Here is a 240,596-nt window from a genome sequence, read left to right on the forward strand (position 1 = left end):
AGTGTGGAGTCACACTGGATTTCCAGCTTCATACATTGTGGCCTCAAATATTTAACATGAAATGAGTGGGGAGGAGAGCCAGAGAAAATTTAGACAAGAGTAACATTACAAAGCTGCAAAAGAAATTCACATTTTTGAGTCAGACTTCAAACATTTGGGGTTTAGAGTTACCGAGTGCTTCTTTAAAGGAAATTATTTGTTTTCACTTGTTTTCTACGTAAGTGAGCAGTAACCCTTCTTGAAAGTCATTTTTAAAAATTGCCATGTTATTTGCACTAGCGGTTTATACAATTGATTGTTTGGGGGAAACTGTATAAATTCTTGAAGGATATTTACATGTGTGCTTATGTTGTTCTGACCTGTGGAATTGTTTTTAATTTTCATTTTTTTTACAGGAGTAAAAAGGTAGATGTGATGTCTGATTAATGGCATATACACATGCAAGATGCTAATCGGCCATTAAGATTTCTTATTGTATAATTGATATCTGACAGCACGTGTATCTGTATAATCTTTTGGAAGTTTAGCTAGCTATGTTCTATTGTTGTGATATCAACTTTTTCCCCCTCAATTTGCCTGTGAGGAAGCATTTGCTCAAAATTATTATCTGAATGCACTGTTATACCAAACATATTTGCTTTTCAAAGATGAGCTCTATAGATTCTCTATAGACAATGTCAAAGCTGCCAAAGGGGGGAGTTGTCACGGACGAGAATGCGGTGGACTCAAGAGCAGACTCAATTTGCTTAGAACTGTGTATAATTTATTGAAAAGAACAAAACGTGAACGGAACTGGGTTTAACAAAAACCATACGCAGAAAACTAAAGGAAATCCGTGGGCGGAGAAACCGGCGTAGAGCACGGGGAGACTTCTAACGGGAACTTCTGTAAACACAGGGGAGAAATGTTACTGAATGGGAAACAAACGAGTAAGGGACAAAGGTACGGAGTGCCAGTGAATAGTCTTGGGCTTACTTGGCGACCCTAGTCATTTAACGGGGAAAAGGCTGCCAGGGGTGTATTCCAAAGAGGGTCAAGAGTGGAGAGTCCGGTCCAGATTTCGAAGAGATGGAGAATACAGACTGAAGGGCAGGCTGAGGAGAAGTGGAGTATATAATCCTCGGGTTCCGAGCAGATGGGAGGACAGGATGGAGACCAAAAACAGCACTACTGGTGAGTGCGATGGGTGGAGAATCTGAAGAATACAGGAAACAAAAACATATTAACCCAAGGTCCAGATATACAGAGTCAGAGCTCAGAGGAGGCCGAGTTTACCACAGATGGTAGCAGGACGAACTGGCGAGGAGTGGCAGGCCGTGCTGGCTTAAAAACCCTCTAGGTGGAGCCCCAGAGATTGACAACAGGTGATGAGCTGGCCAACTCCACTCCCAGGGACAAATGACAGGAACCTGGACCACGCCCAACCAGACACTCCCACAGCATATGACAGGAGTAGGAGAAAGGATATAACAAAAGGTTACAGCACAATGGGTCGCAACTGCTTCACCTTTAAGAAAAAAAAAACCAACATACAAAAACAAAAAACTTACACCTGGGACATAAGCATATGACAAAAAATAAAAGATGTTTTATTCAACATGTGTCTGTCCAACAATATTAAAGTCTGCCTGCCAGTGCCTCTTAGCCTTATTAACTATAATTGAATTATTGTTTAATCCAGTGATGTCAAACATGTACTACACCAAAGGTCCCACTGGGTGACTTTGCAAAGTGTAAAAATTGCAGAGTGGCAAAAATTTGTTATTTTGTTAAAAATGGATTGTCATGAGTGATTGCGCAAAGTGCTGTAGTCTGATCTAGACATCTCATGATTATAGCCTTTCAAATTAACAATACATAGCCAATACATAACCTAATGAAAGTAGTTTGATCAAGCAGAAGCAAAACAAAATAAGTATCATGCTATACTGCTAGAATGGGTCTACATTGCTGAGCTTTTTCTGAAACCAGATAACCTGGGAGTGACATCACTTATGAGTTCCGACACAACTACACATCAGGTTGATGCATGCCATAACAACATGAATGGTGTGAGAGGGATGTAGGGATAAAAAGAATTTCCGGTTACTACGTAAGTTGGGACGTAGATCTCCTGCAGAAGTCTAAATCAAGCTTAACTTGGGATGCTGTGACGCTTAAACCGGAAGTAGCCTACTCAGGCACACATTTCCATCCCAGAGACTGACAGACACCACGAAACTGCACTTTCGAGGACATGGTTCACGTCATGGTTATATATAAATAGCAATTTCCCTCTCTCTCTCTCACACACACACATCCATACAGTATGTATCGAGACAGAATAAAAATGTTTCCTCTTTAAAACATTATCTTTCCGTCTTTGGATTCCACCCACCACATAGGAATTAATATTGTCATGTTTGAGCTATTTCTCTACAGCAGCTTCATCCTGGCAGCGTGCTCACACAGGGCAGTGTCTCAACAGGCCACATTCAGCCGGTGCTTTCCATTTATTGATCCTTATCTGGTTACAAGGGTACACATTCACACACGGGGGGCAGGAAACTTATCTGAGAGAAACATGTGAACTGGCCTTCGCTTTAATTTTCTTATGATCCCGTCACGGTCTTTCTGTCTCTGAAAGTGGAGTTCAATTTTGTGGTCAGCTAAGGGGGCTAACAAAAAAAAGACAAATAAACTGTAGATCACATCATCCAGCGTTTGTTAATTTGCAGAGAAAACAGGTGAGCGCATTTTCTTGCAACCAGCGCGGACACAAGAAAATGCTTATGATTAGCATTTCAGGACATGGCTGCTGACCTTTGGACCTGGTTATGAAAGCTATAAAAGACCAAAGTCCAGAAAAAAAAACCTAAGGCTTAATTTCACTGCTCTGCAGCTGGTGGAAGAATAGTCTAAAGTAAGCTTTTCTCTGCTAAGGAGATACGATGTCCGACACCTTGTCCTGAGACAGGAGTGCGCATGACGCAGGTGATCGCTGAAGCTTTCAGCCGTGAGAGCTGCCCACACCTCCGCAGACCGAAGGAGCACGGAAGGCGCTGTAACCAGATCCCGAGTCTGTTATTTCACCTGCCCGTGCTGTTTCTAAACACATTCATGTATTTTGAGGTCGATCGGGAAGGATGAAGAGCGTTTTTCTTCACTACGTTTTTTTCTGGGTGACGTTACAACTGATTGCTGTACCTGCCACAGGTGAGTCGCTGACTTCGGGATACCACACCGATACGATAGAGACGATGGGAAGGTATGACGCCGAGTGAAAGATAAACAGCAGCACGCAGGTATAATCCACAAGCTGAAAGCTGGCAGTGGCATTTTAGATCCAGAATAGGAAAACATAACTTTTTAAAAAATCGAATTGTGGGCGGAAAGCGCGTTTTAAAAAAAAATTCTTACAATGAGTTCAATGTTTTGTTTTAATGTGTGTTGAGTTGTTTCGCAGGCATTTCATGAGTAGCAGACCAGGAATCATTTCCACATGCAGTCTGGTTTGAACAAGCTGTCACACGGATGGCGTGTCCCAGGGAATTTAGTGGTTTATTGCATAACAATGTTTTATTACTTTTTAATTTAGGAGCCCGTAAAGAAAAACGATATAATCAGTATAATTATCTATAATAATCATAACGGTTTCTAAAGGCTGTCTGCAATGTCACTATAAAGAACAGAGTTTTATTTTTTTTTTAGGAAACCTTTAATCAACTAAAAAACTTTTAGTACTCAAAACATTCAGTGTAATAATACTAAGTGCTTGCTCTCCATCATAGTTGAGACATACATATTGTATTTGTACACCTATAGATAAGTTAAAGGCTTTCAAATGAAATAAGATGCACTGATGTAACCAATAATGTGATTCTAATAAGGGGCTTTTCCCCTTGATGAAGTCCAGGTGGCTTTAACTGGACTAAAGTTGTTTTTGAGCCTTGCTGTGGAACAAATTATTATTTTTAGTGATATTTAAATTCACCAAGCAATGGAAATGTATGACACCAGCCAACGTGGATGTCAGCCATGTTGAAGAAACTAATGCAAGCTTTAAGTGTCTTGACTGGCCGCTCTATAGAGCCAGGAGAAGTGTGGGCGTTTTTAAAAATTGATGGGTTTTGGAGCTTTTCCTTTCTGCTGCACTTCTGATGCTGCTGGAAAGAGTCTGTCTGACTCCTGAGCTGCAGCCAATAAATCCAAACTTTAGACAAAGTTAAAGAAAAATAACAGTTGGAAAAATGGTAAATCAAACAAACACATTCATAAAACTGTAAAGAAAAAAACAAAGTCAAACAAACGGGTAAACTCCATGTTCTTATAGTTCAACATAATCAGTATAATTGTAAAGTGTAGAAGTAAATTTAAATCTACTTTGATATACAAAGAGGTGTTTACAAAGGTTATAAAGCTAGTTATGTAGCTATTTGGTGGTTACGTGTTTTGATATTTACATGTTTACATGTTTGAATGTTTAGACATGCATGTTCAAACCAGTAATAAGTATGTGTTATATCTACCTGGTTGTTTTCCCTGTTTTGATCTGAGTATAAGATTTCCTGGCTTCTGAGAGGCCAGTGAAGTATTCATGAGGGCGGCACACAGGAAGTGTGGGTTGTTGTTGCAGGGTGCTAAAAGTAAAGAGGCTGCTAAAAAGTTATCAGTCTCCGTCTTGCTGTTCCTAATTATTCAGAGAGATTCCCAACCATCTAGTGAACCCTCACGTTACATCTGGTGGCAGCGGTGGGATTTATTTTCTTGATGGATCTGTGTATTTGGTGAGTTTTACTCCCAAGCTGCGGATAAGATCGTTTTTTTTCCCCCGCTGGGATTTATCCCTCTCTGTGAACAGCTGATGAACTGAAAATAATAATAGTAATAATTTTTGGAGATAGGAAGGATTGTTGCAGCTTTTCTCTCTGTTTTTGTGATTTTTTTTTTTTTTTTTTTTTTTTTTTTTTGAGCTGGATATTTGTTGGGAACATGTCGGCTGACGAGAGTGAATCTGTGCATGAGCTGCGCTCTTCTCCTGTGCCACATTCGAGGTCAGTGGATGCAATGCGGACTGTTGCTGCTCCCGCCCACCATACCGTTTCCAGTGCCCTGACAATAGATCTTCCACCTGTTTTTAAAGGAGATGGGACTGAATCTTTTACTAGTTGGTCTCGTCGCTTTGAAGTGGCAGTGCAAGCTATGACTCCACCTGAGGTAGATTTGCCAACTGTGATGTCCTCTGTTCTGCCTACTCGTCTAGCAGATGCTGCATTTTTGTACTGGGACAGTTTGCCTTCATCAGCCCAGAAAGACTATGATCTAGTGAAGGATAAGCTGAAAGAGGTTTTTGGTCCAAAATATTCTCTGCCATTCTTCCAGACACATGTGAATGCTCGCCCCCGGAAACCAGGTGAAAGTTTAGATGTGTACAGCGCGGATATTACCCGTCTTGTGCTTGAAGCTTTCCCTAACTATGACTACAATGCCTTGGAAGGTGAAAAATTTCGCCGTTTTGTTGCTGGGTTGGACCCCACCTTGCAATCTAAGATTCATGAGATGGGTGCAGAGGATCTCGACGGAGCCCTGCGCATTGCCAGCCGTTGTGAGAGAGCACGGGCAGCATTGCAACTTACAGCTGCAGGATCCTCTCATATTCCGTCTTCAGAACAGGTTGCTATGATACGTCCTCAGCCTACTGATGCTAAACTTCTTCAAGCGGTTGAGGAGCTCACGCTTACTGTAACCAGCCTGAAACATGAAGTACAGCAGTTACGGGAGAAACAGAGTTACCTTGCCCAACGTTTGGACTCCAGTCGTGATAGATCCTCCTCTTCCAATGTTCAGTACAGCACCCGCAGTGCGTCCCCGTCGCCTTATCATGCCAGACAACATTCCAGAGACTATTGCTCGCCTGAGAGGCGTTATCATCGTGATCCAGAGTCTCACCGTGAACGTCCTTCTTCCCCTGTTCCCCAGAGGTTCAATGAGTGGGACAAATGTGAGAAACACGATCAACGCACATACCCTTCCCAACAGCCCCCCCCAGTATTCCAGGTACAATTACCCTGACAATAACAGATACCGACGCAGTCCCAGTCCTGCTCCACGTAGAGTTAGAGATGCTGCGTCCTACAGTAGGACCGGTGTTCGTTTCCAGTCCCCGGAAAGGCCTGCACATTTCACCTCCGGCCCACAGGGAAACTTTCATTAGCTGCTGTTGAGGGGCAAACATCAGCTACAGTATCAGGGCCCCAAAACCACATCCCCCAGTTCCCCTCAGAATCTGATGGATCAGTCTCCTCTAACGTCTTGGCTATTGTCGAGGGCATTGAAGTGTGTGCTCTAATTGACTCTGGTTCCTTTGTCTCCCTTGTGAGTGAAGATTTTCGAAACGCTCATCCAGCTTTGAAAAAACGGCCTATGGTAGCATCCTCTGTGCCAGCTCGTTCGGTCAATGGAGAACGTCTGGAAATCTTAGGCAAGTTAACCGTTGGTATTAGGCTTGGGACTCAGGTATGGCAGCAGGACTTTGAAGTCCTCAGAGGTGCTTACCAGCCAGTCATTCTAGGTTGGGATTTTCTGCAGAGGCACCATGCTCTTCTCGACCTCAAAAACAAAGTGCTGCAACTGTGGGACATGAAAATTCCCCTGTTGCCCAAAGGACATGAGGTGGCTGCCTGCTGTAATGTTTCCGTGTTAGCGCCAACCAAAATTCCAGCTATGAGCGAAACTCTGATCACAGCCTGTGTGTCAGCAGCCACACCGGCTTCTCCTGTTCCAACAGACTACTATGGTGTCTTGATCCCTAATCCAACATGTGACATTGTTGTGGCTCACACTCTCAGTGAAGTTCAGAATGGTACTACAGTGGTTCGAATGCTTAATCCCTCCAGTGATGAAATCGAACTGTACCCTGGACAGCATCTTGGTGAGTTTCATTCAGGCTCATCTGTTGATATCATTCCACTGGAGCAGACATGTTGTGCTACTTCACCTGTGTATGATTCGACTCTGCCGGTAGAAATAGATGAAACAAACTTGTCACACTCCCAGGTTCAGTCCCTGAAATCACTTCTCCAGAAGTATTCAGGAATCTTCAGTAAGCACTCAGAGGACAGAGGTCACACAGGCATAATTAAGCATCATATTCACACAGGTGATGCTACACCGATTAAACAAAGAGCCTATAGAGTGACACCTGAACAGAGAGCTGAAATACAGACTCAAGTTGACAACCTTTTAAAGGCAGGTGTCATCGAAGAAAGCTACAGCCCATGGGCCGCCCCAGTTGTTCTGGTGCGAAAGAAAAATGGTACGTGGCGTTTCTGTCTCGACTATAGGAAACTCAATGCAGTGACAATCAAAGACTCTCATCCTCTTCCAAGGGTTGATGATGCACTGGATGCGCTGTCAGGTTCTGCCTGGTTCTCCACAATGGACCTTCAACATGGCTATTGGCAGGTTGAACTGGAAGAGAAGGATCGTGAGAAAACTGCTTTCACAACCGGCAGTGGACTTTACCACTTCACTGTTATGCCCATGGGACTCACAAACGCTCCAGCCACATGTCAGCGGTTAATGGAGATGGTACTTCGTGGCCTTCCCTGGAAAACCTGCTTAGTGTATTTGGATGATGTCCTCATTTACAGCCGCTCTTTCGCAGAACATCTCCAGCATCTGGAAGAAATTTTCGGCAGATTCCAGGCAAGTGGCTTGAAGCTAAACCCCTCAAAATGCTGTTTTGCCAAAGATCAGGTACAATTTCTTGGCCACATTGTATCAAAACATGGCATCCAACCTGACCCCAGAAATGTGAACAGTGTGCAAGCCTGGCCTATTCCACAAACAGCGACAGAAGTAAGGTCATTCCTTGGACTTTGTTCATATTATCGCAAGTTTATTCAAAACTTTGCGCACCACAGTGTCCCCCTACATGCTCTCACTGAGAAGCATGCAACTTTTCAATGGACTTCTCAGTGCCAGGATGCATTCATGTATCTGAAACATGCCCTCTCAAACCCTCCAGTGGTTTCATTCCCTGACTTCACATTGCCATTTTCTCTGTATACTGATGCTTCTAGCACAGCTATTGGCAGTGTACTAGCTCAAAAACAGGGACAGCAAGAGAAAGTCATTGCCTATGCTAGCCATGCGCTTACAAAGGCAGAAAGAAAGTGGTCGACTTATGATCGAGAACTCTGGGCCATTGTTTGGGCAGTTAGACATTTTCGGCACTACCTCTACAAGCAGCCATTTGTTATTGTCACGGATCACAAGCCCCTCCTGGGTCTTCGGAAAATACCCATTGACAGTGATAGAACTGGTCGCCGTGCTCGCTGGGCTCTTGAACTTGATCCTTTTGAGTGGACTGTGATTCATAAAGATGGCCACCGCCACCTCAATGCGGACGCACTGTCACGTCGCCCTGTCACTGGTGAAACCGTAGAGCAGGACACAGTCTGCACTGCTTCTGCTACCTTGAAACCTGAAGAGAGGTGCGTGGGTCCTGCAGGCCCGCCCAACCATAGTCCCTGCAGTACTGACCAAAAACACATTCCATGCAATGACCTTCCTGATCCACGACTGCAGTGTGCAGCGCTATCTGTTTCATCCACATTTGTGCTTGAGCTGCCTGAAGATGATCTCAAAAGTGAACAACAAAAAGATCCTGTACTGTCAGAAGTCATTGGCTGGAAAGCTAAGGGTCAGAAACCACCCTACTGGCGTATGAAAAAATGCCCACCTCAGGAAAAAGTGCTATGGCATGAGTACTCTAGACTTACCTTTCACAATGGCTTACTCTGTCGTAAAGCTTTCAACCCGTCCCAAAAGTCAGTGTTGCATCAGTTGGTTGTTCCTGAATCTTTAAAAGACACTGTCCTACAGCTGCTGCATGGCAACCCAGTGTCCGGTCACCTATCAGCAGATAAGGTCCTGAAACGTGCTCAGCAGCTATATTACTGGCCATTCATGTCACGTGACATCAGAATATGGTGCACACAATGCACTCCATGTGATGCCAGACGGAATCCCACACCTCATCACAGAGCTCCAATGAAAACAATTGTTGCTGCGGAGCCATTTCAAAAGGTGGCAGCTGACATACTTGAACTCCCCATTACGAGTCGTGGCAACAGGTACGTGCTCGTTGTTCAAGACTATTTCTCGAAATATGTCAATCTCTATGCTATCGCAGACCAACGTGCCACAACAGTTGCAAAATGCCTGTTTGACAACTTCATCTGTCAGCACGGCGTCCCTGAAATGCTACACACGGACCAAGGACGTCAGTTTGAATCTGACCTGGTGAAACATCTGTGTCAGCTGCTAGGCATCCAGAAGACACGGACCAGCCCATATCACCCTCAATGCGACGGGATGGTCGAGAGGTTCAATCGAACACTTATTGACCAGTTAGCTAAGTTACTCCTTCAGCAGCCTGGCGAATGGGATGACTGCCTCAATCAAGTTGCTTTGGCTTACAACACCAGTCCTCACTCTACCACGGGGTTTACGCCATTTTTTCTCACACATGGACATGAGGCACGGATGCCTGCTAATATGCTGTTGCCTACCAACATGTCAGCATCATCTACTTCTGTTTCTCCTGCTGACTACGTCACCCAGTTGACTCAGAGACTTCAGTCTGCCTTCAGCACTGCTGCATGGAACAGAGATTGTGCCCACAACCAGCAGAAACAATTGTACGATAGGGGCATCAAACACACTCCTTATGTTCCGGGTGACTTGGTGTGGTTAAATGACCCCACTACAGCAAAGCAGAAACTTGCTCCACATTGGAAGGGCCCCTTTGAGATATTGGAGTGCCTTGGAACAGATGGAGAAAACCCTGGTGTCACGTACAGGATTCGCTACCTCCTGGACCAATCAGACAAGACTCAAATTGTTCACTACAATCGTCTCAGGCCGTACAAAGCACCTGTTCCTAAAGGTGGAACCAACTCACCTGCTGGTGACATACCTGTACAGCCCCAGATTCCACAGTTGACTGCATTATCAGGTGCGTTGCCCTTCACAGCTTCAAAATCTGCAGCTGAAGGGAGCTGGAATGTTCAGGGCCGCAGCCCTGCAACCTCATCAGACCCTCAGGTTTGTCAGCCACCACCTCTAAACCAGTCACGACCCCATTCCCACTCTCCTTTGTCCCCTTCTCCTCGGTCTGAGACTGTAACGACTTCTCCCTCTGGCCATGTGGTGATACACCAATCAGACATTGTCCCTTCAACTCCTCATCGAGTATCTGGTGTTTCACGGCGATGTGGGAGACGTCAAGTTGTGCCTCCCAGATACCTCAAGGACTATGTTTTGAACTGAACTTGTTTTTGGTTTTGCTGTTGTGTTATTGTTGTCCCCTTTGCTTGCAGCATGTTGGGGGGTTTTTTTTCTCTTCCTTTTCTGTAGGGAAACGGGGACGTTTCTTATGTGAGGGGGGGAGGAAAATGTAAAGTGTAGAAGTAAATTTAAATCTACTTTGATATACAAAGAGGTGTTTACAAAGGTTATAAAGCTAGTTATGTAGCTATTTGGTGGTTACGTGTTTTGATATTTACATGTTTACATGTTTGAATGTTTAGACATGCATGTTCAAACCAGTAATAAGTATGTGTTATATCTACCTGGTTGTTTTCCCTGTTTTGATCTGAGTATAAGATTTCCTGGCTTCTGAGAGGCCAGTGAAGTATTCATGAGGGCGGCACACAGGAAGTGTGGGTTGTTGTTGCAGGGTGCTAAAAGTAAAGAGGCTGCTAAAAAGTTATCAGTCTCCGTCTTGCTGTTCCTAATTATTCAGAGAGATTCCCAACCATCTAGTGAACCCTCACGTTACATAGTATTAGTACATGTCTGTGCTTTAGGAATATTTAGCCTGATTGTGCTGTTGGCCATCACACTGAGAAAAGTAGATGTATAGGTTGTTGAGGTACTAAAATGGGCCATTTTAACCCGTTGCTAGGTGGTTGCTAGGCATTTATAATTAAACTTTTGTGGATAAAAAAGATTTTTTTTTTAATAGCTGTGAAATTAAGATGAGGCTTTCTTAAGGCATTGTAGGTGCATGGAGGCTAAAAACAGATCATTTTAGCCTGTTATTAAATGGTTGCCAGGCAACATATTAGTATCATAATATATTGTGCATAACTCTGCTTTATGTTATTGTTGGGAAATAAAAGCGATACAATGCTTTAGTGAGACGTTATAGGTTCGTAAATGCTAAGAATGCGTCATTGTTGCATGTTGCTAAGTGGTTGCTAAGCAGTGTGAGGACATCACAACATCTGATATTCACAAAAACCTTCCTAAATATACCTTTCTGCCAAATTTGGCTGCTCCAATCACTGTTGAAGATAAAGTTGCTGACAAACACACCACTGAAACAAGCCCCTCCCCTCAAGGCAGCTTTCTTCTGATTGTCTGCCTATTGCAAACAGTTGGGCAGGGCTTCTGTGCTCAAGGTGGTGAGCTTCTTAATTCATTCAGTAAAAGGACTAGATGCTACAATCCCTGATACGGCATTGCTTTGAATCGAGAAAGTCTTGAGGGATGGCTGTTATGAGGAAAGGCAGCCCAGAAACTTTACCAGGGGGACGCATTGTTGTGTGCCTCAGCTTCACAGGGTGTTTTGTTTTTTACCCAAGCTAATCTGCCATTTTTACCGTTTACCTTCCTTGGTTAGTTTTAGGGATTAGAGATCTGATCTAGATTATCATATTACAATTTAGGAGACATCATCAGTAGTGGACCTTGGATTCATCGGGTGTTTCGGCCATTATGACTAGACACCCTCATCCAAGGAGGCCGTGCCAGGGTTGATCAGGCCCCAGAGTATGTCAATGGTTTATGTTAATTTTTTATTTCTTTACTACTTTCTTCTGTTTAGTTTTCTACAATTTATTTTCTTCTATCAATTCACTACAACTGAGAAGTAATACTTACCTCTTTAATATTTATGGAACCTCACTTATTCAAAGGTATAGAAAAGATGATAGAGAGAGGACAAAAGAGACAAGATAGGAGAGAGCAGAGCAGAGAGGAGAGCCGGAAGGGGGGGGGGGGCACCTGATCTGGCGTCCCACACCTCCCCGCCGGATCGGGCTGTACGCTCGACCTCCCCACCTCCTCCCAGAAAAGGGAAGAAGCAGAAGGGAGAAGAGCGGAACATTTTTCCATTTCTTTTTTCTCTTTCATTCCTCCTTTAGGTTTCACTACCATGAGGTTAACTGCACGGCTCCCAAGAGGACCTGGGGTCAACCAGCAAAATTTTTAGTGTTAGGTTTTCTACCCTTTTGTCACCCTCTACTGAGGCAGGCCCACCACAGGTTGATCAATCCTGGGCGTGTGTCTCACGGTTAGCTGGCTGCCTTAGCTGCCCAAGTGATGTCAGCCCTCTTTAGCCATAGCCGGTGACTGGTCCTCTCAGCAGTGTTAGCTAGTTCTCTTATAGCCTGCTGTTGCGCCTGTCCTCTGATTCCAATCTCTCTAAGCAGTTTTGCTGTTGCATTGTTAACAAAGCCCCTGCACCCCACTTCCAATGGGCGCTCCTTGATCTTGCAGCCTCTGTCCTCTGCCTGTCCTTTCCAAAAAAAAAGTCTATTAGACTCCATTCCCCAGATTTCACTCCATGTGAGTTTCCTCTTTTCCACACACTCCCAATCCATCCAGCGACTCTGCTCGGCCAGCGCTACAGCTCTGGCATGTCTTACTGTTTCCTCCTGTCGACGCACCTCCTCCACCACCATTTTTTTGACGTTCCATTACAGATGTCTGTTGCCACAGAACCAAACTTGTCAGTGTTTTCTCTCCATTTCAAGTCATTACAGCAGGCCAGTCAAACAAACTGGAGGCTCTTACTGCATTTGAACCACAAATATGGGAGTGGTAAGAATCATCGTGTGTGTGCGTGCGTGCGTGCGTGCGTGATGTCATGTCCACGTTGCTCACAAGCTGTTCGCCATATTACAGTGTTTTCCCCAACTACAGGGAAAGTGGTTCCTGGAGGTTCTCATTGAAATTGATTGTAAAAAAAAAAAAAAAGAGAAGAAAAAAGTGCTACACCAAAAACCCACCAAGATATTGCTTTGGTTGCCAGCAGATTACCATGTTGCCAGTAGTTTTTCCATGTTTTCCTGCAATTATTTGCTAACTACTACCCCAGAGGTAATACATCATGGTAAAGGAAAATGGAGACACTTCACCTTCAAAGCAAAAGCTGTGCTTCAGTGCTACACCCAGCATTTTTCAAAATGTGGAACTTTTATTTTGAAGGCAAAGCGCCTCCAGTCTCCCTTCAGCTCAGAGCTGTCAACGGTTTCCATTCAGACTGTGACCGCAGCACTATGCTAGCAATCAAAGCAATTACAAGCAAGCGTTTTTCCAACTGGTTAGAGAATACATATTGTTCCCTAGCAACAGGCGGTTGCCAGGGGGTCACTGACTGGTTAACAGGTCTGTGCGATTGGGACTTCAGCAATCACTTTTCTGTTGAACACCATCAACTTGAAGCAATCACTCAAGTGTTACAATTTTTTCCCTCCTGACCAGTGGTTGCCAGATGGTTGCGTAGGCATGTAGGCTGGAGCCTTAAGAAACTCCTGTGGGGAGCTTTATTTCCGGTGTCCTATTCGCGCCTTGTTTACGGTCCAAAACAAGTTTAGCAAATGAATGAATCAAGTGGCGATTTACATTTCTATATATGTCTTGGGCATTTACCCAATATATCTGTAAATGATGTTCATCGACTTGTCGATATTTTTTCCCCCGCGCCTCAGAGCAAAAGAGAAAAGGTATTCAAATTTTATATTTCTCAGTATCTATAAACAGCTGTCCCTCGTTTATCGCGGGTGTTATGTTCTAAAAATAACCAGCGATAGGTGAAATCAAGTAGCCAATTTTATTTTTTGACGGTGCAAAACGTTTCGCGGACATACAGTACTGCACTTCAGAGTCACACTGCTAGCGATCGATGCAGCGATTCTGTACTGTACAGGAGAGACGTCACGGAGGAGATCGTCTGCAGCGATCAGGAAGCAGGACACAATGTGATGTAAAAAAAATAAGCATGCAAACGTGCACTAAAAAATCTGCGAAACAGCAGGTGAAAGGTGAACCACGTTATTAGCGAGGGACCGCTGTAATTTTGAAGGTAAGTCACAACATACCCTTCGTAAATACTAATGCATAGAAACCCTTACCAGCAATCATTCATTTTTTGTGTGGCTTTTTTTCACGGTTTGTTAACATGCTGTGTAGGTGTGTACTTGACTAGCTGATATCGACATAACGGGGGAAACATCTGGTTTGACTATTGTTCACCTGTAGTTTGAATGCTGAACATTTGCCTATTTAAATCATAAGACCAGTCACTATACAGAGATGTGCTTCTGAATGTGGACGATGTGTCTTCTGATTCTGTAATGCAGTTCTGCTTGTGTTGAGCGATGTAAACAACTGATCGATCTAAACTCCTTAAACGTCAAAATTGATCATTAGATTTTTTTTTTATGACACAACAGTGGTGAGTGTTCCCACCTTCTGCTCTTTGTAACTTAACGCGATCTTTCCGTTTTCGAGTTTTGGACATGATTTTGGAGTATATCTTCGCAGTAGCGATTGACCGCAAAGTAAAGCTACCGGAAATGTACAACCCTACATCCGGTCTCAAACCAGGAAGCTAGCATTTTCTCGTGCACAGGGTCTACTGGCATGCGTTGTGCGACACTATCTGTTTTGTTTTGTTTTGTTTTTGTTTGTTTGTTTGTTTTGGGGGGGTTTTCTTGCTTGGGCCATGCAACAAAAGTTTCCCACTGTATCAAGCGACTCACACGGTGTGACGTACCTTCGCATGACCGTGTGGAATGACAGGAAGCGGACGCTCATGGTACACATGAAGACCGTGAGGGCTGCAAAAAGTCATGGCATACAGGCAGATTGCAAGTGTGCTCAATGTTGACAAGGACATAGTCAAAGCTGTGGTCCTTACAGATGGCTACATCTAATTAAAAGTAAATATTTGACCTGATTAGCTGTGTTTGAGATCTGGAAAGCAAACATGGAATGAGAGCAAGTTTTAATCAAAATGAGGTTTTTCGTTTACTGCCTGAAAAGCTGAAGAGCATTGCACGAATAGTGTGTAAAATATTTTAGATCATGATGAGTTTAGAAAGTAGCCTTTGTTGATTCTTCTCTGACATGAACCGGGTACTGTGCCATCTGTCTGTTGGACTCACAGGGAGCATATCTGTCACTGATCCGTGCAGCACCGCGTCATGGCATATGGCACCGGCACAGCTCGAAGCCAATTATATGACAGATGATTCGCTCAAATCTCTCACACACATTTGCATGCATTTCTCCTCTGAGGAATGCACCGAGATGTACAACTTCTGTACATCTCAACAAGCAAGTCCAATCTCCCCTCATCTTTCTGTCTCACTTTTGGTCTTTTTTTCCATCCTTATGACTTCTCCCTTCTGACACAGTGTACATTTGTCACAGTGCTTTCACTTTATCAAAGTTTCTGCCCTTCCCTCTAAAAGTTATTACTGTTTCATTAACAAAACTCAGATATATGAGGGATAAATAGACTTAACTCTATTTGGGTAGAATCACCTTCTGTCCAAACTGTGCTAAGAACCAATGTCAGTCTATTTGCAACAGATGTGATATATTACAAATATAGAGCATTTTGTGAACCACAGGCATGAATTTAGGAGAAATCACATGCAGAGAGAGCACAATAGTTTGTCAGAGCAGATAAGTGGCTCAATCATTAACTGGATGCAGGCAGGATGGTGCTTGTAGTTAGGATTGATTTTTTTTCTTGTTTAAAATTATCCCAGTAAGACACCTGTTTGATGACAAAATTCGCCACAATTGCTTCTCAGAAGCAAAGCAACCAATATGTGTTTGTCCAAGTCGAGAGATCCTATAGAAACTGGATGTATATTCCCTTTTTCTCACCGCATTGGTTCTTCTTCTTCTCCTCTTTTTTCCCCTGATTTATCTGCAGTGTAAACCCATCTCCACTTTCATATAATAAATCTCCTTCTGTGACCAATCCTGTTGGTTCCTTGCTATTATAAATCCTCTGCGATCGCTGCACCTGAAGTGTTCTAGGTGAAATGTTTTTTCTGACGTGTGTTGGAAGCAGCAGAGAGGATTGTTCTCAGTTATGCATGAAATAAGACACCTCATATACGCCAACTCCATGTCATACTTTATATCAATGCCTCCCCGCGGACAGTAACTGCACCTGTGACAATGATACGATCTGCTTTGTATGGGTTACATGAAAGCAGTGTCGCTTTTTTATTTGACACTAATAGAGTCATGATGGCGTCATTTGTCACTGCCAAGATTTTAAACTTTCTCTCAGGAGGAAGAGCCAACCTTTTAAGACACAATTTTTTTTTGGAACATTTTATATTAAAACTAAAAAATTATCTGCCTGAGCTGTCATTCAACCTGCACAAATTATGCTAATATTGCTTTTATTGCTAATATTTTTTTTAAATATAGTGTCATTTCATGTCATTTCATCAAATGCTTCCCATTTGACCATCTCAGATTTGTCTGAAAAGATTCCAGGAGAAGCAGAGAAACGGTTTTACGTCCCTTCTGTCACTGTTTTCTGAATAAATATTTCAAGGAATGAAGGTTCATTTTCTTCCTTTTGTGATTCTGACTATTTTCAGAGGAATGTTTTTGTTTGCATGTTAACCTAATAAACAGTGTGACCTATGAATCATTAAAGCATTAAAAATACTCCTAACTTGAGGTCAACCAGTGTTGTCTACACATAACAGACAACTTAGTAAAGAACCCATTTTAAACAATATCTTTAGGCTCTTTGATACTAGCAGCCTGTCACGTAAACAGAATTTATTTGTGTTACTTTAGATGCATTTATGAAAAATTTAAAAAATGACCCAGTTTCACAGGTATAAAATTGTATTTTCAATTAGATGATCCCCAAAGAAAGCTGAAAAGTAGATGTACTTTAAAAAAAAAATTAAAACTGGCAGTTCCTAAGAAAAACTAGATCACTTCGATTTAAAGTAGCTTAACAACTACTGGAATCATTGGCATAAAATTTGTCAAATTGTTTGAAACCCTGAGGTAATGCTTTCTTCTTCTTGCCTCAGACTCAAAGCTGAGTCTGTGCCATCAGCCTCAGCTGTGTTTAATATTTTGAGCTGACAGTCAATTGATTCCTTGATATCTCGATGAGTTGAAGTCGGCATGTTGCGTTTAATGAAATGTGAGGTGTTAGATGTAATAAAGAACCCGCACACATTTATCATCCGTGACGCTTTGATTATGTTGTCTTTAACTTTAGAAATTTGTTGTTTACAGGCCTTAACTAATTAGATTCCCCATCACTGCTCTCTGTGGCATTCATCGATGCAGCAGAGACACACAAAAACAACCAGCTAATGAACATATTGGAGCTAAAAACCGAAACACTTGATTAGTAAAGATGAAAACTAGAGCTATAAATATTTCTATAAAATATGGGAAGGATTTTGATTCAGTTTTGATTCAGGTAACACAAACATAGTGTTATGCACTTCTGTGCGATGTTTAATTAAACAGTCTTATTGATAATATAATGCCTATAATATATTTTCCTTAACAAGCTTGCTCTCATGGCTCTGTTGAGTGCATTCACAAGAAGATCCAAATGTACACATGGGAAATGTAGTCCAAAACTTAAAAAACACTTCAGTTAACTGTGATGATTCTACAAGCAAAAGTAAAAATCAACAAAAGACACAAAGCAGGGAAGCAGAGGATGACTCGAGGGATAAAGGCACTGATTATCTAAGAAAGGAGTAGAGCACACAAAATGAATACCCAGGAAAGCAGCATAACAAATTTAAACAGGTAAGAACATAAATAAATGGTGAAGGAAGTGCATCAGGTTTAGTTAATGAACCAAATAACTAAATATGATACAGCTACTACTTGTTTGAATTCTCTATGATGGAGGATCATTGCCACATGTTGAAAATAACCTTCCAGTTTTCCTCCTCTTCTGTGTAGTGCTGAACTGCTGTGAGGGGGACATTCTCCTTTTGCTGGACTCCTCGGGAAGTATAGCAAACTATGAATTCTCTCGTCTGTCGTTCTTCGCCGCCGACTTGCTGCGTCCATTTTCACTGGGCCGTGGGCACGTGAGAGTGGGGTTGCTGCAGGTGGGCACCGACCCTCACCTGGAGTTCGGCCTCGACGTCCACAGCAATCAGGAGAGTCTGCAGTCGGCCATGCAGGGCATCAGGCAGCTGAAAGGAGACACCAACACTGAGGCGGCGCTCGGCGTTGCCCGCGAGCTGCTGACTGAGACGGATGTGAAAGTGCCAAAGATTCTCCTGTGGCTGACTGACGGAGTGCAGCCTGGTGACGTGGACAGACCAATGTCAGAGCTGAAGATGCGGGGAGTCTCCGTGTTAATAGTGTCAACTGTACATGGGAACTACCAGGTGCTAAAACGTGTGGTGACACCTCCGCTGGACTCTCACTTATACTCTGTGGACATAGACAACATTGACATCATCACAGAGGACCTGAGGAAGGCCATGATAGGTGTGTATTTGTGTGTTTGAAATGCAGTATGCGGTCTATTGTAGACTCAGCAGATGGTTAATGACGTTCAATTCCAGAATTATTTTCTCCAGTTTTGTGTTTAATGCCTGCCTCCCCTCTCTTATCTCATCTGTAGAAATCATTCGTGCTGAACGGCTGCGTGTGGTTGATTTGACCTCCCACAGCGCTGTGTTGCAGTGGCGCCCTGTTCTGAGTGAAAACAGTAGTTATTATGAACTCTGGTATAAGTCTGTGAGCAAACCAGGTCGTGAGATTAGACGTACTTTAACGGGAGACTCCAGCAGGGCAGAGCTGAAAAATCTGCAGCCTGACACGACCTACACAGCGTCCCTCCGCCCAGAGTCCAACCAGGCAGTGTTTAATACACTCACCGTAACCTTCACTACTTTTCCTGGTAAAAAACATTTAATGGGAAAATTCTCTTTTAATGCATGTGATTCCCTAAAATGAAAAATAATTGAAGAGCTTGGTAGAAATCACTGGCATATCTTTCACCAAAGGCACCAGTTAAGGAGCTTTGGCTCTTTTCTCATAATCTTACTTAGACAATGTTCACAGAGTAATTGTTAAATGGTTTTTATTCAGATTTCAGATGTTATTATGTTGCTTTTATTTAGGTTTCCATGCAAGTCTGAAGCTATTTACTGCTGTATTTTTGAAGTTTGCAGCTCTGAAGATGAATTTTTATAATAATAAATAATAAATAAGATTTATATAGTGCCTTACAAGAAACCCATCGTCAAAAGCCAAAGGACTTGGTCAATATGTGGCATTTGAACTCTCCAAAAGTTGATTCTGTTCATCTGGACGTAGTGTTTTCAGTTGGAGAAATGTTTCGTCACTCATCCAAGTGACTTCTTCAGTCTCAGCAGACTGCAGGTTTCCCCAACCTTATAAACAGCGTTTAAGCCCAGTATATTACAATACCCCATTTTACTCATTCAGTTGCAGTTTGAAGCATGCTAGGGTTTCTACAGGAAGTTAAAACTGATACTACCAGTGTTTTAGCACCAAAAGTTAAAATTGAATCCTGAAAGCCATCTTCTCACCTGCTGCTGTGTGTGTCCCTTCTTCTTGTGCACTCCTCAGATGTTTTAAGCCCAGCAGTGGTCCACCTGTCAGATCATGGTCCTCATCAGATCCGTGTAAGCTGGGGTCCTCTGCAGCTGGCTCGGGTACAGCAATACACAGTGGAGTACGGAGCTATTCCCAGTTCACATGTCCGCACTGTGACCTTACCCAGGCATAAAAATTCAACCTTACTGACCGGCCTGGAGCCGGGCACTCAGTACCTGGTTACAGTCACTGCTCTGCAGGTGGATGGAAAAGAAAGAGCTATGTCTGTGAGAGCCTGCACACTGGCAGGTACTGATATTCCTTCTTCTTCCAGTTCAGTCCCATGTCTGCACTGGAAGCTGACATTTAGAAGTTGATACTTAAAGGCTCTTTTGTTGTTTTTAAATAATTGCTATTTGTAGATTCTGTATCAGCCTTACTTATTACCAGGCTGCTTAAATCTTTGCCTCTGTTCCCTCTTGCAGAAGCTCTGCCTGCTCTGATTGACCTTCAGCTGGAACCAGTAAAACGACGGGACTTGGGGGTGGAGGAGATGCAAGTAAAGTGGCAAGCCAGTCAGGGAGGATTAAGAGGCTACTGGATCAAATGGGAGACAGAAAACCCCCACAGCACCACCTCTTCAATGTACCTACCTCCTAGCTCCCGTTCAACGCAGCTCACCCATCTTGCACCAAACAGTCGAGTGTGTGTGTCCCCCATCTACAGCTCGGGCCGAGGAGACGGGCTGTGCTGCACTGCCACGACTCACAGAGGTTAGCTGGGCTAATTATCACCACTTGCATGTTTCCCTCTGCAATTGTGGTCATGCAGAAGGTTAAAGGAAGTGCAAATTTATGTTTTTCTGTCTCTTTTCTCTGATAGATTCCAGACAGTGGGGTTAACAACCAGTCTAAACCAATCAGGCAGCCAAAGCAAACCACTCAAGCACTAAATAAGTTGAATGCAAATATTTCATCTTGAAATTAATTCTAGTGTGAGGAAAAGGCTTTTTCAACAACTCCACCACCAACAAAGATGAACAAATACACATGCCACGTACTTAAATCTTTTTTCCAGGCAATGCGGGAAGACAATATGCCACATCAGCAGTGTTGGGCAAGTTACTATGAAAAAGTAATTAATTATAGTTACTAGTTACTACTTCAAAAAAAGTAACGGAGTTCGTAACTGAGTTACAATATTCTAAAAGTAATTCATTACTTGAAAAGTAACTATTGCGTTACTTTAAAAAAATGTTTAACCCTCTGGGGTCCAAGGTATAATTGGCCATTTTTAACTACTTTTGATTTTCCCTCCACATTTTACCTTTAAAAACGATTTACTTTGCCTTGTTTGGTCTCATTCTTTTCAGCACAACCTCACGTGTCTAAATTTGCAGTCCTGTTTTCATTTTGACATACTGTATTAACACAATTGATCTAAAATCAGACAAAAAACATAAAATCAGAGTAGAAAAAGTTATATTTGTACTGTAACAACCACAAACATGTTTAATGAATCATATTTCAGAACTTTAAATGCAAATATAAATTGTCAATTTTAAAATCCTATGCACAAGTTTTGCAAACAACAAAGTTATTTGCATCCATTTACTTTTTACCTTGATTTTTTTAAAAATAACCATTTCAAACTATTTACAGAACAATCAGCTGTTCTGCATTCAATAAGATGCCACACAAATTATTTGTGCCACTCCAAAACAATAATTTCTGTCCACTATAAAGGAGAACATCACAGCCTGATACCTGCAGGCCTGACAGCAGCAGGTGTATCACTCCTTTTTTTTACCTGGGGACAGCAGTCGCCTCATTGTTCTGACACACAACACAAAACTATCCACAACACTACACACTACAGTAACTACACAAAACAACACATTAACTACACACTCCAAACACGCTAAACGTCACAAATCTCTCACATCTCAAAACTCTCTCTCTCCCCCTCTCTCTCTCTCTCGCCGTCACTCCTGAAACTTCCCGGTTTTGTTTTGTTTTTTTGTTACTCTCTGCTTATGTCTGCATAAGCAGAGAGCGCTTGCTAGCGCTGTCCTTAGACAGTAAACGTGATGAAACTATTGAGGAAAAAACGCCGCGTATATATTGTTTATCGTGACTCTGGTTTTGCGTGGCCTATCAACACAATTTACAAACTGGTATATATCACCTTGTTGCTTTGTCTTTAAGTGGTCATGTGATTGGCTTACCACGACTACTTTATTCTTCCTCAGTCAAACAGCAGCACTCTTGCAGGTGTTGTAGACAGTGATCGTGATTATCGTCCGCGGGAGCGCGCGCAGCTGCTTAAAGCTGTAGCGTCCAGATTACTTACAGCTACTTTCGGCAACTGATATAAAATGCGGTAAGCTGAACACAGCTTCAACTGCCTGTTTGTTGAAAAATAGTAACGGACCGCATTTTCTTGTTAGTAACTGTAACGGCGTTGTAACGATAGGAATAGTAATTAGATTACTCGTTACTGAAAAAAGTAACGCCGTTACTTGTAACGCCGTTATTCCCATCACTGCACATGAGTAATCCAAGGAGCTTGAAAAGAAAGCAAATGGACTCCTTTAAGTTGTAGTTGCTTTCCTTTCCAAGCTCCTCAGATTACTATGACCATGCTGACTGAGAACCTACACAGACATGCCACATGAGTTTATCCATATCAGTCAGAGGTATCAGTCACAGATACATTCACGTACACACACTCGCATACAGTTGTGCTCAGATGTTTACATACATGTCATGTTCATTTAGGACTTTTAATCATTTCTATGAACTGTTCTTTTTCCAGGGTGGAATGATTAAACACAATACACCTTTTAATGGCTTTAAAAAGTCAAGAACTGAGTGCACAAGCTTGAAATTATTTTGGATTTTCTTTAATCCACACAGGGTCAAAAGTATACATACACCCTCACTCATATTCTGTTGTTTTTCTACCCAAGTTGAAACTTGAAAATAAACAACGACAACCACTTTCAATGTGTGTTTGGGATCATTGTTCTCTTGAAACAGCAAGTTTCATCTCTCCAACTACTGATTGGAGGTGAATTTAGGGTAGTTGTCTTTCTTGATTATTCCATCCACATTGTGTAATGTTGCAGTACCACTGCTATCAAAACATCCCAGAGCATGATGTTACCACCACCATACTTGAAAGCTTCACCTTTACTTCTTCAAACTTACCTCTTGTCATTGTGGCCAAATAGCTCAAACTTTGTCTCGTTTAACCATCAGAAGCTACAAATTTTCCATTTTTTTCCTTTGTTGGCACTGCTCAGTCCATGGTGATGTAAAACGAGTTTCCCTGTGGACAGTGATGCTGATGTTTCAGCAGATTCAGTGTCATTACATGTTTACTCTCTTCTGAGAGTGACAGGTTGCCAACGTCTGAAAGATGACCCAAAGTGGAGACACATCTGAATAACTTGTACTTATGCACAACTTTTTGAGCTTGTGATCTTGGAATCTGCATTTGTTTGGAAATGGCTCCAAGAGGCCCTCCTAACTTCTGTAAATCTACAGTTCTCCTTAGAGTTCCTTGGTCTTTGCCATTGTTCTGAGTATTGGTCAATCCAATGACTGCTGTCAAACAATCCTTTTTATACTGATGAAGAGAAACTCATCTGTATGTATATTTCTGACCCTGTGCAGATTAGAGAAAAACCTAAATAAATTCAAACTTGAGCATCCAGTTCTTGTTCTGTCAAGTCATTAAAGATGAATGCTGTACAATCACTCCACCCTGGAGAAAGAGCAGTTAAAAGAAATCGTTCAAAGCTCAAAACTACCACGGCATTCATGCCCACAGTGAGTGAATGTAAACTTCTGACCACAACTGTCGACAGCATTGAGAGCTAGTATGATAGTTAGTGAAGTGAGTGCACTTTTGTTCATTTGAAATAAGCTCTTGTTTTTCTTAAAAGTATATTCAACAATTTTAGTCTTCTGTTTGTAAATTAGTTACTTTTTGGGTTATTTTTAAGTAGAATCTGAATGGGGATTTGGTTACAGTGCCTGGAGCAAGATCTGTTTTTATGATCAGCTGGAGAAGTCGCCAGTGAAAGCATGCTTGCAGTGAAATGAAGAACTTAAGTGCCCCATTCATCTGTGACCTGAGCAGCTGAACTACAGTACCCTGATAATCAGGCTGAGATGCATTTTGTTTTCTCTTCCTTACTCAAGATGCAGGCATCAATTCAGGTCGGTAACAAGACTGGAGCTTCTGTGAAAGTCTTTACACAGCTCAGCTAAAACTTGAAACCACTTTACTGCGTTATTTTACCATTTAATTATGGCTACATTTACAAATGCACTTGGATTTTTTTTTTTTTAAACCAATATTAAATCATTCTAATAAAGTTTGAGAAATTTTGAATAAAAGGTAGAGGATTGTGATCTCAGCTGAAATTTTGTAATCCGTGAAAACTTTCTCTGGCAGATGATCAGAAACTGTTTAGTTTTGTTTAGAGATGGACCGATCCGATATTACGTATCGGTATCGGTCCGATACTGACCTAAATTACTGGATCGGATATCGGAGAAAAATAAAAAATGTAATCCGATCCATTAAATATCACGAAAGCACCTCACAAAACTTGCAACACGCCGTAACTCACCTCAGAACGTTAGCAGTCGGAGCAGTATGCATCACGTGATAGAGCGGCTGTGGCATGCGGGACCTGTCAGTGGTCTGGATAGCATGTGGAGCTTCGCTAGCAACCCGGCATTTCATCTCCGACAAAGTTATCCCCGAGAGAAGTAAAGCAAGTGTGTAAGTCCATCTCTGAATGTTTGTAAAGCATTCCTGCGTTAAGCTTAACAAGCGATATATGGAGCGACTGCCTCTTCTGGCTGCTACTTCAATCATGAAACTGCTTAACGATCAGCTGATCGGCTTTTCTGTCGCGAGTCCGTCTCTCTTGTTTGCTTTTGGCCCACTTTGCACCAGAAAGAGGAAACCAGCGGCTGAACAACAGCAGCACGTTTAAGCTTGATAAGCTGTTGTTAGAATTTATTTAATATTACTTTCTACTCAAGGATCTTTTTCTAGTAGCTGACGGCTGTAACTGTGCAGGGGCGGATCTAGCAAAGTTTAGCCAGGGGGGCCGATAGGGCATTAACAGGGAAAAGGGGCACAAAGACACACTTTTCTTTATTCTCATTTAAAATGTCTAGCTTTTAATAAATAATTATCTGAATCTTACACCCAAAGTTTTAATTTGATGTAAAAGGAATAGAAGTCCATTACTGTATATAGTAACTATTAAGTCTACGGTAATATATATACCCTAGTAAGCTATAGTACTTTTTCCTTTGGGAAGGTACCATCTGTGCAGTCTGCAATTTTGCTGAAGAAAGATGTTGAATCTATTTAATATTTCTTGAAAAATAATTGATTTCTGTGCATTTTTTTTCACACTGCATCAAATTAAGGTGGATTACGTCGATTAAGCATCATGAGGTGGAGCGTGGAAAAAAAAAAAAAAAAAAATGACAAAGGATGAACTGAAGCTCTGCCATCACGTAATGTCGCATACTGCTGTTTCTGATGTCATTTAAGAAGAAAAAAAAAAAAAAAAAAAAAAAAAGGTGGAGCGTGAGGGGTGGTTCCCTATTTTTTATTTATTTATTTTTGTTGTTGCTGGGAGTTGGAACCCTATTAGTTAGGTTGCTTAATATTTACGCTAAGTACTCTTTAAAATACCAGAATAGGGAGGATGGTGTAGGTTTAAGTTTATTAGATTGATCAGTATTGCTGAACTATGAAATTTTTTTTTTTTTTTGCATACAGGTATAACAGAATAGCTTTAGTGTAGTTGTTGTTTTAAACTTGAGTATGAACTTATACAAAATTCAGCAAGATATTTAAAAAAAAAAGTTTTGTTGATTAAAAAACACTATATCGGATTCATATCGGTATCGGCAGATATCCAAATTTATGATATCGGTATCGGACATAAAAAAGTGGTATCGTGCCATCTCTAGTTTCGTTACTTTAACAGGGCTGTAGCTTTGTTTGGCAAAATCACCCGTTCATTTTAGGATTTCATTTAAAAAAAACAAAAAAAAAACACACACACACACATTAGATGTGTCAGAGCATTTTTCATCATCTTTCTTTAGTTACATGGTTTATTATATCAAACCAGTTCAACATGTTCTGATCATGAATGAGTCAGAAAGTGTTACCGAACAGACGATATACAGTCAATATTTTATATTTTCCTTTCTCTGATGGACACACTCATCTCACAGTTGAATGTGTCTCCACGTTATCATAAGTGATGTGTATATAAAAATGTTTTTAAAGCTGATGGGATTAAATTTGATACTTGTAAATTATGAAGATGATAGTTGTATTTTTAGCCTCCAAAGGTGCTGATCAGACATATATAGGCTACTGTGAATTTTTTTTTTTTTTTTGAATGTGCTGACATTGTATGTAACGCTACTAAATTTACTTACAGTTTTGTCTACTAACTAATGCTGTACAGAGTAAATAAACATTTGTTTAAAAAATGAATTAAATAAATAGAAACTATGCTGTTTTGTCCTGTGTGTTGTATTTGGTTTGTTTAAGGCGCCATCTAGTGGTCATTAGCTGTAATCAAGAGGCTACTTTCACCCGCTCAGTCTTTATGCCAGATGACCTTCCTGACGCAGCCCTACAGATACTGAGATACTGAAAACTAAGTAAATGGGGAAACTTCCTGTTCTCTTGTCATAATGCACTCATTTAGGATGAGTAGAAGTGATGTTCTGCTTCATAAATAAGTAACTCATGCGTTCACAAAGGGGATAAAGATGTTAACTGGAGCACTGATTTGATCCCTCAATGCAATGCAGAATGCATTTTGTCGTTGCACATCTCACATTTCAGAAACTTTTTCTTTTTTCTTGTCTTACAGTTACGCTAACTCTGTCATCTAATTTAAAAAGATGAGTATACCCCCTGCCGGGTGCTGCTAGCATTAATGACACAAATAAGAAGGAAGCCTCGCTCAGTTGGTGATAAAAATACTCCATCTATCTTTCCTTAATTGCTAATCCAATTCAGTGATATGGGGCTGGAGTCTATCTCAGCTGTCACAGGGTGAGAGGCGGGGTACATCCTTGACAGGTCGCCAATTCATTACATGATTAACACAGAGGCCGACTCATATTCACAAGTAGGCCCAATTTAGAACCACCAATTAACCTAATATGTCTGCCTTGTCTTGGACCTTAATAGAAAGCTGGTGCACGCGGAGAGAGACCATGCAGAAAGTCTTTGGCCTGGATTTGAATCAAATACATTATAACGTAACCTTATAACATAAATGGAGAAACCCTCTGTGCATTTTTGCCTAGAGTGCCAAGAAACTGTAAAATTTCTACTGGTGAACACTGCAACGTGTCCTGAATAAGGAGAGAGGAATTCCCACTAAGTTACTTATTCTAACAAAGGTGCAAAGTATTGATTTTCTTTAGGAATATCTGTTAGTAGGTTTCATGACCACACGCTAAACAGCCTTCACTTCCCTTAGGATGATGGTAGCAAACTTGCAATGGAAGCATGTTTATGCAAGGAAGTAGATTAATCTCCTGTGTTTCATTAATATACACCTCATGCTCTCCGAGGACTCGAGTATCGTGGATGCTTTGTAATGTTCTGTGGCCTGAACAGTGGTTGTGTTACAAGAGCACAGCTCCAATGATACAGGCAAGATCATTTTATTCCAGTAAGTCCATGGAGGAGTAACGCAGGTGATTCCATCTTCAAACTGAAAAAATCAACCAAAAGGCCAGTTAACTACAGTCCAGCGTCTTACTAGCTTGTTCGAGGATAATAACTAATATATCTTCACTTGATATTCATTCAAATCAACGATGAAAATTTCTTCAGAACTTTTCGTGAGCTGTTAAAACTCCTTTACAGCTTGGTCTATTTATTTGTGGAACAATGAGCAGCCTCTCGGACCAAAGAAAAGATCTTGCAGGGATGAGAATGCATATCTTTGTTTCCCCTGCACAAACTGCCTTTTACATTATCCTGGTGATAATGGGAATTCTGGGCAATACCACTGTGATTCTGGTCATTGGTAAGAGCATAATCTTGGAGCATAACTGGGGACGTAACTCTGACATCATCATCGTTAACATGGCAATGTCTAACTTGCTGGTATCACTACTGAGGAACACACTCCTTATCATCTCAGAGTTTGGACTGCAGGTATTGTCATTGTCCATAATTCACTCTTCACTCATTTCATAGTCTTTCTTTTTTTTTTTCAATACTCTATGTTGGTTGTGTTTCACCGAATGAAGTGTTTTACACAGAAAACATGCATGAAAGATCAAATTAACCAAATTAAATCTAGATTTAACTTGTGAGCCCCTTGCGCTTACACCTTTAAGCCCCTCTTATGTTGTTACAGATATATACAGCCAAAGGGTTTTGTCAGTTGCTAATGGGAATGTCGGTGTGGCTGCGGTCAGTCAATGCGTGGTCAACACTTTTCCTCAGTGCGTTCCACCTCCAGACGTTGAAGCGTGTGGCTCCTGGTGCTACAAATGGGCCCCGGGGTGCTCCTAAGACCCTCCTGATGTGCCTGGGCCTCATCTGGATTGGTAACCTTATTTACTCGATTCCAGCTCATATATTTTCCTCTAATGGGAACAAGAACACTACAGAGGTGAGAGGGGCACTGCCAAGGACCTTCCAAGTAGTCTATTTCTTTTTATTTGTCATCATGAATAGTAATTTTTCAAATTATTTTATCAATCAATGTTTTCCCTGTCGTTATTCTATCACATAAAGTGACACGTATAACAATGACTGTCTGAAACATTACATTACACAATTAGTAAAAAATACTTAGCTTGTATTCAAAACTAATGCAATAGTTTTGTATGTACTGATGATACTCATATGGTTATCAAATCTTTGACACTGTATTTATCATTTAATTACAAAAAAAAGAATGAATAAATGCATTTCACATTTTAACAGTCATATAGATCTTTACATAGACACAGATCTGCCATTTTAGTAGGTACATCTGTTTAACTTGTCATTAACAAATATCTAATAGGCAACTTCAATCATTTTGGCATTGACATGAGGTCCAGATGACCTCTGAAGTTTAAACTAAGCATCAGCATGGGGATGATTGTTGTGTGGGCTCCTCTGAGTATTTCAGAAACTGCTTATCTGCTGGGCCTTTCCTTCAAAACCAAGTCTAGAATTAACAGAGGAAAATACCGAGTGAGCGGCAGTTCTCTCTGTAAAAAGGACTTTTTTTGATAACCACTTGTTAAACCTGAGATATGCAGAAGAGAATTTTGGGCAACACGTCAAACCTTGAAGCCAATGAGCTACAGCAGCAGAACACTGACAACACTGTCAGCAGCAACTGGAAACTGAGGGTACAGTTAACGCTGGCTCATCAAAATTGGACAATACGTGATTGGAAAAATGTTGACTGATCTGATGAATTTTGACTTCTGCTGCAGAATTCAGATGACAGGGTCAGAAGTTAGTTTAAATAACATGTAAAAATGGATCCACCCTGTTTTGTATCCATGGGTCAGGCTGATGGTGGTGTAACTGAGTGAGGGATAATTTCTTGGCACATCCTTGGCATTGTAGTATCAGCTGAGCATCTTTAAATGCCACATGTGCAGCTGACAAATCTGCATCAACTGTGTGATGTTACCATCTCAATGTGGACCACAGTCTCTGAGTGACTTCTAATAAGGTGTACCTAGTATAGTGTATGTGTTGTTCTTCCAACCCCTCTGATTTCATCAGGGCCATAATAATAATTACATATTTTAAAAGAGACAAGAACCAAAATGAGGTCATCTAAAACATTATCAGCAACCATAATCATCATTAAACTCAGACTAGACCATTTGGTATTATTTTAACTACTACAGTAATTCTAGTATTACTGTGTATTGCAGTACTGCATATGTTTTGTCCCATTGGTTTTGCCATAAGCATTTGCTTGATTTACTTTTTCTCTATTTTGTTTCTCTCAACTCTATTTTAAAAAATTAAGAATGTATTACGAGTTCACAGATTCTTGGCTTATCGGCTTTGAGTGCCAAAATCTATCAATGATCTAGAAAAATAATAATCTCTCTGACTTGCTGGCTGAGCACATGACCCACCCTCTGCTCTCCCTGCTCTTTCCTCAGACATTGATGCTGGTGAGCAGCACAACACGCCCTCTGCTGGGCTGTGTGTGGAACTTTCCCTCCACCATTGGCCTGGCCTACGCCACCACATCTTTGGTGATACATGAAATGATTCCTTTAATCTTGATGGCCATTACAAACCTAACCTCGCTTTACACCCTCTACACCCATGGTCGGAATCCACAGAAAGACGCACCGGTATTAAAGCGGGTGCCAGCCGAGAAACGAGCAGCCAAGGTGAGGAAGAAGGGGGCACTGGAGGTAGATGAAGGAGTCAGCGAGCTGTGTAAATTAATTTTTAAATGTAATAAGTTGCTTTTAAAAAATGTAAATGCATTGCCTCAAAGAAAAGGACATCAGCTCAAGAAGGGACAGCTGCACATTCACACTGTCATCAAACGCATCCTCCCAATGTGCTGGTTTGTTTCAGGTGCAAATTCTCTCATATCTCCCTGTGACATATGAGTGCCACTGCAGCCCTGCCTCCTGTTTCAATCGCTCCAGCAACCACTTGCAGTCTCTTCTGAGTCATCACTCTTTGTTTCAGTTTGCTGTATTTGCATAGAGTGATGAGCTCAGCTGTAAATCAGTCTTTTTAGATATGAGCTATGTGACTGGATGTGTTTAAGAGTAAATCACTACAGCAAATTCAGCAAAGTCTTGAACTCTGAAAGGGCTTTCTTTTTAATTGTGTGCTTTTTTTTCCCAGGTGATTCTCACCCTCATACTACTCTTCATCCTCTCATGGGGGACCAGTGTTATCTCTGTCAACTACTTCAACTACAACCGTGGCTCCTCAGCCAATTATCTGATGGTCATTGCTCGTTTTGCCAACATCATCTTCATTGCCTTGTCACCTGTCATTCTGGCGGTCGGCCACCGGCAGCTTCGTTCTTGTATCAAGTCCACACTCGTGCACTGATGGTACTCTGCAAAAGCTCTGGAGATGCACCTAATATGCCATCACTAATCATGATCTATTGTTTTTTTATTTTTTTTATTTTTTTGTATTCATTATAGACAAAAGGGTCCAAAGGAAAGAAAAAAAGTACCACGGCAGTGGCTGAAGCATTTTGTTTTTGGTTCAGTATAACATCATTAATTACCATTATGGCTTCTGGTGATGTTTTTTGTCTCACTAATTTTAAATGAGTGGGAAAACACAAGGCTAACCTTCAGAAACGTATGTTTGTAGCCAAGAAGAGGTTTCCAAAGAACAGTTTTGGTGTATTTTTGATTGAGGATGTTTCTATGTTGTAATATGTTGCGCTTCAGTTCATGAAAATTTGGTCAATGTCAAGGTGACACCAAATGTGAAATTGAAAATTAATATTGCCCCAAAACAACATCCTAGACCTTGAGGGACATGAGTATCTAGGTTGGCAGTCGACCTCAACCTTCATTGTTAGCACCTGAGATAAAAGATGACCTTAAAAAATGATTAAAAAACCATATTGAGTAATAGTTTAAATAGAAAGGTCTTGAAGAGAGCTGTACAACATTCTTTTTATTTATTTAATGTCACAAAGACGCTAGAAAGTTTTGCAAAATCCCACACCGCATGAATATATGTGAAAATCCCAAATTTAACCGTTTATAGGAGCCAAAGATTTCATTCGACTCTGCTCCAAACATATGAGTAAAGACAATAAAATAAAGACACCATTTTAGTATGTAATGCTTTAAGGTCATGAGTCAAAGGTCACACCTCAATGTGTTGTAATAAAAACATAATAAAACATGAGAGTTTTAGTATAGTCCTTGCTCTTCTCTGAGTGCTCTTGTTCAGAATTTATTTTTATTTAATCTTCTCTTGCACTTTTATGACCTTCATCTCTCTTTGAACAACAAAAACTGTTTTTTTCTTTCCTGTAGCCGTTGGGGATTTAGTCTGCTTTTCGGCACCCTTACTGTGACATTTAAGAATTGTAGCTCACCCTAGCATCATACTCAGGATTTTTCTCCTCAGTTTTCCATGTCCCAGGGCCACCACCAAGGGGCTGAATCCCACAAACAGTGAAGAAGAAAAATGGGAAACAGTCAGCAGCCCTTCAGCATGGTGCCCCCTGTTGTGGTTGTAGTACGTTACTGCAGCAACCTGTAGCACCCAGCAGACAACAAACAGCAACACCAGAGACATGATTACTTGAGCTGCCTTACGTTCGCTAGACAGATGTTTGTCGAGTTCGGTGTGGGTCCCTCCTGAGGCAACAGCTCGGATGTGCTTGGCCAAAGCGTGCAGTGTGGCAACATTGGTGCAAACCATCAGCACCAGCGGCAACACCTCGTTCACTGCCAGCGAAGTAGAGGCGAAGACCGTGCCTTGTTCTTCTGATGGAAACTCCCAGACGCAGCCTAGCAGAGGCCTGGTGGTGGAACTGATCACCATCAGCTCCACTGTGGCATTGCCTTTAACATGAGTGCTGTATACCAGTGCAGGGACAGAGAAAGCCAGGTTCGCCCCCCACACCACCCCCAGGACAACCCAGAGCCGCCGCCTCTCCCTCTGGACAGTAAGAGGTCCAAAGGCCACATTTTGGCGTCTCAGTGTGGTGCACTGAAAAGCACTCAGCGTCAGGGTCACCCAACATCCCACGGCTCGCCACCACACCCACAGCAGCATGAAGACTCTGCACCATCCGGAGGACAAATACAGATCCAAGCCCAGGTCTGACACAAAAATAGGCACTGTGCGGAAAAGTGAGCTCAGCAGGTTTGCTAGGGACAGGTGCACCAGAATAAGGTCCGAAGGAGGGAGTCTCCGAGGTGGAGTCTTAGTGACTGACTGAAACACCTGATAGCAAAACGAGACAGACTGAGAACAACTCAAACCAAAACATTCAGCCCACTTCACACTCCAAATACTGTGTGCTTTCTCACCACATAGATGACCAGGATGTTTCCCAAAATACCAGAAAACACCAAGACCCCAAACAAAATCGCTTCTACAGTGAGGACCTTTGACATGGTATCATCCTCTGCATGGCGACGTACTTCTCCTTCTCTTTATAACAAAAGGCTGGTATGTGAGCTTGAAGAGCTCTACTCCTCACAGTTCTCATTGTGTTTTATACATGCGCACACTGATAAACAAACACATTCATCACACATAAACAAATGTTGCTGATCAGTCTCAAGGTCAATTTAATCTGACCATTAGAAGCTGCGAGAGCACGAAGGTACGCATTTTCCAGCTATCCATGCGTCACAGAGCAGTTCAACATGCTGCCCATCAACACACGAACACCTGCAAGTCACTACTCATACTAACCACAGCACATAACTCTGCAATGGATTAGCAATCTGACCTGGGTATTATTTGTTTGTTTTTATTGTCTCATGATAAGCTTAGCTAAAGGGCAATAAAGTAACAGGTGACCAAATGCACCAGAAAGAAAACGTTCAAGTGATTCAGCACTTAAAATCTTTTAGTCAGCCATTCACACTCACTCCCTTGGTGTTAATTATTTACCGGTTAATCTCTTGAGAAAACTCAATTACTCTTAGCTAAGCACATCTTAGTTAAATGTACACTGAGAACCGAACATCATCATTATGAATCAGCAGTGGAATTTTTTTCCGCTTTGTTTTCTGTTTTTTATCATCAGGAGAGTTTCCATAAGAGAACCCATGAATCTCCAAAATACTAATGTATTTGTTTTGTTTTGTATTTACACTGCATATTGCTGTAGACTGCACAAAGTTCTTTTTGGGGCGGGGGGGGGGGCTTGTATTATGTGGAGGTCAGATGTTCGTAACCAAAAGGTTGTTCATCAAACTCCCAGAACCAGTCTCAACAACAGCAAACATTACGACTCTCACAGAAGAAGGACTGCATCAGAGTATAGCCGTGCATCAACAGAGTCCAAACTCACAAGCGGATATAACAACATGTTATGAGCACATGCAAAGTGCATTAATGTGATTTTGAACCACATTTAATCAGCAGCAGTGACTTTGCTTTGAAGAACCTGTTAATACTCATGTTTCGAACATCAATACAAGATGTGTCATGAGTGTCATGTCATCAGTCTCGGTGTAAACTCGTCAGTTTACAGACATGCAAAGTGCTTAAATATTAAATATCCCAGCTTTATGTCATCTAATGCTGAGCAAAGTGTATGCCTTCCTGCTCTTTCATATGACAAAAACTGCGACCAGCAACAGTAAATTATATACTACAAAGTATATAATTACAGTACAAATACTGAATGATAAGATTGCTGGACTGTGGCTTTATAACCCGAGTACACCGCGGACCAAACAAATTTTAGCTGTAGGCTATTTAATACAAACGTGGATGCAATCAAAAGCACTCTTATGTTAGCTTAAGTTGGCACGCTGTGTAAAACGTAAATAGAAACAGAATGTAATGATTTGCACATCTCATTAACCTACACTTTATCTATAATAGAACACAGAAAACATATAAATATGTAAACTTTGACATTTTACTAGTGTGTGACAATTTTCAGCTTACTTGAATTTGATGCCCTAATTGGGATGGGGGGGAAAATGCGTTACTAAAAAGAAACAGCTGGAGGATCAGTCTGCATCTAACTACTCTTGAGCCGCTCCCTTATCACAAAGTGTTTTACACTGGATGTCCTTCCTGACTCAAGCCAAAAGGGAATTATATCTCTGACTGGAACCAGGTCAGCAACCTTTTGCTTGCCTAACAACTACGTAAAGGACTATGGAGCCACACTGCAACTAATTAGGTTACTTAGCAACAGGTCATTAATGTCATTCGGCATAAAAAGAGTCTTTGAGAGGCAGATTTTGTAGTAAAGATGGGCAGAGGTTTAAGCCAAATGTTTGTGGAAGAATTTAGAAATAATGTTCCTTAATGTGAGGAACATTATTTCCTCACATTAAGGAGGAAATAATGTGAAGACTTTGAATATCTCGTCATGTGCAGAGCGTAATATCATCGACGGAGTCAGAAAATTGGGAGAAATCTCTGTGTGCAAGGAACAAGGCTGAAAATCAATATTGGATGCCCGTGATTTTCAGGCCCTCAGGCAGCACTGCATTACAAACTGTGATGATTCTGTCATGAATCACTGCATGGGCTCAGGAGCATGTTGAGAAATCCACAAATCTGGGTTAAAACTCTATCATTGTATCATCTGGCCTAAAAAACAAAAGGAGTGAGAGCTTTGGGTTTGTTATCAAGAGTCAGTTCAAAATCCTGCAGTGATAGTCTGGATGTGGATTAGTGCCAGAGGAAATGGCATTAATGCACATCAGGAAAAGCACCATCAGTGCTGAAAGGTACATACAGGTTTGGAGCAACATATGCATCCAGACAGCATCTTCTGTCTGGATGGGAGACAGCATGGCTTCATAGTAAAAGTGTCAGAGTGCTGATGGGCCTGCCTGCAGTCCAGACCTTTCACCAGCTGAAAACATCTGGCTCATTTTGAACCAAATATATGCAATTATGCACCCCTAATATATATTAGAGGTGCACATATCCATATTGAACCGTTCGATACAGTGCTTTCGGTTCGGTGTGCATATGTATCGAACAATACAAAATGTTTTATTTATTTTATCAACTTTTCTTCTGACGATGCTGTCTGTGTTGAGCGCTCAGTGGATCTGCGTTCGACTACTCCGCCTAGGCTGCACTGTCGAGTGCAGATCGACTGAGCATAGCGCAAGCTAGCAAGACAGAAGCTAAGCTCGTTGCAACATGGCAACTTCCTCAACGCTACCCGAAATTGAACCTCCCCCACCCTCATTCAGATCTGGCGTTTGGAACTATCTTGGTTTTCATGTGAAGCATGACCCTGATGGTAAACACATCATGGACAAAAGTAAAACAGTATGTCAGATGTGCCAGGCAATGCTCAACTGGTGGGAACCAGAGGCGGAGGCAGGCATTTGATACACCTGGGGCTTAGCCCTAAAGGGTAGTACGCATGTGGGGGGGCTTTAGAAATGACTCAAAGATTAATAGCCTCTGTTTTGAGTTTTGTTCAAAAAAGAATGACTTCATATAACGTTAACGGTGATTTGCGGCGTTATGGCGTTAAAGTCATTTTAACAACAGTAACGCTGACAGCACTAGTGGGAACACAACGAATATGACTGCACATTTACGCCGACATCATCCTAGTTCAAAGACAAGTGGAAGCAGACAAAAACAACAAGCACACATGCTACAAACTTTACCCGAGTCATTTAGACAGCCGTTAGCACATGATTCTCCTTATGGGCACCTGATATGTTTAATATGCTGCTGAGAATATATAGTATATAGTATAGTATAGCTTTTATTTTGGAAAGAGCCATTTCGCTGTAATAAACTCTCTTTTCCAAAGATGAGTGATTTCTCGATCAGATAGATTTATTTATTTTTTAATAATTTTGTTGTTTTAGCAACATTACATTTAAAAATGTTGCACCCCTAATATATATATATATATATATATATATATATATATATATATATATATATATATATATATATATATATATATATATATGAGAAAGAAGAGCCAGGACTGCTGAGCAGCTTGACTTCTGCATCAGACAAGAATGGGACAACGTTCCTCTCCCAAAACTCGAACAGCTGGTCCCCTCAGTTCCCAGATGTTCCCAGGCTGTTGTTAACAGAGGCAGAGGAGCGGATGTAAACAGTGATAAACGTGGCTTTGTTCTGCTTTTTTGATATGTGTTACTACCATCAAATAAAAAGATGAGCTGATATTTTTTTCTTAAAGGTGTACATACTTTCATTTCAAATATATGCTTTCTTTATTCTGTTGTGGAAAAAATATGGGTTTGTGAGGTTTGCAAATCTTTCCGTTTTTATTTAATTTTACACAGGGTCACAACACTCTGGCTTTGAACTCAGTTTGACTTCATCTCAGACAATCTGACCATTTTCCAGGCTGAAGCCATGAAAAGAGCATCGATGCTGTAACGTTGTAACTGGGCACATTTTCTTCCAGCGACCCGACCATAAGTCATAAAGGATACACTCAGCGCAGGTGGGCAGACTTCAATCCCTCCATCAGTGCTGTTTTCGGGAGTCCGCACAGGTGACTTGACAGCTACCTGAAGCGCTGTGTGGGCTGATGACTCACAAACCGAGCACTGATGACAAGAAATATTTTGTGCACGCACCCACGCTGCCCAGCACTCCGCGGGGCGCGCTCCTGCACGTGCACTCTAACACAGCAGGCATCAAAGCCATTTACGTCAAGCCAGACGGGAAGAAGAAATCCAATCTGATGGCACGAGCCTGCTCCTCCGGTCCACTCCAACTGTCCGGGAGCAGCGAGCTGCACTGAGGCCACTTTTATCGCCGTTTCTGGTGCATTAACTTCATCCTGCAAGGTCACCCTCGGATCTCTCACCAACTGCACGGGGCGCATGACTCAATGTTATTTCTGTCGCCCATGGATCCCGTTTCACGCGGATTTTCTTCGCGTGCACTGAATTGGATCGCATCTTATGGCAGACATTTCAGCCATCGCCCATCTGATCCACTGTGAGAGGAAATAACTCGACGAGAGCTCGGTGAGATGACAAACCCACAGCGACCATCCCTGCTCGCCTTATCGGCACTGCTGCTCTGCACGCTACCCCAGACAGCTGGCTCTCATCAGCTCAATAGCTCATCATTATCATCATCATCATTATCGACGCCCTCATCAGAGGTGAGAGACAGAAATAATGTGACCCAAAATTGGCTGAAACAGACTAACGTGACTCCCAGCGATCAGAGCAGGCCACCATCAAAGCATGAAGAGGTAACAGGCCACGTGAAGAGCTCCTTGTTCAACACAAGTCGAGGCAATAGTAATAATAATAATAATAATAATACTGTGATATCTGACAGCCCTGGCAGGGCACCGAGATGGAGCCCAGAGGACGTGCCATCGCCGGTGTGCGCCTACAGAGTGATCGAGGGAGGCATTGGGGGGCAGCTGTGCTTTCGGCAAACTCTGTTTGGGTACAAGTGCTCTAAGGGAGAATGCAGGAGTGCGGTGTCTTTCGGGAGGCTGGTGGCAAATATTCTCAACAACGGCAGCGTACTGTTACAGTGGACCCACGAGTCCGAATCCACAAAGACTAAAGAGGCCAGCAGTCCTGGGACGAATGCGACAGAGGAGGAAACTCCGCGATCAGACTCTGTTTTCAGGGGTCGACGCCACAGACGCGGGGGCTACGAGGTAAGCTGCTGGTGGAATGGCAGCTACACTCAGTTTGAGTGCGCCGGTGTCCATCTTGGGTCGGGCTGCAGGGACTTTCTGCTCACCGAGCTGCACGAGAACATCCCGTACCGCATCTGTCTGCGCAACCTGGGCCGCTCCGAGCCAGCCGAGAGGCCGGAGCAGCGGGACTGCGTGGAGTTCACGCTGCCGCCGTCCGGGATGCAAGACATTGTGATCGCCATGACAACGGTGGGCGGGGCTATCTGCGTGATGTTGGTCATCATCTGCCTGCTGGTGGCGTACATCACGGAAAACATCATGAGCCCCGCGGCACAGCATACGTACTCCTACCGCGCTCACTCACATCACTGATGCACTAAAATGACCCACATGAACGCGCTCCGCGGTCATGTGTTATCTCTGTGGAGACTTGTTTCTGCCCCTGGGGGGAAAATGAACAGAGGGTTTTTTTGTAATCCATGTATCAATATTTCAAGTTATTTTCTCAATTTTGAGTCAGTTTTTGCGATAATAACCCAAAATTTTGTTTTTTCAGTGGCAAAAAGAGTTTTCTCAGCTGCTGAAACAAGTTTCCATAAATCTCGCAGTCATAGTTAATATCTATAGTAGTCCTGTTTTCCGTTTTTCCAGTATGACACACTCATCCTGTTATGACCTAACTGAAGCACAATCTACTGTGGCTCTGCTAATAACATGCCTTCTGAACCTCGCGAGGATGCACTGAACCAAAATTAGCCTACTGGTTATCTGCAGTTTGTAAATACAGCAGTTTACTGTGTCACGTTTGGTCAAGGCTGTCTGGGGATTGAATCGGGCAGCATGTCTACAGCAATACCAATAATGAAATGGCTCTGAGTACATGAGAAACAAGAGTTTTGCTAAATGGACAGTCGGTAAAAGTGTCCTTAATGGGACACCGAAAAATGAAACTTTACCAGTTAACACATTTCTCCACTCGAGTCAGTCACAACAGCACTGTTTTTGCTTTGTTTGTCATTTTCTGAAGGGCAATACAATCTGGTGTACATCTTCAGTTAAACCACCTTTCTGTCCTGCTGTCAGAGAATAAAGTACTATGAGGTCATTTTTAATATTGAGAAGCTGTCCTTTTTCTTTTTCTTCTTTTTCTGTGTGTGTGTGTGTGTGTGTGTGTGTGTGTGTGTGTGTGTGTGTGTGTGTGCACATACAAAATAAGAACCAAAAAAAGTAAAAATAAAATTAACCCACAAAACATTACAATGCATGAAAACTACAGAAAAAGACAAGATGGTGACTTAAATATTACAAAAAGATTAGCTATTAAGTTTCATTCTTTCATGTGTAGACAGGCAGACAGATTTCTTTTTCAGCTATTCTATTTTAGATTTGCTGCTATGTTTGGGATTATTGTGGCTTGTTCAGATACAATTTTACAAACCTAAGTCATGACCATTTTTTCCCGGCTCCCAAGCAGCCCATACTTGTTCAGTCTTTTTCTAACTGGACATATCTGAGTTTGAAATGTAGGACTTTGATTTTGCTGGGAAGTCCACCCTGAACACTTGCGGCATTCTCCAATGTTTTCCACTTGTGAATGATTTATCCTGCTGTAGAGTGATGGCCTTAAAACAGTTTGGAAATAGCCTTTCAATGTCGTAGACAGCAGCCAAAACACAGCACTGTACGAACATATTAAATACAAAGTAAACGTTGTAAGACATGAAATGTGGAATTAATGGTCCCTGTGTTTGTATGCCCTGCTGCTAAAAGCCCGTTGACTGTGTCTGCTTACTGAAGATTTTAATGGTACGAGAGATTTTAGCCACTTCTACTGTGGCGAAAAGAGAAGGCCGAGCTCTTCCGGCATGTTTTCCTTACTGACGTTACGTGGCCTCACTGCGCTGAGAGCTGCGAAGCTCCGCCCTCAACATGACATCACTTAAAGCCGTATCCAGGGCAAGGTGCCGCTCCGCCATTTTAACTTCCTGCTTCTATAGAAGACGAGCTTGTCGCGCTGTATCTACACTCGAAAAGCGTTTTCGTTGATCCAAACAACTGGTTTTTTATTCTTTATTTCTCTCATAGAGATAAAAGTAACAGCCTCAGTTAGGTTTTGAGTTCATATCGGTTAGTTTCAGCCGGAGAGTCGCGATGCCGAGCCACCCGCTGCGTGTAGCGGTTGTGTGCTCGAGCAACCAGAACCGCAGTATGGAAGCGCACAATATCCTCAGGTAAAGATGAGACGGCTGGAAGAAGAGAGAAGGAAGGCGGCCAAAAAGTGATCGAAATCTGTGCGGCTTTCTGAGCCGTGTCGATGCGGTGACAGCCCGTCAGGCCTCGACGCTTTTTAACAATGGACTTCGAGCTCAGAGCGCCACACCGAGGCTGCAGCTCGACTAAAACTAGCTTTCTGACCGTGTTTCACAGGTTTAGGGTCGCCTAGAATGGTCTTAACTAAGATTCTGCTGTCAAACTGATTTTTAGAGAAGTCACACCAAGGCCCAAGTTGTTGGGTTGTATTCTCCCCCCACATTTTAACAAGAGCGCCCCCTGTAGGGAATCCTCCGAGAGGGAGCGTCTGCAGGTTTCACAGCGACGGCAGGCTCCGTCAGCTGCCTCATCCACCACATTTTATGGAGTTTTGTGTTGTGTCGATCAGATGTCACTACCAAAAAGAGCCTTTCAGCCCTCTTTAGATATATTCTTACTAACTGCACTGGATTAGAAAAACAGGCTGGGTTAAAAAGATCTGCAGACCAGGGTGACAAACTGTCACCTATTTTATTTTTTTTATATTTAATTTCCTTTTTTAAAATTAAAATGGTCAGCTGAGGTGTGAAATTGGTATTTTGAGGTGTCTTGGGTTTCATAAAGTCTTATTCTAAATATGTGAGGAGGCAGTTTACAGGGCTGGGTTTACAGGTTACGTGACTGCTGTGGAAAGACTTATTTCCTTGTGCTTTCGTAATGTTTTCTCAAAGTTGTTTCATAATTCACTCTCTTGTCCTTTCCTCTCTGCAGCAAACGTGGATTTGATGTGCGTTCATTTGGGACAGGGTCTCATGTGAAGCTACCCGGTCCTGCTCCGGATAAGCCAAATGTGTATGACTTCAAAACGACATATGAACAGATGTACAACGACTTGGTCCGCAAGGACAAGGAACTGTATCCCCTTCCCACACACAACATCACACACATCCTTACACTCACATATACTAGGAGCCAGATAAGTAAACGTGGGCCGTGTATCTGTCTTGATTAGATAGTTGTTTTGGACACTGGGCAGTGAAAGGAGATGAAACCACGTGCAGGGATTTAAAAAGAAAAAAAACCATGATGGTAAAAAGGTTTGTTTTTAAATCTTTAACATGTAGGGTGTGGAGAAACGCCTTGCAATACAGCAGCGGTGCAGCAGTAAGTTTGCTTTGGTAAGAGCTAGGATTTTATTTGTTTTTATTTGAAATTGGTGTAATTTGGCTCACTGAAGTTTCCTGTTTTTGCTTGTTTCTGTTTATTTTTTAACATGTTTAGTTCAAGTAGTTTCAGTCTTTTAGTTATTGTAATATTTGTTTTAGGCAACATTTAAATAAGTTCAGAGTTGGTGTGAAAATGCAAACCCAACACTTTGAGGAGGGTTAACTCACATCCAGAGTCTCAATAAATGTGCAGCGAAGCCTCGTCAGGCAGGTTTTTACCAAACTGACAAAGACAAAACTCAGTCTGCCTGTGTATACGTTTTTTGTTTTGTTTTTTTTCTTTTTTAAGTTTACTTTAGCTTTTAAGTTAATAAAACTGGTTCAGTTTTATTTTAAATTCTGTTAACTAAAAGGTTTGAGGGTGTTTTGTTTTTTGGGGGGGGGTTTACCCCACAAACACCAGTTTTTTGTGAATTTGATGAGGCTGCTTAGCGTTACTGTGTAATGATTAATGCAATTATTGCATTTTAACAATACTTTAGAGTATTTGTACTGTTGAAGTAACACAAACTCGCCTTTTGTAGTTAGTCGTAGAGAATAAGTATTGTCTCAGTTATCAAAATTGTAAAACTTGATAAGGACAGAATATGAACTATTAGCAAAGAGGCTGAGTTTGCCCAAGTGGATGACACCCACTAACCCCAGAGGGGGGGAGGGGGGTGCATAAGGGCCATGAATCTAAGAGGTTGTTTTAAGCTGTAGGCTTGAGTGCCCCAAGGTAAGTTAAAGATTATCAGTTTCTCCTCATTAGCATGTGGGATGTTTATGCTAATGCAAGGCACTCAGACACATTAGATAATTAGTGGTGTTCAACAAAGAGTACAAGTGTGTTAGTCTTCAGTGGCTGCACTTTAACTGTGCATGCATAGGACTTTTATTTATTTATTTTTACTTTAATGATAAAGTTCACATATTTTCTATCAGTAACCAGTAATCATGGTCCTTCTATTTAAACCTTCCTTTGTTTTAGTTCAACTTTTTTATTTTCTGTCTTTCTTTTTGTTTTTTTTAAATGTGCTAAAAACAGAAATCTGCCTTTAATTCATCTGGTTGTAGAGGCCTGCATGTTCAAAGGTCAGGCAAGTTTTCTCTGAGGTGTCATTTACTGTTGTGCTGCTGCTGGTCCTGTATTGTAGGTGTTTTTTCCCAGCCTGCATTAAGGTAAAGTAACAAATCTGTTCTCCTAAATAAGAAAATTACCCTGTGACACATGATTAACTTAAGTCACTGTGCTTGTATTTTTTTTCTGTATTTTCTGCTGTTTTGCATGGATATCTCACTGATGTAGTGCACAACAACTACTTTTATTTATTTATTTAGACAATCTCTTCCCATTTGTAGTGAGTGGGTTGTATAGTTTATAATCAAATTTTTTGAAAGAATAAAAAACAAACAATGGTGACATTGTCTGCATCAGCCTGGCAGTACCAGTGTGGCTTGTTAATATTAAAACTCTGGATTTAATGCTGTTTAAAAAAAAAAAAAAAGTAAACAATGTTCCTGAAAATCCATCCTTTCAGCTTGTTTTCTGACCCCTCATTGGTGAATAGTCTGCACCACTAGAGGGCGATGTAGTTCATGTAACTAGACGTCACTGAAAAGTGCATCGTGCCCCCTTGTGTAGTTTGATCGAGATGCACTTTATATAGATGCTGCTTGGACCAGTGAGTTCAGTCTAATTGGGTGCACACTGAAATCCTCTCTCTGTTGCTCTGATCAGTTTTATTTTGTTTTGAGTGTTTTGTTTTGGGGGGTTTCCCCTTCTTGCCTCGTGCTGTGTATTCCTTGACCCTCCTCGCTCTTCAGATACACACAAAACGGCATCCTGCACATGCTGGACCGCAACAAGCGGATCAAATCAAAGCCAGAGCGCTTCCAGAACTGCAAGGACAAGTTTGACCTGGTCATCACCTGTGAAGAGAGAGTCTATGACCAAGTGGTGGAGGGTGAGGTTTTGTAACATTACTCGGAGTCATTCACAAACCCACCGCTTTGCTGCTTCTCCAACTGCTACCTGCCTTTACCTGGTCTTTAATGTGTTTCCTAGATTTGAATTCCAGAGAGCAGGAGACGCTGCAGCCCGTGCATGTAATCAATGTAGACATTCAGGATAACCACGAGGAAGCCACACTGGGCGCCTTCCTCATCTGTGAGCTGTGCCAATGTGTGAGTGACAGCATCTGAGAACTTCTTGATGAGGCGTTTTCTTACAATTTTATTTTATTTTTTTTAAACAAATTACTAATAAATATACACGTAAATAATGTGCAACACTGTTTCAGTTGGCACCTAAAGAAAGGTTAAACGATCTTTGTGAGTGGTGGAAATGAGGCGTGTGCGTGCACAGGTGGTGTTTTGATAGCTTTCCCTTGTGCACCCCTGCAGATCCAGCACACCGACGACATGGAGAATGAAATCGACGAGCTCCTACAAGAGTTTGAGGACAAAAGCAACAGGCCTTTCCTTCACACTGTCTGCTTCTACTAAGACTCTGCAACAATTTGCAATAAACACAGACCGAGATCAGAAGCAATCACACAGAAGTATATGGACACACATGCATCATACTCCTCAGTCATCCATGACTCAGTGCATACAGGTTGTGTGCCTACACAACCACAGACACACATAAATAGCTTTGGGTCAGGACCTAACAAATGGCTGCTGTTGGACATATTGTTGATAATGGGTTTTTCCTCTAAGCAGAGGATGGACTCGCTGCTCTTGCTCTGCCTTTCATTCCTCCAGATCAAGGTCAGGCCAAGGTTAATCCCTCCAAATATCACAGGTCCAGTCAAATCACTCAACTATGTCTCCTCAGGGAGAGCCACAACACCCACAGGCCAGATTCAACAGCTCCTCCAGTTACTTTCATTTTTGTTTGGCACAGAATGTTTTTGTTTTTTTTCTTAGATCTATGATTAATTCAAGCATATATGCCAGATTTATTTAATATTTGGGAGGGTGTACATGTGTTTACATGCTGGAGGAGAATTATTTGAAGTGTATGCTTGTTTCTGTGCGACCATGTGTTTGTAGATTTAGTTAGGATTAAGTTTTAAGTGGGTGGGCTAATTAATAATGAATAACCAAACCTAGACCTCTGAGGCTTTCATCGGGTGTGTTTCAGATATGTGTTGATATTTAAACTCGATGCTGTATTTCTGGCCACAGTATTTTGTTTTGAGTTTTTTTTTCTTGAACTGAAGCATTGTACTTATTTTCAAACTGCGAGCTCGGCTCAGAGTGCCTGATATTTCTTTTTTCCTGTATGTACATATGAATCTACTAAAGAACGAAGCCTCTCTAAGAAATCGTTCATGACCCTTTTTTTGACTTTATCAGTATTTAGTTCCTGCTGAATTATTTAATTACAAAATGGGTATTAGAAGACTAACAGCGCTGTTAGGACTGTTTTATGAGTGATGAGGACAAATTACCAGAATTGGATATAAAATATGGGCTGATCTTTATTTAGATTTGAATTATTGATTCAGTTTGACTAAAGCAAATATATTAAAATATCAGAACAGAACATGGAGAGGCTCGGGTGGTAGAGTGGGTTGTATACTATTTGCAAGGGTGGGCATGTCTTCACCACATGCTGAAGGTGTATGTCCTTCTCCAGTGGTGGATCTGTAGAAATACTGGTATATTTATAATTAGAAATCTGCAAAAGCTAATAAAGTTCAAACATGAATGGTATGGAGTACAAACATTGCATCCAAAATATAGTGAAGTAGAGAGCAGCATAACATATAAAGTACAATGAAGGTGTACCTGAGTAAAGTACTGAAGTTAACATACTTGGGTACATCCAACTACTATTCTTTAATCCAGTGGTAATATGAGATAATACAGAAGTTGGGATATTTGGGGAAATTCATGTTAAAGAAGCCAAAACTCCACCTTTAAAAAAGTAGGTAAATAAAATAAAATAATACACACATTCCCAAAATTAAGAGTACTGCAACCCACTGAAACCAGAAAATCTCACAGGGCCCACCTAATCTTAAATTTTCGCTCTAGTCAAACAGAGAGCCTCATAAATTTACTTGAAAATTGCATTTAAAAAATCACTCAATGTAATGATTAATCACCTGTTTTAATTCACTTTTCATATAAATAAATACATATATATAAATGTGACTGTACATGTGAGTAATTTCAAACTGGATTTCTGTTATTAATGCGACCCACCTGCAGTACCTTTGCGGCCCTCCAGGGGGCCCCGGCCCACACTGGAGGCCTAACCCTAATCCCTCGCCCTAAGGGTAGGGTTACGAGTCCACTGAAATGCACTATCACAGAATTAAATGGCTCAGGTGGCTAAGAGCTCAGTTAGGAAAAAAGGAGGATAAAGGATTTCAGTAGATATAAAAAATAACGACATGGATACATGGATGAATAAATCGTGGATGAAGATTTTAAAAAAATAATTAAACTGTGAGAATAACAGTTAGATTGGGGGCCAAACACATTTTAGACACGCCCCTGCTCATCAGTGAAAATATAAAAGAGGGAAGGTGTAGGTCTGTTAGGTTACGTTGTGATGTGATCCTCGAGTTGGGGGACTTATGTTCATACTGGAGTGCAAAATTAAAACCAATGGAAGATGGACAAGAAAAGTTCAAAGTCATCAGGTGCTCAGTTTAGAAAAAAGAGAAAGGAAGAGGAGGAGAAACGAGCAAAAGATACAGGTAAGCAGATGTGTCATTGGATAATGGCAGGTCAGAATACTTTATTAATCCCTTTATTACAGTGGGGCAAAAAAGTATTTAGTCAGCCACCGATTGTGCAAGTTCCCCGCCTAAAATGATGACAGAGGTCAGTAATTTGCACCAGAGGTACACTTCAACTGTGAGAGACAGAATGTGAAAAAAAAATGCATGAATCCACATGGTAGGATTTGTAAAGAATTTATTCGTAAATCAGGGTGGAAAATAAGTATTTGGTCAATAACAAAAATACAACTCAATACTTTGTAACATAACCTTTGTTGGCAATAACAGAGGTCAAACGTTTACTATAGGTCTTTACCAGGTTTGCACACACAGTAGCTGGTATTTTGGCCCATTCCTCCATGCAGATCTTCTCGAGAGCAGTGATGTTTTGGGGCTGTCGCCGAGCAACACGGACTTTCAACTCCCGCCACAGATTTTCTATGGGGTTGAGGTCTGGAGACTGGCTAGGCCACTCCAGGACTTTCAAATGCTTCTTACGGAGCCACTCCTTTGTTGCCCGGGCGGTGTGTTTTGGATCATTGTCATGTTGGAAGACCCAGCCTCGTTTCATCTTCAAAGTTCTCACTGATGGAAGGAGGTTTTGGCTCAAAATCTCACGATACATGGCCCCATTCATTCTGTCCTTAACACGGATCAGTCGTCCTGTCCCCTTGGCAGAAAAACAGCCCCATAGCATGATGTTTCCACCCCCATGCTTCACAGTAGGTATGGTGTTCTTGGGATGCAACTCAGTATTCTTCTTCCTCCAAACACGACGAGTTGAGTTTATACCAAAAAGTTCTACTTTGGTTTCATCTGACCACATGACATTCTCCCAATCCTCTGCTGTATCATCCATGTGCTCTCTGGCAAACTTCAGACGGGCCTGGACATGCACTGGCTTCAGCAGCGGAACACGTCTGGCACTGCGGGATTTGATTCCCTGCCGTTGTAGTGTGTTACTGATGGTGACCTTTGTTACTTTGGTCCCAGCTCTCTGCAGGTCATTCACCAGGTCCCCCCGTGTGGTTCTGGGATCTTTGCTCACCGTTCTCATGATCATTTTGACCCCACGGGATGAGATCTTGCGTGGAGCCCCAGATCGAGGGAGATTATCAGTGGTCTTGTATGTCTTCCATTTTCTGATGATTGCTCCCACAGTTGATTTTTTCACACCAAGCTGCTTGCCTATTGTAGATTCACTCTTCCCAGTCTGGTGCAGGTCTACAATACTTTTCCTGGTGTCCTTCGAAAGCTCTTTGGTCTTGGCCATGGCGGAGTTTGGAGTCTGACTGTTTGAGGCTGTGGACAGGTGTCTTTTATACAGATGATGAGTTCAAACAGGTGCCATTCATACAGGTAACGAGTGGGGGACAGAAAAGCTTCTTACAGAAGACGTTACAGGTCTGTGAGAGCCAGAGATTTTCCTTGTTTGAGGTGACCAAATACTTATTTTCCACCCTGATTTACGAATAAATTCTTTACAAATCCTACCATGTGGATTCATGGATTTTTTTTTCACATTCTGTCTCTCACAGTTGAAGTGTACCTCTGGTGCAAATTACTGACCTCTGTCATCATTTTAAGTGGGGGAACTTGCACAATCGGTGGCTGACTAAATACTTTTTTGCCCCACTGTATGTGGGTTACAGTTGCTCCAAGAAGAAATGGTAAAAATAGTAACAGTAACAGACTAAACTCCAAACAATATGTTGCAGATTTTAATATTAATTAGTCATTGCCAATTGTTGATTTGTCCTGTTTTCATTGTATGACGAATTATGATGGCTGTTTGGTAGCCGTTTGCATACTATGCATACTCTCTCTCTTCATATATGTGTGTGTGTTTCTCTGGTGAAATTCAGTATGGTTCCGACAACAGTTTTATGTTAATGTACAATCCTTAATATGTTTTACGTGTGTTGGGGGGGGGGGGGGGGGGGGGGGGCAGAGAGAGTGTTCGCCCAGGGCGCCAAACAGGCTAGGACCGCCACTGCGGATAGTGATAGTCGTATTTCAACTATTCTGTGAGTTTTGGAAGAAAATATAAATATTACAAAAATGTTAGGACTGCCCACAGTCCACAGAGTTGAAAGAAAATAAGGTCCAGCTGATATTCAGCTGCATGCTGACCGTAACCATGATGACTGGTTACTGCCCGTGCTTCTGCGGGAGGTAACATCCACGCAGCCCACTGAACCTCAGCTCTTCTTCTATTACTGTTGGCTCTCTGTGGCTGTAATCCTGCTGCCACGGCGAACTCGTTTTTACCCCTCTGTAATTTTCTCCCTGTCGGGTAATGCGAGCTTCAAAAGCAGTGAGGGCGCCAATTTCTATTTGCGTCTATGTGCAAAACCGTGTAAGAATGTAGTTAATGTATTTTATAAACAGGCTTCTTATTTTAAGTTATCAGTTTGAAAAAATTTTACTGTGTGTGTGTTAACTCCTAACTCCTAATGTGTTAACTCCTAATTATTATTTTATTTATTTTTTTATCTCCAGGTGATCGTTTCCATCCATGGATGCCAAAATTCAGAAATATAAGGAACATGTTCAGGCGTCCACATCCTGAACCCTCGAAGGAATCCAGCGGGAGCATGGTGCAGATAGAGCCACAAGTTAATGGAAGCACTTGACATAAAACTGTAGTTCTGACTGAAATATAACAGAATGTAATAACAGTTGTAATAATGATATTTTAGCAGCCAGTAGAACCACCAGCATGTAAAAAAAAAAAAAAAAAACAACACACACACACACACTTCCTCAGGGAAATCTTGTAGAAGCAGATCTGCCATTTCTCAGCCTGTTTTCTCTGTTTCTGTGATATGGAAACATTTAAGGGGTTAAGAAGCCTTACTTATACACACATGTACTGTACACTGGTTGCCATACACTGCCTCTGCAACTGTCAGTGTTTTTCTGTGCTTGCTACTTACTAATAAAAATATAAATACATATATATAAAGCAGAGGTAAGGAGTCAGCTTGTGTGAGCTAAGCCCATTCTTAGGAGCTCAGGGCCACTTTTCTGGTCAACCAGGTCTTATGCAAGTAGCTCAAACAGCTCTCCCAGCATGATACTACAAAAGATTTAACCAGATGTTTGTTTGTTTTTTAAATCAGTCAAACATATCCCCATCTGTCTAAAACAACCTTCACTTTCCCTGTCAGGAATGCCAGATTGATTTCTTACTCATGCAAACCTGCACATCACGCTACATAAGAGGGTCCCATAAAATGTGACAGGGCATTTAATCATGCAGCCTTTTCCAAACCATGGACAGCTTCATGCCCTCGACTTTCCTTTGAATATGAAGCTTCAACGGGAACTCTGTTATTATAGTGAAATACTGAAATCCCAGATGGATTCCTATCTAACACAACTACCCACTCGTCTTATCATTGCCCTTCTATTCGTTATGCATTGTGTGGTTCTAAAGTCTCTGCCTTAAAGGTTGGAGGTGTCACAGTACGACTCTTTCTTAGCCTTTCAGACTTCTGGCTTCTGAGAGAAACACCACAAATCATCAATTGTAGTAACAATCTTTACTTTTTATGAAAACATGGATCAGTTTCATTGTTTCAACAGAGACACTTTAATTAGTACATTTATATAGTGTAATTACAGACACAGCGACTGGTTTCCATGTAAAGTAAATGTTTACATTGTGTACATGATGCATAAGACCGAAAGAGTCTCAGCCATCATTTGTATTTTGTAGTTAATTGGTTAACGCTAGAAACTCATCTTCTGTCGTAAAGACAATCCCAACAGGCCTTTAGATTGAAACTTTCTAGTCAAAGAGGCAGAAAGCTAAAATTTTCCTATCCAGGTAGCACCACTGGGAAAAATGAACTCAAACTGGAGTTCCATCTTTAGGAGGAGAGTCTTCTCTCATCTTGCCGTCAGTGGAGGCAGGAGGTTGACCTGAACTCTCTGCTGTGCTGTTGTGTCCAGCTCGGTCGGCACTTTGGCCCTCTGCCGAGAGGTTCATAGGTGCTTGCTTTTCATTAATCTCAAGGACAGGAGCGATCACCTCCTGGGCCTGAGGCGTCTCGCTGAGGGGCAGATTAAAACCCATTTTTCCTCCGCTGCTCGTCACCCCAGCTGGTGGGGGTGTAAGGCTCTTCGCCGCCTCCTCTCCTCGCAGCCAGTCCATCTTCTGAAGGTGCTGCTTGACGGCATCGTCGACCCGAGCGTCGATCATGGCCTCTGTCAGGACGCCGTCTTCAGAGGAATATGCTGCCGCCTGAAGGAAAACAACATTTTCATTTTGAAATTAAGATACACTCTCCAGTGGTATGACAAGGTTTCAGCTATGGAGGCAAAGATAATATGATGATTCGTACCTGCCAGGCCACACCCAGCTTGGAGATCTCTCGTCCAGACATGCCCTCTGTCCGCTTCGCTATCTCAGAGCACTTTTTCCCGTAGTCAAACTGCGCCAGCTTCAGCCTCCTGTAAACACAAAGCAGAATAAGACCATGAAAAGGCCATGAAGGAAATTTCCACTGTTACACAGTATAGTGTTCCTACACTGGTGGACATGCTAGAAACACCTCCAGTATAAGGCATCTTACTCTGAATCAGATGGCTCAACTGGCTCTTTTTAATGTGGAGGAGTAGCCGCTCTACTCGGATCCTCTCCGGAATGATCAAGCTCCTAACCCCAACTATAAGACAGCCACGCCACCCTTTGGAGGAAGATAATTTCTGCTGTTTGTAATAGGTGAGGTAACCTGACAGCTTCGTTTTCACGCTCTGTTCTCTCTCATCACCGACATGCTACTAGGAGACTTGTCTATTGCCACTTTAACAGCTCTATTCTTGTGTACTCACTGTCTCCCTCCAGTGGCCGGCTCCAGCACATATTTGTCAAAGTATAACCGCACCAGCCTCTCCCGCTCCTCAAGACCCGGCAGCGCAAAATTCACTATTTCATCTATACGGTCATTTATGGCCCAGTCAAACTGCTCCGGCTGGTTACTGGCCAGCACCAACATAAACCTGCATAAAAACACACACACAAAAACACAAGAGTCAAGCAGCTTAATAAAAGGTAGGAAGTAAATCACAGTGGTTAAGAAAGTTCAGTTGTAAACATGTGAAATAGATTCTTACTTGTTGCTCTGTTCTCCAGTGCGATATAAAAAGGCATTGAGAGTGGCTCTGAGGTCTTCACTGATTTTCTCCTATTGTAAAAACAAAATAAGGCAATGAACAGTTGCTTCTTTCTTATGTAACCGGCAGGTTTTTTGAGTGATGAAATAAACGCAGACTTACGGTGGCCCTCTTGCGGAGGAATGCGTCGGCTTCATCAACAAACAGCAGCAGCCTGTGATTGGAAACATGGCAGAAAGGACATGTTTTGCTACATCTGGTGCACTTCGTGATATTGGTGCAAATATAATAACAAATATGTTAGGTGACATATTTTGAGCATCATACCCGCGTCGACTCGTGTTGGCCCAATCAAACACTTTGTGCATGGCGGTGACACCATCGCGGCCCATTGGTGCTACATCACCACCGGTCATAATGGCGTAATCCATCCCAGAATGCACTGCCAGCTTCTACTCCACATACACAGAAATCCTCCAGTCAGACAAAGCACTGGTTTATATTTTTGGACACCTGAGCATGCTTTAGCTCTCTGGCGTACCTTAGCGAACAGCGTTTTGCCCGTCCCCGGAGGACCGTACATGAGGATGTTCCTGTACAGGCCGTTGTTCTGCCTTGTGTTTCTTGTTGCTATGGCAATGTCACGCACACGCTCCTCCAGGGAAGGCTAAGAGATGGGAAAGTGCTGTTATTTCAAGTTGAGACAAAACGGCAATGATTTGCACTTTTATACCACATGTCCACTTACACTGAGCACAACTCCCTCCAGGGCATCCTGAGGTTTACTCTTCAGCCGCTTGGTCGTCTAAATAATTTCAAAGCAGTTATAAGTACAACAAACTCTGCAGCTTAAAAATAGCAAAATTATGAATTCATCATTAGCTACCTTGACTGGATGCTTGACTGCCTCTGCGACAGTGAATCGGGAAGTTTCCCGGACTAGTGACGGCTTTCCGAGCCTGGCCTCGATGTAACGTCCGGCCACTGCTGTTGCATTTCGAGCTGAATACACTCCCACAGCCAAGAGGGTCAACCCTGCCACCTGGGGAAGAGAGGAAACCATTATAGATCAGGAGACTAAATTCACACTCCATTATGAGCAATGATAAGCAGAGCATTTTTTTTTTCCCAGAAGATAATATTTATAGTTGAGGTAACATCTGGGATATAAGATCTTCATAGTTATAGCCAAAAACAATTTGAAAAAATACCTTTAAGATAGAGTTTCTGAGAATGGAAGTGTTTGAAAACCCACAGGTGTCATAAAAGCAGTATTTGCTTTGATGTATATACAACGGAGTAAAAGGACACAGTCAATTGAAATGTTTAGCACATCTGTGAATGCATACATGTTGGGCCTTTTAATGCTGCGTTCCAGATTAAATTAGAAATCTGTATTTACGAGTTTCCAGTCAAAATCTTCATCTGGAATAACCCCTAAACTTGGATTTCCAACTCAGAAAGTTGGAGCAGCCCCATGAATGAGTTTACCACCAGAGATGTTGGCAGTGAACATAAACGGTAGTAAAACTGTAAAAGGTGTAACGTGTACTGCCACTGTTATGTATTCGGGGCATGGCATATAATTCACAGACCAGGCTCTATCCATGCACGTGCTGCAGCAGCATTTCAAAGCACACACACACAAAAAGGTATTGCTCTGTTTTGCCATCTTGCTAAGAAGCAAAACAAATCCTGTTTGTCTGACTTCGACAGAAACATTAATGTTTGATTTATGTTACTTGAACACAGCATAACTAACTGTGCTTTAGTGTACTCCTTAGGCATATTCATGTTTGTTTTCATTGGAATTTCAGTGACAAATTCTCCCTTGAATGGGAGCAGAGTGTCTCACCGTGGCAGTCACTTTGTCCCAGTCTGACACAAAGGCCCTGAATCCTTCTCCAAACACAGCACCTGCAGTCCTGAAAGCAAACACGTGTTAACTGTGAGCACGCCTTTAAGAGTCTGTCACAGTGCCCATGTTGACACTGTTAAACATTTACTGAACTTAAGCTGTTTTCATGCATGAACTCCAGAAAATGGAGGAAAATTTGCTTCTCTCACAATCAGCACACAGCAGGACAAAGTCAGCATCAGTGAAATTTGCGCTACTGTAAATACTCTGTTTGGTTTGGATGAGGGTGCTACTCGAGTAGAGCGTGCAGGAAGCAGGAACGTTGACTGTATAAAAGACAGACGCAGCTTCTAACTTTGAAAAAGACATTAAATCTGCATTCTTTTAACAGCCAGCAGGTTGCAAAGGGATTTCCAGCTGTACTGAAGTTTTGCGATCGATCGATAGATAGATATAAAAAATAAATAAATACATTTACTCAGGTTATCAAGGTTACGCACAATGTCCTTGTTTTAAAAACAAAAAACAAAGATGGCGACCGGGTCTTCTGAGTCAAACAGATAAGTCGATCTTTTATACAGTCTGCAGATGTGATACAGGCGGCCGCACGCTAGCAGTGAATTCATTTAAACTCCTTTCACATAAGTACAATTGGACTTTACACACACAAGCTGACATATTAAAGACAATTTAATGCCCAATCCAGCCGTGTCAGACATTTGTGTGCTCGCGTACAGCTCAGTCGAGTAAATTCTATAAAAGCTCAGGGCTGCAGCTCAGGTGCGAAAATGCATTTACAAGAAACTGCATTAAAAAACAATTATTATCATTCATGACCTTAAAAACCAGCGATACACCATTATAAACAGCTCAGAGCAAAACAATTTACTTTATGGACTCCAGAACGGTCTGTCGGTGTTCTGCAGCCTTCAGGCGGATCTGCTCTCGGATTATATCGGCGTTTTCCCTCTCAACTTTGGCTCGAGCTTTGGACTCTGCCTCAATACGAAGCAGCTCATTCTTGTGTCTCAGCTCCATCTCGTGCTCTATGGTCGCTAAACAACAAAGAGGAAAAAACAAAAACATAAACCTCAGCTCATCGTGTCAAACATTTAAAAGCATCCCATCAATAACCGCGCTCGTTTCTTTACCTTTCCTCATGGCCTCCTGCTTCTGTACAGACTCCTCCTGTTTGCGAAGGCTCTCTTCATTCATGGCTTGCTGTTAATTAAACAAGCACAAGACATTTAGTACTGTATCCCACTTCACAGCACGTTACAGCTGGAGTTGGAGGTTAACAACTCACCTGTTGCCTCAGTTGGTCCTCATATCGCTGCCTGGCCAGCTTGTCTTGGTATTGAGCTCGCTGATGGGACACAACCACAAAAACACAATTTGGTACAATTCACTGCTGTAATACTCACAGTGCTCTTCCCTCTAAAGAAAAAGAAAAGAAGCTCATGTTTTCCCCTCTTACAGCTTGATGCTGCTTGCTCTCCTCATTGAGAGTTTTCCTCCTCTCTTCAGCTTGGATGCGTATCTGGTCGCCTTTGAGCTGTTCGACTGCTGCTTCATATTCCTAAAGCGTGAGGTGAGAGCACAACTGGGTCATTGGAGAACAGCGACAATTCATCGCAGCACAGAACACAGATGCCATCAAAGTCCTCGAGTATCAAAGGAGCAAGAATACCTACTTAAATAGAGCACGGCTGTTATAACGCCCAATCAGATGACTTCAGATCCAGTTCGAGACTACTCTTCTAGTCATCACATTGAAACATCTCATCTTTATGGTCTCACCTGCTATCTCTGATGCCTGCTCTGTGCTGGTCTCCCTGCCTTATTCCACCTATACATACTCAGGAAGGTCATTACAGTGGTGCTTACTCATCTTTGTAAATATCTGAGTCAAGTTCTTATACAGTACTGTGTAAAAGTCTTAAGCCAACATCACACAGTTCTTTGTATTTTGCTAGGAAAAGTGCAGTACGGTAATTCACTGTAACATGCAAACATACAGAGTGTGTGCATGCTATGGCACAGCCTCCATCATGTTATATATTCACTGTTGTTAATCTCTCCTGACCTTCTCCATACCCATTGACTCATGCTGTAATATGCCAAGCTTTCAGCTAATAGCTCTTTAGGAATCACCTCAACGATGCAAACAATAAATACCATTTAATGCATGTAAGCTGTGAGTAACTTCAAATTAGTTATTTGGCAAGTTGTACAAGGACTGATTTTAAAATGAGTGAAAAAGCAGCCTCTGACAGAGCTTTGGAAAGCCCGGAGAACTTTTGATAAAGACCACTTCTGAAAAATACGGCTACTGCGGCTTCATCTAATGCAGGTCTATAATACCTAGGAATTATCAAGCTGATAGAAACGGACTGATGTACCCGGTGTCCTGCTGCAGATGCAGAGTGATCCACTGCTCTGCTTTTATTTTTATTAACAGATTTTCTTTTTCATTTTTTTACTTGTGTGACTTATCTTCTGGTTGTGTTGCTTCTTGGTTTAACATTTGTGTGATGAACACATTTTTTTGAAGTACATAGTGAGTAAAGGTATTCACTGTACCTTCATCTTACTCTGGTGTTCCAGCTGAGTGGTATTCTCCTGCATTCGAGCAAGCTCCAGAGCTTCTTTGGCATGTCCTACACACACGCACACACACACACACAGATGAAGATGCATGTAGTTGCTTCAAAGCGTTATGTTTGTGAGGCCTGCTGTCTTTGCTGATCCCTGTGACTGACTGTATCCACCTTTGAGTCTTAACTACCAAACAACAGCCCTGAATGAATGAATGAATGAAATCATTATCAATAATCAAATAATAGTATGTGTTGCATCGTTGCACACGTGTGTGTGTGTTAGAGGGTGAGGTCTGGATGTTCTGAGCCGGACTGCAACGTCCGTGACCTTTGAACTCTGTTCTCTCTCTGGATGAAGGTAGATGCAGCTCAGTTCCGTAAGCCTAACTTCACGTGAGTTAAACCTTTAGTATTTATACCGGTGCTGGATGTCGGTGAGGGCCTCTTCAGCTACACTGAGGCGACCACCACCATCACCGTGAGCCAGAGAGCAGCAGATGCTGGTGCAGCTCTGCTCTCCAACAGCAGCCGTGTTTGTATAATCTGTACACACCTCCTCTAAGGAGACCCACCCGAAGCCCTTGAATACTTACGGGACATGTCGAGCTCCTTAGCCGCCTGAGCAGCCCGCTCCAGCCCGGTGGGATCGAAGTTGCTCCATTTGTCCTTGGGTTTATCTCCACCGCCGCTGGAGCCCCCGGCCGGCGGAGGTGGCGGCGGTGGAGGCTGTGCCGGTAAACCGGGAGGCACCTCCGGCTGTCCCTTGTTCAGGCCGAACAGCCACGACATTTCGCCGAGAACAAATAAAGCACCGTTAAACCGGTTCTGTTGGACAGAGGATAGCAGCCGCAGGTCTGTCACTACGCTTCCTCCACACGCGTGTCACGCCGAAAGCTTCTGCGCATGCGCACCAAACAGCTCAAGGTTTAGCTGAATAATCGCAGCCAGGATTGGCTCAGAACAAGTACTTCTCCTTCTGATTGGCGCTCAACGTAGTAGTCCTCAGCAGAGGTCATTGACGTAGCCCCGCCCACACTTGATACGGTAGCCCCGAAGGATCATAAAGCATACAATTCACTCGAAAGGACGTTTACCCCGGTTTCATCAGGCTGTTTCTGTTTTTGAAAGTCATTGAAGTGTCAGAGGATTGTTTCCAGGTTTTCTATATCAAATCTATTTTTGATTTACTTAAACTTCAAATCTAAAAATTTAAAGCAAACACTCTGCACTGAAAACAATCTCCTCACTTCAGTTTTAACCTTCTGTTTTCCAACAACTTCATGCTCCAGAGCAAGAGTGGGCAATTTATGTTCCCAAGGGGCTACATGAGAAGCTGCTGTGCAGGCCCACACCAATAAGTTGTAAGAAGATAAAATAAATATTGAGCAGAACCGAGTTCAGCTTATTGTTGATCAGGACAAAAGTAAATAAAATCCTTAAAATAAAAAAATCTGACGAAAGACAGCAAACCAGAATATATATCAAAAATGTTTAATGAGCTAAACATTTAGAGGACAACCGACCCACAAAAGGTGGTAAAACACATATTTACACAGAAACAAAAAAAGGCCAACCTTAAAAAACAAACAAAAAGAAAAACTTTCAGTCATAACTCAAGGTTGCATATGATAAACAGGTTTATGGAAATGATAACAAGACCATGTGTGAAGACACTGGAGGTAATCAGGAGGTGACACCACATGTTGGCAACACATTCCTGTTTTAGGAAGTTTAAGTTTACCTCCTGCCAGGGATTCTGTGCAGCCATTGATAAATACCAGTGAAAGTTGGATTTACGGGTTTTATACATGAAGTTCGTATGAAGAACACAATCAGAGATACTGATCTCGAAGTTCAGGAGTCAAAATACTGCACACATAATGATCTGTGCTGCTGTAGGCAAGTTTACTTCAGGAATGATACACTGTTGGTACTATTTTAAAAATCTCTCCAAAAATCATTTCTACGAGAGACCAGTGGAAAGCTCGTTAACATGAGACTCCTTATTGACTTGTTCAAATATAAAGCCAACAAGAAGCACAGGACCAGCAGAAGTGTCACAAAACCGATTACTTTTTGATCGGCCTGTAAAATTCCTGTTTTTCCCCAAACAGACAACCTGTGTTACAGCTCGAATTCAAGCCGGATCTCTGATCGAGCGATCATGAATCACCACACACAAATGCAATTCTTTAAACGAATCATACAAGAAACACATTTTGATGAAATCCTAAAATGAGGTGTCTGTGTCAGTTCAATTTTTTTTTTTTTTTTTTTTTTAAATAAACGCTGTTCTTTAACCCCCCCCCCGCCCCCCCAAAAAAACAATCATTTATCCATAACTGTGGCAAGTCCTTTACTGCAGCATAACTACACGGGAGAGCACACCAGAAGGCTCTTTGCCATCACCCAGTGCTGCCCTGAAGCCTTCTTGTTGCCGAGCCCTTGCCAGTTTTGCAAGTGAGAGGAACGACCGAGGCTCTGTAACGGCCAGATCACTGATGACGCGACGGTTGAGCTGGACGCTGCTCTATATGGTGAGAAAAAGGAAGAGTGAGCCAACAGAATTTTTAAAAATACATGAGCTGCAAAACTATCTAGTAAAGCCAACCTTAGTCAGATTGTGCATGAGGGCGGGATATTTCATGCCGTGCTCTCGTGTTGCTGCAGCAATCCGTGAGATCCAGAGCTGATGAATCAAGGGGACAACACACAGGATCAATTATACTGAAGCAAACTGATTTCTAATCTTACACACACACACACCAATCAGCTGCAATATTAAATCCAAAGAGAGGAAGTGAACAACATCCTGTTATACTGCAAAGTTCTGCTGGGAAGTGCACAGCAGTGGCCTCACCCAGCCAGAGAACACCCCCCAACACACTACAAAAATTGCTCAGGAACAGCTCGATGATCAGGACAAAGAGCCCAAAGTGCTGACCTGACTTCAAATTCTCCCAATTTAATCAAAATAAGTCAGCAGCATGGAGCAGAACTGAGGTTTTAGAATAGAATAGAATAGAATGACTTTATTGTCATTATACAGATGTACAATGAGATACATGGGGGGGGGGGGGGGGGGTGCACGGTTTCTGCAGCACTATATGCATATGAGCAGTATTTACAGGAAAAAATATAAAGTGTACAAAAATACAATCTGGTAAAAAAAATAAATAGTGTTATGTATATACAGTTTGGGTTATTGCACAGTGGTGGTTTATCCTTGAAATGGGGGGTGGAACTGTGTTTATCAGTGTATGTGTGGACATGGAAGGAGTGCTTCCAAGTTGTTCACACCAAATTCTGACCCTACCATCCAAATGTCATGGCAGAATTCAAGATGCATCAGACCAGGTGTTTTTGATCTTCTGCAGTGAAATTTTGCTGAACCTGTGCAAATTATAGTCTCAGTTTCTTGCTCTTAGTGGACAGGACCCCCTGTGGTCGTCTTCATTTAGATATCCTCTAACCCTTAATTGTAATGCGAGGTGATTTTAGTTAATCTCGCCTTCCTATCACCTCAGGCGAAGGACTTTCACACAGAGAACTGCCGCTCACTGCATTGTTTCCTCTTGGGTTTTTTTGGACCCTTTTCTGTAAACCCTAGAGATGGTTGTGTTGGAAAATCCCAGCAGCTCAACTGAAATATTCAGACCAGCCTGTCTGGCACAAAACGCCACAACATGTTTAAAGTCACTGAAATCACCCTCCTTCATCCATTCTGATGTTCAGTGTGAACCTGAGCTGGTCATCTTCACCATGTCAAGACACCTGAATGTACTGGTTTGCTGTCAAGTGATCGGCTTACTAATATTTTGCGTTAACAAGCTGTTGAACAGGTGTCCCTAATGAAGTGGCCTGTTAGTAATGTAGACACTGCTGCGGAACTAGCCCAAAGCTTTATTTTCTATTTAATTATTATATAGCGGACTAATGGAGTGAAAATATCAAGAATTTGATTAAACCGACCAAAAAATAAAGAAAATATAACCAGTTATCTAAACAACATGCTTTAATTTAGACATCTTGTGGTGCACCTGATTTATCTTGGGGATCCTTTAGGTGGTCATGACGCCAGTCAGGAATCATTTGATAAGCAAAAAGCAATCATTAGTGTTTGTTTTAAATATATTTGCACCCAGAATCTGCTGAAAAGTCTATTACTTAGACTACGATTGCTACTATCAGGAAAAAATCCAAATGCCATGCAGTAATATTTGGGTCTTCTTACCGTCCTCATGTTGCGCTTCTTAAGTTTCCGAGCTTTGGTGGCGTACACGAACGCCCTCCTGACAGCCAGCACGGCCAGGCTGTAGCAGCGGTTCTTCCTGCCTCTGAAGTGCTGTTGGAAGAAATGACAGAGACGTGACAACAACACTTGTTACAAGTCTTTAACACGACGAGGATGCAATAAACAAAACACCACAGCTTCTACAAACATCATGAATGAGCTCTAGCAGCTATCACTCCAGGAAATAGCAATAGACGTACCCGTGCATGCTTGAGGACCTCCTGGACCTTCCAGTATCTGTCGGGTCCTCGGCTTCTGATCCAACAAGACAGCGTCAAAAACACCATTTCAGTCCCCCCGTCACCTCACCGCAGTGTCCACTTTCAAACGAATAAACACGTAATAAGTGACCTCCAACCAAGCACTCTCGGTGTTATGAGAGCTCAATAACTCCGCACGCCGTACGTCGACAAACCGAGGCGCATTCTGGGTACGTTCAATTTAAAATTCTGTCAGAGGCGGCGCGCGGGCTAATTTAACACAAACAACTTCATCAATTGCACCAGACGGCTACGGTTCACAAAACAAAAACAAAACAAAAGTCTGAAAATAAGATGTCAAACATTAGATTACAGATCCGTAAAAATACACACTTTCTAAAGGACGTGTTTGCGTCAGTGCGAAACACGTCGGTGTACAAAGCAAACGCACCCACTGAGTTGAATGCTGGGCTAGCGAGCTGCGGAGGTCAAAGGAGAGACCATTCAAAATGTCGGTCGCCAGTTTTACGTCCTTGACTCGGTGCGGTGTTTTGGCATTCCGCTCTCCCGCAGGACTCTTGGTATGTTGACGGTTATTATGGAAAAGTAAATAGTTTCATCGTGAACCGCTGCTGTCATCAGCCGGCCCGGTGTCAGCGTTTAGACCGGTTACAGCTCTCTACGTGAGGGTTCCGTCTATGTTCTGAAGTCCGGGTTACATAGTGTAGTTGTTAGCTAAACTTAAGTTAATTATGGTTCGGCTGGTTAACGCTAAATGTGTTGGAATGTATGTCTAACACTAAAAGTAAATAATAATAGAGCTTTGTGCAGAAAAATATATTAAAAAAGATAATCCGAAAAAAATGATGGCATTATTCTATTGCAATGAAGTTTGTGTTTTATGAAACCATGTCTGACAGCTATTAATACAGGATATTTATTGGTATTGATTAAAGGTTATTTAGACAACGCTAAATTTAGTGATTGGAGCAGGTACTTCATCCTGGTCATGATTGAAGAGGACTTCGGGCGATCGTGGCTCAAGAGTTGGGAGTTCGCCTTGTAATCGGAAGTTTGCCGGTTCGAGCCCCGGCTTGGACAGTCTGTGTGTGTGTGTGTGTTTGTTTGTTTGAAATTATTATTATATTTGATTTCTCGCCTGTCTTCCCTGTGATCAGGCGGTACGGTATGCACAGACAGCAGCAGCTCCAGCAGGGCAGCCCAGGGTAAAGAAGTTCCAGGTGTACAGATGGGATCCAGAAACTCCAGGGGACAAACCCCGAATGCAGACCTATGAGATTGACCTCAACACGTGAGTGTCATAGATTTGGACATCTGGCATCCAGGCAGAGCAATTTCCTGTCATTGATTAGAGAAAGTTTTATTAAAACCCAACAGTCCAGCAGCTTTCCATTTTAGCCCAGATATCCCAGCAGAGTCTTCATTTTTCACAGGTTAGGATGTTTGTTGGTTAGGATGTTGCTGAGAATATATTCGGGTCTAAACAAAGGGCATTGTTAATGGCCTAACTAATGCTTTCTGGTGGCTTCAGTAACAGTAACAGGTGGCCCTGACAGCCGGGCATATTTTCAGTCCTCTTCCTTCACCTGTTCTCTAATCAGCTTTATTAAACTCTCTCAGCTCATGTTTGTCAGCGTGACACTGCTCAATGCTGAGTAATGCTGCTCAGCCGTATGATCTGTCTGGGTTTCAGCTGATCAAGTAAACACATCAGACAAGCTGCTTTGACAATTTCATGTTACAGATTTTTTTTTTTTTTAACTTACTGTGTTTTTGTTTGTTTTTTTCATCCAGCTGTGGCCCAATGGTTCTCGATGTGCTCATTAAGATCAAGAATGAGATTGACCCCACTCTGACATTTCGTCGCTCCTGCAGAGAAGGTCAGTAACACAGGGGCTGGAGTTGCACCTTTAAAAGGGGTTTACAGAGTCTAGAGCACCTGAGTCAAAGCTTTTATACTCTTGAAGACTGACAAAGCCCATCTTTAAGAAGCCCATCTTTTCAGCTCAAAGTAAGAAGTGCAAAACCCCCCAAAAAACATTAACGGTAAAAACGAAATACAGTATGAAAAGCAGAGACAGCATTGTCATTGTTTTTATTACTCAGTTTCACTGTTTGGTTGACGAGCAACAACACCACAAGCAAGAGTTGCACACAGACCGGTTGTACCACATCTGTTGTTGTCCTCAAAAGTTAAATGTCAATAATAAATGTTGTTATTATAATTTTTATTCTGCTTTAACCAGGTATTTGTGGGTCCTGTGCGATGAACATCAATGGAGGAAACACACTCGCCTGCCTCAACAAGATCGACTCCAGCCTCAGCAAGCCGACTAAGATTTACCCTCTGCCACACATGTACGTCGTCAAGGACCTGGTACCTGTAAGTCAGCTTCACCGAACATCTGTGAACATCTGGAACGAAGCATTTACTTCACAGTCCTCTTTTATAAGCTAGCACAGCCATCACATTATCACACACAAGTGCTAAGAGTTTAAAGTCATTAACAGCTGGTTGCTTTTTTTATTTTGCATGTGCAAAATTTAGTGTTGCAATAACAAATGTTACACTGTTTTGTTTTTAACAGTGAAAAAACACATTAGCATTCATGAACACCGTTACATTTTTCTTTATTCGTTTTATTTCCAACCTTTTTTAAGCCAGATCTAATGAATCAGATGCGTGGATGTCTTTTTAGGAGTGTTGGTGCTGTAGATTATGTGATGCGGATGTTCCTGATTCTTAATTTTCTAGATGATTAAACAGGAGAAGGAGAAATCAATCAGACTGTTCTAAAAATCAGAAACACTCAAGAGATTAATAAAGGGGCTGAATTTGCATTGTCTGACATTCCGTCTTTCTTGTTAACACCTTCCCAACACAGAGAGGAGGAGGGATGGAGAGGGGTGGTTCTTGTTTGTCGGGTGGCTGGATGAATGTAAAACCCTGCTGTTAACCAGCGACGTGCACAAATAAAATCTGAATAATTTGTTTAACCAACTAGTGTTTCTGCCGCCAGCTAGCAAGGACAGCAATGCTTAATTGTGTGGTCGACTAATCCTGGGCATCCCTTTTTAATGATCAGTAGACCCGACTGTTAAATGTTGCTTTGAACTGATTGGGTGTGAAGAAGCTACTGCTCACTGCTTCTCTGTGGAAGCTAAAAGCCAGCAAAATGTAAATTGAGGCAGATTTTGTTTAATAATAGCAGATCAGTTTGGGGGGTTTTTTAGGGTTTTTTTAGCATTTGAACGTAAGGCTGCTTGATTACAGCAATAAATCATAATTGCACATTCATATTGTTTAAGATCTTCAATGATTATTAAAGATGATAGACTTAGAAAAAGTTTAAATAAATAGGAAAATAAAAATTAGGCTGATAATAAACGTTTTATTGGTCTTATCTTGCTATAATAGTCACTGGAAGCCAAAATTATAATTACAATAAAATGTGAGTGATTCGCACACATACTTCCACACGTGGATTGGAGGAGCCTGAGATCGATCAGCTGATCCATTTGATTGGTAGTCGACCACCTCTATCATCTGAGCCGCAGCCACCTGAGTAGACAGTTCAGTTTGGTGGATTCATTAGTGTAGCAATGTGTTTGCAGGACATGAGTAACTTCTACGCCCAGTACAAGTCCATCGAACCCTACCTGAAGAAGAAGGATGAGTCCAAGGAAGGGAAGGAACAGTACCTGCAGTCTGTGGAGGACCGGGAGAAGCTGGTACATTTGTCTTTGTTTGTTTTTTCACTGTCCCATAACATTCAGGCTTCCAGCACATTAAGGAAACATATCTTTACTTGCTTCTCTCCCATGTAGGACGGGCTGTATGAGTGTATTCTGTGCGCCTGTTGCAGCACCAGCTGCCCAAGTTACTGGTGGAACGGAGACAAATACCTCGGGCCTGCTGTGCTCATGCAGGTGTGTGTTTGAGCACTTTAATATGCAGGATGGTCTGTTATAGTCTGAATCAGCAAGGCTGTGTAGTAAACCTTTGTCGTGTTTCAGGCGTACCGCTGGATGATTGACTCACGAGACGAGTACACAGAAGAACGGTTGTCCAAGCTGCAGGATCCTTTCTCGCTCTACCGTTGCCACACCATCATGAACTGCACCAAGACCTGTCCCAAGGTAAGCTCTCTGCACTGCTGACACTTCAGGTACATCTGAGCAGCTTCGTACAGAGTCTACTCAGATGTGTGAATAAGCTTTTGTGTTTTCTGTGCTCTTCCTGTCAGGGCCTGAACCCAGGAAAAGCTATCGCTGAGATCAAGAAGATGATGGCCACATACAAGAAGAAGACAGCAGCTGCTGTCTGAAACCTCATTTATCCTCTGGATCTTCTTATCCCTCCATGACTAAGTTATATAATGATCAAAAAATGCTTCTTCAGGTCTGTTGGGCCAGTGCACCATGTATCACCACCACCACCACGACATCCTGCAGTCAGCTGTAGCAGAAGTGTGTGTGTGTGTGGTTGGAGAACTTGGTGTGACATAAACACACATGTACAGTATGAAGGAGAGAGAGCGTCTGAGTCTTACATGTACCATAAAATAGGTGTTTATCTCCAACTCTACTGTGTGTTTGTGTACTTGATGCTGCAGAGTAAAATCCAGGCATTTCTTTGTGTGTCTTTTAGCTCGTTGCTTTTCATGTTAGCAGCTGGTTCACAGGCACGTTCCCTCAGATCTTCCAGCAAACTGACATCAGTCTTTGTTTTGATGGAAATAAATAAGTTTAAATTCTGGTTGCGGTCTTTCACTTGTGATTATTTCTCCTGTCATCCTACTACGTTGACTCGGTGTCCTCTGGGTGTCACTGTTGAGCAGAGCCAAATGAGTTGAACCATCTGAAGCATTTCAAAGCTTTTTCAACCAGCAATAAAACTCTTATTGTATGTTGACTGTAATTAAAGGGGAACTAAAATCCTGCTTTATGTTGTAAAATGGAGTTTGTCATCTGTACAGCAGACTAATCTCTGGAGGACTCAATGCAGAGCTTTGCTTTCAGTGCTGTGGGTATGTACAGAGACAGAAAACGCTATCGCTGCCCACAAACCTCATTTTAAAATTAATTTTGGCATAAACTGGAGTTTATTTACACAAGAAAGGAGTTCAGCTTTATAAAGTGCAAATTCATACAATGTGATATTAGAGTGAAACCCCAACAAGCCTCTGGCAGCCATCTGGAAGAGACCAGCTGTGGGATGATGGGACAGAGAAGAAACAAACTGTGGGAGAGAGAAGAAGAAAAAAAGTGGAGTAGAGTGCATCATGGGAAGTCTGCCAGCAGCCTGAGCCTATCGCAGCAGCAGGGTCCCCTGATCGAGCCCTGACTTTACCAAAAAGCTTAAAATCTAAAAATTTAGAGGGGGTCTGTCTCCCAAAACCAAGCTGGGAGCTGATTTCACAGAAGAATGACCTTAAAGCTGAAGGCTCTGCCACAATTAAGCCTGCAGTCTGGGAGCGATCTACGAGGTCTTTAAGATGTGATGAGGCCTGATTATTTAAAAACTTTCTATGTGTACAGAATTTAACAAGGACCCACATGCAGTTGTATTGTATAAAGGAAAACATGGCTGGTATTTATATGTGCTGACATTATATACAAGACATCAATGCCAGGAAAAAAGGACCAAAAAACTGGTGTGACTCAACCCTGATATGTTAGGAGTGTTATACTGTACATTTGTGTGCGCTCACATGTGTGTTAAACATTGCCAAAGGTTCAAGGTAATAAACAATTAGTTGCTCTGGGTGAAAATTTTTTTTGTACTTTTGTCACTTGTTTTATCAGTGAAAGGGGGACATCACAGACTGTGAGCACAGAAGCCCCACCCACCCGCTGTCCAGACCTTCTGTTTGCACAGGCCAGCCAATCAGAAGAAAGCCATCTAAAAATAATATGGGAAGATAGCTAAAAGTCTTGTTTCAAGCAGTAGATGAACTACATGAAAGGGCTGCACCAGTGCCCATATTAAGAAAAATGAGGATTATTTTTAGAAATGTAAATCATGCTAAACTATCCTGGAAGCACAAGAATAAAACACGGAGCTGGAAATTAGCACTACGGATCATGTGAACTTACCCTTCGATTTCATACTTTCATAGAGTTTATAGCTTCCACTTCTGCATAGCTCTTCACTGACAGGGTTGTTGCTGGTCGTTGCTGGAGGCCGGGGCTGGACTGGACGGGGAGGAGACTGCAGATGCGGGGTGGTACAATGTGGCGCTGGAAGTCCTCCTGCACTCACAGGACGCATGAGAGCGGCAGAAAGTCGGAGCGAATTGAGTCAAAGTTGGGTAAGATCTCTGAAAAAAGTCGCATGACTGGTTTAGTTTGACTTTCTTGTTTCTTTTTTATTATTACTATTACTAAATGCAAGTATGAAATGAGTTATAGACTTTACCTGATCTAAACTGCATTTATGCTGAAGGTTATGGAGGAGGGAAAAAAAATCAGGAGACATTTTTTGTGCACAGACTTCATGCAGTGCGGTGAGTCTTAAAAGGACTTCAAAGCATTCCTGGCGCTTATCAGTCTGCTTAATGCAAACCAAAAATAGCCGAGGATATTCTGGGTGTATATTAATGGCTGTTGAGAATTGACATGTGGTCCTGTGTTTTCACTGGAGAGAAGAAGAGGGAGGAGGAGGAGGGACTGCAGCGATGGCACTGGTGAGAGGGTGAAAACTAAACCCTCTCTCCAGCCTCTCTGTCATTGAGTAGGGGGAAATTGAGCTGCTTCCAGAGAATAGGGGTCGATGAGGACATATGCAGAAATGATTCATTAGTGTTCCCTTTTTTAACTATAAAAAACCAAATAGTGCAAAAATGGATGACAGCAGAGCATCTCCTGATTGTGGGGGTTTTTGTGTATGTGTGTGTGCGTGTGTGGGGGGGGGGGGGGGGGGGGGGGGGGGTAATGGCTCCCAGATGTGTGATGTGAAAACATATGGTTTCCCAAAGCCACTGTGATGCACACCAAGAACTCTGTGTGTGTGTGTGTGTGTGTGTGTGTGTGTGTGTGTGTGTGTGTGTGTGTTTTAGTGTCACACAAAGATGCACAAATTGGCATGCATGCACAACTTGTGCAAAAAGTGTTTTACTCACAGATTTTGTGTCCAAATGTGACCTAGAAAATCTGCATTTAGTTACACACACACACAAACACACACAAACAAAGGGGAGGGAGAAAAGAAAAGAGTGGGTTTTGTGTATGTACCACACAATCAGGTTTAGTGCATGAAGTGGCCCACAGTGCAGCAGCAGCTGTGGAGGAGGAGCGTTCATACTTTCCACAAAGTGGAAAAGTACTTTAGTCAGTGTAAGGTAATGAGTTTTACTGTATGTAACAGTGTGACTTCATGAATGTCACTGATGGATTCAGAGTGTTTTTTTATTTTTTAAAAAAGCTCTGTTGCTTGGTCGGGTAAAGAAGAAAGAAAAGGGGGGAAAGGAGGAGGGGCTGGTAGGAAATGACCAGTGAGAGCGACAGAAGGGAAATGAAGGATGAGGAGGCATAAAGAGGGAGGTATGAAGAAAACCCAGAGAGAAAGAGAGTGGGGTGGGGTCGAGGGGTCCTCTGTTTCTTTTCCTGGAATGCGGACTGTGTGCTGCTGCGAGGAAAAGCTGTAAAACAGAAAGTTTGTTCTGAGGAAGACGTGCCACATTCTTGCTGCCACAGTTCCCCGGTGGAGGAGGTGGTGGTGTTGGTCACAGTGGGGATGATGGCTTAAGGGGGGCAGAAGTATGGGGGGGTGGAAAGGTGACGGAGGACGGGGGAAAGAGAAGAGACGAGTTTTCAGGAGACCAAAGCAGTGTCCAGCACTGAGCACTTTATCCCCCTCATGTTGTTTTGTCTTGATTAATACTCTCATTTTCCCTCCAGTGTTAAAGTCAGTCTACCTCCCAGAGCGACCATGAGAGTCCTCCTGCTACTCTGCATGCCAGGTAACTGCACCACAGGCCTCTACCAGCTGAAACAGCTTCAAAAAACAAATCGGTTCTCTGTAACACCAAAGGCTCAATACTAAATGTTTGGACATTTTGGTATAATAGATTTATTTGCTTTCTTGCTTCAAGTTAGGTAAGGAAACGGATACCATTCTGATGTCTGTATCATGCATAAAAAGCTCCTCGATCAACAACTTAAATAAGATTAAATGACAGATAAATAGTTCAGTCTAAAGGTAACAACAAAGCCCTGCCAACATTTAAAAAAATGTCAAACTACTCGTTTATTTATTCCTTTATTCATTTCATGTTCAGACCTCAACAACAAAACAGCCCCAACAGCACCTGTTATCACCGTTGTCCAGTTTAGTCCCACACACTCCTTGCTCTCGACCAAAAATGCCGAAAACCTCCCGAAACTTTTCAAATTTTAACAGAAAATTGCTGCCCACTGTAAAAAACAAAGATCACTATTCCTATTCACTATTCACTATGTTCACTATTCCTCGAATAGCAACAAAATTTAGTCAAACTGAGAAAAAGCTGCAAAGATAACACATGTATGCTGCTCTGAATAATAGTGAGATACAGCAGCACAAAGTCTCACTTGGCATTTTTTAAGTACACCTGTTCCATTGCTTGAACCCAAATACTTAATCATCCAATCAAATGGATCTAGGCGTGTAGTCATGACCAAGACGACCTGCTGAAGTTGAAACCGAGCATCAGAATGAGAAAGATAGGTGAACGTGCCATGGCTGAAGCTGAGACTAGAGTTCTCACAGACTCACCAAAATTAGCCAAGAGAAGATCGGAAAACGCTGCCTGGTGTGATGAGTCTCGATTTCTACTGTGTTATTCAGGTTAGGGTCAGAATTTGGCATAACCAACATGAACGCAAAGAATCCATGGATCCTTGTTCAGGCTCCTGGTAGTGGTGTAATGGTGTTATTCTTCTCAGTGTTCACTCACTAATGGTTAGGCTTAAGCAGAAAGGCTTCCTGCCCAAACCCCTCACGCCATGTGCGGTCTTTCTCCCCACGTTCCCGAGCTTGATGGGATTGTGACTTGTCATTTGCAATAATGGTCCTGCAGTAGTGCTAGCTAGAGCTTGAAGATGTAAAAACCACATAATTATCAGGTGCGAACGTTTCATACTTCATAGCTGCCTTATTAAAGGAGATGAGTGTGATCTTAAAAGACTTAGGAAACACCAGTGATAGAGCTGTTTGTGTTTCACCGACTGCACTTCTCTCATCATTCTTTGTGATTCCTCTCTTTGTCTACGATGTCAACAGTTGTGCTGTTCAGCCAGCCCCAGTACCAGGATCCATATATCTTTAACGGTAAGTTAATTAAGGGAATATTGGCCTACATTGTTCCTGCTCAGCATCGGTTTACATCAGCGCTCTCCACATCTGTTCTCAATTCCTCGTTATCCTCTGCTGTATCACCCACCCTCGAGGAGTTCGCCCTCCCCCTCTCTCTGTCTTTCTCCTGATTCATATGTTTGTCATTCGCATAGCAACTGAACTGTAGTGTAAATAGCACTTTGACCAGTCTGCATCTTATTATTTTTAAACATCTTGCATATGAAGTCATGATTACTGACTCACAAGCTTGTGAACTCGTGCAGGTGGTTCACGTTATATGGTGCAGCACTTTCTGTGGGGTTTTTTTTTAAACTAACAGTTGATCTCATGAAACATTTTTCTCTCTTGCTTGTTTTAAGAATTCCAAGAGTATGAGTACACCACAGGTGAGACATTTACTTTTCTTTTTTTCAGTTTCCTCATTTTCTAAATGTTATGCCAAGTGTATAAGTGGGAAAATGTTTCTCTCCTCTTATTTAGACCCTCCTCGTGGAGGCTATCAGCAGCAGGTTCAGCTCAACCCCGTGATCCGTCCTGGAAAATCAGGTACGTCTGCTTAGCTCTCCTCCCATCGGTCACAGATTTACTCCCAGTGCTGTCACGATTGAATGAATGAATGCAAATTGCCGCATGTCTCATACTATTTGAAAAAAACAGATCCCGAATTCCTGACAGAGCCCACGGAGCCTGGACCTCTCGGTAAGTGATTCAGAGAGACGAGAACAGAAAGCCAGTTGTTTTACGTAGAGTGGAGAAAAGATTCTGTTGTTTGATTCCCAGATTGCAGAGAGGAGCAGTACCTCTGCACCCGACTCTACTCAGTTCACAAGCCATGCAAGCAGTGTCTCAACAGCCTCTGTTTCTACAGGTAAGTGCTTTTAAAGGAGCACAATAGCAACAGAAAGCAGTGATTACGAGTAATACTGCATGGCTTCATTTCGTCTTGATGAATGGATATTTACCTCACGTGCACTGTGCTAGTTTTGGTCTGTTATTCTAATGTAAATATCACTGAAGCACAGTTAATTCTGATGTTAACAATGTGCTGGAACTATAGTGCATTTATGCAGATCCAAAACAAAAGGAATGAGGTTTTATACGATGCAGATGTCTCAAGGTGTCTAACAAAAAGGCAACCAGGAGCCAAACTGCTCTCCAAGAACTCACCGGATAAAGATTGTACAGCCTGTTCTCAGCAATCATTTCAAAGACTCCATTATTCAAACAGGACTAAATAGTGTACTTGTTGGGAACAATATCCAGCCGTGGATCAACCCTTATTTAGTTCTTATGAGTTCGTATGTGGTGCTGACTCAAAATAAACTTCAGCAGTAATGAGGAAACACCATGAAGTGCAGTGTCTCACTAAATAGGCAACAGTGGATTTGATTCAGTATAGATCGGCTATAGACTGTTGCCTGTAGATGCAGTTGTGACTGATAAGACCGACATGATGACTGTGAGCTGCTCCTGGCTCCGCACGTGTGACCTCTGCATGTGTTTTTGTTCAGTTTGCGGCGGGTGTACGTCGTCAACAAGGAGGTCTGCATGAGGACTGTGTGCGCACACGAGGAGCTGCTCAGAGGTGGGATTCGCGTAACCTGTGTTCATGCATTTACTCCTTGATATTTTATGTACTAATTTAAAAGGGGCAGTGCATATTAATTAACACAAGCACTTAAACCCATCCTGTAAATATTCCAGGTTTGCCAGGCTAATTTTCATCTTGCAGGTTAATAAATTAATGAATAAAACCAAATCTTCAAAGGCATATAAATAAATATAAATATAAATGAAAGAGAAACACGTGTAAAGTATACACAAATTCTAAAGTGATGGTATAAATTTGGCTTGTTATCCAAAATGTTCTACAAGCCTGCTTATAGAAAATAACTTTCTAATGATTTTAATTGTCTGTGTTGGACAATAGCTCATATGAGAAAGAATCATGAGATTGATTTTAACGGACTTTTCCGTGTGTGTGTGTGTGCTTGTGTGTGTTTAGCGGACCTGTGTCGCGATCAGTTTTCTCGCTGTGGAGTGGCGGCGCTGAGTGGCCAGTGTGCATCATTAGGAGGAAGCTGTGGGAAGAGCTGCGGAAGCTGCTGATGATCAGGGACACCACCCACCCAGATACTGCCGCTTTTTCACCTCCCTCATCACGTTGTCTTACTTTGCCCTCCTCCCTCTCTCCTCTCCCTCTGTACACCCCCGCTACCCCTGTGCGAAAAGCACTTCTGCATTTCAGCATGTTTCTCTTCGTCTAAAATGTTCCACATGTGTGTTTGCTCACTAGATCCTGTGTGTAAGGATACGTATAATCCAAAGGACGTTGATGACTGTATAAATCACTGGTGCTATAAAACTTCTAGAGGTGCACATAAAGCCACAGAACATCCTCGATTTTTATTTTTTAATTTTTTGCATATCGTATCACATTAATCTTCTCGTGTTTACTGGTACGTTACTGTATTTGTGTTGAAAAGCAGTCATTGTCATGATTAGCTCATCAATGGTGGCCGCAGTGCACTGACATCAGACAAAACTAATCGATATCCAGCCGCCAGCTGTCTCGCTATCCAAGATCATGAGATATGTGATGAAACAGGTAATGAGGAGTGACCTCACAAATGACCTCTGTACTACTGCTTTGTAAAACTGTCACTATAGAGACTGAGAAAAAAAATAAACTTTGTTTTGTTTTTTTACTACAGCTGATCAGCTCATTGACTCAGGTGTGATTCCCGGCTGCAGCTCAGCGTATTGAAGCGTATTAATGAGCAGACATGAGTTAGGACACACAGCCAAGTTTATTTTCCAGGAAACATGGCTTCCCTTCGTCCAAACGAGTGACTCTGTCCTTATTAATCACCAGTGTCAGTATTTATACATAAAGTAAAAAGCAGTAAAACTAACCTAATAAAAAAACTGCACCATCACTGCAGCACTCAGACTTCAGTGGTAAAATAGTGTCTAAATATATATATATATATATATATATATCAGATAATCAGTAAAATCTGTTTCAGAGAGAACATACAGTACAATTCCTTCATTATGCTCAGTTTGTTTGTTTCCTAACAAACCCAAGTCCTCCCTTTCTGTCCTCATCTGTTCACATGAACGTGGAGGAATCTGCAGATTTTCATTCCAGCCTGTCTGGAGGAGAGTCCTGTGGTGATTCTTGAATAAGAACAAGAAATTTGGGAATATGCTGGACAAAGATCGAGTGCAGATGGCTGCCCTAATCGGGCCGGCCGCTGGTGTTTTCAGCACAGCTGGCTGAATCATAATGCTCCACCTATTCTCTCTTGAGTCAAAATGAAAAAAACAAACAAACACAAGGCTTCAAAATTACAATAGTGTTCATTCAGTGTCACAAAATAAAACATCTTTGAAACAGTACAGTAACCGTGGAGTAGCGTTGTTGCTATGAGACATTCAAGATGGAGTTTCCTGCTGGTGTTTCTGGTTTCAAGCTGCGTCTCGGTTCCCTGCCGACACCACGGAGGACGGGAGAGACGGCTGCCGCCTCTTCATCTCCTGCTGAAGCTGCTCCTTTAGAGTAGACACCTGCAGTAATGATAAAGGTGACAACAAACAGAAGTTAAACATGTAATTTTTAAATCTGATGACATGATTCAATTTTAAATCCAGTCCGCAGGTTACAGATGTGGACAGAAGAGTGGGATTTTGAAGGCAGTAACAAAAGGCTGGAAAATTAAGTGATGCTAAAAACAAACAGCTGGAGGAACTTATTTGCAGCTGATTAGGTTAATTAGTAACAGATTATTAATGTGACTGGATATAAAAAGAGCGTTTCAGAAGTGAAGATGGGCAGAGGTTCACCAGTCTGCAAATGCATGTAATGCAAATGTGATGTTCCTCAACATAAACCTTCAAATATCATCTGTGGCACATAATATCATCAAAACATTTGAAGAATCTGGAGGAATCAAAACTGATCAAAACTTCAAAACTGATTCAGTCATTGAAATCACTCCATGGGCTCAGGAACACTTGCACACCAGAAAGGCTGCTCAGGAAGTGATGCACCTGTATCACCAATACAGGTTCTGTATTTAATTACTTACTTTTTAATTTAATTTAACTTAACTTACTGAGTATAGTGCAAAAAATGACACATAAACTATATGTTTTCTCCTTGTTTTGAAGTCGTGTGGTGCTGGGAAACAAAAACGTCCCTCCGATGCTTTAAACATAAAATAGCGTGCCTGTTTTTAAAAACTAAGAAGCAGAAATTACAGATATTTGTACTTTTGTTACTTCCCACCTCAACATACTAATGATCGCATTGTTCCATCTGTGTTTGCACAACATTTTAAGATGAAGTTTTGTTGAAAAAAAATCCAAGCACCATCATTTTATTAGTTTTTTTTTCCTGTAAAAAACAATGAGACTGATTAAGCAGTTGTGCTGAAGCAACATTATTGATATTGAAAGAAACACAGATGTGTCTGTGCCACAGATATGATCCATCATATCTATTATACTCAATGAAACTTGGATCCAGCTAAGTAACATTTGGAGTTTGCATGTTCTCCCCATGTTTGCGTGGGTTCCCTCTGGGTACTTCGGCTTCTTCCCACCGTCCAAAGACATGCAGTTTGTGGGGATAAGTTAATTGACTAATCTAAACTGCCCATAGGTTTGAGTGCGAATGGTTGTCTGTCTCTGTGTATTAGCCCTGTGACAGATTGGCGACCTGTCCAGGGTGTACCCCGCCTCTCGCCCTATGACGGCTGGGATAGGCTCCAGCGCCCCCCACGACCCTGATAAGCGAAAGCGGATGGATGGATTATATATATATTCTGAACAACTTTGTTAAAAGCAACAGAAACACCAGCATCAGGTGTGTCTACAGGTGAACTTGGTAAAAAAGAGAAAAAAAGCTTTTAACACAGCACAATGTGAGCACCTGCTCCTCCAGCCCTTTGACTCTGTGCCGGTGAGCGCGCTCTCTAGTGCCCAGCGTCCGTTCGATATCCCGAAAGCTCGTCCTCAGCCTCTCCGCCTCCCGCTGGGCCTCCTCGCGCTGCCTCACCAAACTCTCGCACAAACTGTGAGACTGCTCCATCTCAGCCAGCTGAGTCTACTCATGAAACACACACACACACACACACACACACACACACACACACACACACACGGGAAGACAACCAAATGTAAAAGGAGAGGAACAGAACATCTGGAGGTAAGCCAACACGACTGGAGTTTTATGGATGGAGTTACAACAGAGTAAAAAAAAAAATTAATAATAATAATAATAAAGCATATCGTTTGGAGCGCTGCAGCGAGCCTGTCTAAGAACATGTAAAACAGCTGTCCAACAAGGTCAACTACAAGCTGTGTGTCATTTGCAAGACAAAATGCGGGAAAAGTGAATCATCCTAATGAAAGAAGACGTCACATAGTCTAATAAAGTCATGTCCAAATCTGATTCCAGATCTGTGAACTAGAAAAAGTAAATTCAAAGAAATGAAATTATCTGGTATCTAGTGACACCTGGGACTTTTAAAGTCCTCCACCAAATCAGTGATGGTTCACGCAAACAAACCTGCAGCAGGAATCAGGTCACACAACACAAAGTGTTTTCCTCTTTTTAAGACTTCAGCAATCGAAGAATACGCAACAAAAAAAAGACTCCAAACACGGCCGTTAGCCTCACAGTCTTTAAAACTCTGCAGCGAACGTTAAAGCTTTGGGATTTACTGCGACGGTTAAAGCACATTTCTGCAGCTTGGGAAAAGTTTGGCTTGAATGAGGAGAAAAGAGGAGAAGTCTGAAATGTTAAACCGACCTGAAATAAACAACTTTAATGAGCGTTTCAAAATTCCTCCAAAACCCATTGCAGCTTAATTTATTTGCTTGTTTTTGGCATGTCTGTGGTAAATAGAAAAACATAGTTAAGACTTTAGCATCATTAAAATGAAGCTTTCCCAAAACTATCTCATGTCTTTGGTCCAGTCGTTTGGTTATCTGTGAAAATTACTCAGATGTCACTTTATGAACTTAAACTTTACAATATAACATTAAAACTAATCTTGTTTTTTACATCCACGGGAAAAATGTAGATTATTACACATTTATGTCACCTTGCATGTTAAAAAAATCATTTTAAAGTCTTTTTAAGCTCATTGCTCAAGTCGAGAACTCAGGTTTATTTTGTCACTGTGAAACATCTGCTTGGCTTTCTTCTCGCCCGCTCTTTCTGCACAAACCCTCACTTCCAGTAGACGTATCCAGCCACAGCTAAGTAAACAAAATCTTTCAGCAGGATTCGGCAGCAGTTTGGTCGTCTTTTGCCTCCATCAGCGGCCGTTCCCTACCTGCAGCATCAGTATCTGCTGCTGTGCTTCCTGCAGCTCCTGCTCGGCTGTGTTTAGAGAGCGATCCAGGCGACTCTTCTCTGCAGACAGCCGCATCGTGCCCTCCTCAGACTTCAGCTTCTGACGTTCAACCTGATGAAAAATGTAACCATGGACATGTAACAACAGCGAAGCAAGCCGTTCAAAACAGGGACGCGAGCTGGTGTGGTGGTGTGGTGACTAAAACACTCATCCAAGATGGTGAACACAGTATGTGAGCGGTGTTTTTGTGCAGTTCTATAGTTTAAGAGACAAAGGAAACACTTTATATGTGTATAAATGTCATATCTTATTCAGAATTTCTGGAAACATTTATTTAAATGAAGGGAAGTAAATATTAAATATTTATTAGAATACTAAAAGAATCAACTTCTCATGTTTTTATAATGATTTATATAAATGATATCATACAATTAGAATTTGCTTGGAGGCAATTTTGTAGAGGAGCTCGTACTTATCCGACGTTTTTAACATTTTATTTCTCTCAGGCTGTTTTGATATTTTATTTAAAAGTAATTTTAATGCATCAGCGTGTGTGGTGTAGCTATAAGGCTCTGCAGGTCATTTTGAATCTTAACTGGCATATAAATCTAATATCTTTAATGTCAGATGGTCACAAAGAAAACAAACAAAGAAACAAACACGTGTTGACACAGCGCTGACCTTGTCCAGTGTGTTTCTCAGTGCGTTCTTGTCTTTCTCCAGCCTCACAGCCTGCCTCTCTGCATCTTTTTTCTCCGTCTCCAGCATGGCGACTGCTCTTTGCAGCGCACGTAGCCGCTCCTCCACAGCGGCCCGCTCTGTCTGAGCCGACTGGGCGCTGCGCTGAGCCTCCGCAAGACTGGCTGAGCGCTGTCGCAGAGCCTGACGGAGGAAGACAGAAATCTATCAAGAACACCGGCCTGAGTTCAGCATTGTGCAGAATCTACTCTTTTACAGCTTCAGATCGGCAGCCCTGCAGGTGGACGAGCGTCTCTGGCGATCTGTTTGTCTCTAACCTCCTGAGCGCTCTTCAGCTCAGACTCTACTTCTTCTCGCCGCAGCTCACTCTCGGTCAGCTCGGTCTGCAGGCTCTGCACGCGCTCAGTGAGGGTGGCCGTGTTTCTCCTCGCCTCAGCTAATGACGCTCGGGATGCATCCATTTGTTCCTTAACGGCATAGAATAATTCTCACGTCAACATTCACATCTGAGCCACGCTGTTTGAAGCCCTTTGTTTTCTCTCTCACCTGCAGGAGCCTTCTGTCCTGTTCAGCCATGCTGAGCGTCTTCTGCAGGGCAGCCATACGACCCTGCGTGCTGCTCTGAAGGGCCGCCGCCTCCTGAATCGTCTGGTTGAGAGAAGTGATTTTTTCTCTGAGTAAAGTTTCACCTTCTTGAGATTTGAGCAGAGTCTGGCTCAGCATCTCCACCTCTCTCTGCAGCAGAGCTACGCGGGCTTCTCCTTCAGTAACCTGCAATTAGTACAAAACCAGTTTATTTCAGGCCAAAACAAAAAAAACTGTTTTTCTTTTAATCAAATTGAGATTTCAGTGCTGCTTTTTGTCAAATGTAGTGCAGCGACCAGGACCGCAACTATAAAGTGCAGCTGCTGCATAATGCTTTTATTTTAGTGAATAATCACTACAACTAATAATGTTTCCTTGGAAACAGAAACCAGGAGTGAGTGGTGGATTAACTGAAACTATTTTTCACATATCCACGGTGCGACAGAGCAGAGGCTGCCCCCCACAGCAAAGCTTTTTATCTCAAGGACATCAGCCCCGGCAGATCTCACCTGATGTCGACTATGGTTGAGGAGACAGAGCAGCACTGTTTCTAAGATTTCTTGGTGCGCTTTCTGCAAAATCTGTTAATCTAAATCCATCTTATATCTCTTATATTTAGTTAATGGGACTTTTATGAATTCAAGGTAACTTTTACTGACGCTGATTGCTTTGTTTCTTTAGATTTTAAGTTTTTAATTCTGATGTTTTTGTATTTAAGTCGTTGCTTTATTTGTATATGTAAACACTATAGTGTACATCAGTCTGGCTAAATGGCAGACTATAAGAATAAATAATAGCCTTAAATCATAATTAAATGTTCACCAGCTGATCAGTGACATTAAATCTCCTGTATTAGAAGGAAATTCTCAGGCCCAACTAATCGCATTAAGCTGATCATGAGTCATAAATAAACAGCTCTGTACCCGTTTGACGAGAGAGTCGCGGCGCTCCTGGGAGGCCTGACTCTCAGCCTCTCGGTCTCCCAGGCTCAGCTTGAGTCTCTGCAGCTCCCCCTCCAGACTGCGCCTCCCCAGCTCCACCCTGGTGGCGCGAGCTTCAGCTGCCTCTAGCGCCTCCCGCAGGCGCTTCCTCTCCACCTCCAGGCGGATCTCGGCAGCACGCTGCTTATTTAACTGATCCTGCAGAGATGGATGGAGGAGAAGGGTCATATTAAGTCTACGTTCACTTATGTTTGAACAGACAATTAGAAACAGAGAGGAGCCACAGCTCAACAATCTCCTTGTCTTCTCAATACGTTTGTTCTAAAAAATACAACAGATAAAAGATTCACTCAGTAGCACACACAGCCCAGAAGGTGAATCATTTTGAAAGGTGCTGGCATTAAAAACAAACATATGGAGAGCTGGCAGGGGACTCCACAGGTGGTGCAACACTGAGTGTGCGCCAGCATCTGTTGTTATTACATTTGTCGACAGTGCACGCTTCCCGTTATTGTCCTTCAGTTGCGCTACCATATGTTGACTGTAGCCGAGCTGGGATCACTGCTGTGTGAGTGACAACACAAAACATGGAGTACCTGTATGTGCTTCTTATCCGTCTCAGAGGCCTGCAGCGCTCGCTCTAAATCCTTCACCCGGTCGCTGAGAGCTCGCCGCTCTCTGTCTCCTCTCCTCACCGCCTCTTCTTGCTGCTGGAGCAAAATCTGGGTGGTGGTGAGGCGCTCATCCAGTCCACGCTTCCCTATAATGAGACATCCAAACAACACAGCCTGCAGTAGATTATCAGACTTAATTTTAATTCTACTCAGAAATGGGTTTTGGGCAGCTTGCCTTCATTGTGCAGATGAAGGTTATTTCAGAGTTTTGAAAGCGGACTGTTGAAAGCGAAACGTTTCCCTGAGCTCATCTAAAATCTCCTTCTTTCTAAACAACTTGGGTAAACTCTCTAACCTTCTTGGTACTCCTGCATGGAGTACTGCAGCTGAGTGAGTCGACTCATAGCAGAGTCCCGCTCCACCTTCAGCTCCTCCAGCTCCCGCTGCACGGCCCCCAGCTGACAATGGACATCATCCTTCAAAATTAGCAATAAACAAAGACTTGAGCTACACAAACAAAGAGATTATCCTCGAGTTATTATGTACTGTCATTTTCGTGCCGCGCAGCCCCGTTACCCTCTCTTTCTGTGCATCACGCAGCTCCTGGAGGAAGTCTCTGAGACCGCTTCGCACAGTCTCGGAGTCCAGCTCTGACTGAAGAAGAGGCACCGGTGTATCCCCTCTCTCAGGAGATACAGCGCCTGAGCCCAAAGTATTGTCAGGGGTGCTTCCTCGAATTTCTGTACAGGAGAAACAGAAAGATGTTACGCTGAGATAGCTGAAGGAGTGAAGGAGGGTTCTTATAATGCTACAGAGACAAGACCAGCAAAAAGTAATTCCTCATGTTATTCGTTATGAGTGTCAGTAAGCAGTAATTTTTTTCTATAATTATGCTAAAATTTGAAGAGCCTTGGAGTCATTTTTTATCAGAGTGATGAAACATCCTGTCTCAGAGCTAAATACACTTTGCAACAATAATGAAACAAAGGCCTCGTGTTTGCTTTTCACCTTTAGGAGGCGACAGCGAGGAGCGCAGAGGTGAGACGCTGTGGTGGCGTGACATGCTGCCAGGTGATGTGGAGCTCCCTCCTGGGCTCCTCCCCCTGGGTCCTCTGCCACTCGCTCCAATGCCCAGCGTCCGCGTCAGCGCCGACTGCAGGCTGCTCAGACGAAACTCCAGGTCCCTCCTCGTGGCTTCGGCTCGGGTCAGCTCCGACTCAGTGGCGGCGAGCCGGCCCTGCGCCTCGCTCAGCTGCAGGCTGCAGTGAGCGGCGGAGTCCTGGGCCGTCTGAGCACGCAGGGACAAGTTCTTAGCTTCGTCCTGAAGCTTCTTCTCGCAGCTTCGAGCCTCCTGCAGCTGAGCGGTCAGCTCTCTCTCGCAGCTGCGCCAGCCCGACTCAGACTCAAGCAGACGCTTCTGAGTCATGGAAAGCTGCATTAACATAAAAAAAAGACAGAAGAGACAGCAGTGACACACTGAAGACAGCAAGATTAACAAAGAGCTGGAAATTTCTTCACTTTGCTCCACTCTCACTTCTTTCTTGAGGGACTCTCTGGCTGTTTCGGCTTCAGCCAGCTTCTGTTTGAGGGTGAAAACCTCTTTTCCTCTCTCCTCGTCTCTTTGCTCCTCCAGCGACAGGCGAGTCTGCAGCTCTGCCACCTCCCTCTCCTTCTGCTCCTTCTCTCCATCCAGGACCTTCAGCTGGAGCCAGACAAAAGGAAAATTTACATTTAGAGGCAAAACTGTGTGCAACATATTTCCCAGGTTCTGCTCAGATGTGAGAGAGATGACTGCATGCCTGACCTGTCTGCGGAGCTCCTGCAGCTCTCGCCGAGCCTCCAGTCGTGATCTCTCAACTTCTCTCAGGCAGCTCCGCAGCTCTGTCACCTCCTTCTGAGTGGAAGACAAATTCTCCTCCAGCACAGACAGCTTTTGCTCCTTCTCCTCACATTGTCGCTTCACACTAACAAAACACACACACACTGCTTACACATCTCATCTACTCTGTGTCTCTGTCCCTGGTTACTTTGCCAATCTCATGCATACCTGATCCTTTCAGTTTCTGCACTTCGCAGAGTTTCTCTCAGGTAAGTATTTGATTGGCTGAGAGCCTCTCTCTCCTTGGTGACATCACTGAAGCCACGGCGCAGCTCTGTGCCCTCTCTCCTGTAGCTCTCTGCTGAGTCCTGAGTTTGGTTCAGGCGGCGTTCAGTCTCCAACAAGTCCCGCCTCAGCTGGTCTCGGCTCTCCTCTGTGGCTGCGAGGGCGGCTCTGCACTGCTCCAGCTGGTGGGTGAAAATCAGATGAAATGAGGTCACTGGACAGAACATTTGTTTGTTTCCAGCATGAAAACAAATTAATTAAACTGTTTTATGTTTTCATATTTGACCTCTGCCCATATCTACAACCTTCCACAGATGCAAAAAAGTTGTAAACACTGATGGTCAGTGGCAGATTCTCCTCGCTTTGATGTTCTTCTTATAGCAATTTATTTTCTAACTTCTTGTTTCTCAAATCCGTTCAAATGTGGGCCATCAAGTCATGGTTCGACACATCAGTGGAAACCAGGTATATGTTGGGATGTTGGTATCTGATATTATGCATTTTGGCTCTTGTAGAGGATGATCTACCTCTTTGAGAGCGATGTCAGCACGCGAGCGGAGATCACTACATGTCTCTTGTAGACTGTGGAGCTCCCTCTCACGAGCGGAGGCTGCATCCTCCAGCTGAGAGCGAAGCTCCAGCACCTCGCTGGTCAGAGCGCCGACTCTGATCTGAGGAAAACAAACAGGGTGATGCTGTAGTTAATCTTTCATTCGTGCCTCGACAACAGCAACAAAATACAAATCAGGAGAGGAAGTGAAACCCTCCACGTTTCCTCCCGTCACCTGTTCCTGCTCTTTGTAATGAGCTGCTTCTCTGGCCACTCGCTCGGTCTCGAGGGCTGCAGCTGACAGTTCAGCCTGCAGGCTGGAAACCCGCTCAGACAAAACCGTCTTCTCTGCTTCCTTCAAGGAAAGAGCCTGGGAGGACAGAAAATGTCTGGTTAACACTAAAACAAAGTTTAAAAAGGGGGGAAGGAACAGCCTGAGCCATGCTGGCATTTCTAACAAAGACATTATTTTAAGAAATCTGTTTTAAACCAAAGATTTAAATGACACATGCTATCTGATGAATAAATACAGCTCTAGACGCTGAATAGTTTCACAGGCTGAGATCAGACCTGTTGTTTCTCCGTCTCAGCCTGGAGGAGACACTGATCTCTATCGTGCTGCAGAGTCCGCATTTCATCCTGCAGCTCCTCTTTTTCTCTCTTTGCTCTGCTGAGCTGATCCTCCATCTCCTGTCTGAGCTTTCTCAGCGTGACCTCATGCTCCATCAGCAAGCTGTGCCGCACAACTTCCTGCAAAACACCATGATGACATTCATCCAAGTGTAAAAACATTCATACAAATAGCATTTAAACTAACAGTGATCCACTGAACCCACTCACCTTTTCTGAGACCAGTCTCTCCACCTCCTCCTGATGCTCAGAGGAGGCCTTGCGCAAGGCCTGCTGCGCCTCCAGCTGTGCCGCATTTAAAGTCTGACTCAGAGTCTGCTTCTCCCGCTCAGCCTGGGCCAACGCAATCTCCCCGTCTGAGCGAACGCGCCTTAGTTCAGCTGGAAATCACAATCAGGAAAACAAATACAACGCTTTCCTGTTATTGACCAACTTTTATTATCTTTAATTATAAAAAACACGTCTCCTCTCACCTGCAGCCGTCTCACAGCGGACTCTGAGGGTTTGGTTCTCTGTCTCCAGCTGCTCTCTGCGAGTTTCCACCTGAACGAGCTGCTGCTGCACTTCGAACAGGCTGGTCTCCAGGGACTCACGCTCCGACCTGCAGGTTACAACCACAACTTACACACACGTGCACTGAGCACTTTTGAGTAATTAACCAAGTCTGAAACCAAACATACCTGAAAGCAGCCAGTTCCTCAGACAGCATGGCGTTCTCCCTCTCAGATGCTGTCAGCTGAACCACGAGGGCCGCTTTGTCCCGGGCCAGCTCTGCCTGACTGCGGCCGACCTCCTCCAAGGCCACCTCGTTCCTCTGGCCTTCTCCTCTAGCGAGACTTAACTCAGAACCCAAAGAGGTCACCTCGCCACAAAGCTGTCGAGTACAAAATGATGAGGTCAGTTAAGTGACCTCTGTGAGCCAAAAGCTCAGACTTCAGAGTCCTATAAACACCCAGTTTCTGTTATGTCAGTTATAAGAGATGTACTTGTCACTGTCATTTAAGGCCCACAGCTCTCTTTGCAAAGTTCAGCCAATCAGAGAACGGCTTTCAAAAGCCTTAAAAAGAGAGGAGCTGAAACACCTTCATACTGTTATATCAGACAGCTTCATGGTTTATATCAAGGCCCACTTTTATTTATAATTAGTGTGAAGTACATGATGATTCAAAAACAGAAAAGGTACTGCATGTCACAGTGTCGTATGTGAGCGGTCTCTCATCAACCTTGCAAAAACCAACCTGCACACACCGGACACACGTCTCTCCTCTGCTGCGTTCTTCTGGGTTTCAAAGTTTAACCAACAGTTTGTCTGATTTAAAAACCTTTCCTTTCCTTTTTTAAATGTGTTTTTAAAATAACTGAGGCGAGAAATCAGCCATGTGGTCGTATTATCTGCCTTTATTTTTGGGTCATTCAAAATAACGCTTTAGGCCCATGTTGCAAACAACATGGGCCAAAATGGGTGTTTTAAATATTTTAAATTCGTCTTTTGGGGTTTATAAAAATGAACAGTCATAGTTAAAATGCCAAATTTTGAATTCTGTTTGCTTCGACTGCTTTTTCACCAAGCTTTGGTAATAGACCGGTGTTTTCCAAACAGGAAATATCTTCCAGTGTTCTCTTATTTACAAGACAATGTGCACAGGAATGCAACATCCATCATTCAAGGCACTGGTAAAAATAAATCATTGAAATGGGTATATATTTGTTTTTTGTTAAGTTGCCTAATAATTATGCACAGTAATAGTCACCTGCACACACAGATATCCCCCTAAAATAGCTAAAACTAAAAACAAACTAAAAACTACTTCCAAAAACATTCAGCTTTGATATTAATGAGTTTTTTGGGTTCATTGAGAACATGGTTGTTGTTCAATAATAAAATTATCCCTCAAAAATACAACTTGCCTAATAATTCTGCACTCCCTGTAATGTGTAGTTGTACCTGGGTGACTTTCTCCTGCAGCTTAAGTCTCTCAGCCCTGAGACTCTGGAGCTCAACCTCGATCCCCACACGGCTTAGCTCGGCGTCCTGCAGCGACTGCTGCAGTGTGATGCGGGCGGACTCCAGCTCGAGCCTGTCCTGCTCCAGCCGGACCAGCTCATCTCTGATGGTCAGCTTTTCCTGCTCAGCGTCGCGTTTCTGAGTCTGCAGGAAGGCTTTCTCCTCCTCGAGCTTAGACACAGAGGTGAGAGCAAGTCACATTAAAGGCCTGAAAACCTCTTAAAATCTAGAACAGGTTTGTTTATTTTACTCGGCTGGGATGGAAAAGGGTGATGACGCACACCAATCACAGTTTTGCAACACCTGAATTTGAATCTAACTACATTACTCTGTTTACACTGGCATTAACTCTCGTCCACAGAGACACAAGAGTATTTCATATCAAATGGGCTTGAAACTACATATGTGGAGGTTTTAAATAGCACTGCAGCTCCCTTACCTTGAGGATGTAGGTGTTCAGGGCTGCTTTGTCCTGTGCCAGACCCTCGTTCATGCTGCCCATCTTTGCCAGAGAGTCTCTGAGAGCTGCATCCTCAGACTGGAGCTTGTTAAGCAGCAGACAGAGCTCCGTGTTTTTGCTCTCAGCCTGGAGGGAAGAATCACGGTCAAACAGGTGCTATTTGTTTAAGCAGTCGGGCTATTGCACCACAAGTTTATCTGAAAGTTTTCAAGAATAACTGAATAGAATGTCTGACTAAACTTAAAAACATAAAGTCTTCTGAGTTTTAGTTACATCAGACAGCTCACGTGGAGGCAGGAGCTCCAGAGGAGTGCTGCTTCATGACAAACTATTCAAAAAGCTGAAATCTGTGTCACAGACGACATGTACAGTCGTACAGTCAGCGCTTCGAAAGGGAAACTCCTAAAAATATATTTATGAGGTCAGCTGCAAAAATAATCGTATAACTCCCCCTTTTGGTGTTACAAAGCTGCTGTCTGAAGACGTGCAGCATCAGCTTTGGAGCTGAAAGCCGTAGACACTGCAGGTTGTTTAGTGGCCTTATTGCAAATGTATTTGTAGGATTTTCCTTTCCACAAAACACCAGAGGGAAAATATTTAAAATACTTGATTTACTGATATTTGCAACACACAGTCTAACATTACATTTAGCGCTGAAAGAAGCATGCTCTATTGTTTTTGGGACACTGCTACTAAATCTGCACCTTAATATCATGAACACTTCCACCACTCGTTTTGCCTTCATTAACTTTCTCGCATGAAAAACCTTGAAACTGACAACTGAATTTTAATGGACTAACTTTAATTTCATCTCAACAAATACATCCAAAACAAAAAAGTGGCAGAGTGTCGCTCCCTTGCACTCTGGCAGTACTCTAGTAGCGTTTCACCTCTGACAAATACACAGACTATTACTATTTTCTTACCCGAGCCAGCGCCTCAGACAGCTGTGTTTTTTCTTGCTCCAGCAGCTGCCTCTGAACCTCCCCCTGCTGGTGAGTCTCCCTCACTGCAGACAACTCGCCACGCTGAGCAGAGGCTCGACTCTCGCTCTGATCAAACTGCTTCTGTCTGTTTGAGGCAACACGTGTTGTTCACTGAAAATCAGGCAGGACTCTTGGTGTGTATCTGTTAGTGTGTGAAGCTTGTTGTTCTATTGCAGGAAGGGACGACTGGACAGCACAATAGTTGTGAACAGAGTCAAACTTTTACACAAAAGCTGTAAATGAGATGTTGGGGCTGTACAGGGAGGAGTTTGTTAATGACTGAGATGCTTATGTAGAGGAAGCTGATGCAGATCTTTTGAATGGCACACTGTGAGCATGTGCAGCGTGTGGATTAGTGCCCACATCACATTCACTTAATCTCTACGAATTAGCCAGCTTACACCCTCAGCGTCTCTGCCTTCGCCCGGTCTCTCTCCTGCACGGCAGCCTCCTTCTCCTCCCTCTCGTGGTCTCGCTCTCGCTGCACGGACGCCACGGTCAGCTGAAGCTTCTCGCAGTCCATCTGCAGGAGCTGGCTGCTGCTCTGCGCTGCCTGCACCGTCTTCTCCAGGTTCACCTTCTCGCTGCAACATTCACCACATGTGTGTGTGTGCATGTGAGAATATAATGCAGAGTTGAGGATGAATACACTGTTGGGTCTCGAGGCGAGTTTTGTAGGTGAAGTTTGGCAAACCTGGCCAGCGTGTCTCTCTCCTGCTTCACACGGTCCCGTTCTCGCAGCGCGGCCTCTCTCTCTCTCTGAGCGGCGTCCCTCTCCCGCTGCAGAGTTTGGCTTCTCTGTTCTGCGTCTCTTTTAGCCGACTCGGACTCAGAAAGCTGTTTTCGTAACTGCTGCACAGACGACTGAGCAGAGAGCAGACGGCTTCGAACATCCTGCAAACACAACCGGACAAGTGGAGGGAATGATGATGACGGTGTTACAAGGATACAGCACCTACAACATGAAAGATTTTAAAGTCTCACCACAGATTTTAGCACTTAATGTCTGAGCTTCATTGATTTTTAAGTCGTTTAGCTTGTCTTAAACATCCAGAAAAGGGGGGCAAATAAAATCGGTGACCTCTGTCAGAGAGTTCCATGTTTGTGTGTGGTCCTTTGTGTTTGTAGATTAACATGTCACCTGCAGCTGGAGTGTCTTGTTTGTGACTGCAGAGCGGAGAGCAGACAGCGCTGCCTCTGGGAGAGGAGACAGCGAGGAGGGTCGAGTGGGAGAGGACGGCCTTCGAGGGAAAGAGTCACGAATCAGAGCCCCAGAATTGTCCTGATCTGCTTCTGACGATGACGATTCTCCGTCTGCTGAAACCGTCTGTAAATGCAGGTTAAAATGAAGCCCTTCCATCTGGGTTCCCACTGAGAAATCAGCTGATGTAAAAATGTGTGTGTTGTTTACCTGAGCGATGTCCCGCAGTGTGTCTAACAGCGTCTCAGTGTGAGTCCTCATCATCTGCATGTCAGTCTCATCACTGCCGCTCTGCTCCTGAAGGGAAATGATTCACATGAAGCACATGAAGCAGACCAGTATGAAACCATTATGGCCTCCGTGACTGGTGTCTCACCTCGAGCTTCCTCGTTAGTGTCGCAATTTCTCTGTCACGCTCTTCAATTTGTCCCTTTAGTCTCTCCCCTTCTCGCACCAAATCGGACAACCTGAGAACGAAAACAGACAATATGAAATTAAACTCACACGGACGGTAAAAAGGACCTTTAGTTTTGCACTTTGAGTCAGTTCTTGTTGTTTTAAATGAAAAGTGCTGGAAGTCTTCCTGCTGTTACACAATGGGGACTTTTACTAGCTCCTCCTGTTGGACAGCTCGATTAAAAACAACTTATACGACTGTAAGCCTGCAGGACGGCTCGGCACCCTGACCTGACGTTGAGCTCGCTTCTCTCTGCGTCCATCCTGCTCTGAAAGCTCATCATCTCTGCCACTCGACCTCTCAGCTGCTGCTCCAGCTGAACCCTCAGAGCTTTCTCCTGCTCCAGAGCCACAACTGCTCCTCCCTCCCGACTTTGCAGCGTGGCACACAGACCGGCCCAGGACACCTGAGCAGAGTGGGACGTCCGAGCCAGCTCATTACGCATATCTGACAGGTCCCTGCGGGAGATTGGAGAGAGGCGGGAAGGAGTGAGAGACAAAACACGAGTCAAAAGATAAAATAAGACTGAGGAGAACAAAGTTTACCTTTCAGTGGCGCTCTTCATTTCGCAGACATGCCTCCTGAACCCGACCACTTGTCGCCACAGTGTCAGCAGTCGGCTGTGCTCGCTGCTGAAGTAGCTGTGGAAAGACTGAACAGGAGGCCAAAGGAAATTAAAACGAGTAATGATTATTCTGAATTTAGACTTTCCTGAATTTCCTTTTAATATTTAAGAAGCATCCCTCTCCCACCTCTTCTTCTCTCCTCCAGTCAGACTCCTTTTGCTCTAGCTCCTCTCTGGCTTTTGTCCAATCAGCAGTGAGCCTGCGGATATCCTGGCTGAGAGCCTCGTTGGCCAAACCAGCCTGCTCCAACTGCTCTCTCAGCATTGCATTCACTGCAGACAGACTGCTGCTCCTGAAGTCACAACATGGAAACACTCAAATATAACACACGCAGTTCAGGCTGAAGCTGTTTACAAAGAAAGTGGTTAAATAAAACGCAAAGGAGAAGATTGATCAGGCCTGCAGATGTTTGGTATAATACATGACTGAATTCATGAAATCCTCCTTAACTAGAGTCTGCGTGGTTTTAAAAAAAGGCTGCTCACTCTCATATTCCCTATGTTTTTGGTGTAAAAGTTAAAGTCAAATTACAACGGAGCACAATCACAGATGAGCTCATGACTCATTTCTGTAAAAATAGTTTTGGCTGCATGTGCAAAAATGTCTCACAAAAATCTTCAGTCCCTAAATAAAAAGAATTAAAAATAATAACTCAGTGGACTAACTGGCCAACAGCTTATGTTGGCAGTTAGATAACTATTCATATCTGCTATACATAGGCCATGAAAATACGCTGTTCCTGCATGAGTGCAATACCATCTATATCAATTCTGTCCATCGATCCTTACAATAACAAAACAAAACAAGAATAAGTTGATTAAATTCATTTTTAAAGACTGTTGCATATGTAAAATTAAAGTAATAAATCCATATACATTTATTTGCAGCTTCAAAGGGAGCTATCATAGTGTGATGTTCCCAAAAGCAGAATTTGATCTCAGAGGACGACCTTGCTGAATTTAAGTTTTTTAAATAAACTGCCGGTGCTCAAGTTGCACTGAGAGCATTGTAGAGTCAGTGCAACCCTAGCTGTGGTTCAGGAGGTTCAACTAATAATTGGAAGGCAAGATGTGGGCAAGATGATGAAATGAACCGAAAACTGTCCTGGATACAGCCACTGAAGTGTGAGTGTGATAGAGACAACACGCTTGAAGTGCACAAAATAAAGCACTGTATGAATGCTTGTGGTAAACAGACTTATACAGTCGTCTTCTGCTCATACTACTCAAAGTGCTGCTACATCATAGGCCACACTTACATTAATAAAGCTTTTTGTCCCGCTCTCTTAAACACTTTTTAACAATCACACAGACACACACAGTGCCTCTATAGTGCAGCAGTCTCTGGTTTGATCCCAGCAGGAGTCACAAGTCATTTTGGGTTAAGGACAGGCGTCTGGTGTAACAAATCTGCCTAATGAGACACGCGTAGAAACCTGCTAAGCTGCTTCCTTGTGAATAAAGGAGCAGACAAAAGTAGCTTTACCTAGCAGGCACACTAATTTAGACACATTTCAACACTGGGACTGAACCCTGACCCTCTGATTAGCAGACATCTCACTCTATCCCCACAACCACAGCTGTCATAAATGTGGGTCACAGTGTAAATGTGTTATTTAAATACCAGTTAAATAATTTCCTCTTAGACTTTGCTAAAAAAAAAAAAAAAAAAATTAAAAAAAAAAGTTTGACATAAAAAAATGGTGTTAGTGCAGGTTTTAATGTTTCTGTTTCTATTTATGGGCTACGTGCCACAATTCTTTACAATGACACTTATTAAACCACTGCTAGCTGTTTTAACAAATTAAAGGCCAATTTCCAACCTAACTTTTATCTTTAAAACTCTTGAAATAGTAGTTGTAAAACAGCTAACTGATCATCTGCAGAGGAATGGCTTATTTGAAGAGTTCCTGACAGGTTTCAGAGCTCGTCAGCTTTAGTGGAGGTTACAAATGATTCTGATTTGACATCTTAATATTGTACATCATTTTACTACAGAGATTAAAGCACGCTGTAGGTATTACAGGTACTGTGCTGAGGTGGTTTGAATCATATCTATCTCATAGACTCCAATTTGTTCATGTAAATGGTCCTCTTCACACCCTAAGGTTAATTATGGAGTTCCACAGGGTTCAGTGCTAGGACCAATTCTGTTTACATTATACATGCTTCCCTTAGGCAAGGTATAGCATACATTTTCACTGATATGCAGATGACACACAATTTTATCTATCCATGAAGCCAGATAACACACACCAATTAGTTAAACTGTGTGAATGTCTTAAAGGAGCAAAGATCTGGATGACCTCTTCTGCTTGTAATTTCAGATAAAACTGAGGTTATTGTACTCAACCCTAATAATTTTAAAAGCATGGTGTCTAACCAGATGTTTACTCTGGTTGATTGTTGGGTTTTTCTCTCTAATATTGCAGGATCTTTACCTTTTTCTGATTTGGCACTATATAAATAATATTGAATTTTCTCTGAGTTATCTCTGGTTTGTCTGCACTGATACTTTTCAACAGTCTGAGGACGTTACAGGTTTACAGCTAAATCATTTTATGTCTCTTCTCTCATGATGCATCACCTTTGTTGTTCCTCCTCCAGACGGATTAAAGCATCCTCCAGGTTGCTGCTTGCTTCATCTTGATGGCGACCATTCGATGTTTCGCTGTGACCCTAAAATCAAAAGATGACCATGGACATATTATTTTTAACCTGTGCATAAAAATCGGCTTCCTTATGTTTACAGTAAACTCGAGGTCGCCTACACTGTTTTTCTCCAACTCAGATGACTTCTCCTGCAGCGCCTGATCCAGATCACCACACCTCTTTTTATACTGAAGCACCTGAAGGAGCAGGAAATAACACCAGTAGTCAAACCTCATCAATAACAACTTAACAGAAGAGGGAAATAAAACAGACGCACCTTGGCCTGCAACTTCTGCACAAGCTGCGCCTGCCTCTGCTGCCCCTCCTGGTATGCGGTGAGTTTGCGCTTGTAGGCCGCCTGTTCCTCGTCCAGCCGCCTGCGCAAATCCACATTCTGCTGAGCCAGGCTGCGTGACTCTGGTGAATCGTGGTCTTCGTCCCCTGTTTCAAAACGCAGCGCCTGCTCCAGCTGTGGTTTTAATGAAAGGTAAGAGGCAAGGGGTCGGGTTTAATTTCACACTTCTTCACGACAGATCTGCATGGCACTGCCAAGTTTGGACTGCGTCCAAAAATACCTATATACATGTTCTCAATGAGCTAAGTACTTGAGATGGGAACTATTTTCCAGACTTTAAAACAGAATTTCCCCAAACCATCTCACCATTTAACAGCTGTTCTGGACAGCTTGTGCGTACACTGATGGCACTGGTACAAAACACATCCTGATCATTTCCTGTGAAACCTCACATGAATGCATAAAATGAAGGAAAATACTACATTTAAACTACATAAATGGAGGTCATAGTACTTAAGAAATACTAACTTTGTTTTCAGCCACATCTTTCTTTCTATGCTGTATAGATGTTCACTCTTAAATGAAACTCTTCACAAGAAGGTTTGTGGATTATTTTGTGTAACCTGATCGTGACATCTGGACAGAGGCACATCTGCTGAGTTTATAAATCATTTTTTGGCACTTTGAACAGCACAGGGTGAGCGCCATTTAGTTCCGTTATATTTAAGAGAAAGCTGACTCACATACTAACATATATTCCAGCTGCTCAGTACTACAGAGTGTCTGTATCCCAAAGCGGAGACCAGTTATTACTTTAAATACACTTTTGAAATGAGTCCATTAAGTTATAAAAGGTGGACACTCTCCTTTAAATTGGTTGTTTTATGTGTGACATTAAAGCAGCAGGCATCTCAACAGCCTACAAGAGTAAAATATACATATATAAATTTATTTATTCTTTAAAGAGAAAAGATTCCTTTGGACGATCTCCGGCACAGTTTCTTCGTGCTTTAGGAAGCAGGCTGCAGTTATTCCTTTTGTAATGTTCAACCCACCCCAAATGAGCTGTAGCACCCAACTCACCCACCCACCCAACACTGCATCTCCCCTCGCCATTGAAGCCCCTGTTTACAGTCACCCAGGGTGACAGACGCCATGGCAACATTCCACTTCAGTTGATTCCAGCCCCCATCACCTGGGAGACGAGCAAATCTCAGACAAAGGAAGGACCCAAAAAAACACATAAATGAGGAAAAGGGAATGTGGCACGGTCCTCAGCTTTAAATGTGTGTAAAGCCAGAGCACCTGAAGAGTGTTTGAACTTGTCGCAAGAGATTAACAGGCTATAATGATTCCATCCACCTCTCAACCTATTCTACCAAAATGACCACTAAGTGCTGTTTGCAGGCATCCTGGAGACTTGCCTTACCCTCTCACTGATTGCACCGTACTTGATGGCGAGCTCGTCTCGGTCGGCTCTGCTGTGTGCCAGCAGGTCCTCCAACCTCGCCAGTTCCCCCTGCAGTACTCGGTTCTCCTCCTGGAGGGACATGACCGAGGACATGGCCCCTGCTGCTCAAAGAAAGGCCAAAGTCAGGCAAAGACGGCACTGAGTTGATGTGAAGGAGAGAGGACTGTGGCAACTCACCGTTGTCGCTGAGGTTCTTTGTCACAATCTCTCGCACTCGTGCTGGCAGACATGTAAGGGGGGCATCAGGTGAAGGACCCCGGACTGTCAGCCTCTTCTCCTCAGACAGAACGCTCTCCTCCAGCCTCTGGTGGAGGAGGACAGGCGCAGCCGTTTTTATTTAGTTTGTGACGTTTAGAGAAAGATCAGCAACACAGAGCTGAGAAACTATGAAATAAGGCTGTAAACACAGAAAATCCCAACACATGACAGAAACCGAGTGATCACAATAATGTGTCTGAAAAGTGCCACAAACCCAACGGTGCCACGACAGGCACAGGACCACGACTGCTGCGCAATAGATACACAAAACTGCTCCCAAACAGAAACAAGCGCATGCACGCCCCAGATGAGCCGCTATTATTTGCCCCACACCTGTGTCATTTAATGAAATGATCAAGTGAGCTGGAGCGGGCCCGGCGAGCCTCACCTGGATCACAGACTCCAGTTTACTGCTGGAGTCGCTTTCTGCGGAGTTTTCCGCAGCGCTCATCGCACCGGCAGGTATTTAAAATCCTCCGGGTAACAGGATTAACTCCGAATAAATGCTACGTCTTCACGGTGTCAGCGATGGTCTGTTGCTTTGCAGCAGGAGCGGGGAAATGAAACAGTTGTGAGCCTTAGCTGCTTATTTGGTATGAGCCGACAAAGTTTAGTCGCAGAGGAGCAGTGCGCGTCCGTCCCGTCGCCGCCTCCTCCTCCTCTTCCTCCGGGAGGCAGAGATTGAGGACAGCAGGATTAGCAGGTTTTAAAATGCACACCCCCACCTCCTCCACCACACTCCCACTTCTCACATTCAGAGCCCTCCACACGTCACTGATATCCAGCTACTCTCGAGCCTCGCAGTTGAGAGAAGATACCGAACAATTAACCTGATTTTTGTGACGTCAGTATGTTAATATTGATTCAGATAGTTACGGCACTCCTGAGCCCACCGAGAGAAGCAGCAGATATCTTTAAACTCCTTTACGGCGTCGTGCCAAAAAGTGATCATCTGCCAAAAACACAGACCGTCTGTTACAACTGACTTGTTGACCCAAAATCTGTGAAACATCTCTCATTTAGGTAACTTTTATGTAGCCTTTATTTATCCAGGTCAAAGGTCTCATTAAGACTAAAAGGTTATTTCAGAGTGACCTGTCCAAGATATGAGCCTTTCATAAATCAAGTTGACTACAGTCTATTTACCAACACAAGCAAAGAATGGACTTTACTAAAAAATAAAAAAAAAACAACCACAGAAACAGCAGCAATCACTTTTTGAATATGAGGGTTTAAAAATAAAAACAAACAAAAAACAACAGAGCATAAGCTTCTACCAAAGCGCTGGAGTTTACTCTCTAATTTCCTGTTTCGATTAAGCATAAGTAGTGGCAGTGCAGCAGTGCAGCTGTTACTGAGTGTTTTTAAGGATCTTTTTAAATTAATAACTAAAATAGAAATAATTAAAAATATCCTCCAGCTTAAGGGGTTAATTAAAAGTACAAAATTATTGCCAGTCAAAGAAGCAGTTATAACAAATAACATCTTGTCACTGCAATCATATTATTATTATTATTATTATTATTATTATTATTATTATTATTATTATTAATCCAGATAATTTGTGCCACTTCTTAGTTTTAATGACACAAAAAGGATCAGATCTATCCATTTACACTTGTATTATATTTTTACGTGTTAAGTGCTCTGCACATGGATGTGTGTGTGTGACTTTTTTATGTCTTTGAAAAGTTGTGACTGTCACTTAAATGGTAGAATAAGGGTTTCATATTTTCCTCTGAAATGCAGTGAAGTAGTCTAAACACGACATAAAACATATTTAAGGTCAGTAGTTTTAAAAAAGTGTTTGGACAAGTCCAGACAAAACCAAATATGCTGCCTCAGTCAGTTTCAGTTTTCCTTTTAGTGCTGTTCAGTATTTTTGGTGTTAGGGTGATGACTGTCATCACAGTTTGGATCTGCTTCATGAAACTATGAATACGTGTTTGCAAAATCAAAAAAGGGAAGGTATAAAATGTTATCTTGATATAGCTTTACACTAGTGGGTTTGGGGTATTTCTTCATTTCTGAAGGGCAGGGGTACATCCAGAGGGGGCAGCATGACTGAATCTTACTGATACCCCCCTCCCACCAATGCAATCAGACTACAATACTGTAAAACCCACAGCGTGCACTGGATGAGAGCATGCACAGTTAGTACATTTACTAAAATACTTTACTAAAGTACCGTTTCACAGATCTACTTTATTTTATTTATTTTTTATTTATTTATTGTAGTCACTTGGATGAGTGACAAAACATTTCTCCCACTGAATACGTGGATTGTAACAACATTATGGTGTATCCACAGTTTTCTTCACTTTATTCATTTCTGATAAATATTTTCTGTGGGAAGGGTATTGTTCCTGCTCAGGAATTTTGGGGGAGCAAAGAGGTGACATCTTCTCCATTATTATATCTTTACATTCAAGCAGCTGTAATCGGAATAATTCACAAAATCACAAATATTTCGTATCTTTACACTTGACTTTGTTTTCTGCTTCTCCTTCTTCTTCTTTTAGCGTTTAAACATTTTTAATTTTAATACATTAGCAACTTTAGCACAAAGTTAAACAAAGCATCTGCTTTGTTGTTTGCTTTGTGACACAGGCATTGAAGATGACGGGGTGTGTGCTGCACTGTGTGGCGTTTGAATTGTCAAGGTTACAGACAAGAGGATCATTGTGTCAATACCAGACCCCCCACTCTGCCTTAACCCAGCTCTCCCGCTCACACTCCATTTGCATTTCTATGCTTCTGAGTACTTTCTCTTACAGTACACATTACCATCCCTCCACCCTATAACCCCTGAAACCACACAGGGCCCTGGGGGAGCGAGTACTACCAGATTAAATGTCCTTAAAAAGGCCCAATACAAAAGGACTTACAGGAATAAACATCAAAACTCAAAGTTATTACAGCTTTATTATTATTACAGGGATTTCCCCCCCAAGTTTCTGAGTTTTTCTATTTTCATCAAGTTAGATTTCAGAGTTGGTCTTTTTGTTTAGTTTAGCTTTTAGTAATTTGACTCTTACTTTTAATTTTGTACATTCATTATTATAATTTTAAGAGTATTTGATAGGGGCATGTTTTTCAGAAGTTCTGAATAGATGTTGCAATACAAACAGCACTTCCCAAAGGATGTTGATTTAGTGTGTTAGACATCCCAATGCTCAGTAGACTGTAATAACACGGTAATAACATTGTTCCAGATGGTTTCCCCCTCAAAAAATCTCTAGCTTTGATTTTATTTCCTTTAATTAAAAAGTTATTTGTTTTTTTAACAACAGTTTCATTGGACTGTAATGACTTTGGTGAATGCTGACTTAAATTTCTGAATGACTGAAATTTAAACTTACAGGAATAAACAACAAAACACTGATGTGTTGTGACATCATCAGTCATGCTGTCACGCCTGACACCCGTTCACCGACCACTTCATTAGGCACACCTTTTAAGGCAAATGTCTAATCAGCCCCATGAAAGTAATTCAGTTTATTGAGCCACATAGACACGGTCAAGACGACCTGCTGATGTTCAAACGTGGCATCAGAATGGGGAACAAAGGTGATTAAAGTGACTTTGGATGTGGCGACAGAAACTTTTGATCTCTTTGGATTTTCCCTTAAAACCATCTCTAGGATTTAAAAAGAGAAAATATCCAATGAGCAGCACTTCTCTGGGAGAAGATGCCTCATAGATGCCAGAGCTCGGAGGTGAATAACAGGAAGGCAACAGTACCTCCAATAACTACTTGTTCCAACCAAGACATGCAGAAGGAGACAGGAGACACTGCTGTCAGCTAAGATCACTAGGAATTAAAGCAGCTCTAAAGGCGGGGGTCCCGCACAAGCAGGGTGTACTAATAAAGTGGCTGGCGTAAAACCATAGTATTCTAATCTGAAATAAATGAAAGATTTTCATTTCCCAGGAACGAAAAGTTCAGTTTAAACTTATTCATATCTTTGGCGCCCCCTACTGGTGTGACAGGAAATAACTGGTACTGACTTCAGTGAAATTAAACCTTAAAAATCTGTCGGTCTGCGCAATTGTTCATCCTGAATCTCCAAATGCGAACACACCCCCAAACTGTCCGCTCTTCCCCACACGTTAAACAAACGGGACTTCTTCTGCACCGACCTTAAATCACTGATTTCCTGAGCAGATGCCTCTGCGCTTCTCGTTTATTATGTGCATATAAAGGAGAACACGGCCAAACGATTCATCGCCAACATCCTCTTTAAGCACAGAAACCACCGACATCCACAAAGACACGCCCAAGTTTTCAAAAGTCTGAGGAGTTGGAGGAGTTGGAGGAGGGAGATGGTTGCACGTTAAGCCGCGCAGCATCCAAACAAAATTAAACGGAGACTTTTTTCGCAACCCAACCATCAGAGGAGGAGATCGTGACTGCTGTGGAAACAAGAGGCTGAATATAAACACCATCTACACCTACATCATGTCGTGTTTGCTGCAGCTTTAGCAGTGAAAACATCCGCTTCCCTGTCTGATAAACATCTCTCCTCGGCTGCTCGTTCTGCTCACCGTTTTCCTGCCGTCTCTCCATTTCTCCTCTGCGTGGGCTTTTTACACAGCAAAAGCAGGCACGAAGCTCATCCCGGCACTTACAAACGGACCGTCGGCTCCCTGCACGCAGGGTCGCCTTGTTTCGAAATCTTCTCCATGCTTTTTCCGGGGAGGGACTTCCAGTTCATACAGATCAGCGGCGGGTCTATCATATGATCACACCGAGCTCCATAACGCGCTGGCATTTTGAATGAACGCTGTTATTCACTCAAATAAACGAGTATCTTAAAAAAAAGTGTGTGTATGTTTTAGTGTTTTATGTTTTAGTTTTTAGTGTTTTTTTAGTGTTTTATGTTTTAGTGATGCAGATGTTTATCGTTCAAATAATATCTAAAATCCGAGCATATACATTTATCCAAGGTTAAATGAAAGAATTTAACCACTTCATTATTTTATTTCAAAATATCTTATAAATAATCATTTTAAGTGAACAAAATAACACTTTTAACTATCTAAAATCCAGTCATATCATCATATCCAATGCTTAATTTAAAAAATGAATTAAATTAATATTTTTAAATAACCTCTCTTAAATAATCATCTCAAATGAACAAAATAATATGACATTTACTTTTTCAGTTCACATTTTTAATATCTAACATCCAATCATATCCATTTTCCCATATATTTAATAAAAACAATATTATTTTTAAATAAAATATTTTTAAAAAATTCAGTAACCAAAATGAGAGACATTTATCTTTTAAAAGCATCAAAATAATATCTAACATCCAATCCATCCATTCATCGACTTTTTAATAACAAAAATAAATACATATAAAATAACAAGCAGCTGGACAGCGTAGTTACTGCACACCTTTGGAGCAGGAGTTGCAAGTTCGATTCCTGCATGCCGGTGGTATCCAGTAAGGGTCCTGGCTGCCCCCCCCCCCATGCTAAAACCAACCCCTGACATGTGTTGTGCCAAACTGTATTAATGAACTGATATTAGACACCTGTAGTCTAGTAAATAAATCCCGATCACACTTACTTCACAGGAAACGTTAAATGTCTAAATGTTTTTCAGCTGAATCTGTTTCAGTTTGGTGTCTGTAAGGTTTGGTGCATGTTTTTTTTTCCTTCCCATCATTCTGACACAAGTTAATCTTGGCTTCATCCATCTAGTGATTTATCCATTTTCAGCACTGTGCGGGCTCTTTTATGCGTTTTCTGGTAAAGTCTTATCTGTCCTTCCTGCTCTCGAGTGTAAACAGTGGTTTGGAGCTTAATGTAAATCCTCTGTTTACATACATGAAAGCGCTTCTTGGTTGTAGACCTTGAAAATTATACAACTATCCCTAACCCTGACAGTGGTCTCGACTTCATCGATAAAGCACCTTCCTACTGTACTTGTTTACCCAAAGCACTTTATACAGCATGTGTCATTCACAGGCTCTGTGACTGGAGCAGCCAGAGACTGAACCACCAACCTTCCTATTTAAAATCAAAAACTCAACACCACTGAAATATATATAGTTTATTTACAAGAAGACATAGGTTTATATTTTATACAATATACTTTTTTCAGGAAGGCACTTAATCAAACAGTCGATGCAATTGCCAACAGTTTCAGCTGGGTAAAAGGCACAATTTAAAACGTGAGGTAAAGACACACGGAGGACAAACACACCAACAAGACACGTAGACGCTTTGAACGACAGACAGAAATGATTTTTTTTACCCCGACATATGATTAAAAAAAAATAATAATGAGGGCGTAGGAAAGTTAATGTAAAACTAACTATAAATGTTCAATAAAGCTTCAACAGGTGTACTAAAAGAAGAATCAGAAAGATGGGAGAAGCTATAAGCAGAAAAACAACACATTTTTGTAAACAGCTAAACAAAACAGGGACATTCCAACTATTTTCTCAAATGTCCACCAAAAAACAAAAAACCTTAAGCTAAACGGTGCTGGTGAAATCAGACCATTAAAGGACAGCGCAAGAGCACGTAGGCACAATCAAATCTACTCATAATTATAGACAGATTGAAGATGAAAACATGGGAGCATCTGATTTAAAGCTATAGAGAAACAGCTGATCAAGTTAGTGTGAAGAGACGACCTTTTTGGACACTTCATTTACACTTCAGTGGTTACCCGACTATTTAAAAATATCGATCCTACTGCATAGCAGAGTGTGGGGAAACAGGAGATTGTAAAAATATACACATTTTAACGTTTGTTCTTCCAGAGTGTGCTGTCAGAGGGAGTGAGAGTAAGTGCAGCAAATGAGTCTCCTAACAGTTCCCCTCTTACTTTCTTTTTTGAAAAATTATAAATCTTTCACCACAATCGTCCTGTCCGTGGAATGTTTGGAACCTGAGTGTCTGCACGTTTTCTTACAGCTCAACTAAACTGCACCCATCCTGACTTGACAGCATCTGTACTGGAGCTGTGGATGAGAGGGGTGGGGTAAAGGATGGGAGATTGATGAACACACACAGAAATAAAATAAAGAAATCAAACAAAGATGGATGGATGTAACGCTGAGGCACACAGAGGTGTAGGTGATGTCTTACTTGGAACCCGCGGATGTGAAATCTCCCCACACGTCGGAGCTGGGCTGGGGTGCAGGGACGGGCGAGCCGAAGTCTAGAAGAGGAGCTGGATTTGGAGACAAAAAGAAATCCGTGTTGGTATAAACATCGTTACAGTTAGCACGTATTTGTGTAAAAAGCTGCTGCGGTTGAGAAGCATCGTGATCACCGGTGTTCGTCTGTGCAAGCGGGACTGTCTGTGCTCCTGCCGGGGGTGGCAGGATAACTCCAGCCTTTGCTCCAGGTGGAGGAGGGAGCAGGCCACCAGCCATGGGCCGTGGTTTGGCACCACCTGCGTCCTTCTTCTTGATGTTCTGTAACAGAGAGTCGTATTTTTAAGTATTTGACCTCTTAGGCACTCAGTTGTGCAAGGTTCAAACTTTGATTAACAAAAGTCGTAAAACCGTTTTATCTGTTTGGAAACACAGGAGTCTGTGAGGTACAACAAGTACTATTTTTCTTAAAAGACAGAGTTAAATAATCAAGTTTATGATTTTTCATGTAATTGAGCAACTTTGATTCCTAAAGACTGGAAATAATCCAGAAACTACGCTGACAATCAGAGTGGTGACTTTTCCCCTACAGTGCTTTAAAAGCCTGTTTGAATGCTGAGGCATGATACATTCATTAATGTAAACGAGTAACTTTTTTAAATCCCTGGGAAACCTGTCGCGTCATCATTCAATCTGCAATCTTCCGCTGTGTGCTCACCCCGATGCTGATTTTGATGGTCTGTCCCTCTTTGAAGCTCAGGTCCAGTTTAGGGGCTGCGCTCTGAGAAGCTTCCAGTTTTGCGAGCTCACCTTCTTGTTTGACCCACCTTTAAAAATTGAAAGCAGAATAATTATTATTGCTAAATCAATCTGGTTATTGATACACATAAACAAAAATTAGACTAGAAGTTAAGATGCTTAACTTCTAGTTACATTTGAACCATTTCAGTCAATAAGGGTTAAAATGTCAGACATGTCAGAAAGCCTCTTCCCTTTAAAAAGAACTTAGTAACACAGCTTGGGGTTGTAAAGTTGCATCTAAACAAACCCCAATACCTCTGGAACAATGTCTGCTGGAAATAAGAGACACAAGTGGAGCTGTGTGGCAAAAGCCCCAAACACAACAGATCAAACACCTCAGTTGAACTGTGAAGCACGGAGGTAGAGGAGTGATGATGTGGGACTCAAATAAACCTAAAGCTTGGCCCAAACTGGACAATAAAATTAAAATAAAAAGCTAACGTAATAGATGGCGACTTACTTAAAATGGTCTTGTAAAGCGACATTGAAGTCAAATGAGTCTCCACGATCAGCAAAACCCAGACCAATAAAAGCATGACGTCCTTTAAGGGGGGAAAAAAAGGATATTTATACAGTTAGTTCACACGGGTTCAACCTTACATCTATAAATCACAACGCACATACTACAGGGCACACAGTTAACAGGAAACTGGGACTATGAGATTACAAAAGTTAAGTTGTACAAAACAAATACTGAGATTAAGTCAAGCTCAACAAAATGTGGAGCATGCCCTTAACGAAACAAAACATGCCGTTCCAAATACTTTGTCTTACCGTTGCCATCCTCTATCCGGATCACAAAATACCTGCTGGAGTCTGTTACTGCTTCCACGACACAACCTGGATACTGTTCGACTGGAGCTTGTGCAAACAGCTCTCCTGCAAAGAGTAAATTTACACCAAACAAAGCCCCAGGGTTATTTTCTGTTACCAACAAGCTGTCAAGTTGAGATGACTGAATAAAACAAAACAAGACAGCAAGGTTTCTGAAAAGGAGCTTTGATAACCCTGTAAAAATATGTCATGCTGTAATGTAAAAGGTTGACCTGGTAACAATCACCGAAACTGCAAACTGTTTTAATGTATTCCCAAAACCCTTTAAACTATTTTTGCTGGATGTAATTTGTGGTTCTATACGTGCAGCTTTATATCTCAGTGCGCAACAAAGACAAAGGTAATCTAAGTAAAATAGTTCAAAGACACAAGCTAGTTCTTAATAACAGGACCTACTCCTTTGCATTTTTGACACTCATTGGCTACAGGTTGCAAAGCAACCATGAAAGTCAATAACATTTGTTCACACAGCTATGGTCAGAAGGTTGCACACACACTCATTGTGGCCATGAACGTCACAGTAATTATGGCTTTTAATGGTTTATTTGATTTGTTCCGTTTCCAGGGGGTAATGATTGTACAACATAGACCTTTATAGACTCATTGTATTGACCAATACTAAAAATAATGGGAAAGTCCAAAGAACTCAGCAAAGATGTGAGGATTCTAAATTTACACACATTGGGAAGGTCTCTACTAAACAACTGTATGCAAGTGCAATTGAATAGTTTTTTGGATGTGTCACCACTTTGCCAAGGACTGGAAGAAAATCCAAACTTTCACCCTCAGATGAGAAGAAATTGGTGAGGATGTTCAGGAAAAACCCAGAAAGCCCCAATGTTCAAGCGTGCCATGAACTGACATCTGCTGGAACAGCATTGCTGTCCATAGTGAAACCAGTTTTACATCACCACAGAGAGGACGCCGACCAAGAAAGAAGCCCCTGCTCCAAAATCAGCACTTTCAAACTCGACTGAAATTTGCAGCTCCTCACACGGACAAGTAAAATGCCTTCTGGAGAAAAGGTTTGGGGTCAGATGAGATAAAGACTGAGCTGTTTGGCCACAATGACAAGAGTTATGTTTAGAGGAGTAAAGCTGGGACTTTTAAACTGAGAACATTATACCAGCTGTCAAACACTGTAGTGGTAGCATCATTCTCTGGAGCTGTTCTGCCGCCAGTGATACCAGTACATTGCACAAAGTAGATGGAACAATGAAGACAGAGGACTACCTCCAAATTCTTCAACTTTATCTCGGATCACTTCAGATCAGATCAAGTTTCCACCCTTCTTTCCGGAGGGTCGAAACGTGAACATAGTTGGGTGTTCCAAAAGGACAATGTTCCCAAACACACATCAAAACTGGTTTTGGAATTGGTAAAGCAGGCTAACATTAAGCTTCTGGAATGATTTTCCCAAAGCCCCGAGGTCAAGCCTATTAGTAGGGGTGCATGTACATATTTAAAAGAATTCTAATTATATTCAAGCTTGCACATCCTAAGGTTGTTTTTTAAAGTAATTAAGGATGTATACTGTGTAATCATTCCACCCTGGAACACGAACAGTTCAAAGAAATCATTAAATGCCCCAGATTACCATGACATTAACACTCATGATTTACGTGAACTTGTGACCACAAGTGTATATCGTCAAATGCAGTTGGATAAATCCACTAAGAGCAGAAGACGTCAGAGCCAAAGCAGGACAGGTCAGCTAATCACAGCCTGTTCGCAATGAAAACAAACCTACAGGACCTCAGCATAGAAAACTATAGTAACTATGAGACTCCTTTCTAGGTGAATCATGCTGTTACACTTTACCAGATCCCCTTTGCCAAATCCCACTTTAAATACTGGTTTTGAACCATATATTTAAACCGTCAACGTATTGTAAGACACAACTATGAAGACACAAACCTAACTGTTAACTAGTTACTACAGTCTAGTTTGGGGTTTACTACCAATTTTTTTCCTTCTTCTTAGTCTTCTTTCTTACTTCTCTAATTAAAGCAGTCCTTTTTCTGCCTACCTGTATTTTTATCCTCTAACTTAATGTAGGCCATCTTTCCTTTGGCAGTTATTTTCAACCTTCCACTCCACGCAGGTTCATCCAGCTTCCAGTCTGCAGCACTAGAAAAACAGGAAACACATATCTACTTGTGAAAGTGGTGTAATCCTCTATGAAAACAGCTGACCCAGTCACTGCCAGCTGCTACTTTTGATGGAGGAAGGGAAATGAAAGCTTCAAGTCAGACTAAAATGAGACATGAGCTCTATCTACTCTTACAGATGTTAAAGCCATTAAAATGTAGTTGTTAACTGTTGTGTCTACGGCATTAAAACTGTGTACTTATACAACTAATTAACTGAGAAAAGAACTTAATGTGTGATTTTCCCTTTTGTAAGAAGACGTTTTCAACAAATTGTTTAGGAGCAAAGACGTGACTCCACTAAAACAAACGACACATTTCAAACTAAGACACTAAAAACAAGAATAATTTTCTACTAGCGTTAAAGTTGAGCACCTGCATCTATCATTGGACAGATACTTAAAATCAACATTTTGGCCGGCCAATCAGACCAAAGCTACAGCGTTACATCTGCGTGTCATCGACGTGAGAAGTAAGCTTTTAAACGCCAACAGGTGCAAGTCGCAGGTAAGACGACAGGATGTTGAAGTCCCATTTCCGTGAGCTGATACAGTTAAAATTATATTTTTATATTAAAAGTATATATTGGCTACCCGTAAAAGCAGTAATCGAATGACAAAAACCTAACAAACTATCCTGACAAACTGCTGTCCGATAATGGGCGCATACCTGCAAAATTAGCCCGCTATCAAAAGTCTGGCTGCTCTCGCCAGTTAAAAACATTAGCACGTACCGATATCCGCGGTTAGAGGCCCGCGGCGGGATCCGGTAAACATGGACCTCTGGCTTTACACAGAGCATTGACTCGTAGCTGTTGTCTTCTGCCATCTTGTCAAGTTTCGCTAACCCAAAACCAACTTCCGACTTTCAATGGACCCTCGGCTCTGTCCTGCTGAACCAGGCTAACCGGACCTTAACAGCGCCACCTCCGGCCAGGATGTATAAGCGCCTAAAGAGTACGTCACAGTCTGTCAATAAGAACTTAATAGCCTAGAAAGAACAGTATAATGTATATAAATAGAGAAAGAACAGGAAGTTTTCCATAAGAACACTGAAATTATTCTCCTCTTATAAAAAATGATACATATCGTATTTCAATCCTTCTTACTGTGCGAAATGTATTAGAAGCCAGTGAATTCATGTATTTCCTTCCTGATACAATACATTACTACACAGTACTAAATAACACAAAATATGCATTATGTGAGGTTTGTCCTAAAAATCATTTTCATCTCTTCATGCCCAGTACAAATGGGAAATATTACAGCAAACTAAACTTTTTTCAGTGATTGTTTGAAGACAAACTGGTGACCCAATCTTTGAAGTGTTAAGCAAATTTTCCTGCATTCCCTCTAATATTAGATTAATTTGTCACCATGGGGACAGTCATAGTAGCAAATTATTTTCATGTGGGTTGTTTTTCCATTGAGGGTGAAAAGCTAGAGCAGAAAAAGTCACATGTTTGTTGCATGTTTTCCCAAAAGTTCACCGGATGCAGTGGATAGTTATAAACAGATCATGGATCTGATCATGGATTGTTGGTGCCTCCGCACACGCATACTGATATCCCTGAAGTCCATCTTAGACTGTGCTGATCCAGTGCCCCCTTCATTATTCTGAGCAGCATATGAAAGACTACTGTGTTTTCTAAAATAACAACACATGAAGCAAGTTGTACCGCTGAGTGTGTTTATTAAAGGGTGTTCAAATTTAATGAGCTTTTTCCCCCTAAAGCTTCAAAACAATGATGACATAAAATGAGCTTCACACTAGACAGGTGGCTATGAATGACTTCAGCAAAGCATCATGGGTACATCACACAGGTACAGGATGACTATTTCTCCTTTTCAGTTTAAACTGATTAGAAACTGATTTTGTTACAATAATTGAATAGGATCCCAGGGAACGCTGTATTAGTAGCACATCATCTAGATGTTGTAGGTCCAAACGTCCTCCTTTTCATTGTAGATAATCTCCTAAAACAAAAACTTCTACTTTTTGAAGCAGGAATAAGTGGCACAAATGCAACACTTCCAGCCATGTTGATAAATGTGCTCCTGTGCTGTGCTGCAGTTTACTTGTGACATAAATAACCTTTCACAGAAAGCTCCAAATATGTATGAGCACTACCTGCTGGAGAGCGTGTGATGGAGACCAAGGATTGTTTATCTTTTAAGGCATAACAGCGTAGAAAGGTTGAAAACCTGCCGCAGGCTCATGTACTGTTTACTACAAGTGTCAGCACTGGTTATTCATCAGGATTTGCCTATACTATCATGTTATTGCAGGCAAACTCTTATTTTAAATTGGTCCCAAACAAGCAGACCACACTGTAAGATGATATTAGGTAAAGAACACCATTTTCTTTAAGGTTTCCTGGCCCTGGAAGAATATTTGCCAACACAAAACTTTAGATGATATCCCCATCTAGGCTGAGCTTGAAATAATTATTTCTGAATAATTAATACAACTCTTAACTGTAGGTAATAAATCAGCAAACTGCAGCCGGTACGAAAACCCACCAAAATCATCATCAACTCCAGAGCTGAGCTGCTCCGAAACAGCAAAGGAACAACACAGGAACATTTTTTTTTTTTTAAACACACTTTAAACTTTCAGTTCATGTCTTCTGCCAATTAGATATAACTGAATATGACACGACTATGCAGACTACATCTTCTAGGCTCTTACACACTACAGATCACCTGACTTATACGTACTATGTGTCAGAAATGAAACACATGAACAATATGAAGTGTTTAAAACCATATGTGAACAAAAAGAAACGGCACAGAAAAAGGGCAACATTTTAAAAGAGAAAGAAAAAAAGGGAGTAATTTCATCATTATTGCTTAGATAAGCTTAGATTTAGTGATACTGTCCTTCAGCTCTATTCTTTTTGGCCACAGGCTGTGTGCCCACCGGGCATTTCTTTAAGGGCCACTTGTGCCTTACAGAGGATTGTGGACACTTGTGGCCTGAGCCACTGCCATCGACTACAGTATTAAAAGCACACTGCTAGGCACCAAAAGGCTCCATCAGTACAATTTTTTTTTTTTTTTTTTTTTTTATTGCTGCTCACTCAAGCTGCTGAACACGCAATAAATTTATGGCACCGTCAAGCATTTCATTCCAAATGAACCCGACAAATTAAGGCCAGTACCCCGGTGGATACCCAGCCATGACCCACGCTTCATCAGTGGAAAGGCCACCTCGTGTGCTTGCCTTTTCTGGGGAGGTCCCACAAATCTGCAAGCTCTCCGTATTCTCCCTGAAGAGACAGACACCTGATGTCCTGGCACTCGGCCGGCCAATCAGACCTAAAATCATAGGGCACCTCATGGTACGTCAAAGTAACACAGTGTGTAGGAATGTGAGGCGAAAGCCTGCTCACAGTGTGGAACACAAAGGATTTCGGATCTTTGGCTGATCTCTGCCAGCCCCTTGTAAGCTTCCACAGAGGGAAAAGACAAGGCAAAAGGCAAAGACCACACCAGTAAGCAGAGAAGAGAGAGGGTGGAGAAGTTCATCTAAATCCATGCTACATCTTCAAATGTCTAACGTCTGTCAAATTTTATTTCGTCCCACCGCTCTGCTCTTCATACCACACACAACACTCCTCACTGCACCCTCTGTGCCCTCTCAGGAAGACATCCGTGTCTTGAATCAGGCAGCTCCTGCCTATCTGCACAGTCGGAAGCCTGAGGTGCCATCCGGGCCGTTGGGTTGACGGATCACGTGATTGTTTGAACGAACTGGTTCCAGTGGTTGCTGCACACTCATACAAGCTGGCCTAATAATGGTAAGAGAAAAATTAGAATACATTACAAAACAGTGTTTTTCTCTTTTAGGTGTCTTCTTCAAAACATTTTGTTGTCACAGTTGATTTTGCAGACATTACAACTCACCTGTCCTTGCACTGATTGTCCTGAGGCGTCTCTTCTGAAGAAGCACTACCCAAAATCCTCCTTCGGGCTTCTGCATACTCTGCCTCTCTCTGGGCCAGAGACTTCATCTGCTGAGCGGGACGAGACGAGGCAGCGGGGTTTCCTGTGTTGCCGTTATTTGTAGGGCGCTTTAAAATTCGGATTTGAGGTGGTGGTGCTGCTGGGAGAGAGTCATCTTGGACTACGACAGCAGTTCGTATAGGTGAACTGGCTGATTTCAAATTGGACTTTCTGCAAAGATGAGAAAATCATTAGTGTTTGAAGAGGTCTGGGCATGTTTCAAGTTAATTTCATTTCCTTAGTTTTAGTCTTGCCAATAAAGTTTTAAAAAAATATTCACAAAGATATTGTTGGGGAAAAAAGAAGCAGAAAGCAGTAACTTTGTCTTCTGGTTACTTACTTTGCTTCCTGATTTATTTTCAGCTTTGCCTCAAGTCTTCTCTCAATTTCCTGAAGGAGGAAATATAATACATATATACAATAATTAACTCGATTTCTACTTTTGTCCTCACATCATCCTGTATACCAAACATGTTCACATTGTAGAGATACACCTATCAGGTATTTGGACCGGATATCATTCCAATCCTGGCTCAATTACCCTACTACAATCACTCTTAAGTGACAACCAAACGCAGCAGAGCAGGTAAAACTTTTCTGTGTGTTTCAGACTTTATTAAACCTTCATCACCAAAGACAGCCTCACATGCAATTGATCAAATACCTTATGCTGGGAAAGTCTTTGTTGCTATAGTAAATGTGCAGTGTTTTAGCTTTTTGTTGGCAGTATGATAATTATTATAAACTAACTAAATACACACATAACCAGATGACAAAGTACACAAATGTGAAAGTATCCAAAACATGTTGGTGCACAGGAGATAACTGAAATTTGGATGTGTATTTAACAGTAGAGGAGAACCTAAAGATAGTCTTAATATATGCATATATATGTTGTCTTGCAGTTTTGATTGTGACCTAATTGCCCCCAAAAATGACTGCTGACCAAAAAGAATGCAAAGAGGCTCATCTCACATTTGCCTAAAAATATCTTGACGATACCCAAGACTTTTGGGAAAATATTCTGTGGACTGTAGAGACCAAAGTTCAGTTTTTGGAAGGTTTGAGTCCCGTTACATCTGCCATAAAACTAACAACGCTTCCTAAAATCAACATAACACCAACAGTCAAACATGGAAGACTGAAGGAGAATGTCCTGCCATCAGTTCATGCCCCAAAGCTCAAACTCACTTGGATTATGCAGCAAGACAATGATCCAAAATACACAAACAACTCCAGCTCTGAATATGTCTAATATTAAAAATTAATTTCTCAATTACACTCTACGTGAGTGTAACAAATATGCAAAAGTAGGGCAGAAAACTCTTCTAAACAACACATAAAAAGGCTTACCAATAAAGCTGAGATCCATAGGTAGTGTTTAGCTGATAAAAACAAAAAACTTTTAAAAAAAGCTACTAAACTAATTGAAACCCCCTACAGTCACAAACTCAGTGTTTCGAGGACACTTAGGTGCTATTGCAGAGAACCTCAAATTAGATCACAAGTGACACATTACACTTTAGCACAATCAAATCTAGCAGGGTTCATTTTTTTGGGAAACACACAGAAAAATGTATGTGTACAAACCAGCGGCTGTTTATAAAACTATTTTCTACAATCAGTGGCACACACTAGACTGCGAAGGTGCTGACACGGTTCATTTCAGGGCACATTTTGGGGGGGGCGCTGCTGGAAAAAGCTGAACATGTTACGATATTGTTTCTACAATGACGTTATTCATTTTATTTCCACAGTTGGATAAATTAATTGATGTGATGGTGTGCTCAGTCCCGTGTCAGCACGGCCTGCAAGACTCAACCAGGAAGTTCGGCTGGAAAAAAAACGCTAATGTTTTTGGGCGCAGGAAGCCTCTACTCTATCGACAGCTCTTGCACTGTGCCTGGGTGGCTGTCAGACTAAAGCCGGGGTGCTGTTACATCCCTGTTTAGCACAGTATGTTAGCGTCTCTCACCCCGCTGTCCGCCGCCTCTTCCCAGCTTTCTGCAACCTCTTCATCCTCCATGTTTAAACGGGACTGCTGGGTAGCTGGTTGGCTCTCTTCGCTTCACCGGCTAAATGTACCCCACAGTGGGCATGAGACGACGGCAAGCGCTCAAGTACAAACCACAGGGAGCTCCGCCACTGGGTCCCTTTTTATGATGAGATAAAAGCTGGATAAACAAATTCCCAAACCTTTACCCCGGCCTCGTGTTAGCCTGCTAGCTTAAAGCTACATTCGGAGCAAACGCCACCAGCTGTCTGCTGTTTAAAATCCTCAGTAAATGAACCCCGGTCACCGCTGCTGCTCACACGGAAAACAAACACCCTTGGACGTTATGTTTTTATAAACCGCTGTCCCTGCAATGCTTTAATACTTAGCTTCACTACACCTCTCAAGTTTAACCGTCAAATCGAAGAAGGGAAATGACGTCATAACGTAAGCTACAGGTAACGTCAACCACAGGCTGCCTCCAAATGGAGTGGTTTAACAAATGAAGGCGTCTGTACCACTGTTATTATAATTTTGTTATTCATAATTAGTTTTATTTTTTATATCGTTTGGACGTTTTTTTGCTTTTAATTCTGTTTCATTTCAGTTAGTTTCCAGCGTGAGTTTTCTTGTTTTACTTTTTTATCTTTTTGAAAGTGTTTAGTTTTAGTTTAGCTTCTTTTAGTTATAGTCTTGGTTTCAGTCTTTATTAATTAATATTGTACTCTGGGAAAATTTTGGGAAGAAAAGTACATACATAACAATTAAAAGAACGTTATGATAACAGTGACTCGCAGCCTTATAGACATCCAAAGTCTCAATAAATACATCAATCAAAGTCTCATCAGCCAAGTGCAGACTGCTTTTGGTAAAGTTTTGTTTGCTTCTTTGTTTGAACATATGAACTCTTTTCTCTTTTATTAAACATCACCCATCTCCTGTTTCAATCTTCTGAAGAAAACATAACATGATAAAACATTTATTTCCATTACATTCAAGAAAAGGCAGACATTTCTACACCTAATATCTTTAAAATATGCCCCAAATCACCCTGAGACAAGAACAGGCCAATTTCTTTATTCATTGGATGATTCAGTACTTTGCCTTGACAGCAGTACTAATGCTGACCTAAGACAGCATAAGTACTGCTGCATAGTTATGCCTTCACCTTCTACTGACAGAGAATGGTATCAACTGTTTTCTATGACAGATGTTTTACTGTCATTCAGTGACTTTAATTGTACCTTAGATACAGAAGGTTTAATTGTGAATTGTGAAGGATAAAAGTATTCAGGTTACATGTAATGATCACTAATAAGGAAATGTTCGTATTTTGGTGATATAAATGTATTTTTCTAATCACAACAACAGGACACATTTTATCCTTTCACTGTTTTAAATAAATACAAGATACAATAGGTGCTGGAAACCAGTAAGCTTCCCAGATTGCGAAGACTGCCAAACTCTTGCATTGGAGTGAACAGTATAAACCCTGGGGGAGAGGTTTCTTTTTTACAGATGTGTGGGACGAGTTGTTCTTTCCCGAGCCCACGGAAAAATGTCATCCTGTGTGAAGATGCACAGGGGAAAGCTAGACTGAAAAATGGGTCTGTTGAACCTTCAAACCAGCCAGTACCAGCAGGAAAAAAAAAGAAGCAAAAAACAATTAAATAAATAAAATTAAAGCTCAAGTTCAGGAAAACGTGGTATGCATTCAAGCTGCAACATTTCATTAATGTAAATTCAGCAAAAAGAAACTTTTATTTAATTTTTTACAGCAAAATTCAAATCTTAACTCAACACTGTTACAACCTCCAGCAACTGGAAAGCTGCGAAAACAACTAAACAACTAAAATTTGGCAATAAAGTGCACTTTTGCTACAACTCTGAATTATGCCATATTCAGAAGTTTGCAGACGACACGGCCATCATGGGGTGTATCTGGGATGACCAGGAAGAGGAGTACAGGAGCCTGGTGAGGAACTTTATCACATGGAGTCACACAAACCACCTGAAACTCAACACTTCAAAGACCAAGGAACTGGTTGTGGATTTCGGGAGGTCCAGACCAGGTCCACTGCCAGTTCAGATAGAGGGAGAGGAGGTGGAGGTGGTCAACACATGCAAGTACCTCGGGCTGTGGGTGGACAACAAACTGGACTGGTCATGCAACACACAGCACCTGTATAAAAATGGCCAAAGCCGACTGTACTTCCTCAGGAGGCTGAGGTCTTTCAACATCTGCAGGAAGCTCCTGAGGATGTTTTACCAGTCGGTGGTCGCAGGAGTACTTTTCTATGGCGTGGTGTGCTGGGGGAGCAGCACAGCAAAGAAGGACTCATACAGGCTGGAGAAACTAATCAGGAAGGCGGGCTCTGTGGTCGGCATGAAGCTGGACACTCTGGTGACAGTGGCAGAGAAGAGGACCTTAAAGAAACTGATGGACATTATGAACAATGCCGGGCATCCTCTGCACACGGTCGTAAACAATCAGAGGAGCCTATTCAGCGACAGGCTGCTTCTCCCAAAGTCAAAAACCAACAGACTTAAAAACTCCTTTGTCCCACACGCCATCAAACTGTTTAACTCCTCTCTGGAGGGGAGAGGGAGGAGAAACAGGGGGACAAGGGAGGGCGGGAACAACTGAGCTGTAGGTGCTTTTCTACACTGTGAAATATTTGTTTTTTGTTTTGTCTTTTTTTCTTATATTCGACTGTGCAATAATCACTGTGCAATATACTCACTCAAATGAGTAATCCTATTTATCCATATTGTATATTCTGTATCTATATATGTGTATATATGGTGTATTTATGCTTATATCCTTACTCTCATTCCCCTTAATGTATCTGTAACATGCAACTTCTTTTGTGCTTTGCTACTGGAAACTGAATTTCCCGGAGGAACCCACCCGAGGGATTAATAAAGTTTCATCTAATCCAATCTAATCTAATCTCTAATCTTTTCATATATTTATATATTTATTTTTCTCTTGAGGAAAATCTCCCCCAGATATGTTTTAATTCAAACTTTATTTTGGGTATCTTCTTACATTATGTTGTGTATCTAATAATGCTGCTGTTATGAATGTCAGGCTTATTTGGTAAGACTTCTGTTCTTGTTTTCTGTTTTTGTTTTGTTTTTTGCTTCAATAAACTATACATATATATACAAAATACATAAATATACAACTATAAAAACCTTAACAGTGGTATGGAAAGGTTTTTCTGCAACTGAACATTCTTTTAGACTAAAGACTACATTTTGAGTTAGCATTTTAAATTTTAGACTTTTGTAGTTATGGCTCTCCATTTTCTTACTTAATTACTCAAAATTTCAACTTAGCTTTTAATTAAAAAAAAAAAAGTAATTAATAATTGAATGGCTGAAAAAGGCTTCCATACCACGGTCACACACAGCGTGTTGCCCTGGGCGGCTGTTTGGGGCTGAGGACCCACCCTGGTACCACAGACGGTTAGCGGCTACCGGAGCGTCGCTGAGCTGCGGAGGAGGTCGCTGTTCACAGCGGAAGATGGCGACTGTTTGGAGGCTGCAGAGGAATCTTTGGAGCTGATAACGGGGAGGAGGAGGAGAGGAAAGCTTCACACTCAGAGCCCTGAAAAGAATACGTCTTAAACAACGGTACAAGACAAATCTGGCGTAGTCACCGAGAGAAGCTGACAGCGTATAATAAAGAAGGAAACTGACATTACACATAGCCTGTGGTTGAGCTAGCGTTAGCAAAGATTATTAGCAGAAGACTGAAGGTTTCGACTAGCTCGTCAGTTAGGAGGGTGGTAACACCAAATAAGGCTGCTGACCTGAGAGGATGTCGTGTCGACAAGACAGCTAAGAAGTGAGCGATTTTATGCTGTTTAAAGCAGAGGTGTTGTCGAGAAAATGCACCTTTTCTTTGACACCGCTAGCCAAAAGGTTCTTTTTCTGTTAGCTAACGTTAGCTTGGATGCTCATGACAAGTTGACTAGCGTTAGCCAAAGCTAGCACAAAATATTTTTTCTTGGTCACAATACGGTACCATTAGCCGGTTGGTTAGTTGGATAAATTGCAGTTTGTAGCAAAAATCAAAGCTCATTTAGCCTTATGAAATATGACGTTACTTCCCCTAATATCGTGAGTTAGCTTTAGGCGATAATTAGCACTAGCTACCCAGTATTGCATTATAATGTGATGGCTAACGGCAGCTAATTAGATGTAGCTAATGATATAACTGAAACGTCCGGTGTGGACAGACCAGATACTCAAAGAAAGGACTCCAACCGTTCTAAACAGTGGATATCACACTTAAGGTCGTCAAGCGCTAATTTTATGCTGATTGCAGCTTTGCAGTGTCATTGGGTTTCTTGGCTAGGAGCAGATCTCTTCCAATTTAAAGCCTTCACCCTCTCTATGTTTAGGCTGAGTGAATCAGTCATACAGGCATCTGTAAAATGTGGATTCCAGTAAGAATGTGTAGAGCACAATTAAATCTAGTTGATTCAAAATAGTCCCCTTAGCATCAATAGCCTGTCTCCCAATGTCTCAACAGACAATAATGTCCCGTTCCCCTGACAATGAAGATGGAGGAGGACATGTTGCCATGGATACAGAGGATGAAGGTTCAGAGCCTGCTGGGATAACGGAGGAAGTGGAAGCAAAGATGGGGTCCTCCTGTCAAGAAGGGAACATGGACAGTGGTGCCAAAGGAGAAGGGAGGACAATGGTGGAGCTGCCGGAGGAAGTTCTAGAGTATATTCTGTCCTTCCTCTCACCTTACCAGGAGCACAAGACCGCTGCACTCGTTTGTAAGCAGTGGTACCGTCTCATTAAAGGTACGCCGCTCATGTTTGCATAATATTTAATCATAAGGTGGATGCTTGTTTATCTTTGCTTAGAATCTGCTTTCTCCACTTTTCTGCCTTCTGTTTCTTGAACACTTTCTCTGCTAACTAGGTGTTGCCTATCAGTGTTACCATGGATTTTTGAGAGCTGTCCAGGAGGGTAATATCCAGTGGGAAAGTCGCACATACCCATATCCAGGAACTCCCATCACTCAGCGCTTTTCACACAGTTAGTATATGACCCTTTTACCATGGTTCATGTCAAAAGCATTTTGTCCCATTTATAGGTTGGTGTGTCTATTTCCTACAAGTCAAAATAAAATGCCACTTCATTTTTATGGATCTGAAGCCTCTAAATGTTTGGATGTAATTTAAGGTATGGATCAGATTATAAGTTTAATGTACAGCAATTAAAAAGGGCTTTCAGTCTGTGGTAGATGACTCATGAAAAGAGCAGCATCAGACATTTAATCCACGTATAGACTACTGCTCGTCTTAAAATAGATTATTAGCAACTTCATTTTTTTTCATTTTCTTTCTTCACCAGCTGCATTTGAAGTGAAATGTTCTTTCATCAGTTTTGTTTTGAAATCTTAAAATGCTGATTTGTGCTATGTCACTGTCATAATAGGCCACTTGGAGTAATACAAATATAAACCCTTTTAATTACAGTGGTTTAAATGTAGTGTCAGACAAGCTGTTGGTGCCATCTCATAAAGAACAGGATGATCCTTAAAGCATTGTGTGCAGAGACTTTAACTATACACCCTGGGTATTTATTCTCTCTTCTTGCGGGTTGCAGGTGCATGTTATTATGACTCAAATCAGTCCATGTATGTGTTTGGGGGTTGCACTCAGAGTAGCTGCAATGCTGCCTTCAATGACCTATGGAGACTTGACCTCAACAGCAAGGAGTGGATCCGCCCTTTGGCCTCAGGTAACAATTTCACAGGCTGGTAAGAACAACACAAATCAGAGGTTGTAACCCCTTTTACAACTGTTCTGGAAACAAGTAGCTTCTTATGTAAGGGGAGCTGTGTGGGGACAGTTTCCTTGAAAGGTTGAGTTGGCTCTCTGAGAAAATACTTGTAGGAAGTGGAGTGAGATAGTATAAAGAGAAAAAGTCAGCAACATCTGGGTGAAAATGTGATTGGGTCAGAATTTCAACCTGGGGAACACAAGCTATGATTTTTAGATACATTTGGGTAGTTACAGTTTGGTTTACCTAGATATCCAACATAGTTGTCTGGTTACTGTTGATGTGGGTGGGTGGGGGACGGGGATAGTTCTCCAACCAGTCTCTAAAGTGCAACCTACCTATTTGATGTATTGCTATGGCAACATAATGGTTCTGCCTTGGTTTATAGAGTGTAGTAAACAGTTCAACATGTTTTTAATGGTCATTTAAAGTGTCCCCGCTACAGCACAAAGTTTGACAAAACTGTTAGTCCCATCCATGGTGGCAATTTTCTCATAATTACTGCTCCTATAATTCTCATTATGTTAACATGTTTTTAATCTTAAAACTGATTTTTCATGTTGAGATGCCAGGTAAATTGTTTGGTTTGGATGAGTTTAGGTTACAGATCTGCCTGTTTATATTTGTTTTATTTTCCTAAATGTAATTATTGTATAATTAATGCTACATCCTTGAGGTATAACATCTCATCTCACGGTTTGGGTCAAACTCCACTCTTTCACAATTTTCTGTCAAAAATCTTTGAAGACCAGTCACCCATATTCAGCAGGACATGCTAGAGAGAACAATAGTCAGATGCTTAATAGCAGATTTAATTATACAATGTATGAGTTAAAGCAAAGAGGAAACAGTTTCTGATATGTATGTGTAATTGATGACTTATTTAAAAATCTGGCATACTTATTTTCCAATAATTATTGTTTTATTTCCTTTAAACAGGCTCTTATCCATCTCCTAAAGCTGGAGCGACTCTAGTGATGCACAAAGATCTGTTAGTGCTGTTTGGGGGATGGACTCGCCCCAGCCCTTATCCACTACACCAACCAGAACGTTTTTTTGATGAAATCCACACCTACTCTCCTTCAAAGAACTGGTGAGAAGGAGTGACTGACACATGGTGGCCAAATATGAACTAGTTTAAACATTTCATTATTATTGTCTTCTTTTTCCATATACTTTGTTTTTTCCTCTGTCTCAGGTGGAACTGTATAGTAACGACACATGGACCTCCACCTATGGCAGGCCATTCTTCATCTGTAATAGGAAACAACATGATAGTGTTCGGGGGATCTTTAGGAGCACGTCAGATGTAAGAAGGTTTTATTTGTAATTGACTGCATGCAATTAGAAAGACTAGTCTAAATTTTTGCTTATTTAAACTACAGTGGTGTTAATAGGTTGCCATTGTAAAGGCTTCGCTTGGTTGGTTAACACATGTGAAACAAATTAAATTAGATCTGAAACAATGTGTTGTACAGACTGTGATCTTAGACGGCAGTAATCACTGTTCCCAAGTACAGTAAATCTTCCCACACTCGACTCTCAGGAATTATATTTCAATATAGATTACTAATCCTTTTAGATTTAGATGTTATGAACAGGGATGTATTACTGAATGAAAATTTCCACTGGTCCTCTTTTGGTTATGACAGGAGTAATGAAGTGTGGGTTCTCGACCTGGAGCAGTGGTCCTGGTCCAAACCGCCCATATCTGGACCATCACCACACCCACGAGGCGGCCAGTCACAAGTAAGGCTTCAGTATTTAAACAGGGATGCTTAATCATTTTAACAGCCCTGTGGAAGTTTTGACTTTGACTTGTCTCTTTGTGCATTTACTAAAGGTGCCAGAAAAGTCCATCTATGTTTTATATGTGAAATAAATGATGCTCTTCAAATGTTTATTCATTAGATTGTGATAGATGATCAGACGCTGCTCATCTTGGGAGGATGTGGTGGTCCGAATGCAGTAAGTTTTATTCTTTCTTTCCAGTTTTAAAACAGGTCCTTTAAACATGAGAACTGATTTGTTTTTTTTTTCCCCTAATCATAGCTTCTTAAAGATGCCTGGCTTCTCCACATGGATGCACTACCATGGAGGTGGCAGCAGCTGCAGGTGGAAAACGAGGACCATGGGGCCCCAGAGTTGTGGTGTCACCCAGCATGTAGGGTGAGTGTGTGTGACTTAGCCATCAATTAAAGGTGTGTGTTACAAAGCACGTAGGTTGCATGTATAATATACACTGCATAATATTATGGTCACTGATGCAGGTTCTGACAAAGTTGTTAGGATACACAGAGGATCACAGTTTTTGCGCATGGGGCTGTATAGCTGCAGACCAGTCAATGTGTTCATGCTGACCCCTGTCCACCCCTGCCACAAAGAAAAATGGTTTGAGGAGCTAAAAGGCGAATTTGAGGTGTTAACTTGCTCTCCAAATTCCCCAGATCTCAATCCGATCGAGCATCTGTTCAATGTGTTGGACAAACATGTCCTACACATGGTGGCCCACCTTACAGCTTACAAGACTTAAAGGACGGGTGTAGTCGAGTGCATGCCTGTGGGTGGGTCAGGGCAAAAGTGGGACCAACACAGTATTAGTAGGGGTGGGTTTTTATAATCGATTCATCGATTAAAATCGATTCTGGCTTGGATAACGTAAAATCGATTCATTAAAATCCTGAATCGATTTTTTTTTAATATAAATTTATTTTGTCCGAAATGCCAGAATCTCTGGTGACATCTCACAAAATTTCAAGAACCACCAAACAGTAAATGAGAGCAGGTACAGGGATTCTGCACATAGACTTAAACACACAGCGCGACCCGCGGATCAGAATCAGTTAGATGTCGCCTTTCTCACAGTCGGGGCTGAAAGCCGACAGCTCGCTGATCCTGATCTGTCGGCGGGTCCGCGCTTTGTGTTCACGCCCTTTATGCGCTGATTCTAAAGCTGTTAGTTTGATCTCTCTCCAAACAATATTGACCGAACCAGCAGCTAAAGAAGATCCAAACGCTTCACATAAACATCGTCATGAATTCACTCTTTTACTGTTTTGCTTCCATTGCGATGCGCAGCTCTCTCTCTCTCTCTCCCTCTCTCCCTCCCCCTCTCTCCCTCCCACCCTCTCTCTCTCTCTCGAACAGTTTCGCTTTCTTCATTATTCGCTTGCTTGTTATGCACAAGTCTACTGTTGTTTACAGCGCTGTCAGCCGCTGTTTTTTTCCCTTTTACATTCTTCCGAAAAGAAAACCTCATTTCTGCTGTTCAATACTGAACAAATTTAAACTTTTTAATATTATTCAAAATGCAAAATGCTTAGCCGTGTGTCTAATAAAACCGCTGTAACGTCAGAGGTAATGTTCATTAATTAATGGTTTTCTTTCGTTTTTGATGTACTGCAGAATATTTTTATAAAATCCCAGGCCAGGAAAATCACCTTCATGTTTTTCTGTGTTTTATCTTCAGCTACTTTGACACAAAGGCATCTGCTGTGATGCTCACACCTTGGATAAAGTCTTGCGAGTGTCAGCTTCCTTTTTATAGATACAAAAATATGTAAATGTTCTGATCTGAATTATACTTCTGACTGTCAAAATTTCCCAGATTTAAATCGAATCGAATTAAATCGAATCGTGGATCGAATCGATTCGGGACCTTGTGAATCGGAATTGAATCGATTCTAGAAATCAGTGACGATACCCAGCCCTAAGTATTAGGCAGGTGGTCATAATGTTATGCCTCTGATCGGTGTATGTTTAAGATAATCTATATGGCACTTGGAACAGGTTACCTTGAAAGTAATCGGTAAAGGTTGAGACATTTGAAACTGATATTTTTTTTTTTTTTTTTTTTTTTTGAAAACTCTAAAACAAACGTTCCCTGGTCAGTTCTGCCTTCATCTTAAGGTACTGTTGTGACCAGGTTAAAAACAAAAAACATAAAGTCATTCTTTGACTTTACCTTCAAAATACCTCCTTAACCCAGTATGTCTCTTTATAGTACACTCCTGAGTTTTGTGAATACTTGTAAACAGTGTTCACTAATGCTTCTTCTTCCCAACTTGTTCTTTTTTTACACACAAGGTGGGCCAGTGTGTGGTGGTCTTCTCACAGGCTCCATCTGGGCGGGCACCGCTAAGCCCAAGTCTTAACTCTCGGCCCTCCCCCATAAGTGCCACACCTGCCCCTCTGGGCCCTGAACCTCCTTCCCTGCGCTCTCAGTCTCCCGTTCGGAGCGGTGCTGCCGGTGTTGTTCTGGGAGCTGTTGAAGAGGCTCCGTGTGTAAATGGCCGATGGGGCACTCTGAGACCTCGGCCTTCAGCGAGAGGTGGTGCCAGAGACGGGAGCCCGTCCTCCTCTCAGCAGCCATCTCCTTCACAAGGCCCAGAAAGCCCTCCTCTTCCTCCCTTAATAAATGGATCCTCCCCTTCCCCACGGACCAGCCCAGCCCAGGCTGCATCTCCTCCCTCTCGTCCTCACCTGCCTTCCTCCACTGACTATGGATGGGAGTCTCCCCCCTCTGCTGCTCACCATCCTGAGGTCCCCAGCACCAACGGCCTGCATACACCTCCCTCAGGCTCCCCATGCACCCCACCAGGTGCAGTGTCCCCTGCTGCCTTACGACGAGGGCTGGAGGCAGTGAAAAACAAATCTTCCTCATCTGTACCGTCTTCATCATCATCGTCTTCCCTTCAGACACAGGGGCCTTCTCCTGGAGGTGGAGCAGGTCCTCCAGGAACCCCTCCGTCATCCTCCTCCAGTCCTCCTCAGGTGGCTGGAGCCGATGGACATGCTATCCCGCCTATTGCGAGGCGTCTCGGTCATCATCCGCCGCAGAGCCTGAACGTAGGCAAACCTCTGTACCAGTCTCTCAACTGCAAGCCCATGCAGATGTATGTGCTCGATGTGTCCCGAGCCAAGTCTGCTGGGGTAGTGTCTTGGAGAGTTTATGGGAACGGGACTCCACCTGCAGTCACAGGACCACCGGAGACCAGCCTTCACACTGTGGTACAGGGCAGGGGAGAGCTCATCATCTTTGGAGGCCTCATGGACAAAAAACAGAATGTGAAATACTACCCTAAAACCAACGCCTTGTACTTTGTACGCGCTAAAAGGTAATGCAGCTCCAGACGGGATTGAGAAGATGTTCATCCTGTGACCACACAAGGGAACTGACACACAAGGCCTTTTTCCTGTAGGAAGGATTATGAATAAAGAACATAATCATTGCTAGATATTTCACTTCAGAAATTCACTATTTCCCCCTTCTGCCTACTGCAAGCATTCAAAAGAAAACACTTTAAGTACACTTTGATAAAACCATTTTCTTGAATGAGAATCCTGTGAGTGTGTGAGTATGAGACCACAGTGATGGGAGAAAATTTGACTTCTTCTTTTTTTTTTTTTTTTTTTTGTTCCCTAGAAGAACAACCAGAAAATTTTTATTTTTTGTGTCATCATCCTCTGAACTCTTAGAGTACGTCTGGAAGAGCGGACGCTGTTGACAGAAACTGTCTACCTGCTTTTTGTATCACTCTTTAAGCCTGCAATGTTTACATTGAAAACAGTGTGAGTGTGTGTGTGTGTGTATGTGTATGTGTGTGCACGATGGTGGTTAAAAGTTGTTGATTAATGTGTGTGACGGGGGCTACAGTGGATGAGAGATGTGGCACTGTACTATGAATATAGTTAAACAATAAAGGCCTCCATGTCTGCTCAGTGACAGTCTCAAAATTCTTGTTTGTCTTTAAACATTGCTGCTGTTGTAGCTTAAACAAGCTCAGCTTGCAGTCATAATTGTGTTGAAGCTTTCGATCATTTCAGCAGTTGTCATCAAACTGGAGAATAAACTTTGAAGTTACACAAACCTAAGGAAACAGCTGAAACCATTAATGTGAAGTTAAATTTTTTTTTTCTAATAGTTAAATACTTCTTCACTTTAATTAGAAGTCGAGTCAAAATTAGAATCTTTAACTTTTATTTCCTCTGATAGGCAGGCAACAGTAATTCAAATAGCCACTGATTACACATGATGAATGCACAAACCTTAAAGCAGATGGGCTACAGCAGCATACGACCACACCGAGCATCACTCCCAAGAAGAGGCACAAGTTTGCATGGACTCGCTAAAAATGGACAATAGAAAATTGGGGAAAAAACACTACCTGGCCTGTTGACTGTGGACTTATGCTGGGACATTAAGATTAGTAGGGCTTTAATTTGGTGCAAACAACATAAAAGCATTAATCCATCCTACCTGATATCAAAGATGATAAAGGCACCTTGCTTGTACTGGGCTAGAAAAGGGGGTCTAGCCCAGTACAAGCAAGGTGTACTTGATAAAGTGTCTGTTGGGTGGACAAAAAAACATAGTGGTATACATTTCAACATTGTGAATTCAGTAGTGGTTTCACATCTAAATAAGGTGGGTTTTATATGCTTAGGATTTTCTATGAGTCTGTTGTGGCCAGTGCGATCCTCTATGCTGTTGCATGCTGGGGGAGCAGGCTGAGGGTAGCAGATGCCAACAGACTCAATAATCCGTAAGGCCAGTAATGTTGTGGGGATGGAGCTGGACTCCCTCAAGGTGGTGTCGGAGAGGCGGATGTTGTCCAAAATAAAGACAATGTTGGATAACACCTCCCACCCACTCCATGACATGCTGGTCAGTCACAGGAGCACGTTCAGTGAGAGACTGAGATTACCAAAAAGCACCACTGAACGACACAGGAAATCTTTCCTGCCTGTGGCCATCTCCCTGTACAACGCATCCACTTAACACACTGTTTACTGCTACAACTTTTTTCAGCTATTTATTAATAAGTGACTTTATGTATATATATATATATATATATATATATATATATGTATATATATTGTACTATTCTTAATTAGCGTATTGTCTGTCTTGTTAATGTTTGTTTATAATGGAGCACTGTAACAAAAAAATAATTTCCCCCAGGGATCAATAAAGTATTCTGATTCTGATATCACAACCTCTAAATGTTGGCCCTTCTTAGCCTTTATAAGAAGAAGCCTGCTGCTCTCTGACTGCTACATAAACTAATGTAAACAAAAGGTCCAAAAATTACTAAAGGTGGCAGGTGGTTCATTAAGATGAACAGGGAACTTGGATCCACCTCAGGTGTCTGATCTGAACTTTACAAAAAGTCGGCCTCTAGTGGCTGAGTTTTTGTCATACAGCACAAAAAAGTCGGCAGATAATTGATTTAAAACTTTCTCCAATTAGCACTTACGGCTCATTTTCTTTTCTTTTTCAGAGGGTTCGTCAATTTTAAAGCGATCAACCACATCAGTTTTCCTCTACTGAATAAATCTGAATACTGAAAAACTTTCTAAAACAAATAAAAAGATAAATATAAGATGGAAGAAGCGCAAAAGTAAAAGCAGTGCATATGTCCCTTTGTTTTGCTTCCAAGATTATCCATGCGGTCTTTAGCAGCTTAACCTTGTTTTGATAGCTCACACACAGCATTTGCTCTCCCGGGCCTCAGACGCTTCAGCTCTCCCTCTCTCTGACCAACAATAACCTTTTACCCAGAGAGCTCCTATAGGACCAGAGCAGGGGCAGTTTCACAGCACAGCCAACCCATTCGTGCGCACTCAGGGAAATGGTGAGGTGGCACAAAGGCCTGAAACGTTATTGGCTCTGACCAGAATCAGAAGGAGGGGACTGTGACAATGAATGTGCTGAGACACATGTTTACAAGAATGGAGCAGAGAGGGAGAATGGAACTGCACGGGATCAATGAAAACTGTGAGTGTCATTATCAACTAAGATTTTTATAACCACAGAAAAAGACTCTCAGAAAAGTTTTATATTTCCACGTGGCTGTCTCTGATACTTGTTCTGAGCATTTTTGTGTGCTTGTGTGTTTTATGAATGTCAGATTATCTGGTGTGTTTACTCTTAAATCTGTTTCTGGGTCAGTTGTAGTATTGAATGAATGAACTTCAGTGTGCTGAAAGCTCCCAGAGTCAAAGAACAAGAGAGAGGCTTTTACAATGTTTGTCCTGCAAGGAGGAACCTAAATATATCTGACAGCTTTTTCTTTCCTGGAAAAAAAGGAGAGTCACTCTCCTGACTTGCAAGGCTGGATTTGGGTGTCATACCTGAAGCTTGCTTAAAATGTTTGCATGATCTCTTGCAGATGGTGCCTCATTAGAACAGAATGACAGTGAAGAAAGTTAATGAAAGTGAGTCCAGGAGGACACTGTGAGCCTGCGAGTCACAGGACGAACGTGTAAAGCAGATGCTAAATGAGTAATCGCAGGAGTCGGTAGCTTCTGTCTTTGACTTTACTGTACTCTACCAAGTACTTTCCCTGCTCCTATCACACTGAGGCAAGGGGAGGAAAGCCATCATGAGTACTGTTAAGGCAAACTGTGAAGATCACTTCTCAGCGATGAGTAGCACTCAGCTGCTGAACACTTCGCCCGAAGAGTCTGTGTTTGCTCCACAGCCTTCCCAGAGGATTTCACCCACCGTGTTGACGGTCCCCTGTGGGGTCTTTGGCCCCTTGCCGCCGCCTCCTGCAGTCTGGCCTCCACTAGACTTCGCCCTGGGCGCTCTTGCCTGCTGCGCAGCCTGTGTGTTCACCAATCCTCTGGAGGTGGTGAAAACCCGTCTGCAGCTACAGGGGGAGCTTTGTGCTCGGGGATCCTACCAGAGACACTACCGCGGGGTCTTGCAGGCGCTCTGGGTGGTGGGCCGCACGGATGGGCTACGGGGCCTGCAGAAGGGGCTCTCAGCTGGGCTCATCTACCAGGGTGTGATGAACGGTGTGAGGCTGGGCTCGTACTCCTACTGTGAAGCTCTGGGGATCACTTCTTTCCATGGGGGGAGTCTGCTGTCAGGGGCAGGTGCTGGAGCTCTGGGTGCCTTCATAGCTTCTCCTGCCTATCTGGTAAGTTTATTAAAGTTTCTCCTTTTTATAGTTTCTTCTATAGTCATTGTTTCCAGAGGAAGGTATCTCAATAAAACATGAAGCTCCATAGAGATAAACTCCTTTAGTGGTCTGCCACTGATTTGGCTTTTGTGCATCATTAAAATTAATTTAAAATATCTGCTTTGTTTTGGTTAAGTTTTTTTTGTGACTCTTTTAATTCAAATGAAGTGTCTACCTGTGAGCATCCCCATTACAATATGTATTAATGTAAATGAATTGACTTTTTAGGATCTTTTGCATTAATGATTTTTTAAGACAAATCTGTACAGTCTCAACATATGAAAAGAAAAGGCCAAATCCATCTATCCAATGCTGAGGTGGTCTGGGCATCTGACGCCAAATATGAGAGAATTAAGAGAAGAAACAATCATGTTTGCTTCATGTGTGGCACTTTCTTAAATCCTTTTTATTCAGTCCTCTGATATTTTTTCCAGAAAGGTCTTTTTATTCAAAGTGACTGAAAACAGTGTGTTCTAATCACGTTAAAGCAGAAGTAACAGAAGCATTAGATCTCCCACTAGATGTGTGGCCTGGATGACAAACTCTCAGGAACTAACTAGGTCACTCATTGTTAAACTGTGATCCGCAGCAAAAAAACATCAACACACTTCTAAACTTGTATCACAGTGTAACACAAAGGATTTTCCATAAACACGAGTAATATGTTACAACAGGATATTTCTCTCTTTTTTTGATATTCAACAGTTCTTATTCATTATTAGCACAAAAACAAAACAAACAAAAAACGAACAGAATCACATACATTGCAAATGTATGTAATAATTTTAAATTACATATATGGGGAGAGAGGGAGAGAGACAAATATTTACCATCTACTCGCCCATAGATTTAAAAAAGAAGAGACAAAAGTGAACTCCCATCCTTTGTGCTCACTTCCTAATTACGCAACAGGATATTTATACATTAAAGGAATAGTCACATTCAACATTCAAATACATCATGGTCTGTAGGTGTAGATGTGGTTCAGATGACCGAGTGAAGCTCAAACTGATCCTCAGCATTGGGAAGAAAAGTGATTTACATGACTTTGAATGTTGTTATTGGTGTCAGACGAGCTGGTCTGAGTACTGCTGATCTGTTGGGATTTTCCCACATAGCCATCTTTTGACTTTAAAATGAATGGTCTGAAAAAGAAATATCCAGTGAGCTGTAGTTCTCTGTGTGAAAATGGAGACCGGTTTCAGCTGAAAGGAAGGCAACAATAGCTCAAATAACCACCTTTTAAACCCAAAATATGCACAAGAGCATCTCTGGGGATACAATTCACACAAGTTTATCAAAACTGAATCACAGAAGACTGAAAAAACATTGCCTTGTCTTTGAGACTGCATTTCTGCTGCAATGTTCAGATGGTAGGGTCAGAATTTAATGCAAACAACACGAAAGCGTGGATTCATCCTACCTGGTGGTGATGTAACAGTGTGGAGGATATACCAACGGGGCATCATTTAAACACCACAGCCTGCCTGCATGTTGTTGCTTCTCTTGTCCATCCCTTTATGACCACATTGTAGACATGTTCTTATGCCTGCTTCCTGCAGTGCAAGAAGCAAGAATGAAGACACTTCAGAAGGCAAAACAGGTTTGCAGCCCAGTAGTAGCAAGGTGTACTTGAAGTGGCTAGTAAGTCTATATTGGAGCAATTTTCAGTTGCTGTAAAAATTGTTTATTCGAAGAAAATTCTAGGAGCTTGCATTTGAAATGATGTGAAATTCTTCCAAAGAATTGTTTTTCCAGTATTTCCAGTATAAAATCTGCCCCCACCCTCCACCCTTTGTTTCCTTCCTGAATGTCTGCAGCAGAATAATTATACAACTAGGGAATTGTATTCCAAAAAGACTAACTTTGGAAATTCCCCTGAAATCATGTGGTGGAATCTGGTTAGTGAGAGACCAGCAACGCTTTCAGACTAACTTGACTAAATGGAAAGTTAAAGAGGGGAAAATAAATTTCAGTGGCTTAATGAAAGGACAGTAAAATGAAATGAACTTGAAAGAAAAGAAAAACTAAAATACAGACCCAGCTGTCTGCATTTGAACTGAAGGGCAAAGAAAGAGACCCCAGACCATTTTCAAAGACACCTCAAAGGTCTTCAAGCTGTTTTTGCCCAGTGTTTGCTTGATCACATAGATGTTCATAGATCATAGATCTAGGTCATTTAGAAAGTCTTCAAAACGCAGTATGATCTCCAGTTTAAATCAGAGTGTGCATTTTCTTAGCAGTCCGTCTACATGCTCTCCAAAAAACATCACTTTCACACCAGTGTCAAACTTCACCATCACTCGATTTATGTCCTCTGCATTTCTACAACTGTACCACTCTTTTTGTTGTTTTTCTGCCTCAGCTGCCAGTCAATACATCCAAGTCCATTTAAGCTTTCTGGACGGTCATGGAAAGACGATACTGTCTGATGACGTATTTATATCACGGTCACTAAATATATCCTGAATGTTTTTCTTTCCGCCTGCTGCTGCCAAACCTGTTGTGGGTCCTTCTGTGTGCTGCCGGCAGGCAGTAAAGGTTATTTTACTGACACCATATCTGATATCAAGAAGGAAACGATGAAGCTTCTTCTCCTTTTTTATTTAGGCGTTTTTGTTTTACATGAAATGTATCATGATTTCACAAGAAGAAAAAAAACTTCCTTTTCAAGGAAAGTGCGAATGAATCACCGAATCCTGTATTTGACCAGCTCCTGACGATCTGCACGTTGTGTAACTCCTTCCTGTGAATATTAGCAGGGTTATCGGGTATCCTCACACAACTCATTCTAACAAATGACTTGGTGACAAGTCTGGTGCTCTGTGCACTTTGAACTCTGTTTCAGCAAAGCATTAAGTGAAACTCGCTGCTGAACACTAACCATAAGCCTGAATGCATTTTAAAACGTGCTTGCTGTGTTTTCTTCATAGGTGAAAACCCATCTGCAGGCTCAGACTGTGGCAGCCATTGCAGTAGGTCACCAGCATAACCACCTGGTAAGACGGACACATTTCACATAAAACACAAGAATATCTTACCAGCTGTTTCAATGTTTAAAGATGTCAGTACAGGTGTATTAAAGTACAATAACTGGCCAGGATGGTGTAAACTATGTGCTATAGTATAATAATTGTGCTTTTTTTTTTTATCAGGTGTTCATTTGGTAATTAAAATTTGAAGCCCATAACACTCCCATTAATATGACATACCAAGATAGAAAGCTGATAATGAAAACGTTAATTGTTGGCACCTGAGGAGAAAATGGTCATTATAAGCACTGCGTATCAATAACATTATGTACCTGTGTTTTCAACAAAAAATGGATACAACTTGTATTTGACATGTATTTAATATTTTTCTCTAAAATGCAGTGTGGTGAGAGTATAAAACTAAAAGTATAAGTTAAATTATAGAGAAGCACAGTAAAACTGCAGACGCATGGTGTTTAAACAGTACGTGTCTGCCCTTTAACCATCAGATCATATAATCTGCCCGGCCAAAAGAAAAAGGCTCCACCTATATTTACTTAAGCAAACCAATAAGAGCCTTCCACTGGATATTTACTGCAATAATTAATATGGCTAAGCTGGATACAGGTTATTTAAACCTAACTGATGTAGTGAGCTGCTTCTCATTTCTCAAACAACCATATCAGAAGACGCATCATGTGGTTGTGGAAAAGATGGGTTAAATTATTTGCCTTCATCAAGCAAAGACAACTAAGGTGATTACTGAAACTACCAAAACCTGGATAAAAGCTGTCCGAAATGCCAGAGCTAGCAAATTAAAACTAAAATATGCTAATTGATATTAATTTTTTTTATTATTATTCAGAAGGTTCATTAAACACTCAATTTTCAAAAAAGAAAAAGAAAAAAAAACCCCATGCAATTTCAGGCAGTTATTTCCTGGTTCAGGCTGTAAAGGGGCTGAAAGGACCTGGGAGGATAGTGATGAATCATCAAAAAAGGAAGAAATGTGGTTGGAAAAAAGTGATCGTGATTGGAGATCCTTTAAACATCTGGTAAAATCAGATCATAAAAAAAGTCATCAGCACAAGTCATGGATATGTCTAACACTGAAAGTACATTTGCAAACACACATGATGTGAAGCAAACTCGGTGGACTAAAAACAAATCGCTGAATCTTTTTAAGGCTTATCAGAATCAGAAAGGGTTTTATTGCCAAATGTTGAGCAGGTTTACAACATTAGGAAATTGCTGCGGTATTTTGTGCAAACATACTGTCAGACAATGCTTAAATAAACATAAAAATTAAAATTAAAAGTGCTAAGAGTGCTCTCAGGGGAAAAAAGGCAGGAACAATAGAAACAGATCGTGTGGTCTAAATAGTCCAGATTTATCCTCTTCCCCAGTGATGTCTCCATCAACGTAAGAAGAGAGGCAGATGAAGTGATGCACCCATCATGCCTGCTCAGGGCCTGCTGCAAGAACCTGCAGGGGCAGTGTTATAATCTGCAGATGCTTCAGCTGGTCAAGTCTACACCAGTGATATGTGCCCAAAGAATGAGGTCACCTGAATATACTGAATGGCCAGGTTCAGCTATCAGTGGCATGTCCTGTATTCTAAGTTGGCAATGCCAGGATTGATCAGGCTCCAACTGAAAAGCGTATCAAAAACAGTGCCAAAATGAATGCATTATCAAAGGTTAATAAATACAGCTCCATACATACATGTGTATGTTCAAATGTGCAGCTAATTCCTCCTGAAATCAGCTGCAGAATTAACAAAAACAGAAAGTGATGGTCTGACTTAATGTATTCAAGGCAAATTTAAATGGGTTGCATGAAGTTACTTCAGGCTGCCTGAATGTTTTGCCTGAATATTATTACCTTTATTTCTGGCTTTAGACAAATACTTTTACTAAGGTATTCATTTTCGCAAATTCTTGTTCACAAATTTTAGTAAAAGTGTCATGTTTTGGCTGTGTGCAGGCAGGAGAAGGACCCAAACGCAAAACTTACCACACAGGAATTAAACTCAAAAAGCTGCTTTATTGCAGAATGTCACAAAAACTAAACTGGGACATGGCTAACTAAGGGACATGGCTAACTAAGGGACATGGCTAACTAAGGGACATGGCTAACTAAGGGACATGGCTAACTAAGGGACATGGCTAACTAAGGGACATGGCTAACTAAGGGACATGGCTAACTAAGGGACATGGCCACACAGCCATGAGGGAGACTACACCACTGACAAAGCGAAACACAGGGCTTAAATACACTGAGGGATAACGAGGGAATGAGACACAGAAGGAGAGCACAGCTGGGAGTAATCAGGCTGGACGAGACAAGGGAAGCAAAACTAGAAACACTGACATGAGACACGGACCTTCAAAGTAAAACAGGAAACACACTGACTGAACTCCAGACATGTAAACTTAACAGGGACTGGGGAGACAGAACATTGGAACCTGAAACATGGTACAGAAAGGCACAGTAGACATCATGGAACACAGTGAAGCCATATTACTAAACTTAAAAACTAAACTCATGATAACCATAACTGAAACCTAGGGAAATAACAAAGACAGTACAACAAAGGACCAAGAAAAAACACAAGAACTCAAAAAGCTGGGTCAGAAAGACCCAGAACCGTAACAAAAAGAGATTTTAAATAAAGAATAAACTTACAGAATAATTATTTCTTTTTTTCCTGTAAAAACCTGACTTGTTACCCTCTTATTCTAGTGTACCTACCTTTGAATATTTGTAGGTAAATGCAATTAAATGCAATTTAAATCCCATTTAATTACAGGGGAATTACACCCTTAGTTGCAAGCCGTGTTATAAAGTGTTACCTGGTTTTGAGTGTTATTATCTGTAGCCTCTACTCACCAGTGCCTTTGTTTTCTTCTATTTCAGGGAGTGTCTGATGCCTTTGTTACCATCTATCGAAAAGAAGGTTTAATTGGTCTTTGGAGGGGTGTGAATGGGGCTGTGCCTAGAGTCATGGTGGGATCAGCTGCCCAGCTGGCAACCTTCACCTCAGCTAAGGAATGGGTGTCACATTCTCAGGTAATGTTATCTAAAGAGCCGAAGGTTTTATGTCATATGTGACCAAGCTGCTGCCATGCGTTGAAAGTCGGATCATCTTTCTTTGTGTCCTTTCAGTGGTTCAGTCCAAACAGCTGGCTCGCAGTCTTGATGGCAGCTGCAGTCAGTGGAGTTGCTGTGGCCATTACCATGACACCATTTGATGTCATTAGTACTCGGCTCTACAACCAGCCGGTGGATGAGTTGCGTAAGGTGAGTCTGTCTTCAACACAGTTGTCCTCATTTTCATTAGTTTCACAATCTAAAAAAAAAGCATACCGTCATTAAAAAAAGCAATATGAAATCATTTCATCTATATTATATATTTGTATTGACCTTTATCATCTAATTTATATATTTTTATAGATATATTATTTCATCTTTTTCTCATATTAGGTATGTATTTAAGGAGAAACTGCCTTTGAATCTTATTGTGTTGTGTAGAGTGACTATAAAGGAACTCAGCTTATTTCAGTTCACGAAAGACTTGCTGTGTTTTTTACATCTGTTTTGTAGGGTCGTCTGTATCATGGATTTTCAGACTGCATGCTGAAGGTGTGCAGAGCGGAGGGCCTGCTGGGTTTGTATAAAGGCATGGGCCCCGTGTTCCTGCGACTGGCCCCGCACACGGTGCTAAGCATGCTGTTCTGGGATCTGATGAGGCAACAAGCAGTGAAGGATAAGTAGAGCTGAAGCACCCATACTTGCACACTGAAAGCACAACTGGGCTCTGCTACAGCTGTTAGAGTGCTCTCTCAGTTAATGAAGCACTGAATTTAAAGCAACTGTGTGACATTTTGGGAAGTAAACTTATTTACTTTTCTTTCCGAGAGTGAAATGAGATGGTTCATGGACGTTTTTATGGTTAATATGAAGCTAGCATCTGGTTAACTTATCTTAGCATAAAAACAGCTAGTTTAGCTCTGGGCAAAGTTAATAAAATAGTTAATGGTAACTCCTTAGAAGCATAATAATTGCATATAAAATAACAAACTGTTGTTTCAACAGTTTTTATTAAACACACAGATATAAAATGCTGGTAAACTTTAGAGGTACTGATAGCTGCTGGTAGCTCTGACAAGCTAGCTGTTGCCTTTCATTTTTAGTCTTTATGCTAAGCTAAGCACATGCCTGCTGGCTGTGGCTTTATATTTAACCAACGGACACTGGGTGCCATATCAAACATCTGATCTTACTCTTTTCCAGAAAGAAACATGAACAAAATGTCAAACTATTTACACTTTAAGTGCAAGCTTTCCTCTCCCATCTAGCACAGAAAATGAACACTTGAAGCACTTAATCAAGACTGGCATGTTACGCACATACTGGAAGACATCTTTCTCTAAAAATATGTCTCGAGTGTATACATTTTTTGATTAGGGTTTTTTTTATACCTCAAGCTTAAGTCTCGCAGGAATTTGCTTGTTAACTCATCAGTGTGTGAATGTGGTCAACTTGAAGAACAAGTCATCATCATTAAAGCAAACAATTGTTTGCCATGTTTATTACACTGTCTAGATGCCTTGTCTGTTGTATTTAAAAAAAACAACCTGATGGGATTTTCTTTTTTTAAATTCACTGACTTGAACTTATGTAACTAAAGCCAAGAATTACATTTGTAATTTCAATTTTTTATGTGCAGAAATTTAACCTACTGGTACTTAAAACTTTAAAAGCAATGAATAGTCCTAATAAAGATTTTTTGTAAGAAACCTGTCTGGTTTGTTTTTGTTCTCTGGATAGGTGGTGAATCTTTTGAATACACTGCTTTAAAACCATTGTAATCTGTGGTGTTTTCTGTTTCTTTGAAATGATTTAATTGACTGGGGTTAAAGGTTTCTTCTTGAGAGGATTTGAAACCCCTTTCATCAAGAATTGATTTGACTAAAAGCTGTAGCCATATCACGTTTCACCTTTGTACCTTTGGGTGGATGGAGCTTACTAAAACCTGATCAGCTCGAAGAAATAAGGGCAAAGTCACTAATTTGTAGCACCACTTTGAGTGTTATTGCTGAAACGTTACAAGAACACCATAAAGATGTTTCTCCCCTTGATCCTGGGAACCACTGGATGGACACCTTTTGATTCAAAACCATTTGATTGCTTTCTTCAAGGTCTGATAACAAGTTTTCTCTGATTATGGTTAAATTCTCAGCACTTTTCAATGTCATGTCTCCTCTTTACTGGCTTATTTTTGGTTGTGTTTTTTTAAAGGGCTCGTAGGTGCATGTGGAATATCAGTGCTGTACAACCTGCTAAGAGTCTACAATTTTGTTCAAAATTCCAAGTGAGTTCACCCTTTGAGAGGAAAAAGGGAAAGCATAGCTTGATTTTCAAGAGCGTTGGAGTTATTCTATTTTGTCTGCACACAGTGATTCTGACTCTGGAAATGGAAGCAAACCCAGGTCATCCTCACTGGGCACGTCTCTGAGAGGGAACTGGAGATCATCCCTCCAGTTCTGGATTCTGACTGTCGTCCTCTCTCTGATGGGCTCGAGGGTTTTCTCCCTGATAGTGCTGGAGTTTTCCCTCAGGGCTGTTTCTACCTGGACGTCAGCTGGACTGGTGAGCTCCTCCTTAACAAATACTGCAGCTATATTTATGCATTGTTTTATGCTTTTATGTATCTGCTTTAGAGTGTTCTTTCATTACACATTTCTAATCCACGTCTCTTAACGCAGGATGCCAGTGGCAGAGGTCTAGACATGATCCTAATCCAGAGCCAGTTCTCCCTGGGTTGTAGCCTCACCGGCACTCTGATCTTCCTCCAACAGGGGGCTCCACACAGCTCCCTCAGCTTATTTCTGGCAGCTGCTCTCAGCTGGAAACTGGCAAGCTTGAGCCACAGTCTGTGGATCCATGTGGCCAGACTCTACCCGCTGCACAGCACTAAACAGTACTGTGGGAAGTGCATCACTCTTCTAACCTCCGGACACACCATACTGGCTTCACTGCAAAGAGCGGTTGTCTTGGCTTTTGCTGTAGCAAGTGTTGCTTCCACCACTACGATTTATGACCACTTCCTGTCCCAGAAGGATGCTATGAAGTTCTGGACTCTGCTGACGCTCTGTTACATTATGTTGCTCGTGTATATTCAAGGTGATGGTCAGTGCTGCTGAGAGTGGAACTTAATTAATCCTCAGAGAGGAAAGTACCCACGCAGTGTTAAGTAATAATAAAAATATTTAAATAGATTTAAATAATATTATATGGATTTAAGAAATAAAAGTAGACCATAAGCGATGAAATGAAGCCCTATAAATGTAAAAAGCAACATATATGAATTAAAAACTTAGAATTGATGGCAAAAACACAGCCTATAAAATCAGTAAGCACAAAGCCAAGGCTTTTTGGGATCATTGTGTAACTTTTCTGTCTGTACTTGCAGAGGATGAGCATCGGCAGACAGGCACAGCGGCCCTCCTACACTCTGTAGTTATGCGGCTGGGAGCCTTGCTCGTCCTCATGCTTGCAATGGGATACTGGTCTGATGTGTTTCAAATCCTCATCGCGTTTCTGGGAGAAGCAGTCTGTCTGTTGCCTTCTTGGGATCTTCTGCAGGCTTTGCTGAAGGTCTGGTCTTTGCCTCGTTATGTTTTAGTTGCTGTAGTTGTGAAAATAACACGACAGGAGGTTGAATTCTCATGTTTCCTTTTCAGGAAGAAAAAGAGGAATCAAGCTTGAGCAGACGTGACGAGTGCTCCAGTCACAAAGGAACCACAATTAAAACATCATCACGTGGCAGATAACGGTGCACTCAAACTCCACCACAATGATTATCATTGACTGTCTCACCTGTAAAGATGCACTATTACTTTGTGTTGTAAAATAATATTGTGCTTAAAGGCTTTAATTGACTTCTTGTTGTTTGGGGTCTTATATTAAACAGAAATAATATAAAAAATAAGCTGATTTAGTATTTAATGTCCAGCCTTTTTTTTTTTTCGCTAATCCAAGTCAGGCTTGTGTGGGAGCTGGAGTCTGTCTCAGCTTTTATGGGGAGAGAGGCGGACAGCTTGCCAGTCTATCACAAAGATAACACAGAGAGACCTACTTGCTTATCTTTGGACTGTGGGAAGAATCCAGAGAGAACCAACACAGGCACAGAACATGTAAGCTCCACATAAAGAGAGACAACAGTGGTAACCACTGCACCACTGTGCCACCCATAATGTGTTTTAAATGATGGGAGCCAGGTGTGTTCAGAGACTGAAACAATAAAAGTGCTCGCTACTATAACAGAGAAGCTTTTGGCACTTATCTGATCACACGACTTTGGAGAACTGTAGAAGTACTGATTAGTTACAGCTCATTTATTATAATTCAATAGTGTTTCAGTGAAGTTTACTGTGATTTTCTTTCATAAAATATTCAGTTATTTACATTTTATTGTTATATGAACTGAAGAGAAACTGGTGATGTGTTCATTAAAGGATGGCTGTAATCAGGGCATTAACCCAGTGAGGTTAACTAGTTTAAATACTATTCAGTGTGTGCTAGTTAGAACAAATGTGCTAGTTTTGTCCCCTGATTACCAAGACTTTGAAGTACAATTGAAAAAATATATATACATGCAAAACTATTGAGTCACATCTTGTTTCTTTAGATTTTGTTAGGACAATGGAAAATGGGTGCAGCAATTTATTGAAATGTGCAAACAAACATGGAAATACAGTGCTGCTCAATGTAGTTTTTAGACCTGACACTTGACCAGTTTCCTTAGATGTTTCAAGTATACACCACACACAGTGTAGAGATATTCTGAGAGCTCAGCTAATAGCGCTTGAAAATCACCTTATTGGTTGAAATAAAAACAAAGAAACAAACAAAAAAATACTATTTTATGTCTGTCAAACAAGTGCCTAAAGATTTTGTTTTTGCTAAGTTATCTGTTATGTGTAAACACAACACTGCTTTTCAGTATTTGAATGAGTAATAGGTTCAGTGGTTTAAAGATTTTAAAAAATCCTGTGAATATGGTCAGGTACAAAGATTGGGCTGAAAATGAGTGAAAAAGCAGCCAATGTCCAAAGAAAAGCTTTAAAATACTTTCAGAAATCCTGGCGAGACATTGCTCAAGACCACTAAAAATAAAACTCTAGTTCCTTGGAAGCAAAATATGAACCAAGACTTTTGCTGAGTCTCGGGCCAACGTATTGATTCCATAGGTTTAGGATCACTGTCAGTTATGACTTAGGCCTCAGAAAGTTAAACGAGCACTCCAAACACAAACATCAGATCAGAGTTCTGTTAATCTGGAGTGATTTTTAAAAATCTGGAAACAAAACAATCCTACATTGCAAACTAGAGTTGTCGAAGGACAGAAAGAGAGAGAGAAGAAAAAGACACATAGGAGGTGGTGATAGGAAACTATATCCAACTGGGTTAATGTGAATACTGTAGGAATCAGCTGTTTTGAAGCTTTATCTTTCAGGACTAACAGCCCGATTATGCTGCCGTCTCCTGCTTCGTTTTTTGTCTCTCCCATAACATCATTTAGATTTAATGAAAGTAATCGTTACTGAGTAAAAGCTTGACTTTTCTGCCTTAGCACTTACAAAGTCAGTGTGCGTGTAAAGTGTATTTGTGAGCATGCAATTGTTTTTTCCCATCTGTATGTTTCTTCCTGTTCCTTTGACTTCCTTTCATTCTTTTCAGCTTTTGTTGCTGTTCTGCAAAATCCACCCCTTTGAAATCACATAAACATAAAAATGACACTGTGGTGTTGGTGATTAAATTGAAAAGTCAAGCTGCTGAAAGCAACGAGGAGGTTCAGAGGGTCTAATGAGGATTTGGGCTGTTGGAAGGCGGAGCGTGGAGGTCTGGGGATTGTGTCATCAGTAGGCATGCTCCCTCCTGCAGCCGTGACATCACTGCAGCATTCCTTTCCACAGAGCTGGAACAACAGAGACCCCCATCACTCTCCGCATCGCCATCTCCTGTTAACCCTCTCTGCGCATTCCTCCCTCTCCCTCTCTTCTTCCAGGCTGACCCATATCAATCAGGAAAGTTTTATTCAGCGCTCGGTCTCTTGCTCCATCTTCCTGTTTGACTTTTAGGAGGGACAAGACACGCTTTGGCTCAAGAGAGTAATCATAATATTTGCTGATCAGCACATCTGATATTACTAAGACTGACTGTGATGGGGAACAGCAAACACAACAAAGCACTTCTTCATAGCACCCATAGACATCACTCTGTACTCCCCCTGCCCCCCTTCTCCTAATATACCAACATCTCCTCTTGCACAATGCCCTGATTCACTGCACCGTAATGCCGCTGGTCCTGGAAAGCTGAGCACAAAAGCTCCCGATGAAGTCCAGCACCTATTATCGGACAGTGTTTTCTGCTCTGTGTCCCAAATGGAAGCAGTGCCATGAGACACTGATAGAGAGTCAGGGCTTAAGTGATATAATGTTGTGGGGGAAGGGACGAAGGAAAGAGGGAAAAGAAAAAAGGGAGGCAGACTCAACCAGGGAGGTAGGGAAAATAAAGCTGACAGAACAATGAGGGAGAACTGCACAGGGGAGAAAAAGAGGGCAGTTTGAGATAGAAATTTGCTGGAAAAGGCAGGTACAGTCACATCCTGCTGGCATGCAGAGAGATAAAGAACTGGGAGTTTGCTTGTGTGTGTGTAGGTGTGTGTGTGTCTCTGCCTGCCTGCTTGCTTCTGGGTAAAAACCTTACGAGGAACTTTATGGCACTGTGTATTGCATTTGTTAAAAAAAAGAAAGAAAAAAAGGCTGTGTGATTTTGGTATGAGTGCACACATGTTGCATAACTCAGTGTGGGTGTGTGTCTACGTTCATGCACTCTTGTCTGTGTGTGTGTGTGCAGCCTTCCAAGTTTTCATAGTAGATGAATGTGTCATGTCTTTTACTGCACTTTGTCCGAGATTAACTGTTCACCTTTTACGGTCGGGAGGGAGGCGGTGTTGTCATTCAGCCAGAGAAGGAGGAGGAGGGGTCGACTGACGGAGGGAGGTACAGAAGGAAAAGGAGTGGCCTTCTGCAGATAGCAGCCCCTCTCTACCGGAGTAAAGTCTTCTCTCTGAGGCAGCTCATAGGAGAGAAAATAAACCAGAGATTTGGGAGATACAGAACGGGAAAGAAGAAAGAAGCAAAGAGAAAGCCCATTTTCTTCCAGGTATGTGACACAGCCGGTGTGAGTGGTTTTACAGCATACAGATGATTCACATTTGTGCTTTTTGACTCTAGTACCATTCATTATGGTTAATGAGAGCTGTAAGCGGGTGAATACAGCTGTGCAACTATACCTAGATTAAATTAGATCAACATGATAGGAAATAAATGTCTGTTTTGTCTTCAGTATGAGTTCTTGTAGTTTATTGTTGCCTGATATTATAAACTGAGCCTGTGGTTTATGCTGTGTTTCTCTCTGTCGCAAGCAGTCATGAGTTTATTCTTCTGTCTTCCTTTCAGGCTGCGTGAGACTTTTGTACATTCATGGCATCAGCAGCTCCACCAAAAAGGGTGGTTTCTTCTGTCTTCATCACTCTGGCTTCTCCTCACCGAGCCACCGTGACCCCACAGCAGCAGCCCGCCCTTCAAGCCCACAGTGCCCCGGCTAGAGAGAAACTGCATCCTGCTGTAAGAGTCAGCCCAGGTGACAGCATACCTGCCCTCAGGCACAGCAGAGAGGACAAGTCACCGCCGTCAGAGTCTAATGGCGGCCTAAAGATCAAAGGCTTGACTAATGCGGGGTCCTCGGCCCTGGTTTCAGGCCCACAGAGCCACAATCCCCCCAAACATGAACCAGGCAAAACACAGCTTCAAGAAAAAAATGACCAGAGGAGTTCATCAGGTATTTATTATATACTTGATTTTTTTCTCTTAGTTAAAAAGACTATCTATAAAATATTAGAAAATGGCCCTGCAAGGCCCTTTATTGGGTCCTCCCCAGATCAGAATGATAATTTATGTATTTCCTGACCTGCATTTCAAAATATCTGATCCCAAAATGTAAAATATTGATTTTATACATCTAAAAGACTTTTAAAAGAGCCAAAAAAAAATTCCAGCCCGTTTCCCAGACAGGGATTGAGCCTTGTCCTAGACTTAAAGAAAAAAAAAATCAATGAGGATCTCCTCAGAAAAGTTTCTAGGCTTAATTCATGTCTGGGAAACTGAGCCCATGTGCTTTTCAGTCACTATGAGCCCCCAGAACAGCTGCAGCTCTCCTTGGCATTGATCCTCCAAATCTTTGACTTCTACTGAAGGAATCAACAGATTCTCCTAAAAGATGTTCCCTATTTGTATCTATTTCTTTTTTTATGATGGTGGTTCTCATGGAGATATGAAATTGGGATGACATAAGGTGAACGTGTAGGCCATAAACCATGATTCATCACCCTCCTGCCCCATGGATAAGGACAGTTTTTTCCTGGAAGAGACAACTCCCATCAGGACACAAATATTTTATCGTTAGACAAGAGTTACTAAAGCAAGAGTGTCAAACTGACATCAGGTGCTGGAAATATACACTATACAGATACGCTTGAACTTGAGGTAAAATGTATGTCCTACATATCTTCTCTCAAACATGTAACACCTGAACCAGTGAACAAAAAGTCACTGTGCAGACTGCTGTATCAACCAGGAGGGCCAAAGTGCATGGGGAATTTAAAGTGATGAGTGATCCAGAATAAAATCAGTGAAGGGCCATGGGGGTCTCGATTTTAAAACATGTACTCTGAAAGGATAAGTAGACCAAAACTATGTCAGCACAGCGCATCAGTACATGTGATTAAACATTCAGTTTTTTCATCTAATTTGTCATTAGTCTGTTTTTTTTTTTAATCAGCTGTCTATGCTGCTACAAAATCATCTAAAACTGTTCTCATGCCAAACAGAGCTTTTCCCTCCTCCTCCCCCTCCCTCTGATGCACCGCCTCTATGTCCGGGAGAGTTGCCCTCTGAAGAATCAGCACTTCCACCACCTCCTCCAGCCCAAGTGTCTTTCCCCCACCCCGTGACCCCAGGCCAGCAGCCAGTTTACAACCCAGAGGTATGCAGATTTATCTTACAGTGTCACTATAACAAATGACATTTAAAATCTTCCAGTTTGCAGCTTCGAAAACGTGGTGCCAAATTTCCTATAAAAAAAAATGCCTTAAATTATTTTAAACACACGAGTAATTATTTTGTCTGCAATGAAGGATTAGCTTTCCACAGCTTTTCCACAAGCCTTTCACAGTGGCTGTAAAGCGCCATCACCAAAACATAAAGAACAGGGCTCTTATATGACCATCTTACTAAAAGTGTGCACACTTGCTTTCACAAAATCACCAACTTCCAAACTGCTCCCGTAAATAAACAAAAACTTTATTGCTCCATGTCTGTGTAGACAAAGATCAGTTTGGGGGGGGGGGGGGACTGCTAAATTACTTTCTTCCTCTCCGGTTTCTGAGAATTTTACTGACTGAATAAAAGCTGAAAGGTTTCCCTTTAAAAACGCTTAAACTCAACAACTCATCCTTGAATCACCAGCAAGGTCTTTATGTGACTGGTGAAAAGGGTTAGAAATAATCTGTTAAACTCAATAGAATTGAAATGTTTGAAGTATTAAAAAAATAGTATTCACCACCCATTTTAAACCAAACCTTCAAACCACAGTGAAATTAAAATGTTTGTGTGGCTTGGTCCTGATGATGTGCTGTGGATGACTCTGGTGTTTCTTACGCCTGTCACATTCAGAGCCACTTTTAAACAACTCCCACATGTGTTCAAAATCAAGCGCTGCTAAATTATGCAGTTCGCCTCTGTAGGCCAAACTCAACTTGTCAGTTTAATAATGCGCTTTACATTTAAGGTGAAAGCAAGAACACCATCTAGTGGGTTAAGCTCAGATGACCAAATCCACAGGATCCACCAAAACAGCCAAGACAAAGAGAGCAAAGGTAACCTGATCTCTTTTTATACATTTTGCCACTCTGCGTGCCACATTATTATAACCTGGTTTGACTGTGTGTGTGTGAACAATGCAGATCTGTGCGGCTTCTGTCGAAAGCCAGTGACTCCTTCTGAACCTGCGATAGAGGCCTTAAACAGGACTTACCATGATGGCTGCTTCCAGTGTAGATCTTGTCACATTCCCCTGGCTGGTAAACAGTACTACAACAAGGCCGGGATCCCGCTCTGCGAAGACTGTTACCAGGTAGCGCAATGCAGCGTGTTAACCAAGCTGTGAATATACATGCAAACTTTAACCTCCTGAAACCTGAGCTCTTCTTTGGGTTTAATTTTCCTGTTTCTTCTAGCTTTTTGAGATTAGCTGGACCTGATGAGTCACCGTTGAACAGAAAGGATTTTTTAAAAACTGGTTTATTTTACAGCAATGTCACCACTTCTGAACATTTCTGAAGTGTTGAAATACTGAGCAGAATGAAGTACAAGGTGCAGAAAGCCCAAAATGTATCCCCATATGAGGACACAGGGTCTCAGGTGGTTAAAAAAAAAGCTCAAAGCCATGTTTTTTTGTTTTTTTGTTTGTTTTTTTTACATTTGTGCATGCATATTTTAAGCTCAATGTAATGTTTCACAGGACTGGTAAATGGTTCTTATACAGCGCCTTTCTACTCTTTATACTACAAGCCTCATTCACCCATTCACACACACACACACACACACACACACACACACACATTTTTTTCTAAGCCTGAGCGCTCTCTGTCTAACATTCACACTCTGATGAATGCATCATGAGCCGGGGATCAAACCACCACCACCCTACAGTTAGTAGACAGCCTGCTCTACCTGCTGGACACTGCCGCCCCATTCAAGTAGAATGTCTTTCTCCACTACATTCATTAAAACTATAAGTGAAGACAAATTATTTGCAAGTTCTTCATTGCTGAAGCAACCATTTCCCTGCTCTATTTCCTCTCCAGTCAGCTTGAGACCACTGATTCTCTAATCAACCAGCAGAGTTACTGAGCCTGCATGGTGATACACCTGTACCCTTAGAACAGTGGGTAAGAGAGGGAATCCAGGAAGTCTGTGGAAGTCAAATTAAATCAAAGTTTCTTTCAAACAAAAATGGCTCCAGATTTTCATAAAATCCCATAAAATGCTGGATAAATCTGTCATCGTGATGTGTTACAACAGACTGGAGAACAATAAAAAAGCCATGAAGCATGCAAACGGATATCTGTGTGGCCCCTCATCGTGAGTCCCAAATTGGACCAACAATTCAGATCAGATGGGATTTTCATATTTACAACATGTAAATAAATGCTCAAGCACTTGAAATTATCACATGTGATGAGTAAAATGAGGGCAGGGGGGGTCTGAGAGAAGACAAATAACTAGATCTATGTCCAGGTTCATGTTTTCATAAAAACAACCAAGCTTGGTAAACTTGCACTGTTTGATGCCTCAAACATTTTCAGAAACAGACCCAATGCAAAAAAAAGAAAGAAAAAAAGCAGATTAAAACGTAAATTTTTAAGGTAATTAACGATGTATCTTTCTCCATGTCTTAGGCCAGTTTGGAGCTCTGCTGGGCATGTGGAGAGGCTATCACAGATCACATAATCCGCGCACTCGAGCGAGCATACCATCTTTCTTGTTTCACCTGCACAACATGTAAGAGGCAAATTGGAGAGCAAGCTTTTGCCCAGGGAGAAGTTGGAGAAGTTTACTGCCTTCAAGACTATTACAGGTATGAAGGGGAAAAAACTATTTAAAGGGTTTAGGTAAAGGATCAATATATACAGTTGTGTTCCACTTCATTTGACATGTTATTACAATGCTTTTGTTGCATTATAAACCACCCCTTTGTCTACAAGTGTAATCAATTTTTCTTTTTCATCTAACATTGTAAAGGAAATACGCTCCAAAGTGTAGTGCCTGTAACCAGCTTATCATTCCACAAGAAGATGGTACCGACAGCTATACAGTTGAATGTCTGGGGCGTTCCTACCATGAGAACTGCTACAGATGTGAGGTTGGTGTTTTGTGTGTCATCATTTCCCTAGGGATTAATAAAGTATTCTGATTCTGAAACACTTCACTACACAGACACATTCACAAGGATACAAACACACAGACAGATATTATTTCAGTACCAGGAATATGTTGTTTCATATTGTGTGCAGGTCTGCGCCATCCAACTGTCTCCTGAACCGAACGAGCATGGCTGTTATCCTTTAGACGGGAAGATGCTTTGCAAGCCCTGTCACCTGAACCTGGCTTCTGGTCAGCACTAATCCCACGTGAACAGCAAGCAAGACAAGAAAAAACTGAACAAAGAGCTGGGAGACTGCGCATGTGCCTTTATGAATGAATGTGCAAATGCCTTAAATGCTTCCTTCACTAGAGAAAAACTATATTTTTACAGTATATCATGCTTTCTGAAGATTACCTTCTTCTTTTTCATCATTTTGCACTTAATACAATCTACAAAAGCAACAATTATATTCCTGCAACTCACTTTACAAAAAATGTACGAGAATAAATGGAACCCCAGTCAGTATGCTGTTTCTCAGTCATTATACAAACATATAAATAATCAACTTTAACTTGAAAAAAGGATAGAAAAGTAATCTAATATATTTTATCTCTATTCGCCTTCAAACTGCATCTACATCATCAAACCAAGCAGACAAACCACTAACAAGTACGAAGTAATCATCAAGCAGACTGTTTTTAACATTGTCTTCTGCCTTAATAAAACAAAGTTATCCAGCATAGTATCAAAGTCTCAATCGGATTCCAGTGAAATTGCTTTATTTATAGTCACTATCTCAAAAAAAAACTTGGTGTAATTCATATCTCGTACACATGTATTAAATTGTTTTATGAAAAACATATTTGTTATTTTTGTTTCTGTTTATCACTTCACTTTCTTCATTAGTTAATCAGGGGCTGCAATATGTTGCAGGTATCAACAACAGCTCAAAATAGCGCAAAATAACAACAACAGTTGCCTCAATGTGCTTTTTATTGTAAGATAATGCCCGTACTATTAGAGAGAAAAGCCTAACAATCAGATGTGATGGTGATGGGGGGGAAGGAAAAACACTATTTTAACAGGAAGAGACTTCCAGCAGAAACAGGCTCAGAGAGGGCAGCCATCTGCCACAAGCGGCGGGAAAATAGACCTCAAGGATCTCTTAAGTTTTAAGGCTAGAGAAACCTGTAAGAACCCTTAACTAGGTGCAATATTTTTACACAGTGTTTACCTTTACTGTTTCACAAAAGGTTAAAAATGGAACTTCCACAATTTAGACTTTTTGAATGCAGGATATTTTATTAAAGCAGTTTAGAAGGAGGAAAGCAAAATATGAATCAAATAATAATAATCAAATCATTTGAATTATACTACTTATACTACTAATTAATGTACTCTGAGCTAATGCTGATTTCTAATATTGATCATGGGAGGAATGAGAGAGGAGAATGGGCACACTCTGGCCACTGGCACACTTATTTCTGTCGATATAATTCAATAAGGAAGCAGTCCTCCATACAAAGTCTTCCAATGAAATTTGAAGTACAGCTGAACTTGGCTTATACAGACAAATAAACAGTCATACTACAGTCATACAACAAAAGAATAAAAAGAATATGTTCTACTATCATAAATAAAGAATAGCAGCTTTAACAGTGGTACAGGTACGTGGAGGAATAGACAGACATGACATGAAAGAGGTAAATTAGAGGTATTTTGGCTGTTGCACTTTAGGGGGATATTCCACTTAATGTGGACATGGATCAGCAATGTGCAGTGACTACTCGTGAGTACTATCGTGAGTACCTCCTTCCAGAAGGCTTGCTCCGTGAGTCCCGTGCTGTTGTTTCTCTCTCTCTTTCGGACTTTTCACCCAGATAATTTAAGGCAAAGTTAAAAATCACATCACATGTGAATATACTTTTTATCTTTATGGATGTGTTTGTCAATCACAGCATACTTAATATAATTTATTTTAATCAGAATCATGCACGATGAGGACTTTTACACACTGTTTACATAGTGCTTTCATTCACAGAGAGAGAGAGACAAGGACATGCACAGTCATAACAATGCTCCCAGAATCTAGGTGAAATAGTCAGGCATCAAAATCATGTCATTACTCAAACTACATTTTCTTACTCATCATATAGATTTGATTTATTCTTGATTAGAATTTGATTAGAATTAAGGATGATTAACCGTTTAACTCCGTTTTAACATTCTGTATCATTTTTCCCATAAAAAGGCTGGATGTTAAGTCATTTTAGTCCACTTTTGGACAGAGATGAGCTAGGGGATCGCAATCTGTTTGACACCAGAGCATACCTCCACCTCTCCAGGCTCTCTGCCGCCTGCTACCTGCTCTCACTACGGATCACAATGTTGTCTGCAAACATCATAGTCCACTGAGACTCCTACCAAACCTCTCCATTACCACAGCAAACCAGAAGAGCAGACCCCTGATGTAATCCCACCCCCACTTTGAACCCATCTGTCACTCCTACAGCGCACTGTCCCGCTGTCTTCATACATGTCCAGGACCATCCTCGCATATTCCTCGGCCAGTCCTGACTTCCTCATGCAGTACTTCCTCTGTTGGCACCCTCTGGGCCTTTTACGGTCAAAACAGTAGTTCGATTACGATAAGATATAATAGATTCATTTATTTTTAGCGTTGCCCTTGTTTTCACTAAACATTCCAATAATAACTGAAAAACACTGACTGCATGGGACTCACAAGGCGTTGCATTGTAAAGCAGACTATTTTTTCACTGCCTTTATCTGTCGGTTTGGCAGAGCGATAGAGCGCTGCAAAGAATGAAACTGGTGACTTTCTATTTCACATAGTAGTTATTACAGAATTCGTTTAACTTTAATTCAACAAGTCAACAACTGTTACAAATTTTTAAATAAACGTGTTAAAGTGATTAAAAATTCTACTTTTCGCTGTTTTAATTAATCTTTTCCACGACCTGATCCCCCTGGGAGAAAATCGCCCGCTGCCTGCCGTCTGCTTCACAGGGATCGCGGGGACGCGCGTCTCGCAACCAAAATCATCCAGAGCGAGGTTGATGCGCGTCCACGCAAGACAGATCGAGGACGCAGCAGCTAGAGCTAAACGGTTAGCAGGGCCATCGGGCCCGGGTCGTTCATTTTGTTCAGGCGGACCTCCGACCGGCAGGGATTAGAAACGTGCGAGATCATATGTGTGTGGAGGGGGAAAGAGTAGCGCAAGATGGTTCGGGAAACCAGACACCTCTGGGTGGGAAATTTACCCGAACACGTTCGAGAGGAGAAAATCGTGGAGCATTTTAAACGGTAGGTTACGTGTTTTCCAAACAGCGCGCGCTAGCTGTCTCACTAACATTACGAACGGTAGGCGGTTGCTATCAATGCTAACACAGCTAATGTTAGCATTTTACGTTTTACTAGTATTGCTATTTCTCGTGTGCTGAATGCACATTATTGGCAGCGTGGTGATGGAAATTGAAGTCATATGTGAAGCAGAGCCGCTCGGGCCTCAAGGTGAACGATTTATAACATTCCTCGAACTTTTGTGAACGCCAAGGAGCAATTAGCTGGATTCGCTAGCCACCAAGCTTCCACCCAACCAACCATTTTGTGGGAAGTCGAGACGTTTTCACGATGTGTACAAGCCTAACGGCAGCTATCGTTAACCACAGAGTAGCATTAAATGCATTCGGTTAGTTTAGCCACTGGAAAAACCTCATACTCTGTTGTTTATCTGGTCGTCAGAGTGTTATATACCGATTGCTAATAGAAGGAAATTTACGAGAGCTGCCTCACGCCCGGTCCCATAAGTGTAGCTGCTTAAACTAAGCTAAGTTAGTCAGTGTTGTTGGGGTTCATTTGTGAAATTGTAAACTGCAAACCAGGTTTTGCTACCCTTTAGTGCTTAAATGTAAAACAAACCAACACCACAAACTGCCTTCCGGGGTTCATAAGAGTTATTTGTAGCTTTGTAGCTAACACTAAGTGTCTAATCTCTTGCTACGCGGCGTAAACACTACTTAAGTAGTTGGAAAACAAACATTCCTGCTAATGGGATTTATTGCTGCACACCCCATGTAGTGGTCTGCTGTTTAAACATGGTGCGTTTTTTTTACATATCCTATGTCCTATAGAAATGTCATCAATACTGCTTAGAACTTCCTCTTTTTCCAAGTATTCCCAAATGTGATCATCCAGTATAATCAATTGCTAGCACTTTTAAGTTCAGAGAGTTCACCTCTGATGTGTGGTCTCTGGTTCGTTATCATAAAGTCCTGCCTTCAAAGTCAGTGCCATTTGCAAGCTTGCTGATTAAAAACTGGCACATTCTATATTCTTGGCCGGTGTATATGTAATTTCCTCTTTGTCTCCATTTCAGGTATGGTCGTGTGGAGAGTGTTAAAGTTCTGCGAAAGCGCGGTTCAGAGGGGGGTGTTGCAGCCTTTGTGGATTTTGTGGATATCAAAAGTGCACAGAAGGCTCACAATGCTGTCAACAAGATGGGGGACAGAGACCTTCGGACTGACTACAATGAACCCGGGTCAGTCCCAAGTGCTGTTCGGGGCCTGGAAGACAGCTCTCCCTCGAGCAGTCGAGATGTTACAGGATTCTCTAGGGGAACGGTTGGTCCAGTGTTTGGGCCACCTGTGTCCCTTCACTCCAGAGAGGGACGTTATGAACGGAGAATAGATGGGTAAGTGGACACGGCGTCCCCTTCGAATCCAGGGAAACATAGGTATCACACAGGTGTTAAACCTAAACACATAGTGGGGGGTATCCGTAAGGGATTGATGCCTCAAGGGGTTACACAAAGGTAATCTAGGGATCGTTCCACTTTTCATCCTATTTGACTTGCCTTGCCCATTGGATCTAAGTAAATTAACTACACATTATCATTTGGTAAGGTAACTATATATTGAGAGTTTGACATCTGATGTGGATATTACATCTGTGTGGAATATCCTGGTGAGTTGTGGATTTATTACATTTTGTGGGAGTCTACCTTGGGGAGCTTGCGGATATTTTTTATAATCAACATGGAATCTATCTTTAATTTAAAAAAAAAATCTGGAATCACGTGAAGCTGGAAGTACATCACTGTTATGATGGATACACGTATTTTGGAAGTATCTATATAGGTATACACTCACTTGAAGAAATCTTCCATCGTGGGATATCATTTTTTTTTCTCAAGGCAACGACTAATTGCTGGACTGTTCATTACTTTTCCTTTTTCTTTTTTTGCGCTTTGCACTTGTGGATACAGCCTGTTCTGGATTTAACTTTTGACCGAGTGGATGGAAGAAACCTTACAGTCATCACACATTAGAAGAAAGACTGGTGTAGTTCCAAGGTATCATTGTCATGTTAGGATGAGATTAACTTAATCAAAAACAGGTTTTGTTCCGCATATGGACGCTGCACCGAGAAGATTTCACAAGAACACAGAGGATCCAACCACCTGGCCACCAACAACGTTTGTGGAGCTATTCTTGCTTTTGCCATGAAGACATGAAGAGTGGATAGTTGGGATGTAACCCCCTGGATGTACGCAATATTATACCCTGTGCTGGATGTACTGATGTGGATAGGTGTAGCTGCCATTCATTTGGATTACTCAAGTATGGATGTAGCCGTTTGAGACCTCAATCAGGAAAAAGCACTCCAAGTATCTTAGAGGAAGCTGAAGACATTTTTTTAAGTAACATGACAGTAAACAAAGATGACACCCACTGATTATGGAGTTGTATCCGGCCCACCAGTCCAGGAGGATATTATTTACTCTGATACTTGTCTGGAGTCTACTGACCTGCGTGATGTTAAATAACTTAACATTAACCCATGGAATATTTTTTTCCCCTGCCACTATAAAACTTTTAAAAAATTACAGTGAAATGAGACCGATCCCATTGGATGTATTTTTTCTCTCAGGCTCCAACTTACTGAGTAGTCAACCTGGAATCTGCCGATTACCCTGAAGCTCATCATCTTTTTAAAAAAAGATTTTATTCCATATTTATTTATTGAGGTTTTATGTTCCTATGATTTTTTTTTTTCTACATGTTGCAATACTCATAAAGGTCCATTTCTGTATATTTTTTTTTCTTCCTTTTTCCATCCAGTGAAGAGAATTAAATAAGCCCAACTGTGGATTATACGTCAACAATCTACTGCCCTGGTGCTCAGTACATGAACATAACATGCAATGCGAGAATACGTGAAGCGTTTTTGCCTAGGTCTCTCACATTCTGACCACCTAGATTTTATTTGGATTAGTTTCGGTAACTTCTTTTCTAAAAGGTTGGTATTTCTCTGCCCTCTGCATACTTTCTTTCCTAATCTTCCTTCGTGCTTTGTTTAATCATAGTTTTGCACTGCTTTTAGGGAAAGGGAAAAAAGTAAATTTTATTAAATGTATGTATCTGCTTAGTTTTTTTTTTTTTTTTCTTTTTTTTTTTTTTTTTGAGTTTTATGACTTGTTATTTCCAGTTCATGCACTGATCCAAACCCTGCATGGCATTTCTCCATACCACATAGATCATTAGAACAAATGTCCACTTGAATATTTGGGAGAAATGTTTTATGTAGATTTGTATTTTCTCCCCATATTCATAATAATTCATGAACAGTCAACCTCTGAAACCTCAGTGTTTATTGCTGTGCCAGTAAAAACAATTGGAGACTAAGAGCAACATAGCTTAAATCTGAAATAAAGTTCTGAAAGTTTGTGGGCAGCTTGTTTTCCTGTGACTGTTTGTGAATTTACATCATAGATGTATAGGTTATTAGATTTGGAGAAGCGTGACAAATGTAATCTGTTTTGGTTTTTTTTGTTCAGAGTTTTTACAGACAGTGCCAGTATTTGGGCCATTTATTGCTGTAGTGCATTTTTAAGTGAAATGCTTATTTTCTTTTTTTTGTTAAGAGTCTGATTAATACTTTTTATTTTCATGTCTGTCCTGTTCTTAATTTACAGTAGCTCAGAAAGCCGTGAACGTGCATATGATCACAGCCCATATGGACATCATGACCGCAGTGGTACTTTTGACAGACAGCGTCACTACAACGCCGATTATTACCGCGATCGCTCTGTGTTTACTGCTGCTGGCCCAGGCAGCAGTTCTGTTGGGGGAAGCTTTGAGGCGTCAGACCCACACTTTGACTCTAGAATCCGAGACCCTTTTACTCTTACTAACTCTTCACGACGTGACCTGTACCGAGATGACAGAGGACGGCGTGTCGATCGGACTTACCATCACCGTCGGAGTCGATCGTCTCACTCCTCACAGTCAAGGCATCCCTCCCCTCAGCGTACCACGGGGCAACCCCTCAAAACTCCTCATTCCCCTAAAAAAGCACCTTTGTCCCCTGGGAGAGGCCCGAGATCTCGATCTCACAGCAGATCTTCAAGCTCTGATTCAGTCAGCAGCACAAGCAGCACAGGCAGTGGCAGGTGGGAATTTTTTTCGTTTTTTAATCTACAAATGATGGATGAATATTTGTCCATGGACAAAGCATTGGGATTATGCTGGACAATTTGTAAATAATCCGTTTACTCAGACTTGTGTAAACAGAAGTGTCTAATCGTTTTACACTTTCATTGACAGTGATTCAAACAGCAGCTCAAGTGATGGATCGCAGGCTCGTTCTGTTCAGTCATCAGCTACACACGCACCACCTCAGTCCTCTATGGCGCTTGACTCTGAAGAGCCCCGTAGGAGCTTTGGCATTAAAGTGCAAAATCTACCAGTACGCTCAACAGGTGAGTTTTTAATGTTCATCTACCTCTCAGTGGACCAAGTTAAGTCTTTTCTCTGCTCAATAACCTTGCCATATCCTTGAATTTGTTATTGCCTCAATGGCATTAGAAAGTACATTTCCTACAGGCAACATGATCTGAAACATGAGGAGGTAGTTATTTGCAGGTAGGGGACTAGCTGCAGGTAGTTAAATGTAGCCATGTTTAAAAACTTTAATTTTTGGCTCTTGTAAAAGGGAGTTTCTGATGGTAAAGAGTGGTTGTTTAATGAAATAAAATTACTATTTCCTTTACTGTTTGCTGCAGGGCATTGTATAGATTTGTGGTGACAGAGATTGATCACTTTATTAGTTATTGTTTCATTTACATACAGATGTTTTCTAATTTTATTTTTGATTACACATTTAGCATGCTCGTGGTATGCAAACCAAACTAAGCTGTGAAATAAAAATAATTTGAGCCAGATGAAAGCCTCTTCCTGTCAACAGATTAAAGTGGGAGTCATTTCTTCTTTAGGTCATTGGGAATTCTGTTGTTTTTAGTAGTGTTGTAGTAATTCTGTTTTCCAATGCAGACACGAGTTTGAAAGATGGACTTTTCCATGAATTCAAGAAACATGGGAAAGTGACTTCAGTTCAGATCCATGGAACATCAGAAGACCGCTATGGGTTGGTATTCTTCAGACAGCAAGAGGATCAAGAAAAAGCCCTTAGTGTCTCCAAAGGAAAGCTGTTTTTCGGCATGCTTATTGAAGTCACTGCCTGGAATGGACCAGGTAGGTTGCAACAAAAGTCACAGAAATTTGTATTTTTTCTGATAAATATGGCAGATTTGCAGACACATTAATTCCCTCCACAGGCTTGAACCAAAATTCAAATAGCATGTGAGTAATATTAATGATAAATCCGTTTCTTCCTCCAGAAACAGAAAGTGAAAATGAGTTCAGGCCTTTGGATGGGCGAATAGATGAATTCCATCCAAAGGCCACAAGGACACTGTTTATAGGGAACCTGGAGAAGACCACCAGTTACCAACAGCTTCTCGACATTTTCCAACGCTTTGGTGAAATTGTGGTAAGCATCCATCTGACTTTGAATTACACACGTAAGTTTGTATATTTTACATTTAACATTTTGTATTTGCTCTCTTTTTTGTCTCAAGGACATTGACATCAAGAAAGTAAATGGAGTTCCCCAGTATGCCTTTGTCCAGTATTCTGATATTGCCAGTGTTTGCAAGGCTATAAAGAAGATGGATGGAGAGTATCTGGGAGCCAACAGACTAAAGGTAGTGTTTGTACACTAAGCAATCTTACCATTTCTCATCTGTGTATGTGTATATTTTCAAAATTATAGATTAGAGTGTTTATAATATCTATATTTGTGTCTTGTTTCCTTGCAGCTCGGTTTTGGAAAGAGTATGCCTACAACATGTGTTTGGCTTGATGGGTTATCAGCCAATATTACAGAGCAATACCTCACGCGGCATTTCTGCCGCTACGGACATGTAGTTAAGGTAAGGTGATGTTTTTCTCTTCCTTAAGATTTGATACTTTTGATTTTAGTACTCCCATAAATCTGATTTAATTTTTTTCTTTTTTGAAGGTGGTGTTTGATAGATTGAAGGGGATGGCTCTCATCTTGTACAACAACACCGACTTTGCTCAGACAGCTGTAAGAGAGACCAAAGGTTGGAAGATTGGTGGCAATAAAATAAAGGTAAAAATCAAGTGAAGGTTTAACTAATAAAATGTAATCCTAATGGTTTTTTTGCCCCCTTTTTAAATCTTTTTGTGTTTTATTCACTTATGATAGGTGGATTTTGCAAGTCAAGAGAGTCAGATGGCTTTCTACCGATCCATGCAGGCATCTGGACAAGACATTAGAGACTTCTATGAAATCCCTCCTGAACGACGGTAAACGACCAGTATTGTTATCTGAATACAGTTATTGTTTCTGTTTAATGACTTTATTTGCTTTGCCTTTTTTTAAATTAAGCAGATAGAAAATGTTTGCTGCTAGTGAAAGTGGTGATATTTTGAATCTCTCTTCCATTAGTGACAATATTTCAATTACAAATTAATTATTTAGATTCAATACTTTACACTTTGTGTTCTCTCCTTAACTCTATAGAGAGGATCGCAGAGCTCCGTATCATGAATTTGCAGCAGAAAGGGCTTACTATGAGAATATACGAACCCCTGGCCTCTATACAGAGGACACTCGAAGAGAGTATGCTGCCCGCAGCAGAGACCGGTTTCCTGAACTTGAACATTATCAAGGGGATCATTTTGACCCACGCTATCATGAAGACCCTAGAGACTACAGGGATTACAGAGACCCCTTTGAGCAAGACATCCGGAAGTACACATATATTCAAAGGGAACGAGAAAGGGAGCGAGAACGTTTTGAAGCTGATCGCAGCAGGTGGAGCCCTTCCCATCCAAGGCGACCTATTAGTCCAACAGTATCACCTTCAGCATCTGAGCGGGTTCCTAGAGACTCAGAACGACGAGTTTACAGCCAGTCATCTGAACGAAGTGACAGCGTGAGTTCAGTGTCACCACCACATTTTGATAAATCTGAAAAGACCCTGCTAGAACATCCCTCCAAGAGCGAGAAGAGCAGTCAGTCGGATCGTTTATCTGGAACTGAGAAACCCAAACGTGCAAAACGGAAAGAGAAAGGCGACAAAGCTGAAAAGATCAAATCAAGAAAAGCAAAGGGGCAATCCCCATCAAATCCACTACCTGAAACAGAGCCTGAGACTGGTTTTGATGGAGGGTCTGGAAGGGGAAGAGGATCAGACCAGGATGTCCATGAAAAACAGAAATGTAAAGGGGATGGCGACCTTCTTACTAGTACTCTGTTAGCAAAAAGTGAACGATCTGACATGAGTAAAAGTGATGGTTCAGACTTGGATGGAAGGAATCGACTCAAAAAGCATGTTAAGTCTGAAACTGATGGAAAAGATTCTGCAGTAGATTTGGATCGCCGTGCTGCAAGAAAAAGGCGTTTTGGTGACTCTGGAGCAGGAAGGACTGCTCGTCAGAAGAGAAGCAGGCATGAGGAGGAGGATGGTAATCAGTCTTCTGACTTTGGTGCAGGTACAACATATTTGAAAGAAATGGATACAGACAAACACAAAGATTCCCAGAGGAAAGATTCAAGACCTAAAAATGAAAAAAGTGGAACTCCAAAAGATGGTCAAGAGGACCTTAAAGTACAAAGAGAGAAATCAGAGGGATCTTTGGACCCACTGGAGTCCAAACAACATCTAGGGCACCCTTCCTCCAGACGATTTTCACAAGAGGGTATTGCAGACCAAAACAGTACAAGAGAACCAGACCACCATACTTCTGTAAAAATTGGTCAAAATTCTGAAATTAACAAAAGTGCCAAGAATAAAGAAGACCACATTGACATTGATACCTCTCAAAGTTATCGCAAACAGATGGAGCAAAACAGACGTTTGCATCAGCAGCAGCAACAGCGCGAGTCTGAGAAAACTGACAAACCAGCTAGTCCCCAAGGAACTGAAACAGAGGACTTGGAGCATCGGAGCCTCGTGCATGAAGTTGGTAAACCCCCTGAGGATGTCACAGATAATTTTCCGTCCCACAAATTAAAGAAACCAGACCAGATTGACTCCGAGTCAGGGATAAAGAGAGAGCGTGTGTACAGGAGCTTTAAACAAAAAAGTGAAGATCTAGACTGGACCACCAGCTCCCCTCCAGGACATTTCTCGAATCGTCCAGATGAGGACTTTGCAGATCCTCCTCAGAAAGAGTTGAGCCGAAATGATGAAAAATCTCAATCAGATCTGGAGTTATTAGTCAAAAGGACACATAACACACAAGTTAACAAGACAGGCACTCCTTTACTCATTGTGGAGGACGAGAAACAAAAGAGATGGGAAAGCAGAATTAAACAAGGCTTGTTACCTGATCTGAACTTTTCTCAAAATATAAATAAAAACATTCACAATCGCAAACGTTTGGAGTACGCTATTTGTCATGACTTGGAGCCTGGGGAAGTACGATCCGACTCCGAAGAGGACAGAGAGCCCAAACCCCACTCTCCTGTGCCCTCCACATCTATGCCTTTTTCTGAAAGACCAAGAGCTGACAGATTTTCAGACCCTAAACAAGCACAGCTTGAGAAGAATAAATTCTACTCCTTTGCACTTGACCAGACTATCACACCTGACACAAAGGCTCTGCTTGAGCGTGCAAAATCTCTGTCATCTTCCAGAGAAGATAACTGGTCATTTTTAGACTACGATTCTCATTTTGTAAACTTGCGTAACAGAAAAGACACTGAAAAGGTGGAAGCAGCACCAAGACCAACACCTTCCTGGTATATGAAAAAGAAAAAGACTCGAATTGGATCGGAAGATAAACTTGATGACAGGAAAGAGGAACCTAAGCCAGAGGAACAAGAACGCAGGGAGCTATTTGCCTCCCGATTCCTTCACAGCGCTGTCTTTGAGCTGGACTCGAGACGACTTCAGCACCTGGAACGCAAGCATGAGGAACCTGAGCAAAACAGTCAGCAAGCAGCAGGAGATGGTGAACTTGACTCAGGGCCTGTTGTCCTTTTCCATAGTCGTTTTTTGGAACTAACACGACTACAGCAACAGAAAAATAAAACTCAGCAGCTACAGGAGGCAAAAGAAGACACTATGCCCACAAATGAAAACAAAGTAGAAAAAGCTCCTGTTCAAGAGCAACAACCTCTGCAGTCACCTGAAACAACAGAAACTACCACAGAGGCAGAAATTAAACCAATTACCCCTGCTGAAAATGTAGTTCCTGAACCCAAACTCGAACCAGCGTCTGTCACTCAAACTGTGATCAAAGACGTTCCTCCACCTGATGACATATGTGTTTTACTAAACCCACCCCATGATCCATGTCCCCCTGTGTCTGTCAAAAAGGAACAAGAAACGGATCAGGAACATGTTGTTTCCATGCAGCACCCACCAATTGAGACGTCAGATTCTCTGCCTGTACCCATTACAGCATCTGAATCCAACTATTCAGCGAATAGAGAGAGACATTCTCCGTCTGAGGCAAAGCTGGATATTGTTATTGAGGATGTAAAACCTACATTCACAGAACTTTGCCACGAGTCTCACAATGAGCTTGTTAGCAATTCTGAACCAGAGCTGAATCCTGAGGCAAAACAACCAGAAGTACCTGTAGCCAGTAGTCCAGTACAGCCTAGTCTTGTTGAGCAGTTGGAAGTATTCAAGAAAGAGACTCCATCCACTTGTAAATTAGGATCAGAGAATGAAGGTGACATAAAATCTCAAGCTGGTAAAGTACAGGTACCAGTTGACAGTGAAAGAAATGATGAACCAGTCTTATCTCAGAAAGAAAATAAAACAAAAGAAATAAAAAATAAGAAGTATAAGTCTCTTGCACAAGTTGCTTCTGTTCCTGTAGCGTCTGCACCAGGTACTGAGAAACAAGCAACACGCAAGAGTGAGCGCATTGACAGAGAGAAGCTGAAACGTGGCTCATCCCCGAGAGGTGAGTCGAGGTCCACAGGCAAATCTCCAATCCATGGATCAGATCCCGATACCTCTGAGCACAGCATACCAGTAAGCAGAGCAAGACGAAGAAATGTTAAATCAGTCTATGCCACCCCAGTTGAAGATGATACACCAGTTCGTTCCGGAAAGGATGTTGCAGAGTCGCCACGCTCTGCCCGAAAACGTGGTACAGACAAAGATGCCATACAACAAAATACTGAACCAGATCCACCAACTCCAACACATGCAAATAAACGTGGTCGGCCTCCCAAGAATCGCAGGCAAGGTGATGATACTGCAACTGCTAAAGTAGAAAAATCTAAACTGGATGGTAAAGACACGGATTCAAATGAATCAGAAAGTGGTGAACGTATTCCAAGAATGTCAAAAGGGAGAACGCCACCGTATGACACAAAGGGTTCATCAAATCAGATGCCCACATCACTAGGATCTGGATCAACAAGGAAGGGGGACAAAACTGAGGCAGCTGATGATAATGGTCAGGAAAATGATTTCACGTATGAAGATACCTCGCCTTTGCAAGAGTCATCAGTTTCAGGTAAAGAAGATCCATCGCTGAAAATTGATGAAAAGAAAGAGGAGATGGTCAAACAAGGCATAGAATTGGCCAAAGGTAAAGATGTTCTCCATGAAAAGGTATATGATGACAAATCAAATGGAAAAGAGGCAGATGCCTCCAACCTGGAAGAGAAAACCATGTCAGAAAAAGAGAAAACTCTTAGAGGAAAAGCAGGGAATTCCAAGTCACCAGTCCTCAAGAACCTCAAAATCAGACTGCATGCAACAGAGGTGAAAGACCTTCTTCAGTTAGGAGAAGAAGAGCCTGGGACTCCAGAAGACTCGTCAAAAAGTCTTAGACATGGTGACCACAGTGAACAGGTTTTAAAGTGCACAAATGCTAACAAAGGAGGCTCCAGCAATGAAGACAATGAAAATGCAGCTTCAGACCAAAAGGAGCTCCTGGGAGCATCAAAAAATGTAATTTCACAGGAGCTGGAACTGGAGCAAGCTGTGGAGAACATTGCTAAACTAACAGATCCAACCTTTCCAACAGAACCAACACCGCCTGTCCCTCATACAGATGTAAAAAGTGACCCAGAGGAAGAAAAAACATCTAATCCTGCCAGTGAGTCAGAACTGATGGCTGCTATTGATTCAATAACCCAGGCACCTCCAGCAAATCTAGATGTAGTCTCAGAACCTGAGATTCAAGACTTGGTTCAGCACATCAAGGAAGATGAAACAAATACATCTTCTGTCCAGGAGGAACCCGCTTTCCCAAACACACCCAAAAAGGGCCCCAAGGGAAGACCTAGAACACCTAAACGTTTTCCTAAAGGCCAGAAACAATTAAGAAAGGATTTGAAAGATGGACATTCGTTAACTGAGGAATCGGCAACCCCATTAGCAGATAGTACAGCTTCTGATGCAAAGGTTTTTTCTGAGACACCTGCTGCTGCAGCAACTACTGCAGTTATTACTCCTGCTACTTGGAAGACAGAGCCTGAAACCTCAGCAGTCAAAGCTACAGATGTAAACGCAGAGACAGAGTCATCTTCAGAAGAACACATCCAGCATTTCAAGTCTGTTTACCCGCAATCCAAGAGTCCAATATGCACAAAGCCACAGCACTTGCCATCTGAATGCAACTCTCCTTCTCTGTCACCACGAGCTAACAACCCAAATGTCAGACCCCCTCAAACAAGCAGAAATCCTGTTTCTCCACCAGACTGGCGCCATCATTCTAAAGATACCAGTGCCTCTTCCTTACCAATCATGCCATTACCAACCAAGGAAAACCAGCCTTTACCATCAGAGTCTGAAAACAAGGATATTGATCATGGCACAAGTGACTTGAGACAGATTTTAAAGAAACATACAACTAGTTCACAGACAGGCAGCAGCTCTGTTTCAAGTAATCTGCCAAACCTTCGAGATCAGAACCTATCTGAAAGTAATTCTCAGCTCACAGCCATTGTGTCAAATAAGTCATCACTGTCTGATAGTAAAATATCAGTGCATTCTGCCCCACCTATTGTTAGACCTCCACAAACGACTCCTGAGACAAAGTCTGTGATCTCTGTTATTGCATCCACTGCCACATCTGTTATCAGCCGTATTTGCAATCCTTCTGAGCCTGAGGATAAGGTGAACATGAACATTGTTGACATTCCTATAGCCAAACCAAGTTATAGGCCCAGCAAAGATGATGCTGGGTCATATCCTGTGCTGCCTGCTGGTGATGAAGGAGGAAGTGCCACACGCTTCATTATTGAGAGCCCCACTCTTAGCACTGGATCTTGCCCAGGTCTGAGAGTAAATACATCTGAAGGAGTGGTGGTATTGAGCCATTCTGGTCAAAAAACAGAGGGACCCCAGCGAATTAGTGCAAAGATAAGTCAGATCCCATCAGCAACACCAAGTGAGATGGAATCTCAGCAACTGGTATCCATACCCAAGCAGGATTTGTATTCCCAGCCAGGGCTTCAAAAAGGGCCTTCATCACAGATGGATCATGGGCATCCCAGTAAACACCAGTCAGGATTGTCTTCAATCAAACAAGAAAACACTGGTTTGGAAAAGATGGATTCCGCTTACCAATCTGGACCTCAAGGAGTAGTGAAGCGTCTGCCACCAAGCAACCAGCAGGTAATAGGTTACCATCAAGATTACATGCCTTTAAAACATCCAAAGAAAATGGATAGTGCTGATCCTCATGGTACAGATGGAACCAAACCGCCTTGGACCTCTGCCATAAGCCCTGCAATAAGCCCCCATTTACCCTCTCCACCTGGAAACCACGTAGGTTTTAGTGATAGAACTCCTTCACATCTCGGTGGGGTCAAGCAGGAACCACGGTCCCCACGTAAGTCAGGGCACGCACACTCTCCATTTGTGTCTTCACCCATTGGTTCCTCATCACCCAAGGGTATTCCAGTTATGTTATCCACTAGCCATCCTGCCATGCAACAGTTTATTGCTGGCGTGCATCATCCCGAGCAGTCTGTTATCATGCCACCTCATAGTGTGCCTGGAGGCTTGGGACGAATGTCTCCACATTGTGTTACTCAGTCAATTCAAGTGGGGCATCTGGTCCAGGGAGATGTCAGAGTCAATACTCCACCTCTTTCTGTGATGAGCTACGGCATGCACAGTGAGTCGCTCAGCTCCTCTTGGTCTAGTGCCATGCAGCCACGGCCTACCTCACCTCAGGCTGTTGGCAGAGACAAGGTTCTCAAAGTAAACCCAGGTTCTTTGAGGAGTCATGAGTCATCTCCTGCACAGCTGAAGCTGGACACTCTGCAGCCCGATCCTCGTGGGAGTTTGCGGAGTAGTGGCCATTTGGACAAAACATACATAGCACAGAGAGACATGCGTGTTCTTTTGCATCAACAGGGGGATCGTTCAACCGCAGACTCTCATTCTGGACACATTCAGGAGACCTCTCTATCTCCAAGAGCACATGCTTTGTCTAAAGGTGTGTCCGATAAGGATATAACAAAGTCTTTAGAGGCAAAGAGGCCCCACTCTCCACTTCCTAAGGATGGAATGATGGGAATCAGACAATCCGGACAAGCAATGGCATCTCCCCACAGGGTTCAGCTGATGCCACCTGGACCTAGTGGTTCATTCACAGACTACCCGGGGATGTACTCAAACCCGAGAGGAATCCATTCTCAAATGCCAGAAGCGTCTGCTGTTGGACTTACCCAGCCGCCAATGAATGTCACACCTGCTGCGGTGAGTGCGTGATGTTTAAAAAGACAGTCAACATAATCAGTATTGACAGATCTGTGTTGGTACAAAGGACGTGTATAACTAGCAGTTGGTTTATACAATAAAAGCACAGCTTAATAACAGCAAGTGCCTCATAATGGCTGTGGATTACATGGAGAACCTATCATTTAATATAAGAAAGCAGTTTAACACTGTCATGAACTGCAGGTTTCAGAATAATTATGAATTAAAATAAGAACTGAAGGAAAGAAAACTGAACCTTAAACGAAAACATTTTTAAAGCAAAGATTAGTTGTACTGTTGTTCTTAACTGTTTCTTGAATTTGTAGGGTGCGGACCACCAGGCAAAAGATGGCAAGATGACACAGCCTGTTAATATGGTGCAGTTACTCACGGTAAGGCAAATCTCCCAACAGATTAAACAAGGTGGTTGGTCTGAGCAAGAGCTAGCCTCGTCTCATTCATTTGTTGTTTTTGTTTTTGCCTCATTTAAATAGAAATACCCTATTGTGTGGCAAGGGTTGCTTGCACTTAAAAACGACACCGCTGCAGTCCAGCTGCATTTCGTCTGTGGCAACAAAGCTTTGGCTCATCGATCACTGCCCCTACAAGAAGGAGGTGCACTGCTTAGGATTGTCCAGAGGATGAGACTGGAGGCTTCACAACTGGAGAGTGTAGCCAGAAGAATGACTGTACGTGCGTTTTTTGCTTTACTTCCCTGTTTTAAACAAGTTTCTGTCTGCTAATAACATGAACCTTTTGCTCTCCACAGGGAGACACCGACTACTGTCTCCTCCTTGCTCTGCCTTGTGGACGAGATCAAGATGACGTCCTGAACCAGACCCAAGCTCTTAAGGCAGCGTTCATCAATTACTTGCAGACAAAGTTGGCTGCTGGTATTATCAACATCCCCAACCCAGGTTCCAATCAGGTGAGTCATCACTGTTTTATTAATTGTCTGTCCTATGTGGCTTATACCAGCGGTTCCCAACCTTTTTTGCGCCACAGACCGGTTTATGCCCGACAATATTTTCACGGACCGGCCTTTAAGGTGTCGCAGATAAATACAACAAAATAAAACTAGTACCGGTACCGAAAAAAAAAGATTTATTCATAACACACGTGAAAAGACCCAGGAAAACAGAGTTAACAATAAAAACGATAACAAAATAACGCTGAAAACCGATTTAAAAACCCTGAAAACCATACATTTCACGCTGGCTTATACAACAGTTTAAAGGCTGGTTTAAGTGTATTAAACACACAGAAGGGGCTTCTCAGCTGCATATCAGGCCATTGGTTTGATCTTCCCTAATTTTTTTTCCTGGAGTATGCAGCACAGAGAAAACAAACATGTTTTGATGCTTATCATCTTCTGATCTTCAATACCATTTGATGGCTTCATTTTAAACACAGAACTGGTTCTACAGGATTGATGGCATACATTTTACTTGGCCAAAGTACTTGTGGAGTCCTTACCATATAGTAAAGGGTTTAGGCTTCTTTGGAAGTGCATTTGTGTATATGCATAACTCACATGGGACTTTCACAGGCCGTGAAACATATTTATTGTAGGGATCCTTGTCAGACAGAAACTGCCCCACACAGTTCATGTGAATGACTGTTCACATGACCTGTGCCATACTGTCTTTACCTGGTGCCGTTTGCATATTACCTGTTTTCATATTGTACCCGAAGGAGTTGAAGTGCACAGGTTTTCTTTTCATTTCAATAAAGCAGCATCTCTAGCACACACTTCACAAGTCTGACACCCTGTAGCAGTTTTTTTTTAATCATTGGCTTTTTATTATTTTATTTTTATTTATTTATTTTTTGTACAAAATTTTCCTGAAATGTCCAATAGATTTTTTTCTATTAAAGTTTTAAATGACTTTACTCATTCTCTAAGAATTGTATCCTGTGGATCTCTTTGTTCTTTGTTTAACAGACGCTGTCATATTTGATCAATCTATTGTTAAAAAATAGATATAAATAGATCTTGAAATCCTTACAAGACTGAATAATTTTTGTAAACAAATTTAATTTTAAAAAATAAACTTTTGTGGCCTACCTGGGGACTGAGTCCCACACTCACTCTTTGAGACAGAAAAAATTAAAAACTTTTTGACTTCTTTGTTACTGAATGACACTTTTGAATATTAAAAAGTCATGCCCATCTCAGTATTTCCATGCAACTGATATGTGTCTCTGTACTTCCCAGCCCGCCTATGTGCTTCAGATTTTCCCTCCGTGCGAGTTTTCAGAGAGCCACTTATCCCAGCTCGCCCCCGACCTTCTCAACAGGATTTCAAGCATCTCGCCACATCTCATGATAGTCATCACCTCTGTGTGACGTCCACTGCTGGGAGGATGGATCTTCTCGTTGATGAGCCTCAGGAAGCCAGAGGAATATTTTTTCTTTTTTTTCCTGGACACAGTGGGAATGTGTAGGATAAGTCCTATCAACACATTTTTGTTTTTTCTTTCCCCATCAGTCTTTTTTTTTTCCTCTTTTTATGTTTTTCCCCCTCTCTTGTCACTCCTGTCTGGTATATTTGTCCTTCTCAAAAGAACTCAGGGATGGATCAAACCAGAATGAGTCTTACTTGACCATTTCTCTGCTGTATTTCTATTTATTGGAGTTTTATTTTAATATTCGGAGATGCTCTGAAGAAGGAAGGAAGGAAGAAAAAAAGTCAGGATGGTTGATGAACGACTCTCTGAGGGGCCTGTTTCTTTCATCTGTCCTGATTGATTGTTAATCATTGGTTCAGAAATTAGGATCTTTGAGGTACCTCAGCACCAGATCAGACATTTCAGCATGTAATTTTAAATAATTCTGTACAGACTTCCTCGCCCAGGCCTTTTCTTTAGAGGAAGGAGGATTAACCCTGTAGAAGACTTTTCGTTTAACTCCACCAGCTCTGCTCATGTTCTCACACTACTGAAGCAGTTTACCCCTCTGTCACCTGCCTTTGCATTGAACAAGCTACAGTTTGATTTGGGAGTTTTTGAACATGGGACTTTGTAAATATTTTAAATATTTAAAAGGAATTTAAAAAAAAAAAAAAACACGGACCCAACATGGACAGCTTAACAGAGAGACTGGTACTCTGGGACGTACCAGAACACAGAGTGTGGAAATGTAGATGGACAGATTCTTAATTTTTGGGTGTAAATACTTGTAACAGAAGAAGGTTGGCACGCTCTTGTGAGTGGAGTCTGCTAATGGCACTTCATATTTTGTAACTCAAATAAACTCCAGGAAACATGGATATCTAAGATGTGTATCTTTTTTCCCCCCATGCACTGCCTTGAAGAGGTTCGGTTTGGTTGAAGTGTTTCACTTTCTTCTAATACTGAAGACCTCAAGAGTTTGTTTTTTTGGGTTCATTTGTACTTCATGACATAAAAACAACCTAAAACTTTAGAAATCGGATGAGTAAATTTGAGGTTTTAATCACAACTCTGAGACTGAAATTGTATTTCCTGTGTTTTTTGGCTGCTTGCACAACCCCATTTTAACACTTCATTTGTCAGTGTTGAGTTGGAAGATGCATTCCTGTGCAGAAACAGGTGTATGAGCTAAATGACATGCAGAACATGACACAGCTTAGTAAATTGAATATATCACATAGCAGTACAAAGAAGGCTCAGAAAGATGAAAAATTCAATTGAACAATGAGTCCATTACACAGAAAATACAAAAGGAAAAGAAGAGCTCACTAAATGAAAATCTAACTGCCCTGCAGGAGCTGAAATCTTGAATGCAAGTTTGGAGTATATGAAGAATTAAATAAAGGTTCAGTTTTGTTTTAATTAGAATTATTTTTTTGGCCTGCATCAATCGGAGTAATTGCCTGAAGGCCAAGAAAAATAAGAATTATCGTTTAATCAAATAATTTAAATTTGATTTCACATCATCCCCCGCTATCTCTCCCTATTTTTCTAATATTCACTGTTCAATCCAACAAAGGTGGGAAAAATCCCTCAAAAGTTGTACAGCAAGTTTTTCCACCTGTTAATCTGATTATATGCTGAAAATAACTTTAGTTAAAACAAAGTGAAGAAGAAGTTTGCCCATCTTTTTAATATTATATTGTGGCATAGCAAATACAGTGTTACTAATAACATCAAGAGTGGTTCAGAAAGCAGTGAGTTTACCTTCAGGTACTTATTTACATGCGTGTCCTGTATGGTCATGTCAATCTGACCAACACAGAGATGATGCACCAGCCAGGCTGCAGTCTGATGGGTTGTTCGTGAGTCAGTTGACTGAATCTTATTTTATGCATCAAATTTTGTTTGGACAAGTATTGACATCATCACACATGAAAAATGGTGAATTTTAAACTTGAACACATTAAAAAAACAAAACATGACTTCAAATTGAGGCAGCCGTATTTACCTCGAGAGGAAGATAAAAGTATCACATACACTGGTTCTATTTTTGATTTATAAAACACTGGCAACTTTAAATGTGTACTATTGTTTCAAATCATCACTGGAGCCAAACAGCGCCACCAGCTGGTCTTCGTACTGGGAGATGTTTCTCTTCATGATGTCAATGCAGGGACCCAGCAAACGCTCAAAAGCCTGGATGTCAATTACTGGAAGGAAAAAAAGACACATTTTGATTCATGTCACAGACATTTTCGTATTTTTGCGTTTTACATGGTACATGTGTCAGGCTGCTGCATCATTCTTCCCACAGTCATGTTTGGAAAAAGTACGTTTTCACAGATCTCAAACCATCACACACTGAAAACTCACTGTTTCCACAGGCATCGAGTAGTAAGTATATAGCAGCCAGGTGCTGCTAAGCACACCATATCAGCGCAAGCACCTCATATCAACTATCAAGCATGGTGGTGGAAGGGCTTGTTTTTTCAGCCACAGGGCCTGAGCACCTTGCAGTCATTCAGTTGACCATGAACTCGTCTGTATACCAAAGTATTGTAAAGTTGCTGTGATGGGACCTTAGGAGAGCTGTGCATAAATAAATGCCTGCTAAACTCAATTAACATTACCAACATCTGTGGGCATTTAATGTACCTAAACATTTGGTTTCTCCCACAGCGTAAACTGTTGCTGCACGAGGTTTGTTGGTGACCAGTGCCAGCTCCCCAAAGTACTGCCCTCTGGAGCAGCGAGCTACCTCCACTTCTGCGTTATCCTGCTGGCTCGCCTTTGTCTGCAATAAAGAAACTTGTCAGTCATTTCATACATCTGAGACATACAGTAAAACAAACATTATTAAAAAAATTAATAGATAAAATGGTTAATTAAGAGGTTTGGCAATAGTAGTGCGCTTACTTTGCTTTTTATCATAATCTTCACTTCTCCTGTTTCCACAATGTAGAAACACTCAGCTTTGTCACCCTGCAAAAAGAAAAAGCAGCAGAAAAGACTAAGTTTAACCAAAGTGTTCTTAATATATAAACTTGAATCTAAAAACAACCCAAGATAAAGCAGGCCTATACCTGTGTAATTATGCGGTCTCCATCTTTGAATGCTCGAGCTCCCAGAACATCAACAATCTTCATTCTCTCAGAAACCTAAAACGAAGCAGGTGAAATAAACGTTGAATAAAAGGTGGCTATGTTGTTATATCCTGTTGTTTTTTTTAAATGCCGTGTGTGTGTCTGCAAACCTCAAGAGACTTCAGAAGAGGAACGCATTCAATGAAGGCCTCATACATCCTTCTCTTCTTTGCATTATTTTTCACAATCAGTCTGTGAAATGTGGCTCGATCCTGAAAGGGAAGCAACCAAAGAACAACCTGTTTCACGCACTCTGTCACATACAGCACAATGCTACGGAGGATGAAGGTCATCTTCTTCTGTCAGACTCACCAGGCCCCACAGGGCTCCGTCCTGTGTCGCCACGATTGTGGCGGCTCGAGGCGTGTTGTACATGAGAGCCAGCTCTCCAAAACTGCCCTTGTTGTCATATTTTCCAACACAAATGCTCACACCGTCCTTCTGTACAAAAATATCGTAGACACCTCTGGAAGTGATTGGACAGAGAAAGAGAGGGAGCAGATGTGAATTGCAAGTCCTCTTTACATACTAGTTAATTATGGAGTTCCACAAGGTTCTATACTAGGACCAATTCTGTTTACATTATGCATATATTATACATTAGGTACTATCATTAGAAGGCATAGCATACATGTTGAATAATCAGGCCCCATCTTATCTTAAAGACCTCATAGTACCGTATCACATCATTCAAGCGCTTCACTCTCAGACTGTTGACTTTCTTGTGGTTCCTATGATATTTAAAAGACGAATGGGAGGCAGAGGCTTCAGCTTTCGCACCCCTCTTCTGTGGAACCAGCTCCCAGTTTGGATTCAGGATTAATCTAATTACTACTAATCTGTGGCTCTCTTCCACAGTGTCTTTTATCCTCTCTTCCTTCCCTCAACCCCAACTGGTTAAAGTAGATGGCTGCCTGTCCCTGAGCCTGGTTCTGCAAGAGGTTTCCTGTTAAAACTGAGTTTTTTCTTCCCACTGTTGCCAAGTGCTTGATGGTTGGGATTTTGTCTGTAATATTGTAAGTTCTTTACCTTATAAAATAAAGTTCTGTCTTGTGACTTGGCATTATAACCTAAATTAAATTGATTTGAGCAGGTTTAGTTTAAATATTGAAAAGAAGGTAAACCTCGCTCACTTCTCTATGACGTAGAAATTGTCCCCATCCTCTCCTTGGTCTATGATGTGATCCTGAGGTTTGACCAACACTTCAAACATGGCGTCTAAAACCTCAGAGAACTGCTCCTGGAGGAAAACATAACGAGACAGGTTTCTTTTTATGAAACAAATTCTAAGAATGCATATTTAAAAAAGGCATTTGAAGCTGATTTAACATATATAAAAGTGGAGCTTAAGCTTAAATATAAGAACAGTTGAGAGAGGATAGTAAAGGGCAGGCACGGTGTAGGATGTGAAGCCAAAATTATAGAGAGCAAAAGCCAAACTTGATTTGAAAGAACTGAAAAATGAAGCAGACTTTTGCATTTAAAAAAAAAAAATAAGTCCCTTTGTCACCTACAGTAAGCCAGTAACATGACATTTAAAACCTGAGTGCTGTGGTCTGCAGCACTTTCTGGTCTTGGACATTGTTCCTGCAGGTCTCTGTCTATGATCATCACAAGGGGAACCACGTCTTCTTTTAAAACCTGATTTAAGCTGCTATACCTGCTCTAATGTCTTGAACAGTAAAATGTCTCTGCATGCGTCCTGAAGCCGGCGACGCTGCTCGTCTGTTTTGGGATTCACAACCCGAGGCTCTGTGTCATCGTCCTCATCATCATCTGGGTTGTATGCCTCTGCACAAACTGCAGCAAGACAAACAAATGAACAAAGTGGAGTCATGTAGCCACATTGACTCACGCCGTTCCACTTACTGACCTGCAGTTCTGCGATTGGTTTTTCCAGAGGGGCGCTCTGCAGAGAGAGAGAGAGAGAGGTCAGAGCGTTACACTGAGTGTTTTTAAAGCCAGGGCTTAGCACACTTCACTGTAACAGCTCCAGAAGTGCTCGTAACAGTGTTAATAGTGAGATACTCACTAACGGGGACTGGTTCCTCCTCTTCCTCCTCCTCCTCTTCCTCATGTTTGTTGGGTTCATCTGTGTCTGATTCAAAAGTGACTTCTTTCTGCACAGACTCAGTGTTGGGTTTCTTGTCTTGCTGGTCATTTCTTTGGCTCTCCAGAATACGTGTGAAATGCTGCACAGCAAACTCGGCCAAGTTGGGAGGCCTGCGACGAAGCACTTCCACCGTGTATCCCTGCAGCAGCTCTTTCAAACCAGCTGGTATCTCTACAGTGCTCATCATTCAGGTTCAAAGGTCAGGAGCTTTAATGGAGGAAAAAAAAAGTCTATAAGAGCTTCTTTTCCATTAACCTCAGTTTACGATGGCAGGAATAACAAAATGCAGCAATCAGCATGTGATAAACACACTTTCTGTCTGAAGCATCATCACTGGAGCATAGTGACTCCACCTCCTCCTCCTCCTCCTCTCCCAGTCTGCCCTGTATTGATTCTTTTATTTAGCACAGCCTGTCGGAAAGTATTGACCAGGTCTTTTCACATCACATGTAATTAAAGGCTGTCCACTGGATCAAGCCTCAGAGCACGATGATCTGGCAAAGAAACAACACACGCAGAGTGATTTTAACAGTTTATCCTGGAAGTCAGGCTGGTGTTCACGTCCAAATGTCTTCATTTATATTCATAAATATATAGCACAGTTATGAAAAACGCAGTACTTCGCTGGAAAATAAAAAGTAACTATCACAGTACAAAATAACTTCAATGCAAGTGTCCTCACACACACTGATTAGTCTTTTGTGCTCCTCTGCTCCCCGGGTGATGGGGCTGGGGTGTTTGTGGGGGGTTGGAGGTTGATATCTGATCTTCTGAGGATCTTGTGATCTTCTGCTCCTGTCCTCCTTTTACAACACTGACTATTGTATTCTACAAGATACATGATTCTGATCTTCTGATGATCTTATGATCTTCCTCTTCCTGTCCTCATTTTGTATCACGGTACAAACATACAACCCTGTTATGGTACAAAATGGTTTTGGTAATATGACTCAAACAAAAGGGAACGTTTTGCATGCATAACTTAAATGGATGAAGGAAGAAGAGAAACTCGAATTTAGAGTTACACTGAGTTTATTTTTGGGAAAAACTGCCTGAGGTTTTTATTTTTATTCTAACCTCTTAAAGGGACTCTGCAGCTGCTGAAGACGATAAGGCAAATCATTGTTTAAATTTCGATCTGGCAATTTGTGCAGCCATTTCTGGCTCAAGGAGTTTCTACTCCAGGAAGAAATACACTTTAAGTTGACGACTGTGATTGTGGGTGTGCATGTCGCAAAAGTCCAAGCTGATATGATTTCAGATGGTGAATCTCACACGTAAAGCAGCAGGTACTGCAAAGAAAAACCTCCAATTACTAATTAAGATGATTTATAATACTTTCATATTTTTTTTACTTGTTTACATTTGTTTCAATGATTATAAGTAATTTATATTTATGCTTTGCTTTTGTTGTAGTTGAAGCAGCACCATGAAGCAAAATTATGAAAAGCAGGGAAACACTTTTTCATACACTGGAGCCTCCCTGCTTTTGAGATTAAGCTTAAACTTGTCTTTGTCAGAAAGTTCACACTTCTGGCTCCATCAGGTGACCCTAAACCTGCCTTTAGTTATTCTGCTGAGGCTGCTCGAACTCTTCTGCCCCCGTCCTCGTGTTTAAATGTTAATGCATACAACTATTTATTGTATCATTATCTCTTCTAAGAAAACAAAGACAACTTTTAGATATAAATGAGACAAAAAAATGATTTGTATGCATTTATGTATTTTAAGGACATAGAAGTTGCTCCACCCCAGTATGGTTTCCTCAAAAAACTCAAAATATCAAAACTGCTTATTTAGGATTATTTGAAATTGATGATATGCTGCCAGCCTGAATAAAGACATGCAGACAGGAGGAGAGCAGTTGGGGCTTTTCCAACATCTCCAACTACAGTAATCACACACTGAACTGGTAAAAACTGGAAAAAAACTGGAGACATGACAGAAAAAACAACAACAAAAAAACAGCAGGAATTTTTTTGTTGTTTATGGATTCTGATTTATTTATTTATTTTTACAGATGTTGCCATTCATGTGCTGTTCGATCACAGCCATTATGCCTATTCCTATAATTTCACATTAGTCAGACAGAAAGTGAAGGTTGTGTTATCGATCACTGAGGATGCAGACAGTTCAGAGGTGTGTGTTGCTGAGAGCCCGGCACACAAAGCACGAGAGAATGCACCTTTTCCCTGATACGTCCACCAGCTCGCAGATAAAAGGTAAGGCACATGTTCACTTCACTCCATTTTTTTAAAACATAAAAAACTCAATTTAAAAAAAAAAAAAAAAGTAAAACAAAAGGAGTGAGAACATTCGACTGAGTGTGTGTGTTGTGTGTGTGTTGGCATGGTTACAGCCAAGCCATCACGATTTTCCAATCAACATTTTCCAATCGACTCTCAGCAGGTCTGAACCATCCACGTGTTGCACTGTACCAAAATGTTTCAGAAACAATCAAAAAGTTGGAAATTCTTTAAAATCTCTTCAGATCCGTGCGTGCGTTTCCCAGGGATCACAAACGAGGTGACGCCGAGCCTCCGTCACAGGTTTGGTGCCAACCAGTTCAGGAACTTCATTGCGAGCTCAAATCCTAAGAAACAAGCCTGGTAACAAAAAGACGAGAAACAAAAACTGTTTAGTCTACGAAGCGGGGAGGAAGTAAAGCTCACCACAGATACGCAGAAATAATCAGCTGGCTTTTATTCGAGTTATTTTTATGTGGAACAGTGAGGCTCGCTGTGCTTCCCCTGTTGAAATTAACACCAGACGCTTACTGTGTACTTTAAAGTGGTGTCACTTTGTTAGCAGTCATCTGCATGTAAGCCGATACTTGTTAGCATTGGAAAATGTGAAGGAGGGTGTAAACTTTAACTCTATTTTCATAACTTTTACAACTTTTCCTGCTGATATCAACCTCCCCAAAGGCTATTCATACTACAAAAAAGTCGTATCCAGACGTAGTTTTTCCATGTATGAGATAAAATGTGCCAATTAATCATCTTTAAAGATGCCAGGAGGCAGATATTTTGCAGATTTGCTGTTTTGGAAATGAATACAGTGAATCTGGGCTTTGTTTATGGTCCAAGAGTTAAACTGTAAACTGTATTTAAAACGATGCAGTGGGCTGATATGTAGAAAAATACTGGCAACCACCTCAGCCTCCCAGTGGACACATCTAGACTATCAATTTCAAATTCCTTTGTCACCTTGTTCTTGAGTTATCACATTCACAGTATTTTCAGAAAATTTGACCTGTGACCTTAAAATTGAAGTCACTGAGATTCAAATTTGTTTATCGCAGTTATCGCATTATCAAACTTGATGTCCTTGACAATACCCCATCAGCCTCTTACAGCTGAGGTAAAAAACATAAATAACAATCAAAAAACGTGTTTATGAATGTGTATGAAGAATGAGGGACTTGCAGCAGATGTGCTTGTGTGCAGTTGTCCTGAAAAACGGCTCCACAGGGAGCCCGAACAGGAAAGGGAGTGATGGAGGAGTTCACCATGATTTACAAAGATCAAACAAGCTGCATGAGAAGCACAAACAGTGGCTGCAGTGAAAACGTCTCATTGCTTTGACTGCTTCAGCTTTTGCTTGCTGTCACTTCGCCTCTGCAGAAGGCTGAAGTGCACAAACGGCATGAACAAGAGTAGCACGCACAAACTGGCTGTTCTACATTTTTTTTTAAATCACTTTATTCCCATTCCAGTGTAATTTATCTCTTTTTGCATCAATCATGCCTGAAGAATAAGTGAAGCAGACTCACCGCGTTTGCAGGGAAAGCTCGAAGCATGACAGCGTTGAAGCCCTTATACAGAGAGGCCACGCCCTCCTCTCTGATCAGCTCCCGCAGGACATCACGGAAACCGTTGGGATACTTCCCTTCAGGAGCTGAGAGAAAGACACTTTATTAACTTGGTCACAGACAACGTTTTAAAAGACAAAGCTGCTTATACCAGGAGGAGGTCAGGCAGCGGACAGAGAAACAGGACTCATCTTCAGTTTTTCTGACTGATGAAAAATCAGCTTCAAACTTTCCACAGGCTACAGAGCATCCTTACATTTAGCATGAATGTAATTTTTTTTTTTTTTAAATCACTGAACAAAATTAAACTGAAGATGATCTTAAAATACAAAAAGTGCAAAAATCTTCAAATATAAATCAGCAGAATTGAAAAAAAAAAACAAACTCCAGGATCTGCAAAACTAAACTAGGATGGATACTGATCACAAACACCAACCTGTCTGGAAACGCGACTTGAGTACGTCGGGGGGAATAGCGACAGCCCAGTTACAGATGCCGGCCATCCCTCCTGCAAACAGCACGCTGGGAATACTGAGCTCGTTATGGCTGCGAAGACAAGAGTACAAGTCCCAATGCTCAGACGGCCTGTTTTATATAAACACACAGCTGCAAATGCTGCAGGGCAGAGCAAATATGAACCTTTTTCCTGCAGGTGTCAGGAGATTCTTCAACCACTCATAAGACATGAAGTACATCCCACTGGCTGGAACATCTGAGTTACAAAACAAACATACACACACACACACACACACAGTTTGAACTTCATAATTTTCCACTTTAACACCCCAAACAACTTAAATATGACTACTTTACCCAATGACATTTAATAAAATGGATTAAAGTCATAATTACTTTAATTTAAAGATCAAGTGTTTGACGTTTTCTGAAAGCCTGTAAGAGCTGTTTAACCCTTTCCTTCAGTTTTGAGCCCTCAGATGTGGTTTGACCAAAACTAGAAGAGATCTCGGGTTTTTTGGAGGGTAGCCCTAGTTAGCCGTTCAGGCAGAGATCGCCCTGTGATGGTTTTCATCTTTACACATCAGAGACATGGTGATAATCAGAATGAGTTTCACTGAACTTGAATACAGAAGTATCTTGTTTTTTTGGTTTTTTTTTTAAATTCCACGTCCTCGGGTGTGCTGGTTTGTTCTTCCTCATGAAAACGTGGTGCCTGTGTCACTCACGGCGAGACTCAGCTGCTGACAGTTTCGTGTGAGTTAGCAGCTAACGTGGCCTCGAGCTGCTTCTCTGCATGCTCCAGAAGTATCTCACGAATAGAGTGTTGGCATTCAAACGCGACCCATCTAAACACTGTCGCAGACCAACACCCAGCAGGACAATGCGCTTCACCACACCATAAACAATGCACAACAGAGAGCCCAAGTCCTGCAAACCGCCTAGACCACAACCCCATCAAGGATCCGTGGGCCGCACCCAAACAATCCTGCCCCACAGATACCCCACCCCTCAACCCACAGGACCCGAAGCATCAAAGGCCTACGCCTCAGTGGAAGACACCACGGGACACCCCCACCCCATTTATACTTTTATTTAGTTTTACATTATTGTAATCTTTCTGATACGTTTTTACCTTATTGTGCTATAGAATCTTGTTTCTACCAGTACAAAGATCTAGTTTTTTTTGCCAAGTGAAAAACTTACCAACTCAAACTGAGAAAATAACTGCAGAATTTTGAGATGATATCCAGAAAGTTCAACTTTGTATCTCCAAGATTGTGTTGTTGCTTTTTTGAGTGGCATCCACATGAACTCTTTACCCCAGGAAAGCTTATATATAGAAAACCTTGAAGCTCTTTTCTGAACTAGCACTTTCCGTCATGTTTCATGCTTGCTCTTAGAACAAAATGACTGGATTTGCATCAGAAGGAAAAAATGAGTTTCATACCATTCTTCTTATGTTATCCATTTATACTTTTTCATCGGCTCTAACAGAGGAATCTCCCAACTTTGGGATAAATAAAGTCGATCTGATCTTACACAGTACTGGGAAGGTGGTTTTAATGTTGTGTGGATGAGTGGATAGATGCACACAGTGCGACAGAACAACTAAAGCAACTTTGTTCTTGCTGGCAAAGCAAAAACATCAATTTCACTCATTCTATGTCATGTGGTAGGAGTTTTTCTGATGGTGGTGCTGGTCATGAACCAAACACTGCAACAATGTGGCAGCAGACACAGCGACATTAACAATGGAGGACTTAAAATAGCTTTAAAAACATCTTGGGAAAGGTTACATGAGCATGTTTGTCAGGCCTCCAGGGATTTGGTTAGTAAAATTAAGGTAAGCAGAAACTTTGTGAAGACATGACATGAAGTGTTAATATTTGATCTACTAAGAAATGAAGAGCAAATAATGAATATTTAAGTAAAGCAGCACCTCTCATGAGGGTCAGAGCGGTGCCTTTGTAGACTCCCCTGATTCCAGACTCTCTGTACAGCTGTTTGACGCAGTCCATGGGTCCTGCGTACTTCACCTCCCCCGTGGAAGCTTGAATCTGCAGACACACACGCATAATTTTACACTTACTGAAGATTTGTTCCAAATAATAACTTCTAACCTTTGACAGGAGGGGCTGAAAGAAATACTAGGCGTTTCCACACGTCGAATCAACTACTCAGGTAACAAAGTGAGAGCAATCAGATGCATGTTTAACCTCTGACCTGTAGGAGACATTTGATGCGCTCTCCAGGAGCCATGATGGCTGTGGTGAACACGCCAGACAACATCCCAGCAGCAAACAGCTGTGGATACCTGCAGGAGACAAGAGAACGGGGCTGATATACTCTCAGAAATCGACCACAGAGCGTCTGACAGGATCAACCCAAACTGTCGCCACCCGTGACAAAGCAATGACCTACGTAAGGATATCATCGGGAGTTCTCTGTTGCAGTTTCTTTCCCAGCCCAAACCCAAAGAAACAGACAGCAAACATGGGCGTGACTCCGATTATGGGGGCTGCCATTCCTTTATAGAGTCCTTTAATACCCTGTAAAGGAAGACGAGGAGGAGGAAACATCAGTTTGAGGACTCAAAAACAATATTTTAGTTAATAAATGCCAGAGTTTGCATCAGTGTGCATGCTCACCTCTTTGGCTAAAGTTTTTTTAAAACAGTCTATGGTCCCAGCATACAGGAGGCTCTCGCCAGGTTTGGGTTTTGGTTGAGTTTGTAAACGCACCTGAGAGAGAGGGAGCGAGAAAAGGATGTGAAGTGTGCAAATAACCTGAGGTTTCCATGGAAACGTGCTCTTTTCTTCTTCTTGTGGACTGCGTGCATGATTTAATCCAAACACGACCACCAGATACACAAAGTACACAACAGATTTACATGTAGCTGGTCATTGACTGACTTTACACTTCTCATCGACCTTCTCCTTTCATGTCGTTTCTTCGCTCATGTGTTAAGGTGTGCATCTGCTTTATTTATAAATATTTCTGTAGCCTCCTTTGCAAATCTGAGCACTAGAAAGGACCTCTGTCTTCCTCTGAACCTCCTTATACTGTCTGCTCAAGAGCATGAGTGGAAGAAAAAGGTGGGAATCACAGAGTAACTATCAGTACGACACACTGACCAAGATAACAATGAAATCACTTGTGTAACATGTATCATGATCAGGGCGCACTTCAGAACCTGAAAAGATGATTAACAATCAAAACAGTTTACTTTTCTTTAAAAAAAAAATCGATTCATTCATAGTAGTTTCACGTCATATTCTTCACCTGGCTGCAGTTTGACACTGTGCACTCAGCTGGAACAGCGCCCTCTAGTGAAAAAGCCCTGCCTAACTTCAAATCTGATTATTTTAGCTATTTAAAAAGGGTCTGATTAGACTTATCATTTAACTAAAGGCATTTAACACTAAACACCACCAAACCCCAGGTAACTTAGATGTGCTGGTTTACTATCGTGATGATAACGGGAGCTGAAATATTAAAATTGCCTGGTTTACTTTAAAAGGAACTGATGAGGAAGCTGAAAGCTCAGTTGGGTTTCGTTTTAGAAAAAAAGCAGCTGCTCTGGTTTAGCAGCAGGTTTGACCAGTTTTTGAATATGCAAAATGTAATCTGCATGCACGCTGCTGCCAGAGCTCTGCTGGGTATCACAATCTCAGGACTTGGATTTAACACTGGAAACAGTTTCAGATCCCATCACTCTATCCTGTACGGGGAGGTCGGGTGGACGCCACCCTGAGAGAAACCCCCCAAAACAACTCCAGTGTCTCCTGTTTACAAAACCATTCTTAATAATCTAAGATGTCATTTATCAAGTGAAACAAGTGAAACCCTGCCTTTGACCTGCCTTTCTACAGAACAGGGAACATGGACCTCATAGTTGGAAGAGACTTCAGAATAGGGCTGTTCATATATCTATCGGAACTCTATTGTTTCATTTTACGCTATGGTTTGTTTCGTGGTGTCGCAAAATAAACTGTTTACGGCAATATTTTTTCATTGTTTTGATGGTCACTGTAGTGGCTATATTAATTTCGTAAAGTTCTTTCTTATATTTTATATAACCACACTATGGACAGACAAGCACCTGTTTTTATGCGTTGTGGTTAGCAACAATCCGCTTGTTTATGGTCCACATAAACCTTTCACAATAAAGCCCAAGATCCTTTTGAGACTTTTCAAAATAAACTGAATCACGTGAAAGAGCAGATTATTTACGGATGAGAATTAAAAAAAGAGCCGCCAGGTGCTAAAAAATAAACCTTAGACTCAAACATTAGAACAGGCTTTTCCCCGCAGCACGCTGTGTAATAAATACAAAGAAAACAGCGGCTGTTACAACTTATGTCTAAAAATGTATCGTTTCATGCATCGGTTAAAACACTCGACTCCAGCTACATGACGCGCAGCTGGAAACACTTCCCGCAAGTCGAGCTGCCCGAGATTCACAGAATTTACAGAAAATGTTACATTTTTGTGATTTATATCGTTATCGAACGATAGATGTCTTATATCGGGATATGAGATTTTGGTCATATCGCACAGCCCTACTTCAGAAGGTTATTGACAAATACGTCACCTTCTGCGCGGTGACGGCATATATAATGAAAGGTTTTGCTTTTTAGTGATTGGTTATTTTCATATCTTTACAGAAAGAGGTTATGTGAATTAAGTCTAATTTGTATATTTGTGGCTCTCCTCGACTGCTTGTCAAATTATTCTTGGGCAAGAAGCCCGAATTACCCCTGAGGACTCCATCTCAGTCTGTGTGTGATTGTTTGGTAAAAACACTTGGGACAGGGTAGTGCTGTGGTGTGCACTCTTGAACAAGAGGGGGTGTGGGGTCTTTTCCTCCCCAAAACATGCATGTTTGGTTACCGGGATACTCTAAACTGCCCATAGGTGTGAATGTGTTACCCCTGCGACAACCTGTCCCATGTGTACCCCCCTTCTCTGCCTGCGACAGTGAACGCCTCCAAGCCAAACATGTAAAGCTACCTGCTGTGACGGCCCCTCGTGAATAAAGGAGCAGCCAAAAATAGCATGTTGGAGTAGAAAGGAACTTCCCTAAGGACCCACTTTACCTGAAAACATGTATTTTATGAAAGAGATGATGTACACCCAAAATATTTACAGCATAACAGAGGACATGCAATGGGTGGAATTTTTTTTCTACACACTTTACATACAGGCTGTTTCCACTGAATTTAAATGCAAGTTTAGGGCAGCTTGAGATTTTTCATTCATATCAGAATCTGAATGTTAGATATGTACGCATTACTTTTTTTGATTTTAACTGATAATCCATTTTGTAATGTAGCGCACTCCCATTTATATAGCGCTTTTCTAGTCTTTAGACTACAAGTCACATGTTAACATCACCTTGTTCTATACACTTTAAGCAATTTATCTACTTCCCCTCCATGGCCAGTGCAGAATCACTAATTAACCTAACATGCATGTCTTCAGGAGCTGAGCTCTTGGAGGAAATTCCACACAGCCAGGCTTCAAACCCAGCACCTTCACCTACTGTGAGGTGACAGCAATACCGTTGCAGGAACCACTTATCCAATTAAAGGGCGCAAGAGTGTTTCTGCAGCTCGGAGATGACCTTTGACCCACTTTCAAGCTGTGAAGTGACTCAGCTCACCTGGAAGCATGCAGGTGGGCTGTTACTGATTTATGGAGATGTTCACGGTTCGCACGCGACATCAGCCCATCATACGAGCTAAAGCTTTATTTATGACGTAGCTTACACCAAAACTTTAACCCTCCACCACCGTGCTGACAGGTGCTATGTGGTGTTTGTGCCTTGTTTGTAACATGGTGTGGTGCATTATAGCCAAACACCACAGGACTTTGTTTCAGCAGTCTTTGCAAGGATAAGCCATGACTTCATGCAGGCTGAAACTGGACAGCACACAGGCTTGATTGAATTATCAGCAGTATTGATCTGATCTTGAGTGTCTGACGCAGTGACAGCCCTCCTGCATGTATCCAGGTGAGCCGAGTCACTTCACAGCCTGAAAGTGGGTCAAAGGTAATCTCTGAGCTGCAGAAACACTCACACTGAACTCACGGTTGTGTTTCACTAACACCCCCGAGGCCTGCACAAAGTGTCCCATACACCTCACACCCTTGCTGTGTGTCTAATACATGCACAGCACGGTGGCAAATAAACCCACGCAGCTGTTTATTGTTTACTTTGATCGTGTCCAGTGGGTGTCCGGCGAAGACCAGGCAAACCCCTCCAAAGCCTCCAGCGAAGAAGTTCTTCAGCGGGCTGATCGGCTGCGGCTGCTTGGACATGTTTACAGTCTGCAGGAAGGAAAGCGGAATGAATGAAGCGCAGAGGAAACACAGAGGTGCCGGAGCCAGCCGCTAACACCTCACCTGCTCGGGCTTTCCTAAGGGAGAGAGACGGATATCTGCGAGAGCTGAAGCCGCTCCGGTCTGCTGGACCTTTGACCCACTTTACCCGGACCGATCTGACTGCAACACTGCTGCACTCCTGTGCGTTTCTGTTTGTTGTCCGGCGGAAATGGTGAGCATTCTTCTTCTACTGGTTTTTATCAGACTGACTACTCGATGCACACAAGTACTCCTGCCCTCTGCCGTTTAGTATTCAAGCTCCTGACATCTTTGTAACCCTTTAAAGAAATAATTGTCAGAACATGGCTTAAAAAGTGTTTAAGGAATCTTCTGACAAAATTTGAGTGTAATGTTTGCTATTTATTCCTTAAAAAATGTATTATAAATGTACACTTTGTTTCATTTTTTTTACATTGATGATGTAGAAGTCTCAAAAACTGATGGATCAAAGATGATACACTTGTCTTGTATTTCAGTGAAGTGAGAAGTGTTGGAGTCTCAAACATGGTAAATGTGTTTTCTAAGTGTACTCACCTGCCACTTCATTAGGTACAAGTGTTCAGATGCTCCGTAATTCAACTATCTAATCAGCCAATCACATGGCTGCAACTCAGTCCATTTATGCCTGTGGGCATGATCAAAATGACCTGCTGAAGTTCAAACAGAGCGTGAGAATGGGGAAGAAACAGAGTGTGGCCACCTCTCGCTCTCTTTTCTTCCAGCGTGTCTTTTGATCTGTCCTACTTAGTTACCTCACCACCAACCGGCCTACAGTTCACACAGGCTGACTAAAACTGGACAATAGAAGATTGGAAAAATGTCTAATGAGTCTAATGAGTTTTGATTTCTGCTGCAACATTCAGACGGTTGGGTCAGAATATAATGAAAGCATAAAAGCTGTAACGGTGTAGGGAAAATGTTCTTTGCACATTTTGGATCCCTTTGTGCCAACTGAGCATCGTTTAAACACCACAGCCTGGCTTGGTATTGTTACTGACCATATCCATCCTTCTGTCACCCCAGTGTTCCCATCATCCAGTGGCTGCTTCTACCACGATCATCATGCCGCAAAGCTCAAATCATCTCAAACTGGTTTCTTGAACATGAATATTTCACTGTTTTCAAATGGCCACCAGATGCATCCAACAGAGCACCTTGAGGATGTGATGGAACGGGAGAGTCTCACCACTGATGTGTAGCTGACAAATCTGCAGCAACTCTGCGATGCCGTCATGTCAGTATGGACCAACATCTCAGAGCAATGTTTCCAACACCTTAGTTGTGCAATAATGTTTAAAATAAATTGAATACAATAAATATAAAACAAATACAATAATTAAATGATTCTGAACTCTGAATAAAACAAACAAACAGCCAAATCTGACTTCAACATTTGTTGTGTCGTTAGTGCAGTGAAGACTGTGAATGAGGATATTCTGCCCCGCAATCACACTCTCAAAAATACAGTTCACTGTTAAAATAGAGCTTTATTAGTTTCATTATAACACAGCCGCAGCACATTTGCAGACAAAGTGAATCATGGAGACGTTCACCACTCGCACGCGCACAAAGGAACGCACATACACCGTAAAGAGACACACACAGTCAACCAGAGAATGAAACACTCACACTAAACGTCTGATATCACCTCTGGATCGTGTCAGGAGAAGCAATGCCAGAGATTAAAAATCAGATAATAATGAACAACATCATCACTACAGTGTTGAGAGGAGGGGGAAAAAAAAACAATCAGGGGGAAGGTATGAAAGTATTTAAACCACAGTGAGATCAAATAAATGTCCTGCATTACAGTTCTTCTTCTTGACTTTAAGTATGAACATGAGAAGCTGGAAATCAACAACACTGATAATGTAATAACACTCCTGCCACAGCTCACAAGCCAGTTGTCAGAATTTTGCTTTACTGCAGCACAGAAGCTGTAAACGGTCGATGAGGCGTGATGCTTGAGGAGCTTCGCTTTTGCAGGTACAGAGCGAAAAGCTGTGAGGAAAGTACCAGAGCGAGAAGAGACTCGATAATAAGCAGCGGCAGCTTAATCAGCAAAAAGCTTAGTATCGGCAACGCGCGAGTCAGACTGTGCTTTTCTCGCCAGAGAAGTAAACTTGCTCAAGTTGTTCTACTCGTCTTAAATTAGGATGGAGGATATGAATAAAAGAGGAAGTCAGTTTTAAGAGTGCGGTGACCTGTGGAGAAAATATCGCTGTCAGTAACACACAGTAGTTTGGTCCCACTAAAAGGGAAGCACGTAAAGGTTCAAAGCTTTCTCTCCACGCTGAAGCTGTGGCCTCAAATCATCTAACGTAAGCACTGATTTGCCTTCCTGCTATAAATCTGTAAACTGCAGTCAGTTTGGTTAGAATAGAGTTTACCTGTGGTTATTAGTCAGTTAATTTCAACAATACTTTTAGGTGCATGCAGTTAGTCCACGTAAGCTTCACAAGGACATTATTGCTAAGGATTCGCTTTGAGATGAGCTTCAAGGATTGGCCACTTACTAATTCACCAAATATGGCACAAACCTTTTGTGCATTTGTCAGATTTCTTCCTTCTTAAACACTCACACACTCTCACACACTCATTATTCAAATAACACTCAGCATCCCACGCACGCTGCAGCACTGGAGTAAACACCGGCTTCTCTCAGCACGGGCCGGCGCGGGGTACGAGTCGTCTTCAAATGTCCGCTCTTCCTCTTTTAATCTTTACCGTACCTCGCCGCAGTAGCTGGGAGCAGACTACAGTTTGTGATACTGGCACCGGTTAGTCCTGGTTCTCGCAGATCTGTGGGAACTCCTTGTAGATCTGCTGCACGATCAGCTTATCCATCTGTTTCGCCGTAGCGCTCCCTTCATCCTCGCCGGGATCTTCTTCCTCCCTGAGAATCCTCTGCAGCGTCCCCTGCAGATCCGACAGGCGGTGCCGGTGCTCGAGGTAGTCCGTCGAGCGCATTATGGAGTGCATGAGGGAGAGATACTCCATCCGCAGCTTCACAGGGAGGGACAAGGAGAAAAAATAATCATGTGCCTGACAAATATGGATGCAATGCATCCATGAAATATGATTTCCTCCTTTTGTTTGACAGTTTGACTTAAACGTTTTGCCTTTGAATCCCGTAACCCAAACAAGCAAACAACAGAATCACCCCTCTCTCTCTTTCCAGAGCCACAGTGGCCCACTAAAGCCCACTTCCTTATCAGCAACTTAATTACATCAGCAGCTTTCAGTGTCCCACCTTGTCACCAGGTGAAAGGTCAGATATCTGTCGAACGGCGATGTCGATCATCACCATCATGTCGGTGCGGTAGAAGATGTCGGCAGTCTCTCGGCTGGCGAAAACATCCTGCAGGAACTTGAGCACCGAGTGCGGTGCAGGCGGAGTGTGTTTGAACATGCACACGGGGTCGTCTGGGGGCGGGAAAGGACATGAAAAATGTAAAAAAAAAAGAAGACGCATGAAGAATATTTATGAAGGATAAAGTGAGGACGCTCCCAAAAATAGTTTCTTTTACCGCCTCTGTTCAGGAGCAGCAGCACTTTCTCTGAGAGGATCTTGACGTTTTTCTGCTTCAGTTCGTTCATGATCACGTTGTTGCTGGGAGCTTGACACAATCAAGCAGCACAACTATTAAACTTCTTTCTACGTAAACCCATTTCAAGGTAAAAATGATCCAGAGAACACTGAAATTATGGCCTTGCTCCATTTGTTATAATTACAAATAAAACCAACTCCTTCAGGTTCCTGCTATGATTTGTACAAAAACGCTGATAAAGGCATCTGTGGAGGCCGTTCTCACCTGTGTGGTGCAGGTTGAAGGAAAGCACGAGGTTCAGGAAGATGTCAGGCAGCTGCTCTGTGGGATCAGAGGGATGCCCGTCCTCCACCACACCCAGCAGAAACTGAACAAACTCGGCATTCAAGTGTTCTGCAAGCAGGAAGAGTCCAGTGTTTTTTATTAGAGTGATACAACATGAAGTATGGTGACATTCCTGTTGGAATGTCAAAAGAGGGAATGTTGGGATTCAGAGATTCTTTTATTGCTACCATATAATTTGCCTTATGAAGAATGTATTAATAACATGTTTTACAGTATCATTTATCAGTAATATTTCCTACAGGGTTTATATTGCATTGAATATGTCTGTCATCACATTGACCTTTCTATTTTTACAGGTTGAGTTCATTCTATACACAATGCATAAATGTGCTTGGTTAGAGTTGATGTTCCATTCTAGAAGGTTTTAAGCTTCACTGGTGAGAGTGTCCAGATGATACATGCTGAGGGGAGATGAGAACATAGCAGGTTAATTGCATGCATGCTTACGATACACATATTAATCTAGTAGCAGGTCTGAGCGAAGGCCTAAGCGTCTTCTGCTTCTTTGAGACTGGCTGCAAAGTACTCTACTTAGTGATTAATGACGAGGGTCCATTATTAGCTCTCAGAGATGCTGAGACCTGAAGTTATTACCCTAAAAGGCAAGTAATGTAGAAAAGGGAAGTTATATGTCGGTGTATGGTTATTAGAAGTGTACGTGATGTACCCTTGTCTGCACGGGTTGAACTTTTGCCCGTCTGTCACCATGTATTTTTGAACTGTATTGACGTAGGTGTGATATTTTACCCTATAAAACCAGAACCCAGTGTATTCTTGTCAGAGCAAAACAATCCGTATGCTGATGGTTGGTTGTTCTCCTGTGATAATAAAACTCATCGTTTGATTGCACTTTTCCGGAGCCTCCGTCGTTTGTTGTCTGGTCTGAAGTTGATCGATCTCGCAGCACTGCACACAATAGCCTTTAGGCTGAGCTTTTAAATCACACGTGTCAAACTTCTTGATGTGTTTAGCTTGAATAAGCCTCTCATAATGTGCTGGAAATGATGACAAAAGCACAGCCAGGAAGCTGAACTCAAAGCACTGCTTTGTGTCACACAGCAGTTTCATCCAATGATGAGAGAGCAGACATACCGTAGTGATGATATGGAACCTGCTCTCCCATTGAGAATATCATAGTTAGCAGCAAAGCTGTGTAGCACATCTTCTGGTGTTCTGAAGGAAAAACATTAAAAAAAAAAGAGTGAATCAGACAAACGTGGGTAACTTTTAACTGAACTATAAAACAAGAGGAACTGCAATGAGTGACATTTTCACCTTGTGTGTCAGTCTGAAGATCTCTTGCCAGCTCCATGGGGAGGATGGAGTTGAGAAGGGCGGAGATGAGAGCAGCATCCAGGCTGCACATCGCCCCAAAAACTTTGAGCAGCAACAGCCGCAAAGACACACGGTGCTCCTGCACGAAGGCGACAACGAGACCGGATCACCACACAACATGCACAACAACAGTAAAGCTCTGACTGAGGTCAGCCAGGCTGAACAAGGGCGGCTCTGACAGATGCTTCACACAGATATCCAACTACACAAACACGAACATCGTGCTGATTTTGGGCTTTTAATAGTTTCTTTGAACTGTTTGTCCAGAGTCAGATGATTGTACAGCACAGACCGGACACTTTTGGAAGCCATCAAAAAGCTTCTGGAACAACTCTGGGCTCTTCTTCTTGGAAGAATTGATAAAGTTCATTTAAACTGGTTGGTTCCTGGCATGGGCTCAACTTTTAGGTGCAGCAAATGATTAATAGGGTTATGGTCAGGCCTTTGAGAAGCTTTTCCACATGACTAATTCTAGCCTGTTTTAGCCAAAACGAGCGATCAGTGTCCTGTCCGAAAACCCGGTTGTGTCCAAGTTTCAGTCATCTAGCTGTTGATTTGAGGTGAAGTTGAAGAATTTGGAGGTAGTTGTCCTCCTTCTTCTCGAACTGAAGAAGCTTCTCGGATGAGAGGTGAAACGTCTTCAAGCAACTTAAAGAAGTCCAGACGCTTTTCTTTGCAAGCTCCTTTGACTACGATGACCTGGATGACTGAGAACCTTCACAGACATATTGTCCTCCTTCGTTATTCCATCCACTTTATGCAATGTACCAATACCACTGGAAACAAAACAGTCCAGAGCGTGATGCTACCACCACCATGTTTGACAGCTGATCATCAAACGTTTCTCTAGAAGGTTTTCCCGTTGTTCTGAGTTAATCCAGCGAACGCTGTCAAACGAATCAATTTTTACGCAGGCAAAGAGAAACTACCAGTCGTATCAGTCATGATACAATCACGTTATGAGGCCTTGGTCTTTGCAAGTTAAAAAGCACTGTAGGACCTTCAGCACTACTTATTAAAAGATTACAGATGTGTATCTATACTTTTGACCTTCAGAGAAAATACAAAATAAATCCAAACTTGTTGAACCCAGTTCTTGTTTTTTAAAGCCATTAAAGATGTATGCTGTACAATCATTCCATCCTGGTAAAAGGAGAGTTTAAATAAATAATTAAAAGCCCAAAATGATGACATTCAGTGTAACTTCTTACCAAAAATATGAAAAATATCAAACACACAATATTTGCCGCAGTTCTTTCTGAGGCATCGCAACATTTTACGGTTGATGCTTTATTTTTATTTGAGTCAAACATCAAATCCTTTGTTGTGTTCACATCACATCTCACCATCTGATAATAGGAAACCAGGGACAGCACGTTCTCAAAGTCGTTGGCCTTGCACATCCTCTTACACACCTCTGGATCTGCATCGGTCTGAGGACACAAAGCAAAGGCAGTCACATTACATAACAATGAAACTTCATAATCCCCAAACAATCAGACTCCCACACATCGCAGGAGCGCCATTAACAGCTCATCTGGGCATCCCACTGTGGCTCAGCACAAACTGCCAACAAAGCTCATTCAGCAGCCTGAAGCGGTTCCAGATTCAGTCTTTAAGTGCGTCGCTGGATTTGGGAGCCGTCTGAGCCGCTCTGATCCCATCAGACGCGTCTGGTATTTACTACACAACATCTGGACGCGTCCTGGGTTCGCATCACAGGCTTATCAGAGGAAATGTTCACATCACAATCATAACAACAGATCAGTCCTGTCTACTAGGTATGTAAAAACACATTGAAAAGCTTCCCTCTCCTGACCTAAATCCACTTCCTTCCAGTTTCCTTGGATGTTTGCTCTTCTTCTTCTTCTTGCTTGTTACAGTTTTATAAATGAATCCCGTTGGCATATTTAACAGAAACGCATACCAGTATCTTCAGCAGCTCCTCGAGGTAGCAGGCGATGAGAGCGTGATCTTCATGAAGCGCCCAGCTACGCTGCTGGGAGTCGTCCCGGTGACGGGCGAGGTCGCTGAAGATCACCTCCAGCCGCTGTTCATCGTGACACACCTGGCCCTGCGGCAGCGCCGCACTCAGGTCCTACAGGGACGGATAAGAAACATCAGCACACGCCTGCGTTTGTTTAACCCGTTACAGCGAACACACAGGCTCACACTAAAGGACAGACGAAACAACACTTTTGTTTTCTGTTTAGTGGATGGCTGGAGTTGTATTTCAGGTCACCTGGCTTTCGCTCTCATGTTTCTATGTTCTTGTCTCCATGAAGAGAGAAAAACATTTATTTTCTAATCGTTTCACTGCGTTTGAAACCTTCCAAAGAGAAGCCTCCTTCTTCCTTTTGATCAGAGACACACGAGCAAAGAATTTACTGGAACCCTTTGACTAAAAACACCCAAATAAAAAACTATTCCCCACTGCTGCTGTAACATAAAGAAAACCATCACTATTACGTATCTCCAAACAATTATTAGTTATGTCATCCTTAAATATAAAAACATTTATCAGAGCAGCTTTAAAGGTGAAGACCAGAGTTTTTTCTTGGTGTTTGTGTTAATCATCTTGGATGTGCGCTAACGGAAACACACAGGGCCGAGCTAGAGGTGGCTGAGTTGAAAGATTTTCATTGGAGGTTAAGCGGGATTAGAAACGAGTCCATTGGAGGGACGGCTCAGGTCGAGCGGTTTGGAGGCAAGGCTGAGATGGATACAAAAGACACTGAAGAAAAGAAGAAGACCTCAGAAAAGATTCATGGATGCAGCGAAGGAGGACGTGCAGAGCAGTGGTGTGCCAGAGGAGGATGATAGGAAGGCAGATGACCTGATGTGGTGACCCATAAAGGAAGAATCCAATGAAGTCGATGAAGATCTTGGATGTGTGCGGGCAGCACAGCTGGGCACATTGACGGTTGTTTTATAAAGAGGCTGTCCTCCGCAGTTCATTAAGAAAGCATTAAAGCCAGCATGAACTGATGAGCCACAAAATTAAACTGGTATTTATCTGGATTTTACCAGCACTGACCCCCATCCCCCCCGTGGTAATGGCACTGGCGCGAGTCCTGGTCCAGGAAGCAGGTTTAGTGAAATTTGATTTTTTTAAACACAGTATGAGACTTAACTCTGAGCTAACTCTGAATCTAACCAGCTTTCTGGCAGGTTTGTGTCTGCTCCCTCCCCTCCGTTGCTGAACCTGAAACATCTGTCTGACATTCAGTTTCATTTCCTCACTCACACGGTCCACATCAAAGCTCATATCACAGCTCACAGATGGCATCTTGTTACAATTTATATAAATATTTGAGTCAAGACTGTGCACTGATGCGCTGAGACTCTAAAATGGGAAGAAATGTGGTTTAAAGTGGGACTTTGAATCCAGGCTGCAGGTGGTCTGAACCTTTGTGGCAGCATTTCATCATAAAACAGATGACAGGCTGGAAGAAAAAATTTTAAACGCTGTTGAGAACAATAAAAAAAAATCTAACAATATTTACTTTAAACCCTAAGATCCTTTCCACTACAAATCACCAAAATCAGTCTTCCTGATTTCAAAGGTACATGAGCTGCGTCTCATCTGCCACGTTCTTCGTCCCTCTCAGCTGAATAATGATATCCGAGGCTTTAATACTTCTATCATGAACATTTAAGTTGGGCGTTGACACTGAATCATTTCTCTGCCCCTGCTCTTTCTTCATCACGGTCCGCATCGGCACAAATTAACATTCCACTGGATTCTATTGGACGCTCTTCATCTCCTTGTTGCCATGGTGAATCCTCCATGTGCTTAACTCGGGGTGAACATACTCTGAGTTGACCGATAAGATTTTCTGGAAGTGAGAACTCAAGTTTCCCATCTCAGATTTAAATGTTTGATTCAGAGTTTGTTAAACCTGCTTTCTGGAATTCCCAATCAGGATCACAATCAAAGCCATGGAGTAGAACAAACCAGACCCACGAAGGCTCCACCCCCTTGAGTCCAGCTGATCTGCTGCCAAACACCACAGGACAGCACCCTACTCACGTCCTGAGAGTTCGAAGTTGCCATAGCAACACAAGGCAGGCTGTTTAACACTGTGGCTGACTCTAATTTTGATTTTGTTTGAACTTCTTCTTCTAAGTTGAGTGTTTTACATATTAAAACAACCTGATGAGACCGCAGACTATTCGAGCTCTTCGACAGGATGTGTGCACACATGTCAGCGTGTAAACACAGGATGGAGCCACAAGTTGGCATCTACTGGGATTTGGGGTCACATTACCCACTCCACCACAATCTCCACCTGACAGCAGTGGAAACAGAAAAGCGTGACGCTTGTATCTAAAGATGTGTGAGTGATCCCGTGTGAACTGCCCTCGCTGCTAAATGCAGCGGGAGCTGAAACTCTAAACGACTCCGGCGTTCTGCTCTTAAACTGGCTGGGCGCCAGTGTGCTGGAGCCACGCCATGTGATGAAAACAAATCTGACCTTGCTCTCCACCAACGAGATGAGGACTTGCTCCAAAGCGGGGGAGGCCTGCGGCAAAGTGGTCTGCAGATGGGCGACCACCACGCCGACGGCGACCCGCGACAGCTCGTAGCTCAAGCCCGTGTTCTTTCGCACCAGCTCGATCAGTTCAGCTCCAATGGTCATGGGAACCACCTCAGAGGTCGAGGAGCTGCCAGGAGGGTTTTCAGCAACAGACGGGGGGGCGACGGGCCACTCAGGCTCCCGCTGGTCCTCCTCAGCAGCAGGAGCAGCAGGAGCAGCAGGAGAAGCAGGAGCAGCAGGCTGTGGAGGGGTGCTGCGCTGGGAGGGTGGGGTAGGCTGGGGGGGCTGCGGTGCGGGGCTTTTCTTTGCAGGAGCCGGCTGAGGAGACGAGTCAGAGGGCAGCAGGTCCGGAGGCGGCCCGGGGGGCTTGACACGGGACGGCACAGGAGGAGGAGGGGTGCTGGAAATACTTGGCAGACTGACTTCAGAGGAGATCGGAGAGAGGGAGGAGCCCGTGTCTATGGAGGTGGTGCTGATCGAGAGGGAGGGAGCAGGGGACGAGGGAAGAGAGGACACTCTGGAGGGGACCTCTGGCTCTGCTGAGAGAGAGGAAGAGAGCTCCAGTTACAGAAAGGAGAGCGCAAACAGGAATGACTAAGAATAGAGCTGCAGGAGCGAAAACACTGAGAGCGTAATCTGTTTTTAGGTGACGAGTGCAAGGCTTAAAGTCACCTGGACGCCGGTGGTTCCTCTGCTTTTCAGGGGGAGGCGGAGTGATCGGAGCAGCACGCCGGGCCTGAGGTGGCACCTGATGGAAGGGACGGAGACAACAAACATGTCATCTCGCGGTCCAGGAGGAGCACAGCTGGCTGATGGAGATTTAACTTCCACAGCTCAGCATTAACATTGAACTCAGAGAACTAATCTTTTTAAGATAAAATAATCTCATCAAACACTCAAAAATATCCACAGAAAAAATGCATTCGCGTTCCTATTTTTCTATAAAATTAGATATTAAAAAAATGTGTTTTTTGATGCGGTGATATTTTCTTTTGTGCACAGATTATTCTTATTCTCAAATTAACATTTCATCTTTTCTTCACAGAGGAGAAAGATCCAGATTCACGTTGCTGCTCATCTTTGCTGCCACATGCAGACATGCCTCACAAAAAATGTGTTTACAGCAAAGTCTATCCATGAACAGATGGTGAAGCACTGCGTGAGAAAAGGAGCAGGAATGATAAAAATAAGTAACTAATGCGGTTTATTGGTATTAACGTGTTGTCTATTGTTACAAAATAATTATGGGTCACAGTAATTACCAACTAGTAGCAAAAAAAAAAAAAAAAGGGCTCACAAACAAAGCTCCCACATTTCAGGTCCCTTGTGAAACCTGAACAGCACATATTAAAAAAGATTAATGGCACAATCACAAAGACGACCAAGTGTACTTACAATTATACTAACAAAAATAATCAAGACAGACACTGAAAGCAGGTCACGCTGTGGAGGAACCAATGAGCAGATCAACCTGTTGTCTGAGCTTCATGAAAACTCATTTACACTCCGGCTAATATCATCGCCTTTCACAAATAGATCAGTACTGGGACACGCATTATAATGCAAAAAGTCTTGAGGAACGCCTCATTCGTTATGTGCTTGAAATGCACCTGAAAGTCAATATTTGGTATCATGGTTCTAATACAGCAAGTTTCTCAAACTGCTTTATACAACATGCCTCACAGACCCATTCATACAAGCACTTTTTTCTACAGTTAAGTGCTTTCTGTCTGACATTCACACAAATTCATACTCCCATGAAGGCATTACAGAGCAACTCAGGGTCAGTATCTTGCCCAAGGATATCTGGCATGCAGACTGAACCACCGGCCTTCCTATTAGCACAAGACCTGCTCTACGTCCTGAGCCACAGCCGCCTCTTCAGCACAGCCTGAACTCTCTTAGTCAAACTTTCTTCTAGTTTCTTTAAGCAGTCTTCAGGAATAGTTCTCCAGGCTTCTTGAAGGACATTCAGAGCTCTTTTTGGCTGCCTTTTATTTGATTCTGTCAAAGTGATCGCACACAGCTTCAGTAATGTTGAGTCTGAATTTGGATTCATCGCTCCCTCCGCTGTTGCCACTGATTTTTGATGGATCAACTGCAGAGCCAGATGCATTGTTCAGGTACTGTGCCAGGTCTTTGCTGCATTTCTGTTGGCCATGACTTTCAGATACTGTTCATCAGCTGTAGATAGATTTTTTTAATACCTGACACTTCCTCTTTTATTCTTCACCTGTCCAGTTTCCTCATATTTATTAAGTACACACTAACTGGTTCTTTCCTGTGTTGTCTGTTATATGTAGACACAACGGTGGTTCATCCTGTGAGTTAGGTGCCTTTTGTATGCCTGAATGATTCACAGTCAGGTTACAGGTAAAAGGATTGAACTAAAAATAAGTTAAAAAAAACAGCAAATGTTCAAAGAGAAACTCTAAAAGACCTTTAGAAAGCCTGGAGAACTATTGCTTAAGACCACTTAAAAAAAACTTCGTCTGACATCTTGAAAGCAAAATATAAAGAAATGAGGAGTGGCTCAAGACTTTTGCACAGTGCTGCATGATACACAAACACCAGCATGAAACTTTTCTTCATTTTTTTTTCAGAACATTGTTTAGAAATGCGACCCGACAGGTACAGAGCGGCTCTGACTCCACTCTTTAAACTCCTTTTTCGCAGCACATGCACCAGAGCAGCATCACAGCTGAGCAGACAATAATAAACAATAATATTTATATGTATATATCAGATTGATTGCCATGCCCTGCACCTCTTGCATGCACCGAGGCTTTTTCATGTTAATAATTCACATTTATATTAACAGATTAATTGGAGCATGAGGTAAGAAAAACTGCACCTGCTTGTTACCTGATAAAAACCCTGTTGTCCTTGCATACTGTCCATGCTTCCTGATAACGGCACGCTTCCCTGTCGCTGATAGTCTCTGCTAAGGCCATTGGGTGGAGGAGGGGTTTGACTGAGCGATATCTCACTGCTGGAAGATGGGAGGCCCTGTTTGTGACTGGCGGAGGACGAACTTCGCCGAGCGAGGGTCTCCTTTCTGTGATGGATGAGCTTTCTGCGACAGAGGAGGGCAGCGATTCAAACACAGCACACAGAGAAACACTGAGCTGCACCATCTCCATAAAGAGCTTCACTCACTGCAGAACATCCCGCTGCTCCAGATTGTATTTGCCTCCATTCTTTAAGGCCACATTGTGGATTCCTTCGATCGCTCTGTCGATGGACTGCAGTACCTCATCCTGCTCTGGAGCCTGAGAGAGAGAGGCGGGGGATAAACTCAATGAAATATTAAGTGGCATACAAAATGATCAAAACCGGGCAAGCCATATGGCTCTGAGGGTGAGACAAACTGGGACGGTTATCTAACATAAACAGCCTTTTAACCAGAGTCACACATGCTCACTGAGGCTGCACATTCAGGCCAATGTCATTAATTACAGTCAGCGCTCCTCTCCTGTGAGACACTTTTTTTTCTTTTAAATAACATGCTCTGACTAGTTCACTATGAGTCTGGAGACTGCTGAGCTCATCTGGGTGTGACTGAGAGGGAATCAAAGTTATGTGGAAGGAACAGCTACTTTTGAAAACAATGAGAGAGCAGAAAAGGAAAATGATACAGTCACAGGAGGAGATTAGTTAATCTGAGCAGAAACAATGGCTCTGTGTGGCAGAGGTGGTGGCCTTGAATCTGCTCTATCTCTCATCCTTACTCAGTATTTCCCCTTGTCATCCTCTTATATTGCATCCTTTCCTGACTCTTTTCCTGTCCCATCCTCCTGCAAGCTCCTCTCTGTCGCAGTCAGCAACTGCAGTGCAGGGAGAAAAAAAGCCACCCCGTGTCCCTCCATACTGCAACCTTTGCAATAATTTATGGCTTATTATTTCGCAAGCATGCATTCCCCCACCCTGACACCCTCAACATGGCTTGCACTGCAGCACATATAGCGGTACACTGAATCCGTCTGATCGCATCAATTCAGCCGCTTTACTACGCATTCCCTGGATTTCACGTCACCCCAGGGTGCAGCTCGGTCACTGATGCCATTCACTGAAACCAAAGAGGGAAAGTGAGCATTGCAAACATTGTTTTTACCTGGATTTTTTCGATATACGAGGCGGGAATGTAGCCGGTTTCCCCCGAGCTGCAGTGGGACCCCAGCCACCAGTGTTTGTTGCTCCTCTCCAGGATTAAAAAGCTTTCTCCGGCCGCGAAGTGCAGCGAGTTGGGCTCCGAGGATCGGAAGGCGTACAAAGACCGGTACATACTTTAATGACACTTTAAGACAGCGAAACGAGCCGATAACGACAGAGAAGGGTTATCTGGAGATAAGCAGTGCCCGAGTGCCGAAATCTGCTTTGCTGGGGATGATTTAAAGCGGCTACGAAGGCATGTCTATTTACAATGCAGCTCGGATCATCTGACCCGACTGTTACCGTAAACACCGTAGGAGGGCGCTGTCACATCCCACCGAACACGCCCCCCAGACATTTTAATCAAAGACAGAGCTGACTTAGTATTTTATTTTATATCAACTTCATTGAAATTTCAGCTAAATACGGATAACACCCGACATATAGGCGACAAAAACGGAAATAAAAATGACATTAATATTTTAATATCTATACTTTTACGTAAGAGTTACCTCCATGCGTATGTAACCAACTGTTAGCCGTTATCCCGTTAATTTCGTCCTCTCCCCTTTTTTTTTTCCTTCAGTACGTATTATTATTATTATTATTATTATTATTGTGCATCTGATTAACTTAAATGCGTGATGTAAACAAGATAACGCGAATTTTTTTTTAAAGAATAAACAAAAAAGGAATAAATGAAAGATGTTCGACTTTGCATTACACAGCACCGGAAACGAGTGCCTGGTGTTACACTGTGTTATGCCCCCCAGCCTGCCACCGGTTGGGTCATTTCTCCATTTCTCTGTTAACATGGCCACTGCTGCGGTTTTTGCCAGATTTCTCCTTCAGAAATCAACCCAGGGCTTTCTGTTCTCCTCCAGAGCGGTGCCCGCTTTCAGGAGGTAGGGCGGTGTTTCGTTTTAAGGCTCACGTTTCATTAACTTACATTGTCAAAGTATTTATGAGCATACAACCTGCTATTGTTTTGACTATTATTAGTTGTTCAACACCAAGTAGTCACCAAGTTTCTTTAAGAAGTTTTTTTTTTTTTTTTTTATCCCGCAAACCATCTAAATCTAATTTGACTGTGATATATAAGGTAAAAGATCATATCCTTATATTAAAGAAGCTTAGCGGCTTAATGTTTGTCATGCCTAAAATGATTTTTTAAAAAAAGGTAATAGAAATTATGCAAGCTTATGTCATGAATGAACTGACTGCTTTATAGGACCCTTTGATATGGTATCACAGGGCAGCATATTTTATAGTTACACAGCATGAAGCCTGAACCTGAGCACTATAATGGCGAGGAAATGTGACTTGGTGTCAGATTGTCAGGCTAGTCTGAATATTTCAGAAACTGCTGGTCTACTGGGATTTTTCCACACAGCCGTTTCTAAGGTTTGCAAAGAACAGTCCAGAAAAAAAAATCCTCTGACTAGCAGTTCTCTGGATGAAAATCCCTTCTTTTTGTCAGAGGTTGCAGGAGAATTGTAGGAGAATGGCCAACTTTGTGGTTGACAGAAAGGCAGCAGTAAATCAAATAACCACTTACTGCAGCCGAGGCATGCAGAAAGGCATCTGTAAGTACACAGTATGTCGAACCTGGCATACTTTTGGCCACCTAGTACCAGCTGAGCATCATTTAAACATCACAGTTACCAGATCTCAGTCCATTAGAGCACTTTTGGGATGTGATGATGGTGGTGTTGCACTGTCTTTGTTTTGTTTGTTTTTTTGCAATTTTTGCACACTTGCACTTTATGTAATCATGTATTGATTGTCTGTTATATGTACCACCATGGTCTTGGAGGAACGTTGTCTCGCTTCACTGTGTATTGTACCACTACACATGATTGAAATGACAATAAAGCCACTTGACTTGAGTGTAACTATGCAGCTGATGGGGAAATTTAGATCAACCTAAACTGCAGTTCATCCAGGTTTAAATTTGAGATTATTCTTATTTATTTATTGCGTTTGTTCATCATATGGAGGACCAACACTGATGTTTTGTGCAAGAAGGGTACGATCAATTTGTGCAACAGAATGCTGGAGCTCTTCTCTTAGCCTGTTGTCTGCTGGCAGCATTAGTGCCAGATATGCCAGCAGGACCAACAAACAAATTCACAAGGCTGGAACCATCATTGGTCAGAATCTGGAGCTGTCTGAGTCACTGAGCGACAGGAGGTCACTGAAGAAACTGCACGTGGACAACCCACCACACCCGCTCCACTCCACACAACAGAGGCAGCAGACCTCTAATCTACTACTATCTCATACCTACCTGTCATACATGCTGTTTCCCGGGCTTATATTGCCAGTCGCACTGCTAAAAGCCGCTGGTGAGACTCCATCTGACCAGAGAAGCTCAGAATCAAAGAAGTGCTGATCTAGCTCAGTTTTCTGGAATAGCCTGGAAAGAAAGTGTGACAGCAGGCTAACATTTGCTGCAGCTCCTTAGACGAGCAGATATTTTGGCTCCTGGCTTGCAGAACGAGGCCTAAAGCTTTTGGCTCACATCCTTATCAGTGGGTTGGCGTGTAAAGTGGGCCGTTGGGCAGCAGCTCCGTGGTGCAGCCTGTTTTTTGAAATTCAAAGTGCAAAGATTTCTATCTGTTTCACACCCACAGTTTTTCAGTACTATAGAAAACAATTGCTACTGTTTATGGTTCTGGTTCTAACTTACTGTGGGGGTCTTGTTGTCTTTCTTTAGCCCATTTTTGTCCCGAGCTCATAGACTGGAACCCTCCGATGACGAGTTGTACCAGCGCACCACAGTCTCTGTCATGCAGAAGGATGTAGACAATGGGGTCCTCGTCCACAGCTACAGCTCTGCAGGATTCAATATCCATGGAAACAGGGTGTATGGGCCTTGTGCCGTGCTGCCTCCTGCTATCCTGCAGTGGAAGGTGAAAGTGCTTTCCAGTCTGTCCTTGCAGTTTGTGAAAGTTTATGAAATTCTCTCTTTTTTTTCTTTTTTTTTGTAGTTTATTTTAACAACTGTATACGTGTGTGTTTTCTCTCTCTGCAGATTGGAAGTTCGAAAGATATCACAGAAGAAAGTGTTTCACTCTTCCACATGCTTGAACCAAAAATAGGTACCAATATACGCACTAAAGCAGACCTTTAAACAGATGACTGATGATTTTGTCAATTCTGCAAATTGAACATTACAATAATCTAACTTGCTTGATATGAAAGTATGGACCGATTTCACAGATTCAGTTAAAGATGAGTTTTTTAAGTGGTACAAAGCAGTTCTGGTAACCTTGATTATCAAAGCTGAGTTCACTGCAAAATGATGCCATGGTTTCTGACTTGTTTGAGGTCTTTCAGAGACAGAGTTGATTCATGTGAACAAATCTTCTGTCTCTGACTTTCTGAACCAACAACAAATATCTGTGTCTGTTCTGCTTAGTTCTAAAATGTTCTAAACATCCAGTAATTTTTCAGAGTAAAATGATCATCAATGTGAAATGATAGGTAGAACCATGTATCATCTGCATAAGAATATATATTCTGTCTTCTTTAAAGATGGAACCATACAGGAACATTTAAAGGTTAAAGAGGTAAAGAACCAAGGGCAGACCCCTGAGGAACCCCTGATTAATTTTTACTTTTGGAGTTTTTTTTGGAGGTGTGATTCAGTACAATTCAATTTTATTTCTACAGTCAACAACGACAACAGTTGACTCAGGTCACTTTGTATTGTAAGGTAAGATTCATTATTGTGATGAAAACCAATCGAGGACCGGACCTGTTAAACCATCTGCATCATGAAGGCTTTGAATTAAAATGTTATGACCAACAGTGTCAAAGCAGAACTAGCACATGTTTTCTTTGTTTGTTTGTTTTTTCTAAGCTAGTTTTTAACCAAAACTAAATACTGAGAAAAGTGAGTTGGTCCACAGTTATTAAAAAAACCAAAGCATTTGCTGGGTTATCTGTCATGGTTCCCGTCTTGAAAGTCTGCTCTGGCTCATTAGTCAGCACCACCAACACTCTGTATGTGGACTTGTGAAAGTGTGAGGAACTGAGCAGTGGCAGTGAGAAAGTGCAGCTCCGTTTGTATAATGGCTCCACCACACTGTTGGCACAGTCGCTTGTCTTTTGGCAAACGTCTGTTCATGTGTCTGCCTGTTTTAACAGTCGGGCAGCGAGCGCGCTCAGTCTGTTTCAGCTCAGTCTGTTTCAGCTCAGTCTTTGTACATGAGAATCATTTGTGTTCCACTGAGTGAGGTACATTAATGTCCTTGCCAGAGTGTCCACTCTCTTCTATGTGTCCACTGAAATGTTATTGTTAATGTTATCTGCCTCATTGTCTGTTCTTCCTGGTTTGTGAAGAGATTCTCGTGCTGGGCACAGGCGCACGACTGGAACGAATCAACCCCTCGGTGCTCGCACTTCTGAAGAGTAAAGGCATCTCTGTGGAGGTGCAGGACACGGTAAAATACAAGTGATCCTGTTCTCTTTCTGACAGCATGGCATGAGCTAACAGACACTGGAATACTTCTTATTGTCTTCTTTTATGTCTTTTTTCATTCATTTATTCTGATTTGCAGCCAAACGCGTGTGCAACCTTCAACTTCCTAATGAGCGAGCGAAGAATTGTAGCCGCAGGCCTGATCCCTCCATCACCCAGCACAGCACTTGAAGTCCTTGGGAACAACAACAACATGTAGAAGGTGATCACTACAAATGGTCAGCAGTTCACTGATGATCTGCCTGTGCACAAAACTCCAGTAGTAACAAGCTCCAACACTTTATTACAACACTTATTTCCTTATAGACAAAGTTAAGTGACTCTTTTACGCTTTTCCTGACATTTATAGTGTCGTACCAGAAGATGTTCATTTAAAACTTCTTTTTAAACTTTGTCTCTGGATGATGTCAGTGGGAGCTGATACCTTTAATGTGGTCATCTAAGGCGCACACCTCTGGCTGTTCAAACCTGTTTGGAAGGATCAGCCAGTCAGGAGAAGCTAGCTCAAGGGTGAGGAGCTAAAATGCTAAAAGCTTAATTCGTACAGCTGAGGGCTGCACAAAGGCCCAGTGTAACATAACTATCTGACAGTCTATAAATACAGAGCTGTAAACTAGTGCAGTAGCAGCCACCTTCACCCAGTGATCTCTGTGAGGTTTGTGTACCAGTGAATGCTGATTTTGGGTTTCCTGTCACACATTTCAGTCAGCATGTGGTTGCACATAAAAATGTCTCACATCACCGTTGTAATTCTGCTTATAGCTGCTTATAGCTCTGTGTGCATGAGTTTAAAAGAAGACTCAAGTCAAGGAATCCAGAATTAGACTGTAATAAAGTGTAAGCATGTTCTTATATATAAACACAAGTTTTGCTTGTATAAAAATATAAATGCTTTACCGCAGCATAAGTGTAATGTATTTTTATTGTTTACAATAAATCAGTAGTAAGATCACCTCAGCATGCAGTGTTTTCATTTTGAATGTGATCTGGGCAGCAGTTAAAGGGGATCGTTTGTTAAAGAAATAATTTTAATGTGGCTACCAGAGGTGCTGGTGGCCAGTGTCCTTCATTTGGATAAGCCTCTTTACTCCGTGCGTCTGTCCGTCCTCTGCATCCAGCACGCTGCCACTGACAAGCTGTTTGTGCAGCATCTAATTTATTGGCTTTGTCCTTCTCACACATAAGCCCCACAGATAAGAGAGTCCAGTAATCCTTTACACATCAGTGTGATTCATCGCTAATCATCTGTCTCGGTGAAGATGCCCAGCGTCAGGCTGAACACTTTAAACCCTCATCGCTCACAAGCTGCATGTTGCAGCTCATAAACATTCTCACTGATCAACACTTTAAAAAAAATCTATCTAATTAACTTTAACTTTGGTTAAAGTTACCCATCCCTGTTGCTTGTCACGTGTTCCATAATGTTGTGCTGTGGACATTTATGTGCTTTTTGTGCAGAGGAGGTTTTTTTTTCTCCTGTTCTCGTGCTGTCCTCCCAGGAGCCCAGCATGAGTAGAGGTCTCTTTTTTTTCCCCTCTTGTACTTTCCTATTGTAGTGTATATTTCAGTGTTTTTTTTGTTGTTTTTTTCTGTAACGCTACCGATCTCTGACCTGTATCCCCATGTGATGTCTGTGTTGTGTGTGTGTGTAAGGCCATTTCACTGCAGGGCAACCTGCATGTGGCGAATAAAGCCTTGATTGATTGATTGATTGATTGATTGATTGACTGACATCCAGTTAGGCGACCTCTTTTCCTTATGCAGAAATTATTCAGCCATACATAAGTGAATTTGAAGAGCAAACAAACATTGAATGTGAAGGTAGACACTACATTCAATACTTTCACGACATTTTCTGTTTTTTAGTCAATATAACTTGATAAGTAATATAAAATAAAATAAAAAGTTTCACTCTGGTGTAAACAACCGATGTAAAAATTATCCAGCAGAAAAGTCATATTGGTGTATTACCTTCTCTCATAACAAAGTAGCATCATCATTATTTAGCAGATTTTCACACGAGAGAGAAATTACAGCAAACAAATTAAGAGGCAAAAGAGACGTCAGGCAGTTACGTAGCACACTCTCTGTTCAGTCTACACCCTACATCACACCCTCTGCTTTACAGCTGTGGCATATAATCATCCATGAATGATGATTATACACCACATACATTTACGGCCTCCCAGCTGCTGACATCAAGCTGTCCTCAGTCGTCATCAGAGTTATGAGACTGGTGCCTGGATCCTGCAAAGCTGAGCTCTGTCCCTGTGAGTCGCTGGTACATGTCTTTGATGTCCTCACACTCAGTCTCAAAGTGGTTTGTTGCATCATACGAGCGGGACACAAATATCTAAAAGGACAGAAGAGATTTAAAAAAAAATTAAGGCCACCATCCTATTTTCAGTCGTGTCATTGCTTTAGTTTTGGGGAAACCCCATCATTACCTGACTCTTTTTTCCATCTTCATTTGGAACTAGCAGATTGCTGACAGACACAAATCTGAATTCAACAAGAAGGAATTGCACTGAATTAAATCACACCACAAAAACACAAACTGTCAGATTTAAGTCTTCAGAGTGTCACTAACTTGTGCACGATGGGTTCGAGGAGCTCGAGTCCTGGCTGCAGTTCTTTCTCTGGGTTGGTGGTTTCTGCAGTTGTGCTGACTGTGGCGATGTACATCCCATCTGATGCCACGTTGTGCGCAAAGGACACTACAGATATATAAATGTCTGCATGGAGGAGGAAGTAGTAAAGGAGCAAATCCAGGAAGATCAGGTCAGGGGGTTCAACTTTGTACATGTTAGATATTGTGGTAGTATAACTTAGTACCTGACTTCCTGTTAAGCTGAGTTTGAGGGATGATGATCTGACAGGAGCTGACATCATGAGTGTGTTTAACTGGATGATTTAAAAAACAGATCGCCCTAACGACACGCCCCACCTTCCTCACTCGATTGGGAACGTAGCTGGGATCACAGATTAACTGTTTGCAGTGGAACAGCTGTTAGAAGGAGAGAAAAAAAGACCACATCAGTGGGAGTACAAATGCCTCCTGGACAGTGACTGCAGGGCTTAATTTTGTCTACTCCACCTTCCCCTCAGATTTCACAGCTTTCACTTTGCCACTATCCATCACAATTTCATCCACTGCCCTGTTCAGCAGGAACGTTCCTCCATACTCTGCATTCAGTCTGAAACACAAAGAGGACTGGATCTTATAAGTGCAAGCATGAATGTCTGAACATTTCCTTTAAACAGCTTTTATTATGCTTTTCTTTATGTGTGCTAGAAAGTGCTATAATGGCACATGCTCACATTAAAAATGAGAAAAGTTTAAAAGAAAGACATCAGCAACTCTGAACATTTGGTTTTATAAAGTTTTTCCCACTCTTGGCTCTGAATGTTGTCATTAAGACTGGATTTCCCTAATGTGATAATTTCAGGTACGCAGCTCTAGCTTTAAGAAGATAAGCTCCACCCACCTGCTGCTCAAACCTTTTGTTTGCAAGGAGCAACCAATCAGAAGAAAGTTTTCTTAAAGGGACGTGGAAGGAAGCCTTTGTTAAAGGATGAACTGAGGGGCTTGGTGTATGATAAATAAGATTTATTTTGAATTGTGAATCATGCTGACTGACTGATAATATGGAAATTTAAAAAAGGGGCCACTTTTAACTTTCAGTGGAAGAACATCCACTAAAGGTCATGCTTGCTGGAGGCTGATGATGATATACTTGCACTGAATCCTAGAGTGCAAATATCTAGGATTTTTGCACTCGAATTAAAATAGTCGAATTAAACTAATTAAACTGTTGATGAACATAAATCAAAGAACTAGTGAGAACCTGACCTGGCAAAACCCTGTGGTATCTCCCCGAGACCATACAGTGGGTAGAGGTACGGACTGGTGTTTCGACAGGACAGCGAATCGGAGTACAGCCTGATCCGACTGATGGTTTCCACACAGGGCCGGTCCAGGTAACTGCGAGGACGGCAGGTAGACAGGTTTAAATCATGCCTACTAATCTGTTTTCAGTGTTGTTTCACTTAAGTTCCTATAACTGACCTCTCACTGTTGTGCAAGGCTATGGCGTGACCTATAAACTCTATGACATCAAGTCCCAGGTCGTAGCGATGGAACAATTCCCTTGTGGTCGTTTTGTGAGGATCCACATCATGGTGGGTACGAGGGTTTCTTATGTCAAAGTTCAGAGCAAAGAGCAGCAGCTTCTTGAACCTCCTCTTGTCGAACATGCCCATCAGATCTGAAAATATGTTTTTTTCAGCGTTATAAAGCTATGGCCGTCTGAAAACTTGTCTTAAAAAGTGGAATGACTTGATTTGGCACCTGAAGCATCTGCGTCTTTTTCACTGGCGGGGACTTTGTGCACTTTTCCTCCTTTGTATACGTAGCTGCCTTCTACGACTTTAAAGTCCAGATACCGAGTAACCTCGGTGTGCAACAAGATTTTTACCATCTGACCTGCACAAACCACAGCACCCAAAAATTAAAGCATGCTCATTTCTATCAAAACAATCAGCAAGACATTGCACAAACACCTGCCAATAAACAGTAAACTTTCACCGGTGGAAAGAAAAAATTTGGAGATGAGGTCAACATTCCACTCTTTCCCTCTGCCCATCGATTTTGGAGGACCAGGAGTCTTAAACTTCTTGTACAGCTGCAAATAAAGGAAACACCTTATTATCAGCAGTGTTCAAATGAAGGTACGTGCATGCATGCTCATGAGTTTTGTATTTGTTTGCCTGCACCTCCTCAAGGGGAGAAATGGATGCACTCTCTCCTCCATAATAAGGATTCTTATCAATGTGGAGAACCTTTTTCCCACTTAGAGTCATTAAACCAGAGAGGATGCATTCCTGAAAGAGATGAGGAAGAAAACAGAGGGGCAAATGTGTCCGAATCAGCAGCTGGTAGTTTAAGGTATACAGATCAGGACTAGACTAAAGAGGTAATTGCCATAAATCCTCCTTAGCAGCCAGCAAGAGCTTAACAAGTCTGCACGTGGATCATTAGTAAAAGCGAGAAAAACATGGCAGAAAGTCCAGTCACTTACAGACTTTAATCACTTATTGAATCAAGAGCGAAAAGAGGAAATGAAAGAAGTCATGATTGCAAGTGCTCAGTAAAAGGACTGTGCCTCTGCTTGAGAACTGTTTTGGTAAGGTCGCAGTTATTGTGAGGCATCTTTTTTTTTTAGCACTTTGCAGAAAATATATATCTTGCTCACAGCGGGGTTTCTGGTTTTGGTCAGCTCAGAACATTTCCACCTCAGACCACATGACAAAAGATGGCCTGCTCAGTTCACGGGGTTCAAGCTTTGTACTGACAATAAAGTAGGCATAAAATCCTGTTAACCAACAGAATCATATATATATAGAGATTCAAAAGAGATTATTTCATTTTAGATTTTACAGCAAATATAAATTTCGTACCTTCAGTCCAGTTCCAAGCACGATAATATCATATTCTTGCTCCATCCTCACTGAGTACCAGTGCTTTGTTTCCGCAGCCTGTCACAGTCTATGAGTGTGGGTCTGTGTGTAGTAAGACAGAAACAGGTGTGATGATGATAGGTGACACCAATTGCTTGGTGTTCCCCTTTGCAATAATCCTCTTAAGACCCATCTATGCAGTGTGTGTGTGTGTGTGTGTGTGTGTGTGTGATAGAGAGAGATTGGCTCTATGAGCTTCTCAGTCACTGCAGATTGAGGTATTATTATACATATAATATATCTCACTGTTGTAATGATACTAAGTCACATTTTCAAATTAATGTGTCTGTTTTTCTGTTTTTTGTTTGTTTATTTTGTTAAAAATTATATTATTGAAGGAAAAAGAGTATGCTGCTTTCTTGTAATATGATTACAATCTGTAAAACAACCAAGCAACAAACAAACAGCTATATTAATGATACGCTATCGTGGTTATAAATTGAAAAGAAACTAAATGCCAGGTGGTGGAGAAAAAGTACAAATGTGCATATTCTTGAGGTACTTCTGTTTATCACCACTAGGTGTCATAATATGAACAACATCCGTCCATAAAGTTTCATGTTCTGTATAAAACTAAAATATAATAAATATTTTTCAATATTTTCCTTTATGTTGTATGTGGGTTTCAGTGAGCCTGCTTGTTTTTCTTTCCAGTAACAGTATAGTACATTCTATATATGTTTACAGTATACTATTTCCTCTGAACTGTTAAAACAAATTAAATATCAATAAATATCTAATACATTTCTAGTATTTTTTTTTCTTTCTCACGTCTCTATTGACAACAGTCACCAAAAAAACTTCATTTCCCATGAAGCCTCGAGAAAAAAGATTTCCGGGTCGGTGCCGGAACTGTTTTTTTTTTCCTTAAAGCAATTGCTTAATATCACTTGGGCAACCGACGAGTTGGGCGGGAACCACAGTTTATTATCTCACATAGTCCGCCTCTCTGGGCGAGTTTCGGGATACTCCAGAGTAAAGTGAAAGCTTACTGGCCGTTGGCGTGTCAGTTTGTGGTTGCTAGCATCTTCGTGTTCCTTGAAAGTTGGCGGTCGAGAAAGTAGAGAAATGTCTTCAGCACAGACAGTAGGTGGCTCGAATAATGGTCTTTGGTTCTACTTTATAAATGTAAACTCCTTCCGGATTTATGTGTGCAGTTAACACAACTTTGCTGCAGCGTTAGACCCTCAACTGCCGCCTTTTTTCAGTCAGTTTAATCTGACGAATCATTTCTAATGCTCTAATTTGGTACGTACAATGGCAACAGCGGTGAGTCGTCGTTTAGTCTTAATTTTTTCGCCCAGACATGAAAATTAAATTAGGAAGTGTGAAAGGGGCGTGTCACTTTCACGCCTAAGTCATGATGAGACATGGGACCACAGGCTGCATGTAGGGACACATACAATTACTGCCAGAAGTTTACATCCACTCATCGCGGGCATGAACGTCATAATTTTGGGCTTTTAATGATTTCTTTGAACTGTTCTTTTTTTTTTCCAGGGTGGTGACTTTAAAACCAAGAACTAGGTGCACAAGCTTGAAAATAATTTAGATTTTCTACGGGCTCAAGTATAAATATACATTCACTGTATTTTGATACTGAAGAATCTTCAGCGTCTGTTAAATTGATAAACCAAGGCCTATTAACTTTACACTGGTTATCAAGATCAACTACAAATGCTGGTTTCTCAGCATAAAAATGGACAGCGATCCAATGATTGACCAGAAGAAAGGGGAGCTTGATAATGATCTAAGAAGAACTGCAGATTTACACAAGTTAAGAAGGCCTCTTGAACTCATTTCTAAACAACAAATTTTGCTGCAAGCAGTACTGGTTCAAAGTAGATGGAATAGTAAAGGAGGAGGGCTACCTTTACCTCAAAATCAACAGTTAGATGGTTTAAACTTGGACACAGTTGCATGATCTTAAGCAGACACCAAAGACTGTTTGGAATGGATAAAGCAGGCTAACATTAATCTTATCGAATAGCCTCCCCAAAGCCCCAACTTCAACCCTATTGAAAATTTGTGGACTATGCTTAAAACCATGTCCATGCCAGGAAACCGACTGTTTCAAATGAATTCTACCAATTTTGTCGAAACGCATGGTCAAATACCCAGCCAGAATTATAACACAAACTTATTGAGTAATCAAAAGTGTCTGGTTGAGGTGCAACACACCAAGAGACATTTAACCAAATATTGGTGGGGGTTTATGTATATATTTGACCTTGTGTGGATTAGAGAAAATCCCAAATAAATTCCAACTTTGTTCACCCAATCCTTGTTTTTTAAAGTCAGTAAAGATGTATGTTGTACAATGATTACATCCTGAAAGCAGAACAGTTCAAATACGTAGCAAAAAGCTCAAAATTACATTCATGTCCATGATGAGTGGATATAAACTTCTCACCAGAACTGCAGTTGGCTGGTACCGGATTAGTGGTAATAAATCAGAGGAATGTGTGTCTTCGCTTTCTAAGATTCATGTATTTAAACCATCATATGTTTTCAGATAAACACCTGGTGTATAATTATATATATAAACTAAAAAGACAGTTTATTGTTAAGTTACTGGTTATGTCTTGTTACGGTCATGTCATTACTAAAAGATTGAATATAGAAAATAACTAATGAGAAGCCAAAACTTGGTTCTGTCGCCCAATTGTTGATGTCGTGTTTATTCAGGTTTTTCTTATGTTTGTCCAGTTTCCAGACCAACACAAGCGAGTGTCTGCAAAGTCCAACCCTGGATTTCTGGAGCGTTTAAGTGAAACTACAGGAGGAGCAGTTGTTGGTGTGGGACTGTTTTTCCTCTCGATTTATGTTCTCTTCACAAATGAGGTAGGAAACATTTCCTTCTAAGTAGCTCAGATCATCATGGTCACGATGATTTAACAGTAGACTAAAGACAGCACTTTGTATCTGTGATGGTTTCTTCGTGCAGGGACGGACTCTGCAAACAGCAAAGTCCCTGGATGAAGGTCTCTCCCAGGTTGTATCACTGGGGCCGTATATCAGCTTCGACACACAAAACAACGGCCGTTTAGTTCACCTGTCTGCGAAGCTGCATACTGCAGAGGTGAGCTCGCCTGTATTTTGAACAGTGGTCTGCCCTAGCGTGTATGTGTCGGTGTCCCTGATTTGTATATTTTTTATTATGTTTTAGCTTTTTTTTTAAATTTTTTATTGAGTTCAGTTTCTGTTAGTTTACAGAGCAGTTCAAAGGTTCTGTATTAGTTTCAGTCTTTTAATTATTAAGATATGGAGGATATTTGTCTGGAGCCTTTAACCTGACTGTCACAGATTTGCATGACAAAATTTCAGGTGGAGATGCACTTCAAAACTTGTGCCTTCTGTATAGTTTTAGCGTCCCCTACCCCTAAAATTATGGTTTCTGCAGGCCTCCGAAACTGTGCTCAGATATCGAACATCCAGATATTTTAAGAACTTCCATCATTCTGCATTTGCTTGAGCTACAACACTCAAGCAAATGCAGTGTGTGTAGCACACTGCATTTGATAAGAAGTGTTTTTTAATCTTTTCATGTAATGAATTAAAATCAGTGTAGGAATTACACAAACACAACTCTTTGTTGACTCACGGAGTCATCCAGAGTGTAGCTCAACATGTGTATTCATGCCCCATCAGGCACTCTGTGATAACAGAATTTTACCAAACTGACAAGTACACTAAAAATAAAGGACAACTCTGGAAGATGTTTTATTTTTATTTTAGTTGGCTTTAGTTTTTTTCCAAGTCTAGTTTTCATTGTCATTTCAGTTAACTATTTGTTCCCTACAGCTCAATTTACATATTTGTTTAAATATGTGATAGAAACCTAATAACCTTTGTATGTACATTTGGTAAAAGAACATCCATCCATTGATCCATTGCAGAGAACTGAGCAATGTTGGGGGAATCGGGTCGGAACATACTCCTTTCAGTTTAGGTGAGGAATCAGCTCGGGCGGACGACCGCTTGCTTGCTCTGAACTCTGTGACCGATTATGTATGTTTTTCTCGCATGGATGCAATTGGACATCACGCAGACTTTGTTCCATGGGGCTGGCAGGTTAAAGAGTTTCTGCTCTGGCTGTTTGCCTTCTCACGTGCATCTCTGTTGGGTGATGTCTAAAAAGTTCAGGGCTGCCTTAGTTTGTTTAGATAAACAGGCGGTGGTGCCTGTTATCTGGCTGTGTTTACCCTCATATCTTTGCAGAGGAGGACAAAAGAAGGTAATGTTGAGAGAGACTCAGACAGTGAGAAAGAGTGTTGTATTTATCTATGTTAAATTAATACACAACCGCAGGAGTTGTACAACATGTAAATATTTTTGCTAGTATTTGATTCTATTTTTAATTTATTTTTTGTGGACTTAAATGTGCCACCAGTTGGCTTCCTTGTTTTGATTCTGCTAATGTTTTATTGTTTAATCTGTATACTGAAGCTTCATATAGTTTCACTTGAATTCTTTTGTTTGTGTTTATAGTAATGCATTATTGTACTCATTACATTGTCAGACTTTGACATTGTCGTGTTTAATAATCCAGCATTAAGAATTTTGCATGCACCAATCAGCTGATCATAATTATTAGTAGAGGTGGAAGTGTTGTTGTCTTCAGGTAAGTGTTTTCATCTGGTTTGTTGCTGTTAAATTTTGATGTGTCTGTGCAGCCCCTGTATGACCCCAACTACAAAGTGGTGGTGCATGCAGTGAAGCTGAAGCGGCAGGTGGAGATGTATCAGTGGGTGGAGTACCATGAGAGCAGGTAAGGCTTGTCAGCACTCAGGGTGGGACTGGGTGTGGACATGTTGGCTAGAATGCAGCTGACTGTACGTTTTAATTCAGGGATTACCAGGAGAACGGTGAAACCAAAACAGAAACTACATACACCTACAGTGAGTTTCTTTTTTGCAGTCTGTAATCTTTGGTAACAGCACAGCCTGTGCATAGAGGTTATATTTTATAACTCCTTTTTTGTAGACACTGAGTGGAAGGCAGAGTTGGTGAACAGTCGTAATTTTGATAAGGAGATTGGTCACCAGAACCCGAGGTACTAAAACATATTTAATATGGTCTTCTTGTGTTTGTGTGTGCATCCAGTCCATGCTCACTTCAGTCTTTGTGTTTCAGTGCCATGGCTGTTGAGAGTGTGATGGTGGTGTCTCCTGAAGTCCGAACTGGGCCATTCATTCTGTCTAAAGGTTTGTGTCTAAGCAAACACACAGCCACTACACATATGCTGTGTTTCATGTGTTTGGATTTTAGTACTCAGTTAATTTCCTGGTTATCATCAGGCCTGGTGGAGCAGATAAATAACTTCCAGACACTGAGTTTGGGGGATTTTCCTGTCTTTAACTTGGACCCTTTTCTCTCTATTCATGATGACTACTTCTATCACACTCCAAATCCACGCAGGCCAGAGGTGAGCATCTAGTCGTGAGTGCCTCACAAATAATCTCAGTGTTGCACTCTGTTATATGTTATGCGTTCCACACTTGTTGACTTTGAATTTGTTTGAATTCATGAGGTGGGTGACGTGCGGGTGAGGTTCTCCTTCGCTGGACTGAGCAGTGACAACTCACGCCACGGCCCTGCTCAGACGGTACAAGCTACAAATGTCTGATTAACACATTCTCTGCCTACATTTGCACTGGGTCTTGACTGTAGTCTGTTTATAGGAGACTGATGTACCTTCAGGATCTGAAAAGTGAATTCAGTGCCTTAAACCTGCATTCTTTCTGATGGCCACCAGGGGGAGACTCCTGGTTAAAAACAAAGTCTGATTGTGTAGAAGTTTATGGAAAAGTGACCCTACTTTTCATTTCACTGTTACCCAGTAAACATTTTCCTAATAAGTTTATGGTCTCAGTTGCTAGCATCAAATCTTCAGTAGAACATAATAGTCATGAGCATGCAATATTGGTCACAACCTACATGATGTTCTTATGTTGCTATTTATAACATTCAATAATAAAATATTTTATCATTAACTTTCATAAAAATCAATTTAAGTAGTGTTTTAAATGATTATTAACACAAATAGAATTTGGATAGTCAAATATATGATCAAGTATTTCAAACATTTACTGTTTATGAGTAGTTATTAGAATATTTTGGTGGAGGTATGGAAACTTAATATTGTTTTTAAGTTTTATCCATAACAGAATGACGTGGGATATTTTCTTGATTGTTTTTATCTATAATGTACCTGTGTACTACTATAAAACTGCACATGAAATAAAAAATTGTATACTGTAAACATATAGAATGTACTATACTGTTAAATGAGTAAATTTACACGGCACCAAATAATCATGGTAAAACTTTTTCACAGCTGTTTTTTTTTTTGAAAGTTTAGTAGATCAACATGAGGACAGTTCTGGTCTCCTTTGGCATGCTGCTTACATTTATGGGATTATTAAAAAAAAGTTGTTTTGTTGAGGAAAAAGATGTATGTTCTTCAGCCAAATGTGCCGTTTATTATATTCCAACCAAAAGCCCCAAACAAACAAATGTTCAGTTTACCATGAAATATGAGCAGGAACAAATATTGTCAAAAGAGTTGCTCATTTATGTATTTATATTAGATTAAAACTAAGTCTCTAACTCTGCTTCACATGCGGTTTTTCAGGTCAGTATTGTTGCCATGCAGAGAGGGGAGCAGCTGCTGCCATTTAAAACCAGATCAGGAGACACTCTGGAGATCCTTTATCTGGAGGAGCTCTCTGCGGAGGTCAGCGTGGGCTTCATTTCCATTTGTTGGTTTAAATTCTCTTTCTGTGTGTCTATCTGGGTAAAGCGTATTTCTGTGTTATCTGTAGGAGGTGTTTGCGAGGGAGCACCAGTTTAACAGCATGAAGACTTGGGGACTCCGGGCTGCAGGCTGGGCCCTCATGTTCCTTGGTATCCAGCTGAGCATGCAAATCATCTACACGCTGGGTAAATTAACCCTGCTGCTGTACAGTTGTGAGTTTCCTTCCTTGCTTCTATTATTCATACTTCCTGTCTGTTGTGTTCCTGCAGTGGACTGGGTTCCTGTCCTTAGAGAGCTCGTGTCCATTGGACTGAAGATCTTCGCCTTGTGCGTCTCCTGCTCGCTGTCTCTTATCGTTATTGGGTTTGGCTGGCTTTATTACCGACCGTTGGTGGCAGTAGCTCTAGGAGCGCTGGCTGTTCTTCCGATATTTCTCGCCCGCTCAGGACTTCCCGCCAAGAAGAACGCATGACTATTGAACTGATGATTATAGATTTTCTGATGGTGAGCTGCAGATGTTTTGTGTTGCCAGTTTTTTCCCCCAGTTTGTTACAGCCTGCACAAAGGGTTGTTGTTGATTTAAACAAACATTGAGTGTATGGGTTTGTTTTTTGGTTAAATAAATTTAATCCAGCATGCATCAGTTTCACTGGCAATATATAGATTTTTACTTCACCAAAGTTGTTCCTTCCATTATATGTTTGGGTTTTTTTTTTAGCTTGAATGTTTTTCACCCAGTTAAAAATAAATGCAGTCGAATCCAACAGTCCTGGACAAAACTAAGTGCTCAACACTCTTCAGAACTTTGCATTATTAAGGTTGGATTTAATACACTGATAAGTGAAACTGCAGTAGTTTTAGCTATGTGCATCCAATGAATTGTTTAACTGTATATTTGTTACATACCTCTGTTTTCACTGTTTATAAAGCTCAGTAGGTTTAATAATTATTATTTGTAATCAAAAATTCAGTTCTTACATGTAAAACAGAAAAGACACCAAAGAAGTGGGGTTCTCAATTGTGTTTGCTTTAAATGTTGAGTAAAAGTTTGAAACTACTTTTGGCTCATGTTTCCATTCAGGAAAAAGATCACCTTCAACTAGAGATGATTACTGATATGTGCTTAGAACAAAAAGTGAAGGTAGAGGCAGTTTGACCCCCAGAAAGTCTGGGCAGGTTTATTTTTCACATTCACTGTCCTGATCAGTAAACATCTCGGCTGTCAGTTTTTTAACAACTATTAATGGGATTCATTGACATGCTTGTGTGCACTCAGGCTCAGCTCACAGGGGAACGGCCAAAGAGTGGCCCGCATTAATCCAAAATGTTCACCATAAACTGAGGAGCCTAAAGCATAGGCTGGCCTTTGATTTTCCTCACCACTGCATAAAGTTGAATTCTGTTCCTAGGCAGGGCTTTAATTCATTAGTTCAGTTTAATTCAGTGTTCAATCAAGTGATGCAAGTTATCCAGATTCTTACAAAGTAATTTATTACACAAAACACTAAGTTTCCATTTGCATTTTAGCAAAAAGATTTTCCAGTCTCGCATTGTGCATGTGATCATAATGCAGATTTGTTTATGAAGAACACAAACAAATTTTGACTTTGTGTGCACGAGTTTGTCAATAATTAAAGGACTACGGGTCACAGTGAGCAGGTACTTCAACCCTAGTTGGCTGTGGAAACATTCCTCTGATCAGCTCGCAGGGCTTTAGCACTTAACTGCAGTTGGCAGGCTGACACTACGGTTCCCCCGCTGACCTTTTTGATTACATAGAACGTGTGGATAAAGGAGGTTTGATTATTATGGCAAATTTACTTATGTTTAAGTACAAAAAAAGTATTTTCCATAACTTCAAAGTTGAATACTGACAGAACCTGACTAGTTTTGCTTAAGACCAAAAAGAAATAAAGAAATAAAAGAAAAGTAAAAGCATTACATCTTTAGTAAAAACTGGGGAGAACAGTCTTTTGGGTGGGTGTGTTGGGGGTAGGTTTGACCTAATTCTCCTTCTTTCCCCCTCCAGGAAGCAGTCCTCATGCCTCCTTTTACAGTAGGACGCATTTATTACTCTTCTTTCCCCGCCTGGCCTGTAGTGCAGCCCTGGTAGCCATCTCGAATACTTCCCTCACACCATCCTTTGTTTTTGCAGAGCACTCCATGTATCCAAAGGCACCAATCCTGTTAGCCATGTCCCGCCCATCCTCAGGTTTAACGGGTTCCTAAAATAAATATAAAGGTCAAGAAGCAATGTTAGGAAAAAATCTTTCACTGACAAAGTTTGTTTGTTTTCTTGCTCAGGGCGTTAAGTTTTACCTGCTTCATTTTGGCAAGTTCCCTCCGAGTGTGCTCATCATTACGCAGATCCTTTTTGTTTCCCACTAGTATAATGGGAACATTAGGGCAGAAGTGTTTCACTTCAGGGGTCCACTTCTCAGGGATGTTCTCTGAATAAGGAGACAAATATAGCAGCATTCAAAGCAGAGACACACGGCTGTTGATTATTTTCCTAATGGATTACCGTACTGTTGCTCTGTAACCCAGCAGGAAAACACTAATGATCACAGACTCCTATAGGCTAAGAGGATGTCATTTAACATGTTTTGTTGTGCAAACAATGCAAAAATAAATAAAATGCTGACATTTGGCAGCAAGCAGAAATTAAACGATTATTTGTCTTAACTTAAAATCACTGCTAGTGACTTTTCTTTTAACTTGTAAAAGTTGCAGCTCTGGGCTGTATGCGAGATAAGGTGGTGTGGACTTGAATCAAGAAGAGCAGATACTTTAGATGGAGAAACTTGAGAACAAGGTGTGCTGTAATGGTACAGATCACATGATAAATGTGCGTCCACTGTGATGTACAGAGGAGAGCAAACTGAGACTCATGGTGGGAGACAGTCATAACATGACTCCGTGTCCAACAGCTGTTTTCTATGTTTCTGATTCTTAATATTAGATTATTCAAGCTATGACCAAATCTCAAGAATTTCCATCGGGTCTGTTTACAGTGAACTCTTTTTTTCTCATTACCAATGGTATTGCAAGTGCTCAAGCCATTATTTACAATAAATATACACATATATTAAAAAAAAAAAAAAAAGTGGCTCCATAGTGTTATGGTTTACACATTCATCAGGAAGGGCATCCGGTGAATCTGCCAAATCAAACATGGGGGGCAACCTACTGTGGTGACACCATGTGAATGAGGGAGCAGCTAAAAGCCAGTATCCTCTAGTACACTTCGTCTTATTCCTGGCAAGATTGCTGTGACATTATTGTCAATACTCCTTCTTACCCAGGTACTGGTTCAAAACGCAGGCGCTACTGTTAAATATATATAGTAATAATATAGCGCGTAACTCCTGCCTCTTCTGTATTACCATCTTATTTTTTCTAATACAGTTTTTTAATGGAAACCCTTGTATTTAAACATTTAGGTTTAACAGAGAAGCTGATCAGGTAAAACAAACAAATGGAAAGTAAAAAACATTTTACTCTGAATTTTCAGGCCAATATTTGAATCCTGAATTTGTCTTTTATGTGCTACACAAGGCAAAGACCTTAAATAGAGTAGGGGTAACTAGGTGGTGGAAGTAACTAGAAGGTGTTCAAAAATCACCTTTAACCACCAATGAAAACACAAAGAACTGGCCCACATAAGAGTTTCAGATTTCAAAACAATCTCCAGAGGTTTTAACTCAAGGAGAGCCTTTTCTGCACCCATTCACTCAGTAAAGCAGTGGGCAGCTATCAATCCAGCGCCCAGGCAGCAGTGTGCAGGGATGGTACCTTACTCAGGTAGCCGTTCGGTGGATTTCAACCCCCGACTTTCTGATCATGGGGCGAACACTCTAACTACTGAGCTATCCCCTCCCTTTTTTAATAGTCTTTTTTCCCCCTCCCACAAAGCCTTTGGTGGTTTAGTCATAATAATTTAAAATTAAAAATGAGCTGCAACATTGCTGAGTCTCCTCTGTTTTTACTTACCAAGACTGTCAGGGCTGTCAATGGAGAAACACATGAGAATGACATCAGTGTCTGGATAGGAGAGCGGGCGCAGTCTGTCATAGTCCTCTTGACCTGCTGTATCCCAGAGTGCTAACTCGACCTGCCAAAAGTGTTTAGAAGCTGAAATATCTTCGAGCAGTGCACAGTCGGTAGCAGGTGGGCAGGTCAGACAATTAATTTTGCCAATAAGCAGAACTCAATCTGCTCAATAATTCAAACTCATGCAGGTTAGACTAGATCTAACATGTTGGTCTCCTGTGAAAATTAACTGCCCACCCTGGTCTATAGGTTTAGCATTACATGAGTGCAGCCACTAGAGTCCTCCAGTTACAAAACACCGATTCTGGGAAGAAATAAATACTGCTTACCTGTTTGCTGTCGACTTCAATGTCAGCAACATAGTTCTCAAACACTGTGGGCACGTAGACTTCTGGAAACTGGTCCTTACTGAACACGATGAGCAAACAGGTCTTCCCACAGGCTCCATCTCCCACTATGACCAGCTTTTTCCTGATTGCTGCCATAGCTTCAGGAAAAAATATAGAAGATTGATTAAAACACGTGAACGTCATCTATATCAGAGTGGGTAATTTTATTTTATTACACTGAAGCATTGTCCAACTTTCTAACACTATGCCTGTGATAAACGATGAACTGCCAGCAACCTTCAGCTATGCTGGCAAAGTCCAAACAAAATAACACCGGGGCTAACTGTGCAGCTTTCTGCGACAATATCACCACCATCACGGCTTTTCATGGTCCCCTGATCAGCCATACTGTACATACTGTCAAGGGCCCATCGCGACATAGTTGGCTTACAAATTAAGAGTCATACAGTGAAGCCCTCTACTGTGATGTTACGTTTCCGCTCCGGTGTTTCTGACCCTCTCCGGCATCAAGCTCGAACAAAAAAATACACATACATATCCCGTCAAACATTTATTCCGTCACTACAACACTGGCCGTATTAACATGCAAATGTATGTCAGCGAAATATAACTTGGACCCCCGCAGTGGTGTTTGACCCAGATTTAGTCTAGGAGGATGTTGTGTTTACTGAAGCTAGCTAATCATCGAGCGTTAGCTTAGCCGGATGTGTGTGTCCTGTAAGCTCAATTTGAATGTTTACAATATAACTCGGGGGTGCTACAGTAAATGCGTACAACACGTGTGATATAATGTACTCAGGTCGTGTTTGTTGTTTATTTCAAGCTGCTGAGCCGGAATCATTGCTTCTCCTTTCAGTAACAAACCGGTACCGGTTTAGCCTGCTAGGCTAGATAGCTAGACTTAGCTTAGCATAACGGAAGTCTATATGACTTTATCGGTCCGTTAGCTCACTAGCTAGGCTAGGCGAAATATTGAAGACACAGATTTATAGTCAGAACAATAGTATAATTACCCACAATAAGTGTTAGAAAATATAACAGCTACAGGATTCTTGAAAATATTTCCAACTCACCAAGTTATTAGTTAAAAATCTACTCAAATGAAGCCCAAGTAGTGCTTTGTTAGCTTCCGCCGCTGCTTCTTTACTGTGCGCCGCTATGAAGGATTAACAGGAGGGAAGTGAGGGGGTGGGGACCGCACAACAATGTATTACAGTACAACACCACTCTTCTCAATAATAATAATAACAATAACAATAACAATAACAACAACAACAACAATAATAATATCACTGTTTTAATCAATACTTGTATACAGCAACATAAAAATAACATATATATTAGCTTTTTTTATATATTAGATTAAACACATATGTTATATATAAGGAGGGACAGAGTACCATATAATTATTGGGGTTTTTTTTTTCGTATTTTACTTTCTGTTATTGAAATTTGCATTTCCTGTATTAAACTTGAATAGAGAGCATCATTATAAAAATTTCAAGCAGGAACTGACACTCACACCTGCAATTATATCTTCAAACTGCAACATCAACATTGTTAATAACATTTTATTACAAAGATCTGCCTGAGTTGTCATTATCATCATCATCGACTCTTTACAATTTTCTTCCAGGTGATACAATTTCTAATATAACTTTGGTCCAATATTTGAAGTTTGGGGAGGATGTGTCTTTTCATGCACTAAGAATTCTTCTTGCAACTGTGATTGCCCTTACTTTTATCACCGCTAAATTGTATTTCGATGCTGTGGGTGGGACTGATCAGCCTACCAATACACATAATTTTGGTAATAAGGGTATTATCAAATTTATCCATATCTGAGCTTCTGAGCTCTATACCTGCTTATATTTCCAAGTAGCATGTGCTAATGTTTGCATGTCTAGATTGCATGTCCAACATAGGTCGTTGGATGTTACACTCATACTATGAAGTTTAGAGGGAGTGAAATAAAAACTGTGTATTAGTTTATATTGCATGGATTTTCCCCTCTACCTCTTTTGTGTATTTATGGATGAGCAATATCAGAAAGGAGTACATCAGTGGGTCAGCTGAGATTGAACATTTTGGAAAAAAGTTAGAGGTAAAGCTGAGATACTCTGGACAGGTGCAAAGGGGGGATAGTGAATATATTGGACTCCATAACATAATGAATATGGAAATGCAAGATAGGAAGAACAGAGAGAATGATCACACACACACACACTGTAAAAATTAAAGGACAGACACGAGAAACACCCTTCAACCTGGTTCTGAGTGTTGATGTTTCATAGTTTGTCCACCAGAGGCAACTTCCTGTTGGAAACACCTGTTTTGAAGTCTGCAAACAACGACAACAAAGTGATCCGAGCAGTGGGGCAAAGAGTAAAGGTGGGATTACACTTTCCATGTCCATGAGCCACTAGGGTCAGCGTGACGTAAATTTCCTCATCAGACTGTGAATACGAGAGTCAGTGTGGTTGTCTGTGTACCTGCCTGTTTTTTGTTTATATTACAGCGCATCAACTATGCATGCACCCAAGGTCATGGACTTTAAGTGGACTTCAGAGAAGTATAATAAATAATGGCTAGTTGGCTGTCGGGTTTCCAGCTGTCTGTGTTCATGTCTGCAATGGAGAATAATCAAGGCCTAAATGAGTAAATAATAACTACATGTAAGTGTTGTGGAAATCTGTTTGTCTGAAATGAAAACAATCCCAGCTGATATTTCCGAATATCGTAATTTTAAAATGATCAAATATCGGTATCCTTATCAGTCTTAATTTTTTTTTTTACCTTTGTTGGATTTAGAGTAAAAATCAATTGCTGGCTTTCAGTTTTGTTTCTAGAGTATTACCTGGATTTAGTCTGCTAACTGATTTTTGATAGGTAACGCTGCAACATTTTTAAATAATCCTAAACTATTTTAGGCGTACGCACCATGAAAGACAATGCATCGACTAAATGTCCTTTTCAATAGGCCACAGGCACGCCTGACAGGGTGAAACTGAAGCAGGAAAAAGGGTGACGTGCCAAAATGTTTTCTGTGATCACTTCTAATAAATCTGCTTCACAGCTTTGAGATCCATAGATAAAGTTCAGCCCATCAGTGCTTTCATGTCAGTGGATGAAGTCTCATTTTTCCATGACAGCACTGTGTTCATGCTGTTATACACTTTTGTAAAGACTACAAAAAACATGAGCATCTTATAAAGTCTGATTTAAGAGATTATAGAGTACAGTATAGTAGAAGTCTGATCTTTATTCAATGACAGTAATGTTGCATATAGAAATGACAGAAAAATTACTGTAAAATCAAATTATAGCAACTTTATTGTAAATGCAATTACATCATTTACAGAAGGGTTTTTTTTACTGTAAAACGTTTTTACTGTCACTTTTTACAGTAACTTTACTGACATCCAGCTGCCAGTAAGAATTTGCTGTAGACTGACTTATCTGTATCATGAGTATTAATGGTCTGATCCTTTAAGTTCATTTACTTTAGTCACTACTTAAATAGAATTTTAAATTGTAATGAAGTATTTCTACACTGAGCTGCTGCAACATTTACTTCAACCTGAGCTCTCCTCCTGTATCAGCATATAGCTCTTAAATGGCACATGGCTTCATTTAATATTGCAGTAAATCCCAATGAAGGAGCCTCATTCTGATAAAGATCAATGTGATCTCGATAGAGATTTTATTCTGCTTATCCCGATCATTTAACTGTGGCCTGAGAAACGATTTAAGCCTTTCGGCGGCAGGTTGGAGCTGAAAGGCACACAAACAGAGCGTGAGCTGGCAGTGCAGCAGTGTATTAATAACCGCAGCACTTACTCTAATCCTGATAAGAGGCTTTTTCTGCGCTGCTCAGTTCCAACTCGTGGAAACGAGCTCAGATGCGCTTCCATGAAAACAGTAATACCTCACATTTATCTGTGTGCTCAAGTGACCAGTAATTCAGAAGAGGGGAGGGAGGGAAAGACACACACACACACACAACAGCTGGAAAAACAAACATTTCCGAGATTTAATTCTCAGAAATGGTATTTATAATCCTCTTCTACAAGCTACAAACAGGCCCTCTTTGTTGGCTTTTGCATTCGTTGAAGAGCATTTGATTTGTTTATGTTTCCTTTCTGGAAATGAAAGATATCAGATTTCTGTCAGGATTGTGAATACTAAAGAAGTCCACATCACATTATATGCAAACACTGAATTGACAGCAGAACTCTGGGTACAGACTCTGCATGGTTCCTTTATTTGTCTCACATGTTGTTTTGTCTTGTTTTGCAGTTTACACATCTGTTTGTGTGTATTTTGGAGTTTTAATCTCTTCCACTGGAGAAAAACTGTTTTTAAGTTACGAAACCCCAAATTATTACTGTCATCTCTGCTAGAGCAACAAAGCACAGAGTAGATGTTTTCTTCACTGATTTATTATTTATAAGCGGAGGCTGCTTTATTGAAGAACACTCGAAACAGCTGGTTTAGGAGCTGCTTTCTTCTCACTGGGCCACATTATCAAAAAAAGAAGGAAAGAAAACAACTCACATATTGGCATTGCACATTTCACAGTAGCTGGGGTCGGCATGTAAAAATAATTGAATATTTATTGAAGAATACCAGCAGCAGTGCAGTAAGAATAAGCTCATTCATGAGCAGTGAGGTCAAGAGTGGTTTATTATACATAAATATATCAAAGAGTCCCCGATTCACAGTATCCGCTCAACGACGCGACCATATTCCAGTCTGACTGTCCTGTCGCTGAGGGGCAGGTATTATATAGAGAAAGGATAGTCCTGCAAGTAGAAGAGCAGAGGCTTTGGGAGGGGCAGCTGGTTGGGGCAGTTAGTGTGCCTGTTGATGGTGAGGCGTGTCAGGTGCTGCAAAGAAGGGAAAACCTCCAGTTTGTGAAGCGGGTGCTTCAGCTTCAGGGGTACTCCTCTGTCTTTAGCTGCGTGCTGGGAAGGGTCAGGTTCCATTTGGGGGTGAATGTCACTAGATGTCTGGTCCTGTGCTGCGTGGCCTGAGCTGGTGTAGTGCTGTATAAGGCTGAGAACATCTGGGAAGGACTGCAGCTGAGGCAGGCCAGGGGAGACAGAGTCCAGCCAGAAACAGCCCTTGCTGTACTCTATACGCACGCTGGTAGGTCCACAGCGAGTCTTCACTGACAGAGCCAGCATGTACTGTGGATGGCTGCTGTCCCGCACCAGGAATGTGCCTTCAGACTTTGTGAGGAGAGCTTCCCGAGCTTTACTTGCTGAGATGGGACCCCAGTACCAACCTGTGGAAGAAGACAGTTCAGTTATTAGTGTTTTTGTTTTTTGTTTTTTAATAGCCACATGGACACTGACACTAGAAGTGTTTAAATGTGGCTGGCGTACCAGAAGTCTGCAGATACTGGAAGGTGGTGGTGATGCAGCGGAGGTCATCTGCTGGGTCCCAGGATGAAGGGGCAGGATCCGAGCAGGATGACTTTCTTTGTTCCTCATGATGGAAAATGGTCACCGCCTGTACAACCATTGCTGACTTGACAGCACACCTGTGGAGACGACGATGACCATGTAGGAACTAAGAGATCATCTGAACTATATTCCCTTAATTAATGCGAATTGAGTTGCTTATGTCAAATATGTCTGTCCCAAATCTCCCCGTAGTGTTAGCTGGTTGGAGATCTGTCGACACTCCACCACCCTACTGATGGAAGCATTATAATCATGAAAGTGACCATTCCCATCAGGACAACGGGAAAAGTGATCAGTCAGAAAACCTTTGTGCTTATTTACAGTGAAGCCTGCCGCTAAGGTTACAAACAGAGTCCCCTCACCACAGGGTTAAAGAGCAGAGGTGGGACCAAGTCATTGTTTTGCAAGTCTCAAGTAAGTCTCAAGTCTTTATCCTCAAGTCTCAAGTCAAGTCTCAAGTAATGTCAGGCAAGTCAGAGTCGAGTCTCAAGTCACTGGTGTAAAAGTCCGAGTAAAGTCACAAGTCTGAAATTTTGAATTTCAAGTACTTTCGAGTCTTTAAAAAAAAAAAAACGAAAAAAGAATGTTGCAGTTATGCTAAATGTAAATATTAGACCATGTAATTTTTAAATCTGTGTTTTTCTCAACACATGACAAAATAGTGAACTTAGAAAATATACACAAATTGTGAAATTGCACCTCTTTAAAATGCAGCTCAATTAAACCTAGCTCCAAGGATAATTTTCACCGACGGTTCTGAGATAAGCTGCATGTTATTCTTTGATGTGGTTGTAGGACCAGCTTTAAAATCGCATGACAAAAAATATCATACACATTAAAAAAAACTGTATCACCAACGTAGCCTGGACAACATTTGCTAGTTAGATGAAGTCAGCTATCTCATTGTAGCATATTTATATGCATATTTATAATCATACGGTTGTTGGAGTGAGTGCATACACTCATGAAAGTTTAGTAACTTCAGGTCACTGCAACAAGCCCAGGTACAGTTTACCGACGGATGGGTACAGGACCTTGAAATGCACCGTGTAGAACGAAAGACCATCGTACGTATCATAAGTTTACCAGTCTCACAAATTGTCGTCATAAATACACATTCGTTAACCGTTTATTAATAGGACCTTTGAGCTCAAGGGTAATTAATTAGTAGTGGAAATAATTTCTGGTACGCGTTACAGAAATGTAGCAGTGACAATAGTACTGTATGTTGTAATCGTACTGGGCAATTAGTGATACAAAACAACTGTTTTATCCTGTGAATAAAAGTATATGTTTTTGTCAATGTACCATAATAGCAGAGGAGAAACGCAATATTGTGTCAGGACAATTCACTATTTATGCACAATAAATAAAGGAGCATAGCGCGACAATTTCTGTTCAGCGCCAGACTTGCTTGTAACCTATATCACCAATTATGTTAAGAAAATGACGTATTAACTACTACAAAACTCTGACCTTTGTGGAAATGCTTGGAGCAGACTAACATGTGAGCTGGAGTGTTCTGGGACATTATATTTGGTCTTTGAATGGCTGCAATCCAGTCGCGTCTTTGTTACTTCGGAAACATGGCTCGAACAATTTCTCTTCAACGACGTAATCCGATAACAACCGATCTCTTTACCCGTCGGCTGTCATGCGACCGGCTATTGCAGTTAATAATACAACAGCTTCTTGACATTTTTGTGTTTCTTTTTATCGCTGTGTGACTGATTTCAATTGAAAGCCTGCGTGCGCTAGTACCTCTTGCCACGAGTTCCCAGAATCCTTTGCGGTTTTACTCCTGAATGACGTCACATTTTCAATCTCTATATAATATGCATGTTAAATTTTATATTTGGGGTGAAATATCAAGTCTTTTCAAGTAAACCGGTTCAAGTCCAATTCAAGTCCCAGGTCATTGGTGTAAAAGTCCAAGTCAAGTCACAAGTCTTAGAACATTTTTTCAAGTCAAGTCTAAAGTCATAAAAGTAATGACTCGAGTCTGACTTGAGTCCAAGTCATGTGACTCGAGTCCACACCTCTGTTAAAAAGCACCTTTAAAAAGACACCCATCTATATTTACACACACGCACAACTCAAGTAAATGTGCCAATTCAGTTACGCTGAATCCAGCTTTATTTATACTGCGCCAGTTCATAATAACTCGTCTCTTCAGCTTATTTTGTACCTTACTTTGAATCATGCATACTGCAATAAAATACCCATAATTACCCAAATCATATTAGAAATGTTCTTACCTCAAATCAGGAAAAACCATAAGGATTGAAACCAGTGTAAAAACAGCCCTGCAGTGAATATTTATAATATTATTTATAAAATAATAATAAACGGTCCTCCAAAGTTTTCGGTTCAGTCCTTCAAAATGATTCAAATATATATAAGCGTGCTGAGCGCTGGATGTGCGACTGAAGCGCTCCCCTCACTGAGTGAGGCGCAGAGGAGACAGCAGCTCTGTTCAGCCGGACAGAGGTTCCCGGAATCTGTTTCCAAGAAAGGTTTTGTGTTTCAGCGCCCGCAGGGACGCAAGAGCCGCCCGCTGCTGGCCACCTCTGCGTCGGGCTCCGTCAATAAGCACAACTTCCGCCAAACCTTTCAAAATAAGATGTAAAAGACCCTCTCAACTCTTAACTAAACGGGATGAATTGCATCGGAACCGCAACGAGCTGGGCGCTGTTAAATGGCCTCATTGTTTGCTGTCACGTTTGCAGGATTTAGTTTTCGTTTTGATTCTTTTTTTAATGTTATAATTAGTTAGTTTTAATCTTTTAACACTGCAGGTGCAATTAAAAAAAAAAGCTAAGAAATAACAGCCATAGAAGTTTGCTTCTGCCACTGACGTTTTCTTTTCTTTATTTAGAAAAACACATATTTGTTTGTATATCTGTCTTTTGTGCCCGTAAGTCAAAATGGACTTAGAATTTCTAAATTTCAAGTTACATAAGGGTTAGGGTTGGTCTGAGACTTCTAACTCAAAATGCTGAGAAGATAACACCACATGTACCATGATAATAATAACTATAAATAAAGTTGTAGATTTTAAATGGAAAATTGATAAATTTGATTATACCCTATAATATTATAAATAATATTTTTTTGTAAATAATAAAAATGTTGAGAAATAAACAAAGTCTGTGGAAGTTATCATATAATACATAGTAACAAAATTATTTTAAAGGTAGCCTTTATTACAACAGATCACTGGTCAGTGTTGGGGGATAATGTGTTTAAAATACAAAATATGAGTAACTGTATTCCGTTACAGTTACCGTTTAAAAATGTGGTATTTAGAATACAGTTACATTGTTGAAATAAATGGATTACACTGCGGTATTTTCCTGTTTTATATTGTCGCGGGTCAGGACTGTTTGGGTTTTGTTTGACAGCTATGTTCTGCGGCAACGTTATGGTTGCCATGGTTACAGGGTGCCGCTCTCTCTGCGAGTGTGTGTTTCCTGGGTGAGAGAGGCCTTTTTGTTGTTGTTGTTGTTGTTGTTGTGCTAAGCTAATGGGCAGAGTGTTACAGGTATCGCCCTAAAGAATGTTGCCTCATGGGCAGTGTAGTCCGTGCTGCAGGGAGAATGGACCGCCATACCCGTTATGTGTCTGTGATCGCGAGGAGGGAGAAAAAGGAGAGTGGAAAAGTAACAGTTGTCATTCAGCAGAAACGGGAGCTGGAAGCATGTAAATATAATAATAATCACTGCAGCCAAGAAGAGTGCCTGACAAGCCCAGTTCTAAGTATGCTATTAAGACTCGACTGTAGGCCCTACACCGTGTTCGTGTTTTCCTCCGAAACAATAAGTTCCGTTGGAGCAGCCTTTCAACGCCTTTCTCTGTCTCTCGCAAGCAAAGTTGACCCAGATAACAAAGTAAAGCTATTTTTCATCTATGAGCCCAACACGGAACCGGACGTATTAGCCAGAGGTCCCTTTACTATGGTTAGGAGCCGCGGACCTCCAGTAATAGTAATAAATCACACAGAAATAGTACATTCATGTAGTTGTAAAAAGCACGATAATATATTAAGTAATCCAAAGTATTCAGAATACGTTACTCTCATTGAGTAACGTAACGGAATACGTTACAAAATACATTTTGGGGCATATATTCTGTAATCTGTAGTGGAATACATTTTAAAAGTAACCTTTCCAACACCCTACACTGGCTGCATTAAAGCGTGTATTGACAAAGTCAACCTCTTATTTTGAAAGCTTCCGGTTATGTTCAGCTTACCATGCTGCTGTTGATAAGTGCTGCTGTTGATAAGTGCTGTTGTCATGCGCGAAGGAAATATTGTTTATTTACAATTATTCTGCGCAAGACTGTGATATTACGCAATACCAACTTTAAGTGTGCAGACTGTAGTTATTATTTTATTGTATGACACTCGGTGAAGATTATGTCCAAACATTGCAGCATGTTAATATTTAATTCTTCATCTCTTTATTTCTGTACTAAATGTGTTATGTTATCATGAAGAAAATTAGGTGTGGCGCCTTCCCTCTTGCAGATGAGCTAATGTGCTTAAAATTCGTATGTCTTCAAACAGGTTCATCCTAATGTACCCCACAGTTTCCATGTGCAGAGATAATGACCTCATGAAAGCTGCTATTCAGCTCTGAACCAGTTTTCCAAGAAAACAAGCTCAAACCAACTCAGTTTCCTATGAGATACAAAAGCAGCAGAACGCACAGCTGAATGCTTCCGAGTAGAGCGCATTCCCGGAAAACACCAACACGCACGCACACACCCACACACACATGCTGCACACATACACATACAACCAGCTGACCTCTGCTGCTGAACTGTGACCCCTGCTGCTGCTTTCCTGCATGACTTTTATCACCAACACATGTGCACAATTAAAGGGAAAGAAATGAGGACACACACACTAGAAAATACAGAAAACATTTTATTGTAGAACCATTGTAAAAGAACAGCCCTCATTTGATCCTAGTCAGAGCTCAATCAGGTCACTGATGAAGGCAACTGTAAATAATGTGGATGAGTTTGTGTCTGCTAAAGCGTGGTCTGTGGGCACAGCACATGCCTGGGTAGTGTACTGTAAAGGATACTCCACCCTGAAGCAAAGAAATTCATGTAACTTCCCCCACAGATCTTGATGAGCTGAACTAATTATTAGTCAGGCGATCAAAGAAGATGGAAATAAAAAGGCAGGAGAAGAGTGGAGAGTAAAAGAAAATTTTAACCCTTAACCCCCCCCCCCCCCCCCCCCAGCTTTATTCTGGAGACCAGCAGAGCAGTCCAGTTCATACTGTATACAACAACACAGATATGGTTTAACTGGCAGCTCATTATAGTCTGCACTGTTTCCAATGGTCAGCAGGGGGCGACAGAGAGCCGAATGAGAAAATGACCTCACTGCTCTCTTGATCTGCAGCCACTGATGAGATTTTGATCTTGATTGCTAGTTTCCAGTAAGCTTTGAAACAACACGTTGCTCATAGTCACATGCAGAGTAAAACAGTCGATAAAGCAGAATATGCTGTAGGGAGTAGTTACCCTGTGATCGACAAGTTAGTCGATCAGATGAGTGTGGAATATCCTCTCAGACTGACACATCTAGATTTTTTTTAAAACCCTACAAAACAAGACGGCAGCAGCTGAGACTTTGAAGTGAAATGACCAATGTCAGAGAGGCTACCCCCAACAGTTACAGTACTATGTAAAAATCTCGAGCCAACCCCCTTTTCTTTATATTTTGCTTGGAAATTGGTGTATCTAAATTTGAAATGTGCAATCATACACGGAAATGGGGTATATAAATGGCCTGTATTTGTATAGCGCTTTACTAGTCCCTAAGGACTCCAAAGCACTTCACACAACCAGTCATCCACACACTGGTGATGGCAAGCTACATTGTGGTCACAGCCACCCTGAGGCGCACTGACAGAGGCAAGGCGCCACTGGGCCCTCTGACCACCACCAGTAGGTGGCGGGTGAAGTGTCTCGCCCAAGGACACAACAACCGAGACTGTCCAAGCCGGGGCTCGAACCAGCAATTTTCCGATTACAAGGCGAACTCCCAACTCTTGAGCCACAATCGCCCCGATACATAAGGCAAAAACAATGTCTGTATGATTATAATACGCTTGAAAGTCAATAATTTATGTGACCAACTTCGAAAATCTTCAGCACAGTCTAAACTCTAGTATTTTCTTTTCTGTATTTTCTTTAAGTAGTATTCAGAAATAGTTCTGGAGGACATTTAGCTTTTTTCTTTCTTGGTTGCCTTTTGTTCTGTTCTCTATCAACATCATCACACAATGCTTTAATAATTATCAGGTCTGGGCTCTGGAGAGGCCAATCCATGACTGGCAGTGATCCACTGTGTTTTTCTATTGAGGTATGCTTTTACTGCATCTCTGGTGTTTCTGGGATTCATTTTGACAACATCTACAACACCATTGGCTGAAATACACCCCTGAACCATGACAGAGCCTCCACCATGTTTTACAGATGGCTGTAGACCCTTAGCTGTTGTACTTCTCTCCCGACCTCCTCTCTACATCTGTTGCATCCAATTTCATTATGCATGTCCAATAACAATAAACATAATGCTATTCATTACTACGTATCAATAATTTGAACAAAATATTACACTTACATTCATCACTCCATTAGACCTGTTGTCACTGATTTTTGTCCAGTTCTTGTGTAATGTGGCATATGTCAGCCTTTTCTCCCTGTGTCCCTTCCTTAAGAATCCTTTCTTGATGCCCGTCCCTCCACTGAGAGCATTTGTGATGAGGTTTTAGTGAACAGTAGAAGGGTTAGCTGAAGGGCCAGATAAATTTCTCAGGTCATGTTTCAGGTCTTTGTTGGATTTTTTCCCACTTCTTCAGGACATGAATTTCAGAGACTGTTCATCTGCTGTTGATAGTTTTAAAGAAGTTTTTAAGCCACGTTTATCCTCCACTTGTTCCGCTTTATCAGCGTTTTTACAGACACACTGCACACTATGTTGAGATAAGCCAAGATCTTGGCTAAAAGCTATTTGAGCTGACGTCTTTCATAGATTTGAACTAAAGAAATCAGTTCTTTGTTGTTGTAAAACAAAACTGTTTTACTCCTTAAGTTTTTTGAATTATATATTTGAATGATTCAAATGATTCATAGGTCAGTGTTAAGAGTTTTAACAAATAAGTAAAAAAAAAAAATCTCCTGAAAATGGTCAAGGACTGGACGCAAAACAACTGAAAAAGCATTCAGTGTTGAGAGAAAAAAAAACAACTATAAAAGACCTGCAGAAAGCCTGACTCCTTCCAACCAAAATCTAAAGAAATGACGTGTGGCCCAAGACTTTTACATGTTATTGTATGTTGCTATTGTCTATTTTTAGAGCTTTACACAGAGATGAGGCTGCACAGTGAAAACCTACAATGCAATGTAAGTTTTATAATGTCTGCTGCATGATTTAAAATGACTTTTAACAAGAATTTACAGTTTCATGATGATGATGCATCCCCCCTTTAAAAAATGATTAGATTAAGAAACTAGACATGAATAAATTCAAATCAAATAACAAGTCAATTCTTAGATATCGTGTTGTGTGCTTGTGTTATGCAAATGTGTGTAATGTCTAATTTTCTTCCCCGTTTTCTCCAGCACCCTTGATGAGGCGTTTGTTGCCCCTTTTCCCTCCCGGGCCACGGGGCTTGACAAATGCCTGCTTTAAAGTGTGCTCCATGGGGTGCACCTCCTCATACAGGAAGTCTTCTGTCAGACCATCACCACTGTCTATCTCCATCTAAGCAGGTATGGAGAGTAGACAGTCATTAGACAGTTTACACAGTGACAGTGGTACTACAGATTATTTGTCACCGTCTCTGTGGGAGAGCTGTACCTTTTTAGTGACTTCCAGCTGGTAGTCTCTCTCCACCTCGTCCAGTAGCCTGTTCTTACAGCTGGAGTATAACATCCGCTCCTTGATGCTACAGGTGTACCCAGGCATCGAGTATATAAACACTGAAACATAGATGAAGCTGATCTGTTGATATTTTCTGCCTCACACAATCAGCTTCACTAGCTACTTCACTACTTTCTGTTATAGATGACGTACTGTGCTGATTTCCTCATTTGTACATAAGCATCATTCATGACATGAAAATGCGCAAGACCATAGTGGGTCTTAAGTAAAAAGAGACACAGGCCTAGATAGCTGCAAACGTTACATATTGTAGATCTGACTGGAACATCCTATAATTAAGCACACATGAGGCTAACCCCACACTGCTTTTCAGAGTAACTAACTGAATAATTCCAGCTCATTTGTTCAGTATAAAAATCACTTGTACAAAAGGTTCAAACTAGATTAACAGCTCGGCAGCTGATTATATAAAACAAACAATGTTTTTAAATAGGTTTCGCATGAAAAGGAGACACACAAGCTTATATCTCCTCTGTCACTGTCAATGGTAATTCATTTACATGTGTACTGGAACAAAACAGGCGTTCATTTGCAGCTGTTATGGAGACTGGACTAGTCAAGTCCAAGTTAACACTCAAATCTTTTTAGCTTTTTGGCCCAGCCGCTGACAGAAATAGCTGCTATATCTGTAGCTCGGTCATCAATGTTCATAATTCTAACTGTTTGTGTCTGCTTATTGGTGCTGGCTTTATCAGAGCTTCTTCACAGCTGCCTGTTACTTGAAATCAGGCCAGTGAAAGCAGGGAACATAAACAACAGAACCAAACAGCGAGGCGAAAGATGATAAAATCCCCCACAGACCTGAGGAAACTGCAGAGTTCACATTATACAGCAAATGTGATTTGTCAGTATCTATAGAAACGCTTATTTGTGAAGTGAATAAGCTGAGCGGTGCAGTGTTCTTGATGGTAATTCAGTGCCCTTTTTATATGTGTATTGTGCACACTTGTTAATTATTTTTGTAATATTTTTGTAATTTTTATTTTCGTGTTTACAATCAATCAATCAATCAAGCAGGCAGGCAGGCAGGCAGGCATATAGGTAGTAGTTGTAGATGAGTTGGCATGCAAACTATGGGGGACCAAAGCAATAACAAGGACATTTTTGGTGTAGCACCCACTTTGCGACCCGTTTTACCCAGCAACCACTCAGCAGCCACTCAACAACCAACCTGTCGGAGAGTATGCATTTTTTCCCAGCCTCCTGGAGAACTGACCAGTCTCTAGACCTGTGTGACTGAGGCCTAACTAAACTTGCTAGTGTTAGCTAAAAGAAATTCACCTGGATGACCTCAAAGCTTCAAAATAATGGTCCCCAAACCAATTGATGATGTCACAATAGCTAAAGCCAGTCTTTATGTACAGTTTAACTTGTGGTTGGCAAACCACATGGTGTCACTCAACAAGAATTAGAAGAAGTTAGGAGAGACTAACATCCTGAAAAAAGTGGAGGTGATGATAGTTAAAACAATATGTGTGAACTCTGTAAGCTACTTTCATTGCCCTTCACTTTTATAGCACCAAATTAGTGCTTTACAAGTCACAGACAGTGCGTGAGGAACTCAGTGAGTTTTTACTGACCCAGAGCTTCCTCCTGCTGGCCCTGATGGGAATGTTTGAAGATGAAAAAGTGGTATCTAGGTGAATCTGTGGGAATCCTGTAGGGAAGTTCGTGGATTTCTGTAGGTTTAGTGTGAACCAGCTCGATGGTCTCTCTGTCTACATCCAGCCTCTGCAACACAACATACGCAAGCAAATGTAATTACTTTTGAGGGGTCAAGTCACGTGCAGTTAGTTTCACTGGCAAAAACACACCCTTAGATGTTGTTATCAAATATATGTTGTATACTTTTTACTGTATACATGTAAATATTCACTGTTTAATGAGCTATAAATGTTTTCTATGGGGGCTCACCAGCTGGATATAGTTGATGCGTTTATGCTTGAGTTGCTGCAGAGCTCGTTTGGCCTCTTCTTGTAAAGGAAACGCAAGACCCTGAAGAGTCTGTGCCCGTTTGTCCAAGCCAAACTCCATTGTTACCTTCAGGGGAGGGAAAAACATATTTGCACTGCTTCTTCCTCACATGAAATGCAACTAAATCAGCCAAAAAAACAAAATCAAAAAACAATATGTCTATGCCGAAGACTTCACAAACCCTTGCTCTCGCTGTCGGAGTCCCAATTCGTCTGCGTTCATCCTGCAGACAAAAGAAACAGTATTGAAATCACTATACAATAAAGTTTTAACATAAACATACTTGAATTCTTTTATCATAATGAAAACAAAATCAACATACCCACACAACTTTATCCTGCAAGGAAAACACACACAGGATGAGCACAGATAACTCACGTACCTATAAGAGTCATATAGCTTTGACAGCCTGTCTGTACCTCTGTGATTTTAATTCGTTGTAACTCCTGCTCAGCTGCTGTGAGAGGAGCTGGGGAGGAGCAGGAGGACCTGTGGCGAAGGTATCCCTGGAAACACACGTCTTCCTAGAAACACAGAGACACCAATGGGTTGGTTGTGAGTGGCAGTCCATCAGTTATTATGCAGGAAGGACCATACTGACCTCCACCGTCCCAAATACTTCGTCTTTGATGTGACCTCCTCCAAACTCTTTCTTCAGTGTGGCACGAGTCGCTGCATACACCATCTTCTGCCTCACCTGGAGAACACCAGGACAGACACAGCGACAAAAAACCTTCACACAGTTTTACTGGTTTTCTGTAGCAGTGGTTCTTTTCAAAAATAAAGTATTTGTGAGCGGGGAAAAACAGCCTGTATAACTGAGTTTGATTACAATTTGTAATTAAACATCCATCCATTCACTTCCGCTTATCCTTTTCAGGGTCGCGGGGGGCGATGGAGCCTATCCCAGCTGTCATAGGGCGAAAGGCGGGGTACACCCTGGACAGGTCGCCAGTCTGTCGCAGGGCTAACACATAGGGACAGACAACCATTCACACTCACATTGACACCTAGTGGCAATTTGGATTATCCAATTAACCTATCCCCACAAGCTGCATGTCTTTGGACGGTGGGAGGAAGCCAGAGTACCCGGAGAGAACCCACGCAAACACGGGGAGAACATGCAAACTCCACACAATTGGAATTGAACTCAGGACCTTCTTGCTGTGCGGCAACAGTGCTAACCACCGTGCCACCGTGCTGCCATTCTCACCTGGAGAACACCAGGACAGACACAGCGACAAAAAACCTTCACACAGTTTTACTGGTTTTCTGTAGCAGTGGTTCTTTTCAAAAATAAAGTATTTGTGAGCGGGGAAAAACAGCCTGTATAACTGAGTTTGATTACAATTTGTAATTAAAGAAAAAGAAAAAAGAAATCTATTACTAAACGGTGTCATTTTTATTGTCACGCAATAATAATAATAATAAAATGATATTATAATTGTTTTTTTCTAACAAGTTCTAGTTACATTGTTAGAAAAAGTAGTTTCTTCTTCACTAGCAAGGGCAACTTGAGCGATCAAACTCTTTTCCATTGTTTTGATTTGATCAGAGTTAATGTGGGGGAGAGGTCCTGCACTAGCATGTGGGATTTGTTTTCTGTTTTCAGCTGTTTTTCTTACTGAACTAATTATAGTGTAATTTGTTTAGGAATAATACATGATTTTTATTCTTATTATCATATTATTTTTATTTGATCATTTTATTATCATTTTATTATTATTTTTATTATGATTAATTTTTAGAAATTAAAAAATGTTAAAAAATTAAGATAAAAATGAAACATTTCCTGCAGCACTCCAAAGTGATGGTGTGGGCAATATTGCACACATCCTGTCTATGTATGGAAGCTTGTTTCTGCCACTGGAAAAAATCACATCCATAAGACAAAATGTACCAACCTGTTATTATATAATAATTTTGGGATAATAACCTACAAATCTGACATATGTATGGCATTTCAAACAGTTATATTCAGCATGTGCAGAGGCTGTTTTTACATGAATTTGCTACAAAGTCTTTCTGTGCTCAATTTAAATTTGAGATTAAGATGTTGGCTCACAACCACGATCACATTAAATCAGAAACTGTAAATGTAAATAAAATCTAAAGATGATTATTTGTATATATATATTTAAGTAAAAAGTAATAGTTTGATTTTATTCTCTAAAAAGAGAATAAAATCAGACAGCCTTTCTCTTACTTTTTAGATGATCTCTGAGCTGTTTTTTTCCTTTTTAAGACATAAATTGCTGTTAACTATGTTAAATAAAACAGAATTGAAAACAAAATGTAAAAACAAACTAAAAAACATAATATCTCTGATTCTAATATTTTTGGAGAAGGCAACAACACATCAGATATGTTACAGATCTTAAATTATATTTTAAAAAAAATCTATTTTCAATTTGTGTTCACTAACAATAAGCATAAACTGATTTTAGCCTCAACTTAAACTAATATTAAGACATTTTTGCCACTAAACATGAAGTTATTTTGATTTTTCCACAGGACACTGTCCTACTTTTATGTCAGTCTACAGTGATGGTTTCGTAAATGTGCTGCACACATACTGGTGATTGGTCAGGTGACCATGCGATGAAGATCCACTCATAACCCTGCGCGTTCTTGGAGTCCAGGCGGTAGAGGATGTAGCAAGGCTCTAGAGGCGTGAGCAAAGGAAGCAGGAACTGGTCATAATCCTTGTCCCAGCTCCGGGCTGGCTCTTTGTATGAATGTAGCACCAATTCCTCTGCAGAGAGAAAAGAGTGAACAAAGTCAAGATTTGGAGATGTTTAATGAAAGCTCACTTATATCAAATACTGTAAAATGCCACAAATATTCCATTTTTACCGTTTCTGATAATAATCTTCAGGATTCTGATGGCACCTCCCCTCGCTCGGGCCAAAAAATCTTTCAGCTCAGATGTTGCTTAAGTAACCAGATATAAGGCAGACAAGTCAAAACTGAGGATGGGTGGTTGAAAGCCAGTGAGACAGAGCTGACCAAGTAACAACCTGAAACTCTACTTCAGGGAAAAAATTTGATCCACTGCCAGACGGTCACACCATCACCTGCAGTGACTCAGAGAGCAAACATGTGCCCCCCAAGAATCACTGAAGGATCTGATCGACCATCGTCGATAAATCCCCCAATTTGAAAAGCCTAAGGACAGAGCGTCATCACAGAAAACTCAAACTTTGGCTGTTTGTTATGTACTTTCCTTCTCTCTTGCCATGGTTACCAAACACAGCGCTCTCATTAATGATGCAAGATCAGGTGAGAAAGGTGAGAGAGGTTCGCTTCCGTCAGCCTGCCCACCTTCACGCTCCGATTACCAAAAGCCATAACACACATAAAAAGCAATGTATGCATGAGATTCAACTATAAGAGCCTGAATGTGCTAAACATTGTTAGCACTGACATCACAAAGGTGAAGAGAAATTTTAAATGACTAAGAACAGATTAAAAATGTTAGCACATACTTTTATAATAACACAGGATAAATTAGCCTAAAGAAGCTAAGCGATCACTTGAGAACAATCTTTAATTTTTTTTTGCAGAAAAACATCAGAAGATGTGAAGATGTGTTATTAGCAGCAGTGTAGCTCAGAGTCTGTTAATAAAAAAGCATTTAAAAAGCTTTTCAAACTGAGCTCAGGGAAAACTGGGATAAAACTTAAAGGCACAGTTTACATTTAAAAAAATAAACAACTTACCAATAATTCCAGTTTGGTGAGACATCTTTTGGCAGTAAGTTTTCACCGCTTCACACTCCTCTCATCCAACAAGGACCAGGTCCAGGTCACAGTGTGTCCTTGCTCTTCTTGCTCAGCAGGTAGGCTGAGCTGATGGCAGACGGAGGGACCCACGCGCACCAGTGACATAAACGCCTTGAGGGTGACTCAGGAGCTTCCTAACACTTGAAATACAATCTGCGGAACTGTGGCTGATGAGTAATAACGTGCCTGTCAGGGGATATGCCACCCTCACCACTGATCTAAAACTCTTTGCGTATCGATGACCACAACTTTAATAGTCTCGGCGGGGGAGCGTCTCGCAGGTCACATACTGTCCTGTACTGTAACCTGCGGGAGGGCTCTGCAGAAACCCACCACACATGATGTCGGGGGTCAGTGCCACATTTTCAGATGCTGCCACATGTAATGGCAACTGATAACTCGATCAGAGAGTGGCTGATCAGCTGCAGCAGACGCATGATCTCAAATTCCAGCCACCTGGTCACAGAAATGTGACACCAAGCAAGAATCTGACCGCAACACTTCAACATTGTTTCCTGGACTAAGAATTTAGATGGTGGGGGCCTCGGGTGTTCACAGTATATTTTGATCTGCAAGGTTAGCTCCAAAAGCCAATGAAAGGGTGAACAGGGAGAATAGAGCAGCTACATAAAGCAACCTTAAGTGTTAAAACACGAGAATATGAGGTTTCTGATGAGAAGACAGAAGAGGTGTAAACTGAAGAGATCCAAACATTAAGTGTCCCTGAATGGTCTGAACAAAAGGATGTAGGAACTAACAAACTCACCAAAGTAACACACACACACACACACACACACACACACACACACACACACACACACACACACACACACGCACAGAGGTGGGTGAGAGAAATATTAGTGTGTACCTGTGAGGTTACCTGTGATAGGATCATCCATTATTCACTCAGTGGTGAGTACAGAACCCAAGCATCTATACATTATTTAACACAGCACCCCCCCCCCCCCCCCCTCCTCGACTTCAGAAAGACACAGTTAATGTGCAAAAAAAAAAAAAAATGACCCACTTATAAAAACAGAAAAAAGCTGAGTGCACTTCTCTCACAGAATAATAAAGTAACAACACAAATATCTGTTTGCGTCTCTTCTCCCACTGCACTTTATGTACTCATAAAAAGCTCTGTGTATTTTACTGTATATAATAACATTTGTAGATCTTATATAATTTTGCCTTTTTTGTACACAAGTTTTCTTTTTTTTGTTTTATTTTTCGAGTATGTCTCTAAATCTCTTTTTCTTCCTGTCCCTCATGTGGCTGAGTTTCCCCAGTGTGGGATTAATAACATCCAAAATTATTACTATAGTGCTGTATGATCACTGTTAAACTCTCCAATATGAACATCAAATAAACATCGACAGAAGGATTTAAAAAAAAAAAAAAAGAAAATAAATTTTTTATGTAATGCAATACTTAATTATAAAACAGCAAGTTTTGGGATCTTATTATTATTTCTATTATTACTCTTTACTTTAGAGAAAGTTTGATCTTACTAGAAGTAAGAATTATTGGTAGTAGTATATAGAATTGTTTATATATCTTTCCAATTATGGTTTGATTATTTCTTGGTTTCATAAAAAAAATGGGGGCCAAGGACTCCTTAGAAAGGGAGAAAAGAACCATATCAGAGTTTTCACTGGTCCAAAGACAGTAAGAAAGAGAAGAGCAGACATAATAACTTGGCATGGCTGTTTAACAACTCATTAAAGCAAATAACTAATCAGCTAATTCAATAGCAGCTACTGCATTCAAGCTCTTAGAGATGGTCAAGATGATCGGATCAACTTTTTACAACCAAGAGATGAAGAGAGCATCTCTGAACTCACAACACATTGAACCCTGAAGCAGATGGGCTACAGCACCAGAAGACCACACCAGCTATCACTCTGGGAAGAAAAGAAAACTCTGAATATGGACTGAGGCTTCAATTCACTCAAATTCACCAAAATTGGTCGATAGAAGTTTGAAAAAGTCTTGTCTGGTTTGATTTCTGCTGTAACATTCATGCTACATTGTGTCAGTGGTTCAGGCAGGTGATATAATGGTATGGTAGATATTTTCTGGACACACTTTGGGCTTCTTATTGGCCCTTGTGTAAATGCCAAAGCCTGTGTGAGTATCGTTGCTGACCATGTCCATCCGTTTATGACAATAGTTTACCCATCTCCTTCTTCCAGCAGAATAATGCACCATGTCATAGATCTCAAATATGCCTCAAAGTGGTTTCTTGAATATGACAGTGAGTTCACTGTACTCAGATGGCTTCCATAGTCACCTGATCTCAGTCCATTAGAGCATTGGGATGTGATGAAATGGGAGATTCTCTTCATGTATGTGCAGTTAATACACTGCAGCACCTGTGTGACACCAATATGGACAGAATCTATAAAGAATGTTTGCAGCACCTTCCTGAATCTATGACACAAAGAATGAATGCAGTTCTGAGGAAAAGTTGGTCCAAACTGGTACCAGCAAAGTGTACCTAATAAATTGTCTAATGAGATACATTTGTTCTTGTCAGATGGAGAGTTGTCCCTGCGTCTCTGCTGAGACATGAAGAGATGTATACATAAAAATACAACTAAAACACTGAAACAGACTTCAGTTCAGTCCATCCACCCGTCAGTTATGCACTCTTTCTGATAACATTTCCCCTTTTGAATTCAAATAAATAAAAAACTTTAACTATCACAGTTAACCAAAATACAATTTTTTCAGGGTTAAATTTCATGTTGGACTGCATGCAGCAAATATTACTTTGTATTATTCATTTAAATATTCTCCCAAAATATAATGCTGTGAATGGGGGAATCCTTCAACTACACACACACATGCTTTCCTGACTTACATTAATAAGTTTACTTTGCTTGGAAATGAAGAACATATGTTTTTTAATAGCTTATAAAAAACATTGTTAACTGTTAAGTCACTGTTGATTGTAGTGGTTATTTTTTAGTCCTGTAACTTTCAATCAAGTAACAATACAGGAAACAATGACATTACTTCAGCAGTAGAAGGAGGGAGTCCCCTAAACCAGAGGTCATTTGCACGACTTTGGTACTCAAGGTGAGAGCTGCTTTGGTGCTTCAGGACCTGGATGACTTTTAATGAATGCGAACATAAATTCTGCTCTCTACCAGAAAATCCTGAGGGAGAATGTCTGGCCATCAGTTTGTGCCATGAAGCTGAAGCTCACTTGAGTTACGCAGCAGGACAATGATCCTAAAAGACAATTAAGATAACAACTGTCTAATAATTGATCATATGTTGCTTGTGTTTGGTCTTTGAAAGGCTTCTGAGATTGAGGAGTCCTGGGGTCTGTTTGCTGCACTGAATGGAAATGATGACACTTTGGCCACCTCTCAAAATCCTCTCTACCTTGATTCAGAGTCTACTAACATGATTTTTGATAGAGGTATTTTAATTTTAAGAACCTACCTCAGCTAATTTGCCTCTTGTTTGGGCTGCTAATGTTTTACACTTGGACTACTCTAAAGGTAATAACATGTTCATAATAATATAATCACACACTAACACACACATACACACCCACCCAAGATAATGTGCAATAGTACAGGGCAGGTATGTGCGCCACAAGTTGACTGGCCAACGAATCATCACTGTTATCACCAGTTGGTACCAGACTTACTAGTCGTTTAATCTAATTTATAAAATTTTTATTGATATCCATTGCTGGTAAATTATTGTGTCCTAAATGTGATGCAGCCATCTGTGATCAGTGTTGAAGAACGCCATAAATCTGTTCATCTAGGCCTGATCTTTTTGTTAACACTATTGGATTGGTAAACACAAACAGAAAACCCAGGCAGCTTTCAGATGTGAGTGAGTTTATTAGGGAGGTGAAATAAACAGAAATGCAGTGGGCATGAAACAGAACCTGAGGAAAGCCTAAACTGGAAACAACTAATAACAACAGACTCGAAAGGGAGATGCAGGGAAACTCAAGGAGACCACGCAGGGAAGTACACAGATTGACGAAGGGAAATAACACAGACAAACCAGCTATTAACAGAGGCAAACACAAGGCTTAAATACACAGAGGGATAATGAGGGAATGAGACACAGAAGGAGGACACAGCTGGGAGTAATTGACAAGACGAGACAGGGGAAGCAAAACTCAATACATTTACATACACAGACTTTCAAAGTAAAACAGGAAACATAACAGATGCAGACTTGACTAGGAGGGAACAGCAATCATGGAACACGGAAAACAGAAACCAAAAGACTAGAAAAGATAAAACAATCAAAGTACAATAATGATACAAAAACACTGGGTCACTGACCCAGGACCGTGACAGAGAGAGAGATGGTGCAAAACAGAAACTCTTAACTTTCAAGAAATATGCAAAAGAATCATAAATAAAGACGACTTTCTGTGTTTTATCTGTATGTGATTATTTTCTATTTGGTGTTTATTTGCGATTTGGCGCTGTATAAATAAAGTTGAATTAAACTGAACTGAATGTTCAACAGGAAATGAGAGTCCAACCAAGTAACACGTTTTCTTCTGTTGTCCATTTTTGGTTGTGCGAACTGTATCCTCGCTGATTAGATATTTACGTTAAAGACCCATTCAACAGGAGTTCCTAATGAAGTCCCCAGTGACTATATATTTTTATATTTCTATGAGCATATTTGGACTAAGAGATTCAGAAAAGTAGAAAGTGAAAATTCTACCCTGGTCTGGTATGGAGCCACTAGGCTTGAAATGCTTACAGTAAATAAATGTATGTATTCAGTAGGTAAGGTTTTTTATATATAGGGTACATACTATGTAGCTGTGTCTGTTTCACTGAATACCACTCTACATGTTTACCATTATGTTCGATAAAGGTTGAGTGTTTGCTTTACTCACCTCTTAGCGTGACCTGGAAAATATTGGACACACTTGCTGTCAGTGAGCGACAGGTATCGGGTGGTATCTAGGAAAAAGAAAATCCTATAATCATATTTCATTTTCCAAAATAGACCACTAATTGTTTTTGAGGTGCTGTGCATGGCAACAAGAGATGACTATCCAGGTTGTTGGAGCTGTAGACCACTGTGTTTGTGTCTCCATTTTGCACATTTTCTATTTAAACCAAATGGTTCCAGTCTGTATACACTTGCTGGCCACTTTGTTAGGCACGCCTGTCAAGTAATGCAAAGCATGGTCAAGATGATCTGAACACTTGTTACAATCAAGAGATGCAGAGAGCATCTCTGAAGTCACAACACATTGGATCTTGAAGCAGATGGGCTACAGCTACATGTCAATCCCTTTATGACCACAGTAAAAACAGACCACAGTTTTTAGCAATTCATAAAGTTCAATAAAAAATAAATTTCATTTCTGAAAAGTCCAATAAATTTCCAGGTACAAACACAGGTAAAAAAAACACAGGTACAAATTGAATGATCCTGGTGAAATATAATGGTTTTTGGTCATCATGCAAAATATCAATTTGAAAAATATTGGGCATTTCAAAAATAACAAAGTGGTCAACTCACAGGTCACAATACTGTAGGAGTCACTATAACCAGGCTGTAAATTATTTCATAACATGTTAGGTGGAAGGAACGAAGTATCCTCATTTAAGACAGAATAATCACTGCATAAAATAAAATCTGAGTTCTTTTGTTTTAAGGATCTTTAGGGTTAGTTTATTTTTCAGCAACAAATTCTCTACCTCCAATGTGCACGCTGTGTCATCTCCATCAGAGATGAGCCCAACCACGCTGCTTAAAAAGGTAGGTTTGATGGAATAGCTCCTCTTTCCCACAGGGACAAAAGCTGAAAATTTGAACAAGGACAAAATAATTGAAACAAGGCTCAGAAAGGACATAGAAAATCACAAGGGTATACAAATTGGGCTTGTGTGCCGGCTTCCTCAGTGAGTGTGGCCATGAGTGGGTCCTCACTAGGGAATGATCCTGGATTTTGAACCCATAAATGTCAGGTTTGGACTTTCAGTTGCTGTTTGTTAATCTGTTTTTGACCTGCTCTGTTGTAGTTTCACAAGTTTGGGTTTGTCTAATATTAGGCTTTTGCTTAGTTTGTTTTCATTCGTATTTGACTTTTATAGTTTACTTTTAGTCGATTCCTTGAGGTTGTTTCCCTGTTCTCCTCTGTTACCAGTGTTTCTGTGTTAAATGTTTTGAGTGTTGTGTCCCCATTACTCCCCTCTTTATTTAAGGTCTTAGTTTACATGTGTGTTTTTTGTAGGATCTTTTTGTGTGCCTGGCTATGCAGAAGGTCATGAATTGTTGTGCACAAGTTGTTCACAGGAAAACCACAGGGGGTATCAGTACTTCATCAACACATACAGGTCACAAAGCTGCACAAATAGCAGCTTTTTGAAAGGTCCTGTGTGTGCATTATTAATATCACACACCACACGGGGAGTTAAATTAAGATGACTAGATGAGAATGTTTGTCTACTATTTGCAGACGAGCTGAGGTTAGCAGAATCTGTGGTTTGTTTTAAACGACTACTGAAAACTTATTTTTGTAGGTTAGCTGTTCTTTAATTTTTTGGTTCTCCTACTGTGAAATGTGTGCATATCAGTGTTTATGCAGGAATGAAAGAAAGAGCGCGTGTTTGACTCTGTGTTTGCATGTAGAAATATTTCTGATTTTAATGTGTTTTTATCCAAACTGCGAAGCTCTTTCTTTGCGTTTTAAATAATTATGCATGAGGTGCATGAGAATATTTATATGCTGGCTTTAAAGTGGTACTAAGCTCTCAATAAGAAGGTATATTACCTGGAACAACTGTGGTAGTTTGGTTGTAATAAGCAGGAATCAGAGCAGCACAATGAAAGATTACATACTCTGCTATATTTGAAATTAACATTTCCTACAACGTGAGTCAGTAAATGTAAATGTCAGGTCGTTCCTCTGTTTCTGTGGAATCTGTATTACTTTTTGTCATATATTACCTGATGTATGCTTGACATTAGGTAATATATGAGTGTCTTTAACAGTTCAACCTTGGTTGGATCTAACCAGCTGTACTGTAGCCAAATGTGCCCTGCAAGAAAACTGTAGCAGCTGTGCAACCAGCTACAGTACATTATTCTTCCTGTATTTTTTCACCATCATATTCTTTAAAATGGTCTTGTGAGGTTATCAAAAAACTGCAGCTGGTTGGTGAGGTGGGGTGTAGTTGTATGTTGCATGTTGACTATTTTTACAAGCCTCTGGGCCACACAGCACGTAAAAAAGACTAACTGCTAAAGTTATTAAAGATAAGAGTCAAAGAGCAACATATACACAGGCTGATATATTGTAGTTTTATAGGGGCACAGCCATACACTGCACAAGTATCATCAACAACAATACAATAAATGTATAATGTACAAGGTGTAATGTAGCCTCCTGTAGCCAAGTGTGCCCTGCAAACAAACTGCAGCAGCTGCGAAGTACAAGTAGTAACAGCTACATTATATTTTCTCTGTATCTTTTAATTATGATGTCCTCTAGCCTAAAACGGTCTTCTGTGGTTAGTCATAAAAAGTGTAGTTGGTGAGCCCTATTTTTTTATTGTCACAGCACGTAACAAAAGACTAACAACTAAATTAAAGATAAGAGTCACAGAGCAACATATACACAGGCTTACAAATTGTATATACAGTGGCTTGCAAAATTATTCGGTCCCCTTGAACTTTTCCACATTTTGTCACATTACAGCCACAAACATGAATCAATTTCATTGCAATTCCACGTGAAAGACTAATACAAAGTGGTGTACACGTGAGAAGTGGAACGAAAATCATACATGATTCCAAACATTTTTTACAAATAAATAACTGCAAAGTGGGGTGTGCGTAATTATTCAGCCCCCTTTGGTCTGAGTGCAGTCAGTTGCCTAAACAGAGTGCGCCTGTGTGTAATCTAATGTCAGTACAAATACAGCTGCTCTGTGACGGCCTCAGAGGTTGTCTAAGAGAATATTGGGAGCAACGACACCATGAAGTCCAAAGAACACACCAGACAGGTCAGGGATAAAGTTATTGAGAAATTTAAAGCAGGCTTAGGCTACAAAAAGATTTCCTAAGCCTTGAACATCCCACGGAGCACTGTTCGAGTGATCATTCAGAAATGGAAGGAGTATGGAACAACTGTAAACCTACCAAGACAAGGCCGTCCACCTAAACTCACAGGCCGAACAAGGAGAGCGCTGATCAGAAATGCAGCCAAGAGGCCCATGGTGACTCTGGACGAGCTGCAGAGATCTACAGCTCAGGTGGGGGAATCTGTCCATAGGACAACTATTAGTCGTGCACTGCACAAAGTTGGCCTTTATGGAAGAGTGGCAAGAAGAAAGCCATTGTTAACAGAAAACCATAAGAAGTCCTGTTTGCAGTTTGCCACAATAATAATAATAATAATAAACTTTATTTATAAAGCACACTTAAAAACCAAGGGTATGCCAAGGTGCTTAACAAGTAAAATAGCCATGTGGGGGACACAGCAAACATGTGGAAGAAGGTGCTCTGGTCAGATGAGACCAAATGGAACTTTTTGGCCAAAATGCAAAACGCTATGTGTGGAAAACTAACACTG

At 41.5% G+C, this 240,596-nt stretch overlaps 26 protein-coding genes and 2 long non-coding RNA genes across 37 annotated transcripts; 14 read left to right on the plus strand and 14 right to left on the minus strand.

The window, feature by feature from the left end:
* Nucleotides 1-722: 722 nt before the first annotated feature.
* Nucleotides 723-2,876, minus strand: LOC143418620 (uncharacterized). Its single transcript, XR_013098640.1, has 3 exons — nucleotides 1,276-2,876; nucleotides 976-1,195; nucleotides 723-885 (listed from the first exon to the last, which is right to left on the minus strand). It is a non-coding gene; the product is annotated as an uncharacterized LOC143418620 (long non-coding RNA).
* A 7-nt stretch (nucleotides 2,877-2,883) lies between these two features.
* LOC101469245 (von Willebrand factor A domain-containing protein 1) lies at nucleotides 2,884-23,366 on the plus strand. Of its 2 annotated transcripts, XM_004544773.5 has the most exons (6): nucleotides 2,885-3,195; nucleotides 18,043-18,582; nucleotides 18,719-18,997; nucleotides 19,693-19,968; nucleotides 20,145-20,432; nucleotides 20,542-23,366. In XM_004544773.5, the coding sequence occupies exons 1-6, from the start codon at nucleotides 3,126-3,128 to the stop codon at nucleotides 20,559-20,561; spliced, it is 1,473 nt and encodes a 490-aa protein (XP_004544830.3). In that variant the 5' UTR covers nucleotides 2,885-3,125; the 3' UTR covers nucleotides 20,562-23,366. The 2 variants fall into 2 exon arrangements, with proteins under 2 accessions (XP_004544831.3, XP_004544830.3); XM_004544774.5 differs by lacking the exon at nucleotides 18,719-18,997 and having other exon boundaries at nucleotides 2,884-3,195.
* A 4,264-nt stretch (nucleotides 23,367-27,630) lies between these two features.
* On the plus strand, nucleotides 27,631-30,795 carry ora3.1 (olfactory receptor class A related 3, tandem duplicate 1). The gene is made up of 4 exons (XM_004544772.1): nucleotides 27,631-27,900; nucleotides 28,106-28,363; nucleotides 29,874-30,110; nucleotides 30,583-30,795. The coding sequence occupies exons 1-4, from the start codon at nucleotides 27,631-27,633 to the stop codon at nucleotides 30,793-30,795; spliced, it is 978 nt and encodes a 325-aa protein (XP_004544829.1).
* Nucleotides 30,796-31,727: 932 nt separating this feature from the next.
* ora4 (olfactory receptor class A related 4) lies at nucleotides 31,728-33,019 on the minus strand. The gene is made up of 2 exons (XM_004544771.3): nucleotides 32,754-33,019; nucleotides 31,728-32,667 (listed from the first exon to the last, which is right to left on the minus strand). Exons 1-2 carry the CDS (start codon nucleotides 32,838-32,840, stop codon nucleotides 31,807-31,809), a joined length of 948 nt encoding a protein of 315 aa, XP_004544828.1. The 5' UTR covers nucleotides 32,841-33,019; the 3' UTR covers nucleotides 31,728-31,806.
* Nucleotides 33,020-37,521: 4,502 nt separating this feature from the next.
* Nucleotides 37,522-39,177, plus strand: fndc10 (fibronectin type III domain containing 10). Its single transcript, XM_004544770.6, has 2 exons — nucleotides 37,522-37,642; nucleotides 37,732-39,177. The coding sequence occupies exons 1-2, from the start codon at nucleotides 37,635-37,637 to the stop codon at nucleotides 38,417-38,419; spliced, it is 696 nt and encodes a 231-aa protein (XP_004544827.1). The 5' UTR covers nucleotides 37,522-37,634; the 3' UTR covers nucleotides 38,420-39,177.
* Nucleotides 39,178-39,994: 817 nt separating this feature from the next.
* Nucleotides 39,995-44,837, plus strand: ssu72 (SSU72 homolog, RNA polymerase II CTD phosphatase). The gene is made up of 5 exons (XM_004544769.3): nucleotides 39,995-40,278; nucleotides 41,069-41,212; nucleotides 43,330-43,469; nucleotides 43,571-43,689; nucleotides 43,909-44,837. Exons 1-5 carry the CDS (start codon nucleotides 40,199-40,201, stop codon nucleotides 44,008-44,010), a joined length of 585 nt encoding a protein of 194 aa, XP_004544826.1. The 5' UTR covers nucleotides 39,995-40,198; the 3' UTR covers nucleotides 44,011-44,837.
* Nucleotides 44,838-49,776: 4,939 nt separating this feature from the next.
* On the minus strand, nucleotides 49,777-56,756 carry atad3 (ATPase family AAA domain containing 3). Its single transcript, XM_004544768.4, has 16 exons — nucleotides 56,423-56,756; nucleotides 55,813-55,889; nucleotides 54,707-54,808; nucleotides 54,536-54,595; nucleotides 54,381-54,450; nucleotides 54,119-54,284; nucleotides 53,227-53,296; nucleotides 52,258-52,413; nucleotides 52,120-52,176; nucleotides 51,913-52,038; nucleotides 51,699-51,823; nucleotides 51,534-51,585; nucleotides 51,372-51,442; nucleotides 51,090-51,257; nucleotides 50,600-50,708; nucleotides 49,777-50,499 (listed from the first exon to the last, which is right to left on the minus strand). The coding sequence occupies exons 1-16, from the start codon at nucleotides 56,616-56,618 to the stop codon at nucleotides 50,107-50,109; spliced, it is 1,998 nt and encodes a 665-aa protein (XP_004544825.2). The 5' UTR covers nucleotides 56,619-56,756; the 3' UTR covers nucleotides 49,777-50,106.
* Nucleotides 56,757-57,306: 550 nt separating this feature from the next.
* Nucleotides 57,307-60,563, minus strand: mrpl20 (mitochondrial ribosomal protein L20). Its single transcript, XM_004544767.6, has 4 exons — nucleotides 60,324-60,563; nucleotides 60,064-60,174; nucleotides 58,441-58,518; nucleotides 57,307-58,359 (listed from the first exon to the last, which is right to left on the minus strand). Exons 1-4 carry the CDS (start codon nucleotides 60,408-60,410, stop codon nucleotides 58,186-58,188), a joined length of 450 nt encoding a protein of 149 aa, XP_004544824.1. The 5' UTR covers nucleotides 60,411-60,563; the 3' UTR covers nucleotides 57,307-58,185.
* Nucleotides 60,564-60,752: 189 nt separating this feature from the next.
* On the plus strand, nucleotides 60,753-65,103 carry sdhb (succinate dehydrogenase complex, subunit B, iron sulfur (Ip)). Its single transcript, XM_004544766.6, has 8 exons — nucleotides 60,753-60,904; nucleotides 61,502-61,635; nucleotides 62,139-62,224; nucleotides 62,591-62,727; nucleotides 63,960-64,076; nucleotides 64,173-64,274; nucleotides 64,362-64,484; nucleotides 64,592-65,103. Exons 1-8 carry the CDS (start codon nucleotides 60,833-60,835, stop codon nucleotides 64,670-64,672), a joined length of 852 nt encoding a protein of 283 aa, XP_004544823.1. The 5' UTR covers nucleotides 60,753-60,832; the 3' UTR covers nucleotides 64,673-65,103.
* Nucleotides 65,104-66,526: 1,423 nt separating this feature from the next.
* Nucleotides 66,527-72,395, plus strand: mfap2 (microfibril associated protein 2). The gene is made up of 9 exons (XM_004544765.4): nucleotides 66,527-66,658; nucleotides 68,247-68,308; nucleotides 69,610-69,657; nucleotides 70,044-70,070; nucleotides 70,165-70,230; nucleotides 70,342-70,383; nucleotides 70,465-70,552; nucleotides 71,196-71,269; nucleotides 71,690-72,395. Exons 2-9 carry the CDS (start codon nucleotides 68,278-68,280, stop codon nucleotides 71,791-71,793), a joined length of 480 nt encoding a protein of 159 aa, XP_004544822.1. The 5' UTR covers nucleotides 66,527-66,658; nucleotides 68,247-68,277; the 3' UTR covers nucleotides 71,794-72,395.
* Nucleotides 72,396-72,475: 80 nt separating this feature from the next.
* Nucleotides 72,476-97,291, minus strand: crocc (ciliary rootlet coiled-coil, rootletin). Of its 2 annotated transcripts, none has more exons than XM_004544764.4 (37): nucleotides 97,137-97,291; nucleotides 92,508-92,634; nucleotides 92,289-92,431; nucleotides 90,842-91,033; nucleotides 90,684-90,761; nucleotides 90,500-90,591; nucleotides 88,040-88,205; nucleotides 87,833-87,939; nucleotides 87,518-87,745; nucleotides 87,207-87,297; nucleotides 87,041-87,127; nucleotides 86,771-86,956; nucleotides 86,324-86,523; nucleotides 86,031-86,213; nucleotides 85,570-85,714; nucleotides 84,623-84,769; nucleotides 84,124-84,354; nucleotides 82,859-83,052; nucleotides 82,652-82,779; nucleotides 82,389-82,558; nucleotides 82,119-82,298; nucleotides 81,784-81,918; nucleotides 81,526-81,669; nucleotides 80,942-81,180; nucleotides 80,699-80,858; nucleotides 80,429-80,596; nucleotides 79,903-80,326; nucleotides 79,471-79,634; nucleotides 79,250-79,370; nucleotides 78,877-79,040; nucleotides 78,263-78,478; nucleotides 77,301-77,525; nucleotides 77,072-77,221; nucleotides 76,737-76,937; nucleotides 76,035-76,166; nucleotides 74,624-74,797; nucleotides 72,476-73,257 (listed from the first exon to the last, which is right to left on the minus strand). In XM_004544764.4, exons 3-37 carry the CDS (start codon nucleotides 92,421-92,423, stop codon nucleotides 73,159-73,161), a joined length of 5,856 nt encoding a protein of 1,951 aa, XP_004544821.3. In that variant the 5' UTR covers nucleotides 92,424-92,431; nucleotides 92,508-92,634; nucleotides 97,137-97,291; the 3' UTR covers nucleotides 72,476-73,158. The 2 variants fall into 2 exon arrangements, with proteins under 2 accessions (XP_004544821.3, XP_004544819.3); XM_004544762.5 differs by lacking the exon at nucleotides 97,137-97,291 and adding an exon at nucleotides 92,977-93,280.
* A 1,349-nt stretch (nucleotides 97,292-98,640) lies between these two features.
* On the minus strand, nucleotides 98,641-104,398 carry necap2 (NECAP endocytosis associated 2). The gene is made up of 8 exons (XM_004544761.4): nucleotides 104,231-104,398; nucleotides 103,377-103,477; nucleotides 101,288-101,392; nucleotides 100,974-101,055; nucleotides 100,431-100,539; nucleotides 99,889-100,033; nucleotides 99,702-99,786; nucleotides 98,641-99,574 (listed from the first exon to the last, which is right to left on the minus strand). The coding sequence occupies exons 1-8, from the start codon at nucleotides 104,323-104,325 to the stop codon at nucleotides 99,529-99,531; spliced, it is 768 nt and encodes a 255-aa protein (XP_004544818.1). The 5' UTR covers nucleotides 104,326-104,398; the 3' UTR covers nucleotides 98,641-99,528.
* Nucleotides 104,399-105,169: 771 nt separating this feature from the next.
* LOC101465613 (SUZ RNA-binding domain-containing) lies at nucleotides 105,170-109,944 on the minus strand. The gene is made up of 4 exons (XM_004544760.4): nucleotides 109,480-109,944; nucleotides 107,845-107,894; nucleotides 107,406-107,675; nucleotides 105,170-107,290 (listed from the first exon to the last, which is right to left on the minus strand). The coding sequence occupies exons 1-4, from the start codon at nucleotides 109,528-109,530 to the stop codon at nucleotides 107,179-107,181; spliced, it is 483 nt and encodes a 160-aa protein (XP_004544817.1). The 5' UTR covers nucleotides 109,531-109,944; the 3' UTR covers nucleotides 105,170-107,178.
* A 2,960-nt stretch (nucleotides 109,945-112,904) lies between these two features.
* Nucleotides 112,905-121,035, plus strand: fbxo42 (F-box protein 42). 3 transcript variants are annotated; one of them, XM_076884013.1, is made up of 11 exons: nucleotides 112,905-113,139; nucleotides 114,044-114,326; nucleotides 114,448-114,564; nucleotides 115,138-115,272; nucleotides 116,254-116,407; nucleotides 116,513-116,623; nucleotides 116,967-117,063; nucleotides 117,226-117,282; nucleotides 117,367-117,483; nucleotides 119,401-120,431; nucleotides 120,740-121,035. In XM_076884013.1, exons 2-11 carry the CDS (start codon nucleotides 114,050-114,052, stop codon nucleotides 120,819-120,821), a joined length of 2,178 nt encoding a protein of 725 aa, XP_076740128.1. In that variant the 5' UTR covers nucleotides 112,905-113,139; nucleotides 114,044-114,049; the 3' UTR covers nucleotides 120,822-121,035. The 3 variants fall into 3 exon arrangements, with proteins under 3 accessions (XP_076740128.1, XP_004544816.1, XP_076740129.1); XM_076884014.1 differs by lacking the exon at nucleotides 112,905-113,139 and adding an exon at nucleotides 113,161-113,353; XM_004544759.3 differs by having other exon boundaries at nucleotides 112,906-113,139; nucleotides 119,401-121,035.
* A 1,980-nt stretch (nucleotides 121,036-123,015) lies between these two features.
* Nucleotides 123,016-132,060, plus strand: slc25a34 (solute carrier family 25 member 34). Its single transcript, XM_004544756.3, has 6 exons — nucleotides 123,016-123,094; nucleotides 123,489-124,244; nucleotides 127,220-127,285; nucleotides 130,178-130,330; nucleotides 130,427-130,561; nucleotides 130,865-132,060. Exons 2-6 carry the CDS (start codon nucleotides 123,702-123,704, stop codon nucleotides 131,033-131,035), a joined length of 1,068 nt encoding a protein of 355 aa, XP_004544813.1. The 5' UTR covers nucleotides 123,016-123,094; nucleotides 123,489-123,701; the 3' UTR covers nucleotides 131,036-132,060.
* Nucleotides 132,061-132,174: 114 nt separating this feature from the next.
* LOC101468547 (transmembrane protein 82) lies at nucleotides 132,175-134,856 on the plus strand. The gene is made up of 6 exons (XM_012917474.4): nucleotides 132,175-132,462; nucleotides 132,563-132,635; nucleotides 132,721-132,913; nucleotides 133,030-133,447; nucleotides 133,737-133,921; nucleotides 134,008-134,856. Exons 1-6 carry the CDS (start codon nucleotides 132,387-132,389, stop codon nucleotides 134,095-134,097), a joined length of 1,035 nt encoding a protein of 344 aa, XP_012772928.2. The 5' UTR covers nucleotides 132,175-132,386; the 3' UTR covers nucleotides 134,098-134,856.
* Nucleotides 134,857-137,289: 2,433 nt separating this feature from the next.
* fblim1 (filamin binding LIM protein 1) lies at nucleotides 137,290-142,843 on the plus strand. Its single transcript, XM_004544755.4, has 8 exons — nucleotides 137,290-137,494; nucleotides 137,791-138,172; nucleotides 139,221-139,375; nucleotides 140,180-140,267; nucleotides 140,355-140,524; nucleotides 141,852-142,030; nucleotides 142,195-142,315; nucleotides 142,467-142,843. Exons 2-8 carry the CDS (start codon nucleotides 137,815-137,817, stop codon nucleotides 142,575-142,577), a joined length of 1,182 nt encoding a protein of 393 aa, XP_004544812.2. The 5' UTR covers nucleotides 137,290-137,494; nucleotides 137,791-137,814; the 3' UTR covers nucleotides 142,578-142,843.
* Nucleotides 142,844-145,396: 2,553 nt separating this feature from the next.
* Nucleotides 145,397-162,667, plus strand: si:ch1073-335m2.2 (msx2-interacting protein). Of its 4 annotated transcripts, none has more exons than XM_004544751.3 (15): nucleotides 145,397-145,642; nucleotides 146,715-147,029; nucleotides 149,313-149,789; nucleotides 149,944-150,098; nucleotides 150,670-150,870; nucleotides 151,017-151,168; nucleotides 151,257-151,382; nucleotides 151,497-151,610; nucleotides 151,700-151,813; nucleotides 151,910-152,010; nucleotides 152,228-159,395; nucleotides 159,722-159,787; nucleotides 159,890-160,084; nucleotides 160,165-160,323; nucleotides 161,614-162,667. In XM_004544751.3, exons 1-15 carry the CDS (start codon nucleotides 145,560-145,562, stop codon nucleotides 161,743-161,745), a joined length of 9,558 nt encoding a protein of 3,185 aa, XP_004544808.3. In that variant the 5' UTR covers nucleotides 145,397-145,559; the 3' UTR covers nucleotides 161,746-162,667. The 4 variants fall into 4 exon arrangements, with proteins under 4 accessions (XP_004544808.3, XP_024658231.2, XP_024658232.2 ...); XM_024802463.2 differs by having other exon boundaries at nucleotides 149,316-149,789; XM_024802464.2 differs by lacking the exons at nucleotides 145,397-145,642; nucleotides 146,715-147,029 and adding an exon at nucleotides 147,036-148,636.
* Nucleotides 162,668-163,464: 797 nt separating this feature from the next.
* On the minus strand, nucleotides 163,465-167,347 carry prkar2ab (protein kinase, cAMP-dependent, regulatory, type II, alpha, B). Its single transcript, XM_004544749.4, has 10 exons — nucleotides 166,968-167,347; nucleotides 166,809-166,844; nucleotides 166,596-166,735; nucleotides 166,069-166,175; nucleotides 165,248-165,401; nucleotides 165,046-165,147; nucleotides 164,876-164,950; nucleotides 164,709-164,774; nucleotides 164,448-164,586; nucleotides 163,465-164,002 (listed from the first exon to the last, which is right to left on the minus strand). The coding sequence occupies exons 1-10, from the start codon at nucleotides 167,233-167,235 to the stop codon at nucleotides 163,878-163,880; spliced, it is 1,212 nt and encodes a 403-aa protein (XP_004544806.3). The 5' UTR covers nucleotides 167,236-167,347; the 3' UTR covers nucleotides 163,465-163,877.
* A 1,424-nt stretch (nucleotides 167,348-168,771) lies between these two features.
* On the minus strand, nucleotides 168,772-177,653 carry slc25a20 (solute carrier family 25 member 20). Its single transcript, XM_004544748.5, has 9 exons — nucleotides 177,541-177,653; nucleotides 173,970-174,062; nucleotides 173,743-173,870; nucleotides 173,545-173,635; nucleotides 173,261-173,378; nucleotides 171,502-171,574; nucleotides 171,299-171,408; nucleotides 170,824-170,948; nucleotides 168,772-169,654 (listed from the first exon to the last, which is right to left on the minus strand). The coding sequence occupies exons 1-9, from the start codon at nucleotides 177,643-177,645 to the stop codon at nucleotides 169,592-169,594; spliced, it is 906 nt and encodes a 301-aa protein (XP_004544805.2). The 5' UTR covers nucleotides 177,646-177,653; the 3' UTR covers nucleotides 168,772-169,591.
* Nucleotides 177,654-179,175: 1,522 nt separating this feature from the next.
* Nucleotides 179,176-192,167, minus strand: nckipsd (NCK interacting protein with SH3 domain). Of its 2 annotated transcripts, none has more exons than XM_023152973.3 (13): nucleotides 191,595-192,167; nucleotides 190,640-190,752; nucleotides 190,346-190,556; nucleotides 188,153-188,228; nucleotides 187,418-188,016; nucleotides 184,867-185,037; nucleotides 184,286-184,372; nucleotides 182,880-183,018; nucleotides 182,697-182,777; nucleotides 181,524-181,652; nucleotides 181,239-181,328; nucleotides 180,962-181,134; nucleotides 179,176-180,714 (listed from the first exon to the last, which is right to left on the minus strand). In XM_023152973.3, the coding sequence occupies exons 1-13, from the start codon at nucleotides 191,763-191,765 to the stop codon at nucleotides 180,490-180,492; spliced, it is 2,265 nt and encodes a 754-aa protein (XP_023008741.2). In that variant the 5' UTR covers nucleotides 191,766-192,167; the 3' UTR covers nucleotides 179,176-180,489. The 2 variants fall into 2 exon arrangements, with proteins under 2 accessions (XP_023008741.2, XP_004544802.2); XM_004544745.6 differs by having other exon boundaries at nucleotides 187,418-188,019; nucleotides 191,595-192,166.
* A 205-nt stretch (nucleotides 192,168-192,372) lies between these two features.
* ndufaf3 (NADH:ubiquinone oxidoreductase complex assembly factor) lies at nucleotides 192,373-197,073 on the plus strand. The gene is made up of 5 exons (XM_004544746.3): nucleotides 192,373-192,537; nucleotides 194,352-194,547; nucleotides 194,670-194,736; nucleotides 195,983-196,083; nucleotides 196,201-197,073. Exons 1-5 carry the CDS (start codon nucleotides 192,395-192,397, stop codon nucleotides 196,318-196,320), a joined length of 627 nt encoding a protein of 208 aa, XP_004544803.2. The 5' UTR covers nucleotides 192,373-192,394; the 3' UTR covers nucleotides 196,321-197,073.
* Nucleotides 196,935-202,767, minus strand: zgc:112334 (rab GDP dissociation inhibitor beta). Its single transcript, XM_004544744.3, has 12 exons — nucleotides 202,634-202,767; nucleotides 201,582-201,683; nucleotides 200,898-201,005; nucleotides 200,710-200,806; nucleotides 200,473-200,607; nucleotides 200,191-200,389; nucleotides 199,975-200,106; nucleotides 199,219-199,318; nucleotides 198,957-199,128; nucleotides 198,712-198,856; nucleotides 198,569-198,623; nucleotides 196,935-198,474 (listed from the first exon to the last, which is right to left on the minus strand). The coding sequence occupies exons 2-12, from the start codon at nucleotides 201,624-201,626 to the stop codon at nucleotides 198,331-198,333; spliced, it is 1,332 nt and encodes a 443-aa protein (XP_004544801.2). The 5' UTR covers nucleotides 201,627-201,683; nucleotides 202,634-202,767; the 3' UTR covers nucleotides 196,935-198,330.
* Nucleotides 202,589-209,458, plus strand: tmem43 (transmembrane protein 43). 2 transcript variants are annotated; one of them, XM_004544743.5, is made up of 12 exons: nucleotides 202,589-202,727; nucleotides 204,351-204,485; nucleotides 204,589-204,723; nucleotides 206,318-206,412; nucleotides 206,493-206,542; nucleotides 206,628-206,697; nucleotides 206,778-206,848; nucleotides 206,942-207,069; nucleotides 207,175-207,249; nucleotides 208,279-208,380; nucleotides 208,469-208,586; nucleotides 208,671-209,458. In XM_004544743.5, the coding sequence occupies exons 1-12, from the start codon at nucleotides 202,710-202,712 to the stop codon at nucleotides 208,871-208,873; spliced, it is 1,200 nt and encodes a 399-aa protein (XP_004544800.2). In that variant the 5' UTR covers nucleotides 202,589-202,709; the 3' UTR covers nucleotides 208,874-209,458. The 2 variants fall into 2 exon arrangements, with proteins under 2 accessions (XP_004544800.2, XP_076740130.1); XM_076884015.1 differs by lacking the exon at nucleotides 202,589-202,727 and adding an exon at nucleotides 202,782-202,910.
* A 408-nt stretch (nucleotides 209,459-209,866) lies between these two features.
* On the minus strand, nucleotides 209,867-213,996 carry LOC101485690 (rho-related GTP-binding protein RhoA-B). Its single transcript, XM_004544742.4, has 5 exons — nucleotides 213,878-213,996; nucleotides 212,784-212,941; nucleotides 212,395-212,515; nucleotides 210,721-210,851; nucleotides 209,867-210,626 (listed from the first exon to the last, which is right to left on the minus strand). Exons 2-5 carry the CDS (start codon nucleotides 212,937-212,939, stop codon nucleotides 210,453-210,455), a joined length of 582 nt encoding a protein of 193 aa, XP_004544799.1. The 5' UTR covers nucleotides 212,940-212,941; nucleotides 213,878-213,996; the 3' UTR covers nucleotides 209,867-210,452.
* A 2,817-nt stretch (nucleotides 213,997-216,813) lies between these two features.
* cishb (cytokine inducible SH2-containing protein b) lies at nucleotides 216,814-220,780 on the minus strand. The gene is made up of 3 exons (XM_004544740.5): nucleotides 220,534-220,780; nucleotides 218,195-218,352; nucleotides 216,814-218,094 (listed from the first exon to the last, which is right to left on the minus strand). The coding sequence occupies exons 1-3, from the start codon at nucleotides 220,551-220,553 to the stop codon at nucleotides 217,589-217,591; spliced, it is 684 nt and encodes a 227-aa protein (XP_004544797.2). The 5' UTR covers nucleotides 220,554-220,780; the 3' UTR covers nucleotides 216,814-217,588.
* A 1,042-nt stretch (nucleotides 220,781-221,822) lies between these two features.
* LOC143418621 (uncharacterized) lies at nucleotides 221,823-229,531 on the plus strand. Its single transcript, XR_013098641.1, has 4 exons — nucleotides 221,823-222,034; nucleotides 225,660-225,706; nucleotides 225,926-226,075; nucleotides 228,676-229,531. It is a non-coding gene; the product is annotated as an uncharacterized LOC143418621 (long non-coding RNA).
* Nucleotides 225,730-231,968, minus strand: twf2b (twinfilin actin-binding protein 2b). The gene is made up of 9 exons (XM_012917459.2): nucleotides 231,944-231,968; nucleotides 231,078-231,155; nucleotides 230,798-230,976; nucleotides 228,823-228,918; nucleotides 228,641-228,745; nucleotides 228,162-228,287; nucleotides 227,828-227,978; nucleotides 226,164-226,285; nucleotides 225,730-226,067 (listed from the first exon to the last, which is right to left on the minus strand). Exons 1-9 carry the CDS (start codon nucleotides 231,966-231,968, stop codon nucleotides 225,900-225,902), a joined length of 1,050 nt encoding a protein of 349 aa, XP_012772913.1. The 3' UTR covers nucleotides 225,730-225,899.
* Between the last annotated feature and the right edge of the window lie 8,628 nt (nucleotides 231,969-240,596).

The sequence above is a fragment of the Maylandia zebra genome, linkage group LG5 (genome assembly GCF_041146795.1).
Source record: "Maylandia zebra isolate NMK-2024a linkage group LG5, Mzebra_GT3a, whole genome shotgun sequence".
In the NCBI taxonomy this organism is placed as follows: domain Eukaryota; kingdom Metazoa; phylum Chordata; class Actinopteri; order Cichliformes; family Cichlidae; genus Maylandia; species Maylandia zebra.

What these genes read in the sequence shown, in the direction of transcription:
- LOC101469245 (XM_004544773.5), top strand. Translation starts at nt 3,126, where the DNA reads ATGAAGAGCGTTTTTCTTCACTACGTTTTTTTCTGGGTGACGTTACAA. An exon ending in GAGAGCCTGCACACTGGCAG is followed by an intron (nt 19,969 to 20,144) that starts GTACTGATATTC and finishes TCCCTCTTGCAG; the next exon opens with AAGCTCTGCCTGCTCTGATT. An exon ending in CACTGCCACGACTCACAGAG is followed by an intron (nt 20,433 to 20,541) that starts GTTAGCTGGGCT and finishes TTTCTCTGATAG; the next exon opens with ATTCCAGACAGTGGGGTTAA.
- ora3.1 (XM_004544772.1), top strand. Translation starts at nt 27,631, where the DNA reads ATGAGCAGCCTCTCGGACCAAAGAAAAGATCTTGCAGGGATGAGAATG. An exon ending in TCTCAGAGTTTGGACTGCAG is followed by an intron (nt 27,901 to 28,105) that starts GTATTGTCATTG and finishes ATGTTGTTACAG; the next exon opens with ATATATACAGCCAAAGGGTT. An exon ending in CCGAGAAACGAGCAGCCAAG is followed by an intron (nt 30,111 to 30,582) that starts GTGAGGAAGAAG and finishes TTTTTTTCCCAG; the next exon opens with GTGATTCTCACCCTCATACT.
- ora4 (XM_004544771.3), bottom strand. Translation starts at nt 32,840, where the DNA reads ATGTCAAAGGTCCTCACTGTAGAAGCGATTTTGTTTGGGGTCTTGGTG. An exon ending in ACATCCTGGTCATCTATGTG is followed by an intron (nt 32,668 to 32,753) that starts GTGAGAAAGCAC and finishes TTTTGCTATCAG; the next exon opens with GTGTTTCAGTCAGTCACTAA.
- ssu72 (XM_004544769.3), top strand. Translation starts at nt 40,199, where the DNA reads ATGCCGAGCCACCCGCTGCGTGTAGCGGTTGTGTGCTCGAGCAACCAG. An exon ending in GTCCGCAAGGACAAGGAACT is followed by an intron (nt 41,213 to 43,329) that starts GTATCCCCTTCC and finishes CTCGCTCTTCAG; the next exon opens with ATACACACAAAACGGCATCC. An exon ending in CTATGACCAAGTGGTGGAGG is followed by an intron (nt 43,470 to 43,570) that starts GTGAGGTTTTGT and finishes TGTGTTTCCTAG; the next exon opens with ATTTGAATTCCAGAGAGCAG.
- atad3 (XM_004544768.4), bottom strand. Translation starts at nt 56,618, where the DNA reads ATGTCGTGGCTGTTCGGCCTGAACAAGGGACAGCCGGAGGTGCCTCCC. An exon ending in GCCAACACGAGTCGACGCGG is followed by an intron (nt 51,586 to 51,698) that starts GTATGATGCTCA and finishes TTCCAATCACAG; the next exon opens with GCTGCTGCTGTTTGTTGATG. An exon ending in CCGGCCACTGGAGGGAGACA is followed by an intron (nt 50,709 to 51,089) that starts GTGAGTACACAA and finishes TTGTGTTTACAG; the next exon opens with GAGGCTGAAGCTGGCGCAGT.
- mrpl20 (XM_004544767.6), bottom strand. Translation starts at nt 60,410, where the DNA reads ATGGTGTTTTTGACGCTGTCTTGTTGGATCAGAAGCCGAGGACCCGAC. An exon ending in AGGTCCTCAAGCATGCACGG is followed by an intron (nt 60,175 to 60,323) that starts GTACGTCTATTG and finishes TTCTTCCAACAG; the next exon opens with CACTTCAGAGGCAGGAAGAA. An exon ending in AGAAGCGCAACATGAGGACG is followed by an intron (nt 58,519 to 60,063) that starts GTAAGAAGACCC and finishes TTGATTCATCAG; the next exon opens with CTCTGGATCTCACGGATTGC.
- sdhb (XM_004544766.6), top strand. Translation starts at nt 60,833, where the DNA reads ATGTCGGTCGCCAGTTTTACGTCCTTGACTCGGTGCGGTGTTTTGGCA. An exon ending in TATGAGATTGACCTCAACAC is followed by an intron (nt 61,636 to 62,138) that starts GTGAGTGTCATA and finishes TTTTTCATCCAG; the next exon opens with CTGTGGCCCAATGGTTCTCG. An exon ending in GGCCTGCTGTGCTCATGCAG is followed by an intron (nt 64,275 to 64,361) that starts GTGTGTGTTTGA and finishes GTCGTGTTTCAG; the next exon opens with GCGTACCGCTGGATGATTGA.
- mfap2 (XM_004544765.4), top strand. Translation starts at nt 68,278, where the DNA reads ATGAGAGTCCTCCTGCTACTCTGCATGCCAG. An exon ending in GGATCCATATATCTTTAACG is followed by an intron (nt 69,658 to 70,043) that starts GTAAGTTAATTA and finishes GCTTGTTTTAAG; the next exon opens with AATTCCAAGAGTATGAGTAC. An exon ending in AACAGCCTCTGTTTCTACAG is followed by an intron (nt 70,553 to 71,195) that starts GTAAGTGCTTTT and finishes GTTTTTGTTCAG; the next exon opens with TTTGCGGCGGGTGTACGTCG.
- crocc (XM_004544762.5), bottom strand. Translation starts at nt 93,039, where the DNA reads ATGAGCGCTGCGGAAAACTCCGCAGAAAGCGACTCCAGCAGTAAACTG. An exon ending in CACTGCGGGACATCGCTCAG is followed by an intron (nt 86,957 to 87,040) that starts GTAAACAACACA and finishes CTGCATTTACAG; the next exon opens with ACGGTTTCAGCAGACGGAGA. An exon ending in GTGATGCACAGAAAGAGAGG is followed by an intron (nt 79,371 to 79,470) that starts GTAACGGGGCTG and finishes CTAATTTTGAAG; the next exon opens with GATGATGTCCATTGTCAGCT.
- necap2 (XM_004544761.4), bottom strand. Translation starts at nt 104,325, where the DNA reads ATGGCAGAAGACAACAGCTACGAGTCAATGCTCTGTGTAAAGCCAGAG. An exon ending in GCTTTACAAGACCATTTTAA is followed by an intron (nt 100,540 to 100,973) that starts GTAAGTCGCCAT and finishes CAATTTTTAAAG; the next exon opens with GTGGGTCAAACAAGAAGGTG. An exon ending in CCATCAAAATCAGCATCGGG is followed by an intron (nt 100,034 to 100,430) that starts GTGAGCACACAG and finishes TCTCTGTTACAG; the next exon opens with AACATCAAGAAGAAGGACGC.
- LOC101465613 (XM_004544760.4), bottom strand. Translation starts at nt 109,530, where the DNA reads ATGGAGGATGAAGAGGTTGCAGAAAGCTGGGAAGAGGCGGCGGACAGC. An exon ending in AAGAGGCGGCGGACAGCGGG is followed by an intron (nt 107,895 to 109,479) that starts GTGAGAGACGCT and finishes TTCCTCCTTCAG; the next exon opens with GAAATTGAGAGAAGACTTGA. An exon ending in GACAATCAGTGCAAGGACAG is followed by an intron (nt 107,291 to 107,405) that starts GTGAGTTGTAAT and finishes TACCATTATTAG; the next exon opens with GCCAGCTTGTATGAGTGTGC.
- fbxo42 (XM_076884013.1), top strand. Translation starts at nt 114,050, where the DNA reads ATGTCCCGTTCCCCTGACAATGAAGATGGAGGAGGACATGTTGCCATG. An exon ending in GATCCGCCCTTTGGCCTCAG is followed by an intron (nt 115,273 to 116,253) that starts GTAACAATTTCA and finishes TCCTTTAAACAG; the next exon opens with GCTCTTATCCATCTCCTAAA. An exon ending in TCTTTAGGAGCACGTCAGAT is followed by an intron (nt 116,624 to 116,966) that starts GTAAGAAGGTTT and finishes TGGTTATGACAG; the next exon opens with GAGTAATGAAGTGTGGGTTC.
- slc25a34 (XM_004544756.3), top strand. Translation starts at nt 123,702, where the DNA reads ATGAGTACTGTTAAGGCAAACTGTGAAGATCACTTCTCAGCGATGAGT. An exon ending in GTCACCAGCATAACCACCTG is followed by an intron (nt 127,286 to 130,177) that starts GTAAGACGGACA and finishes CTTCTATTTCAG; the next exon opens with GGAGTGTCTGATGCCTTTGT. An exon ending in CGGTGGATGAGTTGCGTAAG is followed by an intron (nt 130,562 to 130,864) that starts GTGAGTCTGTCT and finishes TCTGTTTTGTAG; the next exon opens with GGTCGTCTGTATCATGGATT.
- LOC101468547 (XM_012917474.4), top strand. Translation starts at nt 132,387, where the DNA reads ATGTTTCTCCCCTTGATCCTGGGAACCACTGGATGGACACCTTTTGAT. An exon ending in CCTGGACGTCAGCTGGACTG is followed by an intron (nt 132,914 to 133,029) that starts GTGAGCTCCTCC and finishes CTCTTAACGCAG; the next exon opens with GATGCCAGTGGCAGAGGTCT. An exon ending in TTCTGCAGGCTTTGCTGAAG is followed by an intron (nt 133,922 to 134,007) that starts GTCTGGTCTTTG and finishes TTTCCTTTTCAG; the next exon opens with GAAGAAAAAGAGGAATCAAG.
- fblim1 (XM_004544755.4), top strand. Translation starts at nt 137,815, where the DNA reads ATGGCATCAGCAGCTCCACCAAAAAGGGTGGTTTCTTCTGTCTTCATC. An exon ending in TGCCTTCAAGACTATTACAG is followed by an intron (nt 142,031 to 142,194) that starts GTATGAAGGGGA and finishes AACATTGTAAAG; the next exon opens with GAAATACGCTCCAAAGTGTA. An exon ending in AGAACTGCTACAGATGTGAG is followed by an intron (nt 142,316 to 142,466) that starts GTTGGTGTTTTG and finishes TATTGTGTGCAG; the next exon opens with GTCTGCGCCATCCAACTGTC.
- si:ch1073-335m2.2 (XM_004544751.3), top strand. Translation starts at nt 145,560, where the DNA reads ATGGTTCGGGAAACCAGACACCTCTGGGTGGGAAATTTACCCGAACAC. An exon ending in AGCAGCACAGGCAGTGGCAG is followed by an intron (nt 149,790 to 149,943) that starts GTGGGAATTTTT and finishes TTTCATTGACAG; the next exon opens with TGATTCAAACAGCAGCTCAA. An exon ending in GTGTAGCCAGAAGAATGACT is followed by an intron (nt 160,085 to 160,164) that starts GTACGTGCGTTT and finishes TGCTCTCCACAG; the next exon opens with GGAGACACCGACTACTGTCT.
- prkar2ab (XM_004544749.4), bottom strand. Translation starts at nt 167,235, where the DNA reads ATGATGAGCACTGTAGAGATACCAGCTGGTTTGAAAGAGCTGCTGCAG. An exon ending in AACCAATCGCAGAACTGCAG is followed by an intron (nt 166,736 to 166,808) that starts GTCAGTAAGTGG and finishes GTCTTGCTGCAG; the next exon opens with TTTGTGCAGAGGCATACAAC. An exon ending in AGATTATGATAAAAAGCAAA is followed by an intron (nt 164,587 to 164,708) that starts GTAAGCGCACTA and finishes TCTTTATTGCAG; the next exon opens with ACAAAGGCGAGCCAGCAGGA.
- slc25a20 (XM_004544748.5), bottom strand. Translation starts at nt 177,645, where the DNA reads ATGTCCAAGCAGCCGCAGCCGATCAGCCCGCTGAAGAACTTCTTCGCT. An exon ending in CGCTCTGACCCTCATGAGAG is followed by an intron (nt 171,575 to 173,260) that starts GTGCTGCTTTAC and finishes TTTGTAACTCAG; the next exon opens with ATGTTCCAGCCAGTGGGATG. An exon ending in GAGCTTTCCCTGCAAACGCG is followed by an intron (nt 169,655 to 170,823) that starts GTGAGTCTGCTT and finishes TTTTGTTACCAG; the next exon opens with GCTTGTTTCTTAGGATTTGA.
- nckipsd (XM_004544745.6), bottom strand. Translation starts at nt 191,765, where the DNA reads ATGTACCGGTCTTTGTACGCCTTCCGATCCTCGGAGCCCAACTCGCTG. An exon ending in GAGCAGCGGGATGTTCTGCA is followed by an intron (nt 190,557 to 190,639) that starts GTGAGTGAAGCT and finishes CCTCTGTCGCAG; the next exon opens with AAAGCTCATCCATCACAGAA. An exon ending in TCTCGTTGGTGGAGAGCAAG is followed by an intron (nt 185,038 to 187,417) that starts GTCAGATTTGTT and finishes CCGTCCCTGTAG; the next exon opens with GACCTGAGTGCGGCGCTGCC.
- ndufaf3 (XM_004544746.3), top strand. Translation starts at nt 192,395, where the DNA reads ATGCCCCCCAGCCTGCCACCGGTTGGGTCATTTCTCCATTTCTCTGTT. An exon ending in GCGGTGCCCGCTTTCAGGAG is followed by an intron (nt 192,538 to 194,351) that starts GTAGGGCGGTGT and finishes GTCTTTCTTTAG; the next exon opens with CCCATTTTTGTCCCGAGCTC. An exon ending in CATGCTTGAACCAAAAATAG is followed by an intron (nt 194,737 to 195,982) that starts GTACCAATATAC and finishes TGGTTTGTGAAG; the next exon opens with AGATTCTCGTGCTGGGCACA.
- zgc:112334 (XM_004544744.3), bottom strand. Translation starts at nt 201,626, where the DNA reads ATGGAGCAAGAATATGATATTATCGTGCTTGGAACTGGACTGAAG. An exon ending in GCCTTGCACAACAGTGAGAG is followed by an intron (nt 200,107 to 200,190) that starts GTCAGTTATAGG and finishes CCGTCCTCGCAG; the next exon opens with TTACCTGGACCGGCCCTGTG. An exon ending in ATACCACAGGGTTTTGCCAG is followed by an intron (nt 199,319 to 199,974) that starts GTCAGGTTCTCA and finishes TTTGTGTTTCAG; the next exon opens with ACTGAATGCAGAGTATGGAG.
- tmem43 (XM_004544743.5), top strand. An exon ending in ATTGGTCACCAGAACCCGAG is followed by an intron (nt 206,698 to 206,777) that starts GTACTAAAACAT and finishes TTTGTGTTTCAG; the next exon opens with TGCCATGGCTGTTGAGAGTG. An exon ending in GCCATTCATTCTGTCTAAAG is followed by an intron (nt 206,849 to 206,941) that starts GTTTGTGTCTAA and finishes GGTTATCATCAG; the next exon opens with GCCTGGTGGAGCAGATAAAT.
- LOC101485690 (XM_004544742.4), bottom strand. Translation starts at nt 212,939, where the DNA reads ATGGCAGCAATCAGGAAAAAGCTGGTCATAGTGGGAGATGGAGCCTGT. An exon ending in TTGAAGTCGACAGCAAACAG is followed by an intron (nt 212,516 to 212,783) that starts GTAAGCAGTATT and finishes CACTTTTGGCAG; the next exon opens with GTCGAGTTAGCACTCTGGGA. An exon ending in AACTTGCCAAAATGAAGCAG is followed by an intron (nt 210,627 to 210,720) that starts GTAAAACTTAAC and finishes TATTTATTTTAG; the next exon opens with GAACCCGTTAAACCTGAGGA.
- cishb (XM_004544740.5), bottom strand. Translation starts at nt 220,553, where the DNA reads ATGGTTTTTCCTGATTTGAG. An exon ending in ATGGTTTTTCCTGATTTGAG is followed by an intron (nt 218,353 to 220,533) that starts GTAAGAACATTT and finishes TCGTCTCCACAG; the next exon opens with GTGTGCTGTCAAGTCAGCAA. An exon ending in CCAGTATCTGCAGACTTCTG is followed by an intron (nt 218,095 to 218,194) that starts GTACGCCAGCCA and finishes CTTCTTCCACAG; the next exon opens with GTTGGTACTGGGGTCCCATC.
- twf2b (XM_012917459.2), bottom strand. Translation starts at nt 231,968, where the DNA reads ATGTCTCACCAAACTGGAATTATTG. An exon ending in AACGAATTAAAATCACAGAG is followed by an intron (nt 228,288 to 228,640) that starts GTACAGACAGGC and finishes CCTCCCCTGAAG; the next exon opens with GTAACAATGGAGTTTGGCTT. An exon ending in CCAGCAGGAGGAAGCTCTGG is followed by an intron (nt 226,286 to 227,827) that starts GTCAGTAAAAAC and finishes TCTATGTTTCAG; the next exon opens with TGTTTATATACTCGATGCCT.